Raw genomic sequence first — 263,965 nt, 5'->3', positions numbered from 1 at the left:
GGGTCTGGGGAGGAGACAGCCCAGAAATCCCAGGCAAAGGATGGTTATATGATGGAGCAAAACGTTTCACTCTGAGTTTCTTAGTATTCGTGCCCTAATAAAAAAAGGTAAAGGGGCACCTGGGTGGATCAGTGGGTTAAAGCCTCTGCCTTCGGCTCAGGTCATGATCTCAGGGTCCTGGAATCGAGCCCCACATCAGGCTCTCTGCTCAGCGGGGAGCCTGCTTCCTCCTCTCTCTCTGCCTGCCTCTCTGCCTACTTGTGATCTCTCCCTCTCTGTGTCAAATAAATAAATAAAATCTTTAAAAAAATAAAATAAAATAAAATAAAACAAAACAATGTAGAAAGCTCCCAGTCTTCTCGCTGCTGCCTCTTCACTCCTGAAGAGTTCCCACCCTGCTGGGGGTGGGAGGGTCCTCTTGCCCCCACAGCCTCAGTTCACATCTCCAGGTCAATGACTCCTAGACCCCCAGCCGGATTCTCTCCCCTGAGTTTCAAACCTCTGTATCCCATTGCCCACCTCTCTTCGAATATTGCACTTGAACTTCAAACTCAGCTGCACTTTTCATCAGCCCCATCCTACTGGCCAAATTCTTCCTACTTCTTCATTTGAATGAAGAGTTCTGACAGCCATTATTGTTCAAGTCAGTGACAGGGGGTGCCTTGGACCCCTGCCTCTCAGACAGGGGTGATTCTATGTGATTCTACCTCCTCAGTACCCCTTGGGTCTGCTCACCCTAGCTTCATCTTTGTTGTGAGTACCCAGCTTCAAGTCACCCTCACCTCTCCCCCGAACCTTGGATCACCAATAGCAGCCCACTGCTGGTCTCTCTGCCTTCAGCCTTGCCCATCCAGGTCTCCATGCAGACGTCTTACCAAAACGAAAATCCAATCTCGTCACTACACTGCTTACAACTCCCTAAGTACAAACACCTTGATGAAGTATAAAGATGCTTCATTATCTGAGAACCTTCTTGTATCTGTAGGCTTATCTCTTTTATTTTATTTTTTTTTTAAGATTTTATTTATTTATTTGAGAGAGAGAGACAGTGAGAGAGAGCATGAGCGAGGAGAAGGTCAGAGAGCGAAGCAGACTCCCCATGGAGCTGGGAGCCTGATGTGGGACTCGATCCCAGGACTCCAGGATCACGCCCTGAGCCGAAGGCAGTCGTCCAACCAACTGAGCCACCCAGGCGTCCCTGTAGGCTTATCTCTTTTAATTCTGTTCCCATGCACACCGTGTAATTAAGAAATGGTAAATTCCCTTGCAGTTTCCAGAATGTAACACATTCTCTTACCTCTGGTATTTTGCATATGTTTCAGATCCTACTGCCCAAACGTACCACCCTCATCCATTCTCACCGGGGTCTCTGTGAGTCTCAGTTTAGCTCTCACTTCTGGGAAGTCCTTCTGGACCCTCTAAACCTGAGAGAAGGGCGGCTCCTCAGGCTGCCAAAATGTCTAACCACCTTTTGTGATGTGACCTGTCACTCTGAATCATAATTTACTGGTGCCTCGTCATTATCTTTCAAGTGGCTGTCTCTGATCAGGCGTCCCATGATCTTAAGGTCCCTGTGGCTCCCACATGACCCTGCCCTCAGGCACAGCTCTGGGGTCGTGGGAACCACAGCTGTGGGTCGGCCCCCCACTGCCATGAGGCCTTCTCTACAGAGTTCACTGGGGGACTGGATCCCTGCTGGCCCCAGGAGTGAGCCTGCCCCCGGAAGGCACCTCCTCTTCCCCGAGCTCCACCTGCATGCTTACCCCTTGGGCACCCCGACACCCTCTTCCCAGTCCATCTCATTCTTTCCTGGCTGCCCTTGACACTTCCTCCTCACTCCACACCAGTGCTCTCTGGGGCCAGCTCTGCCTTCTGTGCAGACGGTCCTTGCCTTTCTCTGCCATCTGGTCTGTTTCCAGAAGACAGGTGCTTTTCCTTTGCATGAATCAAAAAAGGTGCCTCCTTGGAACACATCAGTCTTTCAGGCTTAATCACTGCTGGGCTTGTGGCAGGAGAAGGTGTCTCTTTCTCCCAAGCAGATGTAGCTCCAAGTCAGGGTGCCCATCTGAGTGAGCTGAGCCCAGGCTGTGCCCCCATTCCTCCTTCCACAGTTCATAAGCTATCCACACAGCCGTTGCCTTGTTTGATATGTAGGGATGAACATCCCTGTTTTATCATCTAATGACCCAAGGCTCAGAGAAGATAAAATGAGGATGGAATGTGCCTCAAGGATACAGAATCTCTGGGCTCTGGCCTCAAAGGGAGAGTTCTGTCCAGGCAGCTCCCTGCTCTCCTTTCTACAGCACTTGGTCCTAATCCCAGCTGGTTGTCGGCTACTTGAGGTTCTCTCTGAGCCTTTTCCAAGGGTAAACATACAGTGTAACTGGAGGACTGCAGAAGGGCTGGTGTTGCAGTGCCCAAACAGGCAGGGCCGCTCTCTAAGCTGGAGATGGAAAACTGTTCTCAATTCATCCTCAGGTTGGGGGCGTCTAGTCTCCAGGATAGACAAAGCTAGTCCCTGCCCAATAGACCCGATTGCCCACCTCCAATTCCTCTGGATCCCCCCAGTGCCTGACAATTCAGTCCTTGTTGCTATTTTTTGCTCATGCACTGTCAGCGGGACCCAAAATAGTGGTTCCAGAAATTGGTCTCTAAATCAACATCCGGGTCTATGAATGTGGGCAGCCTGTCCCTGCTGGCTGGGCTGGAGTGCTCAGAATCTAGGACAGAGCCACACCCTGGGGCTTGAGTTTCAGCAGGTCACCTTCTTGGAGCTTTGAGGTTTGGGCTGCAGGGAGAAGAGGAAAGGAAGGCTAAGAAGGCATGTGGTAGGAAGGCCAAACATTCTCCAGAGCGTCTGAGGAAACAGTTTGAGCTCGAGACTGGCATCTCCGTCTGGAAGACTTCTTGCCTGTCCTGCTTGCCCTGGGAAGTCTGCGATGGGGCGTCTGCTCCTGTCTTCTCTAGAGCAGCCTCGCTAAAGAAGCGGGGGTATTGTTAAGAGCATGACTTTGGAGCCAGATTACCTGGATTCAAATTTATCTCTGCCCTTGACCTGAGGTATGTGACCTTGGTGGGTCTCTCCATAACCCAGTTTCCTCATCTGTAACACGAGACTCATGAGAGCCAACATTCAAGATTATTGTAAGGATTACATAGGGATTACAGGAAGAGCTTTGTGCAACACGTGGAGAGTTTCCCGAGAGGAGAGCTGTGACTGTTGTCACAAGTCCATGGGCCCAGGCATCATCTGTGGCACAGAACCCCATCTCGGATAAAAAGTTGGCAGTGCTCTCAGAGTGTGGAACGAATTATTAAAAATTAGCTGACCTGGGGCGCCTGGGTGGCTCAGTGGGTTAAAGCCTCTGCCTTCAGCTCAGGTCATGATCCCAGGGTCCTGGGATAGAGCCCCGCATCAGGCTCTCTGCTCAGCAGGGAGCCTGCTTCCTCCTCTTCTCTCTCTGCCTGCCTGCCTCTCTGCCTACTTGTGATCTCTGTCTGTCAAATAAATAAAAAAATAATAAAATCTTTTAAATAAATAAATAAATAAATAAAAATTAGCTGACCTAAAACCAAAAAAGCTTGTGGTTTGGTTAATAGTGTGACACCAGTTTTGATCTCTTTGATATATACGCTATAGTTATATAAGAGGCTAATGTTAGAGGCAGCTGGGTGGTGGGTATACAAGAAATGTCTCTGTTAGTGTTATAACTCTGTAAGTGTAAAATTATTTCAAAATAAAATGTTAAAAAACACTTGCTGATAATTACAGACTGCCTTGAAAATGCCAAGCATTATGCTAAGTGTTTTAGAAACCACCCCTCCCCTGTTTTATTTCTTGAGGAAAAAAACCAAATCAAATATAGCAAAATGTTAAGATTTGACCGTACTGTGGGTGCTTGTTATGTCTTTTACAGGTGCTTGTTACATCTTTTCTTTTTTTCCTTTTTTTTTTTAGATTTATTTATTTGAGAGAAAGGGAACGTGAAAACAGGGCAGAGGGGCAGAGGGAGAGGGAGAATCTCTAGTAGATTTCCCACTGAGCACAGAGCCTGCCACAGGGCTTGATCTTATGACCCTGAGATCATGATCTGAGCTGAAACCAAGAGTTGGACGCTCAAGTGACTGAGTCCCCTAGGTACTCCTTCCTAAAATATTTCCTAATTTAAAAAGTCAAAAATAAATGGACTATCTTCTAAAATTAGAAACATCCTATCCTATATATTTAGGTTTTGAAATCCATATCAAATGGATTTTAGGAAATATTCTGAATTTAGATGATACCATTTTCACTGGTTTCTGGCCTATAATACCGCAAATTCACATGTTATTCTTTTAAAACCTTCAAGAGGCTTTATTATAGATAATTTTGTTTTAAGAAAAATGTGATGATGACCTGGTTTATAGTACATTGTGTTTAGATGAAATAACTGTGATCAAAGAGGATCTAAGACATTAAGTCAAACTACATATTATTTCATCCCATCTTCACAATCCTATGGGATAAGTTGATAATATCACCCTCATTTTATCGATGAGAACACAAGTGTAGAGAGGTTAGGCCAGAGAGCCTCTAACTTTAATTGAGGGTTTATTATATATTAGTGCACTAGTCAGGGTAGGTTCATGGCTCCGACAAGCCAAGTTTATTTCTCCCTTATAACACAGGTTGGTGGGGGCAAGGAGGTTAGGGGAAGCAAGCATGCAGAGGCCAGACATATCATATCCCCTCTAGTTCCCTGGGCAGAACTCAGTCACATGGTCACATCCATCTGCAGGGGAGGCTGGGAAATGTAGTCCATCAGAGTGTCCAAGAAGAAGAGGAAATTGCAGATATTGATGATCATGAATAGGCTTTTGTACACCAGTTGTTGATGAGACATATGTAATTACTTAATTCCCATAGACCCTAAGAAGTCAATATTGTTGTCTTATTTCCATCTTATGGTTGTGAAACTGAGGCTCAAAGAGTTCAAGTAAGCTTTCTCAAGGTCGCTTAGCCAGCTGTGGTAGAATCATAATACACTTCCTGAAACTTCTTCATTTTGGGTTGGCCTTAGTGACTTGCTTGCCAGTAGAATTTGGAGCAGAAGTGGCATTCTGAGACTTCTGAAGCTGGGTCAGAAGATGCCTTATAACTTCTGCCTGGGTTTCTGGGAACACTCTGGGAGCCCTGAACCACCATACACGAAGTCCTACTGCCCTCAGACCACCATGCTAGAAAGGCCATGAGTCCATAAGCTGGTTAAATGAGTCTAGCCTTTCAGCCTCCCCTCCAAAGCACTAGATATTTCAATGAATCCATCCAGACAAACATGTCTGGCGGCTAAATACCATTGATTGACCTCCATCAGTGCCACATGGAACAGAAGAATAGTCCATCTAAGCCATAAGGACCCATAAAATAATGTGATAAAAGGACTACATTTGGGGGTTCTTTATTACATAAGAATCCATAACCAGCATAGCAGCAGGCCAGCTCCGACCAAGAGCCCTGGTTTTTAAAAACCCAATTAGCCTCTGGAGGAATGGGCATATGAGGGAAGGACAGAGCAGCCACATCCATCCACTCCACTGGTGGCAGAGTGCAGGAAGGCATGCTCCCACAGCGACAGATGAACATGGAGGACAACAGGCCCTGGCTTATATCTGCTCAGAGCCCCACTCAAGATTGGAAGATAGTTGGGGGCTCCAGTGGGTTACTGGTGGCAAAAGCCCTGAGGTGGGCAGGGTGGAGAGGCTGCCAGAAAGGGAGCTCTCCCCACCACACCTCTTTCTGTTCTAAGCTCCAACCAGTTGACCTTCCAAGCCAACAGACTCCCGCTGAGCAGCTCAAGACTTCCTGGCCACCAGGGACCTCTGTGGATCTGCTGGCCTCCAGCTCCCAGCCTGGTCTTGACAGCTGCCACCTCCATTTCCTCCCTTACAGGGGGTGGGGAGGGCAGCATACAGTATGGGGTCTGCAGCCACTGGGGCCTTGGGAAAACCTGGTTTGAGGGAAACTCAAAGGGAAATACCTACTCAGGTACTGTCATCCTGCCAGCTCCCAGCACTCACTTTCCTCAGCTCACTCTGCTCTTCCCGGCTTGTCCCCCAGACTTTTGCATTAATATCCTTATCCATGCTTCCTGAGCCATCTGATGGCTGGTTAGCCTGGTCCTCTCTCCTGGGGAGCTGCTAGAACTTCCCATCTCTGAGATTTCCTATACCCTAGCTGCCACTTCAGAGCCCTTCATCAGCCCATTCCTTTGTCCTCCCTCCCTCAAAACCCTTCCCTTTTCACACCCCTGTACATGTATTCAGGCTTTGCCTCCTAAACCCTCTACGCCTAAAATGGGGCTCCTGGGACCCACAACTGGGACCCCAAAAGATGAGGTATCAAGCCTCCCAGGACTCTGGCACAGTGCTGCTGACTGCTAGGGCCATGCTGATTTCGGCAGTCACTGGGGATGAAGGTTATGGCTTAAGCTGACCTGAGAAAATTCACAAATAATTGAGTACAGGTTGATTTTCCGAGGATCATGGACATGCTTTAAAAGGGGTGCTGAGGAAGGCACTGGTTTTACTGGAATGCAGAACTAAAGGACTACTAAGGGGGAAACCTAAGGGAAAGACAAGGGGATGCTTCTAGTTCCTTTTAGAGCACACATCAGAGATAAAGATATGCCCTCTGTACTATCCAGGCAAGGCCCCCTTCAGACCAGAACTGGTATGCATTCCTTGCTCACATATTTCTGATTATTACACGGTCTCTACCATATGGCTCTGCTGTCCTAGCCACAGATGGTTGCATCAGGATGGGCACCAGGGCATCGACTTCTAGTTGTTCCCAAAAGCCTCCCCTTTTGGTAAAGAACCTGAGTTATGAGCTGGCTGGCAACGTACCCAGCTAACATAGAACATCTCCCATCCTCTCTTGCCGGTAAGTGTGGCCATGTGACTACATCCTGGCCAATAAGATATAAGTGGAATTAATGTGTGGAACTCCCAGTAAGTCTCTTTGAAGGAGGAAGGGGAGTGCCTTTTGATTTCTCTTCTTCACCATGCTGCCTGACATGGGAAAAGTCTTGGCTAGTCATGGACCGCCTCTGCCTCCACATTTCCTCTACGAAAGAAAGAAATGTTTATCCTGTTAAAGCCACTATTTTCCAAGTCTCTGTTACTTGCAGCCAAACTTGGCCTTAACCATTAAATCTCCTACCCAAAAGGAGCCAGAGGTCCTTGAGGTGGTCTAATGTGGGAGGCTGCCCCTGATGGGTGCCCTTTCCTGAACAAAACTGCTGACCCAACGAGGTCCTCTCTTTTGGAGAGTTTGAGTGGGAGGTGGTACCAGGATGGGTGAGGAGCTACTCTGAGGGAAGCCAGGAAGCAGGAGCCATAAGGCAGTGGAGTCTCATAAGGCAGTAGAGAAGCAGAGGGAGTCAGCTGGTAGAGGCAAGAATATCAGAAGCCAAGGGAGTCAAAGCCAAGGCCACCAAAAGCTAGAGCCATGGGATGAGGCCCAGCCTCCACTTGGTGAGACCCTGTGTTTATCTTGTCACCAGAGTCATGGTGTAGGCTGGGGGATATTCCCATTCTCCAGGAGATCCTTGTTTTCAAGAGTGTTCTTTCAATGAATCTCTGAGGTCACTTGATTCTGAATCTATCTTTTGGTTTGAAAGAATCTCATCTGTTCATTTCATGAACTTTAATCAGGTCACAGACATGGCCGGACAAAAATGAATCCTTTGGACAAGACAGTGGGTCAGTGGATTCAGGACTGTCCCAGAAAGGACCACCGCACAGAGGTGCCCGGCCTGACCTACCTCACTCCCAATCCAGCTTTGTCCCTCCTGAGAAGTAGCCATGCATCTAGCCTTGGAGACTGTGACATACATCACTCCTACCACCATGCTGAGCTGCCTGGGGCAGAAAGGGAGTGACAGGAAGGATGGGAACCTTGGATATACTAAGACTTGGGTTTTCCCTCAGACTCCATCTCATGCCTGAGCAGGTAGCGGACTCCTCTGAACCTCACATTTCTCAAGTTTGAAAATGGGGTGGATAACAGCATCACACAGGTCTGTGTGAGCATGAAAACCAGCACCTAGTACATAGTAGGTGCTCAACAAAAGCTTGAGTTTTCTTTTCTTCCAGGGGAGCTGGGAAAGAAGATTTGCGTCTCCATCCTTCCTGAAGAGGGAGGATGAGAGGGCTGGTCACACAGACCCTCAGAGACACAGAGTCTTTTCCTGCAGCTTCTCAGAACAGCAATAGGGCACAATGTGTTAGTCACACCCAGCCTGTTTCTAGAACGCCATCACCTGGATTTACTTTTGCATTCTTTAAAATAAATGTGTATGATTTATAAACTTTAGCCTGGCATGTTTACCTACATAACAGGTTCTGCATTCTATTACAGGTTTCTTAAGTATGGTTGTAAACTTACATTAGGATATTAGGCTGTAATGACAAGCGCAGCCCTCTTACATAAAACCCCAATTCTCCAAACAGTAGAATATTTGCTTAATGAAAAGGGTTTTACCGGCTCTCCGGACTCCCGGCTCATCTTTATTCTGATCCTTAATTTAGAGAGAAAAAGAGAGAAAGATTAAATGTCACACACACACACACACACACACACACACACACACACGCATGCACACACGTCCTCATTTTTTTCAACAAAAACTCTGATGTGGTCCGGCCATCGTCTATGAGTATTCATGCACACACACACACACACACACACACACAAGCACACACGTGCGTGCACACACATTTCTGAAGGAGGCTTATGAGAAAAACCTGGAATGTCTTGGAATTTTGCTTCTTTTCAATTATAGCTCAATAAAAATGTCCTCATAAAAATCCTAGGTAAGCAACCACTTTGCCAGCAGAATGGGGCTACCCACATCCCAGAGAGGCCTTCCTGGTGAGATTGGGGCTCAGGAGGTAGAAAGATGGCTCCTTCATCCCTCTGCCCCCCGTTCTCATACACACATACTTCACACACAATGAATTCCTCTAAGGGACAAGGAAAAGCCTATGCCAGGGAGGAGGTAGAGGGAAGCTTTCTTTCTGAAGCCCCTGGAAGTCTGCCCAAACAAGAGGCCAGCAGGAGCTAAGCCTTATTTGGGGCATAATATTTTGAAAATTATAGGGCTGTGTTTTTCATTGCTATCTGCCATACCCAAGTTCCCTAGAAGTAGAAGTACCAGAGAAAATATAGGACACCAGTTAGATTTGAATTTCAGATAACCAACAATTTTTTTAGTGTAAATATGTCCTAAATATTGCAGAGAACATATTTATGTTAAAAATTTACTTGTACATCAGTCAACCCTACCTGGAAGTCGTTTTGTCAGTAGGGCCCCAGGGAAATGGGAAAGGAAGGCCAAATCCCAAAGGAGGAGGCCCAGAGGATGTTCTGGTAAGAAAGGAAGCAAGGGGATGGTTAAAGAAGGCTGAGGAAGGCAAGCTGGTGAAGAGACCTACAGATGGTGACCCCCATGGTGTAAGACAGTGTCTCAGGGACAAAGTAAAAAGTGGGGCGCTTTACTCTTTACTCACTTAGGTATCTGGAAGGAAATCATTTTGTGCAACATCAGCAGCAGCCAGGCTCAAGGAGCTCCACGCCAACCAGACCCCTCCCTCACCTTGCCTCTTGGGGTAAACCCTGAGGTACAGCCATAATCCATGTAGAGGAAGAGAGAATTTTGCAGGCTTGGGCTTTTAACTGGGAAGAGTCTTGAGATATCATTATTTAGTAAATGAAGTGTCCGGAATTCCACAGTAGGGCCTGTGGGGGAGATTAGATGAGCTAGTAAGAAATAAAGGTGCCTCACTTTCCTTATTCCTCCCAGCGAAAAGAAGAACAGGAACACGAGGGCAGGGACATAATATACCTTGTTGTCACTTTTCCCTCAGTTTCTGGAACACACAGTAGCTGCTGTATGGGGATGGGCAGAGCGAGTGAATTTTCAGACTCGCTGCGGTGACAAGGCTCTCTCTGGGTCGGGGCTGTGCTCTCTCCTCAAGACGACCTCAGGGACAGTCTGAGACCATGTGCACAGACATCAAAGGAGTCAGTTGCTAGTAAAATATGAACTTCTTTCCTTGCTCAATCTATCAGCACCTTGTGCTGGGATAAGTGACATCTTCAGGGTCAGAAAGCCGTTATAGAAACAACAACAATACTAGTTACATGCTAGGGCCTGTGTTAAACACGTTATATAATTCATTTATTCCTGAACACACAAACCCCTTAAAGTCAAGGTTATGAGGTGATCCTTTATCATCTGCCATCAAAACACATCCAGAGGAGTGCCTGGGTGGCTCAGTGGGTTAAAGCCTCTGCCTTTAGCTCAGGTCATGATCCCAGGGTCCTGGGATCAGGCCCTGCATCGGGCTCTGGGCTCAGAGGGGAGCCTGCTTCCCCCCTCCCCGTCTGCCTCTCTGCCTACGTGTGATCTCTGTCAAATAAATAAATAAAAAATCTTAAAAAAAAAAAAGAAAAAAACCACATCCAGAGTCTGACTCCTTTCTCACACACTGCCCCCGCCATCTTTGAACAAACCATGGGCATCTCGTGCCTGAACAACCAGAAGAGCCCCCTCACATTTTGTTCCATTCCATTCCCCACATACCAGTCAAAATGTTCTGAAAAATGCAAATTAGATCATGAAAGCATCCTTGCCAGAACAAAATCCAAGCTCCTTTACGTAAACATGGCTGCCAGGCCCTCATTCAGAGGCGCTCTCATCTGCTAACACTCCCTCACTCCCTTAGGGCAACCACACCGGCCTTTGAATGCATTAGGGTAAGGTTACGGCAACACACACTCCCAGATGTGATAGCTTCAGTGGACGGCTGTTTATTTCTCTCTCACATCGTTGTCCAGAGGCCGGCGGGCAGTCCAGAAAGGCAAGGGGACTTGGCCTCAAAAGGTCATGGACGGACCCAGATTCCTTCCGCCTCCCTGCTCTCTTGTTCCTGAGAGGGCTGTCCTCGTCCGCCGGGTTGAACTCCTCTGTGTTCTGGGGCTTCCGAGGTGCTTCAGCTTCACTCATTTGGTGCCTTAACCCTGCTCATACTTGGCATGTGATCCCGTCACCTACATCTCTTCATGTAAACCGTCCCTGATGAATTCTGTCCTTTCTTGGACCCCCAACTGATCCGGGTACACAAGGTGTCAAAGTCAATCCTTTCCTTAAAACTGAGCTCACTCCGGCCGATGGGATTAGCTCAAGGGACCTGTCATGACCAAACTATTATGGGTTGGCTAATGCCTGTCATTGAACAAAACTGTCCATGACAGTATGAGGTAATATAACTCTCAGGGCAACAAGTATTTATTGAGTGCCTGCGAGGTTCACGGATGACCAGCATACGATCACATGAACTGCCATCTAGCCTTCTTTCCCCAGTACCACAGTGGGTCCTCTCTGAGCGTTTTTACTGAGTCTCCCGGCTCTTCTGGGCAGCTTTGGGCCTTGTGCACCCCATCACAGCCCTCATTCGCTGAGCTGCCATTTTTCACTGGGAACTCTGAATTCACCCCAGGCAGGGCCCGATTTCCAGCCTCCCTGTTCTGCCACCTGCTTCTAGAACCAAGTCTGGATGCAGAGTAGGGTGTCATGGCAGTCAATCTCTACTAAATCCACAGGAAGATTTTGGCTCCCAACAGTTTGTTAATTTAATCCTTTTAAGGACTTCTTCATCCATCCAGTGAGCACTAGCACAATTAACCAGAATTGAAGGAGAAGGAGAAAAGGAATAGCCATGACTAGTATGTACTGGTTGCTTCTTCCAAGCCAACAGATTTATGTGCATTACCTTATTTAATCTGTACAATAACCCTATCGGTAAGGTCCTGTTATGATTTCCAGCGCACAGGCTCAGAGAAGTCAGGGGCTTTGTACCAACTCAGTGCTAAGTGGCAGGGGCAAGATTTGAACCCAAGTCCTTTTGTTTTGGAAGCACATGTCCTTCCCCTCTTTTGCTCTCCTGCCTCCCACACATGAGTAACTACACTGTCAAGCCTCATCAATGTCACTCTGATGAACTAACAGGCCATGAAGAGGAAACTGCCATCTATCTGTGAAATGAACAGTCTTGACATGAAGACAGAGGTACTAATAGAGACCTATTTGCCAAGGTCACTGACAGACTTGAGCAAGGTTCAAATGGCATTTAGCCTCCTGGGAAAGGGAGGAGTTTGGGGAATGACTGCCCACAGCCCCTGCCCTGGGTTCTTAAGGACTCCAGAGCCCCCCAGCCGGAGGCTGGCAGCCGGCCCTCCCAGTGTTTTGATAGCCAGGGAGATAAACAGAGGTGTTGATTTCAGAGAAACATCCTCGACCCTTAGACCTTCTCTCCAAACACAACATCCTCGAATCAGTTGGCTGTCAGAGTCATGAGTGACAGCTTCATAACACATGTAGCACAGCCAGCTGCCAGCAAACTCTGGGCAAGCCACAGAGACCTCTAGGGCACCCAAACCACAGGTTTCAAGAACTGGGGACAGCTCATGCTCAAAGGAGGAAAGGTCTGTGGTCATCTAATGGGAAGGAGGTAGGACAGGCCAGGGCAGAAGGACAAATGGAAGTCCCCATTCCATATTCCCACCCCTACATCCTCAGGGATCTAGACCTGGCTGTCTGGCATGCAAGCCATCAGCCCCATGGGGCTAGCGAGCACTCAAAATACGGCCAGTCCAAATTGAGGTGGGCTGTCAACATAAAATACAGATTTCGAAGACTTTGTATGGAAAAAAGAATGTCAAATATCTCAATGATTTTTCATATTGGTTATGGGTTGAAATGATAATACGTGGGGTATAGTCACTTAAAGAAAAGATTTTATTAAAATTAAGTTCACCTGTTTCTTTTTACTCTTTAATGTGTATACTAGGAAATTCTGAATTGCATACATGGCTTGCATTATATTTCTGTTGGGCTATGCCGATCTGAAAGATCAAAAATAAAATGTGATCAAATTCAAAGTGAACAAATGCAATATTTTTATCAAAATGTAAAGTAAGTGAAAACAATAACAAACTAAAGTTGCTTCCATGTATATCTCCAAGAGTTCTTTTTCTGAAACATTCAAAGTTTCTATTAAAAATAAAAGGGAATACATAATTACCGAATATCAAGGTTTTAAATCAAAATCGTCTAAATGAACCTGAACGTCTTCACTGACTTCTTTGAAAGGTCTTCCAAACTATTGTTAGAGATAAAATCATTAAAAAAAAAGAAAAATAAAAGAAAATCCTTGATAATTCTAGTAGTTGATGTAAAGAATTAGCATTATGCTTCACACTTCTTACATCCAGACCTACCTACGTATACCTAAAAGAATACTCAGAAGTGTTTAATACACCAGCCTCTTCTTTAGCTGCCATGAAACAGTTGTGAATATCACACTGATTCTGGATGCCCTCCAGAACCCAGAAGCAGAGCACAGAGACACCACGGGCACTCACCACCACTGGCTTTTTGTACTGGGTGGACCATTGGGTAAGCAGACTAAGCCATCTTCTCTCTCACCGCAGCTCAGATCCTATACTCCAAGGTGAGAAGCAACACAACCCAACATGTATGGAATTCAGACTCAGTTACCTTTTGTTCTGAGGACCCAGAGCAAGAACGGTGTTAATCACAAAAGGGACTAGAGCTTCACATAACACTCGGCAAGTGCTGAAAGCCAAATCCCGAGTGGAAGAAGCACCCATGTTTCCTTTCACTTTTTTAAAGATTTTATTTATTTATTTGAGAGAGAGACAGAGAGACAGAGACAGAGAGAGAATGTACGCACATGAGTGGGGGCAAGGAGGGGCAGAGGAAGAGGAGGGAGGCTGACTCCCTGAGGCAGGAGCCTGACTCTGGCTCCATCCCAGGACCCACGATCATTACCTAAGCTGAAGGAAGATGATCAACAGACTGAACCTCCCAGGCAACCATGTATCCATTTTATTTCTAAATTTACATATAGCAAGTGGGTTAATCCTCTGCCTTTGGCTCAGGTCATGATCTCAGGGTCCTGGGATCGAGCCCCGCATCGGGCTCTCTACTCAGCAGAGAGCCTGCTTCCCCCTCTTCATCTGCCTGCCTCTTTGCCTGCTTGTGCTCTCTCTTTGTCAAATAAATAAACAAAATCTTTTAAAAAAAAAACCACAAAAACAAGTAAACAAAAACCCTAAGAAAAAAAATTTACATATAGCAAAACTCACTCCTCCTGGTTTCACGGACAAGGGTATTTAGTTGTATAACCATCACCGTGACCAAGACACACAACGGTTCCAGCACCCGCCAACATTCTTACCAGAGTTTGGTATTGTTTTCTGTTTGTCTTTAGCCATTCTAACAGGTATGTAGCAGTATCTCGATGATTGTACGTTTGTGATATGCAGAAACCTCTAAAAAACAAGCTCAGGGCAAGGTCTCCTGTTCCAAGATCTATGGATATTACTGTCTAGGGGAGTCAAAAAATTCCCCCTTTGGATCAATGACACAGCCAGGAAAAATGCCTTGGGGAGGCTTTTCAGTGAGAGAGGGAGGCCCCAGGCCCAGCCTGCATGGGAGGTTGAGACAGAGAAGGAGCACCCACTCTGCGCAGTTGGAAGGGAAGAGGAATCTGGAGCCTCTTGAACAAGAGGGGTAGGTGAGAGACCGAGAATGGACAAGAAGGAAATCTGTGGTAGCACCTACAGAAAGGAGCCTTGTGGACAGGGCAGGGACGGGGACAGAAGTCTGTGGAGTTGTCTCCTACTTTGCGCTCTGGTCCTCTCTGCCATACAAAATGACATTGGGTGGGTTGTTTTGCTTTGTTTAATATGAAAGAAGAGAGACTTCTGGGAGAGCAGAGGATTTACAGTCATCAGACTACACACATCTGCTATGGAGAGGCGCCCTCCGCCCTCTCTGTGTGGGAGCCCTCTTCCCTGGGCTCAAGCTGGGTTTAGTGTCAGCATAAACTCAGGCATCCAAAGAGCACTAGGAGCCTCTGGGTGTTTTGGACTCAGGAAAGCCCTTTAATGAGTCAAATCTCATGTATCGATTTCCTATTGCTGCTGTAACAAATTCCCTCAAACTTAGCGGCTTAAAATTACACATGTATTACCTTTCAGTTCTGTAGGTCAGAAACGTAACGTGGGCCTCACTGGGCTAAAGTCAAGGTGTTGGCAGAACAGCCTTCCTTCTGCAGGTTCTGGGGGAGAATCAGTTTCCTTGCATTTTCCTACTTGGCTGTGGCTCCATCTTCAAAATCAGAATGGGGAGTTGAATCCTTCACACACTGCACTCTGCAGGTCTCCCCTGCTGCCTCTCTTTCCACTTCTAAGAACCTTAGTGATAACATGCGATGCACCTGAATGATCCAGAACACCCTCCCTAGTTTATGGTCAGTGATTAGCAACCTTCATTTCATCTGCAACTTTAACTCCCTTCTGCCTTGTAACGTGAACATATTCACAGGTCCCAGGGACTGGGACGTGGAACTCTTTGACTTGGGGAGTCACACCTTGTCACTGGACCCAGGTGGGATTCTGATCCAGAGAAGTTGGGGCAAAGAGCAGTGTTTACCTGTATCTGAAAGTATGGGAGCTTCTGGGGAAAAGAAGTTTGTTAATGAAAAGAACATGGGTCAGGGAAGTGGTGGTAGGGAGAAGCCTGTGTCAAATGTAAATTCCAAGAAGCTGCAAGGAACATAATAGCCGTTTCTACGGATCATACTCTGCTTACCTTGCCGTTGCAACTTGCTGTTGCACAGAATCCTGGGGGACTAGCCCTGGCAGTTGGAGCCAGTGGAGACATCACCGGGTCCAGCCGATAGCTACCTGGCTTGCTCCCATCCCAGCAGAATGGTGTGTTTGCCGAGTCCACATAAAAACACTTGGGGGAACTACCCAGTGTCCGACTTCTGCCCTTAGAGTTGCACAGAAAGGATATTGTAGGGGTGCCTGGGTGGCTCATTCGGTTAAGCCTCTGACTCTTGATTTCGGCTCAGGTCAGGATCTCAGGGTCCTGAGATTGAGCCCTGGGCTCTGCACTCACTGTGGAGTCTGCTAGAGATTCTTTCTCCTTCCTTCTCCCTCTGCCTCGGCTCCTCCCCCTATTCGTGCTCATGCTCTCTCTCTCTCTCAAATAAAATCTTTTTTTTTTTTTTTTTTTTTTTTTAAAATGAGGGCACCTGGGTGGCTCAGTGGGTTAAGCCTCTGTCTTTGGCTCAGGTCATAATCTCAGGGTCCTGGGATTGAGCCCCGCATCAGGCTCGCTGCTCAATGGAGACGCTGTTTCTCCCCAACCCCACTCTCTCCCTCTCCCTCTCTCAAATAAATAAATCTTAAAAAGAAAAGAAACTGTTATTGTTCCCACCACACGTCAGCCCTTCAGCTGCTAGAAGATAGGCCAGATGTCTCCTGACGCCACCACCACTCTTTCCTAATAAAATCTTCCCAGGACTTCCTGTAATTCCTCATAATCACTGATGTAGTTTTCCACCCTTGCCTAGTCTTGGTGCCCACTTTTGGGCCTACTTGAATATGTGAAGGACTGGGGGCATACGAGGTGTAGGGGAGAGGGTCATCAGTATTCCGATCAACTACATGTAGGGTCTACTCTATGCAGGTGATAACCCAGCATCCCACCTGATTATTTTCTTTTTTTTTTTTAAAGATTTTATTTATTCATTTGACAGAGAGAGATCACAAGTAAGCAGAGAGGCAGGCAGAGAGAGAGGAAGGGAAGCAGGCTCCCTGCCGAGCAGAGAGCCCGATGCGGGACTCGATCCCAGGATCCTGAGATCATGACCTGAGCTGAAGGCAGCGGCTTAACCCACTGAGCCACCCAGGCGCCCCCCACCTGATTATTTTCTTGCCTTTATTCACTTGAATATCCCTCCTAGACAGTGTGAAATATTACCTCCCACTCTCATCAGTCAGTTATCTATCTATCTTAGGTGTCTTTAGATACTTGATTTTTGTTTGCTGCTGAACTTACACCTACAGAGGCCCCCTTTGCCTCCTTCACCCTTGACTCGGGCTGGGGTTAGGGCAGGGGCTGGGACTTCTAGCTAGACAGAAGTCATTCTCCAACTCTTGACTGTTCCAGCAGCTCTGACTCCTTTAGCTCCTGGGGTACTTGCAGAAGAGCCTATGACCCCACTGTTCTGGCTTCAGCTCTTCACCGAGAAGACATATGGACCCTGATGTTTTGACCTTGTTATACACTCGGGTCCTGAGTCTTGGCCTTGGGACTATTCTTCGCACCAAGAAATCAATAAAAGCTAAGTCTTTCGGCAGTTTCACAATGAAAAATACTGGTAGAAATAATCACCCTAAATAAAACTGGCAGTAGGTAAACATGCAAATTGTGAGGAAGATCTTTGGGTTGCTGAGAACAAAGTTGCAGCGGACAGTTAATGACCCCAACACAAGAAGACTGGTGACCCCTTCACCCTCCTCCTGATCCTTAACACATTAGAGTAAGAGCCTAAAAGGGGGTGGCTAGGACCTCATTCATGGAAAGGAACTGTAGGAAGCCCAGGAAAGATTTTAATAGAATATTAGAGGAGCCTTGACAGGACTATGGCCCTCAGCACTAAAAAGGGGGATCATAATAGCAGGGCATAGGAGGGAGCCCCTGGGACAAAGAAGCCCAGAACCAAAGAGGTGGGAGGTTAAGAGAAGGCACCACCATGAAGAGAGACTTGGGAGTGACTGTTGAGTTGGAAATATTTTGGGGCCTCCTCTTATCATTTTTAAATGTTAGCCAAGTGTTTTCCCTTCTTTATCTCATGTAGCCCTCCTAATCACAAGAGGACAGCATTGTGATTATTTTCCCCACTCAAGCCCAGAAGGGTTGGACACTTGCTGGAGGTCTCACATGAAATGACACAATGTAAAGGAACCCAGGTTTACAGAGCCTCTGTCTGCTGAGTTTCACGGATTGCCCCCCATACTGCAGCAACCTTTCCCTCTGCACAACTCCCCCTCCCCCCCAATAGATGGCTGCCTAAACTCCGGGAAGAGACTGGAGTGGACAGCCCTTCTCCAGTCTGGGTGCTCTCAACCCTCCCACAGGCTCTCCATTGGCTGGCAAACCTCCGCTGTTCCAGCTGTTCTGGCACAAAGCCCAGGGCAGGGCCCCACGGACACCTGGCCTCATCCATCTCGAGAAGACAAAGCTGGGAAATTCCCCTGCCTGTGTCCACTCTGGGCGGCCATGTGTCCCGCCTCTGTCACTGGGCCAGGGACGAGCGTGTGGGCTCCAGGGACAGGGCTCCCAAAGTCGAGGGTTTCAGGTCACACTGGCCCATCACTTTGCAAGCAGATGCCACGGGTCTCTTCCCAGACTGGGCAGCACTCAAGGTCAGCGTCAGCAGATCTAACCCTAAAAATAGGTTCTTGGATGCCAGTGGAGGTGGCCGGGAGTGCGGCTGCCACACGCCCCACAGACCAGCACCTCCTGACCCAGCCAGGCCCCAGCACACACAGGTAAGGCCTTTCGGCGGAGACGCGGACACCTGTCACGTCCCGTCATGTTCTTTGGGGTTGGGTGTGGGGGCTAGAAGACCCCTTTTGACTCTGTTTCTAGAGTGGCAGGGAATAGCTGACATCTTTTTAGTGTGATAGGCGTCTTGTTGCCCCATCTTGCTCTAGAGGCTCCCTGGAATGTTCTCAGCTTCCCTCTCTCCTAATCTGAGTTTCCAGTTCAGTGACCATTTCTCATGGATAATCGGGTGGGTCAGAGCTCAGCGGGCCCTTGTGGGGCACTGCATCCACGGGGTCACACGTCATTTTCCAGCAAGGTTCTACATTTGTCCATTCAGCCAGCAGAGGGGAAGGAGATCTCAGCAGGAGGGGAGAGACACACACTGTAGGGACTCCCATCTTGTGTAGGGCAGCCCACATTACAAGTGTAGGACTCAGAATCCCAGGGATGAGAATTTTTCTGTGTTCTGGATAATGCTAAGCATCATTTGGAAGGAGTGACCATTTTCAAAGCTTTTCCCAGTTCTGGTGGGAGGATGAGGATGGGGATGACGGCTCTGGTAGAGACGGAGGGACTGGATCACCAAGGGACAGAGCCACTTGCCAAAACAGCAGCATGTGTCGGTGAGAACGTGGGAAGCCGTCCTGCCTCTCAGGCCAGGGCTCTCCCCGTAGATCCTGGTGCTCTTGTCCCGTGGCCCGGTGGCTCCTCACGGGTCTGGAACCCGAGAGCTGTGGGGAGTGGGGGGCTCTGACTGCTCAGGAAAGCTGAAACGTTCCAAGGAAAAAAAGCACCCAAGTAAGAAGGGAGGGGGCGTGAGGTGCCTGTGTGGAGGGGCCTCCTCATTCAGGCCCAGGCCCTGGGTGTCCCTGGTACTTGGTCTTCGTTCAGTTGCCCTGACCTTTCACTGATGGCCCCCTTTTGTTCTGTTCATGAGAAAATCACTTCGGCCCCACCAATGACACTTCGACACAATGCTTGAAGGGCTTCTGAGCTGAGATCTGTACAAGAGAAGAGACTTGGGCCTGAGTTTAGGGGGTGAGATGTGGGAGAGGGTCTGAGGAGTTAGGGGGCTCTTCACAACTGTGCTAAGGGTGACAAGGGGGGCCATGGTTTACCCCCATCTGGTAAGCTGGAAGCTCTCCCTGGGAACATGTCAGTCCTGGGGTGTCACTGGGTTGGAGGGGACTCTGGGTCTGAGGGTAGCATTCTTGTGGCTCTTGTCTACCCCACAAGGGATGAGGAGCAGAGCAGGGGCACTGAGGCGTGTCTCCTAACCCTGCCGAGGCCCCGCTGAGTCCACTTGGGGAGGGGGCCGCCTGCCCTGCACGCAGCGGGGCTTGGCTCTGTAATGTTTCCCGGTACTAACAACAGGTCAGGCACCGTTCCAAAAGCTTTTCTTTTCAGCATGAACTCATTTGTTCCTCAGAGTTAGAACGGCCCTGTGAGGGAGGGACCTCCCCCTCTCCATTTTCAGATGAGGAAGCAGAGATCCAAAGGAGTGGAGTGGACTGTCCACATCCCACAGCCCAGACAGCGGCAGAGTGTACCTTCGAGTCTGTCTGACGGCACAGGCGCTGTGCTCTGGTTCCTCCCCCGTGGGGTGGAGGGGGGGTGACCTCGCGCTCCCCTGCTTCCCTTGATGCTGAACTCCAACCTGGGCCCGGCCCCCAAGGAAGAGCCATTCCAGGGAGAGATGCCAGGGTCACTGCTCCTCTCGTCCTCCGCAGCCTGACCCCAGAGCAGACGGTGTTTGAATTTTTGCCCCCAGGGACCCTTGATGGTCTGGGGCCCCAATTTCCGCAGTAAATAGAGAGCCAAGTCCCACAGTAGCCTGGCATGGGGCCACCAGATGTCAACAGGCTGGAGAGAGTCCTTTCTCCTCCCCGAAGCCTTGCTCCTACTTAGCACGTGAGCAAACGAGCCTCATTACCTATAGGAAGACATGCAGGCTTATTTATGCCCCATTCCCACCATACCCTACAGAAACCCTTGGCCTTGGCCAAACGCTCTACCTACTATTCCCTACTCCTGGCTCAGAACTTAGCTCCCGACACAGTTGGGAATTCCCCATCCAGCCTCCCCAGTGCTTCCTTATCCCCTTCCATGGAATGTTTTCTGAACCCCTGTCGATGTGCCAAGGACTTATCTCATTCAGTTCAACAACCGGCGAGGTGGATATTAAGCCCAGTCTACAGATGAGGAAGCCAAAGTCCAGGCCAGCGAGAGCTCTTTGCACGACTACGCACCACTCTGGGATGCACCTTGGGGTTGGAGGCACACAAATGGAAGGCCCAGGCCCGCCCTCGGGAGCGTACACCTTGTGAGCAAGAATACAGTGACCTTCTGTTGACACGGGTGGGGGTGCTTGGTGAGTAGAGCCCCAGTCATACCACCTGGTACCGTGTTCCTAACCTCTCACCCTCATTTTGCTCATCTGTGAAGTGGGGGCAGCTGTTCACTGTCTAAGAGATTGGAGAGAAGATTATCCCCAGGTACACGATAGTGGCAACAACTGTATGATTATTTCCTGGGCTCCTGCCAGGCCTTGATTACTCAGTGAGCATTCGTGGCAGCTCCAAGAAGTGAGTGCACGGCGCAGGGCTGCCTCTGTACAATACCGAGACAGGCCTACTGAGTAACAGAAGCCTAGACAGGGAAACGGAGCGGTGGCAGACCCATGGCGAGGGCTGCACGCCCACCATCTACCCCAGTTTGTCTTCTCCCGTTCACGGAAGCCTTGTGTTCTGGGGTGACGCACAGGGAGAAATCGTTCTAGAAAGTTGTGGGGTAAGAGGCCATCTATTGCTGAGTTCACGAGCTGTGAAATCTCCTGCAGTATTGCCACACATCCACAGAGGAGGTAAAAAACCCAGCTGCTTAGGACTCAAGAACCACAGTTGGTCTGGTCAGAGGTCACGGTCTCTTGCCCCCAGCGCCAGAGCCTCTTCTCCCCCACTGGGGTCCAGGCCACAGAGGTAGAGTCCACCTCAGCCCGCTCCCATGTGTGAAGAGGAAGCCGGGTACGGGCCTCCAGCCTCATGGTTTCCGGAAGGCTCAACTCTGCCTCACCAAGATTGGGGAAATCAATTAAGACTTCATAAATTACCACCCTGAAGCGCTTTGAAACCATTTGAAGAGTTAATCAAACAAGTTATGACATCAACACCATCACAGAAGGAATATTAAATTACCTCTTTAAATGAAGGCTTTTCTGTTTTTTTTAATCAAAGGATTTTCTATTAATTCCCATAATTGCCTCCTGTTAACATGCTTGCCAGAATCGAAATGAAAAAAAATCTGTTAAACTTGGATTGTGTCAGATACGTTAGGAATTAAATTATAGGCAACAAAAATTTCCTGGGCTTTCACGTCCAGGTTTTAATTTTTAAAAAATCCACAACTTTTATTTCCTCGTTGGGATCATTTTTATAGGTTTAAGATGCATAAAGACAAGCACTGACTTGAAGTAAATTAAAAATATGTTTATTTATGTACGTTCGCTGCTGCCAAATTCTAGACCTTCACATACCCCAGAAGGTATTACTCTCTAACAGAGTAACTTACCCCACCACCGTAACAGTTTTACTCTCCTTCTTCCTTCAAGGCGCATTCCAAGCCCAACTTGGGTGGTGTCGGGAAGGAAGTGTGGTGTGCATACATTTAAATACAGATGAACTTTCTCCCATGATCCCAGTGCACTAGGAAGGTAAACGCACCCTGAGACAGAATGACCTCAAAGGGAGAGGAGGTTGTTTTCAGATTACTTTAGAAACTGCTCTCCTAGACCAAAAACTTCTAGAAGGCAGAGATCTCTCTGGCCCAGTCCACACCTGGTGCTTAACAGAGGGATGTGTGAGGAAAGCCTGGGGGTGGAGGGCAGGGCCAGGCCTAACTTGTGAGACGAAGTCAAATAGGAAACAAGGCTGGGGCACCTGGGTGGCTCAGTTGGTTGGACGACTGCCTTCGGCTCAGGTCATGATCCTGGAGTCTGGGGATCGAGTCCCACATCGGGCTCCCAGCTCCATGGGGAGTCTGCTTCTCCCTCTGACCTTCTCATCGCTCATGTTCTCTCTCACTGTCTCTCTCTCTCTCAAATAAATAAAATCTTTAAAAAAAAAAAAAGGAAACGAGGCCACACCTCATGCCCATTTGTGGGCCGCCGGAACACCCTTGTTGTTGGCTGACTGAGGCTAAAGCAAGACCACGGAAGGCAAGTTGAGGATGTTGGCTCGGACACCACAGGGCAGGGGAAGGGGGTTGCTCTCTTCACCTGAGGTCTGTCTCCAGTCAGAAGGGAAGGAAATTTCCTTTAGAGGTGGATTTACCCCAAAGCTTCAGAACCCAACACTTACATGGGCCTTTTCCAAGGCCCTGTGCCTATTTAGTTTTCCCTTCCCCTTCTTTTCTTATTTCTCTTCCTTTTTCTTTTCTTCCCAATCTATCATCTACCTGTCTGTCTGTCTATCTATCTATCAGAGAGCACAGGCAGGGGGAGAGGCAGGCAGAGGAAGAAGCAGGTTCTCTGCTGAATAGGGAGCATGATGTGGGACTCAATCCCAGGACCATGGGATCATGACCTGAGCTGAAGGCAGATATTTAACTGACTGAGCCACTCAGGCATCCCTATAATGACCTTCTGACATGACCTAGGCCTGGCTCTGCTACCAGAAGCCTATAGGAGGGCATGGCTCTGTTCGGGGTGCTCACACTTACTGGGAGGGCACTTGGTGCCATGGGAGATGTAAGAAACACTTGGCCAGGGCTTGTCCTGAAGGTCACCTTCCTGTGCCTTAGTCCACAGGTGTAGGGGGAGCATCTACTTTGTCCAGAACAATTCTAAAATAGAACGTTCATAGGCTTTTTCCCCCCTTTCATATACTTAAGTGAAACATGTTCAACACAGAAAGTTTAGAATAGACTGTGCCTTAAAAAGAAGAATGACATATAATCCCATCATCCTAAAATAAGCACCTAGCCAGTGTTGACTATTTTAGTGAGTATTGTACATGCTGCTTCATAAACCTGTGGTCTCTTCTCTCTACCTGCTCAAGCCATTTTCCCTTTGATTTCTCAAAACCACCACCAGTATGGCTGTCTCTTGCATCTAATGGTTTCAAGGTTTAGGATGGCAAAGAGAGGGCTGACTTAGCTTTAGGACACTGCCCAGTTCAGCACCGGGAATCCCTGTTCTCAGCAGAATGGTGTGCACTGGACACTCCACAGCTGGCTGTCTGCGGCTCACATCCTCCTTCCCTTCCCTCCAGCAGGGGCCTTCGCCCCTTCAGGGAATATTCTAGAAGGCTCAGAATAATTTAGCTCTCTGTTTCCGGCCACCACCTCCCGGTCATACTTCAGGACTTGTTTTTACCTCATCCAAAGGGTCCCCAAATGGTATTTTTTTTGACAAGCAGGAGGCAGGAGGTCTGTTCTGTTGCTCACGTTCCATGGTTACCTGGCCAGTCTTTGCAGGGTCAAGGGTCTACTGAGAGATTTAGTTTTCCCACTGAAATAACTAATGTGTCTCTCCACCTGGCTGCTCCCATCCTCCACCTTAGAAAGAGTTCAGGTTGGGTTTTTGTTAATTTGTTTTGTTTTTTTTTTTTTAATTTTAAAAAAGATTTATCTAGGGGTGCCTGGGTGGCTCAGTAGGTTGAAGCCTCTGCCTTCAGCTCGGGTCATGATCCCAGGGTCTGCCCCGCATTGGGCTCTCAGCTCTGCGGGGACCCTGCTTCCTCCTCTCTCTCTGCCTGCCTCTCTGCCTACTTGTGATCTCTGTCTGTCAAATAAATAAATAAAATCTTAAAAGAAAAAAAGATTTATCTATTTATTTATTTACTTGAGAGAAAGAGCCCATGCACGCATGTGCAGGAGGGTCAGGAGAGGGAGAGAGAATCTCAAACAGACTCCTTACTGAGCCTGTAGCCTGATGCGGGGTTTGATTCCACATCCCTGAGATCATGACCTGAACCTGTACCAAGCATCAGGCACTCAACCAGCTGTGCATGTTTGCTTGTTTTTAAAACTGACTTTACCCTTCTGACTACAGCTCCATTTTATCAAGAAAAAGGTGACACTCAAGGGGGATGCAAAGTACAGACCTGAGTGTCTTCAGTCATCACTGGGGCTGTGAGAGCAGACAAGGGCCTAGGGCCAATGGATGTAGGGAGAGAGGGACAGGGAGGTGGAGGGGCCCCAGGAAAGTGGCAGGTCCCGGGGGCAAGGAAGATAAAGTGGAAATCAAAAATTAGAGAAGTCACAGGCAGCTTCCTGCCCAGATGTTCTGTTTGGTCAGCACAGTTTAAAAATATAGACATGGTGATTTATTATAAAATATGATTATTTATTTAAAGAATCCCAAAATAGAAAAGAGGAAAAAAAAAAAAAAAACCTCCCGGAGTCCTGCCATTTGCTCACAGCACTGACATTTTGACATTTTTCTTCTAGTTAAAAAACAACAACAACAACAAAAACAAAACCCAAAAAACTAATAAGATATTTTGTTTTGTTTTTACATCAAGTCCAATCACGGTGTTGAAATGATGGTTTTGAATTCATTTGAAGCCTTCCCTTATTGGGCAGGGGACACCTTTAACCAAACATGAGCTGTACCATCAAAAATTATGAAATGGAGTCAGATTTAACAAGGGGCCCCTATGTGAATTATTCCTAGAAACAGCATCTCAAAGTCAAGGTCACTGTTCCACAGAGGGAAATGCCACTCTAGGCCTTCGTGGTCAAGTATCACTTGGCCTCTGAATTCTCTGTGATCTCAGTATCTTCAAATGTTTTAAAATAAGCAGTAAAGTGTCTTTGCTTAGGTTCCCTTGAGAGCTGACCCTGAGACAAGGGCTTGGGTTCAAGTTGTTTATGTGGAGATGCTTTACGAGTGGGGAGCAGCGTGATGTGAGTCTGGGAGGGAAGAGAGCCCAGACAGGATGAGTATGAGCAGGTTACCTCTCCAGGACACTGTGTAGAACAGTCTTCCCTCCGAGGTCCCACTGAGCGGGGAGGAATCTGGGGTATCTATTCACCAACGCCTGCCCCTCAAGAACAGTAACTTTTGAGGGTAACTCCTCCTATTTTAGGCCTAACCAGCACAAAGACCAGAAAATACCCTCCAGCAGGGAGATTCAGGGGCTTGAGGGAGGAAGCCTCCCTCAAGTAGTGTGAGGGGACTGCCCACTTACATGGCAGCCGTCTGAGCTGAGGAAATGGAACAGGGCAAGGAGAGCATCTCCTTCAGCTGCCTACATGTGAACAGCAGCAGATTTCTCACAAAACTCTGGCTTTCTGACTTCTCATAAAAATATCCGACAATCTGGGCTCGCATTCCCACAGGGAAGGGCAAGCTGCTGTGCCCAGCAGGGGAAGAGTTGCTCCCCGCCACTCCCAGTTACCTCCTGCCTGAGGCCAACAGTTAGGGGGTTTTGTCTCTTTTATTCTCAAATACGCAACCCGCTTCCCTCCACCTGCCTGGCGCGCCTCCGCCTCCGGGAAGGAGCCCGAGTTTGCTGTCCTGTGAGGAGGAGACAGGCCACGTAGCCTTCAGGCTGGTATTTGGTTTCCTGGGACCAAACCTTTAAATATGAAGCTGTAACAGAAACCTGGAGGCCTCTCTTGACAACCTGCCCAGCTCTCATTATGACATTTAGCCTGTGATTGATATTGTGTGTGTCATCGAGACCTTGGCAGTTAATCTCTGGGTCGAATCTATGGAAACCAAACAGAACAGATTTGTCTTCCCCTTCCATTTTGGCTGTGTCTGGGAAACAGACACTCTCGGCCTCTCTGAGATTCAGAAATTTGGGAGCCATGCAGAGAGGGATGCACACAGGCTGCCTTCAGGATTTGGAAAGATTACAGGTCTGTGGTTTCTGGACTGTTCTGTGCTTTGTTCTCTCCCCCCATCAAATCTGCGCCCTGGAGGATAATAGATCCCAGAGCTCCTTCTGCGTGCCAAGCTGCTCTGAGTAGACCGCACCACTTCCTCTTCTGTCTGGAAATCCAGCCGAGGCTTTCAGCACGGAGATGGGGATGGGGACGGCTCCTTCCCCAGTGTAATGGTGGAGGAACGGCCTCAGCAAGGGTGAGGTCAGCTTCTGTGATCAGAGGAGGCAGGCAGAGCTTCCAGAATGCAGTTTTTTCCAGCGTCTCCCTCAAATCACCTCTCAAAAGCCTCCTTTAGTGGCAGACAGGGTTGTTTGGGCTGGTTTCTGTAACAGAAGTTTCTGGCCATCCCTGGAAACAACCCCTCCCTTTGTGACTGGAAACACCAGCAGGCAGGCCCCGCAGCAGAGTTTGGGCCTGAGCAACCACAGGAGACTATCCGTCCTGCCGCATGCCCATGGCTCACGTTTGCCCCTCCTCCATTAGCTGAAAGACTCAGTCCTGCCTCATCTGCTCTGGCTGAGTCCTTGTAAGCACAGGCCTTATTCACCCTCCTCCCCAGCCATCCACTCACTCGATCCATCCTTTCACTACCTGTCAGACCCTCGGGCTCAAGAAATAAACACCAAGGAGCCATCGTCTGGCTCTTCTCTCCTCCACCAGTCCTGCACCTTATTCTGGGCTGGAGATAGGGCCCCTCCTTCAGTGAGAAGGTAGGAAGGATAGTGGACACCTTTATCCCTTTCTATCCTTCTGTTGACTCCCCAGCTCCTTGCCTCTTTAGCCACACACTTGGGCAATCACTATCAATCTTCATTTGGGAGCTTGTTAAAATGCATACCTCTGGGGGGCGCCTGGGGGACTCAGTGGGTTAAAGCCTCTGCCTTCGGCTCAGGTCATGATCCCAGCGTCCTGGGATCAAGCCCCACATCGGTCTCTCTGCTCAGCAGGGAGCCTGCTTCCTCCTCTCTCTCTGCCTGCCTCTCTGCCTACTTGTGATCTGTCTGTCAAATAAATAAATAAAATCTTCAAAAAATAAAATAAAATAAAATGCATACCCCTGGGTCCCTAGCCCCAGGCCAGGATGTAACCCAGGGATCTGTATTTCTAGCAAGTGCTGGATGATTCAGACAGAGGTAGTCTTTAGATCACACTTTGAGAGAATCTGGCAAAGGGTCACCTCTGCTGCCACCACGCCCAAATCAGGATGTTGCAGGAGAAGTCACAGATCCTGGCTTCCCATGACCCCCAAAGACACACAGCTAGCTAGTGATCCTTTAATTCGTCTGCTGTGAACTTGGGAGAATCCCGTTCCTCAGAGCAATTTTAGCCCTTTCCTTTTCTTCATATTTTTAAATGAAAAATATCAAAGACGCACAAAGAAAAACAGTAGCTACTTTACAACCATGATCCAACCCCAACCACCACCATCCATGTCCAGTCCTGCCTCTTACCTACTCCCACATCTACTCCCCACGCCATACACAATATACTGTTACATTTTCCCTAAGAATATTTTTGTAGCAAATCCCAGACATTATATCATTTCATCTGTGAATATTTTGATATGTGTTTCTAAAAGGTAGGGACCTATGGTATAATTTAGCTGTCCTTGGAATTTCCTGCAAATTGGTTGTTAGGTCTAGACTCTGAGGGCTCTGCTAAGATGCAGGTTTTCCTTCGGCGAGAACTCTCATGGCGATGGTGTGTTCCCCCCACAGAAGGTCCACAACGTCTGATTCTCTCTTCTTGTGTGGTGAAAAGACAGAACTAAATGCCTATATCTAATAGTCCGTCACATGTTGTAAAATGGGGTTGTCTTTCTCCTTTATTATCTGGAATACTGCTAGAAGAGCAAACTTCCCTCATTCACCCAGTAGTACAGTTTGTATCAGAAAGGAACAACAAATGCTAGGTTCTTTCTCTTTACTTACCTGTCTTCAAAATAATGAGCAGTTCCCCTATGTCTTCCAACAGTGAATAATATTTCAAGTATTGTTATGATTTAAATGTTTGATGTGTTTCAGTCCATTGCAGTTATTTTTATTATTCATGTTCAAATTGTTGCCTTTTGACTAGTGGGAACCTCTCTGAGCTGTGTTCTAAGTCCTTTGAAATGATCCTACTGGTCGTTGGAGCTAGCAAACTTTATTTTTTTAAGATATTTATTTGAGAGAGAAACAGTGTGCAAGTGTGTGGGGGCAGGGGCAGAGGGAGAGAGTCCCAAGCAGACTCCACGCTGCGTGTGGTGCCCAGCGTAGGGCTCGATCCCACAACCCTGAGACCTGAGCAAAAACCAAGAGTCTAGAGGTTTCACCAACTGAGCCACCCAGGTGCCCCAGGCTAGCAAATTTTCTTACATTCTTCAAATCCCTGGCCTGCCCTGCTTCACACTGCATCCTCGCCACACCCCTCCCCCCAGCAACTATTTCTTTCTCCCAAGACTGAGACCCTGTGTTACAGACATCCTCAATTTACAATTCTCCCTGTCTGCAAAATAGAGATAATAATAATAATGCCTACCTCAGAGGGTTGTTAAGAAGATTAAATGAGTTAATAATTGTAAAGCACTTGGAACAGTGTCTGGCACAAAGTAAGTACCAGATAAGTATTTGTTAAATAAATAACACTCCCTCCCCATCACTCAACTCCATGTTTCTCAGTCTTGCTGCCCTTTTCTCCTCCCCGCCAGTCTCAGAGCTTAGCTTCCCCTCGGGCATCTCTGAGTCTAGATGCATCAGTCACTCAGCTCAGGGAACAAATGTTGCCCAATTCCACAGCGAATTCCTTTCCTTGGGGACAATGGAAACTCTTCTCCCACATTCCAGTTGCATAGCCTGACAAGCTCTCCAAATATGCATTTCAATCTGCAAGCACAGCTTTCTAGCTTAGAACATCTCTTCTGACCCCAGTTAGCACAACTGCCAACCACCTAGCGGGAGAGCCACAAACGTTGCCTTCAACTGTCCTAACACATCGAGGAAACCTCAGGCAGCCAAGCCTCCTTCCACGCCAGGGCTCCTGAAGCTCCCAGAATGTGCATGGCTGCTCAGATCAAACAGGCTCTTGATTTCCAGGTGTGCCCTTTCCACTGGCCGACAGCTCCCTGTAGGTGTGGAGAATCACACGCCTGGCATGGCAGGAACCCATGGCCAGAGCCAGCAGATTCCAATCAGATAAGGGAAAAACTAGGCACCAAAACAGGGCTAAAAGCTAAAAGAAAAGAAGCAAAGGACTAGCAGCCTACAGGGATTTCCGAGGCTTGAAGTCTGTCTTAGGTCTGCTGCAAACCTCCCTTGGCCCATGTCAGAGGGCTGCCAGCCCTCTTGCACTGAAGGAGACTGGAATGTCAGTGACATGTTGCTTAACTGCCATCATGGCCCTCCTTAGTTACCCCTGCAGCCTGGGAAGAGTAAGTGGGAGCTAAGCAGGCATGGGAAAGGTCTGCTGCACCTTAAGGTCGGCTTATCCCTACCTCTTTTTGTAAAGACCATTCCCTACCTCTGTCCCCTGTTAACCCAAATCCTGACCCTCTCTCATGACCATTTGCAGGAAGGAAAGAAAATCCTGTGGCTTCAAAATGACATCCCGAGAACCAAAGACAAGCCTCAAAAATGCCTACCCATCTGCCAAGAGGCTGCTGCCGAAGGGGGAGGGGGATGTGGAAGAGGAGGAGTACTGCACCCCAGGAGCCTTCGAGCTGGAGCGTCTCTTCTGGAAGGGCAGTCCTCAGTACACCCACGTCAACGAGGTCTGGCCCCAGCTCTACATCGGCGATGAGTAAGTGTCAGGATCAAGCCCCACCTCGGACCTCACCCAGGAGAAGGGAGCCAGCCCCGCCCAAGGTCACACCCTTCACCTGCTCTTAGCCAGGAGTTGTTGCTTTTTTGGTTAGTTGTGTTGTAAGAACCCAGGGCTGGGTTTATCTTCGCAGTACAGGAAACCCAGAGAAGGGGCTTAAGCAACATAGACGTTTATTGCTCTTTCATAGAAAAGAAGTCCAGAGGAAGGTGAGCTGGGGCTGGCATGGCCACCCCAGGGGCATCAAGGTGTCAGGCTCCTGTGCCCCTGCCCCACCATCCTGAGGGTGTGGCTTCCTTCCTCAAAGTTGCTACATGGGCCAAGAGTGCTGCTAGGGCTCCAGCCACCATCTGTGGGATGGATCCAGGCCACAGAAGCATAAAGAGAAAAGAAGGAGCAAAAGAGCATCTTTCCAGAGGGATAGATCACACAAGAACTCCCTTACCCCTTGCTGCAAAGGACTCTGGGAAATGGAGCCTTGTACTTTAGCTGGGTATAATACAGCAAGAACAGAGTCAGTACTCAGATTGGTGGCACGGGAGCACATCAGCTTAGGTGCTGGGAAGCATGGTAGGCCTGGCAAGGTTGAGGTTGTCTCCTCCTCTAGATGTTTATAGCTACCAGTTCCCACTCCTTAAACAACTGGGACACATCTCCTATAAATAATATCAATAATAATAATACCTATCATTTATTGACTGCTATGTTCCAGACACTGTGCTAAGCACCTTGCATGAACGATCTCATTTTCTTTTCACAAGAGCTCAATGAAAGAGGACATCTAATTGCTCCCGCAAGGTACAGGGCAATTAAGCCACTGGCCCAAGGTCTACAGCTCAGGAGGTGGTAGAGGGCTGGGATTCAAATGTGCTTCTGCCCAACCCAGAAGATTTTACCTTAACCAGCACTCCTACTCCTCCCTCCATTCCCCACGATTCCCACTCAGGTTCCATCTCCCCCTGGAGCTGATGGCACAGGACCCCTGCATGTGGGACTGCTTAAAACCTAGAGATAACTACCTAGTCATGGGAAATCCCAGGGGCAGCATCTCTTGTCCTTTTTTTCTTAATATTTTTAAACTGAAAAAGTTAAAAAATTACGTGCCCTTTTATACTGAATTAAACGAGAGGGTTGTAAAAACAAAGTGCATCATTTCCCTCTGTCCTCTCTTAATTCTCCTTTGGGTAACCAGTATTAAGCTCACCTGCGTACTTGCATTATTTTATGTACACTATTGCAAACGTGAGGTCACATATACACATGTATAAAGGGGCTTCGTTCCTTTTAAACAAATTTTTTTAATTTATTTTTTTAAAGATTTTATTTATTTATTTGACAGACAGAGAGATCACAAGTAGGCAGAGAGGCAGGCAGAGAGAGAGGAGGAAGCAGGCTCCCTGCTGAGCAGAGAGCCCGACACGGGACTCGATCCCAGGACCCCGAGATCATGACCTGAGCCGAAGGCAGCGGCCTAACCCACTGAGCCACCCAGGCGCCCTTTTTAAACAATTTTTAAGCGGGGGAAGTAATCGTACTATTCTGTACGTTTACTATTCTGTAGTAGTAGTGCCAACCCCTAATTGATCCGATCATTTCCTCATGTGAACATTAGGGGAACCTCAGTGATGGGTATATGAGACTCCCTGTACTGTTTTCTTTCTTTCTTTTTAAAATAGTAGCTTTATTGAGATATGGCTCACATTCCATAAAACTCACCTTTCTAAAGTGCACAATCCAGCGGCTTTATTGCATTTGCCAAGTTGTACAACCAGCATCACTCATGCGAAAGCATTTTCATCACCTCAAAAGGAAACCACCTCACAATCCTCCATTCCCTGTCTTCTTGCCCACACCACCACCCATCTGCTTTCTGTTCTACAGATTTCTTATTTTGGACACTTCATATAACTGGAATCATAAGGTATGATTTTTGTGTCTGGCTTCTTTCACTTAGCATAATGTTTTCAAGGTTCATCCAAGTTGTACCATGGACCAGTACCTCATTCTTTTTTTTATTATTGGATAATCTCTGTATTATTTTGGCACCTTTTCTGTAAACTCTAAAATGAGTTCAAAATTAAAGAAAGTGCACATATACTTTGACCCCAATATCACTTTAAGAAATGTAAAGAAATAAGAGTATCAGTACGTAAGGAAATATGCAGAACAATGTTTATTTACCCCTGAATTATCCCTGAAGTAAAAAAAAAAAAAAAAAAGGAGGGTGGATCTGAATCTCTTAGCTCTTAGTTATAAAGTATTACATAAATCAGTAAATATATGGTTTTCCTAGTATATAAGTAATTACATGGTTATTGTGTAAATATAGAAGTCTTAGGTTCTTTATTTGTAGTAGGTTAACAACAGGGCCTTCCTCATGGGGTTGTATGGATTAAGTGAGATAGTATATGTAAAATATTAGTGCAGTGCCTAGTACATATTGAGTGCTCAATAAAGGTTAGCTCTAGTAATAGTGATTAATGTAAGAAAGAAAACAAATCTATCAGAGCAATCATCAATCCCCATTACTCTGAAGCCACTCGTATTAACATTTCCTCCTAGACTTTCTGTGTATTTTATTTATTTGTTTATCATTTTGGTTTTAAAACTTGCTTTTATCATAACCATATTGATAATTCATTTAATCTTTTTTCCCACATAGCATCTTACATAAACATTCTCCTTACTACGTACTTCTCATACAATTATAATATAATGCTCTATATCAGATAATAATATATCAGGTGATATAAAGTCATTCTACATAACCACTTCCCTATTGTTGGACTTACGAGTTAGTTCCATGTTCTCACCTTCATAAATACTGCAGTGGCCATATTTATGCACATATTTATCTATACTATTCCCTTTGCCTAAGATGCCCTGCCCCTCATCTCATCTCTATGTCCAGATTCTATTAGGCCTCCTATAATGACCCCTCAAATCACATCTGCCATGAAGCTAGGTTTCCCCAATCCCCATCCAGAGAAGTAAGAGTTTTTCTCTGTATATTATATACTGTATTTACATTTCCTACAGCTAATAATAATAAGAGCTACATTATATCATATACATCTTACCATGTGCCTTGCCCTGTGCTAGTCAACCCTATGAAGGAGGTTCCATTATTACTCTCATTTTACAAATGGGCAAACTGGGGCTCAGAGAGTTCATCCATTTGCTCAGTCAATCAGTATTTCCTGGGCACCTTACTAGGGGGATACAAAGAAGAAACTGAGGCTCAGAGAAATTAAGTGACCAGCCCAAGCTCATATCACCAGTAATGGTAGGATTTTAAAAAAAGATTTCATTTATTTATTTGACAGACAGAGATCACAAGTAGGCAGAGAGGCAGGCAGGGAGAGATGGAGAAGCAGGCTCCTCACTGAGCAGAGAGCCCGATGTGGGGCTTGATCCCAGGACCCTGGGATCATGACCTAAGCCGAAGGTAGGGGCTTTAACTCACGGAGCCACTCAGCTGCCACAGTAATGGTAGAATTTACACCTAAACTTAGATCAAGAAAATGTGGTCAATCATCAAAAAAAAAAAAAAAAAAAGAAAGAAAGAAAAAGAAAAAAAAAGAAATCTTGCCATTTGCAACGATGTGGATGGAACTAGAGTGTATTATATTAACCAAAATAAGTCAATCAGAGAAAGACAAGTATCATGTCATCTCACTGATATGATGAATTTGAGAAACAAGACAAGGGATCATAGGGGGAAAAAATGAAATAAGAGGAAACCAGAGAGGGAGACAAACCATAAGAGACTCTTAATCTCAGCAAATAAATTGAGGGCTGCTGGAGGGGAGGGTGGAATGGGAGGGATGGGGTGGCTTGATGATGGACACTGAGAAGGGCACGTGCTATGGTGAGTGCCATGAATTGTGTAAGACTGATGAATTACAGACCTGTACCCCTGAAACAAATAATATATTATATGCTATTTTAAACAAAAGAATGAAAGAGAATGTGGTCAATCAGACAAAGGAGCACTTTTATAGCTGAGGAGGGGGGATCTGTAGAAATGTAGCAGGGAACAGAAGGAGAATGGGTAATGAAGTGGAAGGAGTGTGGGCTTCAGGTCTTGGCTCTGCCAAACACCAGTTCTGTGTCTTGGACTATTTTACTTCTCTACACCCTAACAGAGATAGGGTTTATTTCATGGGGTGAAGACGAGATGAATTAAAACAAGTAGAGTGCTAAGCACACAGTAAGTAAATGCTGCTAAGTGCCTGATACTTGGAAAGTGTCACAGAAGAGGTGAATTCCAAGCAGGACCCCAGAAGATGGGTAGGACTTCAATAGAGTTCTGGGGGAGATGCAGGAGGAAGAGATGAATGGAGGCGAGAATAAGCGAAAATTGTTTGTGGGGAACTCAGGGGATAAACGCGGTAGAGGTCCACTCTCAGGAAGTCTAGAACTGAGCCACGTTTGACCACCACGTGGTCAGCTCAGATTTAGCCATGCTGCAGGAACAGGGGACCCCAAGATCTCAGTGGCCTACCACAGTAATGGCTTATTTCTCATGCACATGACATGTCCGTGGTGAGCCAGTTGGAACTCTGCTCTGCCTCCACGTCCCTCTAGGACTCAGGATCCAGGCTGACAGAGCAGCCCCTGTCGGGGATACTGCCAGTCTTCTGGGAGAGAGAAGGGACTTGGAAAATCACCAGTGGACTCAGAAGTGACACATGCCATTCATGCCCACACATTTCAGGGGCCAAAGCAAGTCCAAGGCAAACTCTCATGTTATTAGGGCAGGAAAGTATAACCTAGGGAGGGGCAGTAACTATTCCAAAGGATGACGCACCGCCTACCACGGCCACAGTCTCCTCTCGATGCAGTGACTTTGGGCACGTCCTTTCACCTTTCTGTCCTATGTTCTTATCTCAAAAAATGATTATTAAGAAGATTCAAAGAAATAGAGGGAATATAAGTACATTTTGTATAAACAAAAACAAACATTATCATTACGGTACTTAGTGAGAAAAAAAGCATGGGCAGATAGATCAGGGCCGGCTTGCATAAGGCTGAACACTGGCCCAGGAACTCTCTTCAGGAAGCCACGGAGGGTCTGAACAGGACAGACAAGTTCTAGTTACTAGAGTGCCAGACAACAAGTGTGATGCTGTAAGACATGCTTGCCTCCTTGACATCTGACCACAGTCCTGCTTCCTTCAATCAGGAAAATGTCACTGCCCCTTCAGTTCATTCCAGTGCTGCCTGGTCAAGCCCCCAAACACACACACACTCATGCCCAGTCCGGGCAGGATCCACAGCTATGTATATGACCCGAGTGTGCCGCGGGGGCAGGGGACAGAAGCCAGCATGGTACAGCGCTTGTCCTCATCTCTGCTCAGAGTCCCCCCTCCACACCCACTTACAAGGGAAATAAGACTCACACATGCTTACTGAGAGAGCGATGGGTTCCTTCAACACGGCAGCCACATGGGGTTATAACCCTGCTGAGAGCAGGCACGGCTGCCTGTGTTTCTCCATCTCTTCGAAGGTGTTGCCCAAGGCAGCAGCAAAAAACTCACAGCCGGCTCCTCGTGCATAAAGCCTGGGTTTTAATTTGATAGCTGCATTTAGGTTGAACTTTTCCTTTCCTTAAAAGCACTGAACCATCTATTTGTGATTTCTCTCTGTCAAATAAATAAATAAAATCTTAAAAACAAACAAACAAACAAACAAACAAAAAAAAGCACTGAAGATTTTCGAAAGGCAATTATCAAGGCTCTGGAAGGTAGGGTGGTCAGGATCCAAGAGTGAGGACAGAAGCCCTGGGGGAGCCAGAACGGCTGGCCTGGACCGGTGATGCCTGGGACCTGCTGAGGACCAGACTTAGCCCAAAGAAGAAGCTCACTTCTTCTCCTTCCTTTCCCCTTAACGGCCTCTCTATGTCCCTCCAGGGCTTCTTTATGGAGAGAGGCAGAATGGTCAAGCATCTGCTCCAAAGCCACGTGCCTGGTCAAATACTGGTCCCCCTGTGGCCTTGGCCAAGTCACTCATGCTTTCTGCTTTCGGACATTCTATTCCTTTCCCTGTAAGATATGGATCCAGTGAGTTAATACGGATGCCACTCAGCACATACCCAGAACATACCCAGTATGTGTGAACTACTACAGATCAGGCAGGTTCTCGAAATTCAACTCCCAGTGTGAGAAGTAGGTCAAGAACAGTCATTGTGCTCTGCCATGAAGGGTCCTGTGCTAAGGGCAGCCTTGGGACAGAAAATAGCCCTGGTCACCTTGTTTCCATGAGATGCTATGATGAACCCAAGGTCAGGTTGGAAGGAAGGTCCTTCCTGATGGGTTTCTCTGGCTCATGCCCCAACCACCTCCACAGACACTGAGCTGGCCTTCCAGGAACCCACGTGACCTCAGTCCTAGGGAGGCAGTGCCACACCAAAACCCTAGGGGCCTGTGGCCAGAACTTCTAGAGCATTTTCCCAGTCTTGGCTTATTCCAAGGGGATTCGCCAAGTGGAGTGGTGACTCCAAGTCCCCATTGCTTACCAGCCCAGGGAGGGCAGATCTGATGCCACCACTCCGACCGGATGAGAAGAAGCCACAGACAAGGGGGAGATCTGGTGGGTACTGACCATGCTGGGTCCAAGGGGCTGGACCAGGCAAACTGGCCACCTTTCAGGTATTCTCAGCAGAAGTCATTCTGGCAGGCTCAAGGCACAGACGCTCTCTCTCCCCACTCACTTCCCTTTCCTTGGTAGGGGAGTGAACTGGCCATAGGCAGAGCTGTAGGGTCAGCATGGAGTAGAGCAAAAGGCCCCTAATGGGATGCAGGGCCCAGAGTTCAAGCCCCCAGTGCAGATGGTCTTTATGTGTGGCCTACAGTAAAACATTTTCCGGTTCTGGGTCTCAGTTTCTTTATTTGTAAAATAAAGGGATGATTTCAAAGGTCCCTTCCAGCTCTAGAATGAAATTCTTTAAGAAATGTGCTATTAAATAAATTAGGCTTTATTAGGTTCAAGCACATACTTGTTTTATTACTTTTAAGTCATTCAAATTAGATTCAAATTAGGTTAACCAAGTGTTGCCCTCCAGAGAGCCAAGGACTGGCGTCAATGATGAGATAAGAATAATTCATCGCCTCTTATCAATCAGCAGTCCCTAAATGGGTGCTTCAAAAGTGCTTGAGTATGCTTGAAAGCACTAAGTTTCTGTAATTTAAATATTCTCCCTTTAATCTTATTCACATCTTTCATTTGCTTAGCAAAATCTTTTTTCTCTTTTCTTTTTTTTCCCCTGCAGTCAGCAGGAGGGGAAATATCCTGGCTACTGTCAAAGTGATTGCAAATTCCCAGGCAGGACAGCCTCCCATAGGCTTGGCTGAAGCAGGAAAATTGAGAAATCGCTCTTCTCCCTCCCCACGTCAGCATCCCTGTGAGTCAACACCGAGGCAGGCGCTAAGTTGCTCTGTCACCTGAGTGACAGGGCTGCTAAGGAGCTCTCCATTTTTATTAAAATACTGTTGCCTCCAAGGTCTGGCTTTTGGGGCATCATCAACAGCCAGCTGCCCGTCCCCACAAAGCCGGACCCCTCCCTGTGGCTGTCCCTACTCAGGCTGAGCATGCTTTCAAGGGGTCTTGCTATCTTACCCTTTCTGCCTTTCTCCTCCTAATCAGACCAACAGCCTCAAAAGGAGAGGCATCTCCAGGCCCGGCCTGTGGCTGAGGAGGCCGGAAAGTAAGGTGCCAGCTCAGAGGGCCTCTGACTGGTACCCTGGAGAGCTGCACCCTTTCACGCCCCACCCACCCCCAAAAAAGAAGGAACTAATTCAGCCTCAAGGCACCAAGCAGAGCTAACCTTGACAGGCTTCTCCAGGGTGGATTTCTCCATGGCTGCTTTAGGAAGCAGTGAAAACACAGCTTTACAAGGTTTCCAGTTAATGAGATGAATGTTAATGGAAAGAACTAGAAGACCTGGATTCTGAACCTCCAAGTACCAAAGGTGACTTAGATACAATTGGGCACCAGTCATGGGCAGAGTGAACAGGGGGGACCGGGTTGGGGCTTGCCAGCTTCTCAGCATGGACCTCAAGCAACATCAACCACTTCCTTTCATGGGTAGCAAAATGCCCAACCTAGTTATTAATATGGCGTCATTTCTTAGTTCCAGGCCTCCGAGTTCTCTTTCTCCTCTCAGCCTCCATCCCTGGGGCAGAGGATGAAGAAGTTTCTAACAAGACTTTAAAACCCTGGGGCCACCTTATATCTTTGAGTTGCCAGTGTCTCCCGGCAACTAAGGAAAACATCAATAAAATCATGGCATATGCTTTTGTATTAAATGAATATCTGACATATTCATTACCGAAATTTACAGGCAAAAAGAAGAAAAATTCTCCATCATCCCCTTACCGAGGGAGAGCCACCGATAGATAACATTTTGTTGTTCCTCTTTTTACTGCTTTTTTCCCCCTTGAATTTCTCTTTTAACCTTTCAAAGAAACTAGAGTGTTGCATCATTCAGTTTACAAGAATCTTGTAAGGAAAGTGCTGCCAGAGTAATTGGTTCTGTTCAACAAAGAGAGAAAACTGCCGGTCCCAGAGGTTCCGCTGTTTGAGCTCGAGCAGCAGTGTGTAAGCTGACCCACGGCACCTGGCAGCCCGGTGCGTTAGGAGGGGCCTCAAAGGCAAACAGCTTCATTGGCAGCAAGTAACAAGAACACCCACGAAACTAGAAAGCCAAGGAATTTCCCTTCCAGATCAGGTGAATTGATGGAGATCAACAGCTAGAAATGTGTCCACCGTTTTGAAATCCACCAGCAAGGAGTAGGTATGGTCAGAACTCCAAAGGAGAAGGTCCCCATCATGCCCATGAAATGACACGAGGCCATAAAAGTCAGACACACCCAAATGAAAAGGGTGCCAGATTACGGTGGGGGGCACGAAATCAGTGGGTTCTCCCAGACCCATGGGTGTGGAGAACCGGCCAATCATCTGTGGCCTTTCTTCAGTGCCCACTGCAGAATCCTGGCAACATGGGAGTAGCTGTTTTCCCACAGCAAGGGAGCTGGGGGAGGGCTTGTGTGGATGTAGGCATGCGTGTCCCTCCTTTCCTGCGCTCAAGAACACCTGTGGAAAATGGGCTTTCGGGCAGATAGTAAGGCTTTGGGGCCTGGAGTCAGGAGGACACCAGGCGGTCTGGAGAAGTGGACTGTCAGGAGTGCTGCCCAAGGAGACTGCCCCACCAAGAGTGCTCTTATTCCCAGTTCCTCAAGGTGGGTTGAAACAAGCTTCCTGGAGGAACTTCAGGGGACCAGGAGGAGGCTGGGCCAGGCAAGATAAGGAGGAAGGGAGGGGAAGTCTCTGAATGAGGAAACTGGTCCCTGCCAGAAGGAAGTCATTTCTCTGGCCCTCCAATCTAGAGGAAGAATCCAGAGCCAGGACAGAGGTTCACGGGGAGAGAAGGTAAAGGGAATTGGGTCAAAAACAGAGAGATATGAAAATACAAAAACAAAAACAAAAAAACCCCAGAGATATGGCAATGTTCTTCAAAAGTAAACTACACGAGTCCAGTAAATGTGTGAGAAAATGTCCAACCTCATTGCTAAAAGAAATGGAAATATGACATCTTTTCTTTCTTTCTTTCTTTCTTTCTGCCTATGAAATTAGCAAAGAATAAAAATCAGGCTGTAAAATGAGCAAGCTTTCTGGAGGATAATTTAGTAACACATATCAAATGTGTTTAAAAAAAGCTCATACCCATTGACCCAGCAATTCCACTTAAAAAGAAATCTCTCCTAAGGACGTAATTAAGAGATGTGCCCAAAGAAATACAGCAAAGTTGTTCATTTATAGTGTTTCTTATAATACCCGCCACTACCCCTTCAGGAGAGAGATAAAGATAGAGATAGAGCGAGAGCAAGAGGGAGAGGGAGAGGGAGAGAGAGGGAAAAAATGTCCAAAAATAGGAGCTGGGTGAGGTAAAATTGAGATTTCCCTATAGACTGGAACAGCATGCAGCTATTAAAGGCTATGTGTTGACAGAGGACGATGTTTACAATGTAACACCATGTCAAAGTTTTTGAAACTTACATATGGTATCATACCCCAAAATGAATCTTTATATAAAATATATAAATCTATGCATAGAGAAGTAACTGGAGAATCTTACATCAAAAAGCAAATAGACTTAATCTCTAGGGGAGGGGTAGAAATACAGGTGATGTGTGTGTGTGTGTGTGTGTGTGTGTGTGTGTGTGAATAGGTTTTTCACATTCTGCACTGAGCATGTGTTATTTTTATAATTAGATGATATATTTTGATGACATATTATTCCTTAAATAAACACATGGCTTACATTGGGATTTTTTTTTTTAATTAAACATCCAGAAACTAAAGCTTCTGCATCACCTAGGTTCTAAAGGTAAATTTCTAAGTCTGCTTTTTTCTCCGGAGATTTTCTCCTCAGCAGAAACACATTCCTTAGTCTCTTTTCCACATAACATGTCTAAGCAGGCAGCTTTAACATAGAAGAAAACCATAATACAGGGCTAGGGAACTCCCCCCGCCCCCTCCAACCCACCCCACTCCCAGGAATGGCTGAGCCAGACATTTGGGTCAGCTGGGGACCTGTCTCTGTCACAGCCACTGCTTACCAAATGTACTAAGAGTTTCCCTATTTGCAGATCCCCATTCTGTCATGGATACTCTTCTGAGCACTCAACTAGACTCTGAGGGTCAAGCTAGGGAGAAATCCCCAGAGCGTTGCAAGGACACCACCTCCCTTTCTGGGCTCTGGCAGCTGCAGAGCCCCCCGAAAACCTGCAGGGGGCCTCAGACACCCAGCAGTTCTGATCCTCCCCAGGAGCCCTTTCCTCTCCTTCAGACATAGCTAAAATCAGCTCTGCCAGCTGACTGTGGAGGTGTCAGGCAACGGGTTTTTCACATATCTACCCTGATCCTTGACCCCCACAGCAGCAAATGCAAATTGCTATTTATTCAAACTGCCACTTGATTATGTTGAAACCCAGTTGCTGAACCCAGAGAGAACAGTCTTTATGGTGGGTAGGAACTTCCTGTCAAGGACAGTTAATTTTAATTTTTCCACTGAGCTCAACCTCAAAGTGAGGTTGATTGCTACTCAGCAAGATGGCCTGCATTAGTGGAAGCTTTAATTGAGCGCAGATCTATGTCCCAAAAGCATAATGTTTGTTGTATACATACTTTGGGACGAGAAGAAAATGAAAAACAGGTCTTTCTGAGGAAAATTGAAAGCAGAATGTGGTCCATAGTCAGGATGGCAGCACTGAAGACCAGCTGGGGGGCTTGGGGGAACACTCCACCATCCCGTGGCTCAGTTCCAATGGGCTCTTTGCAAATGTTTCTAAAAGCTCAGTGTCTGCATTTAGGTCTCTCTTTCCCAAATACTGGACTCCATCATGGTTCCTCTCATGACCAAGAAAACGCTCCAGGAAAAGAGCAACAGATCAGGGGCCCTTGGCCAAGGGGCCATGGCATATGTTTCCTGCTGCAAGGCTCCTTTTGGCCCAAGGTACTGATCAGTGTTGACATTCAATATGGTGCCTCTGACTACATCCTTTTATAGACGACCTTGAAATGAGCCCTCAGCTGGAGCACAATACCACTTCTGGCTTCTTGTTGTTATGGTTCCAGACCCCTGTCATCTCTTTCCTGAACTGTAGAACTGGCCTTTGCCCTGTTGATGGGAGATGTCGTCTTAAAACCTAGTTAGGATCAACCCTCCCCAAACACGGTCAAAAGCTGTCCTTGAGCCCCCCAAATACAGATCTAGGGACTTCCACCATCCAACCCCACACTCCCTCTCTAGACTTTTCTCTCTCTTCCTCTCACAAGCTATGCTCTGACCAAATCAGCTTCCCCCTCCCAGCCCCTTCCCAGTCCATCAGCATGTCCTGCCGTGACCCCACCTGCTCCAGCTGCCTTCCTCTTCTGGCTATACAACAGCCTCCAACAGAGCTCCCTGCTTCTACTTTCTCCCCTCTCCAATCCATGTCCACACATCTCCAGACTGATTTTTTAAAAAGGAAACAATGCTCACTTCTTTCTTAAAACCCTCTATAGCAGGGGGTGCATTCCACCACCCTATCAATAAAAGGCAGGCTCTCCCCTGTGGCCTACAGTGTCCACCATGACCTGGCCCTGCCTACCTCTCCAATCTCCTCTTGTACCACTATCCCCTTGCTACTGGAGCCACACGGGCTCACCTTCTCTTCTTAGCACTTGCTGTGTCCTTGGCCTAGAAGAGACACTTTCCTCCTGCTCTTTCCCTGCCTAGCCCCTCATCCCTCAGTCTTAGCTTGAATACTACCTCCAGCAAGGCCTTCTCTGACCACCTTACTTAAAGTAGGACCACAGCCCTTTGGCACAGCTCATACAGTTAACTGAAATGATCTTGTTTATTCATTTGTTGTTTATTCGCTCTCCCCATGAGAATCTATGCTTCCAGAGTGACCTTGACTAACCCGTTCACTGTTATATCGTCAGCACCCAGGACAGTGCCTGGCACACGTGGGATTCTAAATCATTATTTGTGATTAATGATTGATTACAGGAAGTAATACACATTTCCTGAAAGGCCTTCATTATCTCCAGCCTCTACCCCTCGGGCTATGCTACTTCCTTGCCCTTGCCTCCCTCTTCCCCTCTGTTACCAAGCGCTGACATTTGTAGTAAGGCAAACTCAAAGGGCCCTCACCCCTGAAAGTCCCTCCTGGCCTCTCTAGACATAAATAATTCCCACTGCTTCTGACAACGTACTTCTGCCCTATATTCCAAGGCCACCTACTTCAATGTGACTTTATTCCTTATTCCTGGAAATTCTTGCCTAGAAAGGTAAGGCTAGAAATCAGAAAATCACGGTAGACTCCAGGAACTTCCTCAAATCAACTCCAACAATAGACAACTCAAATACCTCTCCTCAGAAAAATGCTTTGCCCAACTAGGCAATGATTCACTCATTAAAGTAAGGATTCGACACTGTGTTCACCACCCATGTGCACATCAGTGTCAAGAATGTTGCCCAATCCCAATCAATTCTTTGCATGGAAACAGCATCTTAAACCATTCATTCAAGCCCCAACCCACGAAACCCTATAAACATCTGGAAGGTTCCAAGGAAAGGCCTGCTTTAAAGATGAGATGAACAGGTCATTCTGGTGACCTTTTAGGGGATATGAAATTTAGGGCATAGTGTCTACACCAGCTCTTCTGTGCTTGGTGAATGATGAAAGAATGAACGGACCAAGGACTAGCTCATCTACCCCACCCTTCATTCTTACCCTTCTCAAAGAGATGGAGCCAGGAACATGCAGCCAAGGGGTCAGATCAGAGCTTTGGATGACCGAAGTCCTTCATTTCAGTGACTAGGCCTTACTTTGGCACTGACAGCAGAAAACCAAGGGCAGCCCCTGAGAACCCCCCAGATCCAGGCCAAGGCACCACGCAGCTAACCAGCCTCTCCCCTTGGGCCCAGGGCGACAGCTCTGGACCGCTATGGGCTGCAGAAGGCCGGCTTCACGCACGTGCTGAATGCAGCTCAGGGTCGCTGGAACGTGGACACTGGACCCGACTACTACCGCGACATGGCCATCGAATACCACGGCATTGAGGCCGACGACCTGCCCACATTCGACCTCAGCGTCTTCTTCTACCCAGCGGCCGCTTTCATCAACGCGGCGCTCAGCCTTGACCACAGTAAGAGACCCACCAAGAAACAACCCCAACAAACCTGCCTGAGGCCCCACCCCTCCCATGAGGCCCCACCCCTCACCTTGGCTGGAGATGTGATCTGTGCACTCACAAAGCCTGTTCTGTGGGGCTGGGAGTGATTGAGTTGGGATTATCTGAGCTCCAGGAGGCTGGGAGCCACACTGAGCGTGATGTTTGTGGGCTTCAGGAATTGGAGGGTTCAGAGGAAAGGCCTTTGGTCTGAATCCCAATTCCTACGGCTCATAAGCGAGCTCGGAACAGCAAGGATGCTGTCTGGATGCCCTCAGAGGGACTATAGCCCAGATGTCAATTGTCTGAACCTGACTAATAGCTGAGGCTTCAAAGCCAGAAAAGCTTCAGGGAGCTGACTTGACTCATGGAGAGACTTCAAATTCTCCTGCCAACCAACCAAGCCCGCTGCCTCCCCTAACTCTCCCCCAACCAACACCACCAACACACAGTCTAGTGAGGCCCCCTATAGAAAGCTGACATCCTAGCCTTCTAAATGGCAAATGATATTTGAGAACCTGAGTTTTGCACCCATGATGTCCAACTTCCCCAAGGTTAATTATCCATTTTTAAAATCACAGTGCTAGTCCTTGCACTCAAAATGCAGTTTTGGCTGTCTAAGCCAGGTAAAGGCTTCATGGCTCTTTCTGAGAGAAGGGCCTGGCTTAGGTTTGCCCTGGGGTAAAATAATATGCAATTATTGCTGCAAGGGGGTGTTTCAGGAGCATTTCATAGAGGCCAGAGGGACTTCGACTCCCTACTCAGTGCTCTGAATTTGGCCCACATTTCATACCCCTTTATGGGACCATCACATTGTCCAGTTACTAAAAGCCTTTCTTGCCACAAGAGGCTGGGATTATGAGGCTCAGTGACTAGCTGACCAGCCTGCTTCAGGAACCTGCAGTCTGCAGCTGGGTCCCGCCCGAGTCCCAGACCTTGATGGCCATCCCCTAGTGGTCCTGGCCCCACAGCTGGGCACCAACAGTTTGTCATTGTTTTGGTTCAGAAAGCAAAGTCCCAATGAGGAAAAACCCTCACAGAGCTGAAGGGCTCCTATTAGGGGATGCCTCATTTCAAAGTCATGCTTTTATGAGACTATTTGCGGACAATCTTTTGCATTAAATGCATTCTGGGTTTCTAGGTAGTATCAAAAAGCAACTGGCCTCTGACTCATCAACATGAGGTAAAATTCGCCTTAAATTATTTGAAGTTAACCGAAAACATATTTGACAGGAAAAAAACAACAACAACAAAAAAAAACACAAAAAAAACGAGAAACTGACACAGCCCAATCCTTTGGTTTCTGTTTAATGTGTACTCTTTTGCCATTACTGTATCTTCAAACTTTTTCTTAATGGAAGGGGTCTGGCAGGCTTTGGAGAAGATGGGGCGGGATTTCACGCCATATAACTTACTAACAACGTGGTTTCTCTAAGCCTTGCTTTCTCAATCTGGTGATGAAAATATTTACCTTGGAAGGTTATAATGAGCGTCGGCAGTAACCCACATAGAGCACGCCACATGGAACCCGGTGCACAGCAGGTCCTCAGATGTGTTTGATAAAGGGAGGTCGTGCACCATGAAACACATAACCACACTAGCATGTGTGCGCCATCGTAATAAAGTTTCCAATCCCAAAAGGAAAAAAGACATTCCAACTTTGAACTAGGGCAGTAGACTCACATGACAGCTTGTTTTCAGTTCCTGGCGCACCATTTTAGAGTCCTCCCCGCTCTGCTGAATTAGGGAAGAATGAGGCTCACAAGGCATGTGTACTCCTGGGCAGATCAGAGCGTTGACGAGGAGATGTCAGGCTGCAGTGGATCCTGACCTATGGGTCATATTTTCGAAAGCACCTAGCAAAGAAAAGAAAGGGCCAAGAGAGAAAAAAGACTAGGCAGGGGATAGAATCAGGGGGTGTGGGACTAGACCTGTTGGCTGGGCAAGGGGAACAGGATAGGAGTCCATTCCCAGGTGGGAGGCAGTGGGATCCCTTCTCAGTGCTTTGCGCTTGAATATCCTCAAGTCTGGAGCTCAAATCGATTGCAAACCCTGAGGAATCTGGCAGGGACAGAAGCAAATGAAGCTGGCTGCGTCGGATGTGTGCTTGTTGCGAGATGGAGAACCCCAGATTCTCCCCAAAGGCGGTGCTTGCTACTCCATCTCAGTCAACAAACATGGGTCTGGTGAGAATCAGTGCAAATGTGATTGGTTAGATTTTTCAGGAAAAGTCTTCAATCTGGATGTTAATGTGAAATTGCCCAAGTTTTTAAGTGTTGGCGACACCTTGAAATTTTCTTAAAATACCGCAAAGACCAAACCAAAGAAATCTGGAGACTGTCCCTTTGAAACCTATGCTGGGTCGTCAGAGTAACAAAGTAAGATGCTCATTAGCCAGTGATGGCACTGTCACAGACTCCACCCACTGGGGACAGCCTGTACTTGGCGTCCGTGCCGTATGCAGGGGGCAGCATGGGGCATCTAGTCATTCACTGGAAGGCTAGGGGACGCTACTCTGGCATATGGGAGCCAGGCGCCCTCATATGTTTCCTATTATACTCTTGATGTAAGAGGTGTTGATGGACAGTCTGGACTGAAGGCAAGGCATCTCCCTCTCTCCCCTCTCTTGTCTTTCCTGTTCTTCCTTGGCTAGTTTCTGCCACGTGTACACTGTTTCCCACTGCTGCCCCTCACATCAAGTCTTGTTTACTTTTGGTGAAAAGCCTTCCTTGTGGTGCTGTAGAGCTGTATCTGAGGCTTGTAGTGAGCCCCGTGGGACCCACCCCTACCCCTGTCCTACCCTGACCCTTCTCTTCTGAAAGAACTCCTGGGACAACTGTAGTCACGCTTGAAAAATCTCAGAAATAAGCTAGTCCAGTGTCTGGCCCTTAGAGGTGGGGAAACAGACGCCCAGAGAAGCCAAGTGATGTGCCCAGGGTCACCAGAGCTAATCAGAGGCCAGCAAGAATTCCTCCGGTCACTCCGGCTTCTCGGAAGAGTCCTTTGGCCTTATTCTGAACATCCGGTGAATTTACCGTCTAAGAGGTCACCAAAAATCATGAAAGGTGAGGCATTCCAGATGATTATAAGGTCTGGAAACAACTGAACGTGTCACTCTTCTGTGGAGAGAGACGTACCGACAAAATACTGCCGTGGAAACCCCATTTGGACGGCCTTAACTGCTCCTGGCATGGTGTCCTCGGAGGTGAAGTCGTGTGGTTTTAATTTAAGAAATCCCAGGGCCGATACTGGGAAGCTCTAAAGATCAGCTTTTAGTATCAATGCTCTCCTTTTGTTCTTTCTTTTTCTTAAACAGTCCGTAGCCTGCTTTCGAAGCCATCTTAAAATCTATTACGGATAATGCAGGTAGGAACAAATAAACGAAGTCCACTTTTGAGCAGGAGCTTGGCTCTCTGGTGCTTCGAAGCTTTAACCAGAGCAGATTTTCAGGGTGTTTTGAGATTCTCCTGCCCCACCGCAGCACGCACGGGCCACCCCCTCACAGTTCAAAACACAACATGCACCCTCTGTCTGACGCCTTCCACCATACCCAGAACCATTTTGGGAAATGTAAGAACTCTGCCTGCCTTTGCAGGCTGCTGAGGGAAGGAGGTGAGGGAGAGACAGGCAAAGAGCCAAAACCAAGGCAGGAGGTTGTTTGTAAGAGTCCACCCCTGGCAGGGGTGGGGTGGAGTGGAGGGTGGGGGGTTGGTGGGTCACAGGCTTGGCCTCTCTATCTGACTTGAGCGAAAGAGGCCTATCTTTTGATCACCAGTGAAAATGTGCACCTGGAAAGCAGCAGCAGCTCTGGATATGGGTTTTTATAAGATTGTGGAAATTCACCTTTTGGTAAAGGCCAGAAGGAACTATTTCATTGACATGTCCATTTTCAAGACACAGATTGGGACCGCTCAGAGTGTTATAAGAATCCATTTAGTGGCTGCAACCAGCATTTCTTTTAAGAAAATGAATAGATTAGAAAAGAATTGTGGCAAAATTTCGTATGACCTTGTGGAGCTTCTGCCTGCTTTACACACGCTTGTGATACCACACAGAATCCAAGAGCTCCGAACATGGGGTCACAAGAGCCGGGGGTGGGGGTGGGAATCACTGTTCTGCCACTGCCCAGCAAACTGGGCCAATCACTTCTTTGCCCTTTGTGTCCTCTGTGACATGGGGATGATAATTGTGTCTCCCGCATCGGTTGGCTGGGCCGACTGAATCTGGTAAACTATTTAAGAATGTACTGGGAAGATTTGGGGGTGAGGGGAGGTTCCACACGTGTAAGCCACGAATGGTTGTTCACGCACAACGGAGGGCGAGCCACTGAGAGGGGCAATGCCAGTCCCGACACAGCTGCCTTCGCGCGGGGCCCTAATGCCGACTGGCATTAACCGGAGAGCCTGGGGGTGGCTCTGGTGTGGGTGCTGCAGGGAGAAGGCCCGAGGCCACTTTCCATGCCCTTGTCCTCTGAGCCTGCCTGGGCGTGTTCTCACGCTGCACCCCAAAGGGTGCTGCTTAGCAGAGCCACAGAGCAAAGAGGGAATGGTGCCTGGGGGAGCCGAGACAGGCCCTTACCCCGAGGGAGACCTACCAGGCTCACAGGGTTGACGACATTAAGGCTCCTCTTCGTATAACCAAAGTTCAGCTCCAGGAGCTTCTGCTGGAGCTGAGCGCGCCCTTCTCTCCCTTCCCCCTTTCTCTTCCAACCCCCTCCATCTCCCTTCGCCCTTTTCCTCCCCTCGCCTCCCCTCCTCCCACTTAACAGACTTCAGGCTCCCAAAAGACTTAATGAACTACAGCTTTCGTCTGTTTCAAGCATTTAGTCATGACAGGAAGAATTACCCTTTTTGCCAGGAGAGGAAGAAACGCTTTAGTTATCAGCAGAGCTGGCAAGAGGCCAGGCAGCCTCTGGAACAGTCTGTGGGGATTAGAATGCCAGAGGTACATTTCAGTCAGGAGCACGGTCATGCCATGCAAGAGCCAAGGCCAGTCGCCCCCAAACCCGACCCAGCAGTAAAGAAGCCGGCCCTGCTTCTTGCCTTCTTTTCTAGTCCACATGGACAAGGAAAAAGTGGTGTGGTCACATTCTTGTAGCTCAGCAACATGGCGGGTGGGATAGAGGGCCGCCTGGTTAGCTTGTAGAGATTCGTGAAAATGAAGTGATCGAATGAACCGTTCCTTATGAAGAACCTCTCTATGCCAGCACCGTGTGTGTGTGGAGAGACCAATATGGAGACCTTACTGCTGGGCAAGGTGTGCAGGCCTTGCCGGCAGGGGGAAGGGAAAGAGCCTCCCCAGGCCTGATGGATTTCTCACACCGCCTGGGCCACTGTCCTGGGCATGGTCCCCTGGCACAGGTGAGGGGTGAGAGTGAGAAGGACAAAGGGAGCCACACTCATTCAGAAATATTCTTTAACAAACTGTTCTCCTATCCTGCTGATGTTCCACAAGCCAGATGATGTCCATAAGTCTTCTTGGTCATCCTTCTGAGCTTCAGGCCCAAGACTTAAGAACAGAGACATCACTAGGGTCACAAGTCCCACAGCTCAAACTGCCCAGCCATCTTAACCCCAGCTGGGCTCTCCCACAATGACAGGAGAGGGAACCACTGAGATGGCAGTGGTGGGGACGGGCGGAGAGCTTAACCTTACTACTTTCTCTGTCCACAGAGCCCAGAGGCCTGCGGACAGCCCACAGAAGGGCCTCAGCAACAAGTTGCTTTAAATGATTTCTAGTGACAGCACCTGCTTTTTGGGTGACCTCTGGTATGTCACTTAACAACTCAGAGCCTGTTTCCATCTGTAACACGGGGATGATTGTAATGAACATTGATAGAATGAGATCAGGGGAGGAGTCAAGATGGTGGAGAAGTAGCAGGCTGAGATGACATCAGGTCACAGGAGATCAGTTAGATAGTTATCAAACCTTTGCGAACACCTACAAATCCAGCAGGAGATTGAAGAGAAGAAGAGCAGCAATTCTAGAAACAGGAAATGGACCACTTCCTCAAAGGTAGGACATGCAGAGAAATGAATCGGAAACGTCGGGAAGAGAGACCATGGTGGGAGGAGCCAGCTCCCGGCAAGCGGTGGAGCAATGGAGCACAAAATCAGGACTTTTAAAAGTCTGCTCCACTGAGGGACATCGCTCCAGAGGCTAAGCGGGGGTGGAGCCCTCGCAGGGACAGCATGGCCTCAGGTCCCATGGGGTCACAGAAGGATCGGGGATGTCTGAGGGTCGCAGAGCTTGCAGGTATTGGAGCCGGGAAGCCGGCTACAGAGACGGAGCTGAGGAGTAAGCTCTCAATTTGGGGTTACCTTAAACTATGATCTGTGGCACAATCAGACCACTGCACTTTGAGCAGGGACCCCACAAGTGGCAGATCTGGGGACTCACCTTCCTTCTCTGAAGGCAGGAATCTGCTGGGTTTGGAGACTCCAAATGGAGCTGTGTGCCAGAGACAGAAAAGTAACAGGCCAATTGAGCATGGAGCGTGGCCGGAGACCAGGGAGATGGGAGTGATTGACTGCTTTTCCCCAAGGGTGCACTGAGGAGTGGGGCGCTGAGCCCTCGGCTCCTCCAGGCCAGAGATTGGGAGGCCGCCATTTTCATTCCCTTCTTCCAGAGCTCCACGGAAAGCGTTCAGGGTAAAAAGCTCCTGAAAGCTAACTGGAGAAGATTACTCAGCCCGGCCCCTGGCAAGGGCGGCGCAATTCCGCCTCAGGCAAAGACATTTGAGAATCACTGCAACAGGCCCCTCCCCCAAAAGATCAGCAAGAATATCCAACCAAGACCAAGTTCACTGATCAAGGGGAACAGTGGAATTCCAGAGGAGGGGAAAACAAAGTATGGAATTTCATGGCTTTCTCCCCATGATTCTTTAATCTTGCAAAGTTAATTTAATTTTTAAAATTTTATTGTTTTCTTATTCTTTTTTAACTTTTACTCTTTCCTCTTTTAACGTTTTTAACTAGTTTATCTTAACAATGCCTTTCTTTAAAAAATCCTTTTGAAACTTCATTATTATAATCATATTTTATCCTTTATTGTATCTAACTTTATTTTTTGTATACATATAGGGTTTTTTCTTCCAAAAATTTTTGGGATACAACTTCTTCTAATAGATCAAAATATACCCTAAATCTAGCACATGGCTTTGTTCTAGTCTCCATCCTGAGCAAATTCTCTCCACTTTCTTCTTCTTTCTTTTCCTAACCAACTTACCTTATCAACTCCTTTTTTAGAATTTTTTTAAAATTTTCGTCTTTGCAGTCATATCCCATCCCTTAATCATGTTTACCTTATTTTTGTATATATATGTAAGTTTTTCTTTCTTTAAAATTTTGGGAGGTAGTTCCTTCTAAGAGTCCAAAATACACCCAAAATCAAGTGGGTGGCTCTGTTCTATTCACCAATCCAATATATATATATTTCTCTTTACCTCCTTTCTTCTCCCCATGATTTGGGGTCTCTTCTGATTTGGTTAACACACATTTTTCTGGGGTCTTTGCCACCCTTTCAGTATTTTATTCTCTCATTCATATATTTTTGTTTGTTTGTTTTGTTTTTTAAGATTTTATGTATTTATTTGACAGAATGAGAGAAAGAGAGAGATCACAAGTAGGCAGAGCAAGAGGGGGAAGTGGGCTCCCTGCTGAGCCCAGAGCCTGATGTGGGGCTCGATCCCAGGACCCTGAGATCATGACCTGAGCTGAAGGCAGAGGCTTAACCCACTGAGCCACCCAGGCACCCCAAGGAGAGATTTTTTTTTTTTTTTAATTTATTTGAGAGAGAGAGCATGAGAGGCGGGAAGGTTAGAGGGAGAAGCAGACTCCCCATGGAGCTGGGAGCCCGATGCGGGACTCAATCCCGGGACTCCGGGACCGTGACCTGAGCCAAAGGCGGTTGCCTAACCAACTGAGCCACCCAGGCGTCCCAAGGAGAGTTATTTTAATAGACTTTTCAGATAATTGTGGATAGTCTTTTCTAATACTACACCAAAACTTGACAAGTAATTATTTTTTTAAAGCTAGCTGTGATGTGGCATCTGAAACTGTATCAATGAACTTCATATGTACTCTGTTACATGAAAATCCATTGGTCTGTCTTGCACTTTGAGTGGATTTTTTTTTTTCAACCCATGCATGATTTCATAATATCCCACATTGGCCATTTGTAAAATATTGGTTTCCTAATTTATGTTATCTTCCAGTTATTGACAGTTTTCATTGTAGATTATTGAAAGAACACTTTTCTTAATATCACCACCAATCTCAACTGAAAAACTGTCAACCTCACAGAAATAAGTACAAGTTTCCAAAATTCTAATTTTTTTTTTTTTAGATTTTTTATTTATTTGACAGGGAGAGAGAGATCACAAGTAGGCAGAGAGAGAGGGGGGAGGAAGCAGGCTCCCCGCAGAGCAGAGAGCCCGACGTGGGGCTCAATCCCAGGACCCTGGGATCCTGACCTGAGGCGAAGGCAGAGACTTTAGCCCACTGAGCCACCCAGGTGCCCCCAAAATTCTAATTTTTTAAATAAAGATTTTATTTATTTGACAGAGAGAGAGATCACAAGTAGGCAGAGAGGCAGGCAGGCAGAGAGGGGGAAGCAGGCTCCCCGCTGAGCAGAGAGCCCGATGCGGGGCTTGATCCCAGGACCCTGAGACCATGACCCAAGCTGAAGGCAGAGGCCTTAACCCACTGAGCCACCCAGGCACCCCCCAAACTCTAATCTTTTGCTCAAAGCCTTGCATTTTATCACTGACAACAAATACCATTGGTTGTTTCCTTTGAAATGAGAGACTTACTTTATTCACTTTGGAGACAGAGTCTGCCAAATACCCAAATGTGAATTATCCTGGTTTTCCTGTCATTTGTTCTTTTACATAAAAACGGTGTTTCATGAAGAGTGGCTAATTCAGCTCGCAACTCAATCTCACATATGTTTTTTTCTTGTGATAACCATCTGACTTTGGTACTCAGCCCAAGTGCTTTATGTGTATGTATGATTTTATCGCACAGAATATTAAGTAGAAGTGTAACCAAAGGCTGAAATTTGATAAAAGTCATTTTTACTGCTTCATCAAGGATATTCTTAAGGGAAACTGGCATCCCCCCCACCCCGGCCCCCGAGAGTGCGTGGTGACGAAGAATGCAATGATTACTAGCATAGTTAGGTGCCTCTTCTCCCCACTGCATTTCAGGTAAGATCCTGGTTCACTGTGTCATGGGCCGCAGCCGGTCGGCAACTCTGGTCCTGGCCTACCTGATGATTCACAAGAACATGACCCTGGTGGACGCCATCCAGCAAGTGGCCAAGAACCGCTGTGTCCTACCCAACCGAGGCTTTCTGAAGCAGCTCCGGGACCTGGACAAGGAACTGGTGGAGCAGAGGCGACAGGCCCAGTTCGGTGACAACAGTGACAAGGCTGGTGAGAAGGACCCATAAAGCCCCTTGCACAGCGTGCAGAGACACTCGGGAACGGAGAGGGAAGGCTGAAATCGCCCTGCCTTGGGACTTGGGACAGTGAAACCAAAGCCCGACTTCCTCCCAACTCAAACTTCCCAGGTGTGCGCTGATGAACAGGGAGGATTCAAAGCTGCCGCCTGACGAGCTCTTGGCTTCACAGTGGAAAGAGGCAGACAGCCCTCTCAGCGGAACTGGTTACACATGAGCACATAGCTCTGCACCAAGGCACCTGTATTTATTTTTATTTTTTTATCTGGTAAGATGGAAGCAGAACAGGGTTGGAAAATGTCAGGCATTGTGCTGTGATTAAATGTTTTGGCTCTGTCTAAAAGTCATATATATATATATATATATTTTTTTTTTTTTTTGAGACTTTATTTGTCAGACAGAGAGAGAGGGAGAGTGAGCACAAACAGGGGGAACAGCAGGCAGAGGGAGAAGCAGACTCCTCGCTGAGCAGGGAGCCCGAGGTGGGGCTCAATCCCAGGACCCTGGGATCATGACCTGAGTCGAAGGCAGACTCTTCACCAACTGAGCCACCCAGGTGTCCCTGCAAGTCATATTCTGAAAGAATAATTTCAAAGTATAGTTTGGTTTTTTTCCTAGCCGCAGGAAAGTGCCCTGGATACTTGTGTTACGAGAGAGTTCACCCATCTTATTAGCGGGTCCCCTCTCTGGGGCATCCATACTTCCTTACCATCTCCTGCATCTTCTTTGCCACCCCCAGGCTTGGGTCACTCCGCACACCCGCCCCATAGATGCTGCTCTCTGCCGAGTGCAGAGTAACTCATTTATTAGGGCTGGGTTGCGTGTCCTGAATCCCTGTACAGAGGCCCCTACCTTGTGTTCTTCCTCCTTCCTTAGGAGTTGCCACTCCCCAGAGAAGTTCCATGAACTGTGCATGAGAGGTTGACTTCACAATTTTGGAAAAAAGGAGAAGGATACTACTTGGAGAAGCTCCTTTCATTTTGATTCTAGTCAAAGCAACACAGGCTTGTTTTCAGTCACACCAGCATGTATTTGCAAATGTGTTTGGTGTTTAATGGGAGAACAAGGCAGTCAAGTGAGCTCAGGTGTGGAATTTCCCTGCCCCTGAGAGCTAAGCCAGGCACCGCGTTTTATTTTTGAGGAGAAAACAGCAGGAAGCAACAAGCAGGTAGATGGCTTCTGGAACCAAGAACCCTAACCTAGACAGAATCCACGGAGAGATGACGATGGAGATGCCAGAGGTCGAGGACAAGAAAGGAACAAGGTCAGTTCCTCCTAATGACTCCGATTTCATTCTGAGGGAGCCGTACACAGGCTCTTGGGAAAGAGACACAGACTGAAAGGGGCTCTAGGGTCACAGAGGTACCTACCTCGACTTTCCCATCAGAGGATCCCAATAACCCACTGTTCCTTGTCCAGAGGGAAATTAGTATTTCTGCTTTATTGAAATACTGTATTTAATACATCATAATTAAATACTTAGATTTAAATGAATCCATTATGCAGGAAGCGTGTAATGCATGGAAGTTCTCTTGAGCTTGTCCCCACCTTCCAACATGCTCCCACCTCTTTGTGGGGGTATGAATCCTACTGAAGACAGCAGAAGCAGAGAACTTTGAGGTTGGAGTAACTGTCTCTTCAAGATGGCTCCCAGGCGCCTGAGGTAGGAGAAAGTAGCAACAGAAGTTTTTGCAAAAACATTTCAAGTCTTCAGGAGTAAGTTATTTGGTCAGAAAGTATTCATTAAGAACTTACCACATGCCCAAAACTGTGTTACGAAGTAAAAAGTAAAAACAAAATGGCAGGTTGTGACCTAGTGGAATGAAGGAAACAGGTACTGAGGTGAAGAACAGTTGGGGACAAGGCAGTCAAAGACCTCTGTGAGGAGCTGGGGTGAGCTGAGACTTGAAGGATTACACCTTCCAAAGGGGAGGGATCATCTTAGCCTGAGGAAAAGAATAGTGCTGGTGAAGGCCCCTGGGGTGACAAAGAGGTGTGTTTTTGAGGAACTGCCCTTGAGTGAAGCTGGAGCTCGTGGGTGAGAGGAAGAGTGGAAGGAGAGGGTTATAGAAACTAGATTTTATTTCAAATGCAGAGAAAAACCACTGAGAGATATTAAGCAGGGGGATGGTATGATCTATGTTGTAAGGAGATCACTCTTCCAGAACAGTGGAGAATGGCTTGCTGGGAGTTGAGAAGGGAGGCAAGATGAAGAGTCAGGGGGCTGTTGGAACTGTGGACAGGAAGGGGAAGGTGGCCTGGATTGAGACAGTGCCAGAGGACTAGTCCTCAAGATTTGTTTGGAATTATTCTGGAGAATCAACCAAACCTTCTGAGAGGGGAGAGAAAAATGAAAGCTACTGATTCGGTTTCTTGCCTGAATATGGAGATGGGATTGACGAGGGCAGAAATCGGGGGAGGAGACTGGAGATCAGCAGTTACCTCACATCCGTAAGACCTACAAAAGGTGTCCCGTGTCATTTGACCTTGAATCTAGAGGGAGCTTAGAGGAATGTTCATAACTGGAGATGTAATTCTGGGTGTCATCTGTATGCAGGTGGTGTTTGAACTCATCGTAGTATGAGGTGAGAGGAGAAAAGAGAGGAAGCCCCAGGCCTGAGCACTTCAGCACCTGTGTTTAAAGCTGGGACTAGGTGGCAGAGGGAGATACAGAGAAGGGAGAAGGAAAACCAGGAATGTGGAATTATGGACGCCTGAGCACAAAGAAATGGAAGGTATTGCTTCATCATGTAACTGTGCTGGTACTCTGAGTTTTGACTGAGATAATGGCTGGGGATAATGCCTGCTTGTAACAACAAAGTAACCTCTATTCGTATGGGCCCTTACCAGCTCCTGTAACATCAGGGATTTGTTGGCTAAGCCTTTGAATCAGAGAGACGACAGCTATGGCCTTTTCACAAGGTCAGGTGTTGTAGGAAGAGCTGCCATTTGGAGAACTGGGCTTGTTTCAGCTCACATAGTTGAGCTGAGTCAGTTCGGGCCCCGGCTTCTTGGAGCCCAGTCTCTCCATGTGCACGCTGGAGACAGCTGCCCCATCTCCTGCATAGGGTGGGCCGGTGGGCCACGTGGAAGGGCTGCCTGAAAGCTTGGCAACAATATTGAGTGTTTCTAAAACAAAATGCCGTTAGGGAAGGCCAATGCCTTCACACGTGGGTGGGCCATTCAAAAGTTACAGTGGACAGCTGATGACCACTAGAGACTCTTAACATGGTAAATGAAAGAACACATTCCTGGGCTTAAAAAACGTGGCTTGTCAATGAATCTCAAGCCGATGGTGACTCCGTGTCAGTCCTGACGAATCCCGGTTCCTGTTTTCCAGGATCCTTGGCATCACCTTTACATCTGAATGGCTTTCTCTAGTGAGAAGGATTCTGAGGCCACCTCAGATCAGCAGTTTCTCTCCTCCCCAAAGCCTTTCTGTCCTGCCCTCGAATGTTGGGAGACTGGGCCTGCGGAGGGATTCTGTTCCTCGCTCTGCTGCAGTCCCTCGGGAGCCTGTGACAGAGTCCCCAGTACCGTCCTTAGATGCTGGTCTGGCAGTTCTGGGGTAGTGCCCAGAACTTGCCTTTGAGCTCCCCCAGGGGATTGTGAGGCAGGCATGGGTGCCAAGCCAAGCATTTATTTCTATGCTTGTCGCTCGAATGAGATGTTTCAACAGTCAGAACTTTCTCTGAATGCCATGAAATGTTTGTAAACAATGACTTTTCGTGTGGAGGGTGATGAAACCCCCATTTCACACAAACCATAGGGTGTGATTAGCAAAGCCACTGCAAAAGGGAAAACACAGGGGGAATCTCAGTCCCCAAAGAATCTCCACAGAAGAAGAAAAAGACTACATATGCGAAGGTTTCAAGATGGGGCCAGTGGAGGCTTCCAGATCAGCTTGTTAGCAGGCCCCCATCCCAGCTCCCGGGCTCAGGCAGCCTCTTCCCTCCCGACAGGAGCACCCACTGGGCTGCTAAGATTCTAGGCCGCTGCTGAAGTAAGGCAACAGTCGAGTCAGGAGAGTGGCACACCATCACCTCCCGCTCTGGAGGTGGATTAGTTTCCTTTCAGTCCAGGAACAGCACCTGGAGTGTTTTCTTCCCTTTGTGACAACAGCCCTTACAGGAGAGTGTTCTTGTAAGTGCTCCCTCAGCCTACAGGTATCCCCCCCCCCCAACTCCATCTGTAGGAGCAAAAAACCGAAAGACAAGATCTTGCCACTGAAGCCAGAAGACCCTGTAAGTGTGACAGAGACACAGGAAAGGTGAAAGCACAAGGCAACGCACCAGCCGGCACAGTCCTCCGCCTCCCCCGCCCCCCCCGCAGGGGCCTGCGATCCTAGGGTGTATGCACGAGGCTGCCTTCTATTGTATTCTGAGCCTATGTGAAGTCTGTGTCTTTCTAGATTTATTTGTGTCAAACCACTGATGGAAAAGCAATGCTTTTCCCTCAAAGAGGTCGACAGGAAGTGGCAGGAGAGTTTAAGTGCCCATATTTAGACACATGGAGAGCTAAAGCAGGCCAGTTTCACATGGGTGCCAAGGCAAGCATTTATTTCTATGCTTGCAGCTTGAATAATAAAATGTTTGAACAGTCGCCTTTCTCTGAATGCCATGAAATTATGTTTGTAAACAATGACCTTTTTCTTTTTGGTCTAAACTTTAGACTCTAAAGAAAACATCCAATCAATCATTCACAACAAAGCAAAACTTTCACACTTTTGAGAAAATGATTTTTCAAATATTTAATCCCAAACTGGGTGCCTTTTGGGTATTAACTTTTATAAAAATGAAGTCTGCTACCACTGTGCTAAGGTCCTGAGGGGTGTTTATACAGACTGTACAAATGAGGCAAACGGGTATTGGTGCAGGATCCCTTTGCAAATGAAGATCAAAGTCAAAAAGAAAAAAACAAATTCACTTTATTTTAAAGACAATGATTGGCATACAGAAGGTATGCACCAGCATAAAATAAACTTTCATGAAAAGCATTAAAATCCATTATAAATTAATTTATTAAATAGGTATTTGGTATATGTGATGGTTTTATTAGATATTACTCTTATTTATTGCCAACCCCCTCCCCCAAAGTCAAACAAATCAGAAAATCTCATAACTCCAATTTACACTAAATAATTTATTTTCCCAAAATGTGTATGTGTTTCTGAGATGTGACACATGATACAGTTCAATTGGTCATTCTCTATCGATCATAATATGACAGGACACAAGAGGCTAAAAATGGCTCATCATAATTTATTTTATGTTAAAATGTACAGCTTTTTTTGTTTGTTTTTTTTCTTTTTTTTTTTTTGAAGTGACTGACTAAAAAGAGAACAGATAAATACAAGAGTGTCGCTGGCTCCTATTTTATACAAGGATTACGCCTCTCCTGCTTGGCCCTTACAGTCACCCTGTACAGGTACAAAGGCTACAAAAAAGGAAGCAATATAAACAGACACAAATAACTTTTTTGCTTTTTTACATGCGGTTTGTAAGCTTAGTTTGAGCTATTCACAAGCTACTTCTCTATTTTTCCTTAAAAAATAACTCCAATATTTTATAAAGATAGAAAAATCTACAGATGGAATGAAAATGTAAAGTTAGAGGCATTTCCATAAAATAGCAACTTTACACCAAATTCACTATTTTTTTTAAATCCTGCCAAGTATTTGGACATATATGAAATGTTTCAAAACCTGACAGATAAACACTGAGATATGCTTCATTCAATAAACAGAAGTCTGCATTTATAAAACAGAAAGCTGCCTTTTTTCCCCAAAGAAATCTGTCACCAAAATGGAAAAGGGTCTCAACTTTACACCAAACATTTAGCAATAAAACCCTTTTTGACTAACCAAATGGGATAGCTTTTATAGCTCTTTACAGTTTTATAATTAACAAAAATATAGTTTTTTTTTTTAAACCCTCAAATTAGGGCACCCTAATCAAGGCAAAAAACTTAAGAAATGGCTTACTGTTAGCACAACACTTGTACAGTACTACAAAATGCACTGTCACTAACAAAGACATTAGCGGCATGCTGAAGTGTCACCTTAAACAAAATATACAATAACTGAAATGCTAAAGGCATTTACATGGAGTGGACAGGGAAGAAAAAAAAAGTTCTAGATTCAGTATTAAAACAGATAATCTGGTGGGGGCGGGGCTTGATATCCACATCGTTTAATGGAAGCAGGCACGACAAGTGACTGCCTTCAAATTGTAGTCCAGAGAGGCCTTCCTTTGCAGAGAATTTCATATAAAAGTAACAGAAACAAAGATACGAAAAAAGAAAAAGGAAAAAAGAAAAACAACTTGTATAAGGCTTTCTGCTGCATACAGCTTTTTTTTTTTTTTTTTTTTTTAAATAAATGGTGCCAACAAATGTTTTTGCATTCACACCAATTGCTGGTTTTGAAATCGTACTCTTCGAAGGTATTTGTGCAGATTCAATCTGATAGTGATGCCGGGGGTGGGGGGGGGCGGATCTCGTGACTGCCCCTGTTGCCTACCTTCTCATGTAGGACCCATTGAGAGACTGTTTGGACATGCCCGTGTTCATGTAGCCGTGATGTCCAGGGGCCGTGTACATCATGTTACCGTGGGGCGTGGTCTGCATTGGCTGCTGGGCATATGGCTGGGTTCCCATCATGCCCATCTGCATCTGCATAGGGTATTGGGGTGTTTGATTCATGTAGCCGTGATTGCTGTGGTAGCCACTGTTCATCATTGGCTGGGACATGCTGTACCCATTCATGGCGTTGAGAGTATTCATGTTCATGTTCACAGAGTTGACGTTGTAGGCTGGGGCGGGCATCAGATTCACGCTCATGTTCATGCCTCTCTGCATGGTTAAAGTCCGTGCGGGACCCTGCATGGCTACAGTCTGGGAGCGCCCATAGATCTGTGACTGATGGGTGGCAGCGGCTGGTGACAGAGATGCCGATTTGGTTCTCATGGAGACGTGGCCCTTGCTGGCGATCTGGGTTTGCAGTCTTTGGCTGTGGGAGATGCCGATATTCGATGCAGCCATGTTCCGTTGCAAAAGAGGCGGTGGCAGGTTCATTGGAGGAGGAGTCAGGTTGGGGGGTGGGGTCATGGTAGCTTGTGCTTGGGGTCCCCCGGGGACGGAGTGCGGAGACTGAGAAAGCTGAACAAGCCCAGTGTTACTTAACGGTGTGGACAAAGAGGCACTGTTTGCATAGGAAGTTACAGCAGCGGAATGGCTGTAAGGCAATGAATGATCAATAAGTGTATTAGTTAACTGCTGTAGTTTGGCAAGGCTGAAGGTGGCTGATGGCTGTGGGTAATGCCCAGCCCCAAAATCACTCTGGCCCATTCGTTCATACAGGCCGAGGTTGGCGCTGCCCGTCTCGGGGATCTCGGCCAGCTGCATGGGCGGCGTGAAGTTAGCGGCCATGCTGCACTGGGCCAGCTGCTGGCTGCTGCTCGGCGGCCTCTCCACCACGCAGCCCTGAGGAGACTTGACGCTGCACGTCGGGGGAGAGCTGATGCTGGTCTGCTGCAGCATGCTACAGCTGCCACTGATGTTGGACATCTGCTGGGTGACAGCACAGCTGCTCTGCGTCAGGTTGCTGGAGGTGAGGCTGCTGTAGGAGCAGCTGTTCTGTGAAGAGCCATTTCCGCAAATGCTGCCGCCCATGGTGGAGTCGTAGCTACTCGGGTTTTCGTAGTTCTCCGTGGTGCTCTCGATGCTGCCCAGATCGCTAAACCCACTGTCCACGACTTGCTGGGAGTGGTCTGACACCGATGGCACATCCATCATGGGACTGGTCTCCATGTTCTGCAAAGACGGCACCGAGATGGCACTTTGATCTGGGCTGATTTGGGCATAGCTGTTTTCCAGGGCAGGGACGCTCGGGCTGTTGACAGAACGTACTGACTGGCCAGGATGGGAATGGACGGATGAAACGGGGCTACTGTGGTCTGACTGCTGGCAGTCGTCCAGAGTGGTGGCGATCTGTGGACTTTGGTCTGCATGGGTGTAGTTCTGTAGGCTTCTACAGGCCTCTTGAGTCTCGGCGCAATCCTGAAAAGTGTCATCTTGTTCACTATTCTCCTGTGTCAAGGACTGAACCGCCTGAACGGTCTCGGAGTCGATTTCCATGGTTGCGCTGTTTCTCTCTTTGAACTCGGCACCTGCTTCTTCACTGCTCTTCCGGTCCTGCTTCTGGGCCTGTTCTTCCGGGGGTTCCTCATCAGATTCAGGTGCAGCTTCGGGGTCTCCAGCAAGCTCCTTAGGTTCACCGTTACAAGCAGATGCAAGGTCAACGCCACAGTCCATTAAGACCTCTGAGTTCGAATGACTCGGCTGGACACTAAGGTCTAAAAAAGCCTCTTGGTTTTCCAGGACTTCTTTGAAGGCTTCTCTTGGGCGTTCTTCCTTCTCCACTTCTGTACACTCCATGTGGCTGTCGTCTTCGTCATCTGCGTCATGACCCTCGTTGTGAGATGGCTCTTCATCCTCTTCCTCCTCCTCTTCATGATCGTCCAAGGGAACAGGGTCTTCTTTGTCCAAGCAGACTTCTGGTTCTTCTTTCTCCTGATTTTTAGCACCACCTGGGTCTTTTTCCACATTTTCTTCTTCCTCCTCCTCCTCCTCTTCTTCCTCCTCCTCCTCTTCGTCTTCCTCTTCCTCCTCTTCCTCCTCCTCCTCCTCAGGTTTGATTAGATCATCTTCCGGTTTTTCACCCCGCGACTTATTTGGACTTACAGGTGCGCATGTTTCGTCCCTTCTGTTTTCGTCCCGAGGCAGCAGGGGCTCCGTGGTTTCCTTGACCTCCTCCTCAATCCTGGTGGGAGTGGGGCTGGTTTTGTCCCCCGGAGTCTCCTTCTGTTCTTCTACTGTTATCTGGTCATCAGGTTCCATGGGTGTTTCCGGCGGTGTGTACAAGTTCAGTTTAAATCCGGTCTTCCTCTCTTTGTTCGGCCTCCACTTAGACAGACCACGTTTTGTTCCTTTTGGCCATACTTGTTTGCACTTTAGAGGTTCAAGATTGTCTCTACTGCTGTCTTTCAAGTTATCTGTATCATCATCCGTATTGTCTTAGCGAGGAGACAGAAATGGGAGGGAAGAAAAACAAAGGCTTAGAAAATATCACCTTGAACAACTTGAATTCATTCTTCTGAATCAGTATACGCTGCTTTTGATTTATTTAAGAGTTGAAGATAAAGACAAAATCAAAACTAATATAGAATCATAATGTGCTATAAACCAAGTAAAGAACCTAGGTCTGGGAAAATAATAAACGTCTCAAATAGTCCCTCCCTCCCCCTCTTCCCCACTCCAATAGAAAGTTGTGCTTTTTATAGAAAGCACATGGATATAGACAACTACAATAAACTGCTTTGAGTTTAACAAATAAGACATTCTGATGTAAAAGCCCAGAAATTCCACAATGTTAAAAAAAAAAAAATTTGAAGATGTACAAATTAGAAACCACAGGGGAAAAGGGACTAATGCTAGCTCATCTCCAAAACACCACTGTCAAGGAGAAATGAACAGAAGCCTAATTCACATATCTATCTTGAGTAAGTGAATTCCTGTTTGTGGGCATTTACTGGATTTAAATAATCTCAGATGACATTATTTACTTTGAATTGTATGTTCTCTCTGGCATTAAAATCAACTGTGCACCTCTGACACAAATGAAGAAATACCTAAATCTGCCCAATACAAATGCATCTGTAATCTACTAGAGGATCATTTTTGCATGACACAAACTGTAATGTATTTGCCATGAAATGATTGAATGTTTATACTCTAGGTATTCTTTTGATCACTGATTCTGTCCACATTGTATTTAGGATCAATCTGTTGCTTGAGTGTAAGGTTTGAAAACTACAGTAAATAAGAAACAAACCATAACTGTCATGTTCATTTTAACTCAGTTAATCTTTTTTCTACTGTAACATTCTGCACTTAGGAATATAAAGAGATTTCTTTTTAAAGATTTTACAAAAAAAAAAATATATATATATATAAAATATATATAATATATAAATTTAATATTATAATATATATAATATAAAATATATATATTTATATAATATATATATAAATATATATATATAAAATTTATATATATATATATTTTTTGGTCCATTTATTTTAGAGAAAGAGCACAAGCAGGGGGAGGGACAGAGGGAAAAGCAAACTCCCCACTGAGCCCGATGTGGGGCTTGATCCCAGGACCCTAGGATCATGAACCGAGCCAAAGGCAGACGCTTAATGACTGAGCCACAGATCCTTATGATTCAGCAAGGAACTCAAAAATCCAAGCCAAAAGGCAAGGAATGGTTGCTTTTAAACAGGGAATCATAGACGATTCACTGGTGTTAGCAAATTATTTTTTAGAGGATGGGGTGGGGTGTTCCTGTCAACAGCAAATTAAAAATAGTAATTTAAAAGGAAGGACAATTAATTTCCTGATTTCCTCATTATCCTATATTATCAAAGCTAATACTGATGGTGTGAGTAAGTTTAAATGATTCTTGATAATAATGCATCCTACAACACCACTAATTGTAAGTCCATCATCGGTTTACTAAATTTATTTTTCAGGAAGAAAGAAACTACAGCATTCAGTGCTAACGCTGACAGGAATATAAGCCCTGATTCCGGAAATATTAAGTGTGGGGAAAAAAGTATTTGTGAGAATCAAGGAGTTGCATGTGTTTCTTATTCAAAGACTTCAGAGTTTTTAAGGATAAGCCAATTTCTGGAAAAGTAAGACGAACCCACCTAGAGGAATGTTCTGGCCTTAGAAGTTGTTTAAAATAAAACCCAGTTCCAGGAAGAAGGGATAGAACCTTTTATGAATAAGCGAGGACAGACGAGCTCTTACTCCTGCTGGGTCGACACAACCTCCGAGCTGCCTCTGGGCGGTCACATACGAGACATAACACAAGGATGAGATTTTTGTAATCCCTCCACTTACTTCGACAAGGATCAGCACTCTTAAAACAATGATTGTCTTTTTCGTCGTCTTCCTCTGTTTGTCTTTTCTTCCCCGGCTGATGCTGGAATGCTCTTCTCAGGGCCGGCTTCCCGCCGTCTTCCTCTACTTCAATCTCACAGGTAGGCTCCAGGTGCGGCATTGGCCTCTCTTCATCTGAGTTGTCAAAGGGCTCGTTCAGGACTTCGGTCGTCTCAGAAATGGTCTCAGTTGTGACGCTGCTGTTGATCCTCCTGCGTTTACGACCCCTTTTCTTCTTCAGCACAAAAGGCCTCTGAAATTAATTCCAAACATAATACATACGAGCTCATGAGAAATTAAATGTTTGAGTCGAAAGGTAGCAAACACGTAGCGAAGGCCTGTCTGAGCATCCTACACGTAGAGGTTTCTGTAATGCCTTTGTACTTAACCTTCCCTGTGATGTTTAACATCCCTCCCGGGCCCTAACTACACAGGCAAGTGTTTTCCAAATAAAACAGTTGTTTACTCAAGAAGATGCTTTGAGAGGGAACATCGCCTCAGCTTAACTGTAGATTTTAAAACCGAAGGTTTGCTTTTCTAGCATCCATTTTCTAATGGTACTTGCAGACTCCAATATTCTGTGTATCGTCGCTATTCAGTCATCACAGACACAGATGTCTCCATAAATGTGGCAATAATTGACTAGCCATTGGGTCACTCATTTAATACCCAGTAACTGTTCACAGAGCACTTGCTATAGCGAAGGAGATCTGACGGTGTACAGGGCTAAACTCGTTTCCCATTTCACAGGATTTTAGAATGAGGAAAAGGGGAAGAGGACAGCGGTCTAGAAGAAAGAATTATTCTATTTAAAATGTTTAGAGTCGTGTACTGATGACTGCGTGGATGTCAGCAACACGTAACTCTATAATAAAGTATCTTATTACAGAGGCATCTAAAAAATGAAAACACATGTGAAATCCGTCTTATCTATTTAAGACACAATTTTTTTTTTCCTAATTGCACCACAGGCTGGCACAGTTGACTCTTCATAATAGCAATTATAAAATACTTTCGCCAGAGCAAAAAAGTATTTAATGAGGCAAAATTAAAATATAGGAATAGCCCATTTGCTGCTAAAATGTAATCTGTCAATAAGACTTGAAAAATGATTTAAAATACTTTGCAAAGAAGGTTCAATATGCTTGGTTAAAACTCAAACTCTAAATAAACTGTATCAAAGACTGTTGGCTCACATTAACTCTCTGAACGTTCATATGTAGACCTGATAATCATATTCTGTAATTTACCATTTATGGTTATTAACACCGATGGTCAGCCTGTCCTCCTTAACCCACTAGAATTCACCCAATATAAAGAACTGATTTTTTTCCAGACGGAATCCATTTATATGATGGGAATCCGTATCATGCTTTGGATAATTCTGGTTTTTGGTGTTTTTTTTTTAAAGATTTTTATTTATTTATTTGACAGACAGAGATCACGGTAGACAGAGAGGCAGGCAGAGAGAGAGGGAGGCAGGCTCCCTGCTGAGCAGAGAGCCCGATGCGGTACTCGATCCCAGGACCCCGAGATCATGACCTGAGCCGAAGGCAGCGGCTTAACCCACTGAGCCACCCAGGCGCCCCGGTTTTTGGTGTTTTTAAGACAAATTTCTTTTGTAGTACATAGCACCTGAATACATTTTCCTTGAAGGAAATCCAAAGATGACTCCCAAGCCTGCAGTTTACTTTCTGGGATGCTCTTTTCTACCCCCGTCGCTGCAGCTGCCCCTCCACTAACAGCCCACCAGGCTGTGAGTTAGGGCCGAGGGTTCTTTGAGACACAGTAGGCAGATGACCTTGGGGCAGAGCCCCAACTTGTGTTATTTCTAAGTCTTGGCTATCCTAACAATAGCTGGTTCCTCACTATGTCACAGATACTGAAGACAAAGGTATCAGATCTGGGTTGAACAATTTATTACCTAAGAACAAAATTAATTTTTTACTTTCTGCACAAGCTATATTTAGAGAGACCACCAGGCTACGAAAATTTCAGCACTGTGAATGCTGAATGCCAATGCCAAGTATCAGTATCCGCATGGAGAGCCCGAAATACCTCACCTTCTTATTCTATGCCAGGAACACGAAAAAGAATAGTTAGTTATCAGGGGCACTGGACTTGGGAGTCAGGGTACTCATCTGGTTCTGGCTCCATCTCTTAAGGAATTGTGTGACCTTGGACAAGTCTCCTAGCCTCCTTAGGCCTTGGTGTTTTCATCAAAATGCACTGAAGGGTGGTTTAAGTGCCCAGGGCCCTTTTCTGCTCTGGGAGTCTGACTTACTCTAGTCCCACAAACCAGCAGGTGGCAGTAACTCCTAGACGAGGAAGCCTGCCTATCCCTGTTTTCCTGTCCCAGCACTAACAAACTTCAAAAAAAAGTAAACACAATCATGACTTTAAGATAAACGATGATGATATATGATCAGCAGGGCCAAGTACAAATAAACTACATCTAAAGAATAGAGAGTGAAACAAATGCTAATAGATTGCTTGCAATGGCAAGATTTGATTGAAGCGGACACAGACTGCGAATCTAAATAGACACCTACCTTTCTCTTTATGGCAACTGATTGTGGTTTAGTCAATCTTGGAGGAGAACTCTGAATATTTTCTTCTTCGTCGTCCTCCTCCTCCTCCTCCTCCTCCTCTTCCTCTTCCTCCTCATCTTCCTCCTCCTCCTCCTCTTCCTCTTCCTCCTCTTCCTCCTCCTCCTCCTCCTCCTCTTCTTCACTGCTATCTTTAGACAGCTCCATCAGCTGCCCTCGCTCCCCTGCCACTGGCCGGCTCTCCGGGGAATGCAAATATTTATTTTTCGATTGTACTTTTGCAGGTGATTGCCTACTGTTCGCTCTAGAGGACAGGATTTCTTGCTCCTCCTTTTCCCAGCAGCTAGCTTGTTCCATTAGCCGCTCAGCCTAAGGGGGGGCAGGGAGGGTAGAAATGGTTGGCCAGTGAAAGGGCAGTTAAGCCAGAGTCTCCAAGGATCAAAGGCGAAGGATCTGTTAAGTCATTTCTGACCAGGACAGTCAGCCAGCCAGCCAAGCAACATTCCAGCTGCATCATCTCAGGACTCTTTTGCATCAGTTAGGATAACAAATCAAAGAAGATTGGGTTTCATGGGATATTTAGCAGTATTAATGATGCAGCGAATTGATTTGAGTCCTTTATCACTACATTACATGCTCACTGGCATGGAGCACTTTAAGCAAGTTCATAAACACAAAGAATCGATTGACACTGCAGCCTTGGAGCTCAGCACCAAATGTGATCTGATTACATGCTGTCAGTAGTGAAAAATGCTGCTTTGTGATCAATGATAAATGTTTCATTTTTCATACTCAATTCAATAAAATTATCATGTCTTACCATGCAACCTCAGTTAGGATAAATTAGTGCCATATCATTTCACAAGCTCTCTCTACATAACCAAGCCTTTGACAACGACGGTAATGACTTTCCTAGCTTAAGAATCCTGCAAGATTGAAGTCACACAACTTAGGCAGATGAAGCCAATCATTACCTCTTTCTCAGCTTCTCGCTCCTCTTCAGAAACTGCAGCATTAGAAATTAAAATTGGGGTCCACCTTAGACTTTCTGGATCAAGTTCATTGGTCCGGGAACAGGTTTTCAGCTTTTCCATGTGGCCCAGTATCAACTTTTCCCTTCTAATGATGACAAATCTGCAATGCGATGAAGCAGAACAAAGTGCAATCAAAAGCTGAAATTTTATTTCACCTTCCCACGTTGACCAATGCTAGCACTATTACCCAGGGTATGACTGATGAGAAAGCTAGTCAATGAAAAGGTATGGCACATGGAAATCCGACCAGCAAAAAAGTATCACTTCCTGTTTTCTATTTAGGAGAAAGGTTTTGATAATACCTTCGATCAATCTCTTATCTTAAACCAGAATGTATCCCTCCAATGCCAGGGACCCTTACTGGAGTAAGCTGCTTGAGAGGCCGCCAACGAGGCCCAGGCATTTCGTACTCACCTGCCATCCCGCTTGTCAATCATGTGGAGGTGCTGCAGAGTGGTGGCGATGTCATGGGGGCACATGCCCGTGGCTCTGCTGATGGCCTTGATACTGATGTGCCTCTCCTGGTGGCGGTAGAGATATTCTAAGATGACACTCTTCCAGTAGGCCAGGTAGGAGAGGCGGCCCAGATCAGAGAGTGGCTTCTCAGGAGACCCTGCTTGGCCCTCTCTTCTAGAAAGCAAATAGCCTAGGGCAGAAAAAGCCAAAGTTGACCTCAATGTGGTGTTTTCAGACACTGGAACGGGCCACTTGGATAAGTAGCCACAAGGTAAAAATAGCACATCAGACTTTACGTATGCGATCCTTTTCGGTCATAGTGATCTGATCTCCATCGAGTTTATGCTACTGAGCCTTTTGAAGTCCATTTCCATAGCCAGCAGCAGTGTTCCAAATACGGGTCACGGGATATTTAACAAAGCCCAGGTTGAGGGTGTTACTTCTGATCAATTTCAACATCCAAGTTTCCCACCAGCTTTAGATTCTTTCAAAAAAAGAAATGTCAGGCACTTACTCTGAAAGCCTGTCAAGGGACCACCCCAAACATTAATGGGCAAGTTTCTTTCCGCAGGAAGGACCTAATGACCCTTTGACAGCTGGGTCTTAATAAAGGAGAAGGGTCTCTGTTGACTCGGGATTCTATATTGCTTGTTACATTTAACTAGTCGGCTGATCTGAAGCTTTGTTGCAGGACTAAGGGGAGAATGTCTTTCAAGTCAACTGCTGCAACTAGTATCAGCTTCACTAGCGCTACTCTCACTCCTTTCATGTAAATTAATTTATAATCCAACCCCAGAACGCTGCTTCTACAAATTAGAACAAAACAACCTCCTTAGAACTAACTGTTTCATGTATATTCAGAAAATCCCCGAGCACAATAAGCTTCTGAATGTGCACTCTACAGCGTTATGGTGAAGGTTCCTTGGCAAAGGGACTTTAAAATGATTTAGAACTTCAAATCCACTTGAAGGTAATGAACGAAAGCTGGCAGCTGTCTTGGTAATTAAGAACCACTTACGGAGGAGAGAAGAAATGCTATAAACTAATGATGTCTACCTTGCTCTAATTATTGATTTCAATAGCCTCACCTTCATGAGCTTCCTAAATTTAAACAAACATCAGCCACATACAGTAGGTGGCAGCAATTACAAAATCATGGTGCTCTGTAAACCACCCAAATCTTCTTTATCTACATTTCCAAAATGGCTGCAGTCTCAAGAATTTTCTCAATTTTGGATTTTTTTCTTAGAAGAAGAAATCAGGCCTCAGATGCATTCTCCTGGCTCTCAAAATCACTGCAGATAATGCAGAAAGAAGAGAACAAGAAATCCAGTCTGACCCTAGAGGGGTGTAACCACAGCATTTCGCATTTTGACGGTTTTAATCTGAATGTCATTATAAAGAACAAGCATATATTTAACTTTAGGCTTTCCTGAAGTCTTTTGACTTATTTGTCTCCTTAACTCAAGTTTAAGTGTAACGTAGTTGATTGAATGCAAACAAGCACAACATTTTCCAGTCAAGCCGCTGTCGACACGTCATTCAGCTGCACAGAGAGGCTCTCAGGAGCAGTGTGTCAGGAATGCTAACAGTGACGACCTCGGTGCTCAATCCAGCCCAGATCGTGCCCTGTCAGTTTGGAGAAGAGGTTTCTGCCGCTCAAGTACAAAGGGTGCCCAGACCTCCCACCACAGGTAACTGGCACGTCCGTCACCTGCCTCCCAAGTGCTTGGCACATGCTCAGAAATTCACCCTGCTGGATGGAGGACCCAGCTCTGTGCCTGTGTTGGGGGGAGAGGACCACAGTATCCAAGCTATGGAACTACTGCCCCTGTGATCACAAGATCCCACAGTTAAAAGTCTCCTGCAGTGACTGTGAAATTCCCTAGTCCCTCACTGGTTCTTATCTGAATCCCACAATTAGGGCCACAGAGCCCCACTCACTCCCGCTGCCCAGCAGGAAGATTTCTGTACAACCAAAGCAGTAAGAAGGCGATAGTGCCAGGCCTACCTTCTATTCTCCACTGCTATGAGCAACCTTGCCCAGGAGCACGTGGGTTTCTTTGTTCTGTCTGCTCTTCCCTCAATCGCTACCCTGGGCTCAGCTAGAATCCTCCCCAAAACCTATTTTACACAGCTGTTCACATTTTCACCCCGAGGTAGTATGAACACACCTTTATCAGGTCCTCAGCCTGAACCGCTCAGGTCCCTGCAACTCTCAGGCATCCTGGGGTCTGTGGAGAGCATTTCAGCGTAAACTTTATAGCACCTGCGAGTCCCACCACGATAAGTGGCGGTCTCTGGGGACCCCCAACGTGGACACAGTGTGGGGTCTGTGGCTGCTACTGCCACGGCAGAGTCCTGTGGCCCGAGGTGGGCTGGGGAGGCAGCGGCAGGGCACCAAGCCCCGCTGCGCACGCGTACAGAGGGAGCCTGCTGAGCGCACGGACTTCGACCACAAGCACCCGTACACCGCACCCAGGGAAGGCCACATGGCAGGAAGGCTACCAACATCTGCCAGCAGGTGATACTCTCCTGTGTGCCGGGGAGAAAAAAATTATACACCAAAACTCCCACCAGGAAACATCAAGCAGGATTTCAGGGATGCTGGGCACCAACATTTGGGACCACACAAGCCGCGGTCTAAAGGTATCACTACATTCCCTGGAGGTAGTTTTTCCTTCTCTGGCTCAGGAGACCCTCAAGGAGCTTGTACTTAAGGATCAGTACAGAAGGATCTTGTACTTAAGCTGAAAGTCATTTAGAAGTCCACGGTCTCCTCCTGAAGGGGACATTTTAAAATTAAACGGAATCCATTTCCACAATCAAAACAACCAAAGGTCAATTTCTGATCCCTTACTACGTAAGTGAAATCACATGTAGTATGTTAAAATGTATAGCTTAGAAAACAAAGTTGTCTACTCTACTCCACAGGTGCACCAGGTTGATACAGTACTGAAACTTCCCCTGCAGGAGGCACTTTCCCTCAAGAAAACTGTAGCTGGGGCGCCTGGGTGGCTCAGTGGGTTAAGCCGCTGCCTTCGGCTCAGGTCATGATCCCGGGGTCCCACATGGGGCTCTCTGCTCAGCGGGGGCCCTGCTTCCCTCTCTCTCTCTCTGCCTGCCTCTCTACTTGTGATCTCTGTCAAATAAACAAAATTAAGTAGCACTTCACTAATCTGACCTTTGTTTTTTCTTTCTTCCCTTCCAAGATTTGATATTTATTTATTTATTTATTTGAGAGAGAGAATGAAAGGGACAGGGAGAGTGAATCTGAAGCGCACTCTGCGTGGAGCTCGATTCCACAACTGCAACATCATGACCTGAGCCGAAACCAAGGGTTGGATACTTAACCCACTGAGCCACCCAGGCGCCCCCACTCTGACCTTTGTAACATGGAAATGACTTAAAAAATGAATTTCCTGCTATCTTTTGTTTCCTTCTTTTTCTAGGCTCCTCAATTCATAATTACTATATAGCCAACTGGCAGAATAATTTTTGTAAGAACATTAAGATTGTTTATTACAGGGATATGGTGGTTTATGTTACAGCTCTTACATTTAACTTACCAAAAGATTCCGAATAACTGATCTAAGATGCAGGGAAATAAAAAGCACTTATCTTGGAAGCTGGTATATTATCCTGAAGATCTGAAACAAGTACAATACACCCCTGGTGAACAGATTCCCACGGTGCCCAAACACCTTTCCTTAACTGAGGATACTTTCAATCAGAAAACTTCAACTATCCCCCTTGGGGAACCTGGCTGTTCAGGCTAAAAACAAAGTGGTGTTTGGAGGACAAATCCCAGTAGCTGCAATATAATTAATTGCTGGTGAAATTATTCCCTTTAAATTGTCTGTGAGCCAGAGGTGCTGGTGAACACTTATTCTGTGATCAGGAGACTTGTAATTGGAAACTGACTGGCCTGTAAGCCCCTCACCCACATCAACTATCTCGATACAGTTGAAAGCTGGCTTTCTCTTTTGCTTTACTGCAACAACTTATCCAAAGGAAGATGAAGTCTGAGTTTCAGTGTATGGACCACACACTTCAATCAAAAGATTACCAAAGTGTTTTCTTAAGGGGAAAGTTAAGAACAATATGATGTCGGCAAAAAGTAGCATTTCTAAACTGTATTGACTGCCTAGGACCCCAATTTACCTCGCTTCCCTGCAGGCTGACCTACTTGTAGTAAGAATCAATTCTCATGGTAACTAGCCCCATTCCTTGTGTTTGAAATGGTTAACTCCATTCTAGGGAGAGGGGAAAAAAGTGGTAGAAAGTTGCCTTTATGTAGACAGATCTATTAGGATAAGGAGGGAGCTATCTAGACAAGGTCAAGATTTGTTTTTACAGACCTAAATTCCCAAATTAATTCAGCTCCCAGCATATTAACTGGAAGGTTAACCCTTGTTTAATATGAAACATTCCTTCCTTTTAAACTAGTAATATTTCAAAATTGTACACTGGACCAGAAGTAGAATAATGTTCATGGATAAGGATTTCCCCGCCACAAAGGCAGCCACCCCTCATTTTGCACACCTTCATCTTCTACCATCTGGAACCAAAACATACGAACTTCCTCAAGTACAAAGTGTGAACTTTGGCAAGCTACTCCCAATTCCCATCTGTCTGGATTATGTGCGTCTGGGGTTACTAGCTGCTTTTAGGGTAAGATTATCTTCGAGGATTACACACCTTTCATCAGACACCTGTTTAGCTCAGCAAACCTTGCTGAAAGGTTCCTATCACTAGACAGCACTGGGTCTGCAAGCCTGGGAACTGACACCAGGCCAGGATTTATGGCAGCTCTGGAGTGGAGGAAATCCGATGGCTCTAACAATGTATCTCGTGACTAGGGACTGAAATTCACTGGTCTCTGCTCATCTGTTACTGGTTTCTGGGGTTAAGCAGCTCTGTGACCAAGTGGATGAATGGCGTGTTATCAGTTTAAACAGTGATAAATGAACCTGACAGGCTATTTATGTCTGCTTGCTGAAATCTCGTGGTGGTTTTGCAATTAGTAAGGAAGGAAGCTGAACCTTAGTCTTCCTACTGTTTTCAGAGAACCAGAGTGTTCCAAATGACCCGTGACCTGCCCAGATTTCTTACTATTTTCCATTTATTAGAAGATATAAATGTATCCCTAACAGAAAGGGAAATTTTGGATTTCTGAATTATTTTATACTTTAAGAGACTGGTTTCAGAATGTGAAATGTGACCTCTCTCCCATAATTCTATGGGTCTGAAATGCTTATAAAACAATTTGAATAAATATTGCTGGACTTTTCTACAGTCTTCTTTGTCTACTTCCTATCAACCAGTGGTTTTCAGAGACTGGCCTCCCAGACCGGCAGTATCCGCATCCTCTGGTAACTTGCTGGAACTGCAAATTCTCAGACCTAAACCAGAATCACTGGGGGCAGGACCCAGCACTTCTGCTTTAAGAAGCCCTCCAGGTGACTCTGAGCACAAAGATGGGAGGAGAGCCGCTATCACCTCTGCTGGGGAGCTGCTTTTGATGAGGATGTGAAAACCGCCTTTTGCAGGAGGAGAGCCCCTGGGTAGACAGTGGGACTAAAGTACCTCGATGGGCAAGGAGACCTCACTCAGCAACTTGATGGCAGAAAACTGGGGACAAAGATCTCCCAAGCCCCAGACAGAAATTCAGCAAGAGGTCACTGATTTGCTGAGTGGCTCTGTCCATAAATTTTACGTCTGTACTTCTCAACCATCATTGTGCAATCACCTGTCACTACAACTGGGCTCTGACTTGGTAGGTCGGGGGTGGGGCCTGAGATTCTGCATTTCTAACAAGTTCCTATGCTACGGAACTCAGGCCATGCTTGAATTGCAAGGGTTTCTACATTCAATCACTAGTTCTCAAGTTCTTTGGTCTTGAGACCTCTTTACACATAAAAAATTATTTTAGAGCTTCCATTCATAAGAGCTATACCTATTAATTTTATAGAGAAATTTGACAAATATTTATTTATTAATTCCTTAAGAACCAATAAACCCATTACGTGTTAACATTTTCTTTTTTTTTTTTTGAAGATTTTATTTATTTATTTGACAGAGGTCACAAGTAGGCAGAGAGGCAGGCAGAGAGAGGGGGGAGAAGTAGGCTCCCTACGGAGCAGAGAGTCCGATGCAGGGCTGGATCCCAGGACCCTGGGATCATGACCTGAGCCGAAGGCAGAGGCTTTAACCCACTGAGCCACCCAGGCGCCCCACGTGTTAACATTTTCATATGAAAAAAATTGTATTTTCCAAAATGCCAAAACAAACAAACAAAAAAGAGGGTGATGCTGTTTTGCATTTTTCTGTAAATCTCTTTACTATTTGTGGTTTAAGAGAAAAGCTACATTCTCATATCTGCTTTGGCATTCAATCTGTTTGCTACCACAGGTCATGAAATTACTTAAAAACTCCAATGCACACTCATAAGAGTGCAAATACAAGTAGCATCTTAGTATTACTTTGAAAATAGTTATGACCTTGTGGACTCCCTAAGGGGGCCTTAGGGATCCCCCAGAGTTCCTGGACCATACTTTTGAGACCATCCACGTTAAATTAAAAAATGACAATAATTTTAAAAACTTGGGCAACAAGGCCACAGGTATTTTAAAACAATATGGCACTTATTAAAGATAGTATGACAGTCATACGAGGGACTACAGGTTGCTTAAGAGCAAAGGTGCTAGAACCAGACCACCTGGAATGGAATCCAGGGTCCACTATGTACCAACTATGTGACCTTCGCTGGCCAAGTTATTTAATCTCTCTATGCTTCAGGTCCCCCATCCATAAAATCTAGAGAATAATCGTACCTTTCTCTTAGGGATGTCATCAGAATTAAATGCATAAATGTAAAGCATGCAGAACCATGCTTGGCATGTTACTGAAACGCTACGTGTTAGCTACTATCGTTATTCAAAATAATGAATGAATGAAACCTCAAGGGGATCATTTGGGTGACTAGATGTACTTAATGTAGGGGAAGAAAGAAAACATGGAAGAGAATGTAGACAGAAGGAAGAAGGAAGAAGGCAGACTGCTCTACAAAATCAGATTAAGAAGAGCCACCTCTGTTTTCCTACTTTTGACTTAGGCACCTAAAAATCATCCATTTACTCCAATGCCTTAGACAAAAGTTCTCCTCTCCTCTCCCTAACCCCCCAGCTAACCACCCAAATATAAATTTAATTAAAGAAAGCAGCCATGAAAAAAAAACACAACATACTCTGCCTCAGGAATGATCTTAAGAAACTGGCAACTACAGTTCACAGCAAGCACAGTTCTGTGCTCCCCCAAATTCCCTTTGGCCCTTAAGTCCTTAACTTCAAGGACTATCCTCAGAAAACAGCAAGGCCTTCAAACCACAATAACAATGATTGCTTGAGGGCATCAGAGGTACCCAGAGACATTCCCAGGACAGATGAAACAAAGACCCAAATGTTCTAGAAGACCCAAGTTTGTCCCTGGGAAAATGGTCTGAGGCAGTGAAACCCAGAGGAAGGAGACAGCGGGTCTTTGGGGGGATGGAAGGCTAGCTGCTCTGGGTCACGTACCAGACTGTGTCTATCTAGGCCCCCTTTTAAGATCTCCCTTCTCACAAGCTCCTGAGCAAACTGCTCAGGATGCTGAGGTCGGGCTCAGTTATCTGGAGGCAACACTGGTCTCTCACTGAACCAGGCACCCGCCTCCTTCCTCTCCCTGGGGAAGAGCATATGGTAGGGGCACGACCCCACGTTGCTGTGTGTCTGTGCAAAAACCTCCAGACCATGCTGGAACTTACCAGAAGAGTTGCATGATTCTGTGACTGGGCGTGAAGAAGGTGGTCATTCTGTGTGTCAGTCACTCGCGGAATATAGGAACTCACCTATTATATGAACCCACAAATAGGGCATCAGGCAGCAGGAAAGGGGACGCTCCTCCCTCTGTGGTGCCCTTGTGTTGAGGAGGGTGAACACCTGTGAACGAGCTTCTGAGTTGGGGATGACCAGGGCCAGAGACAGACCTCTGTGAGATAGTCACAGGCCAAAAATGAGTCAATGGTATTTTTTATAACGGATAATCTAATTCATTGAGAATGGCTCTAGTTCTCCTTTCTTTATCCTCTAGTCTAGCCCAATGCTTCTCAACCTGGCTATCATCAGAATCACTTAGCGGCTTTCAAAAACCACAGATGTCTGCATCCTACCCAATCTCAACTCCTGCTTATCTCGGGCCAAACTGGTCATGGACATGTATTATGGGTTGTATTAAGCAGAGGGTCCTGAGGACTCCACCATGGCCAGAATGTTAAACAGGGGTGCGACACCGGTCCAACTGCTCCACTACGGCCACCCCAAAGGGCTGTGGTAGTAGCAGTGTTGGCCGATGAGAAATCCAAGTAGAAGGTCAATCTTGGGGAAAATGGAGGCACCTAAGGGTTGAGACTAAAGGGAGGAGATGATCACTCGGTAAAGAGGGACAGACTTCACACAGGAGTTTTCTTTCTTCAGAGGTTTAACTGAGGAGTATTTGATTACATATGGCATGTTAACACACCAGCAAGGTTCTGGTCTGGAGTACTAGAAGAACATAATTTCTCTAAGAAGATGATCACATATGAAATAGACTGAGCCTCTCAATTTCTTCGTTATGAAAATGAGGCACCTCTGACAAAGGCTGAAATGGTCACGGAGGAAGAGATCTGTCAATATCACTTATTCCCAAACTAAACCATTTGGGGCGGGATTTTCAAAAAGATCTTCCCTTAAATATAACTGGGAAGGAAACACATTCTTCACGAAGCCCACTGCTTATTACCAATCTAACTTTAAGCTCTGACCCATCATCTGGAGGCACCTCTAGTTAGGTAAAGAGAAAGTACTAGGACCATGGCCTTTGAAGTGACAGAAATTAGAAAGACATGTCAAAATAATGCCTTCCTCTTTGACATTTTTGATTTTCCACAGCTCAAATCACTTTTAAATTCTGGCAAATTTTAGGAAAAACAAATTTTCAAACACAAAACATTTTTAAGATGAAGTAATTTGGCATTTTAAAATTATTTCCTCTCTACTATAAACAGGCAAAAGTCCACTTTAGAGATTCAATCCAAAAAACTATTTCAGAAACAAATTTAATTCTTCCAAGGTAAGACCTGGATAAAATGTTCACGCCTAAGCAACAAAATCCTGGTAACAAGAATTTACCACTGAGAAGCTGTAAGATTTTAAACATCACATTCAACACGTATGCACTTCAAATGAAGCATCCGGTCCAAGCGAAGAGCTGCTTTTAGTGCCTCACCTGTAAGACCATTCTCTGGTTGTTGGAACGTTATAACTGAACTTTTCCTTAGATAAACTAATAAAAGCAACAACTGAGGCTGAGGTTCTGTGGGGGCAGCTGAGGTGGTTCACAGCGAGCTGCCTGGTCTAATCCTACCCGCAGACTAAGGGAAAGTGCTTCTAGCAGTGTGGACCCTGCAGCGATTTCAGAACCAAGCTCTGGGACTCTGGGAATCGGAACGGTTAGAAGAGCAACTCTCCTTTTTGTTGGCACTCGCACAACAACCCACCCCAAATTCTGTGTGTGTGTGTGTGTGTGTGTGTGTGTGTACCAGCTATAATTTTCTAAAACAGAACAAAGAAATGTAATTCTGAGTGATAAGCTTTCACACAGCAAACACAATCCTACAGCAAGACTGAAGAAAGGAAAGAGTGAGGAATACAAATCTCTCTAAAGGTTTTCTTTGTCCTCAAATTACATTTCAAAGGGAATCTGTCATTTTTTGGGATAACGTTCGAAAATCAAAAGCACAGATCATTGCCCAATCTAACTGATCAATTCATGCTGAAAACGTAAGGTCCCGGGGAACCTATCTCCAGTTGTCTTCAGGTCATTTAGACGAACAGTCCCATCCCACTGGTCTACAGAACTCGAAAACATCTTTTTTCACTTAAAAAAAAAAACATATATATGTGCATAGATGTTTCCCAAACACTTTCCAACAGGATTTGGGGTAAAAAACCTCTGGCAGTAAATGGCGAAATGGCGGCATCCCCACTGGGTGACTGATGAGCCCATCCTGGCAGACCGGCAGCCCATGTGCAGGCTGTGGTGGGATGAGGTGCCCCACTAAGTGGCTGGCTGGTTTGCCAGCAGCTCTGGTGTCACCTAGGTATCCAGCCTTTAATCCTATAGGAACCTTAGAGCCAAAAGTGGCTAGAGTTAGATAGTAGCTGTTGGAGAAACACAAACGTATAAAATATCATCCCTGGCAGTATTTATTAAAAGACGCCCATTACGAGCCCTTCAGTGAGTAGGTGATACCTTTCTCCAAGTCCACTGCACTGCCTCCCTAAAGCCAGCAACGCTTAGAGCTGAGCCTACAGTTAACAATATATTAGTATCAGCACAGCTACGGCCACGGTATTATCCCCGTGAGCCTTTTACTGCGGGGTCACTGTTAATCAAAGAATCTCCATTCATCTTTCCAAGGACTGGAGTGGTTTAGTCCTGTGTTCAGCAGCTGAGTGTGTCCTATGTTCCAGGCGCTTTCCTAGTCAGGGTGTGCAGAGACACTCCATTTTCTAAATTTAATAAGGAAAAAAGCTCTGGGAGTTTAATTTCTAAACTACTATGCAACTGCTGAACGCAAGAACCACAAACTACATAAATAACAGGAACTTGAATAGACATGTTAACAGCTAAAGTTCATTTTTAAGAATCAATTCAATATGCTACATTGCAAGCAATCAATCACACCGCAATCATCATTTACAAATCAAAGTACAAGACAGATACTCATGGGGTATATACAAGTAGGTGGAAGTGTGTGATTATGGACAAGCAGATTGAAACTGTAAATTATGTAACTGTCTCTTGTAATTACCCTGCTTGAGAACCAAAAGAAACTTCCTGTATAATTTTGCAGGAGAATGGGGACGGAGATACAGAATTGCTTTTTAGTTGGGTTTAACCCTTCAATAGCTATTTAATTATGTGTGATAAGGTCAAAGAAAGTTTATGCTTAATTTATGAAGAGTTGTCAGGGAGGTATTTCAAAGTAATCCTCCGAAAAGCTGCAGGTTATTAATGAAACCCGATGATTTCGCTTCCTCCTCGGGAAAGATTTATCTAAATTATTTGGTAAAATAAACAACATTTAAAACAAATTCACAGACGTCATTCATTTTCTTTTCTCACTAACAACGTTCATTACGGTCTCCAGTTTTTAACTGGATGCAACTTGAAAAGCTGCAGGGGTAGAAGGCTGTCAAGAGTTCTCAGACGTATCTTCTGCTTTGGTAGGAAAAACAAAATCTCATTAACTTCCTTAAATTCATGGGGAAAAACTCCAATACTGGGCAAACCACAGGGCAGGACTTCTAATCTATGAACAGAGAACCATCATCTTCTTAAGAAGAAGGAAGCCTGTTTTTTGCAATAAATAATCAGCAAAACTTCCTTTCAGCATATTTTAAGACACTCTAGCCTTTTTCTTTCCCTTTCTTAAAATCTAGCATTTAATATCTTTTCTCTTCTGTAAGCACGGTTTCTGGTGCCTAAGGATCTGCCCCAAATACCAGAACTTTGAAAAAAAATATATATATACACACATAATACACATATATGTATACACATGATACACCCCAGCATTCTGGGAGGAGGAAGTTACAGTGGTGCTTTCCCTCATTTTAAATCAAAAAAGAGAGAAAGAGAAAAGAGAGGGAGGGAAGGAAGAGGGGAGAGGGCAAGAAGGGCGAGACAGACAGACAGACAGACAGACAAGGAACTTGAGAGTTTCCAAAGCTGCTGGGCCTCTCTGTATGGTGTTCTCTCTCCCATCCACCCCTATCCTCACAGCCATTCTTTGTCTGAACGCACTAGTCTTAACACCACTCGGTTAACGTACAACTCTTCAATTATGTTTCTCTAGGTTTAAGAGCGGAAACACAATTCACAGAAATGGAGTTTTCTAATGGACTAGACACGACACTTGAGAGGATATGATTCTGGTACATTTCAGTACATTTCCTTCAGATAAAATTAGTCTTGCAAAGTCTGATGTGGAGAAGCTCCCAAGACACCAAATAGCCGTACACACATTTTGATTTTAAAACAGTAAAAGTGAAAACGCTAACTTTTTTATTTTACTTTTTATTTTCTGTTTATTTTTTATTTTCTTTTAGAGAGAGAGACTGCTAGCAGGAGTGGGTGGGGGGCGAGGTACAGAGGGAGAGGGAGAGAATCTACAGCAGGCTCCACACCCAGTGTGTAGCCTTGACATGGGGCTTAATCCCATGACCCCAAGATCATGACCCAAGCCGAAACCAAGATTCAGAGCTAAGCCAAGTCAGCCACCCAGGCACACGAAAAACTGTATCGCTTTTAAAAACATCATTATCCCACCAATAAATCAAAGTTTTCGTTTTAAGAGTTACAAAAATCTAAGCTCCAAACAAATACCATAGGGCATGGACTCCCATTTTAAGACCATCACTTTCTTAAAACAAACAAACAAACAAACAAACAATAAAAATGGCTACAACAATAAAAATAAAACACAGATTTAAAAAACAATATTAAACAAAAATAGCTTAATGAAAGGGAACCACCCCTGTAATCATCACCCAGGATCAAGAAATAGAAGTTCGCCAGTCACGCCATAAAACCTTCCATTTGTCCCATCCCAGTCACCTCTCCTTTTTCCCTCACAAGGAACCACTACCCTGGGGTGCCTGGGTGGCTCAGTGGGTTAAAGCCTCTGCCTTCGGCTCAGGTTATGATCTCAGGGCCCTGGGATGGAGCCCCACATCCAGCTCGCTGCTCAGCAGGGAGCTTGCTTCCTCCTCTCTCTCTGCCTGCCCCTCTGTCTACTTGGGATCTCTGACAAAAAAAATCAGTAAAATCTTTAAAAAAAAAAAAAGGAACCACTACCCCGACATTCATGGTAATCCCTTGTGTTTCCATATACTTTTACCACCAACATATCCCTGGTACTACAATATTTAAAAGACTATTTTTTAAGCCTCTGTTAAGTCTATGGGTTCCCCTCTCCACCCCCTTCCTTTTTCGTATCATTTATCTATTGATGAACTGGGGCTATCTGACCTACAGGGTTTCCATAATCTGGATTTTGCTGATTGCATACACATGATGCAGTTCAATTTGTTCCTCTTTCCTCTGTGTTCCTACAAAACGGCAGCTGGATCCAGAGGCTCAGTGAAACTTTAGGTTCCATCCTCTAGCAAAACTGCAGGTGATGGTTCATCCTTTGATCAGGAAGCACATAATTTCTGGCTGTGTCCCTTTCCACAGTGTCTGCTGCTACTGAAGTTCAAGGTCTAGATCAGTTAATTCATTGGCAGAATCGCAGAACAGCCATGTTTTATTTTTATTTATTTTTTAAAAAATCACTTTTTTTTAAAACAAAAAAAGATTTTTATTTATTTATCTGACAGACAGAGATCACAAGTAGGCAGAGAGGCAGGCAGAAGAGAGAGGCGGAAGCAGGCTCCCCGCCGAGCAGAGAGCCCGATGTGGGGCTCAAACCCAGGATCCTGGGATCATGACCTGAGCTGAAGGCAGAGACTTTAACCCAACTGAGCCACCCAGGCACCCCAAACAGCCATGTTTTAATTCTATCATTTGTTTTCTTTTCATTTCATTCATTAGCTGGAATATGTTTATAAAAAGATGTTTTCCCTCATTAACTATTTGTTTACCTAGTGGTACAGTTCATATGGGAGAGGCAAGTTAAATGATTTATTTATCCATCTGTTAGGATAATGAACTGGTCCCTATCATCCTCTAAATTTAAGTGTTATTAAGAATGTGTGTGTTTAAACATTTGGTGAGAGTTTCAATTGTTGTCTTTACTGTTATATTTATTGTCCTGTGGGAGCCTCTTCAAGTTAAATTCTGAGCCCTTTTGAAAAGATCGTAATAGTATTTGCCTCCTTGCTATCTAGTATGAAAGAAGAAACAGTTCAAACACTCCTTTTTACAGAAAGAACTCTCTACATCCTTTTAAATGATTCAACCTGTCCCCCCAAAAGGACATATGCAAATATATCGTGTACAGTGAGGTCTACCTGTAACACATTTCCTGAAGATTGCACCAATACGTTTTTAATTGTTATATAATCACGGTGTGTATTTTTTTCAACGTGGACAGTTACACGCATAACTGAATTGCTTTTAATCCACTCAACTATTTTAAAGCACTTCATAAACTTTAATTTAAAACAATTTTGTTGAAAAAAAAGGAGCTCCTCTATGATGTTAACCCAAAGGAGGACTCAATAGAAATAATTACAAAACAGAGGTTTTTGTATTAGTAAACATGAACATGTACCACTAAACCACTAATACTAGAGTCAAAACAAGCTAACCACAAATTGATGCTTGAAGGAAAAAAAAAAAAATCAGATTCCTAACTAGTATTTTCCTACCAGAATTCTAAACAAATGAGAGAAAAATCTCTTGCTTTACCCAAAACAAACTGATGTGGGAAAAAAAATACTACCTCATAGACACCTGAAATTGTAAATGTGCTGGTTAGAAATCCCATCAGGAGAGGATGTTATCTTAGGATACTATGTTGCAAATGTTAAGACTAAAGCTGGGAAGTATGGTTAAGGGGACTGGTTCCCTGGAAACCAAAACCAGGTATGGTACTCATCTTAACCAATCAGAACAGATGCTTAATCTTAGGAAACATTCTTCCCTTGCATGTACCTGAAGTGGGAAAAGGAAAAGAGTTGGGAGTCATTTCTTCTTCTGTCCTGGCACAGCCCCGTATTTCACCCAAACATGCAGTGTCGTGTGCCTGGGATGAATCCTCCGTGTGCCGACCACCCACTAGCCTAGGGACAAGGCCGGGACCCTTCATCCTTATGGTCTCATCACCTAGGCCAGCCCTTGGCAGAGTCCGTGTAAATAAAGCATGTTTACTGAAGAAGTGATCAGGGAATGGAGAAGGGCAAAAAACAGAGGGAGAGATCTCAGGTCAAAAATCAGCTGCCCTAAGCCAGCTAGGTGACTGTGATAGGTGCTGTGGGGGACACACAGAAGAGCGATGATGAGATGTCGGCATTCCCTTATTTACTTACTCCCACGACAGACCCTTTTTTGGCTCAACTACTATGTGTATCCCACTGTGCTCACGGCTTGGAGTTCAGCAGTGGGCCAGCCTGACCCCCATGATAGTGCTGTCAAGCTTCCTGTTTTCGGCTAAAGACAGGTTTTCCCAAACTAATTATGTGAACAGAATTTGCCCAGTAGTATGGTTTCAAAATGACTCACTACGAATGCCGGTCAGTGTCAGAAGTCCAAACAGACAGAAAGATTTGTAAAAACAATCCACCTGCCTGCCAAATCTTAAAGATTTTTATTTATTTATTTATTTATTTATTTATTTGACAGACAGATCACAAGTAGGCAGAGAGGCAGGCAGAGAGAGAGGAGGAAGCAGGCTCCCAGCTGAGCAGAGAGCCCGATGCGGGACTCGATCCCAGGACCCTGAGATCATGACCTGAGCCGAAGGCAGAGGCTTTAACCCACTGAGCCACCCAGGCGCCCCTGCCTGCCAAATCTTGAAAAAATTCTAAGCTATGTAAGGTGAAACGGTAGCTATAGACCGTATGTTTCTTATTTACAACATTTTCATTGAAGCAATGAATACAAACTATTCCATAAGAGCTATTTATTTGCTCTTATTTATTACAAGCTTTGTTAAAAAAAAGATACATAAATAAATCGTTAGCTGCACTGCCTCATGCAACTTATTTCTCTGCATTCGGTAATAGTCAACCTCTGAATAAATCACGGAGAGCTCAATTTTCAACTTTGATGTTATCTTCAACATATTAAAATGTATTGCACTTCAGCCCAATGTCATAAAACAGTCATGACAAAGGCTTTTAGCACAACATATCAGAACAAGAAAGTAAGGAAAAGTAGCCATTTTCCTTATTATATTATAAATTAGAATCCTATTAAATATGTATGTCACCATATTTATTCTTCTGTAAGCCAAAACACGTCTTCCAAAACCCGGAGGTCTGAGGACACAGCTGCCGGTCCAGTGTTTCCGCAAGTGTCATGGTGGAGGTGTGGGAAGGATATCCCAGAGAAGGCTGTAAAGAACTTGAGCCCCATTTCAAAAGCATAACTGATTATTCTTTAATGACTGCCAGGGCTGTGCTCACCCAGAGAGAAAGCTGCCGGGAGAGCTCTGCACAGGGGGAAAAAAAAGCTTTCTTGACGGTTCCTTAACACGGAAGTTGGAATTTTCCTTCCAAAATAAATGCATGAAGAAATGAATTATCTGATGAAAGTCAGGAGAAGAGAAGCTTCTCTCTTCAACCAACTGTGTGTAAATGTGAGTTCTGTCACAGCTCTCATCTCTCCGCCCAAGGGTTACAGTGGATAATGGCAATCTTCTTTCTGACGCAGCTTAAATGGTCCTAAGATAGAAGCTGAGCTTGAACAAAGACACCAGCCCTCAAAAGGAGGCAGGGCGCACCTGACATCTTTTGGAAGTAAGTAAACCACAGCTGACTGATTATGTTCTAATAAAATTAAACTCTTCAGAAGAATCACGTGTGAGGAAAGTACATTAAGAAGCTCTTCCCAGGGTACCTGGGTGGCTCAGTGGGTTAAAACCCCTGCCTTCGGCTCAGGTCATGATCCCAGGGTCCTGGGATCGAGCCCCGAATCCGGCTCTCTGCTCAGCAGGGAGCCTGCTTTCTCCTCTCTCTGCCTGCCTCTCTGCCTACTTGTGATTTCTGTCTGTCAAATAAATAAAAAAAACTTAAAAAAAAAAAAAAAAAAGAAGAAGCTCTTCCCACAGTAACCCATTCAACATTTGGTCAACAAATAATAAGGACCTACTAAGTGCCAGGCTTGCCCAGGAGGTGAGACTGCCCCGAGAACAAAGTCTTTATCCCCAGGAATCTTACTTCTGGTGAAAGAAATGGGCAATAAATAATAAATATACAAAAGACACATGCAACTTACGAAGTGACTCTACACTTGCTTAGCCTTTAGCATTTTTTAATAGTCGGTGCCACTGAAAAAGGAGAAAACTATTAAATAAAAGTTGCATTAAGGAAATAAATACCACATGTCAAATTTATAGCTCCTTCATTCACTTTACTTACAGGGGATCAGCGTTTCAGTCATATAACATGTCCTTAAGAGACATTGTCATGGTCTCTCAAAACCTTTGATGCTCAGCTTGTGGGGCTCAGAAATGGGGGAAAGCGAACTACTTACAAAGCAACCTACCGAAGGGAGAACTGAGGCCCCAAGTGCACGCTTCCCGGCCTCTACCCCGTCACAGAGAAGACAGAATTCACATGTCTTGCCTGGGTAAAGGATGACACTGCTCAAAGTGAGGTGACAGGCACCAGAGTTCTGGCCACCATGGGGCTGAAGGTCGTGCTATCTACACATCCCTGTAACCATTCCAGGTCACCCGCTGGGAAGGGCAGTGATGCCCAGAGACCCTTGAGGTGGGATGTGTCACCAGGACCTGTCAGGCCAGGACCAGCTCCTGGAAAGAATGTGCTCACCCTAAAATTATTCTCAACTTGCTGTCAGAAAGAAGTTCGTGACCCCCATACAGTCTCAGCAACTTAAGAGTACCAACAGTCGGGGAAAACAGGCCTTACTAGAATACAACCAACTGGATTCCTAAATTAAAATTCCTATTTAACTGGAGAGAGGCCTGCCAGTATCAAAAATTTGCTCCAAGGCATCTGTGTGGCTCAGATGGTTAAGCGTCTGCCTTTAGTTCAGGTCATGATCCCAGGGTCCTGCGTTGGAGTTCCACCATCAGGCTCCCTGCTCTGCGGGGAGCCTGCTTATCCCGGGAGCCTGCTTCTCCCTCTACCGCTCCCCCTGCTTGTGCTCTTTCACTCTCTCTCTAATAAATAATAAATCTCTAAAAAAGAAGAAAAAAATTTGCTCCAAAAAAGTTTTCAGGTAGGATGAAACAACTCTAAATCTCAAGTAGTCTTAAATTCTTAAAAAAAAAAAAAAAAGTAGTCTTAAATTCTTTTTTAATTAATTAATTAATTAATTTGACAGAGAGAGAAATCACAAGTAGGCAGAAGTAGGCGGAGGCTGGCAGATAGAGAGGGAGAAGCAGCCTCCATGCTGAGCAGAGAGCATGATGTGGGGCTCGATCCCAGAACCCTGGGATCATGACCCAAGCCGAAGGCAGAGGCTTAACCCACTGAGCAACCCAGACGGCCCTCGTCTTAAATCCTAACGTTTTACTTAAATTAAATTGTGCTTTGAAAAGTTTCTAAGTGGCATCCCTTTTAAAATAGTCTGTTGAGGGCAGACTATTAAAACTGCAAGTTGCTAGCGGACGACCTCAACTACTGTGACACGTACTCCTCCTGAATTTAGGTATCAAATATTACAACATTTAAGCCAGTGGCTAGCATCTAAGATACAGGGGAAGAAGCTGTTCTCTCTCTGAGGGAGTGGATATAGTTACCCACCGAACAGCACATCCTTCTGGGTAGAGATGAAGTATGTGGCTTTCTTTCTATTCCTGTCTGATGGACCTAGAAGAGCTCTGAGGAGGAGGAATTGGGAAACCACTCAGAAGATGTTTCCTTGCTCTAAGGAGTGCTTCCTCAGGAAACCAGTCAAGAGTTTTAAGAAGGCTAAGGAAAGACAAGCCTGGACTCTGAGAGATCCCGGTCATTAGAACCCAAAGGGAGAAAGAATGAAGGTGTGGAACATTAACCCACTAATTCTCAGTGAGAAAGAAACTAGGTATTAAATGGTACCAAGAGGCATCTTTCCTCCCAAGTTTCCTATATTCCTTATTTTTCTTAAATCCAGGAATGTGTGTGTATATGTGTGGCATTTTGAAGAAAAGAGAAGTCAAAGGACACTGCTGACTACACTAACAAGGTGACCAAAGTCGTTAACACGTAGGCACAAAACTGGGTCATCTGCACTCAACTTGCAGCAGACTCACCTAACACAGACTCAGCTCTTAAATGGTATACATTTCTCACAAAAACCACCGAGAAACCCCTCAACCGAAATCACAGCAAAGGTCCGCAGACGGGACTTCCTGCAAGTCCTAATTCATTCAATCACTCCTATGTCCTCTCGAGTTCTTTTTCCTAAAAGACAATCCGGAGACCTTGCCTGGTATTTTAATACTGAATAAAGCAAGCCAAGAATTGATTCTGCTTACAAACTTTCATCATTAGTCTACAAATAAACAGACACTAATTTTTAAAAATGCTTAAGTGTACAGTTAACGGATAATTTATGTAACTGATAAACTTACTGGCTATGTACTAGTCTCAGAAGACCGAAGGTGTAAGTTTGTAGACTTTCGGACCCACTGTCATCTACCCTTTATAAAACCCTCCCCAAGGTTATGCCAAGGCTGAAACAAACAAGGAAGAAAGTTAAGATTTAGAATTCTTATAATTCTCGTTAGCATGTTTGATTAAATTAGGAAAGAAATTTGGAATTTCATCAAATGCCCTCCAAATTTGCATTCAACCCGTCTGGATATCACTTTTTGTTTTTCCCATCACTGCTCCCTGGCCTTCTTGCTACCAGTGCTCCAGCCTCTGTAGTTTAAAAAACAAACACCAGGGGTGCCTGGGTGGCTGAGTGGGTTAAGCTTCTGCCTTCAGCTCAGGTCATGATCTCAGGGTCCTGGGATCGAGCCCCAAATCAGGCTCTCTGCTCAGCAGGGAGCCTGCTTCCCCTCACCCTCTGCCTACTTGTGATCTCTGTCAAATAAATAAATAAAATCTTAAAAAAAAAAAAAAACCCAAAACAAAATCCAACAACAACAACAAACAAACCGGTTCCTTGATGGTTAAGCTTTCAGAATTCACTTTTTTAAAATTCCACAAAAACCACGGTCCTTCAAAGTATACTTCTTACACCGTCTCTTAATCTTCTTCTCTGGGGCACTGAACACTGGCTGGGGAGTGATTCTGGACAGGTTTCTAAGTGATAACAGTAACCAGCCTCCTAAGGTCTTTGCAAGGATGGAGCACATGAACCTGCGTGATTCAGGGGACAATGCCTGGCACACAGTAAGTGCTCCAGAAAGGTCAGCTAGGATTAAGACTGTTGTTGCAATACTGACCTCTTTTGCTTCCCTGACACCTTTCTTCCCTGATTCTTTTCCTACTTTTGGACCCTTTTCAGTTGTCTTGATAACGTCCTCATCCTCTTAGCCCTTAACACGTTGTAACTTCAAGGACTCCATCCTCAGCTCTGTCTCTCTACGCTCTCCCAGGTTGTTCTCATCCGTATCGACAGTTGCCCCGTTTAATGCATTCCCCTGCTGAGCTCCAAACTCCCAGGGAAATCTGTACATGGACAGTCACGATCACAGTGAAGGTAACACGGCCAAAGCCGCACTCACTACCTTTCCAAGCTCAGTTCATTCATCCATTCATCTAGCATTGACTGAGCAGGAGAGGTGCTGGGCAGAGTTCTACCTGCTGCAGAAGAGGAAAATACCTGCTTCATTTCCACGTGTCCTTGCTGCCACTCCCCTAGGTCAGGCCTTCACAGATTCCTAGTTTTCTTCACTTTTTACAGCAAAAAGTAGGAAGCAGAAAATAAAAACTGCCTGTAATTCTAATTCTAGACATAATCTGAAAGTGTGTTTCTTTCCCTTCTTTGCACATATTTTTTATGTAATTGAGAACATACATATATACAATTTAAAAAAACCATGTAGTTATTATAACCGTCTTCCTATTTCATTAAAAATTCTTTAGAACATTAATTCTTTTTTAAAAAAATATTTTATTTATTTATTTGACAGACAGAGATCACAAGTAGGCAGAGTGGCAGGCAGAGAGCGAGAGAGAGGAGGAAGCAGGCTCCCTGCCAAGCAGAGAACCTGATGCCAGGACCCTGAGATCATGACCTGAGCCAAAGGCAGAGGCTTAACTCACTGAGCCATCCAGGTGCCCCTAGAATATTAATTCTTAATAGCTAATATTCTATTATATAGATGTACCATAATTTTCTCAGGGTAATGGTTCTCTCTTACTTTTGAATATTGAGAGGGTTTCAGTTTTTTCTTTCTACTATAAACAATGACACCATGACAGACAACTGTACCAAAACATTAACTCTTTGAGTAACAGAAGTGTGGGGGACTTAATTTTCTCTTGGTATTTTTCTAACTTTCTACTATGGGTTTATACTGCTGTAATTGGGGGAGGGTGTGAAAGGAGCAGGAAAGTCCCCTCTTTAAAAAACTAACACAAAACATGTTACATTAAATACGAAATTAATGCACGCTGATGAAAGTATTCTGATTTCCTTAGAATAAATTTCTTTCTGATGCTTTTGATATATACCATCAAAGTTCTGGAAAATGTCTACCAATTTATACCTCCTCCAGTATAAATACAAGAGCCCACCTAAGTCAACTTAGATATAGCTATATTTAAAAGTGTTTGCTCATTTGGTAGCCAAAAAATTATAATTTTGCAGTTACTGGAATTTTCATTTTTAAATCACCAGCAGTTTTTGGTTTTTTCCTTTTCTCATTTTAATTAGCCATTTGTACTTGACAGACTTCGGAGCAACGTGGCCTCGAGTCTAAGCGCTCGGACTCAAAACTAGAGCAGTGCCATTTGTAGTTAGTCTAGCTGGGCCTTGTTTCCTCACCCATAAAACAAGATTAAAATGTCTCAACCAGTGTTGTGAGGGTTGAATGAGTCAGCTCTCTCAGGAAAGTGGCTGGCACACAGTAGGTGCTCAGCAAATGTCAGCAACCTTGCTGCCACCAAAGAGTTTCCTTTTCTGTGCATTCTGCATTCGTGTCCTCTGCTCATTTTTCTATTAAGGTTTATGCTTTAACACGATCAAACCTTTCCTTTTAAATATTTGTTTAAATACCATAGCTGTCAAAGCTTTACCTGTCATGTTTGTTGCAAACATCTTTCCCATTATGTTTTCTTTTAAAATATTAAAAAGTTTTCTTACTGTATAGACATTTTACCTTTTTATATAGTCAAGCCATCTGTACATGCTTCTGTGCTCTCTTTCGATGTGTTAACATTTAGTGTTAGGATGTCCTTGACCATCCAAGGATCAGAGGATTGCATATCCTTTCTTCTACATTTTAAAAGTTTTTGTGTTTTCATTTTTTGTTAATCATCTAAATCTTTCTTTTTTTAAAGAGAGAGAGAGTAAGCAAGCAGGATGAGAGGCAGAGGAAGAAAGAGAGTATTAAGCAGGCTCCACATCCAGCATGGAGTCCGATGCAGGGCTTGATATCTCCCAGTCCCAAAATCATGACCTGAGCTGAAATCAAGAAAGAAGAGCTGGACAACTAACCTCCCAGGCACCTCGGATCATCTAAATCTTGAATCTACCTGGAATTTCTTTTGCAGTTACTCAAACATCTAACATGTTTCCTCACATAGTCATGATTCAGATTCTCTTGGTCTGGAATGTTTTCATTCAACTTGTTATGAGTTCTAATATATACTGCACAAACATACTATCCAGCAACTGCTGACTCAGTGAACTTGACCACTGAGAAAGAACTATGTCTTCTTCATTTCTGTCACTGGTGTTTGGTAGAGTGCCAAACGAGGATGGGCACCACTACACCTCTCCCCCCACCAGCAACAAAGGTTGCATGAACAGGTTAAAAAAAAAATGAATTAAGTCACATTTCACTATCCTCCTCCGGTATCCAATTTAGAATCAAATAAATGCATTTATAACACACACATGAATAAGTTAATGATGCCACCTTCTTTCACCACCACCTGGAACAATGTTCTGCAACCTACTGCTGAATCAGTTTGCTTTCCTGGGTCAGCTGCGGAGGATGGGTTTTACATCCTGCTCCCCAGACAGGCTTCTGGCTCTGCGGGCTTGAGTAAAAGACAATTCATTATCAGCTTATCTACTGCCCAGCCAAGCAGAGTCTTGAACAACTGAAAGCATATATAATAAACCAAACCTGCTACATAAGTATGTATCAGTCAAAATAAGCCCAAGGCTACTCACTACAGCACTTTTTTTTTTTTTTTTTTAGAGATTTTATTCATTTATTTGACACAGAGAGAGAGATCACAGGCAGGAAGAGAGAGAGAGAGAGAGAGAGAGAAGCAGGCTCCCTGCTGAGCAGAGAGCCCGATGTGGGGCTCGATCCCAGGACCCTGAGATCATGACCTGTGCCCAAGGCAAAGGCTTAACCCACTGAGCCACCCAGGCGCCCCAACACTACAGCACTTTTAAAACTGAAATATTGGGTAATATCCTATATTCCCATACCTAGGAGGGTTCCAGAACACAGTAAGAGGATCTCTAGAAAGTAGTAAGGAGTGATTTCCAGGATGTATTATTAAGTGGAGAAAAGCAAAATGTAAAAGACTATCTACAGTATGCTCCTTGTGAGTAAGGAGAAGAAATAAGAGAATACACTTCTCATTTGCATAAAAAGAACCCTGGGAAGGACAAATGAAAAACCAGTGAGGTCAGTGACCTGCAAGAAAGGACTGGGGATGGGTAGAGGGAATGGCGGAAGGGAATGACACTTCCCTGAGGGCGCCCTTTAATAAAGTTTCAACTCTGAAAATAATGTTTTATGTTTCGAAGACAAAACACCAAGGACACAGGAAAAACTAAGGTGGCTAACAAACGGAAGCAAGAAAGCCTAACTATATTTCAAATGAATGACATAACCACACTGAAGGGGGGGAAAATTAAAAAAAACTAAGCGAAGTAACATTCAAACACAGTATTTTGACTAAATACACCCCAGGTCAAGTTCAAAACAAACAAATACATACAAATATTGACCTCTAGTTAGGAGGCCTGATTTCTAGGTGGTGGTATGAGTAAGCAATTCTGAAAGTACTCAGTGTGTGATCTAGGGCTGAGCATATCAGGAAGTACACTGTAGATAATGGAAGTCAGAGTTCTCACTGCTGGAGAGACAGAATAAAACCTTGTGGTGGTGCAGACCTGGAATGCAAGGTTACAGTATGAACTCATGACTGGGCTGTGGGGTATGGGGTGTGTGTGCACGTGTGCATGTGTGCAGACAGAGATGGAGATGAGAAGGAATCTCAGATTCTAGGAGAAACGATGGGGTATCAACTTCAACCTTGACAGTCACTCCTTCCACACTACCCACTTAGGTTCTGAGCAAAGAGTCACAAAACCCATGAGATGGTTTATGAGTGGACTGGGAGTTGGTATCATTTAGTAACTTTGGGCCAAGCTCTGCAGATGACCTCCTAGGGAGCCCTGCTCCGCAAACCCCAGGCAGGCTGTTCCAGGAAGAGTAAGACGACAACTTGCTCCCAGGGCAGCCATCTAGTCCCATGGATGACCACTGCTGGAGAACAGTGTTCAGAGCTTTGGGATTTGCCGTTTTTTATATACACACCACACACTTCACAGTGCATGGCACCCATGTTTCCAATCCAGCGGGCAAGTGGGTAGCTGGGCAGCGATAGCTCTCTTCCTACTGCTCTTGTCTCAGCTTCCTAAATTGGTAGTAACTATAAAGTAACAAAGTATTTTCCTCCTTCCCAACTTTATCTGAATTACCGAAAATACATCCCCTGACCAAAAGATCCTCGGGCTCATGTACAAAACAGAAATAAAATAAATCTAACCATTAAAAGGTCCCTTAAAAAAAAAGACAAAAAACCAGGACATTTTAGAAAACCAGTAACCTTGGTTATCTATTTTGCCCTGAGTTCTGAATTATGAGGTTGATGAGGATTATGAGAGGTCATGGGGTTTATCTCCTTACCTTGCAAGGCTGGATCTAAATCATTCTAGAAAGATATTATCTACTATTATTTTAAGCAACTCCAAAGAAGGAGATGCTATCAATTTTTTCAGCAGCCTATTCTATCTTCTTTAAAAACTTTGGGGCCAAGGATTTTTTTTTTTTTTAATTGAATTTCTATTGGGTTTACACCAGTTTCCATTTTCATTGAGTACTGTAAAATTCTTCTCCCAGCTTCCTGTTCTATGAAGGAGTAACACCAAGCCCTTTTCAAGTTTACTCAAATCATTCACCACATTGCTTACCCACCCCAGCACAGGGGCAATGTCAAGGGTACAGGAAAGAGAAAATCTAAAAAATTACACCCTCAGCACTGTACTACCCAGACACACCCTAAGGGGTGGCACTCATTGTGATGGCCCGAGCAATCCAGAAAGGTTCCAATGGGCTCCAAAGTTCTGGTTTAAAAATACTGGGTAGACTCCAATACAGTTCTCACTAAAACGGTTAACACAAAGATTTAGCATTTGAAGGGAACTCTGTTCCTGGGTTGTCCTCTTATGTGAAAGGTCTCACTATCAGATCATGCTGTACAAATAAGAACTAATCTATTTAAAGACTTGCGTTTTTAACCCATTAAGCAGTAGTCCCCTTTTAAATTTTAGGTAGAAAATCATTGTGAGCAGTACTGTGTTATCACTTTGGAGATTCCATTCAAATCAAGAAAATAAATCAAATGCAGATTATTGATCATACTGTCCTACTGAAAACAAAGAAGGTAGTATCCTAGGAATTTACAGTCAGTTGGAAGTAGGACACATCAGTTATCACCACTAAAGCAGGCGTTAAGTCTACTGCTATGCTACAGAGATATGGAGCCAAGAAGGGAACGAGATGAATCTTCAGGAGGTAGGATCAAACGGAAGAGGTTCCTGAGCTGGCTCTTAACAATGGGTAGGATTCTAAACACATGGAGGCTGGGGAAGGAGGAGGAGGAAGTGGTCACTTTAGCAAAGGACTGTATAGACAAAGAATGGAAATACGGAAACATGCTCAGAGTATCTGAGGAAAAAGAGATTAGCAGATAAAAAAGCCTAAAAAAATTAGCTGGAAGTAGGTGCTAGGAGCCTCTGGATACAGAGCTCTGGAGTTTACCTTATTCTGTAGGCACGCAGATGCTAAAAGTGTCAAAGGTTAAGGCCCGAACTGTTGCTATGTACATCAGAAACCACAATGTTTATGAACAACTTCTAAATGGTGGCCACACACAAAAGAAGGGATTTGCCCATAGAACCGATTACATCTAGACCTCTGCAAAACAGTAACAGTGACCTCCTGGTAAGATGGCCCTCCATGGGAGAACTAGATCAGGAAAACAAGGGGAAAGACTAAGACAATGAATTAACAACTACAAATGTTAACTGAAAACAGTCGATAAATAATACTTCAAAAAAAGAGTAATATTCTCAATGGCAACAGACTGCGCACATCTGTCTAAAACTGCTATATAGTCATTTTATACCTCAACTTTAATAAATTGTAGTATCTAGTAATATAGATCTGGACACAGCATATTTGTTTCTTCATGATTCTTCTTGAGCACATTTATATAGTGGGGTTTTTTTGCATTTGATGTACCTTAGGAAGAATATACAATTTCCTAAATTTTCCTTCTTTCAGTTTATAATCAGACAAACTACAATCTGGTAATAAAGCACATAGTTCCTAGTGACAGGTTTTTCATGGTCAGAAATTACTATTATCATGGATACTTGGGCCTTCGTGTTATCTGGGTATTTTGAAATGAATTCTTCCAATGTACCTTAGCACTCCATTTACATACCCCATATAACATAAACAAGGAGAAAAAAAAAAAACTACCTATGTTTTTTATATTATCCTGTGTCTACTTCACCGTGTCATTCCAATTTTAATTGAAGAGACTCTGAAGATACAAATGTGCATAAAAACCATTTCTTGGGCAACCTTCTAGACAAAAAACATTATATAATTTCCATAACAAAAAGGGGAAATTAGTAAAATAAAAGTTATTTCTATTAGAAAGTCTCAAAGGATAAGCCACCTAAAGAATTGTTTTTCTAAGCAGAAATATCCCTTTCTTGCCCAGTACTGATAAGATTATAGGTAAAATTTTAGAAAGCTGAAAATCCTTTTAAATAATACTTCCGTTAGCTCTAATCACAAATAATTGCCTCTTCTGGTGCTAATGAGCATGAGCGCCACGGAATGGAATGCAATTCTGCCGGTTCATTCGGGGTAATGGCTTTGTGAGCTAGTGACACTGCCGAGCAATCTAGTCTCAATTTCCTAGAGCACAATAAGTGAGCAACAGTAAATTTTTCACTTGAGGAAGATTTTCTAACCTATGTAAATATAAAGAGAAAGCCTATTATCTACTGATAAAAACAACAAAGTAGGTTAAATAAAGTTTTATGTGTTACTCTTTTTTTTAACAGCCATCAGCTCCCTGGGTCATGAAAGTAAGTAAAGCACTTCACTTACTGAAATCAATGAGAAACCGTCCAAATCCTTGCCTTTGGTGCTGGGGCATGATCATTATGCAGGAGACATTATACTTCTGCTGGCAAAGCTTTTCCTGAGGGAAGGAGAAACAGATCAAGTATGTCACAGCTCTGCTGAAGTGGGCAATTCCCTGCACCTGCCACCATCCTTGTACAACAGTCCACTAAGGTGAACCCCTGTGTTAGGTCAGGACCAACCAGAATAGTCCCAATGTGTTGATCAAACTATCAGCTAACAACAAACCATCAACTCCAGGCATGCCTCTCAATTATGCCTTTATGCCTGAAAGCTGGTAGCATAAAATATGTATAAAGAATCCAAGGAAATATGAGCCAAATGAAATAGAACACAGAGAGTATGCAAGAAATGATTTCCTTGCTCAAACAACTTGAGAGATGGGGGGAAAAAAATGAACATCCACAGAGTCACCCAGAGGGGAAAGGTTAAGACTGAGCTCGCTACCTTGCTAAACAATTTTAAACTCTTTGACAGCAATCTGTCTTCTGCCTTTGACCAAATGTCCCAGGGAAATGAAAACAGTGTAAGAGATACACTTATGTATCTTATGGATTAAAAAAAAAGCTAGAGAAATAATCTGCATTTCAAACCAAACAAAAAGACCAGGCTGTAAGAAATCCCAAAGCCTCCACACAAAACTGAGGCCAAAATATTACCAACAGTATGAAACCAGGAGGGAGACTGGGACAACTAGGGTGGGAAGCAGTTCATATAGTTAACGAAGAATTTGCAATTTTCATGGGATGTGGCATCAGAACAGTAATATTTTATTCAGAGTACATAGAACCAGCCAAAGCCTGTACAGAGAAGATCTGGAAAAGGCTTTTGAGGTTGTGAATGCTCTGGCCAAATATAAACCACAAGTAAGACTGACCACAAATGGTACTAACCACACGAAAGGATGACTTCAGAACACCCAGATCTTTAATGAACCTATTAGAAATATCACAGGAAATTGTTGTGGAAAAAACCCTACAGGGCAGAATTAGAGATTTCTTTGTGAAAAAGATGCTCCCAACATTTGCACACTTGTAGCAGTTCTTGGAGTTGCTAAGAAATGAGGAGGAAGAAATCACATGTGTCAGTTATCCCTAAGACACTAGCGTGTCCGTCAAAGGACGTGCACATGAGAGGCGTGTTCAAATAATTAGTCTTCGTGGCAAAGTCAGACAAATGGGTCACTTTCTTTAAAAACAGATGTATGCTGAGTTGAAAGGATTCATCCTTTATGCCATTCTTTTCTCTGTCCCAAACTATTCCTACCTTTTAACTTCGCAAGCCAGCCCAACCCTCCCCTCCCCTCCAACTCCCACCCTTTAACACACGTTGCCGCAGCTAAATTCTAATCTATGGATAAACTAACTGTTCTCTCTTTCCCTCCTGTTTAGAGTCCTCTATTATCTGCCTGGTAAGTCAAATGCATGTAATGACTTACAGTGAACTTTTCTAGGTCATCTTGGCCATTCTCTAGCTGTAACCTCCAGAATTTGGTTTAAGTATAACCCCAAAGGGCCATAGTCCTTCACACTCCAATTGATGCCTTAAAATAATTTGCATGTATCTAGACTTTTAAAGTGTTTTTTTTAAGATTAATTTTTGTTTTACTACACTCCCAAAGAATGAGTTTTCCATGTACAGTAGAAACGACAGTAGTTGCTGCCATGCTGTGAAAGGAAACTGTGGCAAAATGAGAAAAGTTTTGAAGTAAGATGCTGGGTCGCGTGGGAGAAGAGAGGCAGAGACTGAAACTGTAAGGTTCACCATCAACTGCAGACCCCGAGGCCAATTTGAGACAAGGACAGCAGGCACCATTAAGCATCTACATTTAAACATAGACACATGTAAAGAAACACCATTTTCTTTCTTTCTTTCTTTTCTTCTTCTTTTTTTTTTTTTAAAGTAGGCTCCACGCCCAGTATGGAGCCCAACGTGGGGTTCCTGGGGCACTGAGCCACCCAGGCACCCCAAGAAATGCCATTTTCTAACTTTTAAGTAGAATAACCACGACCACTATATATATTTTTAAGTTATCTCTACCCAATGTGGGGCTCAAACTTACAACCTTGAGACCAAGAGTTGCATATTCTACCAAATGAGCCAGTCAGGTGTCCCATGACCACTATTCTTTTTAACTCATTGGAGAAAACAAGCTTTATAAACCTATACAAAAGGTAAGATGTTTTATACATCATATAGATTTCCTATTTATTGTTTTATTTTTAATAAAACAAATGTGTTAATTCTCGATCATCTTTTTAACCTGTTATGTACAAATTAACTTTCGTCTTTTTTGTCTTGGAGCTTCCAAATATGTGTATTAAAATATTAAGGCTGTTTCCCATGAATGCTATAACTTATTCATATTTTTGTATATAACCTCTGAGTTGATTCTAAAATACAGAAAACCTACAGGCAAAGGACCTTCATGTATACTCTATCTTTTGAAATTCCACGAAAATGACACTTCCATCAGGCACCCCATTTACATTATTCAAGAGTAGATTCAATAAATTTCACTTACCACCTAATACGCAAACTGTATCACAAAATAAATACAATACAGGGTTCAGATCATTGACTATATGCATGGAAGTCTTAAAAGTACCATCCTGGCACATTAAACTATCTCCAAACTCAAGTTTCTCCTTATTGCATATGAGTTATTATCAAAAACCTTTGAACCAAGGAATGTGAGTATAAAAGACAAACTATATCCTACTCCGTGTGTCAAGGGCTTCCCTACGTTCACAGCTGGAGATGCTTAGATTCCCTAAAGGTGAGGCTGCTTTAGATCTTAAAACAACAGCTAAACAGTAAGAGACAAAAGAGTAAACCTCATCATTTTATCACCTTGAGTGTCCAAATGCCAACGTTCTAACTCAGTGAGACACTGATGACCGCAGAGGGAATACAGTGAGGAGAAATGAGGACTATCCCTTAAATGCTACGCTATGCTGAAACCTTGAGGTTGACACCACTGAGAGGGGGGCAAGGGAAATAAGCTTAACATTTAAAAAATCAAAGATGCTAGGTGGTCTGCAAGGCAGCAATTATAATGCTACATGGTCGCTGAAAGTCAAAACGCAGCAAACCCTGCTGAGGTCCTTTACACACTTTCTAGGCATGATGTTTACCATTTTGTTTTGTTTTGTTTTAAATAAGCTCTAAACAAGAACCTGAGCTTTTCAGAAATATGTATCGCTTATTCAAATTACAGTCATAGAAAAAAAAAGAAGAAGAAGAAAAAAACCCCTGTTTGAAGAACTGGGCTCTACCAAAAACATTTTGAGTAAGAAAATGAAGGTCATACTGGCTCTTGTTTTACCTTAGAGAAGTATCCAACCAGATGACAGCCCTTTTCATCATTTTTTGTAAGGACATAAAAAAGGAATGGCTCGACATCATAATACAATGTTTTGTGGTCCAGGAAGAGCTTGGCTAACAAGCAAAGGTTTTGGCAATAAATTTTGCTCATATTCCCATCAACCTAGCAAAGAGAAACAGACAACATTATTTAACATAAAAATACCGCTCAATATAAAATTATTTTTACATGGTATTTTGGGAAGTATACAATTCTATTTCCAAATCCCAAACTGAGAGATTGAATTACCCCATTAAACAAGTATAAAGTCAACCAAAAAACTGCTGTCACTTGGCAAATAAGAATTCCACTTTTTCTCTTAAATTAGGGTCAATTCCAGTTAGATTCAATCTCTTTAAGCTACCTGAAGAAAGCCGAAACCACTAATGAAAGAGTCATTCTTATTTGCAATTTACTACAAGTAAAAAAACGATCAGGCATGTCTTCTCTGTTTGAACCAAGTAAGTCTGAATTAAAGAAATGTAAACACAGCAAAATACTGCTCAAGTAAGTTAAACTTTATGTTGTTTTCAAAAGGACTTCATGTAAAAATAAAATAAATGAACAGTATTATTCTGATTCCTCTGAAGTGTAGATTAGCAAAAGAGGATTCCATTTTGGTTTTATCCCAAGCATCATTTTAAATATAATTGGAAGAGATAAAATTTCTATGTTGGGAATACTTACAGAGAAAGTGAGATGAATGTCAACCTACAATAAGTACCATGATTACAGTCTACTTTTCTTCAAAATAAAAGAATCAAGCTGTGATACTGATGGTTATAGACAGGAGGCTAGGCACAGATGCCAATTTCTTTGATCAAATGTAGTTACTTGTTGAAAACCAAAAGCACAGCAGATTCAAGAATTTCCCTAGCACTATTCTTAGGGGAAATGGATATTTGCTAACCAGAGCTCTGTAACAATGAACTTGACCATTCTCCAGTCTCCTGTGGACCATACAGGTTCTCATATTGCACAAATTATTTTTAGACTTCATATAACTATTTCCCTTGGATGAAACCTAGGTCCCACGCATAGCAACAAAATCAAATATGGGCAACAGACACTGAGGATACAATTCTCTCTTTAATTAAAGGAAGTTTTTATGTATTTGAGAGTATGGTCCTTTCAGAAATGATAGTACATTACAAAAAGGAAATGTTGGTGTTGATGAACCAGAAAAACAGAGGACGATGCTGAAGCAAACTCTTATCAGCTGTGTAAGGTCTAATACGCATGCTTTCAAGAGGGATAAAGACAGGAAAGTATTAATTTATGATTATACTTCATTTACTGTAAAGGTTGCTTAGGAAACTGCTAAAAGTTAAGTTTCCTACATGCTGTCCTCTAAGTATTGATTTGGATTCTGGAATAGTGACCTTGGCATAGATAAATCCAATTCCTTCAAATATTTTTATGCATACATTTTACTAATTTGTTTTTCACTTTTCCCCCTCTGATCTTGGTGATGGTAAAAAATCACCTGTCTAGAAACAGCAGACCATTGTTATCAGACTATCAAGACTGACTCCTTTATCCCCAAGAAGACTCTCCCAGGATTCATGAGAGCTTAAACCCCACAAGCAGGTTCGTGCTGATTTACTTCACGGTTACTTAAAGGCAACGATGTGTTTTGTCTTTTGGGAAACAAAGAGACAGTGATTTTCATTTCATTCTGGTTTCAAGAAAGGATCCAAGGCATGAAGGAAGGAGCCAATAAGAAAGTTGATCTTTTGACATTAGCTAAGCCTCAAATGAGAACAGCTCTGCTGTCTCACCTGGTTGGGGCTGACTGAGTAACGTTCTGAAATGAACTAAATGGCTCGCATTCAGCTTTTCCTTCAGCCCAGGGGGCCTCAATGGGAGTAATTTTGCCTCCTCAGCGACACTGTGTCTGGAAAAACTTTTGCTTGTTACAGCTGGAAGCAATGTGATACCACCGGCACGGAGTGGGCGGAGGCTAGGGATGCTGCTGAGCGGCTGTCCGCGCGCAGGATGCCCGCTATGCCAGAGATCTTTCTAGCCTGAGAGGTGCACGTGCCCAGGCTGAGAAACCCTGCACCTAACCTTTCGGAAGTACTAATGTATCATTAAATCTTCACAGCAACGATGCCCTTTCCTTCAAGTTTACCAAAGAGCCTGATAGAACCAGGAAGAGGCTCTTAAAAAAAACTCCCAAGACACAGCCGGAGTTGCTGTGTTCTCTGACTGGCCTTTGGTAAAGGTGGCGAGCTCTGGCTTGTCTGCGAGAGAGAGCCTCGTCAATGAAAGAAACCTGTGTGTGACCCTCCCTTACAGTAAATATCATCCAAGATGTTTATACACCAGAACTAAAGTGAAATGTGGGGCAGAATAATACATTTCAGTCTGAACAACTCAATAAAGTAAAACTGTATTTTAAAGAAAGAAAGAAAAAAAAAAAAGACATCATGTCTGCTGTGCAAAGGCGGCTTGTTCTGAGCACCCATGCATGAAAACAATGCACCGAGATGGGTAACAGAGAAGGGAATTAGGCAGGGCAATGGAAGTGCTCAACTGGAGGAACGAGAATAAATGAGAGAATGAAAAATCCCTGAGAAAATGCAAGAATGAAAGGCATGGTCTCCTCAAGGTGTAAATGACACAGCTAAGCTGGATCCTTGAAACTGACAGCAGAATGCGAATGAACAATGAAACGATTATACAGGCGAAGACCTTCCGCTACTCAGTCAGTTCTGAAAACACAGAATGTCTTTAGGAACCTACAATGACAGACACATGGCCACAAGCGGTTCCTGCGAACAGCAGAGTTCTCCAGGGGTGGCCATCTACCCAGATGAGGGAGGCAGTCTCAACATCTGCTGGGGTCTCACCAAAAGGATTATCCACCCTGCCAAGAAATGGATGGAAACACAGGTGGCTGTGTACTGAGGAGATATGTACAGCTGTTCAATTCCCTGGAAGAGTGAGCACCTGCCAGACATTGGCTGGAGCTGCTGAACAAAGCTAATTTCTCCTGCCAAAGAAAGTAGAATTTACAAAGAGCTGAGAAGATCATAAATTCACTGGTGAATATATCTGGTGCAGACAGGGATTTGGAGGAAGACAAAAAAGTTAATGTGATGAAGTAGGAATTCATCGTCAACCTAAAGGGTTGCTCAATATGGTTCAACATTCCAAAACATGGAGATATTTTAAAGAGCAGTTGAATTTGAATGCCAAAATCAAATATACTGTGCACCTTCTAGAAACAAATCAGAACATAATCAACAATTGGGAAGTACTAGGTCTCAAAAGCTGAATTTTTTAATTTACACATGCTTACCTCAAATACTGAAAGGTCTTTCCTTCGGTAAATTTCATTTGCTGGAGGATGAAACCATCCACATTTCTTTGAGTGTCTTAACAAAATATTTTTACTTTTCATATATTTAAGACAGAATTCACACAGGTAAAGCTTTGGTAATCTGTTAAAATTTTAAAATCAAAGAATCTATCAGATTGATTATATTGTTTAGGAAAAAGATATTAAATGTTGTTCAATTTTCTCCAAATCATTATAAGGTTATACAACAGTATTTGAAAGTAGTAGTTTTGAAAAAAGAAAATAAAAAGCCAGTAGTAAAGAGATTATACAAAGCTTACATTATTTTTCAATATAATAATATTCGCTGCCATTATTCTGTGAACAAATCATTTGTTTCCTTAGAAATGTTGTACAGAAAAAAAGGTTTTCAGACCTGGAAACGCTACTTGAAAAATCAACAGTAAGGACGGCCTGCTGTCAGGTAAACATGAATATTTTTCATATTTCAATTTTAATGTCATATTGTCAATAGTATATATGGTCAGTGGCGTAACTGTAATCATCTTTCACTCAGAGAGAAGTGAATTCATTATTTTTAAAAATGATCTGTGTATTTACAAGGCAGATAAGTCCTAGAATTTAGTTAGCATTTCTGATGGATGAGGTAACATTAAAGTCTTATCATAATTATATATACATATACAAAGCAATACATGTAAAAAAAAAATAAAAAGATCTTGTTTCTACAAATCTCACTGACTCGGATATACAAACAGATTTCTCTCTCATGGTGAGTTTTTCTTCACCTTTAAAATTATAACATTTTTAATGCATGCCTAAACACACTTAAACATACTATTAATATTGTAAGAAAATGTTTAGAAGCACTTTCTAGGTCTTTGGGGTGTAAGGGTAGAACAGTTTGGGGGAAAGTCAGCTAAAGCTCTCAGAGCACATGACTTATGATTACCCATACCAAATGAAGCTCAAAGGTGTTTTTAAAAAGTTGTTCAAGAACACACAGTCAAGTGGTATCAGCTAGAAAGAGAAACCAAGATTCCTGATTCTTACTCTGCCACTTATCTTCTAAAACACCCTCCCCATTTTCTCCAGGGGATGATGGGCCAGACACCCATGCAGTGGAGAAAGGACAATTATCTACTCCAGAAGAAACTCAAGTTTGTGATTACCAGAAACTTCGTAGGCTAAAACATTTCAGAAGATACTAATAAACTGTATCCTGATGTACCTGAAGGAAGAAATCTGTTCATAGGATACCCATTTTTAGATATATTAGTTCAAGACAATTTCACAGCTAATCTTAGCTCGAGACAAAAGAAAACTTTAGGATAATTATTTTCTCTTCATTTTTAACAAATTAGTCACAAATGGCTCTAAAAGTTAAGACTTGGGGAAGGGTCTCTTAAGGCTACCCACCCCCACCTACTTTCTTTCATTTTTCCTTCTTCGGCTACATTTCTGTAAAAAACTTGAAAACAAAATGTCAGATATCAGAGATAAAATGAACAGGCCTACTTAGGAAAATAAACAGGGCACTGAGAAGAAACCACCAACCACTTCACAATGGCCAGTGTTTTTTCTCCTTATTTGGTTTCATCCACAAACAACATTTGTCCAATTAACCAGAGAAAACATGATCTTAGAAGCTCGAAGGCAAAATTTACAATGCCTGTGTGACTAATGAGTAGAAGGAGTTTACATACAACAGTGAATACTACTATTAAAAGATGCTGGAAAAAGTCATAGTTTTGGAAGCACTTTGACTCAACTATCAAAATTTTGCCCTGAAAATCATCTAATTTCCATTTCAGAACTGAGAATTCCCCTCCCTCAGATATATGACATTCAAACTATGTACCTTCTGGGCTGTTCCATTACCTTGCATATTCCTGTGGGTAAGGCGAGGAATACCAGGTTTGGATTTCGTATTTCCCGAATTCTATTACAGAAGGGTACCGGCCACAGTCTTCCACTCCACTTTCACACTCTATTTTCTGTCAGAGAAAAGAAAAGGAAGGAAATCAAGTATGTGTATTAGAAGAGGATTTCTTCACTTTCCTTTTGGTTCTTTCACCAGTGAATTATGAAAACCCAATCAAGAACAGGCACTAATGTTCATGGGGAGTTTTCATGTTGTTGAAAACACATTAGAGGATCTTGTAAAATAATCGTCAACTTTGTATAAGGTTCACATATAAACAAACTAAGGGTTTTTCTTAGGGTTAAGAAACAGTATTACCAACACAGGAAATGAGTACAATGTAAATACATACAAATGCCTATTGAACAGAATGAATTTAATGACCTGGTGCAATGCATTAAAACTGAATAAATTAGAAGAAGATCCGGAGGTTAGACACTCTTACGGTCTCCTATTCCTCCATGAAGTTAATGGTGATCCCAACTGTAATTATACCATCAACTGTGAAAGTCTGTAGTTTAATATCCATGTGCTCTTACTCCCTTTACTCCCAAGCAGTAAGCCCCATGAAGTTAAGAAATCTGCCGGCCTAATACAGACAAGAAACGCTGTTGAGTGCAATGCCGGTGTTACCATATGAAAGGGGGCTTAAAATTTAAAAGCATCTTTCACATAATGGTCCACTATTCATCACGTCTATCTATGAATGCCAGAAGTAGGCTGAAAATTTGGTAATATTTAAGGACTTCAAATCCCAGAAACTGGGGGCATTTCTGACATTTATCTTAGTAAAAGGAAACCAATACAAAGCATACTGATGGGGAAGAATGAGGAATGGAAAATATCCAAGAACTCCTTAAGTGAGAAACCGTCAGAAGTTAGGAAGCCCAAGTGGCTGCTACTAAAAATGAAGCTCAAGAGCCTACAGACAGCCCCCTCCCCAGACCAAGGAGAGAGTGAGGTGGGGCAGGGAGCTCATCTGTGAAGAGTTTGACACATAAACTAACTTGGTCTGCTAACGGTACCAAATCCATGCTCCATAATAAATCTGAGCTCGCAAAGTCCAAAAGCCTTACCTGTCACCTGTTTTGGTGACAATAAACTACCTGGAGTTACTCAAATTTTAAGTGGAATCATTTAAACAAATTACTGGACAATGAAAAGGAAACTGATTATAACTGATCAAGCAACACAATACTGTCTTAATCAACGCCAAAGTGCTAAAATTATGAGACATTTTTCATATGGCTGGCCATCTGTGCTGGAAGAACCACTGGTAAATTTAAAAGCGATGCTCTTTTTAACCATTTAAAACTGTTATTTTCTACATTTTCATGAAAATGATCAGACATCTAGTTCCTCAAACTTAGAAGCATTTTTCCAAGTCTGCTTCAACTACTGTTACTCTGATCTGTTTTTTGAGACCAGCTGAGCCCTTATCCACTTTTGAGAGTGGAGACAACTCTATGAAGTCCCTCTGCTTTTGAAGCTAGAGTCAACAAAAACAATCATGGTAACAATTAAAGGACCACAAGTAGGATTCTGAGGGGGGAGATTCACTATCAAATCAAAGAAGTAATTTCATAGTCGTCACACATGTAACAATCACAGATTATCCTTGTTACTGTATAATGTGGTATCCTGGCCTTACCTCCCAAGAAAGTTCCTGGGCCTGCTTAAAAACATCCAAATCCTCTTCGGTAACGGTATCCTTGTTTCCAATCACATTTATATCTGTACTTTCTTGTTTGATGCTTATTTTGATTTCAGTATCTGTCATTCAAAACCAGCAGAAAGTGCATTCACTGACTTGAATCATGAGTAACCACCGTATATTACCAAAATGGCACCAAATTAGCATAGTGGGCAAATAGGGATTTTTTTTTAAAGCTTTACAAGCTTTTGTATCTAAGCACTGCTCAAAAGATCCGGCAGTACCCTTTCCCTGCTGTACCCAAATTTTTATTTGAATTACCAATGTCATCTTCTTATAGTTCCAACAAATGAGGGAAAGTAAGAGCAATACAAAGCAAAATTGTATTTTTCTACTGACATTAGACATTGTATCAATGTCTAGGTATGGAATTCCCATTATCCCTTTGAGATTACAAAAAAAAAACCCCACAAAACACAAAGAACCCCCAAAAACTACCACTTTGTCGAAATGACACATTTTTGGTTCTTTTTTGTTTGTTTGTTTTGGTTTTGGTTTATAAAGGGTAGCAAATGTAACGGGCCAATTTGTTAAAATGAAATCATGAACTCCGTTTTCTCCCTACAGTGAATACACACACAGGCACGCTCACACCCAAAAGCACACTTCACAGAATCACAGATCAGGCTTTGTGGAGAAGGAAGCAGGATGATCTTGGTCATGAGAAAGCAATGGAGCAAAGGGAGCGGAAATGAGGAGCTGGACCCCCCGCCCCCCGCAGGAAGCACTGACAGCACAGAAGCGAGCAGCGCCGCGGCAACACGGCAGGGTACATGGCAGAAGCACGACAGTGGCTACTCATGCGGGACTACAAAGCCATAAAGCAACACTATGGAGGCATCTGGGGGTCCTAGTGTCACTACAGATGGAAATAAATAATAAAAGGTGGGAGAGTATTAGTTGGAAAAAAAACATTTTGGAGGTTTAGTCAGCATTAGAAAAAGGTCAAAGTTTCACTGCTTCTGTATGAAAGTGAAGTGAGAACAAGAGAAATAGCTAAGACCTATGTGACAAATAGGAACTGATTGATTTATTCTTTTTGGGGGTTGGGGGAGAAAGGGACGGGACGCAGGTTTGTTTGGAGCTTTGACCTTTTGCTTACCATCATCCTGATCAGGTTTAATCCTTCCGTCTGTCAAGCTCCCCTTCCCTGGTGAGGGGGTCCCCATCTGAGGGGTCACTTTATATTTTAATCTGCCTAGCATCCTGTGCTTTTTAAGGAAAGTTGTTCGCTTGAAGTGAGCAATCGCTTTAAAAATACGTCCTCTAGCCATCCCCCAGCTAGAGGAGGAGGAGTGAGCAATAAACCTACTTCTAATCTCTCTTTTTCCAAAGAAATGGGCTTTAGATTTTGCCGTGGAAGAGAATTCAGTTTTACGACGCATACGTTTGGGTGGTGCATAACTTGGGTGTCCCTTTTTTCGAGACTGTCCCTGAGTGGTATAGATATGAGAGAGTCCGTCAAAGAGTGCCTTCAGCTGGCTGTTCTTAGTCAGACTGCTCAAGGAGGGCACACTGGACTGGCTAGAAGAACTCTGGGGAGAGGTAGAAGAAGTGGAGGCGCTGGACTTTTGTGAACTGGGGCTCTGACCAGAGATGGGGGTTGGGGGCGGAAGTGAAGAAAGTGGAGGTTTTAGCTTTTGTGTGGTACCTGGAGCCAACACATGAGAAGTGCATGACTGTTTCTGAGAGACCTTTTTCCTTGGACGATAGTGCTTTGAAAAGTCTATTATTTCACCTCGTGATCTGCGACCATCAGGTGATGGTGTAAAGAACTTAGTAAGGCCATCAATGAGCCCTTTGGTTTTCTTGTTAACTTTAAGTGTAGAGGCAGAAATGTAGGTGGAGGTGGTGGTGATTTTGGTGGTGGCACCAGGCCGAGTGGGGTCTGTAACAGCCAATCTGCTGCTTGAGTCCTTCCCAGATGCAGCATGACCAGATGAAGGTGTGGTACAGACTTTAGTCTTTTGACCCCTACCAGGTGACCCCCTTCCTGTGAATGCATTCATGGATCCTTCATCACTGGTTACAGACCTAGGCAAAAATTTAGAGAATAGTATCAGCATTCAGTAATAGAATTAGAAAGGTAGCTAAAACAAATTTACAGCAACTAGATGCATTCAATGTGCTTAAACTTAAGAAGCCGAACTGCAACCCTAAGAACGATGTCTGCATGTGTGTGTCTCCATCTATGTGTTTCTCTGTTCAAAGGGGGAGCGGCCACTCCCTGTGCATGTCATGGTTCTCCCAGGGCCCATCGGGGAGGGACTGGAAGAAGCCACGTGGACCCAGGGCCAATGCAAGCTAAGACAATTTCTGAAGCGACTCAAAGAACATGCAAGGCTTTCCTGATACTTCAATAAAAATGGTACCCCCTGTATGGTCCCAAGTCATTCTGATTTCCTACATCTTTTTAAAAAGTATTAAAGGGTGTAAGTCGTTAAGTATGATCTAGAAGTGAAAAAATAAGCTCATCTTATCTCTAGTGAGAAGCAATTTTAACTCAGCTGGAAGACATATAAGTAGAATTCGGGCAGGTTTGTAACTTAGTACTTTTTTGTTGTTGTTAAAACATTAAAGATACCCTCTTCCTCTCAGCAGTTTATGCTTAGGATGATAAGATAACCAATAATACTCTCTACGTCGGGAAGACAATTAGTTACAGCATAAAATATTGCTGAAAAAAGGACAACAATAGCAAAAACTGAAGAAATGATTAAAGAAAAGCTACAGCGGGTCAGACATGACATGGAAAGTCTGGTGAAGCAGCAGCACATTTACCATGGTCTTTATCAGATACTTGGCATCAGAATCTCTGTACACTATTTCGACTCATTTGAGGCTGGTTCTGCCCATCCAGCTGTGTGGTCCATAGAGACCAGAGGCCACTCCACTACCACAGCTGCTTAGAGGAGCAGCAGCTGCCTGCCTTCACCTTAGGCTAGGGCTTGGAAAGCTACCCATTTTGCAGCAGAGTTTTATACAATAGAAACATTTGCATGTGAATTATGGCAATGCTGGGGCCCAAGAATGCACTTTAAAAATTATCAATTTAGCTGAAGGCTCATAATGAAGAAATGGAAGCCTGAAAATGATATGATATTGCATTATAAAAATATCTTCATTACAAAGAGGAGAGCACAGGGTGGTGGTGGTCCTGCACATTAACGAACAACTTCCGCAGTCAGCTGCAGCGGATTCTGGTGCAGATCAACGGGGCGAGCTACTGGGCTCATCTGAGGCTGCTCCGCCGCCAGGAGCTCTGCCCGACACCAATGCTACAGCCAAATCAGGTTAACACTGGAGAGCTCTAGTGTCACAGTAAGGGTTACCAATAAACAATCATCCAAGCTAAAATGTTTCCCATTAGAATGCTGCATTTGGACTGTATCTGGAATCGATTGCCCAGAAAGGATAAGATGCTTATAAAGCATGTAAAAAGGAAAACTCCCTAGACTGTCTTAAAAATTCCTAAGCTCAAAGGACAATTTTGGACAAACAAAAAGTTAGGACTGGTGCCAGATGCAATTTTCAGCTGTGTCCTTTGTTTAGAAAGTTTATATCCTAATTTGGTTTTTTTAATTGGGCCCTGAGGATACAGTCCCATTTTGAGAACAATGCTTACACAGGATGAATGCAAAAACATATAATTCTACATCAAATGATGCTAATATGAAAGATTTTATTCATAAATGTTTCATGTTTGCCTCGAGAAATTAACAAAAGTTCCATTTAAAAATGTCCACCAGTTAAAGGGCTTTCATAAAAAAATAAGAAACAACTCAATAAAGGAACATGCATTTTCTATTTCTCTGCTGGGAGACAGAGGTGCAGGAGAGATGGTTCTTCCGAGAGCAGGTAAGGTAGTGAATGGCTTCAGATAAAATGAGGGGGAAGAGTAGCAAGTAAGACAAGGGATCTGGTGTTTGTTCACAGAGTGTGCAGAACATCTATTCATTTCTACAGCACAGTGACCCTTTCACTAAACTTAAAGAGGTGGGCAACAGAACTCCTTTAGATATGCAACTCCCTATTTAATGTTGACAATCAATTCTATAGTCTAAAGGTTTTAAAAAAAAAAAAAACACATCGATTTCTTCCCTTATCTTTCCTCAACTTCTCTAAGTAACTCCTGCTAAATGTTCTACTGGGCTTTGATGGCAACTGTATGGCCACAGGCTAGCAGAAACGAGGTTATCACAGCACATGTGCAGGCCACTGCGAACGTGTTATTTCAAATGTATGTCTACACACATGTGCACATACCAAATGGTTCTGTCTAACTCTGTGTGTGCAAACATGAGGACAGTCATTTACAGGTTTCTCAGAGGCTCCTACTTCATACAAGGGATCTTAAAGGCTGGAATACTAAATTAGCACCAGAGAAGTATTTTTTTTCTAAAATGCTATCTGGAGTTAAAAAAAAAAAAAAATGGATCCACTCATAGATGTGAATAAATCCCTCTCTTGTTTTAAAATCTCCATAAAAATATTTATACAATTAAGCCTTTCTAATGTTCAGCCAGTAATAAAGTAGGCAGAATGATTGTATCCAATTCTTACATTCTGCTTCCGCCCTGCTGTATCACAGATACTGCCAACAGAAGATCCCCAAATGCCAATTGTAATTAAAAATGCTATTTTCAAAAGATTTCCACAGCTTATGCAGAAGGAGAACTATTCCTCATCCCTTGAGTTTGTAAAATGACGCTAAAAAGTTAGTGGAATCTAAGGGGGTTACAATCGCCTATATTTCAAAGCACAACATAAAAGATGTCTTTTGATAAGATCTCAACCTACAACAATCGTTGCTTTAATTTATTTTTCGGTCGTCCAATGGGTTTTGCATATCGTCGTTTTATTTGTGCAGCTTTCTCATGAAGTAGTTTTCTTCCCTTTTTCTTTGGTCTGCAGACTTGGCAAATCCACATCCCTGAATTAATATATATATGAAAAAAATATTTTAATGTTTCATTTTAGGAGAAGATATTAAATATAAACTGCAGCTGAAATAAGCTGCCCAAGGGTGCCTGTATGCAGAACTTTATTCCAGAAGGTAGGTCACTCCCTTGTGTCCACATCCTCCTCAGGAAGCCGTCATTAAAGGTCAATTTCCCCCAGAGGTCAAGGTGGTGAGAGCAGAGGGCTGCCTGCCCCTATGTCCAAACCCTTCTGTGAGGCTTTTTGCAACGTGTCACCAAACCTCCCTCCACCACATAAACACACAGGAAAACCCGATCCTGTCAGATAATATGTATCTTTCGATTAGAGGGACACATTTTCAAGTCATTCGGTTTTTGGAGTTTCTGGAAAAAAAAAATATTTGTTTAATTTCTTTCTGGAAATCTTCCACACTAAAAAAAAAAAAAAAAAAAAAGAAAAGAAAAGAAAAAGAAAATATCAGTATAAAAGATAGTTTTTGAATTAAAACAGAATTTTTAAGTACTGTGGAGCTGCAATAATTAAAACTATACATCTGGAATAGGGAAATAGTTCACTGGACAAGAATTTTTAGACCAAAACAACGGAAACCTATAGAAAAGTTTAGCATATCAAAAGGTCATATTTCAAGTCAGTGGGGAAAGGATGAAATGACTACTCAGTGAAGTAGTGATAGAACAAACAGCCATCTATATGGAAGGAAAAGAATTACTTCCTATCCTTTATAAAAATAAATTCTGGGCAGATGACTGTTATGACAAAATTAAATGTTACAAGTATCAGGAAAAATATGTGGATATTTATTTACTTTTAGCATGAATGACATTTAAGACTGAAGCCATAAAGACAAAGATTCATGGATTGGACTACATAAAAATATAAAGGGCTTCTACAAATCAGTAAGAAAAAGGTGAAAACACTAAGAGAAAAATGATTAATGGGTAAAAACAAGCTTTTTACAAAGATGATATACAAACAGCCAATAATCAAACACAAAATGCTTTCAATCTCACTGCTTAAAGAAAAAAAAAAAAAACACGAACCATCTTTTTTTCTATTACCAAATTGGTCAAAATTTTAAATAATAGCACTCTATTTCATTGAATATGAGACACTAATGACTATACAAACCATCTTTTTTTTTTTTTTAAATGTGTCTTAGACTGAATGAAATACAGTAATGGTGAGTGTTGGTCAAAAATACAGGAGAACAGGTACTCTCACACACTGGTGGTAGGTCCGAAAACTGATACAACGTTTCATGTACATGGCCTTTGATCCAACAATTCCTCCCCTAGGAATTTATCTTAAGGAAATAATTGTGGATGGAAAAAATTGAAAACATTTGTAATGTCCACCATAGGGGACCGGTTAAGTAAGTTATGGTTTGTTTACACATGGGGTTGCAAAATCAAATATGTTCGGGAGCCACCCAGGGATAATGCATGTGATTGTAGCAAGTTGGAACACAAGACAAGAAGGAGTGAGATTGGGGCCAGGTGAACATGCGTACTCTACCTACAGGACGCAAATTCAAAATTTTAAGAATGCTGTACCAGCTTGCCCATAACATGTTTAGAGGAGTTAAAAATACATGTATGTTGCAGGGCGCCTGGATGGCTCAGTGGGTTAAGCATCTGTCTTTGGCTTGGGTCATGATCCCAGGGTTCTCGGATCGAGCGCCACATCGGGCTCCCAGCTAAACCAGAAGCCTGCTTCTCCCTCTCCCACTCCCCCTACTTGTATTCCCTCTCTCGCTGTGTCTCTGTCAAAAAAAATAAATACAATCTTTAAAAAAAAAACCAAACATGTATGTTGTCCCAACAAAGCATTACTGCGGCCAGTCACCAGGTGTGTAACCTCTTTGTACTATGGAGTTCTACGCACTCATTAAAAACTGTGTTTAGGAGAACATTTACTGATGTGGGGATGTTAGAATCTTATAAAGATGGAGAAGACGTAAGATTACAAAAACATGTTTAGAATGTCCCTTTTTTTTTTTTTTTTAAAGTGTGTAGTGGGAAGGAATTTCTGCTGATTCTTCCTATTCCTTTCTGTCAATCTGTATTTACTAAATCTTTCACAATACGAAGTGAATAAATTTTATAAAGAGGCAGTTATTTTTAATGTTTAATATATCATAAAATGAGGAAAAAGAGCTGAGCTAGGCTTACTTACACAACAGAGACAGAAATCCATACACCATATGGATTTATTCAGATAAAATGGTTCAGAGGCTCATGTTCAAATTATCGACTAAGGGCCAAGAAACGTGGGATGCCTCCAGTAGTAGGACTTTGGAGACACAACATTATGGAATCTCACCTCTGAACATGGTACTGAATAATACAGAGAATGTTCTGAACTTCTGACCTACCTAACCTATTCTAATAAGGGAATGGTTGTGGAAGAGGAAGGCTCTTCTTTATCTCTGTGTCCGAATTAGTCTTTATTATATACATTACCTGCAAACTAAATGCTTTTACACTCCTCTGTTCACAAGCTGTGCCAAACCCACAGGAATAAGGCGGGTAGGAGGGGCAAATAAACGCTTACGGAACCTGCAGATCTCTGAGCTGGACAAAGCTAATGTGTATGTAATAAAACACATTTTAACTATGGTTTAAAAATTCACCTTTTGGCATTCTGGAAAGTGGGGGGTCACAGCACTCCATATGGAATCCTCTATCACAGGAGTCACAAAAAAGCATATTATCCTGTAAAATAACATAGTAGAAAGTAACTGAGACTGAAAAAGCTGTAAAAAGCCACAAACTCTCATCTTAGCCCATGAATAATAACAAAATATAATGAAGGGGTAGCATGATCCCTGCTTAAATCTGACATCACATGTGTTTAAAACTTTAAAAAGAAAACAGCAACAGCCTACAAAAACGAAACACCTTAACACTGAAAGCTTGCCCTTTACCTGGGGATGGACCGCCGTGCGCCCTACTTACTGCATTTTTGCCTTGGATCCTACATGCGCTGCACGTCTTGCACTCGATGCACTGCCACCTTAAGGCCTTGACGTTTGTTGTTAATTCAGGACAAAATTTCAAGCAGGATGGGTGTCCTAGAAGAATAAAAAGCAAATTACTTTACGGAAATGTGGCTTTAGAGTTTTTCAATTCTCACTCCGTCATACTTAGTAGAGAGTGATCATGTTGGCTTAAAGAACTGGAAAATACAAAAAGATCAGAGAATCTGAATTGTACTTCCCTTTCTGCCCTTTTCTACCCGTGACTACAGAAATGTTTCCCTAAGAGAAATCTGAGAAATGTATACCCGTTCCCATCAGAGGTCTTGGAGAACTTGGAGATAACATATGCTCTGATCACATCCTCATTCCTGTCCCTTCGGTTCATCTCCTGCCCTGGCCCTCCTCAGCAACCAAAAACTTTACCAAAAACTCCCTGGTTTGTTATAGAAAAACAAAACAAAACAAAACAAAAAAAAAACTCCCTGGTTTGCTGGACTGTGAGGAGGGTGTGAAGTTCAAGTGATTCCTGCTCTGTGTCATGAAATCATAGAACTTACAATGACAGCTAAAAAAATGGGGGTTAGGGACCTGCTTAACAATATTATTACAAATGCAAAAAAAAAAATTATACAGAGAGTATCCCATTGCTGGGATATACAAAGACGATACTGTTGCCGTCTTGCCCCTGGGTCCCTGAATTTACATTTTGGAAGTAGAAGCAAAAAATTATGAATCTGAGATTTAAGAGGTTAGAAGATCCAGGTCAAAAAGAATATGCCAAGAAGCAACACCCACTGCAGGTTTCCCGCATTCTTCTGCGTGTCCAGCTTTTTCACACTATTTTGGGCACACTTGTCACCTAGCTTTGCTCACAACACAGAGGGAAAGTGGAGACCCTGAGGGGCAATACCATTCAAGGAAGCCACCCAGGCTACCCTCAGTCACAGATTCCTCCAAAAGGCTTAGGGAGTGTGAGCCTACACTCTCTGAAGACAGTTCAGTTTAAAATGTGATGGTCTTTTTAATCACCCAAACCTGAGATCTCTCTCTAAACTTGATTTTATTTTTCTAAATCTGGTCTTAAAATAGTAAGAACATTAGTAAATCCCATGTGAAAGAACTTATAACCAAGCTGCAAAAGAAACCTGAGGGTAATAAAAAAAGCAGATTCTGCAATTTCAAAACTGTTTTATAATTTCCTGACTTTGGCAGGCTCATTGTTTAAATATGTATTTTGGGTCGCTGCCAAAAAGGTCCTCCTCCCTAAAGCTTAACAGGTGCTTCATAAAATTCCACCCACTAGGAGATTTGGCTTTTTGAAGTAAAAACATTCAAAATCAATCATCAATACCGTTAATAAAAGCACACTATTTCTGAGTTAAAAAAAAAAAAAATTCCAAACATCTGTATGTAAGATGTTGAGGAAATAAAATGTTGTCATAGGATTACAACCTCAGGGCGCAGAGACACCCAGGCAGATGCATTTAACCTATGACACCATTTCTTTTTATAAGGGCTCCTCTCATTCAAATGAGTAGCACAGGGGGAGGAAGTTGAAATATATAAAAATGGCATCAATCACTTCTTTCTACTCAGGAACAGCAAACAAAGACAGCTTGCTGGTCTACTTTAAGAAGTATACTCTGAAGGGGGAGGGGAGAGATCTACTTTGATCAGGGTTCCCCCTCCTTTATATAGCTGGGAGGGGGGGGCAAGAACTCAAGTTTTCAAGAACAGCAATTTAAATTCCACCCTTAAAATAGGTCCCATCAGCTTAAAAGTATACCATTTACTTCTCTTTTCCCCCTTTTTATTACTTCCTGTAAGTCATACATCACTAGCACATATGACCTCAATTTCATGCACTAAAGTTTTCTCTACATTTAAATCTGCTTTTGTACTTTGTAGTTTCGTATTCAGTAACTAAGGTACTTCACATCTTATTATAATTTACTATTTATTCTCACGGAGATCCTATGGAAAATACTTTTTAATGATTACACATTTTGAAAATTAATGGATTTTAGCCACTGTCAATCAAGAGCAACGAAAATTCTTCCTCTTTTTGCTTTCTCTCACTTTAAGCAATATTGTATCTCAAAACTACCATCTAAGTTACCCTGTCAAATTCTAGAATCTTGAGCCTATCTTTCCTTTAGGCAGCAATCTTACCTTTATTTAGCTCAAGAGAATTGGCCATAGATCCCTTCTAGCTCTAAATTTCCAGGATTCTGTAAAGATGCTGAGGGATGAAGAAACATTTCCATTTTATTTTCTCATGCCCCTTTAAATTAACACAAAAGACTATTAACTGAGTCTTTTTTTTTCTTTTCTTTTCTTTTTTTTTTTTTGGTAACCGAGTCTTGATATACCACTACACAATTACAGTAGTTCAAAAAGGACAAAAATGCTACTGATAATGAAATTCCTTACCTCCCATTTAACCATTCCATAAACTCAACAATTCCCTCTAAAATGTAGGATATTGCTCTGCTGACAATTCACAGTTGTTTGTCTTTCTGGACTTTGTTCTACTTTTGTGATGTGTAGTTTATCAGATCTGAGCGCATAATATGTATTTATTCATTCATTCATTCTTATTACAAACATATATGAAGCACTAGTCGCTTACAGTAGTTTTATCTAGCAAAACCAAAGGAATACTGTTTAAAATTAAACAAGTACCAATGAAACCACAAACCAGTAAAAATAATTTTTGGAGTAAGTACTATGGGAGAAAAAAACATGGGCTCTGTAGTAGACAGCATAATGGCCCCCAAAGATGTCTACGCCATAATCCCTGTAACCTGTACCTATCGTACCTGACACGGTAAATGGAACTTTGCAGGTGACTAAGGGTACGGGTCTTAAGACGAGGAAATTATGGGGGGTTATCTGGGTAGGGACAATCTAATGATGAGTACTTAAAAGCAGAGAATCTTTTCCAGATGGGTTAGTAAAATGAGATGAAAAAGGGAGGATATAAAAGGCTCCACCCAGCTTTGCTAGCTTTGAAGATGGAATAAAGGGGAAACCAGAAGCCAAGAAATATGAGTGGCCTTTAGAAGCAGGGAATGCCATTTACCTAACAGCCAGCAAGAAAATGGGGATCTTGGCACGGCTAACTCATACTCAGTGGAGCTTTAGGGTTGTCAGGCTGGCTCAGTTGGTGAGGAGTATGACTCTTGGTCATAGGGATTTGAGTTTGAGCCCCACATTGGGGAGAGAGTTTACTTTAAAAATAAATAAATAAATAAAATCTTAAAAAAACAAAAACTGAGAGCTTTGCCATTAAGGTCAAAAGTAAGACAAGAATGTCCACTCTCACCACTTTTATTCAACAGAGTACTGGAAGTCCCAGCTGCAGCAATCAGACAAGAAAAAAGCATCAAAGCACCCAAATTGGTAAAGAAAAAGTGAAGCTTTGACTGTTTGTAGATGACATGATAGTCTATACAGAAAACCCAAAGACTCCACCATAAAATTATTAGCACTAATAAATGAATTCAGTAAAGCCACAGGATACAAAAATCAATCTACAGAAATCTGTTGTGTTTATACCCACCAATAATAAAGCAGCAGAAAGAGAAATTAAGAAAATAATCCCATTTGTAACTGAACCAAAAATAAACTTAACCAAGGAGGTGAAAGACCTAAACTCTGAAAACTATAAAACACTAACGAAAAAACTTCAAGACAATGTAAAGAAATGGAAAGACACTCCATATGCATGGGCTGGAAGAACAATTATTGTTGTTCTTTTTGTTAAAATGTCCATATTACCCAAAGCAATCCACAGATTTAATGCAATTCCTATCAAAATACCAACAGCATTTTCCCAGAACCAGAACAAACAATCCTAAAATTTTATGGAACCACAAAAGATCCTAAATGGCCAAAGCAATCTTGTAAAAGAAAAACAAACCTGGAGGTATCACAATTCCAGGTTTCAAGTTATACTACAAAGCTGCAGTAACCAAAACATGATGGTACTGGCACAAAAACAGACATGCAGATCAATGGAAGAGAATAAAAAGCAGAGAAACAAATCCACAATTATAATGATCAATTAATCACCGACAAAGGAGGCAACAACATGCAATGGGAAAGAGAGTTTCTTCAACAAATGGTGTTGGGAAAACTAAACAGCTCCATGCAAAAGAATAAACCTGGTCTACTTTCTTACACCACTGATAGAAACACACTCAAAATGGATTAAGGACCTAAATGTGAGGCCTGAAACCACACAAATCCTAGAAGAAAGCACAGGCAGTACCTTCTCTGACACTGGCTGTAGCAACTTTTTTTCTAGATATGTCTCCTGAGGCAAGGGAAAAAAAAGCAACAATAAACCATTGGGACTAAATGAAAATAGAAAGCTCTTGCACAGTGAAGGAAACAATCAACAGAACTAAAAGACAAGCTACTGAATGGGAGAAAATATTTGCAAATGACACATCAGATAAAGCATCAGTGTTCAAAACATATAAAGAACTTATAAAACTCAACACCCCCCCCAAAATAATCCAATTAAAAAATGGGCAGAAGACATGAACAGATGTTTCTCCAAAGATAACACAGAGACAGCCAACAGATACATGAAAAGATGCTCATCATTTCTCAGGGAAATGCAAACCAAAACTACAATGAGGTATCACTTCACACTAGGTGGAATGGCTAAAATCAAAAACGCAAGAACAACAAGTGTTGGTGAAGATGTGGAGAAAAAGGAATCCTTGTGCACTGTTGGTGGGAATGCAAACTAGTGCCGCCACTGTATTAAACAGTATGGAAGTTCTTCAACAGAATTACTGTATGATCCAATAATTGCACTATTGGGTATTTACCCGAAGAATCAAAAACACTAATTCAAAAGGATATATGCACCCTGATTTTACAGCAGCATTATTTAAAATAGCCAAATTATGGAAGCAGCCCAAATGTCCACTGACCGATGAATGGATAAAAAGATATGTGTGTGTGCGCGCACAAGTGTGTGTATGTGGAGTGGAGTCTTATACCATTAAAAAAAGAATGAAGTCTTGCCATTTGCAGTGACATGGATGGATCTAGAGAGTGTAATGCTAAGTGAAATAAGTCAGTCAGAGAAAGACAAATAACATATGATTTCATTCATATGCAGAATTTAAGAAAGAAAGGAGAAAGACGACAGACAAGCCAAAAAACCAGACTCTTAACTACATAGAGAACAAACAGATGGTTACCAGAGGGGATGTGGGTGGGGGATGGGTAATAGGTGAGGGGGATTAAGAGTACATTTACCTTGATAGAACACCGAGTAACAGAATTGTTGACTCATTATACTGTACACCTGAAACTAATATAACACTGTACATTAACTATATATTTTTAAATTAAAATTTAAAAACATATACAAATATAATAAAAATATGAATATGTATATATTTTTTAATATATTAAATACACACACACACACACACAAACATGTAACAGTCATATGAGCTTCATGGTTAAAGAGCTTCCTAGGTGTATGAGGGGAGGTGATACAGACAGCCTCTGGTGACTGATCTGAGTTGAGGAAGCACATTCATAGCAGAATCAGGGAAGAAATCCAGACAGGGTTCCTGAGAAGCAGCAAGGTAAATTCTTTGCACATTTTTAAATTTACCTCTATTGGATTAGATCCCATTTTATCTATCGTGTGTGTGTGTGTGTGTGTTTTAATGTCAGGAAACATTATCTTGAAAAGTAACTTGGCTATCCTTATAAGGAGATGACTTTCTGAAATACGCGCACACACACACACACACACACACACACGTTTGTTCAAAAGGAAGGGAAGGGGAGGGAAGGAAAGGAGGGAAGAAGGGAGGGAGGAAGAAAGCAAGAAAGAAATCCAAGCAAGCAAGCAAACAAGAAAAAAGAAAATGGGGTTCTTGGTCATACAAACACAAGGAAGTGAGTTCTGTCAACAACCTTGTGGTAAATTATAACAGCAGCAATGGAAAATTAATAAATGCTCTTGACATCCGGTCCCTAGGACTGGCTATCTGACCAACCATCTGTCCATCTGAGATGCGGTAAGGAAAAGGACAAACATTTCAGATCATATAGTCTAGGAGGAAAGAGACACATTAAATAAGAATTAGAATTAACATGTGACAAAGGGTGGTTCAGAGATATGGATGAATCTAGCATGAAGTTTGAGGAACGGCTTCCTAAAGAAGAAACCCATAGGATGAGTGGCATTAGATGGGAAACGGTGGGAGAAGCTGGCGTGTGCTGAGGGACAGGGAGCCATGGCACAGTGACAGAGGGAAGATGCACTATAACCAGTGTGTGCACAATACTGGGGGGGTGTCGTGATGCAGAACAGGGTTAACAGGAGCCCAACCAGAAGAAGGTTCAAGGGCTATATTAAAGAATTTTGATTTTTCTTAAGGGTTAATTGGTAGTGACTAAAATAGATCTAGGAATAGATTTTGAAGTTTAAAAAAATTCACTTAGCCTATAGCACGGAAAATGGTTAAGGTGAAAGAGAATCAAGATTAGATTTAAGTTACTGTATTAGGTCTGAGTGGTTCTGGTGGGAATGTATGGATATACTGAGGATGTGGGATACAGATTCGGACACACAATCAATATGGGAATAGGACAGAGGACGGCTTGTGGAATCAGTGGCCAGTGGGGTGCCATTTGCTAAAATGGGAAATCCCTAAGGAGAAGAAAGAGGTTAGTTTGCTAAGATTTCTACTGTTACTGCGCTGTTTGTGGTTTTGGGGTGATAGCGGCACTGCAAGGTTCACAGGCTGTTTGGGATCCCTAACTCCAAGAAGCCTATAGGGCGTCCGAGTGGAGAAATTCTGAAGGCATTTCTATCTAAGCATCTGGAGCTCAGGGGAAGCTATGAGGCGAAGAGTAAGAAACACAGGGCTAAGAACAGAAGCCTGAAGAAACATTTAAGGGATGGAACGAGACAAAGGAGCAAACAAAAATGTATATGAAAGGAAGTGGTGACAGACCACACAGAGAATATGGATCGTGGAAGCCAGAGGAAAAGAACAGTTAAGGAAAAAGATTTTCAACAGACCAAACAGGGCTGAAGACTATCTGGTGTGAACAGAAAGATGTACACTAGAGTCTGATACGGACTGAAAAGTGACCTCTAGATTTTGCTACACACACACCACAGGTATTCCCGACCCGCATGATTTCAGGGAATAAAAGGCCGGACACAAGGTTTCTGCTTCCTGTTTCTCCACTTGGTCAGTCCAGCTGCGGGCTTGTGGAATCAGGGGCTCACCAATCCTTCCTTCTCCAACCTACGAACTCCTCTTCAGATTCCATCTTTAGGTTTCTCTCTGGTCAAGGGTCTCCCTCCCAACCTAATCAATCATTCAGTCCTCATCTACTCAGGGTGAAGCTGAAAAACCAAGTCTTGAGGCATTTTTCTCATAGTAACTTTAAGAAACTGGTGATTTGGGCGCCTGGGTGGCTCAGTGGGTTAAACCGCTGCCTTCGGCTCAGGTCATGATCTCAGGGTCCTGGGATCGAGTCCCGCATCGGGCTCTCTGCTCAGCTCCTCTCTGCCTACTTGTGATCTCTCTCTCTCTCTCTCTCTGTCAAATAAATAAATAAATAATCTTTTAAAAAAAAGAAAGAAAGAAAGAAAGAAAAAGAAAAAAAGAAACGTGATTTAAAAAAAAAAAAAAGATTATTTATTTATTTATTTGACACACACACACACAGAGAGATCACAAGTAGGCAGAGAGGCAGCCAGGGGGTGGGGGGCAAGCAGGCTCACCGCAGAGCAGACCCCCCAGGACCCCCAGATCATGACCTGAGCCAAAGACAGAGGATTTAACCCACTGAGCCACCCAGGCGCTCCGAAACTAGTATTTTTATTTTCATTTTTTTTACATTATTTTTCTTTACTTATCTGTCAGAGAGAGAGAAAGAGAGAGGGAGAGCACTAGAGCAAGCACAAGCAGGACGAGCGGGAGGCAGAGGGAGAAACAGGCTCGCTGCTGAGCAAGGAGCCCAACTCGGACTCGATCCCAGGACCCCAGGATCATGACCTGAGCCGAAGGCAGACACAACTGCCTTCAGAACTGAACTGTGCTCAGACCAACTGAACCACCCACGAGGTGGCCAAGAAACAAGTGATTTTTTAAATATACCTATTTATCTGCATACCGCACCTAGCAGCTAGCTGACTCTGGGAGCAGAAGGCGGGCCAGTTTTGTTGCGGGTTGACACAAGCATAAAGACAATCCCAGCGGAGACTTCAGGGGTCCTGAGGGCAGATTGGTATTGGGTGCCACGGCGCCTGCTCCTTCTGCTGTACAAGGGTGTTTTCCTTACCTTCCCAGCTGCATCACAGCAGCCTCTCTTCGCCGCCGGTTTCAATGAGCATCCACTTAGAATGATGCTGTAATTTTGAACTGTACACTTATCTTAGATTTGCTAATTTGAAAACACACATGCACACAACTCATCTGTAAGTAAGATTTAACCACCCAGCAATCTGAGCAGCAGACACAAAATTTCATTTGGTATAATATCTAATACTTATGTGAAGCTAATTAAAGATAATTTGGTCTTAATGAGGCAAAGAGAATATAACAGTGTTAATTTCAAAGTAGGCTGATCCATGAAAGTCAAGTAAAATCACTTCCTAGGCCCAACATTTCCAAAGACCTGAATATGACTATCTGATGATTCCCACATTCATATTAGCAGTTAGAATGAATAATCCTTCCCATCTGTGTAATGTTCTATAGTGACTGACGATGCTCCTATCGTGATCTCACTGTATGCTCACAACAGTCCCACGGATGCTTGGGTACAGACGTCAGCCTTCACATTTTAGAGATAAATAAAAACCGCAGTTATACAGCCGGCACAGAGAAACCTGGAAAACCATATTTGAGGCTCCATGCACTCTGTACCTCACCTCGTATTTTTACTACCTGCAAACCTGAATTATTTTTTCAAAGGAACTTGCAGCAAGAAAAACACAGTTAAAGAAAATACTGCCCATTTGCAGCACTGAGCCACCTTAAAAATAAAGACATTTCTAATTGGCTTACTTTATGATGTAAGGAGAAGGAAACATTTATTACTCACATCTATGAAATCTAAGCAGAGTTTAAGTGTGATATCACACAAATGGTACTTCAGACCCAGGCGACTGCAAACCAACAGGCACATATGGGAAACACATTTCAGAACGATCCTCCTTATGGGCTGCCATCTATATTTCCTTCTTCTAGTTTTATACTGCTTTGGGCATTTCTTTCACTTAAACTTTTTTCATTAGGGAGTCCTTTGATCATTACAAACAGTTTTGATTCAATCCTAGAATCAATGGACTCTTTGGAGTGTGAGATAGTAGCCATTTCCATTAAGGCCAACTAGGGGTACCATCCACTCTGTAATTCCCACTACAGAAACTGGACTGGAACATACATGACAAGGGGGTTGCACCATTATTAGAGGGTACTGTTGAGCCATGCCAGCCCGTTTTATTATTTTTGCCTCCTAATTATCAAGTGTTACAACAGAACGCTGTAACTACAAGAATCCCAACCCACCCCCACACCCACCTCTCCAAAGAACAACTATATTTGATTTTTATACATCTATTTCAAGAGCAGCATATAAAAGGCTACTCATCTGATCTACCAGATGAACTAAATGTCTACAGTGCATCTCCTTGAGGTAGAAACAACAGGTTTTTCTTGACTAAAGTAGCCAGATCCAGGGGTGCCTGGGTGGCTCAGTGGGTTAAAGCCTCTGCCTTTGGCTCAGGTCATGATCTCAGGGTCCTGGGATCTAGCCCCCCAATGGGCTTTCTGCTCAGCAGGGAGCTGGCTTCCCTTCCCCTCTCTCTGCCTGCCTCTCTGCCTACTACTTGTGATCTCTGTCTGTCAACCAAACAAATAAAATCTTTTAAAAAACAAAATAAAAAAATAAAGTAGCTAGATCCAAACTGGCATAGCACATAGAAGGAAAACACTGAGTGAGCCTCAACACTGAGCCAGATTCCATGGTGGGGTCCAAAGAAACTCTCTTAGCTATTCTCTATTCTAAGCAAAGGGATATGATGCCCCAGGGCTTGAATTTCGGCCCTGACCCACACCTTGACTCCAAAGACTCTGGATTTTTCTACCTGAAAGGAGGTGGGAGGGGAGAACTGGCTCACAAAATAACTCTAGCTATATAAGCCTTCTAAGGCAGTATCCTTAGTCCATTCTTCTCCATTTGTTAAAAGAGAAAACATAACATTACACCTACATACCCTGGTAAAATAAGAAACTTTAGGGGAAAAAAATTTCAGTGACCTCCAAGTACAAAGGGGATCAAACTTCTCCTTTGGCAGGTTTTCAATCTGGGAAAGACGAAGGGAGATTGATTACATCAGAAAATCTAAGATGTACCTGTTTAGAATTACACCTTATACCTTGTGAAGGAGGCCTTGAAGTTATGATCTAGCAGATAACGATCTCAAATTCCTTATCAACTCAAGTAAGTGTATCAGCAGAGGTAAGGAAATATATTAAGGGAACTTTTCTTCCCACATTTAAGTGCATTTTTAATCTGTCCCAGCAACCAGACAAATAGGTACTCAAAAAAAATTTGAGAGTGAAGGTAGTTTTTAAAGTACCACCTTAAAAATCACAAAGGGTAAACCACAGGCAATTGCACACCACTAAAGTGATCAGGCAGTTAAACAAAAGAATAATTCATTCAGAGTGAGCCTCGTGAGAAAACCTAAGAGATAACTCCAGAGTCAGAACTGATGAGTGAGGGACTACCTCACCAGGATGAAACAGGGAGATCATAGGGTTGAAATTTATTAAACTGAACATACAGATAATGTTTCCATGCCCTTTTGTCACTATCCATGATACCATGGGCAGGTAAAGAATTTTAATGAATCTGTAAAGCCCATCAAAAGGACTGTCAGAATGCATTTCTCAGGCAGAGTTTGCAATGTCTTATTTCCAAGGCTCCCCTCCCAGTCAGGTCTTAAAAGCAGCAGAACCACATAGAGCTTATCCAGTTAAACCTTTATAGGAGGAAGAAGAATCATTATACAACACTGTCATTCTTCAGTGAATGAAACATTTCCTCTATCCAACCATCAAGCAGCTGTCAAAAATGATGATAAGATATGAAATTACTTGCAGCAATCAAGGACAATATCAAACATGCCAAATAATGACAATGGTTGACATTTATAGCACACTTACCGTAGTTGTCATATACCCTGTGCTAGGCTATTTACTTCTGTTCTCTCATTGAACTCCCACAAAATCCAAGAGGTAGGTGCTACCATTATCTAATTCTTCTAGTGAGGAAATCAAGGCACAAAATAGTGAACTAGTTCAACGTAGAAGAACTGGGCTATGGCTGGCTGAGTTTTTCTTAACTACTACTATACTGACTTCCTAAACAACAGTATGCTATGGTATTTTGCAGGTTTGTTATTGTTTTTCAAGATAACCATCATCAGAGAAATACTGTGTTTTCTATGTTCAAGTAACACTTTGGGAGGAAAAGTTTCAGTAGGCTTAGAGAAGAACATTTGAAGATTAACACTAAGAAATTATTTTTTAGAAATCCAATTCACCACCACTCAATCTGCTGGGAGTGTGTGTGTATGTGTATATATATATATACCCATATATATAACCATATATAAAACTACATACAGGGGCACCTGGGTGGCTAGACGTTTAAGAATCTGATTCTCAGTTTTGGCTCAGGTCATGATCTCAGGGTCACGGAACAGAGCCCCATGCCAGGCTCCCAGCTCAGCAGCGAGTCTGCTTGTCCTCCTCTCTCCCTGCCCCCCACCCCCTACACATAGTGTCTCTCTCTCTCTTTCAAATAAAAAAATATTAAAAAAACAAAACCTGGATGTGTATATAAAACCTAGGCAACTATCATATGATTAGCAAGAAGGAAGAATGGCTTGGTAAGACAAATTCTTTGTGTAAGCACAATCTGACTTCCTTTTTCCATTTTAAGGCATGGTCTTAATATCTTAGACTGAGGAAAAGGCAGAGGTACCTGTACTTCGATAGCATTCTGAGTACTGCAATTTGGCCAATGGTCAATCCAGTGTCTCCACCTAGCAATTCCTGGAGTTCAACATCACCTCCTATTTGACCACTCTTTTTCTATCTTATTCTAGGCAATCTGAGTCTTTTTCATGCCTGATGATTTCTTGATTCTACCACTGAAGTTTCCAGAACACTGTCCCTTTCATTTAGAGCCACACAGAGCTGGGTTGTACTACACTTCACCAGTAGGTGTCATGACCTCAAACACCACATACGCCAACTCGAGGACCTCTGAAATGGAGACTGAGGGTTATAGAAAACAAGTGATTCTACTTGTATTCAGCTTGAAAACCTAGAAATCTCTACACTGGATTTATCTGCAATGTAAAATACTCCAACTGAATTACCAGTGCTGCTATGAAATCAAAGCTTAATATGTAGCATTACATAAACAAAAATACCTTTGTCACTGCTAATATCCTCACTTTCCCCCCCACCTACATTTACTTTTTAAATTTAAAAACTATGCAATAACCAAATAATTGCTTTAAAATACAAATGCAGTTTTGACAGGTCTATAAATAACATACAGTTATAGAGGAGACACGGTATACCCGCATTTGAAACAATACCAACTTACCACTACTGCCACAATCTGCGCAAGAGAGGAGTTCTTCTGGTTTCTTTTCACGATTTGATTCTTTAGTCCCCAAACAGAAGCTACATATCGGAATGGGATCAGCACGGGGCTATGATAAAATTAAAATGAAAAAATACTATCAGTTTTCCATTTAAAAATTAACAACAAAACATTAAAGTCAAAGCTTCTTACATATTTCTTAACAATGGAAAATCTGCTGAATAAGGTATTCCAATCAACACTTTCTGATTAAAAACTCTTAATTTAATTATTTGATGCTAAAGTATTACCTAAATACTGTATTTAAGATTCAGAAGGAATTCTTATTAAGCCAATGAAACCTAAGACATTTATAGATTATATAACCTTCCTAAAATGAACATTATTAAAGATCCTCTTGGGGGCACCCGGCTGGCTCAGTTGGAACAGTGTGTGATTCTTGATGTCAAGGTCATGAGTTCAAGCCCCATTTTGGGTACAGAGATTATTCCCCCCAAAAAAAAGAAAAGAAAGAAAGAAAGAAGGAAAGAAAGAAAGAAAGAAAGAAAAGATTCATTTGAAATCTCAATCATTGCTCTAATTTATAGGCCTATAATAAATGGACTCATCTATTCAGTATTATAATTTATTAATATCCTCTAGTTGTTATTTCAGACTGTTTTTACTCAACGTTATCAACTGTTTTAGTGCAGATTACTATTATTTAATGTATTAAAATTTTGACCTAAAATATTGTTAAGGTTTTAGGTGACATAATAACAAGAGCCAGAACTAAGCAAGAAATTTAAAATTCTGTAGCATCACTTGGGAAGCTCAAAAGATCATTAACAAGGACTTTCTGGCACCAAGGTCTTCAAAAGTAAATCATACCATGCCACACAAAAGAGATAAACCCTCAATCTCTGACATTCCCACTTTAATAAAAGGAACAACAGAACATTTGTCCAACCCTCTAGTACTCTTTAGCTCTCACTGAGGAAAATGCTTTTAACAATGTATAAAGTGTCTCCAACGTTATTTATGGCTACCAGCAATGCTAATATTCCCATTCGTATGAATAGTTGACTCTGCCTAAAGATCTGGTCACATTTATTCTGAACAGCCAAAACTGTATGAAAATTAAAATTTTATTGCATATTCCAAGCCTTCACACATGTTGTCTCTAGCCATCTGAATGTAACTATAACGTATTTGTATTTGAATCTCATGAATCAAAAATTCAGGGCAGGAAAAGTTAGCATAATCATACATGTTTTTTTAATGTAAATTAAAAAACAAGATTTTGCAAGGTCTAACTTTTAAAATATACATCAGCATAGAATAAACCTCATTTGTTCAGCTACTCTATCCCAAATGCCTAGTTAATACATTGCCTTATACACAGTAGGCACTCAAGATATATGTTAACTGAATAAATGGAAGAAACATATGCCAGTTAAAAGAAGAAACCCTCATCTCTAAGATACTATTTCAAATGGTTATAATGATTCCAACAAATGTCTTGGTTCACTGTGAAAACATGTCATCAAAAACCAGAATTCATCTTATGACTGAGGATTTGCAAAATTGTTCAATATGATTGTTAATTTCATCCTACAATGTGTTCATTATCTTGCCCTTATTTTCAGTTTAATTTGTTCTTTTAATATGCACAGGCTTTACTTTCTGAAGTAGCTATGCAAATGTGTTTTGTAGCCCCAGTTAAAAAGCCGAGTATAAAACACTTTGTACTAGAAAAACCCAAAAAGACAAGCTACAACAAATTGGTCACTGACTCCAGCCACAATTTTTTAAATGCCAGATAATCAGCACTGCATAATTATGGATCCATAGTTATTACTTGCAACTGCTCAACTGTAGTACCTTGGGAACACTTTTGTTCCTTTAAATAGCAATTAAAAGAACAATCTGGTTTTAAAGTGACAACATTCCCTTGATAGATTCTAGCTAAAACCCAGTCCTTGTACTAATGGGATTCCTACTTTCATTTGATATAACAATGCGCAAGCCATTGCTGCCATCCTCGTGGTGATAAATAATTTACAAAATGTCACATATCATTCATGCAATGAAACAAATCCAAATCTGCAATCCCATTTTTCTTTCCCCGATGAATTTTTAGCTGTAAGAAAGAAACGGCCATCAGCCAGCACTCATGCTCATTTTTCGTTTTTAACTAAAGGTAACACAAAGGACAAAGGTTGCTAGTAGTTCATGGCCAGAAAGACTGATGTCCCACACTCTGTCCAATAATAGAAAGCATAGATGCTATCACTTCACGCTACATTCAAGTGAACCCCACCACACGGATGTATGCTCACAACCATTTATTTTAGGGATAACTATCTCAAGATACTCTATAAAACCACTGCATTATACAGAAATGTCTGCCCTGCTGAATTATTGATAATTCAAGGCACTTTTTGCTAACCTCAGTATAGCCGAGTCTAATTAACTTTAAAAAATTGTCACTTGTAAGAAATGAAACTTTTACAGTAATGCATGTAAATGGGTCACAAAATTATTATGATTCACTATGCTCAATCAGGCTTCATATAAACTGTTTCAGAAAATAATCCCTGTTAATAGATTAAAATGGACTGCCGTCAGAAAGAGGTCCAAAAAAATAGCAATTCAATCCTACACAAGTCTACCATGGACAAATCATATTTAAGAGGTCTGCAAATGAAACCAAACATCCTAACTACTTTCTTTGAAATTTCACAAAGGCACCTAACCTGTTGATCACATTTTCTTACCAACATGACTGTTTCAAACTAATCTCAAAAATTAATACCCATGATGGATAGGTTTAAACTCTGAAACCTGTTTGGGAAACGACTCCTCTTCATCTCCCAAGCAATGATGGTCCTAGTGTAGCTGCTGGGCTAGAAGCCACTTTATACGATCTCATTTAATTATCTCAACAATCCTGCCAGGAACATTTATTATTATACCCATTTTTTTTTGGAAGGAAACCTTTTTAAAGATGCCACAAGTTCAACTGCGGTACTGGGACTCAAACACAGGTCTGTTTTCATTAAAGTCCATTTCTCGCCTTCAGTATTTACTCCTCCACCCCCAACTTCTCTCCTCTCAGAAAAACAAACATTTAGAATTATCTTTCCACCAGTGGGAATAACCCTTTCCTAATGTGTTCATAATCTTTTCCATCCAATTTCTCCCATGACCAATCACATGTTTTTTAAAGCTATTTTAAAAGCAACCACTACTGTCCTATAGATTATTTATTAGTTACAATGGTGATAAGGTATCTTTACAATGGAGACACCGCCTTATCCAAGTGATCAAACCTATCACCAGGACGTGACAAACTGACATTATATGCCTTCCAGGTATGGCATTAAAGGACTCAGCATAGCCTATGCATGGTTCTTGCTGGAATTCTTCACCCAGAATCTAACCATAAGGAACCAATCAGGCAAATCCAAATTTAGGGACATTCTGAAAAACTACTGGCCTGGACTCTTCAAAAAATGCCAATGTCACATAAGACCCAATAAAGGGCAGAACCAATTTAGACAACTTAAGCGGCCCCAAAACTAAACCCAGTCTGTGATTCTTTTTTTTTTTTTAAGATTTTATTTATTTATTTGATAGAGAGAGACATAGAGAGAGAGAGGGAACACTAGCAGGGGAAGTGGGAGAGGGAGAAGCAGACTCCCCACTGAGCAGGAAGCCCGATGTGGGGCTCGATCCCAGGATCCTGAGACCTTGACCTGAGCCGAAGGCAGACACTTAACCGACTGAGCCACCCAGGTGTCCCCCCAGTCTGTGATTCTTATATGGATTCTAGATTTTTTTAAAAAATTACCCTGGGGCACCTGGGTGGTGCAGTGGATTAGGCACCCAACACTGGGTTTCCGCTCCAGTCCTGATCTCAGGGTCGGCGCTCAATGTGGAGTAGGCCTGAGACTCTGCCTGCGTCCCCCACCACCCCACTCTCTCTTCTCAAATAAATAGATAAATACATCTTTTAAAAACTTTACTTGGATAATTAGGGAAATACACACTAAATAGTAGACAATATACAAACCGGAGAGAACATAAATTTCTTCGGTCAACAAAACTGAGTTCATATGAGAGAATGCCCTTGTTCTTGGCAATTACGTGCTGAAATATTTTGCAGTAAAGTATCAAGATGTCTATAACTTAAGCTCAAAAGATGCTGGGGGGGTGGAATTGAGTATTTGTCCATGTATTAACAATGTTAAAGGTTGGCAAATCTATATGAAGGTTACATGGGAGTTCATTTCATTATTCTTTCAATCTTTCTGCATGTGTACAGTTTACCAACAAAACACTGGGAAGGGGGTGTAAAACAGTACCCCCTCCACTCTTAAAAAAAGATCTAGAATGGACTGGATTATTATATAATTGGATTACATGCATTTATAAAATAAAGTATCTCAATCCAATTAGAGATTCACAGGCAATACAGAGGACACAGGAACTGTCAATCTGTATAGCAGGGGGGGTGCAAGTACCAACACTCTTGAGGACATATGACCCAGTTTTCTTCAACAAATAAATTAAAAGGGAGGCAGAGTGAGCAAGCAAGGAAGAGAGAGGGATAGATTCAGAATAAGAACCAATAGGTTAGGAGAGATTTAAAAGGCTAATCTACCAATCACAGTGTATGGTCCTTATCCTGATAATGATTCCGTTTTCTTTTTTTTTTTTTTTAAGATTTTATTTATTTATTTGGCAGAGACAGAGCACAAGCAAGGGAAGCAGCAGGGAGAGGGAGAAAAAGAAGCAGGCTCCCAGCAGGGAGATGGATGCTGGACTCCATCCCAGGACCCCAGGATCATGACCCGAGCCGAAGGCCAGTGCTAAACCAAGCTACCCAAGTGCCCCCTGATAATGATTTAAATAAAGTATAAAATAAAACAAAATAGGATGACCCATTAAAGGAACTGGGGCTAGTCAGCCTTGAACAGACTGTTGGGAAGGAACAAGCTGGAGGTCTTCATCCCAGGAAAAAAGGCTAGATATACTCTTCATGGCTCCAGAGTGCAAAACCTGAACAGGGCTTATCCTAGAGGGAGTTAATATAACAGAAATGTCCAGATATTGAATGGATTGTTTTTTTCTAGGCTTATCCTAGAGGGAGTTAATATAACAGAAATGTCCAGATATTGAATGGATTGTTTTTTCCTGCTTCATTTTTAAAATTGTGGTAAAATACACATAACACAAAATTTACCATTTTAACCATTTTTAAAGTATACAGAGTTCGGTGACATTAAGTATATTCATTGTTGTGCAACCAGTACCATCATTTATCTCCAGAACTTTTCATCTACCCAAACTAAAACTCTGTTCCCACTAAAAACTAGCTCCCTTCTACTTTGTCTCCGTGAATTTGACTATCCTAGGTACCTCATATAAGTGGAATCATATAGTCTCCACAGGATGGATGATTTCTAGAAGGCCCCCTACAATCAGAAAACACCATGGGGGAGGCTGGACCAGGATGGTGAGGATGCCACAGAAGACAAGGCAACCTCACACAAGCTGGGGGGCCCTTTCCGGATCACATATTTTAATGGTTCCATGGTTGGATAATCTCTCTGTCTCTTCCCAACTCTGCTTTAATTTTTTTATTGATTCCATTATACTTAAGAAGACATAGTTAAGTCTTCAGGACCCTCAATCTCAAAATTAAATAACGTTTTCTGAGAAAACATTCTTTAATTCCAAGACAATTCATTTTGAGAAGTTTTATATTTGCTTATGGTTGCTTTTGTTCCTGCCCTGAAGGAAACCACATGTTTATTAATCTTGTCAGTCTAATTAAGTGGAGAAAAATAAATGAAAGTTCATGCTAGATTGGAGCCAGGTGCACATCCTCTTTACAATGACACAAGAAAAGGTTTTGTCTCCATGATCTCCACTCACAAGGACATACCCCTCTCTTTCCATTATCCCCTATGGATTCATCTCCAAGAGTCATCTAGAACACTCTTGAATCTACTTAAAAAACACACCATTTTAGTTCCTACTGTGAAAAGCAACTCAGTATATTTCATTTATGTATTCATACCTGGATCACTGTAAAGCCTGATTTAAATATCGATCTGAGTCACAGTTTTCCTTCTTCAGAAAAGGGCACCATAGTGTCCGCATTGTCTATCTCTGTGGTTGCCAAAAGCTCAAATGTGTGTGAAAGTTCTTTGCACACTATAAAGCTCTATTCAAATATTGTGATAATTGTAAAATTCATGTCAGCTATAAAAATAAAAAGAACAAACAACAAACAACTTCAAGTCCTTAACAAACATCAACACAAATGAATTGTTGTGGAGCTCAGAATTAGCCTGTAATAGACTTTGACTCTGTGCCCCATGATAAATATTAATCTTAGAGGGTTGTTCCGGGGTTTTTTTAAACGAATTAATCAGGGAGTAAATGAACAGGATAGAAAATGTGTCCGCTGAGAGCCAAGAGGCCTGATTTACTAAAAGGAAAGGTCAAAGAAAAAGATGCCACAGGAAGAAAAGCGCAAACAAATATAAAAACTGTAAATACCACAAAAGTAAACAAAGCTTTATACCTAAATATCAAACAGTTCATTTTTGGAGCGTGTTCTGTACACTTCAGCTCAGACAACTTAATTCGGTAACTCCAGGGCGTGTTGGAGAGAAAAGGGTTTGAAGGCTCGTCCGTATGCATCTCTTCAAATTGTACCTTTTATCATCTCCTACCTATAATCCGAGGTTAGGTCATGCTTTGCTGTTTACCAAAATGCTTTCTTCGAGTGTCTCACAAGTGACAAACATGGACACACCGTGGCTTTTTCTGTCTCTGGTTTACAGGTCAGTTAAACGCCTCCCTAAGGTCAGACAGCTGTCAAAACCGAGGGTCCCAGGCTGCTGACTGCAAGCCCTTTGCCTTGCCCTCTACCACCGCTAGTCCCTCGTTTTCTTTGGCTCTTTGGCGCTCAGATTCAGATAGCACCTTATCAGAGAGGCTTATCCCTGACCCTTCTCTCTGAAATTGCATTCCACCAGCACCAGAGCGAACCCCCTGGCCTTGCTGTGCTTTTCTGCATAGCATTCCTCACTGCCTGACATATTCTATATCATCTCTTTTGTTTCACTCACTGAACTATCAAAGCTCCATTCTGAGGTCACAGACTTCGTTCACTGCTGTAGCTCCAGCTTCAAAGTGCAGTTGTGGAATAAATGAACAAATGAACAAACTGCTTTCAGGTTAGGAAGTGGTTTCTCTGGTTCAACAAGGTCCCAAAGACTACTGTTCTTTAATATGTGTCCTTAATAACTATAATAGGATAAGTTAAGCAACTATCAATGGCAAGGAGGCTTCCATCACTGTCCAATCTAAAGGCTTTTTTCCTACTCTAATCATTTATAATAAATGACCGTTTGTGAATAATTGTCCTTTTCTGGGTATAACCTGACAAGATAGAACCAAAATTTAAATATCAGCTGGGAGGAAATTATCTCGCTCAGTGACAGTCACTACAGGTTGTGTGTAAAATACATCAGGGGCCATGCCCAGTGGCTAGTTCCTAACTGTGAGCCTCCCAAGCTTTATTCCCCCTCTCAAGAAAGAATGTAAGTTTAAAAAACATAGTAGCAAAAAAAAATTAAAAAAAAAAACAAACATAGTAGCAGGAGTCAAGGAAGATGAATACACTGAAGTGAGAATTAAGAAAATTATAACAAGAGCAGGCATCTGTTCAATCTATCAAAAATATTTTACAAATTTTGGGGCTTTACAAACTTCACAACTGATAGCACAAGTACCACAAAGGCTGAAAAATGTCTGGTTTTTCTTTTCTTTCTTTCTTTTTTATTTTTTTTTTGCACTTTTTTTGACACTAATAAAGAATTAGGTTTTGTTTCTTGCCACTTAACCCACTCATTCAACTGATCAAGCTCACTCCTAATTAGGATATAGATCACGCACACTCAGCATTTCCCTTTAGGGCAATCTGCTGTAAGATACAGTCTTTGGAAATACAGTTAACTCTGAAAGTACGGACTTCCTGTGATGCTCTAAATTGTCTTGGATTTTAAGAGCATTATCTTGTTCCCATCAGCCTATGCTGTAACTGTGGTCAGTTACAGCCACGCCTCTGCAGGAAGGCTTGGGGACTGGCTCACCCTCGTGGCCATCCTGAGATCCCTTCAGATCCTTCAGGGGCACAAGAGAACCTTGTTTGTGACATGTCTGTTGCCATTTTCTCTACAGTCGCAGACCTTTTTGTTTTATTCTAAGGCTATTCTTGCAATTCTATTATGAATTTTGATCGGAATAGATGCCTAAATAATTTCTTCCAGAAGATAATTGGAGATACTGTAAGACTTCTCACAGGCAACAATTTTACCCTAATTTTACACTCGCCGTATAGATTTTTGTTCTATCACTTCCCCTGTTCATTATACTTCTCTGTGGGTAATTGGTTCTGTGAGGGAGCACTACATTATCCCCACTGGCTCTGGACTGAGTTTCTGCATTACTCTGGGCAAAAGGATTTATTATTGCTAATGTATGGAGATCTTAAATGGGACTGCTATATTTTACCTCCTTGTCACAGTGAAGAGCATTCTCTGTATTTTAAGACTGACAAGTAAATTAAATCTAATAAAATAAAAATATTTAAAAGTGTCTCTATACATATTCATAAATGTCACTTCTTTTTTTCATTTAAAGAATCACTTAAAAACAAAAAAGCAGGATCAATGACCAATACTGGGAAATGCCCACAGTCAAAAGCTGATTCAGAAGCCAAAAGCACTAAAAGCTTGGCCTCAAAGAAATAAGAAAAGGAGAGAAGGAAAGATTTTCTAAGAACATCAGCCCCAACAGTTATCAATTGTGTGGAGCTAATTGAAATGCTCCCACTGTATATACTCTAGAACTTGTTCTAATTAGGCAGGTGTGCCATTTATAAGAGTGCTGATTAAGGAAAGGGATTCTATTGGAAGGAAACAAATCTAATCTGGCATACAGCATTTAACAATAGCATCTCATTTTTGTTGTTGTTTATTTGGTTTTGGAGATAAAGTCTACGAATTTGCAGAGGGTGGGGAGCCCAGTCAAACAACTGCCTTCTCCAGCATCTTTAATTTCTTATCTGGACAGGGACTTGGCTTCTAAGATTTCATCTGAACGTCCCTCCTCCACCCCTACCATTAGAAACTGCAGATACTGCATTTATCTTCTTAAGAGGGATCAAAGTCTGATTCAACACAGCTGGAAATTCAACACATGGTTACAGGAAGTCTGCTTAGGATTTACAAACTATTCTCTTTGGCAAGCATGTCACAATATTAGCAATGTAATATAAACTCTACTCTAGGTTTTGAAAAATGGAATTTAAAATCAATTCATATTCAAGTGTCACAAATCCTTGATGTTTTTTTCCAAACTATTTTTTTCTTAAGAGCAGTTTTAGGTTTACAGGAAAACTGAGAAGAAGGTACAGAAATTTCCCCAATCTCCCTGACCCACATATACATGGTCTCCCTCATTATGAACATCCCTCCCTTCCCCACACCCGAGCGGTACCTTTGCTAGAAGTGAAGAACCTACAATGAACGTCACACATAAGTCACCTGAGCCCACAGACAACATCAGGGTTCTCTCTTGGTGTTAAGACATTCTATGGGTTTGGAAAAATTTATACTGACATGTATCTACCATCATGGTATCATACAGGGTATTTTCACTGCCGTAAACATCCACCTGTTCATCATTTCCTCCCCTCTAACTCCTGGCAACCACTGATCTTTTTCATTGTATCCACAGTTTTACCGTTTCCAGAATGTCATACAGCTGGAATAAGAAAACTGGCTTTCTTGGTTGCCCTAAGGCATTCATTTAAATCTAGATGGGGTGCCCAATACCCCATGTAGGTACAGTGTGAATCACAGCCATTCTCATTACCAATTCCACCAAGAGAAACCTGCACTGACTGTTCAGAGACACAGGCTACGGAATTTATTGTAATTAGATCCAAAAAGGAAGTAGACTGGTGAAAGGAGACATAGATAGGTAGCTATTAACTAGAAAAGTCACATGTTAGTCAGCTTCTCAATATTATCATTACCATCACCAGCACCCTGACAATTTTCTGCATTCAGAGATTTATGTCAGTTAAGATGCTATGTACTATTCAGTAAGTTACTAATGTTTACTCAGCATCCAACTATGCCAAGGAGAATATAATTGGTACTCCAAGTGCTTGTTGTCACAGAACGAATAGAAGTAGTGTAATTCCATTACCACACTTAATTCTCAATTGCCCTGTGGGCACATAAACCATCTGGTGTACAGAGTTTCCATGCCCTTGACTTTTCTGCTTTTGTTTTCCTCACTTTCAAACTACCTTTGACCCTTTCAATTACAGTAGTCATAAGCAGCAGGAAAAGAGAATTGTTAGGGTAATTACTGACCTTGCTTTCTTGGACTCTTCCCTAACTTCTTTGTGGTGGAGGTTCTAGATCTACTGATGCTTTGGGTCAGGTACCCCACGAGCACTTAAATGACACTACTGGTGATCTCTGCTCTTTGGTGCGCCGGCATGACTGCAAGCTGTGTGGGAAACGCACACAACATACGCCTCCCCCCTGCCAATGCAAGCTACAGCAAGGCCAGGAAGAGAAACACCAGATGTCCCATGTTTTCCCCCCAGGGGCAAAGATTTTTAAGCTCAATTTCCTAGAATGAAGCCTACTAAAGGGTATTTAGTAGGTAGAGGAAAGCTTTGTGACATCTTTTTTTCTGTGTGTATTTTAAGTCAAAGCTTAGTATACTGTGAGCTTTTTGAAGGAGATCCTTGTTTGTTTACCTAAATTAGCACACATAGGGACGAAGCCTACACTGCAGATGTTTGATAAATATTTGCTGAATATATACATTTAGCATTATTTCTCATACCTGGTACTTGCTCACTGTTTCCCAAATTACATTTTTACTTTATTATATAAATGGTAAATAAAAAATAGAACAGCATGTGGTTATGGGTGACAATAAATACTTTTAAAATGTTTGCCCATTTTGAACCTTCATATCCACTCTTACATTTTTTAAATCGTAAAATATACATAACACAGTATGTACCACTTTATTTTTAACTGGAAAGTTCAGTAGCACTAAGTCTTTCATGCTTTTGTACAACTAACTTAATGTATGTTTCATATATAATGGAATGGACAGTTCAAAGTTTTGAATAAATGCATATACTCATGTAAACACACATCTCTAACAAAATACAGAACACTGCATAAACCCAGAAGTTCTCTCTGGCCCCTCCCCAGTCAAGTCCTTTCCGGTCTCCTTCCCAAGTACCCACTACTCTTGATTTGATCTGTTCTAGAACTTCATGTAAATGGAACCAAACATGGAAATTCTTTTTGTGGGGCTGCTTTCTACTCACTATATTGTCATAGTCATTCAATTGCTGCATATATCAATAATTCGTTTTGAAATTTTTTCAAAGTTTTCAAAATTTCAAAAGAAATCATTTCTTTTTACTGCTAAGTATTTTAACTAATAAACAAAAACTTGTTTATTCTCTCTATAGATGATCAGCATTCAAGTTGTTTTCAGCTTAGAGCTAAAATGAATAAAACTGTTATAAACATTCTTGAATAAATACTTATGTGGACATGTGTTTTCATCTCTCTTGTGTAAATGCCTAGGAGTGGAACAGCTGGGTCATAAGTCAGGAAGATGCTTATCTTTGTCAAAAACCCGTAAGTAAGTTAATCGAGAAAAGGAAAAAAGTTAATTACCAAAATAAGACATAAGAAGGGAGAATGACTACAAATCTTGAACACATTAAAATGATGGGAAATACCAGGAAGAGCTTTATGCCAAAAAATTAGACAACTCAAATAGGCAAATTCATTGATAGACCAAATTAATAAAACACAAGAGAAAAAAGAACATCTGAGTAACTCTAAATCCATTAAAGAAAATGATTCATAACTTAAAAACAAAACAAAACAAAACAAACAAACAAAATCCCTGAAAAGAACTCAGGCCCAGACAACTTTGCTGGTAAAATCTTTCAAAGATTTAAGAATACAATACCAATCTTATAGGATCTATTAAAAAGAAATAAAATAAACAAAAAATAGAAAAAGAGGAAGTATTCTCAACTAATTTTATTAGCCCAGCATAACTGATACCAAAGTCAGATGAAAACATTACCGTAAAAGAAAATTAAAAGAACAACCAGTATCTCTCATTAACATACACCCATTTGTTTTCTTCTTAAATTTTATTTTTTAAAAAAATCAACTTCACTAAGGTATAATTTATATATAATAAAATGTACCCTTTTAAAATCGGTCACTACATGTATGTATATAATTATCACAACAACAGAAACTCAGAACCCTTTTATCACCTCAGAGAAGTTCCCTTAAGGGTGAGCTAGGTGAAGGGGATTTAGAGCAGACGTTAATCAGCAGTGAGCACCATATGGTATTGCTGAATCACTGTATTATACACCCGAAACTAAGAGAACACTGTATGTTAACTATACCAGAGTTAAAACAAAAAGCAAGTTCCCTCAAGCATTTCTGCAGTTCCATTCCCTCTACAGACCCAGGCAACTACAGATCTACTATTTAACACTATACATTATTTTGGCTGTTCTACAATTTCATGTATGACATCATACAGTGTGTACTCTTTGTGACTTCATGTTTTTTATATTCATCCACACTGTTGCATATGAGTAGTTTACTCCTCTTAACAGTTCATGGTATCTCACTGTATCAGTATTTCTAAATTAGTTTATCCATTTATCTACTGAGGGACATTTGCACTCTACAGTTTTGAGCTGTATGAATAAAGCCAGTATGAACACTCGTGTAAAAGTCTTTTTGTATGTATGTTTTCATTTTTCTTTGGTAAAAAGAAAAAAGTGGAACTGCAGGGTCATAATGGTAAGTGCATGTTTAAAGTTATAACAAGTCGTCAGTTCATCCATGGTGACTGTACCATTTTACACTCCCAGGACTCACACCTGGCACTGCCAGTCTTTTTAATTTACCCACCCATTCTAGGCAGTGTGTAGTAATGTCCTGTTGTGCTTTTAATTTGCATATCCTTGACAGCTAATGATGTTAGATATGTTTTCATGTGCTTAATGGCCATTCATATATCTTCTTTTGTGCAGTTTCCTTTGGACTCTTCTGCCTGTCACCATGTCTACTGCAATCTATTGCCAGACCACTTTACAGTGAAAAATCTGTTGTCCCAGCTAGTGAGAAGGCTCCAGGCTGTCAGTTTTCAGTTGTCATGCCCCTCAAGGATTGCTTCTGCTGCAGAAGAGTCATGTCACCTAAGGACATGTGACATGCTCCCTCCTGGGGTGGCCCACATCCAAATGGTACGAGTCCTCATCACTGACTGATAAAGAAATATATAAAGGCACGCTTAACTTGACCCAACTCTTGTCCCAATTCTGTCCAGTCCTGAAGAGCCAATCTAGCCTCCGAGCTACATATGAACTTGGCCAAGGCTGTCACTGAACTGCGTCACTGCTCTCCTTCCTCAAAACGGATGGAGCTTTGTTACTCTTCCTCCCAATGCAGATGATAATCCAAATGGCATCCCTTAATAAATATCCTATACACAAAACTTTTATCTCAGAACCTGCCTGCCAAGGAACACACTCTGTAACATCTTTTTTTTTTAAGATTTTAAAAAATTTATTTATTTGACAGAGAGACAGAGATCACAAGTGGGCAGAGAGGCAGACAGACAGAAGGGGAACCAGGCTCCTGCTGAGCAGAAAGCCCAATGCAGGCTTGATCCCAGGACCCTGAAATCATGACCCGAGCAGAAGGCAGGGGCTTAACCCACTGAGCCACCCAGGTGCCCCTGTAACACCTATTTTTCAAATTGGGTTGTCTTACTGAGATGTAAGAGTTCCTTAGATAAGTATACTGAATACAAGTCCTTTGTATGTATGTGTATATAGAATAATGTGTATTATGACTATTTTCTTGCATGTGGTGGTTTGTCTCTTCATTTTCCTAACAATTTCTTTTCAAAAACATCCGTTTTTAATTTTGATGAGGTCCCATTTATCAGTTTTAATCTTTAGATCCAACCTAAGAAATCTTCGCCTATTCCAAAGTTGCAAGGGCTTTGTACCGTATTTCCTTCTGATTTCATGGTTTTTAGTCTTTAAGTCTATGATCCATTTTTTAGTTAATTTTTGTATGTGGAGTGTGTAAGAATCAAGATTCACTTTTTTCTGTATGTACACACAATTATTCCAGCATCATTTATTCTGAGAATTTTCTTCTTCCCACTAAATTAGTCCTCCAATTTTGGTCTTTTGTTTCCAAAACCTAGCTATTCTAGGTTCTTTGCATTGCCATATAATTTTAAAAATCAGCTTGTCAAATCTAGGAAAATTAGTCTGCTGGTATTTCCACTGGAATTGTGTTGATCAGTTTAGAAAGTACTGACTTTATAATATTACTGAGTTTTCTAATCCATGAACATAGGTATTTCTCCATTTGCCTAGGTTTTCTTTAACTTCCTTCAACAATGCTTTAGTTTCCAGGGTATACCTTTTGTTCATATTTTGCTAAATTTATCCCCATATATTTTCATACTATTTGATGCTGCTGTAAATGTTATTTCAATTTCTGAATGTTCGTTGCTATTATACAGAATACAATGGGATTTATTAGCCTTGTATCATTACTTCAATTCACTCTACTTTTAATAATTTTCTTAAAAGATTCCTTAGTATTTTCTATAATATAAATAATCATGATGTGAAACTAGAGACGTGTTTACTCTTTCTCCCAATCTGTATGTTTTTCATTTCATTATCCTGCCTTATTGCATTAGCTAGGAACTCCAGTACAACGCTGAATAGAAATGATGAAAGGGAGCATACCTGTCTTATTCCTGACTTTAGGAAGGAAGTAGATGGTCTTTTACCATTACTAATGGTAATGGTACTAATGGTGTTAGCTTTTTTTTTTTTTTTTTTTTTTTAAGATTTGTATCAGACTGATGAAGTTCCTTCTATTCCTAGTTTGCTGAGAGGTTTTTTGTTTTTGTTGTTTTTTTTTAAATGATGAATACATTTTTAGTTTTGTCAACTGCTTTTCCTCTATCTATTAAGATGATCAAATGTTGTCTTCATTTTAGAGTATTAAGCCAACCTTGCATTTCTGGATAAATCCCATTCTGGATTTATTTTATAATATATTATCCTTTTAATAGATTTCTGGTTGATTTGCCAATATTTCTTGATTTTGATGTTTATGTCATGGAAAATAATTTCCCACAGTTTCCCTTTTTTGCAATGTCTTTGGGCAGTTTTGGTATCAAAGTAATGGTGAGCTCATAAATGAATTGGGATGTGTTTCCTCCTACTTTCTGAAAGAATTTATCTAACACCTGGATTGTTAAATGTTTTAAAGATTTCACCATTTACATTCACTGCCTACTCTTAACTGTAGGTCTAAGGCCCAGACACATAAATGAGTTTATATACATGAACATGCCTTAAAAGTAAGAAAAAGAATACATAAGTATTAAAAATCATAGCTTGAGGGGCACCTGGCTGGCTCAGTTGGTAAAGCATGTAACTCTGAATCTTGGGGTCATGAGACAAGACCTACACTGATATACAGGGGTGGAGTTTACTTAAAAAAAAAAAAAAAAGTGGGGCACCTAGGTGGCTCAGTGGGTTAAAGCCTCTGCCTTCGGCTCAGGTCATGATCCCAGGGTCCCTGGGATGGAGCCCCGTATCGGGCTCTCTGCTCAGAGGGGAGCCTGCCCCCCCCCCGCCTCTCTGCCTACTTGTGATCTCTGTCAAATAAATAAATTAAAAAAAAAAAGATATGGCTTAAATCACTTCAGTGAAAGGGTTATTTTTATTTTGTTGTTTTTAAAATTACATAGAGCAGCACTGAGTGGCTCCGTCGGCTGAGTGCCTGGCTCTTGGTTTCAGCTCAGGTTCTGATTTCAGGGTCATGGGATCAAGCCTCACATATGACTCCACGCTCAACATGGAGTCTGCTTGAGAGATTCTCTGCTTTTCCCTCTTCTTCTGCCCCTCCCCTGACTTGTGCTCGTTCTCTCTCAAATAAAACTTGTAACTAAATAAATAAGATTACATATATACACGGTTACCAAAAATAAAGTACAAAGATATACAGAATGGAAGAGAAGTCTCCCAGCTATGTTTAATCCCTGGACATTCAAATCCAAACATTCATTGATAGGCCTGGCACATGCAAATATATAGCATCTTCAAAAAGAAAAGCAAAAGTGAGTTACACTAAACTGTTTTTATTACCACCTTTCTGCTTCTACAAAAATGTACATATGTGCATTTGCATGTGCAAATATACCTGCAGGATAAATTCCTAGACATGAGATTGCTGAGTCACAGAACATGGGCCCTTCTAACCACCTGAGGTTGTGCCACTGCATATTTCTAATATTTTATCAAATTTTCCCCTGTCAGTTTTAACTTAAACTTGTTTTTCAAATCACCTAATAAAAAGTGGATTCAAAGGTCACACTTTAAGGAAGAAATGAGAATTTTTTCCTTATTCCTTAGTATATGATAATACAAACAAAACTGTGCCTCCATAACCATTCCTAATGCATGGTTCCTCAGTGTCCTTGTATATATCCTCACGATTTCTACATGGGAGGAAACAACCACACAAAGGTGGAAGCACCAGCCAAACACAGAGAACAGTGAATGAAATGCTACTCTACCATCCAATGAATCATCCTGACACCAAAAAGTTAATTAAAGTACGATTATAAGAGTGTGTATGTGAGAAAGGGAGGGAGGGGTGTGTAATAACTGTTGATACTGTGAGTTAAAAGGAAACTCTCCAAAGCCAGCTTGACAGACACCAGCCCATACAATTTCAGTCTTCTTTCCCATCAGTGTCACAACAAAGAACAATCTGCAATCAGTGAGCACAGTCCCATCTACAGAATTAGAATTTAGTATCGCAGGCATGGTTCTTCTCCTCTCCTTCTTCCCTCTTTCCAATTACCTGCCACATGTCTACTGAGAAGGCCTTGCTCATGTGGTACCGTTGGCTGTCCACTGTTGGTAATGATCTCTGAATTATTCAGATGATTTTGAAGACAGTTTGGTGGGGGAGGAGGGGTGACAAGAAATCATGTAGATTAGTGCTTCTCAAACCTTAATATGCAAGCAAAACACCTAGATCTTGTTAAAATGCAGATTCTGATTCAGCAGTTCTGGGATGGGGCCACAGACATTTCTAACAAGCTCCCTGGCGATACTGATACTGCTGACCTGTGGTCCACACCTTCGAGTAATATACTTTTAAACAGTAACCCCCGAATTAGTCACACTCAGTGTTGGGATAGGATTCTCCACTTCAGTATGAGGATTTACCATAAAGCAAAACCCTGGAATGAATGCCCTGAAGGGGGTGCTATTATGATACTGACAGTAGTAGTTCATGCGGTGGTAGGTACAGTAGTCAGTAGCAGTAGTAGCAACAGTAATGGGCAGCAGCCAACATCTGAAGAGTACTCACTAAGAACACTAAGAACTTATTTGGGTAAGCACTTAACTAACCACTAGAATATCAGAAGGCAGGTACTATTATTTCCACATTACAGATGTGGAAAATGAAGTTAATTTTCCCAAGATCATTATGCTCCAGGACTACTGCAGAACCTGGTCTCTGGTTATCAAGTCCACCATCACTGTGTAGTAATGGACATCATCATTTCTCAACTTGACACTGAGGAGGGGACAACTGTTTAAATACCTTATTTTCTAGTTCTTGTAGTCCAGCTTAGATAAATAAAAAGACCAATTCACTGTAACTGTTCACTTTGGGTCAAGGTCAAGAAGAATTTTAAACTATTATTTGACATTACAGATAATCTACCCTTGAATAATCAAGACTGGCTGTGTGTTCAGAGGCCACAGAGATGATAATGTTGTTTTTAAATCTCCTGGCTCTATTTGTTAACTCTGGTATGACAGAGTTAAAGAGTTGGCTTTTGAAGTTATCTGAAGACTAACTCTGGTTACAATATGAATTCCAGCATATTTGGCTTCGAATCTACATTTTACGCTTTTTAGAGATCAAGTTAAACATAACAGTTCTCAGTCAAAAAAGCCCTGTAGAGTAACCTGATCTGAACGGGGGCGCTTTAACTCAATGCCAAATAAAAAGCATGATCGCCTTATTCCACACAAATACATTCTCGGATAGGCCAATTAATCATGAATATAACTTTTCAGACATTACATAATTTCACATAGACTTGCTTCTAGTGCCTGCCAAAGAAAACAGCCATTTGTATCACTAGGAATAAATCTACATTTGAAAAGAAATGAAAGTCACAAACATGAAATAGTGTAGCTCTGGTCACCTCTTTCATTCCATATTCCTTCATAATTTCTCTAATAATTTTATTTTGCAAAACAGGCATTAATAAAACCTAAAATGATATAAGCTGTGAAATTACATAAAGTAAAATAAGGAAATCCAAGTAATTTTTACACCAATAAGAGTAGCAATCTCTCAGATATGAGTAATGTCACTATATATACACCTATACACACACACAAACACACACACACAACGACTTTATTAGTCATATGCACACTTCATACATAATTCTGGGTCCTCCAATATCAAACTAACAACACTGGTACATTAAATCATTTATTGTTATTTTAAGAAGATTTCATTTTCCTACATAAAATTATTTGTTTTCCAAATAAATGTTTCACTGATACATTCCATGGTAAATCAGGGATTAATTTAAAAGCAATCCACCAGTATCTACAGTCAGCATTTTAAAATATAAATAATCAATAGAAGCTGGTAAGTATTCTACTTAGAAAATACACCCTCGAGGGTGGCTCAGTCAGTTAAGCATCTGACCCCTGATTTCAGCTCAGGTCATGGAGCCTGCTTAAGATTTTCTCTCCCTCTCCCTCTGCCCCCTCCCCTCACCCATTTGCACTTGCTCTCTCTCACTCTTAAAGAAATAAAAATAATAAAAAGAAAGAAAGAAAGAAAGATAGACAGACAGAAAGAAGATATCAGCTCAGGATTACTTTCAGCATGTTGATAAAATTCCTTAACAGAATATTTACAAGCAACAGAACTAGGAAAACAAAAGCAATTAATTTTCTCATGCCAAATACAAGCTGTACTGAAGATACATATGGTTTAATGGGGCATGCATAAAAAGATGCAGATTGGGCACCTGGATGGCTCAGTTGGTTAAGCGACTGCCTTCAGCTCAGGTCATGATCCTGGACTGGAGCCCCAGGATCGAGTCCCGAATGGGGCTCCCTGCTCAGCAAGGAGTCTGCTTCTCCCTCTTATCCTTCCTGTCTTTCTCTCTCTCAAATAAATAAATAAATAAAATCTTTAAAAAAAAAAAAAAAGATGCAGATTTATCTGAACAGTCCCTGCCCCAAGTCATTTTTAAAGAGGGTGCTGTCCTTCACACTATCATTTTTTAAAAAAAGTAACTTCTCTTTCATTTATTTAAATTGGGTGACTAGTGTCTGCTTTTGGAACTTTCCTCAGGAAAATCTGTCGCCCTAATCGTTAGGACTGAAAAGCATACAAGGGCCCATACATACATATATGGGGCTCTGGTGCTTTTAAGCAAAGACCAACCCACTAACACCAGATCTTCAGTAGATGTGCACAAACAACCTGTATGACGCGTCCTAAACCTTTAACTTAGCCAGGATTTTGTGAACTTTACATTGTGTGTTTTGCATTTACCAAAAATGTATTTTTTTCATTTCCCTAAAAAAATGAAGTTACATCACAATTCTGAATGTTTTTCGGAACTATATAACTATGTATGTGTAAGTGTGGATGTGTGTGCACACGTGTGTGTAAAATGTGGTGGTGTGCCTTTCATTCCCCCCCAATTAAGAAGTAGTCATAGTAACAGCTGATATTTATTGCCTACTTACATTGCGCTGGGTACTGTGTGAAGTGCTTAAATTATTTCAACAGTATCAGGTAGGTGTTATGATTTTCCCAATCTTATTAAGGAGGAAACTGTGGCACAGAAAACTCAAATAATGGGCCCAAAGGAGCACAGCTGCAAGTGGCAGAGCTCAGATTCCAAGTCAGGCAGTTGACCTTAGAACCCGCTTTGTTCGCCCCCCATGTGAGTCTCTAAATTAGGAACAGTAACCAGAACAGGGATGGGATATACTGTTATTACACATAAGTCAAGGGCAAGGGTCATTTTGGAAGGGGGAAGTGGAGGTGAGTTTATAATGGGGGTGGATATTAGAGGAAGAAGCTATGGGAGGTCTATTATTGTGAGGGAAGATGAAAAGAAGACCATCAGCAATTCTCTGCTTAATTCAAACTGACTTTTACAGAAGATGGAATTTCAGGAGTTATTTAGAACAGAAGAAAAAAGAACAAGAGAGTCTAAGAAAATAACAGTGCTTGGGAGATGACTCAAAAGACTCATGTAATGAGTTCACAAGCAAGGAGAGAGAGAGAGAATGAAAAAACTGGGGATCTAAGTAGCAGATGAGAGTAATGAGATAATCCAGAGCCTGCTGGTGACTGGCTTTGATGCATGGGGCGAACAGCTAGAGTAGATGCAAAAGGAAATGAGAAACCACTGTAAAGATTTAAGGAAGGGATAGGCATGGTCAGGAAGTCCTCACAGCAAGAGTAACCGCCCATTCTAGGAACTTGGACGAGAAGGCAAGGAGAGGAGATGGACAGGTCTAGAAGCTACTGAATTTAGTGGATTCCATGATGATTTCATAAAGATTGCTGTTATTCTGGACAAGCCTGTATGTTGAGAGGGGAAAAAAAAAATCAGCCAGAAATTGCTCTAAATTCAATAAAATCTTCAGAAAATATTGCCAAGGCAGAAAACATCCTAATGCCTTTGCCAGTACAGCTAATTGCTTTGCAGTTACTGGCCATGAGCATAACAGAAATTGCAGACATTTTAGAAGTCTTACACCATGAAGAACTATGTCTCAAAGCCTTTCAAATTTTTAGTGGTATTTGGGTGTGCTCTGAGCAAAGTTCTCTACCCATGTCACCAGAATAAAGATGATCATTTTCCAAAGAAAACTGTTGTCTCCTCGATTAAGTCAGTTATCCTCAGCATCCTCAGCTAAGATGTACATATGAATAATTTATACTCACCTGGAATGGTTAACATATGAGCATACTGTTCCAAAGACACAGCCAGTTTTCTTAACAGTCCAGATCACAGAATTCCTACCAGTCCTTCTCATTTCATTAAAGGGATAAAATACAAACACTTACAGGGGGAAAATAACTTTAGTAGCTTATTGATTTAGCTTTAGGAGTATTTCACAACTGAGTTCTTTTTAACAGCATACAACCAGGGGCATATCGAATCAATACTGAACATCTACCCTGCAGTTGGGGCTCATGAATTAATCAGCATCTACTCAAACCCAAAGCACCAGGCAAAAATCAACAGTGACCTAAATCTCTTTGAACACTGTAGAATCCCCCAAGCGATGTTATTGTTTACAATAATGACAACAAACTCAAACCCCAACCACAAGCAACCAAACTAGTACCTCCACTCATGAGCCATTTATTTATTTATTTATTTATTTATTTATTTTTTAAGATTTTATTTATTTATTTGACAGAGAGAGATCACAAGTAGACAGAGAGGCAGGCAGAGAGAGAGAGGGAAGCAGACTCCCTGCTGAGCAGAGAGCCCGATGCGGGACTCGATCCCAGGACCCTGAGATCATGAACTGAGCCGAAGGCAGCGGCTTAACCCACTGAGCCACCCAGGCGTCCCGATGAGCTATTTATTTTTAGGTTACCTCTTTTTGAAGGCACTAAGAGCAGGAATTAAGGTTGCCACTTCCAATACCTCCTACATTGCTGTATTAGCCACATCATGTAACACTACAAACCGAAAGCTGAGAAAGGGCCAGGAATAACCCCAAGGCCACATGGCAAAATAAGGGGGTGCAGGGAATCTGGATCCCTCCCCTAGATTCAATGGGCTATTGTTACGCCACGTAACCTATTTCCTGATCAGCATGGGAGACAATAGAGGAGAAAATGGTGTGTAAGCAGAAAGTCTTTCCTCATGAGCTGCAAATTATATAAAGAAGGTTTTATTTCTAATTATGGTCATATAATTACAGACACTTTAAGGAGAAGGGCCTGTTTGTTCTCCCTGGTGTGAGCAACTCACTGATTTAGGCTCTCTTGAAGCCAGCAGCCAAGTGGCGGTGGCGCAGATCCAGGAGTTCCTAGAGGAGAACAGATGGACAGCTATCCTAAAAAAAGAGCTCCTGATGTCGCCCAGCAATGAGATGTGAGAGCTTGATAAATATACCATCCTCATTCAGGTGTTATACATATAAATGAAAGGGTTCACAGCGTAAGCAGGTATTTTTCTCATTGGGTAGCAGACAATACCATGCTTGGTCTCCTAGTCTCTCTCATTTTCTAATGAGGTCTTCCCTGAGACTTCCAATTTGGCAAAGTCGACGTCCACTATGGTTATTTTGAAATTTTTCATTAAGTTTGGTCAACAGAAAATTTATATATTATCTAAGTTTCTAGAACTTCTTACAGAAAAGTTTCCAAAAGGTTGTTGACCCACGCTGTAATAAAGGAATTAAGGGCACAGAATCTGAAAATAGACCCAATGGGTTTGATTCCTAGCTTAACCATTTTCGAGTAGGACCTGAGCCAAGTTCTTCCCTTAGCTTCTACATCCATAAAATGGGAACAGCAACAGTGGAGTGAATTATATGGGATCTCATACATACTGTGCTTAAGACAGTGTACAGCACGTGGTAACTGGATCAAAAGATGTTAGCAACCATGAGCTGTTACTGTATCTGATGTCGATTTTTTGGCCAACTTTTTTTTTCCCCAGTAACTGCTACTTACTTCAAATGGTACAAGAGCACAGACTCTCTATCCACTATGACAACATACAACCCATGCCCTTAAGGGTTTACACATTACAAAGGGAAAGATTCTATGTATACAATTCAAAAACATGCTTTCCACAACAAAATCCCACAAACACACGTTTCTTGCTTTCTTTAACAGTATATCCTGTGGAATGTTAGAAAGTCAAAAGGCCAGTTCCTCAACCATGTTATTTTCCCCTCCCTTTACCACTTTTAAAAGGTAGGTATGTTGAAGAGCTTTGACAATTAAACATCTCAAGAATTGTTATGTATGTCAATTGTAGCTCAACAAAAATGGGGGGTGTCCTATTACCTAAGTTCATATGGCTAAAGAAATATTTACACTCTTATTATATACAGGACATCATATCCGATATTAAAATTCAGGTTTTCAAAGCTTTGTTTCATTAAAGTTGTATAGATAGAACATAGATTATCAACAGAAGTATAAAAGTTGAGTCAAGTCAATCCACAGGGCTTCTAGAAAGAGGTGAATTTTGATGCAAATTTTTAAATGGAGGGTGGGAGAGATTTTAGATATAAACAAACAGCAGAGGTAAAGGTCAAGGATGGGAAAGGGAGGTGTGGTGGCCACTGTGATTAAAATATATGTACTTGAGCAAGGATTCTGGTAGGGACCAGAGAAAAAAAGAGGTCCTTCAGACAGACAGCCAACTTGGCAAGAGCCTCAAATTAAAAAACAAACAAAAAGCCTATGCTCTCTAAGTGACCACCATGTGACAGCCCTGGCAGTAGAGATCTCTTTATTTTTTACAAAATGCTCACCACTAGTGGCTAATAAGCTATTGTAGAGGACACCTGTGCACTTCTGCTTCCACCTGTTGAGTTCTGTGCTAAATCAATTAAGTGTTTGTATTCAAATCTGTTTATGTCAGTTATGCCTGTTACTATAATTAAATACCTTAAGCAAACACTGTTCTCCAACACCCAATAACCTCTGTGTACAACAGTTGTAGTCTTTATGGACACTTAGTCGAATGTTTTAAGATCAGCTGGACTATAACAGTGAAAAAAATTATTACAAGATTTGGAGAAAATTACAATCTAGAAGAATTCTCGATTCAGACTGCTTCATGAGTGCCTCTAAGGAAACTGAGACTGAAAATTCTTGAGAAAAATGATGAAACACTCCAGCTCACGCTAAAAAAAAAAAAAAAAAAAAAAAAGAAAAAGAAAAAAAGAGAAAGCCTGGCCCCTCCATTTTATAACTGGCATAAACTATTAATTGTTTTATAGGGGCACCTCAGTGGCTCAGTCAAGTGTTTGACTCTTGATCTCAAGTGTTATGAGCTCAAGCCCTATGCTGGGCTCCACACCGCGCATGGAGTCTATTTCTATATACACATATAAACATATATTTATATATATAACTTTTAATTCCTTTTAACATAATTTTTGATTAACCAACCAATTCTTATCACATCAAATAAAAAAATGTTCTATCATGAAATCAAGCGGACCATACAATCATTCTTGGAAAAAAATTACCAGAAAGTTCACGGGTATACAAGTGGGGGAAATCCTAGTCAAATACATAAACTTTTATGATCTATACTCACTGCCTTGTCTCATTTAAGTCTACATGAGTCAAAATAACAGGTAATTTACAGTTAAATATTTTGCCCACAAAACTCCCATCTAAAACTGAACTTTAACCTGTACCCCTGGGGATAAAAATAGATGTTTATAAAAAATTAAAAATTAAAAAAAAATACTGAACTTTAGTAGATTTTTATTGTGTAGACAAATCCTTAATGTTTTCATTTTATCTAATGCAAAGTAAGTACTTTACATGTAGGACAAGTAAGTCTAAATAGATAGTAAGCATTTTCACAGTATCATAAAATAATTGAGAAAGGATAAATACTGCAAGGATACTCAGTCTATGAAAAGCAATCATTTTTCAGTAATGTAATTTGTTATTGAAGATTTTTAAGACCTAAGTAACATTACCATAAAGAATGGCAAAATCACCTACTTGTGCTCACTCTTTTCCTGTGGGTTAAACCACAGGTAAGAACGAGACCTACGATGTATAATGAGAATTATTTTATTTACCATGAATTATTTTGAGTACACACTTACTGCTTACACATTTGGAACTAGCAGCCTAGTAAGAGCCACATTATTTTCCCATTAATTACCCAGAGCAGGTTATTAATCATAATTGCAAACAAATCGTTCAACTGATGGCTCCTCGGTTTTTTTGACATGACCATTTCACAGATAATTACACTATAAAACCACTAAATAGGGGCTGTGTTTTTGACTATGTCCTTTACATGACGATGAACACACTGGTGGCACTCAGTCAATGTATGACTAATGATAACATACCATTCGTTTATTTTTCAAATACTTTAGGTTCAGTGAAAAATATTTATCACAGGATTTCACTGTATGCAAGAGCATCTGTGACACAGGGTAGAAACGGAATGTTTTCAAAACAGAGAGCCTGGAAACATTAGCCAGAAGTCAGGCGGCCAGTATTTGGGGATTTTTTTGGCAGGCACATAAAACAGATCAGACATTCCAGTTTGAAAACTAAATTCCCCAGCAATAGGTAGAAGAAACCAATTTCATTCAAGATAAATGATTACTTTCAAATTCCATTAAGAAGAAAGAATATTGGGCAGAAGTAGGCATAAAATCGTGAAAGACATGTATCTGATATGTGACGAGGCCCAAATCACTTCCACCTAGTATCATGTAGCATTTCCCATCACAGAGCCCCAAATCACTAAACAAATCCTGACGAGGGTGAGGACACACATTGGACAATAACAGTCCGAACATTTCTAAAAGCTATCACACAACAAAAAAGAAAAACACTCTGCAAGGGAAAACTAAGGTTCTTGGCTTACTGCTCAATTCACCATCTTGTACTTATCAAAGTCATCTTAAAAGGCATTATTCTAGGGTTACTCTACTGTTGTCTAAAATCTAAAAAAATGTACATGCATGGGCCCAAGGTCAGTGCTCAGTAAATACTTGCTGACTTGACGTCTTAATTTTTCAAGAAAAGGGCTAGGAAATCTTTTGAAGTTTTAACGACTATGTACAAAAACTAAAGATGACTTTCTCCAAAAAAGGTTAAGTTCAGATGTCAAGTGACATAAATGAGCTAAGAAGTTTAAGGTACAGAATAATATCCAGGCTCTCCACAGTGATTAAAGTAGTAATCCAAGGTTTTCTTACTGAGAGGAGAATAGAAAATATTACAAATATTTATTTCTCCTGTAATAGTGGATTTTACTAAATAATATTTGCTTTTTCACCTTTCTTCCTTCCCGCACGCAGAGTACTTAAAACTGAAATCATGCACTATTACACTTGATTCCCACTCAAACTACCCAGCATTCTCTGTTTCACACAAGTCAGTCTTATCCCCTCAATCACACTGCTAGTTTCTTCTTGAGAGAGGGTCTTACACTTTTTACATCCTCTTGAGGGCCTAATGCACCATCAGGATATAACAGACCTTCAAAACATTACTTATCTATCAGGCCTGTGATCATTTAACCAGGCAAAGGGAAAGCAAACTCTTGCGTCTGGCACAAATATCTGATTCAAATATCCTGGCTCAAAGAGTAGGATTAACAATCTCACACATTTCAATCAGAGTAAAGAATGTATTACAGCTATACAAAACACAATTTACTTTCCTCAAGTTTTGCAATGTACACCCTTGCATTATTACCCTGGATGTAATAGAGGACTGCCAGGTAAAAGAAATTTCCAAATAATCAAATGTAAGGTAGACCATTTCTTTTTCCTGGAGCCCTCTTTGTGGCTGAGTTCGGATGACTGACTCATGATCTGGTTTAGCTGTGGAGTCCTCTAGGCTTTAAGCTCAGCGCGTCTCTCTACCTAAAAGCAATGGAAAGCACTACATGACCACTGGCTCTGCATGCTTCCTACACTGGAGAGCACAGGGTCCAAGGGCAGATCCCTGTGGAAACTGCCACACAGTCTCCAGACGAACTGTCATGGTACTTGATGCTTGCAACAGCCAAGGACATCAACAAAGCCAAGTGGGTTAAGAAATATGATGTGGACTCCAAGCCCACATGAGCAAGACACCTGAGGAAGGGTGAGGGGCTGTGGAGATGAGAGGGGCTGTGGAGATGAGAGGTGCTGAGAACCCAGAGCTCCCTGAGGACCTTCCCTATCCCCTCAACGCCCAGTGAATAATCTAGCCCATCATTACTTACTGATATTCTGAATCAGAAAGGATTTTTAAATTATCTGTTTTTTAAAAAGGAGATTTTCAATTTCCTCAACAAGTCTGTCAGAGCCAAAAAAATGTTTCTTACAGCAGACTCTAGTCAGCCAAGAAGAGGTGCCTCCTGCTGAGCTGCTGGCTCCCCAGTTCAGATTTCCTGAATCATTCAGGCTTTCCTGAGAGGTTTCTTTATATTCACAGAAACAGTGAGGTCTCACTCCACAGGGATCTGCTCTAGGCAGTCCCTTCCCAGTTGACAGATAGGACTCCTAATTCATTAGCAGTCTGTACTACCGGGGTGGGGGCTTGAAGTGATGTACAGAAGCCTGAAAGGGGCCTTGTCAAGCACCTATGCTGGGCCAACACACTAATTGGTAGGGAACTATTTATTACATCAACATCTAGGTGAAACCTAGAACACTGGTGTCCTTAGTAAGATTCTGAATTATATTTCTGGAATGTGCATTCTAAGGAACAAGAGTAGTGTAGTAATAATGTTGACTATGAGGATTCCACTGCCTTACATTTACTAAATATGCTTAACTCTCACTTATTACATGTAATCATCATAATCCTATGTAAGAAGAGGAAGGACAGATAAATCCCAATATGAAGGAATGAGACACACGGCTGACTTGACCAGAGGTCCTTCCTGGAGAGCTAAACAGAGGTCTCTGATGTATGCTGAGGAAGCTATGGAAACAGATGCATTCCTTCATGAAACTTCTGTCTGATGCCTCCATGAGAAGTGGAGGATCAAGCTCTAGGATTTCACTGATAAATATAACATGGTCCTGGTCCTAAAGGAATTGTGAGACGCCATGGAAGGAACAAGGTGGCATGAAGGCTGGTCTCACAGGGTAGTGGGTATTGCTAGGAGAACATGTGCAAGTTGTTTAGAGGCAAGAATCCAAGAAAGGAACTGGGTCAGGTATTATCTTTCATCTGTTGTTTTTTTTTTAAGACTTTGTCAGAAAGAGTGAGCACGCTTGCACACTCGCACAAGCCGGGGCAGCGGCAGGCAGAGGGAGAAGCAAGCCCCCTGCTGAGCAAGGAGCTCAACGTAGAACTCGATCCCAGGACCTGGGATCATGACCTGAGCCAAAGGCAGACACTTAACTGATTGAGCCACCGGCATCCCTGGGCCAGGTTATTTTGAAAACAACTTAAGATAAGTAGTATTTAAGCAGTATATAAGGAGTCTACTATTGAAAGCAATAGACATTGCTAAGAATATAGCTAAGCCTAGTCTAACTTTACTAATAGTCCACTATTCTAAGCAATTCTAAGCAACAGACATACAACAGTATTTTGTTTTTGATAACACATTCCTTTTTTGACTAGTCTAAATCTGCAAGTGTCTATCCAATTGCAAAATAAAATTCTACAATTATGTACTGTGCTCACAATACACCTATTGGTATACATATTAGGTACCCAGTTACACACCCACTGTGCACCACACCTATTACCATCTGAACTGCAGGGTCATCTGTGTGATGCTTTGGGCACCGGCTGCCCCGTCCTCCACCCTGCTGCGGGTCCTATAAGCACTACATGGTAGAAGCTACATCTATCCTGCTCACTGCTCTAACGCCCACACACCCCATATCCACATCTGGCACATAATGAGCACTCAATACGTTCTTTCAGGGAATGAATAAATGTCTATCAGGCACTGTGTTATAAAAGAAATCCCATTCTTCAAAACTGAATGACACCCCAAAACTAATGATAACGCTATGTAATGAGAGCTGTAAGAGTTATTGCTAAAGAGCCTGGAAAACCAGATAAAGAACAAATAATCCAGTTCAGATATCCTCCTACATATCACCCTACAAAGACAGTTTCTGCCTCTTAATAATTTGCTTTTGTAACAAATACTCATCCAACAGAACCTATATTATTCTGTGAAGGAAATTTAAGCAATAAAAATGTCTCAATTTCCAGGTATAGGTTTCACAAAATGCTTTATTCTCTGCCAACCACTGTGATTACCAGGGCCTTTGTGAGGATTATCAAAAAGAAATGTTATTATAAAGAAAGACTGGAACAGACTAACCCTAGACCTACTTAGGAAATCCTCTTCATTGAAAATTTTGTGGGTTGGGGGGATAGGGGTGAGGCCCAGGGAGAGGGGAAGTGTAGAATGATTATCCCACCAAAAGAGAGAGAGGGAGAGAGGGGAGATTTTACATTTTGGTTTGGATACAGAGGCTAAAAGATCTCCTCTAGCATCCCATAAATTCCAATATTAGACCTTCAGCTTTCAGATGTTAAGAAATAGTTTATGTCCCAAGAGCTCAATTAAAACAAAGTTGAAAAAAATAATTCAACAGAGTAAACTGACAGGTTCCATCATCTGATTTCATCACAGAGCAGTAGGAAACATTGAACTGGCCTATGGAGAGATAGAAAAGTGGTTCTCTTGGCTGGAAGGCATACAATCCAACATTCAAGTTTTTTGGCAAAAGGATTAGAATGTCCAATCAGCACAGTGAGGAGCAAGATGTAGAATTTCTAATTTTAAAAAGTCAATTTCATGGTTTAAAGGTGGTTGGTGTTCATTCACCTTCATTTTTAAGACCTGACCAGAAGAATTAAGTCAGGAGCATCCAAAAAAGATAGGTATTTCCAAGGGTAATGTCCCTTCCTTTCAAAGTTAAAACTCCTAATATTCACTTGGCTTGGAACATGTTTTTTAGTCATTCCCATTCCTTGAATCTTTGCCCAATATAAGCTTTCATTTGGATACACCACTCCCATTGATGTTTGTAAGAATGTCTTGCTATTAACCTCTAGCCCAATTAGTCACCAAATTGGCAGAATACATTGCTATTTGGAAGCCAAGAGCTTATGGAGTAAGTTTAAAAAAAAAAAATCTGAGCAAAATGAGCTCTATTATGACTTTATTTATAGTTTTTAAAGATATTTCAGGAAAACTACAGTAACAAATTCAGAACAAAAGCAAGCACAGGTACTTTGTGTGTACTGCCGCAAGGAGAGGGACTATTTTAAATAGAGTAAGTTAAAAAAAAAATTTAAAGGTACAGCCCACCTTCTACCACATGTGTCTTTTTCCCTTTACTCTCACTACTAGCTCTGTTCATCTCAGTAAATGGTAACTTCCTCCTTCCAATCACTCGGGCTAATAGCCCTGAAGTCTTCTCTCACTACCCGCCTCTTGTTTGTTTGTTTGTTTGTTTGTTTTTTAAATATTTATTCATTTATTTGAGAGAAAAAAAGGGAGAGAGAGCGTGCATGCCCGTAAGTGGGGGAGCGGGAGAGGGAGACAGAACCTCAAGCAGACTGCCCACCAAACTCTGATTCAGAACAGGGTTTGATCTTATAACCCCAAGATCATGACCCCAGCAGAAAGCAAGAGTCAGACGCTCAACCCACTGAACCGTCCAGGTGCCCCGGTCTTCTCTTTTATAATACTGTACAGTGAAGCCTATCTATAAATTCTATTGGCTCTACTTCAAAATATATACAGAATCCAACCACCCTCTCCACCATCAACACTAGTCTAAACCCTCGTATTTCTTGCTTGATATTCAGCAATTCCCTCCTAAGCTGGCCTCCTTGGTGCTGCCCTACAGTTGATTTGCAACACAGGAGGCTTGTTGAAAGAGATCAGTCAGGTACGTCCCTCATCTGCTCTAAACCTTGTGAAGGCTTCCATCTTAACTCCCAAGCCAAGGCAGAGACTTTCCTTCCTGACTCTACCCTCATCCCTTACTACCCTACCTCTCCACTCCAGCTACAACTGGCTTCCTTTCTGCTTCTCAAAGATGTCAGAGCATACTCTCATTACCAGGGTACTTTGAACTGGCTATTCCTTCCATCTCGAGTACTCCTTCCCCAAGCACATCATGCTCCTCAATTCTTTCAGAATCAAGTGTCACTTTCTCAGGGAGGCCATTCTAATCAAACTAATTAACAGCAATCCTGCCTCCCCAACTCTGCCATTTACTAAGCTTCTTTATTTATCTCCATAGTAATCATCACCAAGAGACCTGCCATACATTTACTTATCTGTCTCATCACATCAGAATGTAAATGACTTTCAGGAGCCCAGAGGCCTGTTCTGTTCCTTACTGTATCCCCAGTACCTACAACCCTGCCTGACATACTGCAAGCGCTCAGGAAACACTTGTTGAATGACTGAATGACTGAATGAATGAATGAATGAACAAATGAATGCTAGCCGCCTTCTACTTCTTCATATTACTTCTAACAACATAACTGTCTGCCGATAATTCCTCAATAAAATTTTCTTAAGTTTATAATTATCTTGAGTTTGATCTGTTTCCAATGTACTATGCTAAGCCTGCACTCAATGAACAAACAGGAACTTAAGAAACTAACTTAGTTACCTTCTGGTTAATATTAGGGACCTGAATCTTTCCAACAACCGCTGCCTGCTCCTGAGGACCTGCAGTTTCTTCTGTCACAGCGTACAATTCAGCGTTTCCCAATTTGAAGTCATTCCCAGACTCCCCAGCAATTCTACTTCATCCACACATCACCTGTGTTATTATTTTGTGTTTAACTTTACTTCTGTTCTTTTCTTTTTTTTTTTTAAGATTTTATTTATTTGACAGAGATCACAAGTAGGCAGAGAGGCGGGGGGGGGGGGTGTGTGGGGGGGAAGCAGGCTCCCTGCTGAGCAGAGAGCCTGACCCCGGACTCGATCCCAGACTCTGAGATCATGACCTGAGCCAAAGGCAGAGGCTTAACCCACTGAGCCACCCAGGCGCCCCACTTTTGTTTTTTTAATGTAGATATAAAAAGAAACTCATCTTAAGCAATAATACCCTTGAAATAACAGGTTTGAAGGATTCCTTCACCTCACCCCTCATACTATTAAAATGAAAGTATGACAGAGAAATGAAATGAGTGTCCACAGTCCACGACCAGTAACACAATACCATACTCGAGGATTCACAGATATAAGCCAACAAGTTTACAATGAAACCTGCAATACCATTAGGAAGTCACACCACACACACACACACACACACACTCTCCCTGCTGCCCTGCCTTTGTTTTACACCATGCAAGAATTCAAATCACAATACAATCAGATCATCTATGGACTTGAAATACATCATGGAAAAATGTCTAATTTTCTAGCCATATAAATTTAGACTACCAAAACTAAATTCCTGAAGGGAAAATCTATTTGATTATCTATCCTTCTGCAAACTACCAACTGCTAAAATGCTCTGGCAGGGGGCAGCTGGGTGGCTCAATAGGTTGAGTGTCTGCCTTTGGCTTGGGTCATGGTTCCGGGGTCCTGGGATGGAGCCCTGCATCAAGCTCCCTGTTCAGGGGATTGTCTTTTCTTCCCTCTCCCTCTGCCCCTCTCCCTGCTCATGTTTGCTCTCTCTCCCCCAATAAATATATAAATAAAATCTTTTAAAAATAAAATGCTCCAAACTTGCATGTTTTTCTAGAAAAGTTCTTTCTTTGGGGGCGCCGGGGTGGCTCAGTGGGTTAAAGCCTCTGCCTTCGGCTCAGGTCATGATCCCAGGGTCCTGGGATGGAGCCCCGCATCAGGGTCTCTGCTCAGCAGGCAGCTGCTTCCCTTCCTTCCTACCTACTTGTGATCTCTGTCTGTCAAATAAATAAATGAAATCTTAAAAAAAAAAAAAAAAGTTCTTTCTTTGAGCACCATTCCATCCATCTCTATATGTATCTATCTTCTTTCCTTCCTCCCTAGCTCCTTCTTCTTTTTGTTTTAGAAGGTGCAAAGGGACCTTTCTTTTTAGGGTGGGAAGTGACTGGAAGATACTTCCCAGAAAACTACATAAATTTCTTTGTAACACCAATTCTGTATTTTATTTCTAGTGCTTTACCAAATCTGACATAAGAATCTCTGATTTGAAAACAAAGATCTCTTACAAACTAAAATGGCATCCTTATTCTCAAATGTTTTAAAATGTTGAGCAGTACTGTGGACTTGATTCAGACACCCCATACAATCACAAGAGTTATTTTAAGAAAAAGCCTCAGATGGACATGTCTATGGAAGCTAATACTAATGTGCTGTTCTTCCAATGAAAAGGTTACTGACCTATCAGTAGGAGTTGTCTTTTCTGGCAGAGATGATAGATTTGCCTTGTCTTATCTACACCCCCTGCTCTGTCCCCGTAATGAGCCATGGCATACTTGTGCAAGACAGCTGGTAAGGGGGAGTCAGGGTCTGTGGCCATGGGCCAGAGCAAAGCTTACCAACCCACTCAGAGGCTGGACCTATGACCTGTGTCTCATTAGCACCTTGCTCCAAGCAACTGAGCTGCCACAAAAATCAACAGTGGCTTAAGCCATTTTGTCTACAAGTGAAACAAATCAGGTTAGTTTGACAACCAATAGTTTAAGCAGCCACTAGAGAATTGCCAAAAGTACAGAAGAACCAATAGTGAGGAAGAATTACATTGGGGATTCCCCACCCCCCCCCCCCCCCGGCACCAAAGCAGGGATGAATTTGGAAGGGAGAAAGAATGTAACAGGCAAATCCATTTTGAATTTACCAAGTATCCAGTGGATGCTAATGGGAGATCCATTTTGAATTTACCAAGTATCCAGTGGATGCTAATGGGAGGTAATTAGAGACACGTGGCTACAGCTTCTAATACCCTTCTTACTCAGTGGTTAGAACATTCGCAGGCAGGTGCACAAAGAACAAGAAACTGTACTCAGGAACTACAGGCTTAAAAAATTCTACAGTCTAGAAACACTTGGATTATAGTAATCTGTTTACATTAGGAAACCATTTAAGGCAAAATGGAAGGAACAAAAATAAGTTAAGCGCAAAAGAAATCATTATACAAATATTTCATTAGTTAAATTCTGGATTTCCAAAACATCCAAATGATCTTTCCTTCTGGAACACACACAAACTAATATTAAGAAAACCTCCTTATGGGGGTGCCTGGATGGCTCAGGCCTTAAGCATGTGCCTTTGACTCAGGTTATGATCCCAGAGTCCTGGGATCGAGCCGGACATCTCCCTCTTCCACTCCTCCTGCTTGTGTTCCCTCTCTTGCTGTGTGTCTGTCAAAAAAATAAACAAAATCTTTAAAAAAAAGAAAAAAGAAAAAGAAAAAAAAGAAAAGCTCCTTGTGTACCATTTTATGAAAGCCTTTTTTTAGTGGTTAATTTAATTGGGGTTATCCCACCTTGGGGTGGGACAGAATAAGAGAGGAGAAAAATGGACATAGCTATTTTAAAATTATAACAAATCTCCTTCTGAGGAACAAAGGCAGCCTTATGAACAATGAGGAGAGAACACGAGAGGTTAGAAAATTGCTGCTTTAATCTGATTTAATCAGGCAACAGACCAAGAGATAGTTATGAAGAACCAATTATCCAGTTACCATTGTAGTAAGTGTTATGCGACAGGGGTAAGAAATATAAAGATAGAGCCCTTATCCACAAAGCTTATGATCTGGTTGAAGACCTAAGATTAACAAATGTTAAAAAACCTAACAATCCAACTAAAATACTGATCTAGTTTAGACTGTAAATGCTGGAGGCATTCTTCCGGTGATGGCAGAAGAGGCAATTCACACCAATCCTCCTGCTAAAGACAACGTAAAAAGCTGAACAAAATAAATACATCTTCATACAAGCACCAAAGAGTTGAGATGGAGTTGAATTAACTGTCCAAGATTGGTGAGGAAAAGAGGCTGGAGCATAAGCCCAAACTCAGAGCCACTTTTGTCCTGAGATTATTTACTAATCCAGGAAGAGAAGTTCAGATGAAATTGTGGCGGCCGCTAAGGGTGAAAATGTTGGGGGTCTCTAGTAGGCTAACCCCTATTGTGAGGTGGGCCACACATAAGGGGGGGGGGGACTCTAAGTAACCAGCCTACACATGGATTTGCAGCCCAAATCACAGGACCAGAATTGTGAATCTGGACTGAAAAGGCCCTGAACTACTCAACCCAGGTATAAGGCAGAAGCACATAAAAATTCTAGACTTCAAACTATTTCTATGAATATTTCTCCAAAAAAAAAAAAAAAAATCCAATATATAATCAGGCACATGAAGGGACAAGGCACCATGAACCAGAAACTAGCAGAAACAATACACAACAAAATCAGACCCACAGAAATATCAGATAAAGAAAACACAGGCAAACACTAAAATACAATTACCTCTACTATATTCAAAGAGATAAAAACCAAGCTTAAAAATCTGGCAACTGTCAAGGCGCCTGGGTGACTCAGTGGGTTAAAGCCTCTGCCTTCGGCTCAGTTCATGATCCCAGGGTTCTGGGATAGAGGCCTGCATCAGGCTCTCTGCTCAGCAGGGAGCCTGCTTCCTCCTCTCTGCCTGCCTCTCTGCCTACTTGTGATCTTCGTCAGTCAAATAAATAAATAAAATCTTAAAAAAAAATTGGCAACTGTCAACTATAAATGTAACGAATTTGAAATATAACAATATAAAAATTATGTGACTAAACTACACAAATACACAATAACTGAAATTAGGAAATCAATAAATGAGTTTAATGGCAGATTAGATACAATTGTAGAAAGAAATGGTAAGCTGCAAGGGAGAAGAAATTATTCTGAGTACAGCTCAGAGAGATAAAAAGATGCAAAATACAGAAGAGGGGGTAAAAGGCATAGGGCTTACAATGAGAAATTATAACCCATGTTGAAAAGGAAAACCAAAAAAGAAAGAAGAGGATGAAGCCAAAAACAGTATGTAAATAAATAATGGCTGAGTCTCAGATACCTAGCAGCGTAAAGTGAATGACATCCGTATCGTAGCGAAACTTCAAAGATAAAAACCAAAATAATAGTTTAAAAAAAAAAAAAACAGAGAAAAGGAAATTGCCTTAGATTAACAAATTAAGTCATAAAACAATGGAACAGCTTCAATGTGTCCAAAGTAAATAACCACCCAGAATCTATACCTAGCAAGAATGAATGTGAAATAAAGATAAAATTATACTAGAACCACTGGAATGTATTAGGACAAGAGCAGGAATTTTTCTGTTTTCGTCGTTGCTATGTCCCTCATCTGAAAGTGTCTATCATAAACAGGTGTTCAATAGATACTATAAAATTAATTCTTAGTCTCATTATTAACAGATTATTATTATTAAAGTAGTAGGTACTATCAGAAGACTTGAAAATAACTTGTTCTCTTTGTTTCTCCGAAAAGACAATAAATTCTTAATATGCATTCTAGAATTACAAACACTAATCATAAATTAAATGCTCAAGTATGGCTAACTTGAAATTAAAAAAAAAAAGCTTGCCTCGTAAGTATGAGAATATATTTATCTACTATTAAAAAACAATCAAAACTGAAGGGGGCACCTGTACCCCTATGTTTGTAGCAGCAATGTCCATAATAGCCAAAATATGGAAAGAGTCCAGATGTCCACTGACAGATGAATGGATCAAGATATGCCGTGTGTGGGGTGCCTGGGTGGCTCGGTGGGTTAAAGCCTCTGCCTTCGGCTCCAGTAATGATCCCAGGGTCCTGGGATCGAGCCCCCCATCAGGCTCTCTGCTTGGCAGAGAGCCTGCTCCCCACCCCCACCCCCTGCCTGCCTGGGACCTCTGTCTGTCAAATAAATAAATAAATAATCTTTTTTTTTTTTTTAAGGTTTTATTTATTTATTTGACAGACAGAGATGACAACTAGGCAGAGAGGCAGGCAGAGAAAGGAGGAAGCAGGCTCCCTGCTGAGCAGAGAGCCCGACGCGGGGCTCGATCCCAGGACCCCGGGATCATGACCCGAGCCGAAGGCAGAGGCATTAACCCACTGAGCCACCCAGGCGCCCCAATAAATAAATAATCTTAAAAAAAAAAAGATATGCTGCATGTGCGCCTGTGCATGTGGGTGGTGGAATATTACTCAGCCATCAAAAAGAATGAAATCTTGCCATTTGCAATGACATGGATGGAAAACAGGGGGTATTATGCTAAGCAAAATAGAGAAAAACAAATATATGATTTCACTCATATGCAGAATTTAAGAAACAAACAGATGAATGTAGGGGAAGGGAAGGAAAAATAAAGTAAGACAAGAGAGGGAGAAAAACCGTAAGAGACTTTTAACTCTAGGAAACAAACTATGGTTTGCTGGAGGGGAAGGGATGGAGGCAAGGGGTAAACTGGGTGATGGGCATTAAGGTGTGCACGTGATATGATGAGTACTGTGTTTTCTATACAACTGATGAATCACTAAGCTCTACCTCTGAAACTAATGATACACTGTATGTTAATTAATTCATTTTAAACAAACAAACAACGAAAAAGGTGATTCCTTAACACACTTCTAGTTTCATCTCTCACTATGCTCACCATAAACCCTACGCTCCATTCCTATTTAGTCACTTGCTGGTCTACAAAATCACCAGAGACTTTCATGCACTCATGCCAAATACAGCTGCCTCTGTCCACATTGCCCTCCTCTTCCATGCCAGTTCTCTGAAAACAAAGTTCTCTCATCCTGGAAGGCCTACGACAAATGTCATTTCTTCTGCAAAGGCTGCCATAACACTGACACCCAGAGAGGCAGTAACTCTCTTCTCAGAGAGCATAGAAAGTACTATAAGGAATTGTGTTGCCTTGCCATATATACAGAGCTAGAGGTAAGGGTCCTGTCTTCACCATTCCTTATCTCCCTACCTCTCAGTGAGTGGCCACAGTAAACATTCCAAACTGTTGGCTAAGGTGATGAAGGAAAAAGAAGAGAACAAGGGAAATATAGCTGATTGAAGGAAATAAGGAAGAAGAAACAGCTAAAGCCATATGGGATCCTGAACTGGATCCTGGGACAGAAGAAAAATAGTAGGTGAAAAACTGGTGAAATTCAAGTAAGGATTACAATTTAATCACATTATGCCAATGAATTTCTGGTTGGTATCAGTATAATGATTACATAAGTGGTTAACACTGGGGGAAGCTGGGTAAAGGGCATTTATCCATCTGCTATTTTTGTAACTTTTCTGTATTATTTTCAAAATAATTTTTTAAGAAGTGCTTGAAGAATTGAATTATTTTATCAAATTATAGATGTCACAAGGAAATGTTCAGTTTTGTACGAAGTGCTCAGACGCACAATGTAAATAAATAATGAGACAGGTCAAAGGAACCACTGCTGTATCTATACAATCTGAATTTTTAACAAGAATAAATTCATATATAGATGCATTAAGTATAATTAAAAAACAAAGTCAACCAATAAATTACATGAGAAGTACAAATCAAATTTAATATAGCTGCAGGTATGCCTATGGGTAATACAGTCAATAAAGATACACAACTCTGAGCCAGCGCCATAAGTGCTCTCTAGATCCCATGGAATTTGATGATACACAGACCAGAGGAGATTATGTTTATCATATACATGAAATCCAGCCCTACCGGGCAGGGATTTCATTCTGACACATCACTTTCTTTTTTGTTCTTTTTTTTAAGATTTTATTTATTTGACAGAGAGAGAAAGAGAGAGCTATCTCAAGTAGGCAGAGAGGCAGGCAGAGAGAGAGGGGGGCGGCAGGCTCCCTGCTGAGTAAAGAGCCTGATTCGGGGCTCGATCCCAGGACCCTGAGACCATGAGTTGAGCCTAAGGCAGAGGCTTAACCCACTGAGCCACCCAGGCGCCCAGACACATCACTTTCTATAAAACCAAGCTCTAGAGCACTGTGCCATGCTACAGAATACAATAGAAAACTATGCCATTGAGAAAATTAAGACTGTAAAAATACAAATGTGAGAGGTCAGTTTAACGTGGGGAAAAATATGAATTATCCGTGAAAGTACCGATTCAATAAAACATTTAGAACTAGAGATGTAAGTGAACGTGCAAAAGTGATCTACAAGACGAGTTACCATTAAGGCATTATCATGTTTCACAGGGTCACTACGGTGGCAACACCATTAGAAAAAATTACAGATTTTAAATACTACCATCACGGCACACCTTGGTGGCACAGCTAGTTAAGTGTCGGACTCTTGTTTTCGGCTCAGGCTGTGTGATCTCACGGTCGAAAGATCCAGCCCCGTGTTTGGCTCCCTTCAGGGTTCTCTTTCTGTCTCCTCCACCACCAACCCCACATTCCCTCTCTAGCAAATAAATCTTTAAAAAAAAAAAAAAAAACAGGGACGCCTGGGTGGCTCAGTTGGTTAAGCAGCTGCCTTCAGCTCAGGTCATGATCCCAGCGTCCTGGGATCGAGTCCCACATTGGGCTCCTTGCTCATTCTCCCTCTGCCTCTGCCTGCCATTCTGTATGCCTGTGCTCGCTCTCTCTCCCTCTCTCTCTGACAAATAAAATCTTAAAACAAACAAACAAACAAACAAAAAACACCTACAATCACAAGCAATGTAAGTTAATTTTAAATCCTCTTTGTAACACTGGTAACAGTGGCAATGTGCAGCAGTCCCGGAAGGGTGGATGTGAACTGATCCACCACCATGTGTAATCTTTTGAAATTGTTTCCATTTCAGACAAAGGTAACTAGATAATTCTTTCTTTATCTGAAAGACTTATGATGAAGAAAGGAACACCCTTTCAGTCTACAAATGTTCCCTGAAACGTATTATGTGGCAGGCACTGGGGTAGAGCTGGGGATACAGCCCTCGCTTTAGCAGGGTTTCAAGGAGACAATACTAGGAAATGTGACTGTGTTATGTTAGTTACAAACAGGGGGCAATGGAAACTCAGAATCTAGGTAGTGATGGCCTTCCAGATTCCAATTACATTTACACCGAGATCTAATGGATGAGTTAGAGGTAGCTAGACAAAAGGAGTGGAGGCGTGAGCTGGGGTTCTTGCAACGAGGCACCTTATGTGAAAGTATATGGAGCATGGCCTATTCAAGGAAGGGAGGAAAATCAGACACTAGACTGTACAGTGCGATGGGGCAGAAGATGCACTCATCAGGCTGCAGCATGAGTCTCCCAAATACAGACCGACTCAAATGGATGCTTTAAACAAGTGGTTCTCTTAAGCTGCACATAGTAGTAATTTATCATTATGATTACCACTATTTTTGCCAAAGTAAATATATGTTTTAATAAAAAGCTATATTTACAAATATGCCTTGCTTTTAGGGAATCTTTATAAATTAGGTTTGGATACAAAGCAGAATCTGTCAACAGAAAAACTCATCAATTTGTACTGAGTGTACACTTGAATCATAACTGAGCTACATAGGCCTTTTAAAGTGTTGAATACAAAAAAGGATGGCTCATTAATAAAGAAATTCCTAATTTCTTGAGCCAGCTGCTTGAAAAAGTTACCAGCTTTGGCTGAAGTCCCTTACTCATAAGATCCTAAAATTTTCCAGAAGAAATAAATTGCTTTAATCTTTGCAGTAAATGAAAATTAAACATGATACTGAATTAACTAAATCCAAGTTAGTTCTAAGCATGTAATATCAGGGAAATTATGTTGAAAGCTACCCACATAACAATTCTTCCATTTAGAAAGAATGCATTTAAATAATAAATCTGATTGAATTTTATTTCTCATTTTTTTGTGAGAGAACAGCATCTGTTTTCTGTCCTAGGACTTTTAATTTCTGGATTAACTAATTATACTTTGAGAAAGCACAGTGATACACTGTAAGAAGAAAATGAATGTTATAGTCTGGCTAAATAAATAACACTTACAGCTCACGCTAGGCTTGAGGACAGGTCCGCTGTACTGGCCTGAGAACTGGAGAAGCAGGAGACACAGATGCTGGGCACAGCTCTCTGCTGAGGAAGCCCTGGGTGAACCCGATAGGTCAAGTTGCTTCATGTCTCCAGAAGCAGACATATTAGCAGGCCTTGGGCATGCAAGTTTTCTTTCATCCTTGTGCACTGTCCCAAAAATGCAAATTTCCAAAATACATTTTTGCTTAACTCATGTCAGGGAATGTGCTTCTTTAGCACGATCAAGGTCTAATTCAGTCCTTATGAATTCTAGAAGCAATTAACATTATGAGAGTATTTTAAAATCTATTTGAAAGTTTACCAGGAGGATGCTTAACTACAGATTCCCTTTAATAAAAGATATCTGCAGACATCCCTAACATACAAATTACATTGAATAGCTTGTCACACCAACCCTCTCTAACTACTCTCCCTACTCTTTTCCCTCTCTTTAGACCCCAAATTCAAGTAATACTTCACATGACACTTATTTATCTCCAGGATTATCATATAACTACCATTTATGGTTAGATCCTTTTTTTGCACTGGACTGAACTACCCAATCAATAGCAACAAGGGCCGCTGTCAAAAGCAGACAGCTGCTCCAGCTGCTGGCTCCCATGGGTCGATGTTGGGGAGCCACATTAAAGAGCCCCTGCCACGCCAGCACAATGCAACACTATCACTCTGCTCTCTCCATCACAGAGACGCGGACATCAGGTAGAGCACTAAATCACACGAGTCATTAATGAACTCGGCTATAACTAGGCAATGCCACAGAATAAGAAATGAGGGAAGTGTCCCAATAGGTGTACAAATACAGGACAGTACATGACAGCTTCCTTTGTACTTGCAATTTTGAAAGCCTAAAAATTGGATATGGCTGCCCATTTTATAAACTTCATTCACACGTGTTACAACTGATGTTAAAAAGGAAGAAGTAAGTGAAAGCAGACTGCCCACATAATAAATAACCTTTCTACAGTATAGGCAGAGAGCTAAAGACAAGGCACACGGCTAAACTTATGTGTAAACAGATTCACAATACAGCCAAGTTATAGATCAGACTATTTAACAGAAATCTATTGTAAGAAGAATTCCTCCTCTAACCCTTTCCCACACTTCAGCCTTCAACTATCACATATATATATATGCAAGACATTTGAGTAACATGCCCAAGCAGACCAGAAATGAGGATATTCGTAGGCTGAGCTCAATAGCTACTAAAGATATGCTTAGAAGGAAACCAGTCTAGAAATCCTTTGTAATAAAAAAGGAAATACAATCCTCGAAGAAAACAACCTGCTTTTGAAAAAGTAATCACAGGACACCTGACTGGCTCAGTTGGTGAAGCATGCCCACTCCCTATCTCTATGTCTGAGCCCCACACTGGGTGTAGCGGTCACTTTAAAAAAAAAAAAAAAAAAAAAGAGTAGGGGAACCAGGGTGGCTCAGTTGGTTAAGCATCTAACTCTTGATTTCAGCTCAGGTCATGGTCTCAGGGCTGTGAGATCAAGCCTTGTGCCCTCACTCAGAGGCACTCAAGCGCGTGCACACGCGCTCTCTCACTCTCTCTCAAATAAATAAATAAATAAATCCCTTTAAAAAGTAATCACAAGCACTGTATTTTTCCCCCAAATTATGGACATAATAAAGTCATTCTAGAAAATACATAAAAAATTTTAAAGGAAACATCATTTGAAATGGATGCAAGAATCCCAGAAATTACAATAAAAATATATCATAGTAAGAAGAGAAAGCCCAGGGGCACCTGGGTGGCTCAGTGGGTTAAAGCCTGTGCCTTCGGACTCAGGTCATGATCCTAGGGTCCTGGGATCGAGCCTGGCATCAGGCTCTCTGCAGAGCAGAGAGCCTGCTTCCTCCTCTCTCTCTGCCTGTTCTCTCTGCCTACTTGTGATCTCTGTCTGTCAAATAAATAAATAAAATCTTAAAAAAAAAGAAGAAGAAGAAGAAGAAGAAGAGAAAGCCCAGGACACTTGGGTGGTTCAGTTGGTTACTGCCTTCCATTCAGGTCAGATCCCAGAGTCACAGGATTGAGTCCCATTATCAGGCTTGCCCTTCTTTGCAGAAAGCCTACCACTCCCTCTCCCCTGCCTCTCCCCCGCTTGTGCTCTCTCTCTCTCTGTCAAATAAATAAATAAAATATTTTTTTTTTTTAAAGATTTTATTTATTTATTTGACAGAGAGAGATCACAAGTAGGCAGAGAGGCAGGCAGAGAGAGAGAGGAGGAAGCAGGCTCCCTGCTGAGCAGAGAGCCCGATGCGGGACTCGATCCCAGGACCCTGAGATCATGACCTGAGCCGAAGGCAGCGGCTTAACCCACTGAGCCACCCAGGCGCCCAAATATTTTTTTTTTAAAAGAAGAGGAGAAAGCATGATGAGATCTAGTGACATGTTTCTAGAAGGATGCCATACATTAAGGTAGATCAAGCCTAAATGTAATATTATATTATGTTTTATTATGAATGAAATTATGTTCAATTAAGAAACAATGTTCCCACATACAGTCAAATATACATATATGCAGTCACTCAACAGAATGAATCCCAGAGGAATCCAAACACTGTTTATCAAATATTCTCACACATATCATACTCCTAATTAGGCTACTCGCAGAAATCAATGAAAAATATTACTTTGAAGATTTAGAAGACAGGTGTAAAGTACCCAATCTCAAAATATATTTTAAAAATGTTCTTTCAAGAATGAAGAAAAACACACAAAATCCTCTCTCAAGAATCGAAGACAAGTACCTTGAAAATGGCAAGGAGTAGGCTAGACAAGATGAGTAACTCAAACCCAAGATGGGAGAAGAAATGGTAACAGAGGACATGGCTTCTGTGTATATACGTATTTATACTCCCTGCCTTTGTCCATAAACGATGATGGTGCTATCTGCTTTACAGAAGTTCCAGTATCCAGGCCTAGAGAAACTTCCTCCTAAATCCAAGAAGACTTACCAGGGAGGCTGCAGATCTGTAGTCCATTAAGTCTGAAAGGTCACGGGGAGTGGCTGAGGTGCCAAAAGTCTGAATGGAAGCAGATGGTTTGTGCTCAACACACACACGAACAAAAACTCCGAAAAGTAACAGACAAGTAAGCTTTACTTTCTGCAAAAACTTTAGACAAAAGTTAAACACATTACTTCTGAGTACTCAGAAGTTAAGTATCTTTAAGAAGCGAACATGGAGTCAACTAAGTAAGCACTAAACCTCTCCACCAGATACGGTTATTGGAACGTAGTCACTGAAAATGCCACCCCAAAAAGGTGGGTAATACATTCTTTTCACGCTAGAATTATGGGGAAATAAGAAAAATCAGCTTATAGATAGGTGAACTCACTAACTGACTGAAAAACTACAGTATGCCCAAAGTCGACTGATGAACAGCGACGTAACGATGGGCGCTCTTTCCTTTGTCCCAATCTGCTTCCTTTGTCCCAACCTGCTCCGTGGTACATGACCTCAACACAGCAGGAGAGTAGAACAGTGAGAGAACATCAGCAAAAAAGACGGCAGAATGGTTAAAGTGGTTTGGGATCTAAGTTGTTTTGGATGGGGCTTGGAAGTCGGGAACTCTGCTCATCATATGAATACTGCAACTACCCCACAAAATTTCATTTGAAACAGAGAAAGGGAAAGAGATGGTATCTGGTCAATTAAAAAAAAAACAGACAAGGGGGCACCTGGGTGGCTTAGTGAGTTAACTAAGCCTCTGCCTCCAGCTCAACTCATGGTCTCAGGGTCCTGGGATCGAGCCCCGCATGGGGCTCTCTGCTCAGCAGGAAGCCTGCTTCCCCCTCTCTCTCTGCCTGCCTCTCTGCCTATTTGTGATCTCTGTCAAATAAATAAATAAAATATTTTAAATAAACTGGACAAGGAGCCATTCTTTTGCACAATCAAGAGAATAAATTCTACAACTGATTTGAGGGAACAGAACTGGCCTCATTTATACTTTGATTAGCCAAGATAATCAGTCTTTTATTATTACTTTTCAGATTTCTCATGTCCCCATTACTTACTTCCCACCACTCCTGAACTCATCATACATATATTTGTGGATATGATGATTAAGAAACCTTGGTTCAGAGTCCAGAGACCTGAGAATTTGGGGAACAATTCACAGTTCATCTGGGGAAGAGAAGAAGCCAAGGCAGAATTTGTGCTGCAGTAGGCCAAATCCCTGGGGCCTTGCAGAGTAAGGATAAACATAAAATAATAAAAATACATAAAAAGAAAAAAGGAACAAAGAGCTTACATTAAGGACTTAAACGATGGGATGTTATTTAACAAGAAGAGTATATAAACTAAAAAAGCAGATCATCAGGAGGAATACTAATTGCCACTTTTCTAGGTCAAAAACAATCAGATATCAGCAACTTCACAAGATTCAAATGAATATACATTGTAACACATTTTGCATTGGGAAAGGCTGACTTATTGGGTGTAACTGCCCTGGGAAGCACCAGAGTGAAGAGAAGTTTTAGACTCAGTATAAAGGGTGCGACTGACAAAAGGGGCAGCCAAACTGGGCACTGGAGGTGTGCAAACACAACAGGGTAACCCTCTCTCAAGAGACTTGTGTAGTGAGTGATCATTTAAGATCCCTTCTGAATTACTCTAAAGGTTCTTGCTCACGTAAGTCTAAGCAAACTCCAGCAGCTCTGCCTCTGTCTGTAGTGAAAGTGGAGAAGATGAGTAGATGGGAAAAGGATTCAGTAGAATCCTGAAAAGAGAATGGGACAAGAGAAATCGAGAAAGGCAAGCAAATGACCATTTCCACCAGTGTCAGCCCACCCTCTACAGAACCTGCAGATCATCCCACCCTGAATGCTGTGAAATCTCAATCAGCATCTGTAGGCAGGAAGAGTGAGGCTTGTTAGGTCCAATCAGGACTTAGCGCCACTACACTACAGTGAAGAGGTCTGGAATGGAAGGTTTCACTGAGCTAAAGCGGCTTAAAACTGCAGAACTGTGACTGGGCAGGTTTGGGTAGCTGCATAGGGATGGTTAATCTGTCTGGTACAAGCACAGTGGTGAGTGCTCCAGCGGCTGAAGCTCCAGAAGCAGAGGAGAGAGAGAATAAATTTAGCTGAACAGAGTCTGGGGCAATAAGTCAGAGAAAGCAGGCTGAGGCCAAGACCAGAAATCATCTTGATTGCCAAGCCCAGGCTTACACTCGAAGTTTGTTCACTAGAGCCTCTGAAGCATGGTTTATAGACAAGATGGAAGACTAAAGGACATATGTCATGTATACATCGAAAACATAAATATTTCATAACATTTAGGATTCAAAGAGAAAAGCAAAACTATGTTCTGATTAATCAGTTGTTTGATTTTTCAGGGCAGATTTTGCTATGTTCTGCTCTTAATGATTTATAATCCATACTAAAACTATCTCATCTTTATTAGACCAATTTTTGTGCACACCTCTATCACATATTATTAGATCAAACTCACCCAGCATTTCCTCTCTAGTGAAAACACAATGAGAAGTTATTGAGCTGAGCTCAAATGTAAGAAGGGCAACAACCGGATACATCTTGAACACTTACATGCAAGGCAGTGGCATTTTCAAGGGGTAGATGGAAGGTGGTCCACCCACGGTGCAGGCAATAAGGGGGCACCTTGTCTGTGGGCAATTTAAAAACAGTAATAAACTGACTGAAGTCAGTCTGCTTTTTATTATCACTTTGCACTGGCAATTCCAAACAATTCTAACTTCTCCCTGCTGGGGCAAGATGGCTCCCATCCAGCCCCCTCTCCTTGGTCCACCACTAGTACTAATGCTGACCATCCTGTAGTGTTTTACAACCTGTCTCTCTTAACCCTCATTTCACAGACAGAAGAAAGGCTCGGGAAGCTGGGGCAAATAGGCAAATGAGGATTTATTCCAAGCATTCTGATTCCCAGGTCTGCATATTTAACCTATAAGCTACTCCCACTCAAGTAAAATGAGCAAAACAGCAGATGCCCCAAGTTCAGCTCAACTTGATAGTCAACAGCTAAGTTTGAATGTCATCTTCCATTAGCCAACCTCCTACCTTTTCCATCAATCAACAACTGACTGCCTAAAGCTCACAGAACACTTTTTACTTATTAATTCATTGCCCATTTCTTGACAGTTTCCCTAGAGAGTGAGGCAGGTTAATTCTGCCACATTCTTGGCCACCGTGGCCTGAGGCAATGATCTCTCTTACAACAGACGGGCGTAAAAATCTGCCTCATGAAAACTTTCTGGACTCTTCAGCATTCATTTTAATGAGCAAAGACACCTATGTTTATGTACTGTTGAGATCCCCGTAACAGAAAAACTTTTTCTTAATTGCTTTAATTTTAGACTATGCCTTTTGCTGGAAGTCACCACATTGAAAATGCAGGAAATAAGTAAGTAAAAAACAATGTACTTGCATGTCTTCAATGGTTAAAAATTTAACTGTGCAAGCAACTCATTTCTTCTCAATTTCTCTATCTATTAAGCACAATGTTAAGTTACAATAGTCAAAAGTTCAGTGGGGGTAGAATTTTTCTAATAATCTAAAAATCTTCAGACCATAAAACTACAAACAGGGGCCACTGCTGTCAGGACCTTGGAAATTAGAGTGAAGACACTGACCGTCATTTCATCCCCCAGCTACTAAAGGGAGAAACAGAAATAAAACTGCCTTCACAGATTTAAACTTTAAGACCAACACATTCTGAATATAAGTAGAACCATGCAGTAACTTTAGAGATGCAAAACAGCGTCCAAGCCTGGACTTCTAAGTGCTGGATATACTAACACAGCTAGAGAAAGAAAGTGTCAGAGAGCAAGGTAGTCAGTCAGTCAGCAGCGGATGCCTCGAGTAATGTAGTGGAAGGAAGGATTCTAAGACAGCCTTCTAGTATATACATATATATATATCCTCTAGAATTCCTTCCCCTTGAGTGTGAGCAGGACCATGAATATGATGGGATTTCACTCCCGATCAGGTTATAGTATAGGACCTAGGTGCGGGGAGTTTGCTGATGTCATTAAGAAGCCAAATTCATTAATTCAGAGCCCATCAGGAGAGAGATCACCTGTGGCTGGCCTGACTTAATCAGATTGCGGTTTTTAAAAGGACCAGAGATTATAAAGATGGAATGCATGTAAGAAATCCTCAAACTGGGCACGTAGGTGGTTCAGTGGATTAAGGTGCTGCCTTCCGCTCAGGTCATGATCCCAGGGTCCTGGGCTCGAGTCCCACATCCAGCTCTCTGCTCAGCAGGGAGCCTGCTTCCCTTCCTCTCTCTCTGCCTGCCTCTCTGCCTACTTGTGATCTGTCTCTGTCAAATAAATAAATAAAATCTTAAGAAAAAAAAAAAAGAAAGAAAGAAAGAAAAGAAATCCTCAAAGTGACCTTGAAAAAGCAAAACAGCTATGTTGTGGAGACAGCCATGTGGCAGGACAGCCTCTAGGAGCACAGGGCCTCAGTCCTACAACCACAAGCAATTGAACAGCCAGTGAGCTTGGAAAAGAACCCCAACCCTCAGATGAGATCACAGACAGAGCCAACATCTTGATTTTAACTTGGTGAGGCCCTGAGCAGAGAACCCAATTAACCCATGCCTGGACTCATGACCTGTGAGGGATGAGATAACAAATGCATTGGTTTTAGCTGCCAAATTGTGATGACTTGTTAATACAGCAATTGAAAACCAATACAGCAAATCTCCAGATAAGCTGGAAGTGCCCATGTAAATACTGTCCAAGACATAGGGAAGGCAGCCCTGTTCTGGTTAGATGCCAGGCTCACTAATGCAAGACTGGCTTCATACACGGGTCTCCCTTCACAGAAATAATATACTGACCATTCAAACTGGGAATCTTGGTCTTGGAACAATTACGCCTCAGGAAAACGAATAAATATACTGGTCCCCTCACTTCATATACCCACTTCTTTAGCCATGCTAATGTGAGTCTGTCCTACAAGAGAGCTCCACCCTTAACATCCAGAGAAAATAGCACATAACCTGACAAAGCTAAGAATCAGCCAGACCTGGAACTCTTGTTAGTTTTCCACTGACACAAACGGTGGCTTAAAACAACACCCATTTATTAGTTCATAGTTGTATAGGCCAGACATCCAGACAGGCTTGACAAGATTCTCCACTTAAGGTCTCACAGAGCCAAAATAAAGGTGTTGGCTAGGATGCGCGCTTATCTGGAGCCTCTTGGGAAAGATCCACTTCCAAGCTAAATTAGGTTGTTGGCAGAATTCAGTTGCCAGTGGTTATAGAACTAAGGTCCCCATTTCTCTGCTGGTTTTCAGCTGGGAGAGCCACACTCAGCTTCTAGAACTATCCATACTCCCTGGTACATGTCCCCTCCAGGTTCAAAGCCATCAACAACACACTGAATCAAATCCTACTCGTGCTTCAGATCTCCTTTTTTCCAGTAACCAGAACAAACTCTGTTTTTAATGGGCTCGTGCAATTTGATTAGCCGACATGGATACCCTCCCTCTTGCCATACAAGGAAATATAATCATGGGAGTGCTATCTCGACATACTTACAGCTTCCACCCAAACTCAAAGGGTTACACGAGGGGCAAGGGTCATTTGGAGGGGTCATTCTTAGATATGGTATGCGCAGCATTATCAGACCATGGCAAATCTAACAAGATAATGCTTGGGAGGGTGCAGCAGCCAGCTTCCTAAAGAAGGCATCTCGTACACCACATGGACTGTCAAAATTTGCATTCATTGTAAAGCAATTAAGATATTTCCTCTATTGATGTATTCTGAGCACACAGAAAAACTACATTTAATGAAAAATTAAGCAAAAAGTACACACCACTGGACAACCACTTACTATGAGGTACAATGTTAAGCATAAAAATATATTTATATATAAACATAAGAACATACATTTTTATTTATATATAAACATAAGGACATTATATATAAATATATCTGTCTGAAGGACAGATAGACAGAAAGCTAGAGCTAGCTAGTGTCCAGTTCACCTAAGGTGCCTTTCATCTCTGAGAATTTTCCAGCCCCCCTTTTTAATAAATGATTTTTCATTCCTTTTGACCAAAATGAGCCCAACTAAAACGATTAAAAATATTACTTCTATCAGGCTAAAAATTAAATGAAAAGTAAGTTTTTAAAGGTCTTCTAAAAGATAATTTCTTAATTCAAGTCCCCACCCACCCACCCCCCCACCACCGCCTTCTTCAAATCTAGTTCCTCCCAAAAGCTGGTGGGAATCTGGGAAATCTCTGAATCTCTCCACCCCCAGCACTCACAAACAGAGCAATTCCAGCCAGAAAAGGATTTGCCTATTAGCCACGCTATCTCCACCAAGACAGCAGCCTTATTAAATTACAACTGTTTGAACAAGGTCAAGCACTCAGAGTTTAATTCAAAGTGTTTCCAGGTATAATGCTGTCAGGTCAACTTAAACAAGCCAACAGAGGCTTGGAGCCTGATTAAATATTAAAACAGAATCTTTCACATCTGTTTTTACCCAAGGATGAAATTACTGTACATCACTTCAAGCAGCTCATTAATACACTATACACACATCTTGCCTCAAAGGTTACAGGAATATCAATGCTTCCGAGGCCTGCAGGGAAACTAGCTCACACAGCCAGAAGTGAGGTCACTGCATACTTTCCAGGACGTCAATACTGCTTTACAAAATGTGAGAGATAATCAGTTAGACAGAGACACATTTTAAATTAAAGGATGAAAACCTCCATGAAGTTAAGCCAGTTGCTTTTGATCTGAACCTTCTAATCATTCATTCAGTCGGCTTTGATAGGTAACCTGATAGCACACGTTGAGCAAAAATTTTGATTCAACAGTTATTATTTTATAAAACGGGAAGGTTGTCACATCCAAACAGATGGCCAGAGTGACTACATTTTTTAACTTATAAAAGCACACATATAAAAGGCACATATACTTTAAAGCACAAACATTTGGGACACTCATGGTGCATTAGGTAGAAGTAGCTTGCTACTTTAAAATCTACTATGTAACGGGGAATGACACCTGAACAGTCTAGAACTACTTAGAATATTTCTGTGTTGCCATACCTGACAGGTATGTGTCATGGGTGATAGGACTGTGTTTAGGGGACAGCTATGTGTCCCCTATAACTGACAGTGAACAGTTTACCAAGTGCAGTACTATCTACATCGTAGGCTGTTTAACACCTGTACTTCGCAGCCACTATGCACATTTCCTACCTTCTCCCCTTCCGTTGATACACACCCTATTTCTTCTGCGGAGTGCCACCTCCTGGTCCTGGAGAGCTGTCACAGTGCCCTCAGCTCCTACCCACCTACACAGACCCACCCACAAACCACAGTCCCCAGGCCTCTGGTGACAGTGGCTGGTCTAAGGGTTGGGCACATGCCTCAAGGAGGCTCTTTCTGTATGTTTCCATATGCATGTCCAGAGAAGAAAGTCTTTGGTGGCTGGAATTGCTCACCTGGCAGGATATATAGGCAGACATTTTCCCATTCCCAAGAAGACAGCAGAGACGCAAGTTATGTTTATAGAGGCAACAGAACTTTAGCAGAGAAACAGCCCTGACCACATCCTCTGAGCAACAGAAGCCAATTGAGCTCAGTCCACCCTCCACTTTCTGTTTCGAATATTAGACATCTCTAGATAGTATTAACTTTGCTATTCTGACCCCAGGGACAGTTAAACGCATGCTTGCTCTAGGAAATCCCACTGATCTCTCTCTTTTCTTAGGTTCTACAGAACTTCAGCTTCTACAACATTACCTACAGATTTTTACCTTGCACTGCTTTCTTACTGTTTCATAAGTTTAATTGATTTAAAATTTTAAGTTTCTTGTTGCAGTATATTGAAAAGAATACAAAGGCTGCTTAAATCTAAGATATTTTAAATTATGTAAGTAGTTCAATAAGACTAGGATATGGATAATAAATTCTAGCTATGTAATACTTGACTAAAAATAAAGATGCTGGTATTAATGTAGTACTTGTGGAAACTGTCTCACTACAATATTGCCACACCTCATATATTCAGGTTTCTTTTCATGAAAAGAGATGATCACTCACTTATTCAGAAGAAGACATCGACTGCTCACACAAAGAAGAGTGGTTAACAGATCTCTTGCAATCAAACCTTCACAATCCAATTTGAGGCTAAAGAAAAATTATTCAGGAACCAGCTGTTGAACTATGGAATTTTAAAAACCCACTTAGAATGGTGATATACTGTCTAATGTAAGGAATCATTTGGGAGATGAAAAATCAAAGGTTCATTTTTTTCTCCCCAAAGGTATAATTACGAGGGAAAATGAAGGTGACTCTAAGTAAAGAATTGTTTTATGCTTCTTATTTCTGCCACAGCACAGTAAATAGCATTTCCAGAGGAAAGACCACAGGACGTTGGAGCCAGGAAACCCAAGCAGGAGTTCTTGCTCTGCCACCACCTGACCCTGTGAGGACAAAACAGATAAAACTTCTCCTGTACCTGTTTTCTTAGCTGCACAAGACTAATGACCACCTCACGCACTGTGCAAGTGGGCAGAAGACCCAGTGAAATGAAACCCACTGACATTTCAACACCTGAAAGCAACAAAGAGAAGTTGCTGTCTAGAAAAAATAAATTAGTTAAGATCATGCGCTCTGATCCTAATCCTCTTCCAATTTTATAAATGAGAAAATAAAGCTCAAAGAGGTTAATCCTAGCTTGCAAAAGCCACAGAGCCAATACAAGAGATAGGTCTGTTCAGGGCCTCCGCTGTTCCCCATCCAAGCCCTGCCTTCAGTGACTACAGAGCAAGGAAGATACGTACCTCGGCTCATGTGGATCCAAATTCTCAGTCACTCTGCCCGGTTTACAAATGTATTTCACATGTGCTGAGAAGACAAAAGTTCTACAACAGGCTCTTTATTTTTGTCCATTTTAAAAAAGATTTTATTATTTTACTTATTTATTTGACAGAGAGGGAAAGATCACAAGTAAGCAGAAAGGCAGGCAGAGGGAGAGGGGGAAGCAGGCTCCCTGCTGCGTAGACAGCCTGATATGGGGCTCGATCCCAGGACCCTGAGACCATGACCTGAGCTGAAGACAGAGGCTTAACCCACTGAGCCACCCAGGCACTCCTATTGTCTATTTTTATTAAATACAACTTATTATTGACAAAGAAAAGATCCAGCAAATATACATAAGGCCCTATTGTGTTTTATTGAACAAAAAATTTCACAGTATCTATGCTAGGCTTGGTATGCTTAAAAAGATAATTTAATATGGCAAAAATATCTGCAACTAAATTCTAGTTAATTTCCTATGGAATGTTCAAATTCCAAGAAATAGAACAGTTCCCAAATTTTCAACTTTTGGAAGCAAAACAGCAACATAGATCCCTACTTAGAAGTTCATAGTATTCATTTACTGAATGTAAGCCATGATGGGTTTATTTACATTTTTAGTAAGATGTATTTTTTATAGAAATGCTGAAATCTCTAACTAGTGACTTGTATCATGATGCAAGTTGAAATCATTTAAGGATCAAATCCATCTTGGATGAAGCTCATGGCTAAGACACAAAATAGATGCTCACCCCATCTTCTGTCTTCTTCAGAATGTGAGCAACACGCCCTGTTAGTAGGTAACAGAAGAGACAGAGTCTGCAGGTAGTCATGACTCACTGGCTGCTCCCTGCCCACAGTCCTAATGGAAGTTAAAGGAAATAACCTATTGGGCCAAGGGTGAGAGCTATGGATGCCTGGGGGCTGCCACAGTGGGGAGGGGGCTGCAGCACAATGACTACTAGACTGGGCCACCACACTAAGGGCATAATCTCAGGACTTCTTGGACAGACATGCTTGTCATGTGGAGTGAGGAGGAGAGCAGGAGGGAAGGCTGCCTGGTGTGTGTGCCAGAGCGTCTATGTCTGGACTTGTTTCAAGGGTGGAAAAGGACGCAGTGAAACCGGAAGGTTAGGCTGTGGAATTATAATAAAACATTCAAATACTTAGGAAAAAAGGCTTTTTGAAATCTTAAACCATTAAATTTAAACACCAATAGTTAATAAAATGCAAAGTAATTTGTTCAACAGAACTCCAATACAGCACAATCTTATACCAAATACAAATTCATACTTGAACGATACCATCAAGCAGAATAAACCGTACTAAATGTAAAGTCAATAAATTCTTTCTTGATTGTTCAGCCCCACCACCACCACCAAAGAAGACTACAAGGAATTTAACAGAAGGAAATTAATCATCATAATACTTTGGTTCAATACTGAGCTACAGTGAAATAATTTGGGCATTAGTACAGTTTACTTGAAATAAGATTTAAAGCAGCACATTTAAATGAAGCAGAATTCATTAAGCAACCTCTCAAAAGGATCATTTCCTCTAATTATTGCTTTTAGAACAGAAGACAAAAGCAACCCAATGTAAGTTCATAAAATCCACAATTAGCTGCCAAAATCTTACCAGATAAAATTAGAAGAGAAAGGATACTTAGAAGTACAATTGGTAAAAAGTTCTGTTGTTCCTTTAAAGGCATTTGCTCTTTCTTTCTACCCATAATCATTGAAAGTGGAGAAACACCATGGGCCAGATTATTAGGGTAGGTCCTCAAGAATGAAGGGAGGGTGAGGGAGGAGAAGGCCACGCTGGATGCTGTAGCACCTAACAGTGCTGGAGTGGGAGGAGGGTTATAAAAATCATCATGCTACCTCCAGACAACTGTTCTAACAGGAGCTACACCTAAGAAGCTATGGGAGAAGGAAGTTGTGACTAACTGGTTGAGTGGAAAATCTCCACATGTAAGCCACGTCTTCCAGGGGGAGAATGAGCCTAAAAGACAAGCTAAAACAAGAGGGAAAGTAAGGCATTCCATAGCCTGTGCAAAAGAAACAACAATACATGAAAGAGTCCCAAGGATGAAACAGAGTATTTTAGGGAATCTTGGAGAGATGAGAAGTAGGGGAGAAGACGACAGCATGATGACAGGGTACACTAAGATGGAAAGATGGATGGGAACAAGATTATGGAAGAAAAATGTTTCAAACTATGGAGTTAGTTGAAGCTTTATGCCTTACTCAATAGGGCTTGCTGGGAAGATATTGAAGATATGATCAAAATCTGTCATATTATCTACTAAACTTTTCTGTATTCCAAAGTATTTAATAATTATACTGTTTGAACTGCAAAAAAATATATATATATATATATATATACACACACATATGTGTGTATGTATATATATATAAAGGCATCCTATGAAATGGAAGGAAATATTTTCAAACCATACATCTGATAAGAGGTTAATTAATATCCAGAATAGCTAAAGAAATGCTACAACTCAATAACCAAACAACAATATGATTTTCCAAATGGGAAAAGCACTTGAAAATGGCCAGCATCAACACCAACAGAAACTCAATACCACTAATCGTAGGAGAAACACAAACCAAAATCACAATGGGAAATACCCTCACATCCATCAGGATGGCCTCTACTAAAAGTACAGAAAAGATGAGTGTTGGCAGGGATGTGGAGAAATCAGAACCCTTGTGCACTGCTGGTGGGAAGGTAATTTCCTGTAGCTGTTATGGGAAACAATATAGAGGTTTCTCAAAAAATTAAAAATAGAATTACCATACGATCTAGCAGGTCTACTTCTGGGAATACATCCAAAAGAAATGAAAACAGGATCCTAAAGAGGTATTTGCAACATGTTCATTGCAGCATTACTCATAAGAGCCAAGAGGTGGAAGCGACCTGAACGTCCATTAACAGATGAATGAATAAAAACTGTGGTATGTACATACAGTGGAATATTACTCAGCCTTAAAAGAAGAAGGAAAGCCTGTCATAAGCTACAATATGGATAAACCTTGGGGATACTATTCGAAGTGAAATAAGTCAGTCACAAAAGATGAATTTTACATAATTCCACTTAAATGAAATATCTATGGTAATCAAACCCTTAGAAAGTAGAATGTTAAGGGGCTCCTGGCTCGCTCACTCCATAAAGCATGCAGCTCTTGATCTTGCGATCATGAGTTCGAGCCCCATGTTCAGTGGAGAGATTACTTTTAAATGAAAATATTAATGGGATGCTTGGGTGGCTCAACTGGTTAAGCAACAACTCTTGATTTTGGCTCAGGTCACCATCTCAGGGTCACTAGATGGAGCCCCACGTTGGGCTCTACACTCAGTGTGGAGTGTCCTTAAGATTCTCTTTCCTTCTTCCCTCGCCTCTCCCCACACACACACACATGCTCTCTCTTGCTCTCTCTCTCCTGTCTCTCTCCCTAAAATAAATAAATTTTAAGAAAAAAGTTTAACTTTAAAAATGCCTAAGATCGTAAATTTTATGTCTTGTTTTTCACCACTATAGAACAAACCAACAACAAAAATAAAAAATTACAATTAAAGGTTTCAAAGTTCCAGGCTAATTCGTAATGGGGACATGACCTGTATTAGCTGTATAATGAGTTATCAAATTTACAGTGTTCCACTTACAGGGAAATTTAAACTTTCTCAGATGACACAGTAATTGCTGGCAAGCTGCATGCCTGAAATTTGCAGCGTACAAAATAAATGAAACTGCATGTAATTATAAGACCCAGCTCTAGTCAACTGGTGCTGAGATTGTTCAGACTATGCCTTCGTGGAAGGACTTTTTTTCAGGGTTCAGTAACCTATAACTACTGATTGGTAGCTAGAATTTAAAAAAAGAAATCACGATCTCAAATGAATATAGCCAAATTTTCAGTTATTAAAAAGTCCAATCTAGTCTAAATCAAAACTAGTTTCATCCAGTGTGAAGCTTTTCCCCTCTCTGAGGGGTGTGGGCGTGAGGCGAGGGCAGGGATCCGAGAGTGAGAAGAGGCACGTGTGAGGCAAGTGTGAGGAAAAGAAAACAGAGAGGTCCGTTCACGTGTCTTCGTCCCCTGGCCTGTAGAAGAGCGGCCAGTGGCGGGAGTTCAGATGCAGGCTGTCTCCAGTGTGACTCCTTCACTGGGACCCCCAGGCTGCCTGATGCAGGCAATGAGGCCCTTGGCTCATCTCTTACCACCTCCTCTTAGCCCCTGCCCCTGCAGTTCCCTCACAGCCTCTCTCTGTTGGGGTCCTCCAGCTGGGCTTAGTGGGCAGTTCTTCTACCAGAGTCGGGTCTTTCAAGATGACTCACAGCTGCCCTCCAGGCAGACCTCCTGGCCAGCAGGAAATGTCATGCACTGGCTGGCCTCTCTCCACACACCATCCCACCCCCACCCCCAGGGCAGCTCCAGCCACTCCCATCTCTGTGGGACATCTCCAAACTCCAGGAGATTCACACAACTGTCTCAAAAACTCTTAGGATTCCATTCTAATCTCTTACCAGCTTAGGCCTCTCTCAAATGGACTGCAGGGAGGATATAGAGAGGGAATTCACTTCACCAGGGGAAGAGCACATGTTCTATTCCTAGAAGTTCCTTGTATGAAACCCTTTCTGGTCTCCCTGACACCCGCCTGGGTTATAGGGTGGAGAATATAATAGTTGTTACACGCATATGGCCGCCTCTTACCAAATCCTGCAATGGATGATTGATTCTCTTAAAACAATGTGGGTACTTACCACCTACCGGCAACAGCTCTGGGAGCTGGGTAAAAATTTTAGACAACAGGAAAACTACCATTTAACCTACTGTAGTATATTCATATAGTAATAGGAGAGAAAAACCATAAAGATTCCATCCAACTGTGGTCAGTTATCAGGTGCCCAAGGTATCTTCACGAGGCCTAAAATTCCTCAGGAGACAGTCTGAAATTCAGCTCTATTAAATATTCAAGTAACAGTACAAATAAGCACAGACAACAGCAACACTGCTGAACGCAAACTGCTGGCCGACGGGCAATGTCACCATGCTGCAAGTTGTGATGATGTACGCAAAGGCGGTTAGATCTATCAGTGCAAAATGTACAAAAGTAAACACTGTGTTAACACTGATGTGAGCAACCAAGACCATCCAGGAAAGAAAGCTGGGTAATTTTAGTTAACTCTGCTAACTGTCTCTGCATTTCAGATCATTCTCTCCAGACTCAAACTACAGGGTAAGGGCAGTCAGCAGGCTGAGCCCAAGTAGTGAGCCCACCCCTGACTCCAAGGAGGAAAAGAAAAGGAAACACTCATTTGACCTCAGCTGGCTTGCAAGCAGAAGGCAAAGCCTACCACGGCCCACCAGTGCCCAACCTGTAGTGGACATCTTCCTTCAAGAACCCAGAATGTAAGTCCAAACAACACTAGCAGTGACAACCAGTGTTATTTCTGGCAGTCCACATGACATGCCAGTATCATTTCGTCTAAAAAATAATTTATAAAAGCATATCATCACCACAATCTGCCATCATCCGTCAGAGTCAACAAAAAATGAAAGCTCCCAGAAGGGCTAAGATCATTAATGCAATGCTGATGAAAGGACGCCAGGAGATTATTTAATTTTTTATGTCATATCATGTTAATTGTCATGTTTAAATTTGTAAATTGTTGCTTGTTTAAAAATCCATTTACTAAAATAATAAATAATGTATGTTGTGACATATTAGTGAAATTATTATTTTTTAAAGCATCACAGGCACAGATGAATAACCATTTCAGTGCAATCGCTTGTACCATTCAGGGAAAAACAAGAGGATCTGATTAAGTTACACCATGGCAGAAAAAGCAAGAGTTGCTACCACATTTCCCTACTGCAAACTGACCCTCTACATCTCAGATTCTTAAGGTCAGCTCAGCTCAGCTTAGCAAGACACCTGAGGAGCCAAAGTCAGAACTTGGAGCAGGAGCATCAGCTAACACGGAAGTTGAGCTGGCAATGGAAAGCTGGCCATGTTTAAAAGAAAGGCTGTAAGAATTCCCAGGACAAAAGATTGTCCAAATCGTGCTATGGCAAAGAGAGCAAGGATCATGGCTTTATTCCATAAATCTTTCATATTGAATTTCACCTCTTCATGCAGGACTTAGTTCTTTACTTTCATTGGTAAGGGTAAATACTAGCATCTCCTTTGAAAACAAAGCAGTTATTTGCTAATGATGGCAGGCAGAAAGCAAAACCACAGTATGCAGCACAAAAGTAATTCTGAAGTTCTGCCATTTACATGCAAAAATACCCCCTATATTCTACCAACTTTTAACACAAGATTTAAACCTCTATCACAAACCCTTAGAAAACAAACTTGGAAGTGACTGAAATAAAAGTCAAACCAATGATGTTACAAAAAATACCTGGTAACCAAAAGATTAAACAGAAAACATGAGCCTACTGAGTCAAGGTCAAAGTCCCAAATCTGACATTCTCAGCTCTCTGTGGTCTGGCCATAAGCTACCTTTTTAAATCTTACTTCCTACTGCTTCCCTTTTATATACCTGTTCTATATACCTGTTTGTATGCCTGGACCAAGGAAAACTGCTCACCATTCCTCATATTCTCCTTTTTGCAGCTCTGTTCACAGTGGTGAGCCATTCTTCCCTTCCTCTGCATCCCTCCTTAAAAATCACAGGTCCAAATTCTACCACCCAAATGACATCTTGGCCAAGGCGGCTCCCTGGATTTTACAGGGACTGCATTCTCCTTACTCTGGCTCCCACAGCTCTGCCTGTCGTGTTATAATGAACGACAGTCACCTTTGGTGATAGTGTCACTACTGAATTCTCAGTGTGTATCTTCACAATGCAGCTCTCACTTATGGTGAGACACCCATACCTAGGTTTACACCTGAGGATCCCAGGGTCCAGCCTCCAGAGCAGAGCAAACCCAACCTCTCACTGATGGTATAGGTCATCTCCTACCTGCTTCATTACATGCCTCATTTACTCCTTTCACTCTTCCCACTAAGGCTTAGTTCTCTACCCAGAGAATCGCATTCTCTTTTCAGTGTTGCTGGGTAATGTTCCTTGGTATGACCTATTTTCCGCTTCACCATAGAATTCCTTCATCCAAACAGTGGATGGGATACCACCCACTGCGTTTGCCACAGGGAACCCCCAGGAGGTGGAGGGGTAACCCTGCAGTAATTATCCTGGGTTAACCAGGCACCACCTTGTGAACTGAGGCCTTAAATCTTTTCACACAGACCAAACAGGTTACAATGGGGCAACTGGCCCTATCTCCAGAGTCCTGCTCCCCCTTTTCTTGGACCTCAGTGCACAATTCTCTCCCACAGAATCTTTACAGTTATTTAACTTCTTTATGGAGCTGAACAAGCTCTCAGTCATCTGGGCCTTAAAATTCTCAGATGAGGCAGAGTATCAAATCTAATGGCAGAGGTAGAGAGAAATACCTCAGAGAAGTGAATTCATTTTCACTGTTAAAACAATTTCAGGGATGCCTGGGTGCTCAGTCAGCAGGATGTCCAACTCTTGGTTTCAGTTCAGATCATGACCTCAGGGTCATGAGATCAAGCCCAAGCACTGCATGGGCTCTGTGCTCAGTAGGGAATCTGCTAGAGATTTTCTCTCTCTCCCCCTCTGCCAATGTCCAAATCCCCCCACCCCTGCCTATGCATGTGCTCTCTCTCTTTTTCTCTCTCTCAAGAGATAAGCTCAATCTCAGGACTCCAGGACTGTGACCTGAGGCAAAGGCAGATGCTTAACTGACAGACCACCCAGGCACCCCTAAGTAAATCTTCTTAATTTTTTTTCTCAACTAATACAGATGATACAGATGAAGTCAATCTCTACTGTCATCTACTCACCTCCCATTCCAGGACTTACCTTGAGTTCATTATCAACACATTTATGTATCATCTGCCATTAAATCTAATCTTCTCACTTATAATACACACTATGCTTCACCAAGAAAGAATAAAAGGTTTAACTATTAAACTATGCCACCAATGGTTAGATACACTGATTTCAGAAATTCTAAGATGTGAAAAACATGTTTTAGAATCCATGAACCACCCCTAGAATTCAAATAATTTTGTATGTAGATTTCATATGCACAACACATACAAAATCTATAAAATGCAATACATATAGAAATACATCTAGTTTGGGGCAGGGTTTTTTTGTTTGTTTGTTTTTACATAAATTGTGATAATTTTATCCTTTACTTTCCTCACAAAAATGTATCAGGGAGAGGTTCCCACATCAGTTGCTACAGATCTACCACACTGTTTTAGGTGCTGCATACTATTTCATATGCTAACTGTACCGCTAGGCAGTCAATTTCCATATTTTATCATTACTAACAATGATGGGGTAAGAGTATACACCTGTGTATCATGCTAGATACACATTTACTGAATCAAAGATATGGGGCCTTATTTTCGCAGATACGGCCAAACTGCCCTCCCAAAAAGCCCTGAACAATTTATACATTCCCCAGATGTAAATAATACCCATTTTTCCTCTCTTGTTGCCAAAATAGATTATCAATCTTTTTAATTCCTGTCAATCTAATGGGAGAATAATCATACCTGATTATTTTGTAGAAGGTGCCTTATAGTCAAACTCTTTGTCTATTACACATGGCCTATTTTCTCCCAGTCTTCCATTTGTCTTTTAATTATATTTGCAGTTTTGCTTTTAGTGACAGACATTTCAAATCTTTAAAAAGTCAAATTTACCCATCTCTTCCCATCTGTAGCCAATATTACTTACTTTTGGAAAAATTTTCTTCTTCTAATAGTTAACCCATTCTTTCTAAACACCACTGAAGTTCTGGCCAGGCAGTGTTTGGAGGGTGATGGGATTATACTCCCACAACCCACACGCTGGAAAATTTCCACACAGTTATCCTGAGCCCACCTCTGAAAAGGGCAGGTGCCAGTCAGAGCTGTGCCAGCCTGTGGGCACTATGTCAGGAAGGACTAGCCAGTTCCCTTCCTTAATGTCTGGAGCAGAAGCCTGACCCATTCCAGGCATTGTGTGCCAAACCATTCCAGGCTACATGTGCCAACCGAGTCAGGCTGACATCATGGCCCAAGGCCAGAGACCAAGGACCCAAGCACACAGACAGGCAAGCATCCCTCTATCCATGGCTGAGTTCTGAGACAGGAGTGTCTGGACACCTCGTGTGAAGACTGTCAACCCATCTCCGCATCCTGCCTTGGTCTCAGATGTAACAGACCACCCGAAGAGCTGTATCCCGGACCTGGCAAAAACAAACCCCAGTGCACTCGGTAACTCTGCTGACTCGATCCTGACAGGCCCAGCTGCCAAGACACAAGGGCATGTGACACAAGTCCCCTGTCCCCGGGAGCCAAGGGGGAAAGGCTGGCTCTTCTCCCTCAACATCTGCACCACGAGATCAGATCAGTAATTCCTCTGCGTCCAGCTCACCACTGTTTACACGCTCTCCCTTTCTCACTCCATAACCTACTGCTCCAGCCTGTCTAAGCTTCACCCTTCAGGCCCTCTGACTCACCCAACTGCCAGAAAGAGGGACAGTTAGGTTCCGAGTTCCCTGACTCCAAGCAGCATTCAGCGAGCTCTGGATAGTGGTTCAGTGGGAAACAGGCTGGTAGGAATGCACATCCCTCCACTGTAAGTTCATGATTTCTTTAGCTAAAAACACAGAACTCAGGGAGCAGGCAACGTGGCTGTACAAGAAGGAGCAAATGCGGCCTGTTTTTCTGCGGCTTTTCCTTGGGCCCTGGGTTTCCAACTAAGAGCACAGCCAAGTGAACTCAGGTGGGGTCTTACCAGTTGCAAGGAAAAAAAGGAAAGAAAAGAAAGCTGAATTCTGTGACTTTTAAAAATCTGGCTTGCCTGACAACCTCTATACCTCTGTTTAAGGAGTATTTATCTCCATTAGACACTTCTGGTTGTTGAGCCAAACTCAGATCATCCAGAATTCCTCCTCACCTTGGTGAGGGGGAGACGGGGAGTATGGATGAGCAAAGGTCCATGTTCAATGTCTCTGCCTCCAGCATGCCACGGTCTGGGGAAAGTACATCTCCCAGACATGGGGAAGACCCAAGGGGCCCTACTCACACACATCTGGAGCTCAGCAGAGCTCCTGGAAGCACACACCTGAAGAAATCCCAATCCTGCCTCAACCCTCTCTCGGCTGAAATTAATCTTGCATGTCAGAGTTGATACACAACTTTGTGTTCTGGGATATAAACAGTTCCTCCTTGAGCTGTTAAGCCTCAGCCCTCCTGCAAAGCAATGAAGCCAAATCCTGGTGATAATGCCCCACTTGGCATTCTGCACTCTGGAAGGACAGAGCTCACCCACTGGCCTCTCTAAGCCTCTAAAGGAAAACTCAAATAGAAAGCTCCTCGAAGGGACCACCGAAGAAAGTTCCAGTCACCCTCTAGCCTCCATATTTAGTATACTTCCTTATACACAGGAAATATTTTCCAAATATTTGTTCAATTTTTTATATGGAATTATTTTTGGAACGGATACTTGCCTTCTCAGGAAGTTCACTTCTAATGTATTTAAAGTTCAATAAACTCACATCTTTGTTAAAGAAGCCTCTTCTCATGGCTAACAGCAATACTATCCATTATCAATTTCAAATTTAATGAGCCTCAACTTCTCAACCAAAACCAAGGAAATTTGAAATTCCAGGATACCATTATACTAAATGTAAATTTTTCTACGTGCTCTCAATCCCTGCTATCCAATGTGGTAATCACTAACCACATGTGATTATTTAAATTTTAATTTTAAAGAAAATTTAAAATTTAATTCCTTGGTCTCACTAGCCACATTTTAAGTGCGCCAAAGCCACATGTGCCTATCATACTGAACAGTGTAGATATGTAACATTTCCATCATCCTTTTGCTCTAGATGCATTACAAATCTTAAAAACTCAAAGAATTCTTAGCTTGCAGCCAGTATCAGATCATCAAAGTGCCATAATTAAATTTAAAAATACACTGCTCCTTTAATTAAAACAACAGAAGGAAACACTCTCACTGATGAGTAGAGAGCTTTTATAATAATAGATTAGTCTCATCACAATGAAAAACTTCAATGCAGCAAAATTCTCATCTATCTCTGGTTGCCAAAATTAATATGCTATGCAGAGGGCAATGCATACTTGGGAGTCATGTGAATCCTCTGGACAGATAAGATTTCTGGTTAATGGTCATTTAGGGAGCTAATTTTTATATAACCCTTAAAGTCTTAGGCTTAGAAGAGTGTGCAAACATCTAGGAAATGTTCAACCCAGGGATTTCAAAATGTATGCATACAAAACCAAAACATCTAAGTCTTCTAAGAGCTCAAAATTTGAAGGTAGGAGAAAGGGTGCCATGAACATGTTAAGAAATTATGTAAATTAGAACAAATGAAGCCTCTAGGTGAAGTATCCTTCCTCCCCCCTCCAATAAATACCAACATGCCGGGCGCCTGGGTGGCTCAGTGTGTTAAGCCGCTGCCTTCGGCTCAGGTCATGATCTCAGGGTCCTGGGATAGAGTCCCGCATCGGGCTCTCTGCTCAGCAGGGAGCCTGCTTCCCTCTCTCTCTCTCTCTGCCTGCCTCTATGCCTGCTTGTGATCTCTGTCTGTCGAATAAACAAATAAAATCTTAAAAAAAAAAAAAAATACCAACATGCCTTCGCAGATAAAACACACACATAGGGAGTTAAAGTAAAGGGATATTCTATTTTTTTTATATAGACTTCTAGGACATTGAGACTTCAAGGTAAAAGTCCCAGGCAGCAATGTTACAGCTCTGGAATAAAAAAGATTTTCCCCTACTGTGAAGCAATGAGAGGGATAATAAATGTGCAATGAAAAATAAATCAAAACCCAGATGGATAACGATGTACAGAAGGGGAAGACTGGGGGTAAAACACAAGATAACTTATCCAGGAGTGTCAAGGTATAAAACAATGCACTGGATTCTGAATCGTATACATTTCTGAAGTATTTGTGATGTTCTCCTTGGATTGTCCAGTGAGTTAAGGTTTAATTGCTCAAGGTAACTTACCAGTTCTCACTTGAGATGTGCCCTACCTTAAGGACTAATCCGAAGGGTCACAAACAACTCTACTTCATTTTCAGCTCAGTTCTACGCTAGATCCTAAGGCCTATGACATCCTACTAATGTAAAGGTCAAAGGAAATACATCCCCAAAATATCGCCAGAAGGACAGCTAGAGATTTAAGTGGTGAACGACTGGGAAGTTAATGTCAACTTTTAACTTTCATCTCACCTTTTCCTCTCCACACTATCTCCTGGTCCTCAACCAGTGATCATCCTTTTATACCTGACTCCAGTGTCCTTGAAAAGTTATTTATCATCATGAAATCAAAGTGTACTTTCTCCTTTGGGAACATACATGTTGTATGACAAGACAGGAAATCCTTAGACCATGATGATGGGTAGAATCATATTAGATTCACATAGTGACCTTGAATTTACTGGAAATTTTCAAGTGGTAAAAATTTCATCAAGGTAAGAGAGGAGCAAATGAGAAACATTATCCCCTCCACTTTACACATTCATTATTTCAATTCTGTTGCCAACTGTTTGTAATCTTTTTATAAACTCTCAGGAACTCAAGAGAAAACAGTGTATGAGTCACTCTCCCAAGAGCATATAAATGATGAAAAATATATTAGCATGTGCACACTATCATTCATTGAAATTTTATTTAGCTGTTTTTAATAAAAACCCATATGATCAAAAGTATATTTTAAGCATGTTACAGATTCTAGCATATATTTCTTAAAATTCAGAAGGAAGTATGTGGACCAAATGAGCATTAATACATCAACCTTCAAGAAAGAGGCTTAGAAGGTTTAAAATATTAAAAACAAAATGTTAAGACTTAAAATACTAAAGACAAAATGTTTTAACTAAAATTTATCAGATTTTAAAAATTTCTTCACTGCGACACTAGGGAAGAAATTAACTTTTTAAACAAAGACAATTTTTTAAAGTAAGCAATCTTACAAAATGTTTATCTAACAGAATCCAGGCATTTTGGCTACAAGATCTCTATTGACATACCTAAAAAACCACAAATCATTATGAAATAGGTCTGGAAACATGTGGCCCATGTAGAAAAGGTCTTTAACAAAGAAAGAATTCTTTCTAAATTACATCGGTACTCACAACATACAACCACTGGTTATAGATGCACAGCATTAGTCACATACGAAGTGGTGCCTTTACTAATAAGTGAGTATGTCTGAATAGCACACTTCTCTCCCTCTCTTTTTTTAAAATAAAACTTAGGGGCACCTGGGTGGCTCAGTGGGTTAAGCCGCTGCCTTCGGCTCAGGTCATGATCTCAGGGTCCTGGGATCGAGTCCCGCATCGGGCTCTCTTCTCAGCAGGGAGCCTGCTTCCTCCTCTCTCTCTCTCTCTGCCTGCCTCTCTAATTGTGATCCCTCTCTCTGTCAAATAAATAAATAAAATCTTAAAAAAAAAAAAAAAGATAAAATAAAACTTAATCATCACAGGCTAGAACTGAGAGGCACAAGGACTAGTTCCAAGATACGATGAGAGGATGGCTGCAGAATGAAACTATCGTTAAATATTAATTAAAAGTCAAACATGCAAGAAAATATAAAATATGCATCACAGTTTTTGGATGAGGTTAAGGAAAAGTGTCAGGGAGCGAGGTTCCTATTAACAGTAAGAGAAGTGAGAGGAATCTCTGCTCAAACAGGGAAGGAAGGACAGCAGAGGAGAATCTTGGAGTAAGAGTCAGAACTCTGGGCTCTAACTGAAAAAGAAGGATCCTCCTGACTCCTCGAGGCCCAGCAGCCACATCCAGCCCAGGCCTCAGCTTCAGCTAGAGGGTAGAGAAGAGAAGAAAGGTTCTTTCTGATCCTATTCTTCCAACCAGGTCACCCACAAAGGGTCTTCATTAGGACTGCTTTCAAGGTCAACCTCAGCAGGAAGCCTGGCTTCTGGAGGGCTGCTGATGTCTAATGGTGTACCCCCAGGTGTGTGCTAGCGAGCACATGCCTGAAACACAGGGTTTAACACATATACCTGCCAGAGATAACATACAATTCCTTTCAGTATAATCAGTCAATTAATCGAAAGTATTAGAGAATCAATTCCAGGCTGCTGTGAACAAAACCGCCCTGGAGCTGCGTAACGCTGCAGCCCCAGAACTTCTGGTCAAAATCCCACATGCTCTAAGCAGTAACTTGGGAGTCCTACTTCCAATCTGCTCCATGGATTCAGAACCCTTATTTCTCATTGTAAATTATTTAAAAATTATTTAATAGTTTAATCATGATTTTGTATAGTTTATAATTAAGTTACTATATTATCAAATTATCATGTTTTTTTCAGTCTTTGTAAGCCTAGTGAAGGTGGTTTCCTCCTCAAGAGATGACACACTTAGCGAAGATAACAGGAGAGGACTAAAGTGACCATCATCCTGGTTCTCCTATAGACTGTCCAGGTTATGGCACCAGAAGTCCTGGTTCCAGCAAATTTCTCAGTCCCAGGCAAACCAGGACACCTATCACCCCAGATAAGATCCCAAAGTTGGTAACTATACCAAGATAATATTGTCCTGAGGAGAGTAGATGCTATGTAGACTGATACAAACCCACTCCCACCACCTCCTCCTTTGCATTCTAACCAGAAAAGACTGGAAAGCTAAATTCTTGACCTCCCTGACTACCTGCAGTTAGGGGATGGCCATTAGACTCAGCTCAGAATAATGAAATAAAAGAAGCCCCTGGTGGGAAGGGGACTGCCTCATTTCCTGAGTAAGAACGAAGAGCATCACTAGAAGAAAGCTTTTGCTGTTACCCTTGGTCCATTCCCTCTGTTCCCTGCTGGAACCAAGAAGTGATGCCTAAACACAAAGAAGTTACTTTGTGAGAAGGGCGCCTGGGTGGCTCAGTTGTTTAAGCATCTGCCTTCAGCTCAGGTCATGATCCCAGGAACCTGGGATCCATCCTGCATCAGGCTCCCTGGTCACAGGAGTCTGCTTTTTCCTCTGCCCCTTCCCCTGCTTGTGTTCCCTTCCCTGTCTCTCTCTCAAATAAAATCTTTTTTAAAAAAATATACTTTGTGAAAACCTCTGAGCATGAGAAAAACCTCTATGATAAAGACAGTGAAGCAGAGACATGCAAAGGCCCTGAGGTCTGGATGGAACTGTGGCACAAAAACAGCTGGCTGTGCCAGCCTCGCAGTTCCTCCCACAACTGCTGCAGGAGACAAAGAACTCCCACATATTCAAGCTCTACTGAAGCTCCCCTTTATTTTAGGTGAACATACCCCTAACTTATATTAATTGTGAGACTTAAGAGTCAGCAGGCCACTCCAGGCTTAAAGGTACTCATGGAAAATAAAGAGTAAACTGGTCTCTCTCTCTCCCTCTCTTTTTTTTTTTTTTTTTTAAACAGCAGGTATGTATGTTTTACCAAGGAAAACAAGGGGGGAAAAAGGCTCAGGGATGAATAAGGCCTGGGTCAGACATGGGGTAGGGATGTTTGCTGGGTATACAGCTGGGTAGTCTCGGCCTTTTGGCTAAGATCAAGTGTAAAAGCTGAAAGGTGAATAGTTTGTCTTCCATGGTGAGGAAACAGGTGTGAATGTCAACCGCAAAACAGCCTCTTCAAAATGTCTGGTAGCTTTCGGTTTGAAAATCACCAAATGTTTTCTCTTTTGAAGCTTCAATGGATACTGATCTTTCCCCTTTGCAGATGAGAAGACTGCATCTTCAAGGTAAAGTAAAAGGCCCAAAGACACAGAACTCAAAAGGTGGAGGAGCCAGTATCCAAATTTACCATCAGCCTGAAGACGCCCCCTGCCTCTGGACCTGGGATGTAGGCCACGGTCTAGAAGGCCCTGAAAGGTGCACACTCTGCCTAAATGAGGAGGGAGTATGCGGAGGTGACACAGTGGCACACAAGACTTCACCGTTATTTCTTAAATAAAAAAAAAAAAAGATGGGGCGCCTGGGTGGCTCAGTGGGTTAAAGCCTCTGCCTTCAGCTCCAGACATGATCGCAGAGGGCTAGGATCAAGCCTTGCTTGATGGACTCTCTGCTCAGCGGGGAGCCTGCTTCCTCCTCTCTCTCTGCCTGACTCTCTGCCTACTTGCGATCTCTGTCTGTCAAATAAGTTATCTTTTAAAAAATAAAAAAAATTCAAAAAGAAAAGTTTTTTTAGGCAAGTTTGTACTGTAAAGAGGTTTTATGTAAATATCTATATGCATTAGATAATAAGGTATGTGGCTGAAAGTACATTTCTGTTAAGATATTTACTAATACAGACAGCTAGCTGGTGGCTAGTTAATTCAGTTAGAATGGGCGCCTGGGTGGCTCAGTGGGTTAAGCCGCTGCCTTCGGCTCAGGTCATGATCTCAGGGTCCTGGGATCGAGTCCCGCATCGGGCTCTCTGCTCAGCGGGGAGCCTGCTTCCTCCTCTCTCTCTGCCTGCCTCTCTGCCTACTTGTGATCTCTCTCTGTCAAATAAATAAATAAAATCTTTAAAAAAAAAAAAAAGAATGTGGCAGGAACACCAACATCGTGGGTTCAATCCCTGGGACAGGCCAAAAGAAAAGCAATTTTCATACTTAATAAAAATTAATTAAAAATACATCTACCAATACAATTATTACTTAAAGGGAACAAAGTGAGAAGTAGAACAGCTCAGAATACACAGTAATAACGAACAGGCCCCCTTTCTCTGCTACTCCCTGAATGTCAGTATTCCTGGAGACCAATTCTCTCCTCCGCAACCATCATCCCTCACAGACTCCTGGCTCTCATCCCACACAATTGAGATTAGAAATGTCTCTGCATTTTGATCCACTCTCTCAACCCACACAGATGCTGCTCTATAGCCGTTCTCCCTTACCTCACTTAACATCTCAATCCCCCCTCCCCAAATCAATGTTTCACGCTTCTACCTGTTTTTTACCTAAAACATAAATCTTTCTGCCTCTGCTTAAAAGCCTACTTACTACTGAATAAGGTCCAACTTTTTTTTTTTCCTGGACACAACTCTACCATCTTCACAGCTTCGTCTCCCACACACTACCCTGAGCCATCCTCTCTGCTCCGCAGTCCGCTACTTAGCACTGCTCATACAGGCAATCTGGATCACACCTCCAAAACTCTGAGCTTGCTGTTCCTCTGCTAGAATACCCTCCCACTTCTGGGCTATCTGGTGCACTCTGATACTAACTTGCAACCTAAAATTCCTCCCTCTGCAAAGGCTTCTCCTGAAAAACAAAATTCTCCTCCTTTGTGCTCTCAAGGTAATTGGCTTACCACAAACCCAGGCAATCAGCACACATTAGCATCAGCTCTATGGTTCTTACTGACCCACTCACCCTACTAGACCCCAGCTAACACTCTACTATACCCGTATTAGGTACTCAGTGAATAAATATGTAGTATGACTGTAAGTGAACCACATGAATCCCTGAGTTTCTTACAGAAAAGAGTTCTCTTTACTCGTTTCCATATTGCTAACACAAGCAAACCTGAGATGCCCAATAAATGTTTGCTAAAATTATTATCATCAAAACCCCTTACAAAAATGTCTCCACTGGGGCACCTGGCTAGTTCAGTCTGGAGGGCATGAGACTCTTGATCTCAGGGTCATGAGTTCGAGCCCCATGCTGGGGCTTAATTAGCCATGGAGCCTAATTAAAATTGAATGAATTAATGAATGAATACCTTCAGGGAGTAAGGATTTAATGTCACTCCTTTCAAGGAAACTTCATTTCAATACATGTATCTCGGACCTGTCTGAAATTTTCCTTTTTATATAAATAGCATGCATTATTTTTACATTCAGGTGTTTCCCCTTTGGGGAAGAGGAGAGAGTAGAGTGGGAAGAAAGACCAACTGTCAATGGTATTACTCATTGTTGACTATATAGGATTAGAATCCAAAATGAATTACCCTTAAATTCAGAAAAAGCAGGGGAAAAATTCTCTCTTCTCCAACTTCTATGTTTCCCTGACAATGAAATTCTTAAAAACCACATCGTTCTCTTTTCGTCTTGGCTTCTAGGATATTTAGAACTAAATTATTCATTCTAGACACAGGGTTTATCTGTTCCTTCATCTTAATTATTTTTGATGCTTTGAAAAACAGATTAGTGTACCAAATATATTTTAATAACCTTAGTGACCTAAAATCATTTTGGGATGCTAGCAAAGTATAACAACCATGTAACAGCAGAAATTAGGCAGAGCCACTTAAAAGTAGCTGAAATCAAAACTGCAGTAAAGCCTTGAAAAAAATGATTTGTGAAATCTCAGCAAAATCATCCCCTCTTTGCTAAATTATTTCAACTGCATTTTACCTAGGGTTTTTTTTTTTTTTTTGAGACCTTTAAACCATTACACATTTAGGCATCATTTTAAAATCTTAGCATTTTGTGGGGCACCAAGTGGCTCAGTGGGTTAAGGTCTCTGCCTTTGGCCCGGGTCATGATCCTGGGGTCCTGGGATTGAGCCCCAAATCAGCTCTATGCTCAGCAGGAAGGTCTGCTTCCTCCTCTCTCTCTGCCTGCCTCTCTGCCTTACTTGTGATCTCTCTGTCAAATAAATAATAAATAATCTTTAAAAATAAATAAAAAATAAAAATAAAAATCTTAGCATTTTGTACAGCATTAGACTACCCACACGGACACACAAAACCTTAGCTCTATATTATTCTGTTCCCAGAAACCCTTGTGGTTGGCTTAATTCTGCCTTGGAATAAAAGGTCTACTTAAATTGAAAAATAACTCTGTCTGATAACGACAAGAGCAAAAACTCCACAAAATATAATTCTGTTTTGGTACTTAAGAGATGCCTACAAAATAGTACTACAAAAAACAACAAAAAGGGAAGATTCCCTTTTAAAAACAAAACAAAACGAGTCCTTGTGTGAAAAAAAGTAATGACAGCCACAAAGAAAGAACACGTATATAGATCTTCCGCATTCCCTACCTAACAGAGCGGACCCACTCCAGAGAAGTGGAAGTTTATTTTCTACTACCACAGCAGAAACATGGGACATACATTTACATTTCCAGAGCAATGTTGACATGAAGTTGCAAGTGTAAATATTTGTTCCCTTTTGGTTTATAAATTTCATGATGATAAAATTCTGTGTATAGAGTCACTAATTAAAAAGGAATCTATTTGCCTTGTAGGATGCTTGAGGTTGTATGTTTATTTGCGATGAATGATATGGTGCACACTAGTAAGGAATGGGAATTAGAATTTTGAACTGTATTGGCTTAACAAGTTTCTCCTGGGAAGGAAAACAGAGTTCATTTGTCAATTCTAAAGAAGCTCCTTCAGACAATAATCTGTGTGAAGATGTAGCAGTCTAGTTAAAATTACTATCTCCCCTGCCCTTGAAAGTAATGAAGGAGGATATGTGATGAAGAAACAGCAAATTAAGTGTTTTAGGAAAAGGAGATCATTTTCCATTACTTTGATTTTTAGGGTCACTTACTATCACCATTTAATGACAATCTAGCAGGGTCCCCTCATTGTTCAGGATTACTTTAATATGCTACTCAGGGAACCAGCTAAACAAAATTGATTATCACGGAACACATTCAGATGAATAGCCAGCACTACTACTATCTTTTTCTCTACTAATCTGGAATCTAGACCTTAGGCCCGAATTGATTTCTTATAATAAGGACCACTGCCACAAACAACTCACAGTGACTGAGTTCTTAACTACGTGCCAGGGACCATTTGAAGCACTCTCTGTGTATTAACTAATTTAATTTACCAAACAGCTCTGTGAAATGAGTACTATTATCACCAGTTTATTAAATAAAACATTTTAAAACTAAAAGCACATATATCTTACACAGAGGAGTGAGTTCTCAAGGTAACTCCCTTACTGCTAGTAGGTCCTGAGCTCAAAACTAGGGACTCAATTCTACATAAATTGATATTAAGCCCTCTCCCCTCTCTCCTCCACAAACACCTCTCTAGGCTCCCACACAGCTTTCCCCTTTGTCACTGTTGCTCCTTTCCCTTACCTGTCCCGGGAATCCTGCCTCAGGCCTCTGCTCTTCTGACCCACAACTCAGTTAAGCTCATCAGCCCCATTCTAGCTACACATTCATGGGTCTCAGATTTGTATTTCAAATTCACACCACTTACCCAAGATCCCGGCCATCCGACTGGCCACACTGAGTCTATGTCCCAGCGGCCTCTCAACTTCATGGCCAGATGCAAAACTACAGATTTCTTCTTCTTTCAAATTACACTTCTACATCAGCCTTCAGCCCTCCCCTACCAGTAAACAGCACCATTTTCTACCCAGATTCATCCTTACATCCTTCCCTCTATACCCTACATCTAATCCACTATTAAGTCCTGTTGGCTTTACTTCCAAAAAACATCTTAAATCTGACCTCCTCTCCCTCCATTCTCCCCAGATCCCCACTCGACAGTTTCAAGGGCCGTCTTTCTGTCCTTCTAACACCCATGGCTTAGTTCCAACTCAAGGCTCTGACCTGGGCTGCTGCTTCTGGCTGAGACACACTTCCCTGAGGCAAAGCAGTATCTTCAGTCTCAGTCAGATCTGAACTCAAGCATCACCTTCCCAGACCAGTCCTACTGAACCTTCCAGAGCACCTGTCACTTAACACAGCTGAGGGAAGATTATGGTTTTACTTGGTAACATGTCTAAATGTAAGCTCCTTGAGGGTCATCCATTGTCTGTCCCGTTCACTCCTACTGTCAATAACAATGCCTGGCACACAGCGATCACTCAATATTTGTTGACTTTAAGCCTGAAAGTAAAGGATGACTATGAAGTCAACTAAGAAAACACTGACTTATATAGCCCATCAATCATTAAAGAAATAAACAATACAAGACAGCCAACAGTAGCCACCCAAGTGAGTTTGTCTTTTGCTTTCTTATTCCCATGGGAACTGCAAGACCTCTGTTGATAAATATCTTCCGCATGGCTTTCCAACTTTTGACTGTAACTCAAAGTAAAAAATACATTTTATCTGATGACCTAGTATATACACATACACATATTTAACTAAAATAAGTCCCATGAGACCTTACTTACCTTTTCTTACAGGGGACATGCTGTTTATTCAGTTTGTTTGTTTCTTTAATAATGAAGTCGCCATTCACTACACTGATTTCAGAATCACCTAATAGGAAAGAATTCAGTTTGAAGAGCACTAATCCCGTGCTTGTATTTGGGTTTTCTGAAAGAAGTAAATTTTCTTTAAAAAAAAAAAAAAAAATGTTCTGCCTGATCTACTGATTTCAAATGAGTCACTTCTCCTCCCTGAGCCTCCCCTCACCTATGAAGTAAGTCCCTGTGGTAACTACTCACAGAGGGACTGACTGGAGTAAAACACACTGGGGATGAGAGCTACAGAAATTCAGTCCATAACCATGAGGGAGCCCCAAGGGACAAACTCTATGTCCTCCTCTTCCGGTTGGTCACCACATCCAATCCATCAGCAAGCTCTGTCAGTTCCACCTCCAAAACACATTTCCGATCTGACCTCCTCTCTCCCTCTCCATGTGACACCCCAATGCAAGCAGCCATCATCCCAACAGCCTCCTCCTGGCCGGCCTGCCCGCCTCTCTCGCCCCCGTAACTTCTCCACTGCGGCCTCAGTGACCTTTCAAGTTTTATTTTGAAAAACTCTGAACCTTACAGAAAAGTTGCAAGAATGTTACAATAAACACATGAATGCCCTTAACAATTTGCCATCTTTGATTCCTCCTGTTTATCCTGAACCATTTGTGAAGAAGCTACAAGGATGATGACCCTTCACCCCTTTTAAGAATAAAGACATTCTCTTCATAACCACAATGGATTATCAAATTCAAGAAATTTAACACTGATATCATACTATTATCTAATATTTGGTGCAGAGTCAAATTCTGCCACTTGTCCTAATACTGTCTCTTAAAGCAACACTTTTTCCCCAATTCAGAAACACACATTTCATGTAATTGTCATGTCTCTCAGTATTGTTAAAAACACAAACCAGATTGTACTGTTCCCCAGTTTTAAACTCTCTGCTGCCCTTCCAAGGGTCTCTCTGCTTTAGCCACACGAGACGCCTTTTTCTTCCTCAAACGTAAGTACTAAAACCTTCCCTCCCTGAGCTCATCAGCTATTCCCACAGCTGACCCCTTCTCATCCTTTCATCTCGCCTCAGGAACTTTCCAGAGGATGATGTCTACAGCCTCACTCCTTGGTTTTTCTCTCTCCCTTGGCTCATGATTTCCTTCATGTCACTTAACGCAGTCTGTAGCCTGTTGGTTTATTTGCTTATTGTCACCTGTCTATACAGAATAAAAATTCCGTGAAAGCAGGGGTGTCTCCAAGAACAGTGCTTGGCTCAGAGTATGCACTCAAAAAATATTTTTGAGGGGCGCCTGGGTGGCTCAGTGGGTTAAGCCGCTACCTTTGGCTCAGGTCATGATCTCAGGGTCCTGGGATCAAGTCCCGCATTGGGCTCTCTGCTCGGCGGGGAGCCTGCTTCCCCCTCTCTCTTTGCCCACCTCTCTGCCTACTTGTGATCTTTCTCTGTCAAATAAATAAGTAAAATCTTTTATATATATTTGAATGAACAGAGGAAAGAATTAATAAATATGCTGCTAAAAAAGAGAAGTGGTCATATGTCAATGACATCCCTGGGTAAGACTGCACACTGATAGGTACAAGTCAGCAAGACCCCTTCTCTTCCACAGGAAGGACAGTACAGTACGCAGTCACTCCTGGGAAGCATTCAACATTAACACCCACCTGAAGACAACACTGTGAAGGTTGCCTAGATAAGTAAGACCAAGATGGTTTAGCACCCCAGAAAAGGAGGTTTACAGTGCTGGAAAGATACACATTCTCAGCTTGAAAGGAAAGCCCATAGTGCTATTCAAAAAAAAAAAGGCTAGCTCTGTGGTCAGAAGATGGGTTTTGACTCCTATGTGTGTGACCCTAACTCTCTGGGCCCCAATTTCTTCGTATGTTTAGTAAGGACAATGTCCATTCTATAGTCCATGTGTGAGAAGAGTGAGTGGCAGGCTCTTTTCACCTAAAAGGAAAATGGGCTCCTGAACAGAAGTAAGGAGGAAATAAATTATCCTTGATTAAAAGTAACCCAAACACCGGGGCACCTGGGTGGCTCAGCTGGTTAAGCACCCAACTCTTGGTCTCACTCAGGTCATAATCTCAGGCTTGTGAGATGGAGTCCCGCACTGGATTCCACCTGCCTAAGATTCTCTCTCTCTCTCTGCCCCTCCCCATCCCCCACCCCACTCTCAGGGTGTCTCTCTCCCTCCCTCCTCCCCTCTCTTAAAAAAAAAAAAAAGGAGCAACCTAAACACCTATCATAATGAGCACTGGGTAATACACAGAATTGTTGGAGTCACTATACTGTACACCCGAAACTTATAGAACACTGTATGTTAAATACACTGGAATTATAATAAAAAACACACACAAATTACACCCCCCCCCCACTGCCACAAACCCACCAAAGTAAGTAAAATGTCCAGGATTGGGTCTGGCATGTGCAGGAACTCAGTAGTTCCCTTCTCCCTCCTATTCAGCCCTATATAGACCCAGAGCAGAAAAGCAGTTCCAAATATACAAGTAGACAATAACACAACCTATAGACAAAAGCTGCTTCTGGGCACAGGAGCTCCTAACCTTGCAACATTGCGGCAGAGGCTACATGACTATTTGTGAGGGCTGTGCAGAAACAATTCAAGCATGGGTTCAGCTACACAGCCCATAAGTGTCTTTGAACTCTGAGATGCTATAGTTTTTTTAAAAAAAACTGAATCAAGTATGTTCCTGTGGTAGGCAGTGTGGATGATAAAAATAAGTTTAATATATAGTCTCTACCCACAGAAAAAGCACTTGACAAAATACAACATCCACTTATGATAAAAAAAAAAAACCCTCAACAAAGTAGGCTTAGAGGGAACATACCTCAACATAATTAAGGCCATATATGAAAAACCCAAAACTAACATCTTCCTTAATGGGGAAAAACTGAGAGCTTTACGCCTAAGGTCAGGAACAGGACAAGGATGCCCACTGTCAACACATTTATTCAACAGCATCCTAGCCCCAGCAATCAGACAACAAAATGAAATAAAAAGCATCGAAATCAGTACGGAAGAAGTAAAACTATTTGCAGATGACATGAAAGTATATACAGAAACTCTGAAAAGACCACCAAAACACTGCTAGAGCTGATAAGCTCAGTAAAGTCATAGGATACAAAAATCAATCTACAGAAATCTGTTGCATTTCCATATACCAATAATGAAACAGCAACAAGAGAAATTAAGAAGAAAAACCCATTTACAACTGCACCAAAAATAATTAAGATACCTAGAAACAAACCAAACCAGAGGTGAAAGACCTATACTCTGAAAGCTATAAAACACTGATGAAAGAAATTGAAGATGACACAAAGAAATGGAAAGACATTCCATGCTTCATACTACCCAAAGCAATCTATAGATTCAATGTATTCCCTATCAAAATATACCAACAGCATTTTTCACAGAATCCTAAAATTTGCATGGACACAAAAGACCCTGAACAGCCAAAGCAATCTTGAAAAGCAAAAGCTGGAGGCATCTCAATTCCGGACTTCAGGTTATACTCCAAAGCTGTAGTGATCAAAACAGTATGGTACTGGCACAAAGAGACACATAAATCAATGGAACAGAATAGAAAACCCAGAAATAAACTCACAATTACGTGGCCAATTAATCTTCAACAAAGCTGGAAAGACTATCCAATGGGAAAAAGACAGGCTCTTTAACACATGGTGCTGGGAAAACTGGACAGCTACAAGCAAAAGAATGAAACTGGAGCACTTTTTTATACCACTGACAAAAATAGTTCAGAATGATTAAAGAGCTACGTGTGAGACCTAAAACCATAAAAATCCTAGAAGAGAGTACAGGCAGTACCTTCTCTAACTACTTTTTTCTAGATAGGTAACCTGAGGCAAGGGAACAAAAGCAAAAATAAAATACTGAGACTTAATCAAAATAAAAAGCTTCTGCATAGCAAAGGAAACAATCAACAACCAAAGGTAACTAAAAGGCAACTTACTGAATGGGAGAAGATATTTGCAAAAGGGTTAAGTATCCAAAATATGTAAAGAACTGATACAGCTCAATACCCCCCAAAACAAAAATAATCCTATTAAAAATTGGGCAGAAGACATGAACAGACATTTCTCCAAAGAAGATGGCCTGCAGACAGATGAAAAAATACTCATCACTTATCATCAACAATGCAAATCAAAACTACAATGAGGTATCACCTCACAAATGTCAGAATGGCTAAAATCAAAGACACAAAAAATACAGGTGTTGGCAAGAATGTGGAGAAAAAGGAACCTCTTGCATTGTTGGTAGGAATGCAAACTGATACAGCCATTCTGGAAAACAGTATGGAGGTCCCTCAAAAAGCTAAAAATAGAGCTACTCTATGATCCAGCAATCACACAATACAAAAACACTAAGAATACAAAAAAACTAATTCAAAGGGACACCCTATGTTATATGTTACAGCAGCATTATATACAATAGCCAAGATATGGAAGAAGCAGCCCAACTGTCCATCAAATGATGAATGGATAAAGAAGTGATATATAGGGGCGCCTGAGTGGCTCAGTGAGTTAAGCCTCTGCCTTTGGCTCTGGTCATGATCTCAGGATCCTGGGATCAAGCCCCACATCGGGCTCTCTGCTCAGTGTGGAACCTGCTTCCCCCTCTTTCTCTGCCTGCCTCTCTGTCTACTTGTGATCTCTGTCTGTCAAATAAATAAACTTAAAAAAAAAAGTGATATATATATTATATATAATGGAAAATTATTTGGCCATAAAAAAGAATAATATCTTGCCATTTGCAACAACTAGATGCAGCTAGAGACTATAATGCTAAGCGAAATAAGTCAGTCTGAGAGACAAATACCATGTGATTTCACTCATGTATGGAGTTTAACAAATGGAAGAGCAAAGGGGAAAAAAGAAAACGGCAGGCAGGCAGGCAGGCAGACGAACTAACAGACTCTTAACTATAGAGATGAAACTGACGGTTACCAGAGAAGAGGTGGTTGGGAGAGATGGATGAATTGGTGACAGGGATTAAGAAGTGCACTTGTTATGATAAGCACCAGTGAACAAAATAAAAAAACTTTTAAAAAATTAAAAAAAAAAAAAAGACACAGTCTCCCTCTCCAAGAAACTTACAACCAGCCTAGACTGTCAAAGTCTGCGAAACTGAGGAGTTACAGACAGTACTAATGAGGAAAACAGACAGTAAGATCATAATGCCACAATGGTTCAGAGGAGGAGAAATTACTAGCGGCAAGAATACTGTCAAAGAAGAGGTGAGAAAGTTCTCACCACAAGAAAAAAAAAAAATTCTCTAACTACATATGGTGACAGCTGCTAACTAGATTTGCTGCAGTGACCATTTCATAATACATATAAATATCCCATCGTTATGTTGTACACCTGAAACTACCGTAATGCAGTATGCCAATTACACCTCAATTAAGAGGAAAAAGCAGAAGCAGCAGAGGCGGCGACATTCTGGCCATGAAGCCTGTGGCTACCAGAGGGTAGTTAATCTGCTAGTTAATCTTAGCGGTAGTCTCCTTCTTGTGCCGCTGCTCCTGGCCTCAGCATGACACACACAGCTGTGCACGGACCCCGGCAGGACAGGAGGCCTGTCTACCTGCTGGTTTAATGTTCGGCACAGGTTCCAGAGCTTGTGGTTACTCAGCAAACATTCTGCCAAGCGAATCAGGACATGGGATAGTACGAAGGAGAGAGGAAAGGCTGGAGACGAATCCGTAGGGTGCAGAAGGGTGAGCTTACAGAAGAAATAAGCAGGCCTTGACAGCAGAGGGTACGTGGTACAGAGCCTGCAGGGCAGAACTAAAGTGAAGGGTGACTGAAATTAACTCGTTTTCCACTTGCTCTCCAAACACTCAAAGGCTGATCTTCCACCCCCAATTCAGAACTATTCTTTCAAGTGTCAAATATTAAATATGACTTTGTTGGGACAACTGGATGGCTCAGTCGGTTAAGGTGCTGCCTTCAGCTCAGGCCATGATCCCAGAGCTCTGGGATGGAGTCCTGCACTGGGCTCCTTGCTCGGCAGGGAGCCTGTTTCTCTCTCCGCCTCTGCCTGCCACTCTGCCTGCTTGTGTGCCCGCACTCTCTCTCTCTCTGATAAATAAACAAACAAATAAATAATCTTTTAGAAATAAATAAATAAATATGACTTTGTTTTGACTCTTCCTTTTTTTTTTTTTCATCTGCAGATATGCACACATTATCCTTGTTAAGATTTTTATAATACCAGGCGGCTGGCTTTCTTACACGCCTGAAGTGTCTGGTTTAGATTAGACCTTCCGAATCATCATTATATACGCCATAGGGTTACATGTAACATAATCCTTTCTTTCAACCGAATTCTAGTCTTACCTAGTGACAAACCCTAAGGTCTTTCACACTACAAACATTTGCAATTGTTTAATCTGTTTCATTAGCTCATAAAAGTGTTTGGAAGGAGAGAAATGGCAATTAAAATAAACCCTTTCAAAAATTTAAGTTCAAACAAGCAAAATGAAAACGAAGAGAGCAAATGGATCTATCTGAAAGTAGCTGGTATCTGATAGGGAGACCTCTGGTCATCATTAAATAGGTTCTTGCTGCTGCTTATCACAGATCAAGATACAGAGCAGCCCAAATGAGAAGCTTTCAACTGTGAAATGCAAACCAACGTCTGCCATTCCAATAACCCGCCCTTTGGACTTTCAATTTAGTTCTCACATTTAAAATGTCTCTATAGTAGCTCTAATGCAGGATCAGGAACATATGACACATGTCTCCTGATCATCCTAAACACACTCTCCAAAAGCCCTCTAAGTTCAGTGAAAATCTGTCCAACGGCTTCTGGACAGATTGCATGTCTGTGTGTTGGAGTTAAGAGACAAACGGAAACCTAATTTTAGCTAATAAATAATGTAACTACTTGCACTCATTCAACAGAGGTGAGCAGAGAGAGAAGCTCTCTCTGTTTGTGGAGCTTTTCCATCTGGAGGGGACAAGAAGTTTAAAACTAACAAGAAAAATAAATACATAATTATAGACAGTAAAAAGGGCTAATAAGAAAAAGTATGGGACACTTCTTGGAATTACTAAAGAGACTTCATTTAGATGAGAGGTTCAAAAGATTAGGAAAAGCCTTTATAACGAATCTCATTTAAAATGAAAATATTGGCACACCTGGCTAGCTCAGTCAGAAGAGCATTGACTTGATCTCGGGGTTGCGAGTTCAACCCCCATATTGGACATAGAAATTACTTAAATAAATAAACTCTTAAAATAAAATGGAAAGTATTTGTGAAATAATAGCATTTTTTTCAAAAGCAGAAGAAGATAGTCATAGAAAAGGACATGCACATAGAAAAATCCAGAAGAGAAAACCAAAAACAAAATAGTTGCGTTAGGGTGCTAAGATTATGGACAGTGTTCACATTTCAAAAAAGTTTTTTAGGGCGCAGTGGGTTGAGCCGCTGCCTTCGGCTTGGGTCATGATCTCAGGGTCTTGGGATCGAGTCCCGCATCGGGCTCTCTGCTCAGCAGGGAACCTGCTTCCTCCTCTCTGTCTCTGCCTGCCTCTCTGCCTACTTGTGATCTGTCTCTGTCAAATAAATAAATAAAATCTTTTAAAAAAAAAAAGTTTTTTAATGTTGGAATATTATTTCTACCATAATTATGACAAGCATCAACACAGAATCTAATACCCTAAAAGAGAACCTTTAGTTTGCTTTTCGGCTTGACCAAAAAACTAGCTCTGTAACAAGACTGATCTTCATTAAAGTAACAGTAGGGTAGCCTGGGTGGCTCAGTCCATTGAGAATCCGACTCCAGATTTTAGCTCAGTGGGGAGTTTGCTTGAGATTTTCTCTCTCCCTCTGCCCCCTCCCACCCCCTCACCAATCTTTAAAACAACAACAGCAGGGCAGAACAGAATGTTCTGCTAAGAACCTCTACTCCAATACAGCCCAGGCACTAATTAGCTGTGTGATACTGGACAAGTTACTTACCCTCCCTGGGAGGCTGTTTTGTCATCTCTGAGATGGAATTAATAGGACCTGCCTCATAAAGTTGTTGTGAGGATAGAACGAGAAAGAACACAGAGAGCTCAGTCCAGCGCCCAGCACAGAATACGAGCATACTCAATGTCTGACAGGCATTATGATTATCACTAACGTACCAAACAAAATGAAAAAGTGGGCTCTGAATCAAAAGTCTCCCAGGCCCAACAGATAACAGACTAGAGAAATCAGATGGCTCCTCACCAATCACTATTAAATGATTTCTCTCTGACAATAAGTAAATCAATGAGTGCCTGCCTTCCTTTTCTCTGAGGACACCTACACTGTACCCAGAGCAAAACAAAAAAGATCAGTCCAAGAAAAAGTTTTCCTGAAGGAGAAATGAGCCACAAAATTTCCACAATTTACTAAAAACAATTAAGGATGCCTTTATTAAAAATGAAGCCTCCTGGGGCAGCTGACTGGCTGAGTAAATAGACTATACAACTCTTAATCTTGGGGTCATGAGTTCGAGCCCCATATTTACTTGGAGAGAGGAGAAGAAAAGAGAAAAGGGAAGAGAAGAGAGAAAAAAGCAGCCTCCTGAAACAGTCCAGAAACTGAGGTAGAATCCATATAAAAATATGGTAGATTTTACACAGCTGGAATTTGCCCAGAATGACATCACTGAGGTATGCTTTAGTTTCCAGACTATTTGTGAAAATAAACTTAAAAAACAACAATTCCATCAGTCTTCCATGCATCTTCAAACATACACTCTGCCATTAAATTAGAATGCTTCTAACATCAAATATTAGGGTATTTTCTTCAACTTAAAACAAACTTAAAAAAATTCTGAAGCATTCAGCCGGACACTCAAAAAACCATTACTTTAATCATTTAGTTAATTGAGCAAAAAGTAAAAACGTTTTTGTTCATTCACTTCCATCAGAACAGAAAACAGTGTCAAAAGAGAAGAAGGCTTTCACTAGTGCTTTGTTGAATACCTGGATTAGACTGACCACCCTTTAAGATGGTCTTTGTGTACTTCAAAACTCAAACCAAGCCACACAGAGCAGCTGCTCACTGACCAACTGGTCTGCAGAATTCAATGAACGACAAAAGGTTACCTTAATTCAATAAGATAATCAGCACACACTTACTCACCACCCAGAGTCTAACCATCTGCAAGGCGGCAGAGCCAAATGCCTATAAAACAACTGGCAGCATGCAGACATGTCCTCGTGTCCCTCATGTCAATGAAATTTCTCCCTTAGCAACAGCTAAAAAGAAGCTGAACTTTCAGAAAATCAAGATATCATGATCCAACAACTTGTTAGTAAGTTATTTTGAGTGCCACTGAGATTTCCAGGCCAGATGGGTAATATGTTTTATTCAATTGAGTCTTGTACTGGGATAACAAAATGTGAGGCAGACTCGATCTGGATCCTTTCATTGTTCAAGAGGCAAAGCAACCTAGACGCTTCCAAATAACAGCAGGAATACAGCAAGAAAGGAGAGAGAGAGAGAGAGAGAATGAGCAAGCCAGCAAAACCCCAACCACAAGAGCAACCTCAGAGCAAAAAACCAGTAACAATTTAGACTGCAAAACCTGCTATCTGCCTTCGGCCAGGATACCATTCAGCTAAACATGCATCTGTAGTCATCAAAACTACCAACTAACAATAATGATAATTCAACATACCAGAGCATTATAAACAGAATTCAATGTAGAAGTTCATTTTCTTCCTCACACACCACACTTGTATCAATGGAGGCAGCATTTCCCAAGTATGGTGATGTTTTGAGCTGACCTGAATCACACAGAGTGATAAAGCTGTTCCTTTTTCAATTTTCTTTCATACTTTCCCATTAAGTCAAGGAGAAAGTCTCAGTTTGGTGCTAATATGTCTTTAACACCTCTGTAATGTTTGTTAATGTTCCTTTGAAAGCGCAGGCCTCAGGCTCAGAGCCTTGGCAGATAAAGTATCCAGCCACATTTTAAGAGAACTTCTGAAAGTGACTTTTACAGTTACCTTCTATTTATGACAAGGAACGCTTGTTTTCTACTTATGGCAATAACAAAGTTTCCTTTTTCAGTAGATCTATTAAAATAAAGAAAATGAGGTGATTTAATTTTTAATAAGTATTCTAATTACATTTATTCCAAATTTACATACTGAAATATTTTGAACCTACAGAAAAGTTGTAGTACAATCAATGCTTGTACACCCTTCACCTAGATCCACCAATTAACATTTCTGCCTCATATCTTTATCCACATCTTCATCTCTACTTATACATATACGTTTGTACACACACCTCTGTTATGGTTATTGTTGAACCATTTAAAAGTAAGTTGCATCAGTATGACCCTTCACCATTAGGTATTTCAGAAGGCATATCTTAACTTACAAGGACATGATCTCAGATAACCAAGATGCCATTATTATATGAAGAAGATCAATGCCTTAATTTCCCCTAATATTTGGTCCAAATTTAAATTATCTAATTATCCCCAATACCTGGTCTAGAAACCAAGTTCCAGATGGCATTTCATTTGTTATACCTGTTTGGTGGGGCAATCTGAGAGAAAATATTAAAAATATACTCAATACAGATAGTGTATGAAACTGGCAGAACTTGTGAAGGAGGCACATTTTGGTTTGAAAACAATGAACTGATTAACAGCTTGAGAGGAACAAGGGGACAGATGATGTAAATAATTAATAAAGAAGGAAAAAAAACCTCTGCTATTAAATTTAGACTGATAGCACAAAAAGCTATGAAGGAAAATATGTAAGACCTTATCTTTTTCACAAGGCCTTGAATGAAGACAAAAGTAAGTCAAAAGATGACTGTTACATCATACAGTTATATGTCAAATTGTGCTTCATTAAAAATTCCAGAGGTGAGGGGGATGCCTGGGTGGCGCAGTTGGTTGGACGACTGCCTTCAGCTCAGGGCGTGATCCTGGAGTCCCGGGATCGAGTCCCACATCAGGCTCCCAGCTCCATAGGGGAGTCTGCTTCGCTCTCTGACCTTCTCCTCGCTCGTGCTCTCTCTCACTGTCTCTCTCTCTCAAATAAATAAAATAAAATCTTTAAAAAAAAAAAAAATTCCAGAGGTGATACATGTTCAAAATAACTAGCTCATCTCTTGTATTGAACAGACACTGTGCTAGGAGCTTAAATACATCATCTCATTAAATCCTAATTGACAGCCCCATGAAGAATAATTTTTATTCCCATTTTCCTGATGAGATGACTGAAACTCAGGTAGTTTATTTGGGCCATTGTTTTCTTCCTATCACTACAACTTTCCCAAGAAAATTTCTTATATACCCCAAAAACAAAAAAAAAAAAATTTTTTTTTCAAAAGAACCAAAAAAACCCCAAAGTAGGAATCTATTTTTTTAAAAGATATTTATTTATTTATTTGATAGAGAGAGATCACAAGTAGAGGGAGAGGCAGGCAGAGAGAGAGAGAGGGAAGCAGGCTCCCTGCTGAGCAGAGAGCCCGATGTGGGACTTGATCCCAGGACCCTGAGATCATGACCTGAGCCGAAGGCAGTGGCTTAACCCACTGAGCCACCCAGGCGCCCCGGAATCTATTTTTTGTTAAGACATATATGCAAATGTATACATAATAGTTATTTACAACTGCTTTGAAGGGCTTTGAAAAATACATACAAATCACTAACTATGGCTGTCTTTGGAAGGCTGGTTAAGAGGAAGAACACAAAGGACCAAAGAAGAACTCTTACTTTTTACTTTATACGTTAAAATTTTTGACATTAGGGGACGCCTGGGTGGCTCAGTTGGTTAAGCAGCTGCCTCGGCTCAGGTCATGATCCCAGAGTTCTGGGATCAAGTCCCACATCGGGCTCCTTGCTCAGCAGGAAACCTGCTTCTCCCTCTGCCTCTGCCTGCCATTCTGTCTGCCTGTGCTTGCTCTCTCCCCCTCTCGCTCTGATAAATTTTTTTAAAAAAATTTGACATTAGGTATTACTTTTATAACTTCTTAAAAGTTAAAAACTGTAAATTTTAAAAACTTCCTAAAAGTCAAAAAAGTATACATTTTAAACTTAAAATGCCCATATTCTTTCAATCATATTATGCTGCCACGTTATGTCTTCAGTGTCATCACTCACTAAGGCATATTTGGTTTTGATTTAATGGTAAAAAATATTTAGCTTAAATTATAAATTGTTACATTATTGTTTGTTACAACAGAGATTTAGATACACCATGCATTACAATGTATTACATCACAGCTCCTAAAACCAAGGATGGTGTTTTCTCTCTCCTGTAGGATACTGGACTCTTTCCCTCTCCCTGTCTCCCCCTCCTTCTCTCTCTCACACATAAACATGGCCACGCACATCCGTGCGCATGTGCACACACATACAATCTGGTCCCCTAATAGGAGCATAACAAAAGGACTGGCAACAGGGAATAAGCTTAAGTAAGGACACTTCTTTACTCAATAGACATGTTTATAAAATGCTGGGGGTATATTTATTAAGACTGAAATTCTAAAATATACCAGGAAAATTTACTACTCAAAGGACTATCACCCATTAAAGTAATAATACACCATGAATATGTGGTACTCATACTCTGAAAACAAGGATGGTTAAGTATTAGGAAATTGGTTATTATAACTAATCACAGGAAAGATTAAAGGAGAAAAATCTTATCTTCCTAAAACCTGAAAAGATATTTGGTAAAATTAAAAATTCACACTTGATAAAACTTCTTTAAGTAATAGCTGCATAAGCCAGCACTGTGTTTAATGGGGAGATATTGAAGTATTCCCCCAAAAGCATCTTCACCATCACTAGTGTTCATTAACATCACAGAAAAAGCCATATCACGCAAACAGTAATGGCTACCTTAATATCAGGAAACAGACTTTAACATAAAAGTTGTTACTAGAGGGGTGCCTAGATGGTGCAGTTGCTTAAGCGTCTGCTTCAACTCTTGGTTTTGGCTCAGGTCTGGAGCTCAGGGTCATGAGACTGAGTTCTGTGTGGGGCTTGTTGTCAATGCAGTCTGTATAAAGAGTCTCTCTCCCTCTCTCTCTGCCCCTCCCCACACCCAGCTTTTTCTCTCTCAAGTAAATAAATAAGTCTTTTAAAAAAACTTGTTACTAGGGACGAAAAAAAAGGACACTGTATAATTATGAAAGGGTCAATAAATGAAGAAAACACTGCAATTATAAATACATATGCATTTAACAACAGGGCCTCAAAACAGGTTAAGAAAAATGAATACTGAAAGAACAGACAATATTATACCTTCAATAATAATCAACAAACAGAAGTCTTGAACAGCGCTACAAACCAACCAGATCTAACCAACATCTACAGATGTCTCCGGTCAACAACAGCAGAATACATTTTTTTTTAAAAGATTTTATTTATTTATTTATTTATTTGACAGATCACAAGTAGGCAGAGAGGCAGGTGGGGAGCAGGCTCCCTGCTGAGCAGAGAGCCTGATGTGGGGCTCAATCTGAGGACCCTGGGATCATGACTGGAGCCGAAGGCAGAGGCTTTAACCCACTGAGCCACCCAGGTGCCCCCAGATTACACCTTCTTCTCAAGTGCACATGGCACATTTTTTAGGACACAACACAGGTTAAGCCATAATGCAAGCCTCAGTCAATAAAAGGGACTGAAATCCTACAAACTATGTTCTCTGACCACAATGGAACGAAATTAGAAACCAGTTTTTAAAAAGTAAATTTATTAAATTTACAGCCCAGTATAAATCTCTGAGGAACACTAAATGAGAGTGAGGTCGATGGAAAGGTTAGGTGGCAGGGTAGGGCCAGAGTGTGATAGGCAACAGCTCAAGGCACGCCCAACAAGAAACCCACTCTCTTACAACTATGTCAGATTTAATGCAGTAAGGATCTCTGACAACTGCCCTTTTACACCATTAAAGCCAATAGCTAATCAGTTAAACCCTTTTCGGAATCCTCAGCTTCACAAAATGATCAGAAGTTAGTGAAACAGGCTGGCTGACATACAGGGATAGCTAAGACCTCGAGCACCCCTTTAAGGAGGCTAATGATTTCAAGAAATTACGTATTCCTTAAATCCCTGGAAATGGGAATACCATACCATGGAGGCCACTTACATCTTGCCTCCCCCCTCCTCTCCGACATTCCAAAGGAAAACTAGAGACTGAGAGATGCACAGGTTAAATAAGGTTAAGCGAAATAAAAGTTGGAAAGTTAATTTAATTAAAAATTTCAAAGGCAAAAGTGAAACTGTATTAAGAGAGATCTGGATTTCTGATAGATAGAAAGTTACTATATAATTTTCTAAAGGCATCATAAATTAGTGGGGAAAGTAAGAATTATATGATACTGAAACAATCAGCTCACTCTTAAAGCAAACAAACAAAAACCAAATCTTTATAGCACTTATCAAAAGAAAAATTACAACTTTTTTTTAAAGATTTTATTTATTTATTTGACACAGAGAGAGAGAGATCACAAGTAGGCAGAGAGGCAGGCAGAGGGAAGGGGAAGCAAGCTCCCCGCTGTGCAGAGAGCTGATGATGTGGGGCTTGATCCCAGGACCCTGAGATCATGACCTGAGCGGAAGGCAGAGGCTTAACCGTCTAAGGCACCCAGGCACCCCGAAAAATTACAATTATACTTAATGACTTAAGTATAAAAGTACTAAAAGTACTAAAGACAAATATTTTTTTAAAAAGAGGAAATGTTAGTAAATGCCTTCTCTCAATTCAGGATTGAGAAGAACATCCTAAAAATAACCAAGAAAAATCACAAAAATTGGTAATAGTATACAGTATACTTCATGGCTCCACCACAGTAGTATTTGCATACTTAGAAAAATATAAACACTGACTACAAATACTGACCTAAGCAAAAATGAAGGTTTAACAGTGAGATGAAAGGCAATGGGAAAGGGAAGAGAATATGCACCTTATCCTTATTTTCACTCAGTAAGAAGTCAACAGAAAATGTCTAAAACTGAAACTTAAGAAACAGCATTGTAACAAGATGGGATCGGGAGGGAGACAAACCATAAGAGACTCTTCATCTCAGAAAACAAACTGAGGGTTGCTGGGGGGTAGAGGGATAGGGTGGTTGGGTTGTGGACATCGGGGAGGGTATGTGCTATGGTGAGTGCTGTGAATTGTGTAAGACTGATGATTCACAGACATGTACCCCTGAAGCAAATAATACATTATATGTTAATAAAAATCATTTAAAAAGAAAAAAAGAAGAAATAGCATTATAAGAATGTTGTTTAAAAATACAAAACTCTACCTTCCAGAAGAAATGACTAAATATGGCTAAGAAAGTTGAAGATGGCTGCCTCCAGGATACAGTAAGAACCATGGGGAGATAATCACAATACAGTTACTGAACAACGACCATTAAACACAAAACATGTTCGAGTTATTCACAGTCAAAGAAATGCAAAGGAAAGTAATGGGGGTCCACTTTTCCCTCCACCACATTAGCAAGATAAAAAGGGGGGCTAGGAAGCTAAGCGGATGCCCAAAACCTCTCATACTCCACCGACATTTTGACATTATGTTCCAAAGTCTTAGAAACATAATTCATGTTTATGTTCCATGTTTATGTACCGTACCTCCTCCATGTTTATGTACCATGTTTATGTACCTCCTCCAATAAACTATCCTATGGAAAATAATTACCTTTGTACACACAAATTTTTAGTAGCAGTATTATCTGTAACAGTAAAACTGTTAGGAACATCCTACATGTTGAAAAATAAAGTCAGAGGAAATACCTCCAGCCATTTAAAGTCACACTGCAAAGAGTAAGCAACAATACAGAAAAAGGCTCACAACAGATTTTAAATGTAGAAAGCAACATATAAAATTACCATAGCTAAGACAGTCCTTTTTATTTAAATATAACAAATACATACATGTAGGGGAACAAAAGAGTAGAAGGACATACAAAGTTTTTAACAGTAGTTATTTTTGGAGTGTCATCTGTAGTCAAGGTATATCGCCCCTGAACCTTTCTGTATTTTTCAAAGTCTATCCAGTGAACAGGTAGGTATTTCTCTGAAAACATACTCTTTTTCTGACTGTTTAACTAACAAGTGGGGACACAACAACACAGAAATGTGGATTTTAGCCACTCAGGGCGTATGCGAGTACAGCAAGCATCCAACAGGTAAGGTCTTCATTAGAAGGGGGTAAGGACACCAATTTACACTTTCCCCTCAAGAGCAGAAGGACCACTGCCCGTTCCACAACCTGGACTCTGCTCAGCGGCCCCTTCTATCAAGGCCTAGGAAAAGCTCACTAGCTCGCTGAGGGCCATGCATTTGGAGCAAACAATCCCCATTCAGTCTATGCTATTATCTCCATTTGTCAGCTGAGGAAACTGAGGCACAGACTGGACTTGGCCAGCAGAAAAGTCAGGATGTGAACGAAGTATTCTGGCTCCAGAGACTTTTCCTTTAGAATAATCTGTAAGATCCCTTTCAGCAGAAACCAGGGCCTCACCCAATTAATACATCTAGATGGTTTCCTCAAGCACCTGAAGAGACTCTAGCCCATCTATACAAGAAAGTTAGCCTTGGGCAGTGAGTCCCAAACTTTTGCTGCATGATGGCATTATCTCGAGCTTTTCAAGAAGTTCTAATGCCTGGGGTGCCAGGTGGCTCAATCATTAGATGTCTGCCTTTGGCTGGGGTCATGATCCCAGGGTCATGGGATTGAGCCCCACACTGGGCTTCCTGCTCAGCGGGGAGCCTGGTTCTCCCTCTCCCAATGTCCCTGCTTGTGTTCCCTCTCTGTCTTTCTCTGTCAAATAAATACATAAAATCTTAAAGAAGCAGCAGCAGCAGCAGGAGGAGGAGGAGAAGAAGGAGACGAAGAAGAAGAAGTTCTAACACCTGGCTCCCACCCCCAGCACTGATTAAACAGGTGCGGGGTGTGATCTGGGCTTCAGAATTTCTAAATGTTCCTCTGAGGATTCAAACGTGCAGTGAAGTCTGGGAACCACTGGCCTGAGTCAAATGACCTGTTGAAGGAGGGGAGGGGTAGAAACTGCAGAAAAATACTCATAAGCATATAAGCCCAACAATTTGCATAAAATTTCAGAAGTTCACAATCCCCTGAAAACAGTCCTTGGAGTTTAGCTTAAAACACATATTGGGGTCACATGAATGGCACAGACAGCTGAGCGTCTGACTTTTGGTTTTGCTTGGGTCGGGATATTGGGGTAGTGGGATTGAGCCCTGCATCAGGCTCTGCACTCAGCACAGAATCTTGTTGGGACTCTCTCTTCCTCTCCCACTCTCGCTTGTTCTCTAAAATGGATAAATAAATCTGTAAGAACAACACATGAACTTGGTGATCTTAAAGTTCACTTGCAACTCTAAAATCTTATTCTTTAATTGAATTATCATATAACAGTTTTACTGAGTTAATTCATGGTAGACAAAGAAATGAAATGTGATACTTTTTGGTTTTCTACTCTGAACCACAAACTGTAACTTCAATTAGTCAATGGTTTCCTTTGGGATGTGTATCTGGGAGAAATTAAGAAAGAGACTGGCTGTATAACCTTTACTTTAGCACAATCCAAACTCCGTTTAACCAAATCCAAATATGTCTAGACAAGTGAATGGCTGTTATGAAGAGAAGGGAGGGGGAGGAGGGCCCACCATCAAATCATCTTGAGAAACTGAGGGTTAAGCAAATTAAGTATCAGAACTTCTCAGGGGCTGTGAATCTCAGAACATTATTAGCAGCATGAACATCTTAAAAACATACACTTTATTCTACCTCAGAACAAGGGAAGAGCCACCTTAAGTGATGTCCTACTATAAATGTTAAGTCTTTTCCGTGTCTCCTATTATAAACACTAAGAAGTTACTTAGAGGTCCAAGTTTATACGGCACTGTGCAACTCTTTTCAATACCTTTAAGAGAAGTTTTTCTTCATGAGGCAAATAAGAGGTTGTGTAGTGTAGTGGTTAAGTATACAGACAACAGAGTTTAGATGCCTGGGTTTGAATCCTGACTGTACTACACAACAGCTCTGTGACTTTGGGCAAGTCCCTTAACCCTGTGTGCCTCAATACCCTCCTCTGTAAACTAAGAATGGAAAGAAGTACCACCTCATAGGCAAGTTAACTTTATTTAAAGCACTTTAAGTAGTGCTTGCCTCATGTGTAAGTAATACAGAGTGCTGGTGGTGGTTTTTGGGTTTTTTTTTAAAGATTTTGTTTTTATTTACGAGAGAGAGAGCAACACACACACATAAGCAGGGGGCAGGGACAAAGGGAAAAGCAGACTCCCCGCTGAGCAGGGAGCCCAATGTGGGGCTCGATTCCAGAACCCTGGGATCATGCTCTGAGCTGAAGGCAGACACTGAACCATCCCAGGAGCCCTGAAATGGTGGTGATTATTATTCATTCCTATAGAAAAGAGGATTTCAATCACTGTGTAAATGAACACTACCACACTGGTCATTTGAGAAGGAATCCTATAGCTGCATGTCTTGGCATGTTTCAACTGATAATCTTAATTACCATCTGAGTATCATCTGTATTTTGTCATTTCTACAGTGCCTCATACAGTGCTTTACATGTTAGAATTCTACAGATGTGTGCTGATTTCATCCAAGTAAATGAGAAGCCTAGAAAGGGATGCTGTGGCTCTACCCTAACCTGTGTGCCAGGATTAAAATGCCAGTTCCAACATTTCCTGTGCACTCTTGGCAAAGGTACCTTCTCTGGCCTGTTCCTTCATCTGCAAATTTCTGTTAATGATAGTACTTATTTCTCAGAGTTCATATAATACTGTTTTGTATATAATAAGTACTTAAGAGTGTTACCTGGTACACAGTAAGCACTGTTTAGTATTAATATCTTCTTGCACGTTTCTATACAGTCTTCAAATCTAACATAAACTGTTGATTAAGCGTACTTTACAGGGTCCAAGTACATGTTTTAATAGTGTTCTTTTGCTTCTCTTGTGTATCACAGACAAAATGAGGAACTTTAAAACAGCATAACACAAATAATGAATTTTAGAAGAGTCAAGGTACTTCCTTCAAGAGACATGGTGATATGCTGCTATGTCAGATTAAAAACGACCTCAGAAGCGGTGGTCTTGGTGATATTTATTTATTTCATTTTGCTCTGAAAATTTCAGAAGCCAGAAAAATACATACAATTTGCACCTGATCAATGTTCTGCAAACTGCCTGCAGGATTGTCTGCATACCTCAGTAAGATTTATTGCTAACCAACATGCCATGCTAAATTGAAATCAAGATATTACACAATTTTCCAATAAAGAGGTAATTTGATAAGTTGGTATAAATGCTTTGTGAGGATGTAATTGTTGGCATCTCGTTATATTTCAATAGCTGGTGGAAAATGAGATAAGTTGGAAGGTTTACAGAGGGTCAGAGCTCATCAGATGAGAAGATCATCTTTTTTTTATCAGCTCTGGAGCGCACATTTACAGGCTGATAACTGAACAGTTATTCTTTAACAATGGGAACAGCCAGTATTTCCAAAACATTCCAACTAAATGCAGCTACCATGGGAGAGTCTACTAGAACACTATAAAATCAAAGAAAAAGAATCCTTGAGGTTAACAGTCTTTGTGAATCTTGATTTGATATTTATCTTTTCTGAGTTTTTACTAAGAACTCAAAGAATACAATATATACCCACCTGCATATTTTACTTTCCAACTTTATTGAGATACAATTGGCATAACATTGTAAGCCTGATTTTGTTCTTTTTAAAATAAGTCAGTCTGTTTTTCAGCCTATTTACAGTTTTCTAATTGAGAATTCAAATTTAAATAACAGATATGTGATTCTTCAAAATTCTTCTGATGATACTTAGCAATTCAAAATGTCACCAAAGAGCCTATCTTATTAAGCGTTTTATATATTCTTTCCATGCACTCTCTGGGCATTGATAGAAAGATCCTTCTCCACAACTTTAAATGCACTTCTCAGAGAACAGTTTAGATATCTGAACTCCTATTGTTATAAACTGCCAAATCCATCCTTCAGTTAAACTTGTGAGTCAAGAAACACTAAGTGGAAGCAGGAGGCAGCCCCTGTTCCTGTTCTTATGGAAATGATTCAGGATGTACCCTCAGACCTAGAGCTCGGGCTGCCTGACTCCCAGCCTTCCACTAGCATTAACCCCATAAACTATGATTCATTCTTTTCTAAGCAGATTTATAGACAGTGTTACATCACAGCCCCCAGACCTTCAAAGATTTGCAACCTCCAATGTAAAATCCAATTTAGGTGAGGAGACCGAAACCACTGTATGCAAGCAGAGTAAGGTACGACCCACCACACTCCCCCCAACCAGTGTCCTCTTCCTAATACCAAGAACCTGTCGATCTGTCACCTTATATGGCAAAATGACTCTACAGGTAGAATTAAGGGCTTTGAGATGGGGAGATTATCCCAGATTATCTAAATAGCCTCAATCTCATCACACTAATCCTTTAACAGCTGTCCAGGTCGTGGTCAGAAATGTGACCAGGGAAAATGGTCTGAACAGTGCAATGCTGCTTGTTTTCAAGATGAGGGAGATGGCCAGAGCCAAGGAATGCAGGCAGCACAACAGAAGCTCGAAAAGGTGAAGAAACACATTTTGGGGGCACCTGGGTGGCTCAGTCATTAAATGTCTGCCTTTGGCTCAGGTCATGATCACAGGGTCCTGGGATCAAGCCCCGCATTGGGCTCCCTGCTCCGCGGAAAGCCTGCTTCTCCCTCTCCCACTCCTCCTGCTGGTGTTCCCTCTCTCGCTGTCTCTCTCTCTCTTTCTCTGTCAAATAAATAAATAAATAAAATCTTTAATAATTTTAAAGAAAGAAAGAAAGAAACACATTCTTCCCTACAGGTTCCCTATCTATGAGCTGATTTTAACCCAATGAGGCCCACAATGGACTTCTGGCCTATAGAACCGGTAAGATAATAAATCTGCATTGTTTTAAGCCACTAAAGTTTGTGGTAATTTGTTACAGCAGTAAAGAAAACTAATATAAACAAAAGAAAAAACTAAAACATACCATTCACCATTCACATGGTAAAAATGTATCTAACAGCACCTCAGCCAACTGATCAAATAAGCCCCACCGTAACAAGACAACCTCCGTGGGTCTATCTCCTGCTAGGACGTCACGCACACAGTACTCTTGCCAAAAACACAAGAGGACACAATCATATAAGTACTAATTATAGGACATCCCATAAGACAATTATCCCAGACTTGACAAAAATGTTACTGACATATTACGTGTCACTTATCCTCAGGAAAAAAAAAAATAGTAATTGTAAAAAAATAATCAAAAAGTAAACCACAAAAAAACCCACTGATGTGAAAGCAAAAACAAGATGGAAAACAGTTCTCTATAAAAGATGTAACAACCAAATGCAATGCACAATCCTTAACTGGATCCCAGATTAAAAACAAAAGTTATTAATGACCTTCTGGGACTATTTGGGAAAATATGGTCTAATGGGTAACACTCTTGTTTCACTGTTGAATTTCTTTTTTTTTTTTTTAAAGATTTTATTTATTTATTTGACAGAGATCACAAGCAGGCAGAGAGGCAGGCAGAGAGAGAGAGAGAGGAGGAAGCAGGCTCCCTGCTGAGCAGAGAGCCCGATGCGGGACTCGATCCCAGGACCCTGAGATCATGACCTGAGCCGAAGGCAGTGGCCTAACCCACTGAGCCACCCAGGCGCCCGTCACTGTTGAAATTTCTTACATGAAATAATAGTATTGCGGTTATACAGGAAAATGTTCCTCAGTATATAATTATTATTATGACTTAGTATCGTAATATCTTAACATCATAACACCTGCCATTTATTTTCAAACAGCTCAGCCAAAAATTATGACTATGTGTACATATTTGTATATACATACAGCCAGAAGAGAAGAACAAATGTACCAAAACGTTAACAACTGGTGAATCTAAGTTAAAGAAATAAAGTGCTTACTGTACTCTTCTTTCAACTTTTCTGAAATACTGCAATTTCTCAATTTACATAGTTAAGGAGAAAATACCTTCCTGGTTCCCTACACTACCTACCTCCCCCAGTCCCCTCACCAGCGGCCAGCAGTCTAAATGGAAGAACTCTTGTTCCTCAAACAGCCCACACTCTAGCGAATCCTGTTTTCTGCACCATTACTCCCATCTCAAGGCTCAATAGCTAGGGCTGGGTTTTGATGTAAGGCAGAAGCTTCCACACGGTATTAAAATACCAGTTTTTGAAACAAGCTGACCAACTATCAAATAGGAATCAACATTTGATGTCCTTTAATACTGGCTTTGAGTGTAAGCTTTCTTTGCCTCTCTTACTACTGTTTCTCTTACCCCATATAAACTTTAACCTCAGTTTCTTGAATTTCATCATGCCCATTTATGATCTGAGAGAATCACAAGCATGGCAGTAAACCATGGACAAAAATCAGGACTGGCCGCTTCAGAAACTACTACAGAAACATTCAAGTGCTGCCTGCCTCTGGCTCCCAGCCCACATCACTCTGAGTATCACAGGCAGCCCAGACCAAAGCTCACCTCCTTCCTGTAGGCCTCACTGCTGTCCATATGGCAGCTTACGGACATCAAAGAAGATGGAAGAAATTATCTAAATTCACCAGGCTAGTCCCGTTCCCTCCCTTGAACTGTAGAAGAGTCACTGATATCTCAATTACCTCTTCTGCAATACCTTTTTCCCTGTATGCTAGGATTTTGCAAAGCTTAAAAGGGGGGGGGGAGGGTATTGAACTAACAGATGGAGGATTAAGAACAAAAGACCTCCCTGACAGGGGGAACAAGAGCTAAAATGTTTGTATACCTACCGTAATAGTACAGAGGAACAAAAATTGAACTTGTAAATAAAATTAAGTTGTTCTTCTGAAACGCCTGTCTAGCTACAGACAGGAAAAGGCCCAGCATGGTTTCTATGTATGTTATGCTGTTTCTAATAGAAAGGACACAATCAAGCCAAAACAAACATCTGTTAAACAGTTAAGTTTGTTAATGAAACAAAATTGCAGCTGGTTTTATCAAAGATCAAAAGTGAAGCAAATTAGAGAAAGGATGTCTGAACAAAGCTGGTTTCTAAAAAATAATGGCTAAAGAATTCTAAACCTACTTGTCAAATTAACACAAATCCTTCCTGGATTTTACTTGGACCACTGATTGGTATTTATTTTGTAGCTTTGTAAAGACCAGACTCACAGTTTAATAACACTCTCTCTAGAGCCTTTGTCTCTATAGTTCATTTTGCAGATTTTTCAAAATACTACCTTTCATAAAGCAAAAAGTTATGCTCCCTGTTAATATTCTGTGACTTAAAAGGCTCACATTAAAAAAAAAAAAAAGAGTATACAGACTCTAGCTCCTGGAGACAGCTCTGGGAAAGCAGTCCGGCCCCAAGCAGAAGCCTAGTAACAGATTAGCGCGTTATATCACTTTGCCCTACCTCCCCTTCTTACATGTACAAACACCCCTTCACCACCTGAAGACTGTGAGATAAGGGCACCTACACACAAATACAAACACGATTTTTTCACGGTCCTGTTAACTCAAAATGCTACAAACAAATTACATGGCTGACTCATTTGCTAACTTTGATTTAGTCAGCTAATTGATGTTTATGTACTCAGAAACATTAATAGATCTCAGAGATCAACGTACCTGAGAAAATGCAGACTCAGGTCTGAAAGGCTGGCATAACTAGAGATGAACAGTTTCATTAAATCTACTGTAGTTTAATGTGCTAGCCAAGAAAACAGTCTGTAAACTAAACAAAAAGTCGTGGGCCTGACAATCAAAATTTGCCTTGCAATGACAGAATAATGACATTTTCTCATGTATCTTTTGTACACGATTAACGCACGAAGAAAATACAGAAAACCTGGGGTGGGAGGTTTGGGTACCAGGTGGTGGGTATTATAGAGGGCACGGCTTGCATGGAGCACTGGGTATGGTGAAAAAATAATGAATACTGTTTTTCTGAAAATAAATAAATTGGGGAAAAAAAAAGAAAATACAGAAAACCAACAGGGACCGTCATTCTGAGAAACCTTAAAATGTTCTGCTTATTAAAATAAAGTCTGTAGAGAAAGAATGAATAAAAATCTTTGCCATTCCAAATACAATCTGAATGAATCAGCCAACAGCCCTTAACTGTTACGTAACTTCAAAGCTTTCAAACAAAGATTTCTTGGTACTGCAAGTATATCAGGTTTGGCTCTCCTAAGCCAAACAGGTACATGGAATACAAAGGTAAATTCCTGAAAGCTGCTGAAAATATCCAGAATTAGTCAAAAACCCACACCCTTAGTTACAGTCCCTGACACTCGGAGAAATTAATGACAATGAGGAAATCAGAAAACAGACTGATCTACATACAGATCTTCCAGGACAGCACCATGTGTTGTCTGTCGAAAAGGCAGCTCTGGTATCAAGTATGTCTACGATCCAGAGAGTTAAAAAGAATGTTTAAGACTCACTTTCGGTCAAAACTCCTCTGACATAATGTTGTTCCTTCTACCTGAAGCCTACTTCATTAGAAGTCTAGACAAGTCCCATCTTGCTTGATCAAAGCTCCAAAGTGGAACAAGCTGTCAGGCCTCATTGTCCAACAGAAAAGACTCATTCACTCTTCATTTTATCTTTCCCTTGACCCGACTAACTAGTCTGAGACAATCCAAGTGCTCTCTCAGTAATGCCTCAACAACTGGCATTATCTGCTCACAAAAGTCGTCCTCGGATAGTCTGCTATGTGGAAAAACTACTGAAGCTTAATTATAGGAACAACATAAACTACAATATTTTTCCTTCCCAGACTCTGAAACATCAGGTATTTGATCCATCTAGTCTGCCACACTCTAACAGGTTTCTATCCAACGTTAATCATTCTAAAACTGACTTTCACCCACACCGATTCCAAATTTCGGGTTACATGAAGAGTGTATTTTATAATGTTAGGGGTTCTCTCCCACTTTCAGCTGGATACACATAGCTAAGCAGGCTTTGAGAAACATGACATCTGCAATACAAAGGACACCGATTCAAAGGAAAACTAAGAAGGTCAACAGAGAGGAGGACACTTGGACTCTATAATTAGCAGATAAATAATACACACATTTCTGCCAAAAAGATCCAGAGTCTGAGACTATGAACAATTCCCCTAGGGTCGAGGGACTTCTGGAAGCCTGCCACATCAAAGAACAATATAGACTAGTGAATGGTCCTTCACAAACTACAGGCGATTGGAAAAGTCCCAGAGAAAGACAAGAAGGGTCTCTCTAGGGCAGGGATAATGGGACTGGAGAGGCGAGGACAAAGTGGAGAAAACCGAAGAAAGGGATCTACAAATAAAGTTCTTTTATTTATGGCATTTAAACAACACAAGAAGTAATGTAGGATGTACACTAATCTTATGTTTACGGAAATATTTCATACTAATAACACTGCCAAAAGCCCTAATAAAATATCTCCCTAAAAGGGAGTGGGGACAAACAGAATAAACAACTGAACACGCCAGGACCACAAGTGATTTTTAACACCATTTTGTCTTTCAGCCTCATTTCAGATCATCTGTGTTCCTTTTTATTTTTTTTTTAATTTTATTTATTTTTTTGACACAGAGAGAGAGATCACAAGTAGGCAGAGAGGCAGGCAGAGAGAAAGGAAGCAGGCTCCCCGCTGAGCAGAGAGCCCAATGCGGGGCTCGATCCCAGAACCCTGAGATCCCTGAGCTGAAGGCAGAGGCTTTAACCCACTGAGCCACCCAGGCACTCCCCGTGTTCCTTTTTAAACTCATCTTTATTTTTTCCTTATGGAGCGTATCACTGTTTTTATAATTCTGTCTGAAGGCTTCTGCAAGATTCTCATAGTTATTTCACTTCTTCAAGAAAAAAACGTCAAAAGCCCTACCTGATATTATTAGAAGCATCTCCCCTTCCAACTACAGCAGCCTAAAATGAGAGTTCCCATGTTATGTACTGTACTGGAAACAACAATATTTGATACTTAATACTATAGCCAAATATCGCCAATACAGTGAAAAACCAAGGAATCTGTTTAAAATTGAACTAAACGGATTTTGTAAAAATGCGAAAGCCCAAATATTCAAATGGAATCTTAATGCTACAAAGTGTGTGGTGATAACTGAACTCTCTCTTAGAATATTTGACTTTCCAAAGTCCTCATAATCTGACCTAATTGAGCTTTACCACTTTTAATGAGAAACACTAATACTATCCTTTAGGAGTTCCCTCACCAAGTCAAAGATAAAGTTTTATCTTCGGAGGCTTAATTCATTTCCATATCACCTCACCAAAGAGAGCTTTCTTAAATAAATACAAAGAAGTTATGCTAAGGAGCCAGTGTGGTAATATCCAATTTGAATTCTAGACTATCAGGAGATGTGCAATTACATTTCAGAAAGGAAGAAGCCCTTCTATTTTAACGTGCATTGTACTCCTCCTAGCAGCCATGCATAGGAATGATGATGATGTTAAATCTAATTAGACACAGATTTACTACTTTCCTTACTGCTTTCCCATATTGCTAATATTATAAATAGTACTTGCTTGGTAAGTAGCTCACCACAACTACCAGATTTAAAATGCCAGAAATCTATCTGTTGAGGGAAAGCTGCTTCTGAACACCTGAGGAAATGAAGAGATACTTTTACTGTTAATGAAAAACCACAACTGTTGACCAGTATACAGCCCAGCGGTAAAGATGTCTGGAGTCCCACTGTCTCCTCAGCATCTTGGCTTCACCACTCAACAGTTCCATCAGTGATCTTGAGCAAATTACTTAGGCTTTGAGCCTGTTTTTCATGTACAAATAAGGATAATAATCCTATGACCCTCACAGTTATTGTGTAGGTCAAGGAGATAATAAATGTAAAGCACTTGGAATATTGCCAGCATTTAAGTGTTAAGAAATGTCAGTTATTATTTTTACCATTTTGGTTTTCATTTTCACAATTAAATGAAGCTACTCAGCAAAAGCTACTAGAGCCTTAACAGCTTCCCTGAGACACCTCAGTTGGCTAAATTGTGAGAAGACTCCATCTCTGCACAAACAGAGTCATTTATACCATAAACGTTCTCTCAAAATACAAACACTACAGACTTCCGGCACATCAAGAACAACAATAATCTGCCCTTTGAATATAGCAGAGAAAAGTCCTATATACACGAAACCATGGTGCAAACAGTCTACATTCAGATCCACGTTCAGCGCCTATAAAGTAACAATAATCAAAAGCCAACAACTAGCACATTACGCTTACGCTTTTAGTATAAGAAACAACAAATATTTTCTAGAGTACTAAAATATTCACATTGGCTGTTTGACATTTTGGATCCCTCGGAGAATCTGGTAAGATAAAAACAAGACAAACAAACAAAAAACCACAATAGACCCTAACCTCAGAAAAATGTGTGGATACAGATGACTTTATACTCGATTTCTGGGGATGTGTGACCCATCTATCTCAAGCTCATTCATGGGCCCAGGTTAAGAATTTCTATTGCATTTACTTATAAGTCTACATGGTTGTAAAGTATTTACCACTTGTAATCTCAAAAGGCAATATTACATTTTCAAGGAAAAATACTACTGCAATATATAATACAAACAATACAACTGCTTATGGTCAAATTGATTTGGTATGACTTTTATTAAGCTTTATTGTTCTTTTCTAAGAATTAGCTTATGATTAAATCACTACACAATTGATCTCCAAATTCCATCAAGTAAAAATTTTAGGACACATTTTCTCTGGTTTCCTTGTTCGATGATGATGCTAACTGGACAATATAAAAAGGATCAGCATCACAAAGCAGTAACAATTGCAGGCTAAGCAATAAATTACTCTGTTCTCAATCCTACATACTTTCAGACATGAATTTTCCTTTAGACTAAAAATACTTCCATACAGATGCTGCATGAAAAAAAAAGATAAGGTTAGCAAGAAATGATGGGCAAGGTTAAAGAGAATAGGAAAGGGACTGTGGAAAATTTACAGTGATTTCCATCACAAGTAAAGATATCCCCTGGATCACAAAGTTATTGAAACATACTATTAAGGTGACTAAAGCTGCCTGAATTAATCCATGTACCTGGTAATTATCAAACCTTAATATACCTCAGGGTAATGTACAGGTTTTAAAAACAAAGATACCCAAATCCACCAAGAAGTGGCTCTACATTCCCCTAAGGAATCTGCCCATGGTGTGTAAGTGTTTATAAAAATATTTAATGAGAAACAGAAGTGCTTAATGTGGCTCTGTCAGACAAAGCAATTAGGATTTGAGTTACTCAGTGTATTTTTTTGAAACAAATGTTATTAAAAAATTTTTTCTCTGTAGGTTTACTTCTTTTTTTATGCCCATTTTCTCACAAAGAATTGAGGGTTGGTTACAAAACACAGATGCCACCAAAAGAGAAACGAATCTGAGGAAAACTAACAAAATAAAAATACAATTAAGAAGCAAATGTTAGGGTTTCAATTAATCTGTGGAAGGCAAATCACCTGGTCCTACCCAGTTTCTGGAGCTAGGATTCCATCAGCTTAAACAACTGAGGGAAGCAGAGATCATCTCAAGAGCTGGCAGTATCCAGAAGAGGAAAAACAAGCCATCAGCTGCACAACTTTTCTTAACACTTGTGTCTCCATAACTTCTAGAAATGTAGTCAACACATACAACCACTCTTTCTAACAACAGTGAAGGCTTGAATATAAACAGTTTGCTCTACTTTGGTTTTAGTTTGGGAGGTAACTTCAGTAGCTTTGAAATGAAACAAAAATCTTACTCCAATACTTAAAATTGTTGTGGTCACTTAAAGAGAAACCTGTCGTGTGTGTGTGTTTGTGTATGCATTACAGAAATAACGTAAGACCCAGAGAAACAGAAGAGTGTAAGAAAGATACAGAATGAGGCAAAATGAACATTCACTTTCTCCCACTGAGAAGTAGACAACAATAAATGACTTTAAATAGGCAGGATTTGGGTCACATATTAAAACAATTTCAGGGATGCCCAGGTTATGAGTATTAACAACTAGTCTACAAACATCTTCTCTGAAAATAGTAATTAAAAAATTTATTAATTATACCTCAATAAAGTGGAAAAAGTAAACTATAAATAATTTTAAATTTTAAGAGCAGGGGCGCCTGGGTGGCTCAGTTGGTTAAGCCACTGCCTTCGGCTCAGGTCATGATCTCAGGGTCCTGGGATCGAGTCCCGCATCAGGCTCTGCTCAGCAGGGAGCCTGCTTCCCTCTCTCTCTCTGCCTGCCTCTCCATCTACTTGTGATTTCTGTCAAATAAATACATAAAATCTTTAAAAAAAAAAATTTAAGAGCAAAAAATACATGATAGCCTTTCTTTTTTTTTAAATATATATGGTCCTGCCTTGATGATGGAGGATTTAATTTATCTATCCAGGTCCCTTCAAGTCCTCACCAATTCGTTTAAAAAAACAAATCACATAATCATCACATTAAATTCTTAATCGACCAGTGAGGAAGCCCTTATTTTTACACAGTAAAATAGTATAGAACAATTTATATCATAAACAATGCATACATTTTAAAATATGGAAGCCTGCTTTTAAGGCAAATAGTTAACTTTATTCAACTTCACTTGGAACTTTTGTCCATACAAAATTTAACTGAAACTGTGCATGTCAGAGAGGCAATATTTAGAATGTATTAACCTTCTCTTCACTTACCTGGTCTTTCTCATGGGGTAGAAGGCTGACAGGTGGTAGTGAGGATGGGAAAGCACTGGGATATTTGGGAGCCCCTTTGCCATCTAAGCTTCCGTAATTGACCCTGTACTGTGGTCCATCTTTCAGTAATCTCCCATTGTTCACTGCGCGTTTAGCCCCTAGTCGCAGCCGCTGCTGAAAGGCTGGGTTGTTGGTGGTGCTTGTGAGATCACTTTGACTTCTGAGATACTTCTCGATGTTCTTCAGTGAGGAGCCATTTGGTTCCTCAAGCCCTTCAATTGCTCTCCTTAAAAGTTTATTCCAATCCACATTGCGGAGATCATTACATGATCCCCTAGACCCCTTGGTTGACTTAGGAAAAGTGCCTGGTTTAACTGATGAAAAGCGCCCAGGGTTGTCTGGGTCCTTATAGGAGGCAAGGCCTTTGTTGGTGACTTTGAGAACTGAGCCATCCTGAACACTGAGTTCCAGTTGCTCAGAGACTGTCTTCTTATCCAACCCATGGGAAGTGCTGACTGCATGGCAGATTCTCTCTTCAGAGGGCCTTTGCTTTTGCTTTTTTATTTTTTGTATAGCTTCAAGAATCCACTCTGTATAAAGTGGGTTTGCAAGTTTTACCATGGTTGACAAATGACTTCTTCAATACCAAAGTTACCCATAGAGGTTCTCCTTGTATTTAACAGGACTTGAACATTTGAAAGTCATTTACGACTCAACAAATGGGCAGAATATTCCAGACCTTATTAAACAAAACCTCACAAACATCCATCCTTAAGAGATTAAAAACAGGACACACAGGCAATGTTGATAGTTGTCTTATTTTACCAACAGGAAAGACTGCATTCTCCCGAAGAACATCTTTAACAAGGAAATCAAGACCTTAAAGGATAAAAGGGGAAACAGCCTCTTAATAATGGAACCTCTAAAAATAAAAGACTCTTCAGTATTACTTTTAAGATGCAAAAGGACCACAGAAGTAATGACAGGCAGGTAATTATGTAACAAAGCCACAGTGACTGTATTTCCTAACCAGAAATTGGGTCATAGTCTGACTAGGAAATTTTTTTAGGATTTTCACTTGTTATTTATATGAAGTCATTTATGGGGCATTTAAAAGATTACACCTACGTTATTTATTTAATGGATTAACCTTTATTGAAATTAATAGAATTACATGAGTGGTTCAAGATAGATGTCTATCATAAACATAAAACCAACCTCAAAGAGTAAGTCTATAAACAAAAACTCTGATGAAACTACAATGACCCTTGAACAATGCAGGGGATTATCAAAAAAATCTATGTATAACTTCTGACTCCCCCAAAACTTAACCACTAATAGCCTACTGTTAACTGGAAAACTTACCAACAATATTAAACAGTTAACACGTTTTGTATATGATACATACTAGACACTGTATTTTTACTATAAGGTAACCCTGAGAAAGGAAAATATAAGAAAATCACAAGGACAAGAAAATACATTTACAGTACTCTATTTGTCCAAAAAAAAAGAAAAATCAAAGTCTAAGTGGATCCACACAGTTCAAACCCATGTTGTTCAAGAGTCAACTGTACATTAACCTTAGTTCAAGAAATCTTAAACCTTGGGGGAAAAAAGGGCAAAAATCCTGATTCTTCTACTTCAGCTAGATATTGTATTTCCCAAGTTTCACATGCAAGAAAATTTCCCATCTAGCCACTTCTACAGAATCATATCCTCCCGACCACTCTCTAATCCACAGGCTGGAAAACTCAAACTAGTATGGTAACATAACCCTTCATCTTTTAAGTAACATACTATTCTAGGTATCTTAATACCTGCCCAATACAAGGACGGTTCATACAAATCTGATTCCAGGTAAACAGTTGCTCCCTGAAAGCCTCTGGTGTGCACCAAAACCACCCTACATCTCCAATCTGTATTGAACCTGCGACAAAGTGCCCTGGCCCGGGAGTTGGGTCAGATCCGGTCTCTAATCTTGCCTTCCACTGGTAATATTCACATCTGAACTTTTTATAGTTTCAAGTTTACAGAGTATGCTCACATGTAATTTGTCATTTAATCTGCAAGACATCTCTATGAGCAAACTGAGGTTCAGGGGAAGATGGAACTCACTCATGGTAATAGTCTATAGTCTATAGCCTAAACTTAAGGCTCAAATGCCATTATGCTCCAATCTAAGTCCCGTGCTATCTTCACCTGAGCCACAACTTCTGAAATCAGACTAATGGTATGAACACCTGCTCTACCAACATCTATCGAAGAAACCCTGGATAAATGACACATTTCAGTCACCTTACCTGTAGGGCAATAATAGTAAATCCCTCACTGGAGTGCTGAGAGAATTAAGTGAATATGCCATCTAATATTCAACATATAGTAGCTATCATCACTTCCCATTAAAGCAACTGTCTGTACAGTTTGAAAAATGCCTCATTAAAAAAATTAAATGTAGCTCTGGTTATTTATTTAACCTATCTACAAGGGGAAAATAACACCTTTCCTCAAAACTAGCCAGATACAATGACAAACGTTAACATTTGCTCTGTTGCTGAAAAACTGGGCCACTGAACTACACTTGCTCAGTCAGCCTGAAAGAGGCAGTTTAAAAAGGATTGTCCTCTCTTTGCAGTCAGTAAACTGTATGTTCACTTCGTTTTTTTTCCCCCTGGGATTCAGAAACTTGGGGCTAAAGGGACTGAAGAGGTCATCCCATCTAATCTCTAGTTATCTAGTAAAAGATTCCTCATTCAATAACCCAAACAAATGGGCCATCAAATCTTAAAATACTTCCAGTGATGGAGAATTTATTACTTTTTGAGACAGTTCATGCCACTACTGGACAGCTCTAATTGTAATAATATATTCCTTGCTCACAAGACCCAAAATCTATCTTCCTAGAACTTCTACCCTCTGGTCTTGGTTTCCTTAAAACAATCCCAAGAAATTCTTACTAATTCTTTAATGTAACAGGCCTTCAAATATTTGAAAATAACAATCTTTTGAAAACCACTAAAACTGAACTTCCCCTACCTCCCGCCCCACTTTAGACCACTCTTATTCCAGTTTCTAACACTTGCACATCACGTGGTTGCCAAGCACTTCCTTCTTTTTGTTGCTCACTAGTTTGGCTAATGTCCATCTTAAATCTGGCAGTCCAGGCATTATCCAAGCATAAATGTAATCTTAACAGCCTTGCCACACAACTGACTCATGCTAAGCATACAGTCCAACTAAAAATCCCAGGTCTTCTTTCAAAAATGCGGTCAAGCTAAGTCCTTCCATTCCCTTCCTTGCGCAAATATAAATGCTGGGATTTAAAATTTATTACGGATCAAGTTCATTTTGTTGGTTTGAGTCTATCTTCCAATCTGTTAGATCGTTTTGAATCTTGATTCTGTCATCTATGTCATCTGCAAATCTAGTAAGTGCTCCCCTCTGTCATTATATAAACCACTAAAAAAAAAATGTTAGACTTGGAATATGGTGTGTTTAGGAATAAAACCACTGGCTTTCATAGTGCAACTACTTTCAAGATAGAACATGGGAATCACTGTGTGTTAAGTTTAGAATAGGACACATCTTTCCAAAGTAAAATAGTTTGGGACAAATTTTCATTAGAAGACATTTCACTATGTTCATGTAATTATTTCACCTTTTATCATTTACTCAGGATGAATCCACTCATTTAATTTGATTGCACAAAATACAACTGCAGGAAGCAGGAGGAGAGGTCACAGAAAAGTATCCAGTATCGCAAAGGTGCTCTCAGGAATTTTGGTTATACAAGTAAACGAACATACCTTAAAACAAAAACTAGTAAAAACTCAAAATATACCTTCATGACAAGGTACCACCACTATCTTTACACATAATCAACAGAATCATGCATATCCATTTAATAACACATTTCAGTAAGACTGACATTCTGTATCTTAAAAATATAAAATAAGGGAAAATACCAGAATTGGAACTCCAAATGTATTAACAGTCCATGACAAAAAAGAAGATTGTCCAGATCTTCAAGCAAATCTGCCAAAGGAAAAAAAGTAAATGTTAATCTGGGCATAAAGACATCCTTCCAATTCAGGAACCATCTATGGATCTTCACAACTATCCAATACAAACAACTGCAATGAGTTTATCAGCACTTTACTCTTGGTGCTATATTAACTCTTTCCTACCACTTAAGGGTATTTAAAAAAATGGTTCAGGACAGGAAATGAAACCCCACAGCCATGCTTAAAGAGAAAAATTTTGCTCTTAAGACCGTATGTGTTTTCCAAATTTTAAAAATCAGGTTGTGATAGGAGCACCTGGGTGGCTCAGTCGGTTAAGTATCCAACTCCATCTCAGCTCTGGTTCTGATCTCAAGATTGTGAGTTCAAGCCCCACACTGGGCGTGGAGCCTACTCCAAAATAAAATAAAGTAAAATAAAACCAGGCTGTGACAAAGTCTAAGAAAGAATCTCACCACGGGGGGGGGGGGGGGGGGGGAGAATCTTGGTATTGCTCAAAAAGCCAGGCAGGTATAACATTTTGTCTGAAAACAAAAAAGTCAAATGTTGTTTGAAACTCCGTTATTAACTTTCCAGGAAACGTTCACGATTTGTCCCAAAGGTCACCTTTCATCTATGAACTGACTGGACAATCAAGATACGGCCAATACCTGCACCTAAGAGAAGACTGTACCAGTTTCCACAAGAATAAGTATATACTGGCACACATCACACTTCAGACAATAGTGATCATTTTCACTTCAAAGACAAAAAATAAATTTAAAACAACAATGTGAATAATTACATTGGATCTTATACAAAACAACGAAGCAACCTTAGATCCTCCTTCTCCCCTCCCCCAGCGTGACAGACACACACACCCCACTCCTCAATTTAATCTCAAAATTAGCTCTCATCTGACACCAACCAACAGAGTTAATTAGGCAGAAGCAGATGTAACTCAGCAGCTCTATGCTACAACCAGAATCAGTGTTAAAGCATACACACACACACACACACACACACACACATACACACACACACATACAGCTAGGAGAGGAACAAAATCAGTAGTCGCTTATCTGTAGCCAATTCTCAACTGAACACATGTATATTATCCACTTTGTGTATTATCCACTGCAAATTTTTTTAATCTTAGGCGGGTTTGTTACTGACATCCCACTGCCCCACTGTAAATTGGTATAAAGTAAGAGAATATATTGAAAACCAATTTAATTTTAGTCTAAGCAGTATCTAACTAGAAAGACAAGTCTACAGGAAAAGATGCGTAATTTATTCAAAAGCCAAAAAGAAAGGCTTTTTCCCCCTGATTTGGAATTATCCACACCACCTCTCTTTTTCAGAGCACTAGGATTTGTTTCACATCAGACAGGGCATTCTATCAGAAGTACAACCCTAAAAATCATTATCCTCTTTTCATTTTTTTCAGTAAAATGGAAGCTGGACTAAAAGGCTATCAAAAAGGGAATGAATCATTCCAAATTAATTCTGGGGACTCATGCAACATCAAATTAAATTATTCTATTTTCTAAGGTTTTGAATCACTTTATTTTTAACTACAAAATAATATCAGTAAATTATATGGTTGTATGGATGTATTTACATCATTCATTACAAACTATTTGAAACAGATCTAGAGAAATGCTTAGTCCAACACGCGCTTTTGGCTTCATTAGTATTATATAAATATCAACACTATTCAGAAATATTCATGTCAGCATAAGAGGAGTCAAAATACCCTGGATCATAAATATTATGTGAAACCTCCTCGATGCTTTCACTAAAGCTGTGTGTTGTTTCAAAATCAATGTCATAACACTTGAGTCATATCACAGATGAGCCAAAAACAGTGGTTAAAAAAAATAAGGATTAACAATAGAGTTTACTCTTTTGTCATCCTGGGTTTTACTTGCTAACAGTTATTTTTAGCTTTCCCACTTTTATATGCTCCTGGATTTTTTCACAGCCTATTATGTAACTGAGTGAGGATCCACACATCTTAACAGTATCTTCTGAAACAGAACATACACTGCTTAAGGGAAGAGACCTTAACTTTTTTCCTTGTCTAACCACTCAGCACAGGCTGTCTGCATACTTGCTCAAAGCAGTGTCCAAAGTTAACAAATATCTGCAGTCTGACATCAAACATCATCCCATTTGTTAACTCAAATCCTGGATATATCTATTTCCCCAAAAATTAATGCTCGAGGCCCCGAATATATGAACTGGAAGGAGAGGATACAAATACTAATCAAAGAACAACCAACAACATTTAGCAAGACATTCCCTGTATGCAGCCTTATGGTAGGTGGTGGAGGCATAAGAAGCAATTCAGAAACAAAGCACTGTTCGACAGTTCTTCAAAAAGCTAAAAAGGAAATTGCCATAAGACCCTACAATTCAAGGGGACACCTGCGTGGCTCAGTGGGTTAAAGCCTCTGTCTTCAGCTCAGGTCATGATCCCAGGGTTCTGGGATCGAGCTCCACATCAGGCTCTCCGCTCAGCAGGGAGCCTGCTTCCCCCTCTCGCTCTCTGCCTACTTGTGATCTGTCAAATAAATAAAATCTTAAAAAAAAAAAAAAAAAAAAGACCCTACAATTCAACATGTAGGTTTATACCCTGATGAACTGAAAAGATACTCAAGTAAGTATACATACACACCTGTTCATAACAACACTATTCTCAATAATCAGAAAGTGGACACAGACCAAAATGTCCATCGACAGCTGAATGCAAACTGGGTGAAGGGTATTAAGAAGGGCATGCAATGGGGGCGCCTGAGTGGCTCAGTGGGTTAAAGAAGGGCATGCAATGGAATGAACACTGGGTGTTATACACAACTGAATCACTGAACTCTACCTCTGAAACTAATCATACAGCATATGTTAATTAACTGAATTTAAATAAAATTTAAAAATTTTAAAAGAAAATTTTTTTTAAAAAAACAGTTGAATAGATTAACAAAAGATGATATATCCATGCAGTGGAATATTATTCAGTCATAAAAAGAAAAACGCTGATATATGCTCTAGTATGGATGAACCTTAAAAATATGTTGCAAAAGAAGCCAGACACAAAAAGTCACATATGGTTTAATTCCATTTATATGAAACATCCAGAACAGACAGATTGGTGGGGCCTGGGGAGTGGAGGGATGAAGAGAAACTGCTTAACGGGTAAGGGATTTTATCTTAGATTGATGAAAATATTTTGGAACTAAATAGAGTTGGTGGTCACACAACACCAGGATTTACTAAATACAACTGAATTGTTCACTTTAAATGGTTAAATTTATGTTATGCAAATTTCACTTCAGTAAGTCATTTTAAAAAAAAGAGCACTAACTATAATACCAACCATTTTCTGACACCTACTGCGGGCCAGACACTTCACATACACTGTCAGTACACACACATAGATACCAGTAAACCTTAAAACAACTCTGTAAGGTAGCACTGTTGCCTGATCTTGCAGAAGTAAAACTGAGACATGACTTGCTCAAGGCTTCAGACCACTAAGTCTGAAGAATTTACTTCCAATGCTAAAACCTAAAGTCCTTCCTATGTCTCCACTGGCTTTCTAATAAGACTCCTTGGACATCTTGTGAGGAAGTGCCTCAAGTTATCACCTGCATTACGTTCAACACTAAGGTCACATAAGTCCTTGCACCCAACAACGGAGCTCCATTTTAATTGTCCCATTCATACTAGGCTTCTGAAGAGTCACTTCACAGAAAGGGTTCCTCCAACTACAGCAGGGAAAAAGTCTGGAAACCACTGTGGCTTTCCCTTGCCGAGTGGGTAGAACACCCCTTGGGTGGGTGGGACGTAAACTGGACCTTGAAATTGGACAACCGCCCAGTTTTGTAATCCAAATGAAATGAAAATTTAAGTCCTTCATGGTCCAAAACTAACACCATCTCACAGAAAGCCCTACATCTCTTTGTCTAACAGGAAGCTTTTAGCTATCTTAATATTTTAGCATTCATTTCCCATTTTGTATTATGCTTATTTGTATACTGACCTCATCTCCCTTACTAGAACCGTGAAATTCTTAAGAGCAGGATTCAGGTCTGATTTCACCTTTGTATGCCCCTAGATTCCCCAGAACCACTACGTGAACATAAGAGGGGTGCCGTGCCTATCTGCTAGATGGCCACATCAGGGAACAAATGAAGGGAATCTAGCAGAGGCCACAGGAGCTAAGAATGAACTGCCTAAAAAAAAAGGACACCAAGGCCATATGCATGTGTTGAAGAGAAGAAAGAAACAAAGCTGGATGTAACAAAAACCAGGCTGAGGCGTGTGAACGTGACAGATGAATAGGAAGCCAATGCAGAAGTAGACACAATACAGCACAGTGAAGTGCACCCACGCACGTGCACAAATTTGTTTGTGCACAAATTTGTTCAATGTCTGAATCTCTCTGGCAAGAGTATCCATCCAGTGTAGTTGGAGGGAAGGATGACTGAACAAACAAAAGCAACCAGGACTTCATCTTTCCCAAGATCAATCTTGTTCAACTTATATTTATGAGCCTAACTCAGCAGCAAGCCCAGAGTAGGCACTCAATAAATGTTAATTGAATTGAATATTTAATTCCCCATTTTTGGGGAATAATACTAAATTCTTTCTCACTACTCATTAACATCGAGAGTTTTCAATTCACAAGCTAATAATGTTTTCCAAGGATTTCTAAGAGGCTAAATCACCATGAAAATTATCATTTCAACTAATACATATTATATTAATTGGAAGTTTAATTTTTCATGTCATGCTTCCTAGTTGACAATATCCTTGTTATGTCATTAAACTGTAATTGTGTAAATCTGCTTCAACAAACAATAACTGAACCATCAATAAACTATTATGACTTCCATAATCCTTAGCAAAGATTAGTTTCAACATCATCATCACAAATTAGTAGAGACATGCCCCAAATCTCCTGGTGAAGCCCAAGAATTAGGTTTGCGAAGTCATCCCTACATTTACGTGCTCAATAGTTTCAGTCTCTAAACTTTAATCACACTGTTAGGAACCTCACAGGAAATTTGATCCCTTGTAAAACAGAGGATTTTAGAGACAAGATGAAAAGTCATTTGAAGTCATCAGGCCTTTGGAGCCAGGGTACACTGATTAATAATGATGATATTATAACTAAGCACTCTCACTTAAGAAATAATCAACTAAATTTAGAATGTCTTTTTTTGGCATTCAAAAATTCCTATTCAACCCTAGATTTCTTCCTAATTATAAATTAGCTTTAACCAGGTTTTAATGATAAAGACTGAGAACAATGTATTGAGAAAAAAAAATCTGTCACCTGAATTTTTCAAAGATTTTGAAAATACAGATCATATAAGAATTCTGTATTAGTTTTATTACAGATACCTTCAAAAAGGACAGCCTGTAGAGCCTGAAAACCAATTAGGGTTCCCCTTTGAGAACCTCAAGAAAACTACAGACCTAGGGGCACCTAGGTGGCTCAGTCAGTGAAGCCACTGCCTTCAGGTCATGTTATGATCCCAGGGTCCTGGGATGGAGCCCCGGGCTGGGCTCCCTGCTCCACGGAGAGCCTGTTTCTCCCTCTCCCTCTGCCTGCCTCTGTCAAATAAATAAATAAAATCTTAAGGAAAAAAAAATCCTATAGATATATTTTTAAAAATAAACACATGTACATATAGTCATTTGAATACAATCTCAAGGGTTTACAGGACCTCTTTCACCTATACCAAGACCCCTTAAGGCCCACTAACTACTCCACTTACTTTAATATACAGAGAGGTCAATAATTTTATTGAGTTTCAAAGTAACTATCTCTACATGTGCCTTTTTTTTTTTTTTTTTTTTTTTTTTTTTTTAAATTCTATGTGAAGGCGCCTGGGTGGCTCAGTCGGTTAAGCCTCTGCCTTCGGCTCAGGTCATGATCTGAGGGTCCTGGGATCGAGTTGCACATCAGGCTCTCTGCACGGCAGGGAGCCTGCCACCTCCACTCTCTCTCTCTCTCTGCCTGCCTCTCTGCCCACTTGTAATCTCTGTGAAATAAATAAAATTTTGAAAAAAAATTTAAAATGTGAGAAAGAGCACAAGCGGTGGGCGGGGCCGGGGTGGGGGGAGTAGAGGAAGAAGCAGACTCCCCAGGGAGTCTAAGTGACCCTGGGGCTTGATCCCAGGACCCTGAGATCTGAGCAGAAGGCAGACGCTTAACCAACAGAGCCACCTGGGCACCCCTCTGTATGCTTTCATGAGGGCATGTTACATTTTAAGTAAGAGAGTCACTCTCATTGGTTTGGGATATTATCAATTAGAGGTCTGAAATCTTATTCAACAAGGAGGTGTGCCATGATGGGACATTATCTAGAGAGTTCAGGGATCAAGTCCCCCACTCTGCCAGCTATCTAAGCTGTGGGATACTGGACATGTTAATCAATCTAAGTCTCTGTTTTGTCCTCTGTGAAAAAGATTAAACACCCCTGTTTGGCAGAACTGTTAAGAGGAATAACTGAGATAACAAATATAAGAGAACCAAGGATGGTGGCAGACACATAGCAGGAACACAATAAAATACTAGCTCATAAAGGGAAAAAGGGCAATACAGTCAGCTGGAGACCCGTAAAATCTAATCTGGCTGAACTTCTGTCTATATGACCATTTTCTCCTAAGAGACAGGGGAAGTCAGCACCTGGCCCTTAGTTACAGTTGTGGACAAGTAAAAATTCACGACAGCGCACAGAAGTGAACAAAGGCAAAAACAGATTTGTAATGGCAAGGATAGGGTCAAGAACAGTGTATTTTACTCATAATCATACATCTTTTAAGGTCAATAAAGCTTTTAGAAGATAATACCACATAAGAGAATATATTCTTGACCTGAGGGTAGGAAAAGAGTCTTAAAACAAGACACAAAAAGCACTAACCATAAAGAAAAGACCAATAAATTTGACTCCATTAAAATTAAGAACTTCTGTTCATTAAAAGACACCATAAAGTAAGTGAAAAGGCAAGCCACAGGATGGAAGTAGGCATTTGCAACACACACACAACAAAATAAATAAAGAACTTCGAAACACCAATAAAAGACACAAGGCCCAATTTAAAAAATAAGTAAGTAAGGGGCAGACTTGAACAGGAATTTTGCAAATGAGGAAATCCAAACAGTCATTTAATATATGGAAAGCTATTCAACCTGATTACTAACCAGTTAAATGCAAAGTTTACCAGATTGGCTTATTTGAAAAGCTACCAAATCTGAGATGTGAAGAGGCCAAGAAGCACTGGAATTCTCATAGATCACAAAAGGGAGTGTGGTCTGGTACAACACTTTGGAAACGAGCTTGACCAGTCAGTACCTAGTCAAGTCGAAGACAAGCATACCTCATGACAAGAGCAACCATACAACTCATCATCCAAACACTTTTGAGCATTAATGTTGTATTAATAATTACACTGCGGAACAGGCATAAGTTAAGATAAATAGTCACCGTGCCCATGAATTAGCAATTCCATTCCGAGGTATCTACCTTAGAGAATCATATGTATGTGTGTAACCAGATGACAGGGACAGGAACACTCACAGCAGCTCTGTTCACAATTTCCCCAAACTGGGAACAAGTCAAATATCCAACAACAGTAGAATGGATAATTAAAAAAAAAAAAAAAAAAAAATTGTGCAAGATTGTAAGTCTTACAAAAAAGTGCTTAAAGGTGCTTTGGAAATGCAAATTAAAACATCTTAAGGGTAGAAAAAGATCCCTTCAGCACACTTCTTCCATCCTTGCACTATTACCATTTCGCAAGCAAAGACTGATCTCTATAGCTCACACATCCCCATGAAACAATTTCCTTTCTGCTCACTTTCTACAAATAAAAGCAAGTATATGCATGTGGAAAATTGAAGGTATTTTATAGAAAACGATCTAAGAGACTGAAAAAGTGACCTATTAGGAATCCTGGCATTTAATAAAGCCAGATCAGTTGGTTAACTAGTATGTAAAAATTCATGAAGTTTTTTGAAGTACATTAAAATTACTTATTAAACTCCTCAGCTACCCTTCCACACTCACCCTATTTTACCATTCATTCATGTTATGCCTTACACCTGACAGTTTCAATCCTATCTTCACAAGAAGTGCGTAAGATAAACATCTGGTGTAAGGGCAATGACTGAACACCCACTCTACTCAGAGGCCTGGGTATGGCTGGTAAGTAAAACTTCCACTCTCAACGGTTCAATGCGGTAAGTTCCTTCTTTAATGTTACCACCTTCTGCTATCTTCTGCCCTTTTTTTAAAGTCATCATTTCACCTCCCCAACCTTCAACCCTAAGTAGAGGGTCTCAGGTAAAAATCTTACCCTTTACTGAAACGTGCAGTATTTTCCTATTCCTCTTAAAAACATAAAAAGATTGCCCCAATTCATTTTAATGCATACGTGAAGAATTAACAGGTAAGAATGGAATGAATGGAGTGTTTTACTTCAGGGCTATCCCACAAAATCCAGGATACACAAGTAAGACAGAAAGAATGTACTTTACTCGCAAGTATACCAAAATAACAATAACGGTAACTTTTTTGGAGCACACTATCCCAACGTAATTAATTCCCATTTGCTACTTTCATCCCCCATCCATATACAGAAGGGTCTTTATAATACTCCACTTTTTATTTGTTAGTACCTCCACCACAAACATACTTGACACTTTGTTCACTGGTTCTCTTCTCTTATATTCCACATCTGTAACTCTTTATTACTGTTCTCTCACAACCTTTGTCCAATGCTCTGTTTATCACATCCCAATACCTTCTCCCAATTGCAGGGCTTAAACAACTTCATGGGGCACAGGAAACCATTTGTAACCTAGTCCCTTCTCTTCCTTTGCCCCTAGTCTCCCACAACTTCCTGCACTCTACCCATACCAAAAATACTTACAAATTCAAAAAGACACAATGTCCTTTCCCAAGGTAATACTGGAGCTTCCCCTGAGACAGACACCCTGCCCCACCTTCAAGATTCCAGCTCAAGTTTCACGCAAGAAATCCAGCCTGTCAACAACCTGGCCTCCCAAACCAACACCTTTCTTTGCCCTATCCCTACTCCTGGTGCAGTCCCCCAAATCACATGCACCGAGACCCACTGCCCAGCCCCACCAATTTTTTTTTTCCACAACTGCCACCTTTTCTCAGCCCCCTGAATCACCTATCCCCATAAGATCTTCCGCTATAGATATTACGCAAGTTCTGCTCTGCTGTCTGATCATCGTTCAAAACTGTCCCAAGTATATCCATGTCACTCTTCCATGTTTTTTTTTCAAGGCTTCACAGACCCCATACATCCTTTATAATTCCAATGCCGGTTTATCCAGATACCTGCTTCCCACCACAGTAACTGTATACTTGCTCCTCACATTCCAATACTCCCCGCAATCCAGTATCTACTCTGCACTGCTCTCCATACCACTCCATATCCACCACACCCAAACCTATTCTTACTATCCCCAGATAACTGCAATCCCACCTTTCTGCATCCTTTCACTTGCCTTCACATATCCCTAGGTTCCCCTACCACATCTCCAATGTTGCACCTCTCCCTACCCTCACTTTGCCCCTGCTTGCACACCTCCAGTTTCCCCCCGCACCCACCCCCTCACCGTCTTTCTAGACACTAACTGGCCCCCCACCGTTCCTACCAGATCACTCCCACTCAGAAAACCCCTCCAAACCCCCGCCTTCCAACCACCCGAGCCCCGCCCCCACCCCGGTATCGCCCCGCCCCTCCACATCGAGCCCCGCCCCTTGCCCTGGAGGCCCTGCTGAGGGGCGGGGCCTGTCCCTCCTCCCTTTTCCCCCGCCCCCTACCGTCACGCTCAGGGGCAGCCTGACCCCGAGCGGCCCCGCGGTGACCCTCGCGCAGAGGCCTGTGGGAGGGGCGTCACAAGCCCCCGAACCCCCCCACCTTCCGCCCCCCTCCCGCCCAGTCTCCTCCCCCTGGGAATGCGCGGGGTGGGTGACAGACCTGGCCGCGCGCCACCGCCACGGCGCCTGCCGGGGGCGCTGCCGCTGCCTGAGAAAGAACACGCGGCTGCCGCCTGGAGGAGGTGCCGTCGCCTCCGCCACCGCTGCCGCCGCCGCCAGGGGTAGGAGCTAAGCCGCCGCCATTTTGTGTCCCCCTGTTGTTGTCGTTGACATGAATCCGACATGACACTGATTACAGCCCAATGGAGTCTCATTAAACCCGAGCCGCGGCCCCGCCCCGGCGCTGCTCCATTGGACGAGACCACAGACACTTTTGGCCACCCGTTGGCCTGTGGGTCTGTCCGTCACCCACACACTAGCCACTCTGCAGCCCATTGGGGCAGGTTCCTGCCGGTCATCTCGCCTCCGCAAAGACACACCCGCCTCTTCCGGGCACCTATTGGTCCAGCTCTTTTTCTCTCTCCCAGACACCGCGCCACCTCTACTTCCACCTACCCGCCCCCTCTACCTCTAGAAATGGATTGGGTGTACTCGCAGGAAAGGCGCTTGGCCTTATTGGTTGCAAACAACGCCAATCAGAGGGCCTTTTCCCTCTCCCCTCCCCCACTCAACCCCAAATCCCCTAGCCCGCAGCTAAAGTTTGTGTGAGAGCTGATCGCTGGCGGCGGCCGCAGGATTTAGGGGTGGGCGCGGGCGGGCGCGCGCGGGCGGGCACGCGAAGTTAAAATTCGAGGTTCTCAGTCGCCAGCTCCCGCGGTGGAGCGCGCGGACGGGCGCGCCGCCCGGAGCGTTCCATCCCGCCCCCTCCTCCACCCTCTCCCGTCCCGTCCCGGGCGACTACTCGCCCGCCCCCTGGCTCGCATCCTTACCCCCCACACACCCCTACCCTGCAAGCCCCGGGCCGGGTGCAGCCAGAACGGTGTCGCTGCAGCCTCCTCGCCATCCCATGCCGAAGGGGAGCAAGCCCCCTACCCGCCGGGCGTGCACCCCCCGGCTCCACACTCGCCCGTGTCTGCAAGCACGTGCACCGTTCGCCGCTGCCTCCAGCCACCCCGGTCCCCGGCTAACCTCGCCTGCAGCCCGGCCAATCGCTTGCTGCCCTTTGTTGCTGCAGCCCGGGTCTCCCCGCTGCCTTCCTCAGCCTCCGCCTCGTCCTTTGCCAGCCGCCCGGGTCCGCAGCGCCGCGCTCCCCCCGCCCGGGACCCACCGCCGCCGCCTCCTTCTCCTCCTCCGCCTCCTCCTCCTCGGCTCCGGGCTGCAGCGCACAGAGCCCGAGGCAGCGCCGCCCAACCCCGCTCCCCCCGCGCCGCCAGCTAGCCCGCCCGGCCCGGCCGGGGGCGCAGCCTGGACCCCGCCCGCCCCAGTCCCCGCCCCGGGGGTACCTGCCTCCGCCCTGGGGGGCTCCGCTCGCCGCCCTCGGGGGAGGGCGGGGATGCCGGTGTCCGCGGGAGGATGGGGAAGCCTGGGCCGTTTGGGGCGGGGAGTGTGCCCGCCAGGGCTGGGACTGAGAGGTGCGGTCCTCGCCAACGCGCCCCCCCTCCCGCTGCTGTGGGCCCCAAACTTCGTCCTCCACCCGGGCCTTACACCCTCGGGTGATCGCGGCAGTTTGGGGGTAGGAGATGCCTCGGGAGCTGTGTCTACCCTGATCAGGAGGAAGAGGGAGCAGTGACATTCAGCGACCGCGGACAGGGCACGGCGGCAGCATCCTTGGGTGGGAGTGGGGATGTCAGACGCGGGCAGGAGGGGGAAAACTGCCCCCCTCAAGATGCTTTCTCCCGGCCTGCGATGAGCTGGAGAGCTCAGAGCTTCGTTCTGAGTGCTTTCTTGGGCGGTGCAGCCGGATGGCAGAGGTGCTGGGGGCGGGAGGAGTGGGGGAAAGACCGCTGGGGGGCCCTTCCCCCCTCTCCTCTAGCCAGCGCTCGAAGGAAGGCTGATGGTGAAGTTCGGTTTTCCAGGCTTCCCCTGGGCCCCCCGAGTTCCTGAGGCCCACATGAGGGAGGCTGGGGCTCCTCTGGCCGCCCAGGCGAGGCCACTCTGACGCTGCCCACATGCCTCCCAGCGCCCTCCAGACTCTGAAAAGAGCGTCCCTCACTCTTCCCGAGGATAGATGGGATGCTGGTAAGGAAGACTTCAGAAAATGGGAAAAGTAGGCTCGGGAAATGGCTCCTAGAGAGTTGGAGTTCGAAGTTTCCCTTCTGAGGCGCCATTTCTTCCGGAGGGGGAGAACTATGGCTTTGTAAAAGAACCAAGTTCCAGGCTTGGTGGCCTGGGTGGAAAACCACCTGTTGACTGAAGTCTGTCCCTGAAGTCAGAGAGATCTTGGGTCTGGCAGGGTGAGGCAAGGTGCCAGAGAGAGGCCCCCCGCTTCCTGCCCTGGTTGACTCCAACATCCTCATGCCACCTAACATTCACTCCAGCAGCATCTTCAATTCCCCATTCAAAACCACTGTGCAAACTCGGTAGATACTTCGCTAGAGCAACATTTCAGACAAAACTGGCAGCACAACCCTGTCAACAAATGCAGAGCACAATGCACACTTCACTCTTTAAAAATGTCTGCTCCTTTGGGATGTGAGCTGCCCCTACTTACATGCTTCTTGGCAACAAGGTGAGAAAGGAGCTAAGACAAAGGGCACAGAGCTGGATGAAAGGATAGAAAAAGAGAGAGGGGAGCAGAAGAGTTGTAATGCTACACTCAAAACTGTCACCGGTTCCATTATAAACCCCTTTTATAGGTGTTTTATTACTTGGTTGTTAGTTTTTAAAACACAAACCTCTTTAGATTAAATCTTGGCATTCGCAGGCTCTGCTCAGGGAAACAAAACACAGGGAAAGTTCCCCCATCCACTACTGGCTTGGCTACTTTTGAGCTACATTACTGATAAAACAAACAAACAGCAGGTTGAGTTTCCTCAGTCTCTATCTCCTACTTAGCATCTTCAGTAGCTCGCTCAAGGTGAATTTTTACAAGCCATTGGTTCATAATTCAGCCTAGTTCATTTAGGTATTTCAAAAAGTTAAGACACTTACAAGGTATGCTCTTTTCATAATGTAGGCGCTGGGGTTTTCCTTCTCCCAAGAAGTTACTAAGTAAACTTAGGAATCCTGGCAGACACATCATCCTTTATGTTTTATTTTTTTTTCCTATGGTCTGCCCAGATAGATGCACTTTATTTTGTAACTTAGATTTGAGTCCCCCAGACTGCATTTTATCTCAAGTAATAAAAGTAAACCATGTCTTAATTAAAAACAAGTTTCAAAACCCCGAATCTGTATACTCAAACTGAAGTATGTTAGAGAAGCAACCAACGATATTAAAAACCAAAACGTCTACAATTAAGATGTCTTCAGCCAATGAACTGCGGGAAATTTATGAGCATCTAACATTTGCGATCACTAATGAGTTAGCCACATGGATTTCCGGGGAGAGACCCTGAGACACCTTTAGAGAGATATGGTCCTTATTTTGCCTAAACTTGTGCTCCTGTAACCCCAGGAGCTGGCAAACACAGAAGAAAGAAATATCTGTGTCCAACATCTTGATGTGTTTTTGGATATTCTTTTCTTAACAAAGGTAGTTCTCTAACGGGCACAGCAAGGAAAGGGAATGTGTTGCTTTCCCCTTGATACTTCCCTCTAAGGTTACTTGTCCTTTGAGAAATCCTGGCTCTTCAGATAAGTGGAACTGGAAAGGATAGCAGAGACACAGCCAGAGATACTTAACGCTTACTCCTAAACCTTTCTCTTATCTGTGGTATCTCAAGTCCTCTGCTGAGCTAAACAGCTCAATTAAGAAGTTAACCCAGAAATAACTTGAACTGAAAGCCAAGCATCCTGCAAAAATTTGCAAGCTAGCTGTGTTATTATGAATCCAGGAGCTCTTTTAACCAGTCCTCCCCCCTCCCCCTAAACAGCTGCCAGTGGCCACCTGGCAGAATTACTGGCCAGAATTACAGAAAACCACATTCATACTGCTCAGTGAGGTACACGGATCGCTGGCATCAGAATGGCCTGGGTTCATACAGTTTCCTTGACCTACCCCAGAGATTCTGAATGCAAGAGGTGTCAAATAGGGCTCCAAACTCTACATTTTTAGCCCATGACTTGACTTGAAGCTTGTAATCACTGAATTTAAGAACCACTGGCTAGGCTGAATCCTCTTCTTCCTCAGCTGGGGAGGAATGTTTATTCTGTGAATGTCTTAACCAGGCCAAGGACGTCCCTAGTACTGGGATGATTCCATGGCCTGACCTATTTGCCCCTGAGTCCTAAGTAAGGATAAAAAAGAATGCAGAGAGGAGCTCAGAAGCTGAAGGGAGCCTGGAGGGTTTGATCTGTTGGGTTTGTTTACTTCTCTGAGGCAAGTCAGGCAGGCATACTAAGAAGTCCTTCTGAAGGAAATTAGGTAAGGAGGCAGCAAGCTGGGAACCCGAACTGGTATGTCCAGACCTCAGGGCATGATGAAACTACTTATTTCAGTTAGTACTTAAAAAGCATTGGTCTGCACCCACTTCCCACTGCCACATGGAACCCTCTTCATTGACCAGAAACTGTGTCCCCTTAGAGTCACAATGTCTAGTTATGTCAGTCAAGGGCAGAGGGGTCTCTGATAGATCATATCATCAATTTTTAATAGGCTAGCAAATGTAATCTATAGCTTTGTATGAAGAGCCTCTGTTATCCTAAATACCAGTATTCTGTACCTACATCCCATTTGTGCATTCCCACTTAAAAGCCTTTAATGTCTTTAAAATGCATTCTGGGTCAAGCCTACACTCCTTCATTAATCCACCACTAAGGCTCTGTACATCTGCACACAACCAACCACTCATCTCTAGCTTCTCCCAGCCCAACACACTCCTCTACGCACAGCACACACTGTTCTCTCTGCAAGCCTTGCCTCCCTACCTTATCTGACCAAGACCTTGTAGGAGGGAAGAGTCCTCCAAATGCTGTTTGGCTGCTGCCTCTTCTACGAAGTTTTCCTGGTCTTTTCAGGTAGCCCGGAGAACTTGGAGCGTACCTTTACTCCAGCCCTGGCACTTGTTAAGGGCACTGTTATTATCTGGTGAATTATGGAATAAATGCAAGTGCTTACCATACTCTCTTGTCACATTTCGCCCTTCAGTTTTCCTCAGCAGCCTTTCTACTGCACAAACCAGCTTGATCATCTATGTAACTGCCCTAGTACCTGACACATAGAAGCTATTTAATAAAGAAACACGATGCATACTCACCTGTGGTTCCCAAGCCTGGCTACACGTTAGAATCACCTGAGAAATTTTTCAACCAGCCTAGCGCCCAAGTTGCACCTGAGGCCACTTAAATAAAAAAACCTGGGGGTGTGGCCCATTCATCAGGGTTGGGTTTTTTTTTGTTTGTTTTTTGGGGTTTTCTTTTGGTTTGTTGTTTTTTTGCTTAGATTCCACACCCAGGGTGGGTGTGGAACTCATGACTTGGAAGATCCAGAGTCCATGCTCTACTGACTGAGCAGAGCCAGCCAGGTGCCCCTCAGGTTGTTTTTGTTTGTTTGTTTGTTTTTTAAGCACCCTGTGCTGTCAGAATAAAAAAAAAACACTGATTTATATAGACCAGCAGGATGCCTCAACATTGAGAAACTGAAGAAGAAAGGAGGATGGTAAAAGAGATCAAAATTAGCTAAATGTTGCTAATTTTAGAGAGGGCAGAGTTCTCAGGGATCTTTTCATTTTTGCGGAGACTCAGAAGGTGTAGTGGCCTCTTACTAAACCTAGGAGTCTTAAGAAAGATTCAGTTTTTAGCACCAAGCTATACCTAAGAAAATGTTAACTACCCTAATAGTTAATTTAATGATTCCCAGTTGTTTGGATCTTGAAATCTGGGAGAAACTAACAGAGTTGCCAACTTTTCATTTTGATAGTAAAGGCATTTTTAGAAAGAATTAATGGCCATCTACTTTCTGCATCATCTCACAGAAGAAAGGGTGTTTTACCTCCCAAAGTAGTAAGAAAAACATACCTTCTGAATAAAGAATAGCCCCCCACCTCCATGAAACGAAAGTGGGAAACTTTGCACCAGCATATACGATTTCTTTCTTCCTCTTTTTTTTTTTTTTTTTTTTGGCCCCCGTTTCAATGCAGACAGTGAAACCTTATCTTAAGTCTGGCTAACTGACCTGAGTACATTTAGAAATCACTAAGCTAGGGGTGCCTGGGTGGTTAAGTGGGTTAAGCCTCTGCCTTCAGCTCAGGTCATGATCTCAGGGTCCTGGGATCCAGCCCCACATCAAGCCCACATCAGGCTCTCTGCACAGCAGGGAGCCTGCTTCACCCCCCCTCTCTCTGCCTGCCTCTTTGCCTACTTGTGATCTCTCTCTCTCTCTAATAAATAAATAAAAATTTTAAAAAATCACTAAGCTATACTTTCTCAGACATTAAGAAACTATAGATCATGTTGACTCTAACCACTAACAATTCTAACAATTTCCTCCAATATGCCCTATGCAATGTGCTCAACTGATCAAAGGTGGTTTTCTCTTATTCTATCTTCAACACTGAGAAAATATACAGCTCAGAGGGCCAGTGAAAAGAGAATATGGAAGAGGACACCAAGTTAACAGTAGGACCCCAGATTTTTACCCATCTCTGCCACCAACTAATGTGTGTTCTTGGCAAATCATTGAGTTAGCACTGTCTTTTAAAACTTGTGTTTTCTGGGATAGCATGTCCCATGTGGGTGGGGAGTGTATCCTCAGAGTTTAATACAGTGCCTGATGCATCATAGATGCTCAGTAAGTATCTGTGACATTAATTTAGAGATTAAATCAAGGGGGTTATTTTTCATCATATATGTAAAATGGTCTGAGCCAAGGCCATGTATCCTTTACTTTAAACAGTAAAGTACAAGTCTCTGCCCTTATTAATGTATCAGTAATTTACCCTGTGATTCCTAAAAGGTCATTATTCTTGTATGTAAAGGACCTGAAGAATTAACAAAAATATGAAACTTCCAAATAACTTTTTTTCCTACTGCACTTTTAGTTGTAAAGTTTTTATACATTATTTGTCATAGAAAGTATGGATAACAAAGAAAAAGAAGGAAAGTAAGGAGAAACACTAATTGTAGGTCCTTACACAGAAAGAGAGTATCTGGGGACATTTTCTCCTAACTTTTTACCTCCGTCAAGATTTGTATTGTTAGTGGAGGTTGAGATAACATTTTCAGCTAAGGAAACCAGAGTAGTAAAAAGTAACTTACAAGAATTTACTAGAACGTTGAACCTATCAGAGGGTTATTATTCCGTGTCTGGAAAAATACCAATTTTTCAGTGGCATTACAGACCGTCTGACATAAGCCATTGGGTTTTCAAAGCAGTCAACTTCCTATCATTCAAGTTCGCAAATGTTTGAACATCCCGAAGACGACCAAGGGCATCAGCCTGTTGAGCCATTTTACCAACCTGATGCCTTTCCTGGTATTAGCAACGACTGCTTGTGGGAGAACATGGTTGAGCTTGATCATAACAACCTTGCCAGAAATTCCTTCAGGGCTGGAACTGGGGTTGGTTTATATTCTCCAACTTGCCTTGAAATTGGTAATAATAAATGATACTGAGTACAATTAAAACAGAGGTAAGGAATCTGTTGTCTGTGTTCTAAGCCTGTGTTCTAAGCCTGTGTTCTAATCTGTTGCCTATACACTAAGCCTATGTTCCAAAATTCATAAATTAGACCGTAACCCTCATAAGCATAATGATTTCTTATGTACTGTTTTATACATTGTAAGCATTCATGAAATATATGAAGTCTGGATAGATACATTTCCTAACCAGTGTAAAGCAGTACTTCCTGTTACCTAATCTAAAACCACTTTCTATGTATGTTTCCTGATGAGTATCTTAAAACATTTAACATTTCAGCATTTGACCAATCAGTGTGTTTTATTTATCATATACATTTGTGGGGGGGGTTGTTACTGTGTGTGCGTGTGCATGTTCGTGTGTGTGTATGGAACCAGTCCCATCTGACTAAGATCAAGAGTTCCATACTTTACTGAGCTTCTCTCCATTCCTGCAAAGGTTTTGACGCCCCCCTCTAGAGTTTGTGGCCAATTAATCTGCTCCATGTGGCTCTTCAGTTGCTGATGTGACCTGACATGTATCTATTAGCGGGGACTAAGATCTTCTGTTTTCTTTCGATTGTAATGCCACACACTGAGTGATAACCTTCAGTAAACAGTCTATAATGGCCCCTGATATTGTTTCCTGAATCGTTAACAGATGACCTGAAATAACAACTCCAAGTTCAGTTTATCTGTAGTTTGTAGTATCCCAATCTCTGGCAGAGATTAATGTTCACCAAATATTCCCTGTGCTCACCTACATTTCACAGTCTTCCTTTCAATTAGGTTAGATAGAACCATGTGACTAGTTTCAGCCAATGAATAACGAGCAGAAGCAGGATGCATTACTTCCCCGTGAAGAGAGTTTAAAGAACCAGGGTGGTCCTCCATTCCTCTCTCTCCCTTCCTTCCAAAGCATCACAGAGCCATGTATCCCAGAGCACAAGTAGGCAGAGCCACTATTAGCTTGGACCTTTAAGTGATGGAAGGGAGTAGATTTTTTTTTTTTTTTTAAGATTTTATTTGACAGAGAAAGAGATCACAAGTAGGGGGGGGGGGGGGTGGCGGGAGCAGGCTCCCTGCTGAGCAGAGAGCTCGATGTGGGTGGGGCTCAATCCCAGGACCCTTTGATCATGACCTGAGATTAAGGCAGAGGCTTTAATCCACTGAGCCACCCAGGTGCCCCAGGAGCAGATTCTTCCTAACCTTCTCCTACACACACCCCACCACTTGCTTTGACATGGAATAGGAGAAATAAACGTGGTTGTGAGAGTCCAAAGAGATGCTGAAGTTTGTCTACTACAGTAGGCAATAGTGCTGTATAACCTAAATTAATATATTCCCTAAAATAGAGTACTTTACAAATACGTTTCTTAAATCTCAGGGACCGTGTCACTGAGGTAAAAGCACTTTCCTTCCAACAAATCATCCTTTCCTCCAAGCACCGCACTCTTGACTGCCCACTGGCCATGGTTGTGGTGGATACGTCAAACTCTATCAAACTACACTGGAACTTCACCCACAGGATTTCAGCACAACTACTGATGAGAGGGAAACAATTAAAAAAGCGGATGTGTTTCTCCATGTGAATAAAAGCTGGGAAAGTCTGAAGCAGGAGTGTCATTCTCAGGCGAGAAGCTACTGTTTGGGCCCAACTGGGGAGAAAAGCAAGTCAGAACAACCTTAGCCCTTCCGTGTGACCATGCTGGCATCCCAATAATTAACTTTCTCACCACTGTATAAATTGAGATGCTGAAAAGTGGACATTCTTTGAGAAGACAGCTGCTGCTTCTGAGAGAGAAATTCTGTCCCACTCTGTCCCAGTCTATTCAGTAGCCTCCTTGCATCTCCTCAGCCTAGTCTTGGAGCTTCAAGATAAGACAAAAGACACAAGAGCTGATCTGCAATGTGGCTGGGGGAGGCAGGTTCTACTCCTGCTAATTAAAGGAGGAGGGGGATACATGCCGGTCCTTGGGTTGTGTAATTCTTTGGCTCCACACAAAACCTCTCAATAGAACAGTGTGGGAACTCGGGAAGTTGGACTGAGAGAGCACGTTTGCAGATCATGGCTTTAGATGCTCCCTATAACCCTCACTTAGGCAGGGCTTTGGAGTGCTAAGTCATTTCCCCAAATTGGCTCATTTGATCATCCCAACATTTCTTTTCAAACACCGCTCTTATCTCCCATTTTACAGACCAGGAAACCATGGCCCAGAGGTGTCGAGCAGCTGCCAAGAGGTCAGCATTCCCGCCCGGCTCCCCATTAGACTCTGCCCGCGCGACCCTGAACCGGCCAACCGGGAGCAACGCAGGGAACTGACGCCCTCACCCCGACCCGCAGACCCGCAGACCCACAGACCCACAGACCCGAGGCCCCCGGCCAGACAGGAGACTGGCCTCACTGATGATCCAAACGAACCAAGGAGGGAGGCCAGGGAGGGCCCCGTGGTGTCTGGGGTCGTAGGAAAGGGGCCTGGCCCGTCAAGGAGAGAAGGTGCTGGGGCAGCCACGGAGGAAAAGAACCCACCCAGGCCAGGCCTTGAAGAAGCCTGAGGCCCAACCACTTCCAGGCTGTAAGGACACTGTAATAACCACTTCTGGGCTTGCAAAAGCATCTCACTTTATTCCTCGCAGAATCCCTTCCCAAGTGGAGACACGAAGGGGCGAAGACACTACCGCTGTCCCCAGGCAGCCCCGGGAGCAGGCCCTTCTCTGCGCCAGGCCAGTGCCCGCCGTGCCCTCCCCCGCCACCCCCCCCCCCCGCCACCGGGCGATGCTCTGCGCCTTTGTCATTCCGCATCCCACGGTGCCAGCTAAGTCACTCAGCTGTCACAATCGGGCCTGGAGCTGCAGGATACAAAATAACTCCGGCGAGACCTCCCCGGGGGCGGGGGTGGGGGCCGGAAGGCCGGGCCTTCTCGCGGTGCAAAGGAGCACCAGCTGCATCTCGAAGTTGCTAAATTAGCCGGGCTGTTGTTTTGCTTTTAATTTTTGTGTGAATTCAAGAATAGGTCGCGGATGTCTTGGCAGCGTGTGAATGAGACCCTTTCCGAAAGAATTCACCTTGCTGAAGGGCCGCTGTCAGGCGCACAAAACTCGCAGGGAGAAGCTTTGACAGAAGCCTCCTGCTCGCCCTCCCCACTTCTGGTTACTTGGCCTCCCTTCCCCGCGGGCCTGCCTCCTGGAACCCCGCGCCTCGGGGCCACCACCCTGCCTGGTCCGGCAGGGCGCCTCCACCCTTCCAGTCGGAAGGAGTGAGCCAGGGCCCGGTTCGGGGCCTGGCGTGACCTCTGCGCCCTCTGCAGTCCGGGAGCCGTCGCCCAGCCCAGCGGCTGGGGCTATCAGGCAAGAAGGTTCTGGGCTTGCTCCTGGGCGAGCACTACTGGGCGCTGGAAATGTGCGCCGACCTCCGGTCACTCCACCAGCGAGTCTTGAGGCCATCACCAGACCCACATCAACAAACATAAGGAAAGGGCCATTCCAGTGATGATGGGCCTAGACCATCATCATCATCATCTGTTGCTCTAGTAGAAAACGATACATAGATGGCACACTCTAGCGTTGCTTTTATTTAAGCACCACAACCAAGTCCTTGCTGGCACCTGCGTTAATCTGAATGTGTCCAATCTCTCCCAGAGTGGTTTGTCCCAGTCCTCCTAGACTCCCATCTCCAGCTTTAAGGCAAGGACAGAGAGCCAGAACACCCCATCTGGTCGCCTGGGCTGCTGACCATTGTCTCAGCTGAGACTACATAAGAATCAACAGGTTACATTTTCAAGAAAAGTTTTATGTATTTAAAAAAAAATACATCATCAACCATGAACCCTGTGAAAAAATGTTCAGATTTGCTAGTTACTGAAGACCTGCGGGACAATATTTTTTTCCTTTCGAAAAGAACAAAATGAAAATACGGAATCCCCAACACTGGCCTGAGTGTGAGGAATTTTGCACTCAGCTGGAAGGATAACATGGTATGCGACTTCTAGCAAGTAATTTGACAAAATTTGTTGAGAGCCTTAGAAACACTCCACTCAGATGAGTGGGCTCTACGTCAGGGGCTTGGGAGCCAGATACGAGTTCTGACCACCCCCGCATTGAGCTGAGAACCCCAGGACAAGTAATTTTGCCTCTTTTAAACCCCTTTCCTCAAACAGGAGAAAAGCGGGGCTGCTCCTATCTCAGAGGGCTGTTGCAAGGAAGAGAAAAAAAATACAGGCTGCGTAACAGTGAGGCTTGCTGCAATGGTTGTTAAAAATTCTCTCTGGCCCAGTAGTCTGGACTGTTCCAAGAAAATAATAGGAGATGTTAAGATTCATACACAAAAGGTGTGCACACACAAAAAACTGTCTATCTAGCGTTACTTATGAAAATACGGAAACCTGCTTTCTACCCAGCATTAGGGGAAAGGTTAAGAAAATTATGGTATGGTCTTACATCTAAACTCTGTATAGCATATGGTAAGCACTGTTCCATAGCCTGCTTTTTTCACTTAATAGTATGACATTTTCCAAGTTTTAATTGAGATCTGCAGGGTAAGTGCCTAGCATTGGATTTGTTGGGTCAAAGGCTGTGCATTTTACATTTCGAAAGCTATGGCCAACTTGCCCCACGGGGAGGTTGTCCAAGGCACACTCCCAACAGATCCTGGAGAGCCTGTTTCCCCAGCTCTCCACAATAAATTATCAACCTTTTATTCTTGGCCAAGGTGAAAGTGGTATCCCATTGAAATTTAAATTTGCATTTCTCTTATCATGAGTGAGGTTGAGCACCTTTTCATATGTTTAAGAGCCATTCGGATTTCCTTTTCAATGGATTGTAGGCTCAAGTACCTTTGGCCGCAGTTTCTATTGAGTAGTGGGTCTTCTTCCCCCCCCCCATTGTTTTAGCCCTCTGGCTGATACATATGCAGATGTATTTTTTCCTCCAGTTTATCACTTATTTTTAATTTTTGGGGGGGTTCTGCCACTAACCTTTTTAAAAAAATGCATTGTCTAGGTTCTAAACAACTGCTTTTTCTGTGCTGTACCACACTCTACTGTCCACACCCACTGAGTCTTCTCGCTCTGAGCTCGTTCAAGAGAGGAGGCACGACTTTCGTCTAGTTCACCCCATAAAGCCCGAGTGGGCACCCACCGGATTCTTGTTCAGTGACTCTAGTCCCCCACCTTGAGAATGAGTACCAAAAACCTGTGCCCTTGTAGGTATACAAAGAAAAACCATTCTCAATTTCTATCAACTTCTGCCACTGCCACGAAACAGTCACATTCAAACTGGGACAAAAACATAGTGAATTTTCACAGTCGTATCCCCAGCCTCAGCGGTCAGCAGCCTCAACCTCCAAGAGCACATGAGTTGAGAAATGCATACCCAACCTCCCAGCCAGCTCAGCCCCAGCTCTGCCCCAGCTCAGCCCAGCCCCGGGCAGACTCACTGTGCTCTGGGTCCACTGAGCGGGCTGAGGGGGAGCCCCCAAAGGGGCTGGGTCCGTTTCGGAAGACCCTCCACAAGCCTTCCCATGGGCCTGAGAGGAAAAAGAAAGTCCCTTCCTAACAGCAAAGAGCAGGGTGGCTCACAGTGTGTCATGCAAATGATTAACTCTAATCTATGGAGATTTGGGAGCATTCCTGGCCTCACGGAGAAGGACCAAGAAAATTCAAATTTAAAAAAAGAAAAGGAAGAGAGCGTAGAACTATTGACAGCCCTGAGCAGAGGTGGGCCAGGCGAAGCAACACAGCCAGGGTCTCATATATTATTGCTGATCAGGGGCAAAATTGGGCTGAGGGATGAAATTAAACCTTGTCCTCGAACCTGACTGCATTTTGGAGTTTCGCCATCAGTCTCAGTTTTCGCAGAGCCACATTTCATGAGCAAGGGACGTGGCTGTGACATGAGGAGGGCTGTGTTCAGGCGTCCAATGCTCTACTCACCTGGCTTAGCCCCCTCTTTGCAAAAAGCATGACTGTGACTCCAGCCAGACCAGAGATAGCGGAGACATTTACATATTTTTGTGTCTAGTAAAGACTTTTTTATTTCAAATTCTTTATTTTGAAAACTATGTCAAATTTACAGAAAAGTTGGAAAGAACAATTCAATGGACTCCCATACACTCCTCATCTAGATTCATCAATTATTTTACTACGTTTGCTTTCTCTCTATATATACAATATATACTATTGGTATCTTTTTAACGAACTATGAGAGCAAATTTAGACTTTTACCCCTAAATATTTCTATCTTTGCTATATTAAGGACAGCCTTTTAAATAATTACAGTACAATTATCAAATTCAGAAAATTTAACATTGTTAAATTACTGTTATCTAATCTGCAGTTCATATTCAAATTTCCCTAATTGTCCCAATAAAACCCTTAATAGTTTTCTTGTTCCTAGACCAGGATCCAATCCTGGCTCCATTTAGTTGTTTTGTCTTCTTAATTTCCTTTAATCTGGAAGAATTCCTCAACCTCATCTTTATGACCTTGATGTGTTTAAAGATCACAGGCCGGTTGTTGTATAGAATTTCTTTTAGTTTGGGTTCTCTGATGTTTTCCTCACGTTTGGATTCCGATTATATACTTTTGATAAAAAATACCTTTAATTGCTCATGCTTCATTGTATAGTATAACCAAATTATCAAGTGAAACAAGTTTTGAAACAAGTTTTCTCATTATAGTTCATGTTCATTTGCAGCTTACTTTCTAATTCACTATATTCTACATGTTTGTACTATCTTGGTCAATTTTCAGCGTGGTGAAATACATTTTTTTTGCATTTAGTGTTTATTCTTTTTTGGTTTGTTTTTCTTGGATTGGGGCGGGAGTGTTTCTGTAATCTTTTTGCCGAACATGGGGTTTGAATACAGCACCCAATGATCAAAAGTCTCACACTCCCGCCGGGTGTTTATTGTTCTGAACACAGATCAGGGTGTCTCCCTTGCTGGCTCACTCACTTTTCATCAGGTGTTTTTTTTGCTTCTGCTTATAATATTTGGATATAGACAGTTTGTTTTAAAATTTAAAAAGACGTTGCCCCCCAGACCAAGTCTCTTTTGTTCTCCTTTGCATCCTGTGTCTAGCAACGGTAATACCTGGCAATGTTCAGGAAGCCTTTGGGAAACATTGGTGGACTCGGTGGACTCATTTTGTGGCTGCACACTGGATTCTCTGAATTCAGGTCCCACGCGGCAAATGGTGTTGGTTGTTATTAATTACTGGACATAGAAGAATTCAGGTTTTACAATTTTACAAAAATTTCTTCTACTGATGATTAAGCATCTCAACCTTCCTACGAGCCCAGGGTCCACCATCTTTGACTGAAGCCCTACTTGAGCCCTAGTGTATTTGAAAAGGGAAGGCTGTAGCTGGGGGGGTGGGGAGTTGGCTGGTCAGCAGCCAGGTTTCTCTGAGGAAAGGCTCCTCCCAGAAATGCAGGCATAGACAGGCCGGAGGCTTTCAGGCTCTACTGAAGGACACCAAGCCTGAATGCAGAGAATGTGACCTCAGTCACTCCTTAGTTTGAACCTTCTAACTTGCAGTGTGGTTCACAGTCACGTCAGCCTGAGGCTCTGAGTCTGCCCACCTCTCCGGTCTCAGCCTCTCCCTCACCATTGTTCCTCTTCTCCCCTCCTTCCAGTTCTGATGGTTGCTTCATTGATGAAAAGAGGCTCAGATTCACCGAGAATCACACAAAGTTAAACTATAATGAAATATCCGTTTAAACTGATCAGACTAGCAAAGATCGGACAGATTAATTATACTCGGGAATGTGGCCAAAAATATTTTTGTGGATTTTCATGTATTTTATGGAATCTGTTTAAATTTAAGATGTCTTTACCTGTGGATCAAACTAGTCCACCCTGGGACTCTTTCCTATAGAAATACTCACATAAATACATAAAGAAATATGTAAACGTGTGTTTGCTGTAACTTTTTTGTAATAAGGAAAACATGGAAACTGCTCTCTCAACTGTCCACCAGTAAGGGCTGATAGGAAGGTGCAATTGGCTGTCAATCAGCTTAAAAAGAATAAGGCAGATCTGCATGATCTACTATGGAATAGTCCCAGGATATGTTGTTAAATGGAGAAAGCAATTGGTAAAACAGATTAAGTATGGTTATTAATATGGTGAAATATTAATTAGCTTATATTTTAATATATGCACTGCTAAAAATCTGGGAAACCTACATTAAACTGCAAACAACGATTAGTTCAGGAATGTGGGATTATGTGAGGCTCTCAGATTCTCTTCTGTACATTTGTGGGTTGTTGGTTTTTTTAAGATTTTGTTTATTTATCTGATAGAGAGAGCACAAGCAGGGGGATAAGAGAGGAAGAAGCACACTCCCAGTGGGGACCCGATCCCAGGAGCCTGGGATCATAATCTGAGCCGAAGGTAGACACTTAACCAACTGAACCACGCAGGCATCCCTCGGTTTTTTTTCTTTTTAAGATTTAATTATTTGAGGGGCGCCTGGGTGGCTCAGTGGGTTAAAGCCTCTGCCTTCGGCTCAGGGCATGATCTCAGGGTCCTGACATCGAGCCCCACGTCCGACTTTCTGCTCAGCAGGGAGCCTGCTTCCTCCTCTCTCTCTGCCTGTCTCTCTGCCTACTTGTGATCTCTCTCTATCAAATAAGTAAATAAAAATAAAATCTTTTTTTAAAAAAGATTTAATTATTTGAGAGAGAGCAGAAGCAAGAGGAAGAACGGAGGGAGTCCCCACATGAGGCTCCATCCCAGGACCCCAAGATTGTGACCTGAGCTGAAGGCAAACGCTTAACCAACTGAGCCACCCAGGTGTCCCTGTTCTGTATATTTGTGATTTTTTTTTTTTTATAAGAACTATTATTTGAGGGGCAACTGTCTGGCTCAGTGTGTAGGGCACGCAACTCTTGATCTTTGGGTTGTGAGTCCGAGCCCCATGATGGGGGTAGAGAACACCTTAAAAAGCAAACAAACAAAAAAGAAATATCTCAGTCCTACTTCAGAGAACATGGTAGGCTGGTGGGGCCCTGGACAGGCTCAGGAACCCACTGGCTTTATGAGTGCCACACCATCTGCTTTGCCCACACTGCCCACCCAGAAACTGGGCCAGCCTCTCCAGCTGCCTTTCACTTGGTTCTTGCCTAGATTAAGCAGAGCTTGAACAATTCGCCTCTACCTTTATTCCACTTGTTCCTCTGTATTCCTCCCAATTCCATCTTCTGTATTTGGCTGTTGGAGTTAGCCAGAAGATTTTGTGTGTGGGTGGGTATGTATTGTAATATTCATTTATTCTTCTAGTATCTTTAAGTACCTACAAGTCCAGACATTGTTTGAGCACACACAATGATCAACAGAACAGACAAGTCGCTGGTCTTCCGGAGCCTTCCATCCATTCTTCCAACATCACATAAGTAGTTTTGTTTGTTTTTCTCCTTTAAAAAATTATTATTATCATTGTAATAAAATACACATGGCATAAAATTTGCCATCCTAACCATTTCTAAATATACATTTAGGCATTAATTACATTCATTCTTGCAAGACTGAAACTCTGCACCTATTAAATAATAACTTCCTATTCCAGTTCTCCTCCCTGTCCCTAGCAACCACCATCCTGCTTTCGGTCTCTATTCTATTTCTGTCTCTGATTAGAGCCGTACCTCAGATAAGTGGAGTTAGACAGTATTTGTCTTTTTGTGTCTAGCTTATTTCACTTAGCATATGGTCCTCTAGGTTCATCCATGTTGTAGCATGTGTCAGAATTCTTTTCCTTTTTAGGGCTGAATTCACATTCCATTGTATGTATAAACCGTATTTTCTTGGGTGGCTTCCATTCTGGGCTATTGTGATAGTGCTGCTGTGAACATGGGTGTGCAAATATTTCTTTGAATCTCTGCTTTCCAATCTTCAGGTAGATACCCAGAAGTGGAATTGCTGGATCATATGGTAATTCTATTTTTAATTTTTTGAGGAACTGCCCTACTGTTTTCTATAGCAACTGCACTGTTTTACATTCTCACCAACAGTGAACCACCAGGGTTCCAATTTCTCCAAATCCTCACACACTTCTTATGTTGTTTGCTTGTTTGTTTTTATAGCAGCCATCCTAATGGGTGGGAAGTGGCAGGATAGATTTTTAAAGTATAAAACTGATTTGCAACTAATATTGCTCAGGGATACATGATTTTTGACTCAAAAAGTTTTTTCGCCCCGTATTAAACCACCACGATCAGAGGCAGAAGGATTTGGGAAGGACCAGCGGTGAGTTACCTGCTTGCCAGGAGCCTAGTCCCACCATCCTAAATGCAGCGCACTGGAGTAGTTTAGTAAAAACAAAACAAAACAAGAACAGGTTTTTTTTGTGGGTTTTGTGTGTGTGTGTGTGTGTGTGAGTGTTAATTTGAGAGACAGAGAGAGAGAGCATGAGTTAGGCGAGGAGCCAAGGGAGAGGGAGAAGCAGACTCCCCTCTGAGCAGGGAGCCCAATGTGGGGCTTGATTCCAAGACCCGGGGACCATGACCTGAGCTGAAGGCAGGTGCTTAACCAACTAAGCCACCCAGACACCTGGAGGGTTTAATTTTTCATTAGGGCTGCCCTTTAGATCAGCTTAAGTTAACATGAGTTATTCATTTAAGCATTAGAACAGGGCCTGACATATAAGCTCTGTGTAAGCACTTGTTAAATAAAATAATAAAAATGTTTTTCCACTTTTGTGGCTTCTTTGGAGGGACTGATGGAATATAAGAATTGCATATTATCCTGGAAAGAAATAACAGTTTAGCAAAGTTTTATGGAAAGCCTCTACGTCCAGGATTGTTTGAGGCCCTGGAAGGGGACACAGGAGATGGCCCCGCACCGCCCGGGGGGGTGTGGCACACGAGTGGGAACAGTTTCTGAACGTCAAGTTTCAGCTTACCCTGAATTAAAAACATGAGTGCTTGGCTTTCCCCGGCTGTGAAATAGCACCGATGCTGGGCACTGCCCTGGGCATTTTATAGGCCATTTCTAATCCTGACTGTAGCCTTCTTTAGCGGAGGATAATCCTAGTGTACAGATGATGAAACTTAGACTGTGGGGTTCAGTGACTTGTCCGAGATGAGAAGCACGATAGGAGAGAAGTCTAGGAGGGAAACAGGGCCAGCTCAGAGCCTGAGACTTTGGGCTCATGAACATCTGCCTTTTACAGAGTCTTACCATAAGCCAGGCCCAGGCTAAGCCTTTACACATGAGACTTATCATGCTCTCATCATTAGTGGAAGAACTCTTCAGGGAGGGACTGTCACCAAAGAGGAACCAGAGGCAGAGTGAAGCTAAATCATCAGCTAGGTAAAAGTGGCCATTCCTCAGTTGCCAGACCCCTGGAAGAGTGTTTAAACATTACCTAAAGGTGTAAAAAAGAGACCTCAAGCCTCAAAATCACCTGGGTTGCATATGAAAATGCAGACACCCCGGGCCCGCTAAATAAAAATCCGCTTAGGATTTGGATATTTCAGTAAAGCTTTCCCTGGAGCCTGGAAATGAGAGGAATGGCCCACCAAGAGTTAAACCATGAAATCAGCATTAAAGAATCCGGGCAAGATATGCAGTCACCTCTGAAGGGACAGATCCGTCTTCCTCTTCCCCCTTAACACTAACCAGATTGACTGTATTAACAAAATAAGGGATGGATGCATAGGAGAAAATGTTAGGACCTTGGCATAGAGGAGCATTTCTTAAACAAGGCCCCCAAAGTACAAACCTTAAAAGGATTCAAATATTCAACTGTATACAAATTAAAAACTTCTGTACAGCAGAAGATGTCTTTAAAAAAAAAAAAAAGTGACGACAAGCCAGAGAGGGGAGAAGATATTTACATTCCATATAATCAACAACAGATTGTGTGTAATTGACACAAGCTCAGTATCTAGAATATATAAAGAACTTTTAAAAATCAATTAAAAAAAAAGG

At 42.1% G+C, this 263,965-nt stretch overlaps 3 protein-coding genes across 6 annotated transcripts; 2 read left to right on the top strand and 1 right to left on the bottom strand.

Moving 5' to 3' along the window:
- Positions 1–18,314: 18,314 nt before the first annotated feature.
- On the top strand, positions 18,315–53,345 carry DUSP29 (dual specificity phosphatase 29). Its single transcript, XM_044236577.1, has 4 exons — positions 18,315–18,478; positions 29,919–30,146; positions 43,648–43,868; positions 53,101–53,345. The coding sequence occupies exons 1-4, from the start codon at positions 18,315–18,317 to the stop codon at positions 53,343–53,345; spliced, it is 858 nt and encodes a 285-aa protein (XP_044092512.1).
- A 4,918-nt stretch (positions 53,346–58,263) lies between these two features.
- On the bottom strand, positions 58,264–245,585 carry KAT6B (lysine acetyltransferase 6B). 4 transcript variants are annotated; one of them, XM_044239874.1, is made up of 18 exons: positions 245,506–245,585; positions 234,410–234,479; positions 230,445–231,323; positions 126,689–126,797; positions 113,970–114,085; positions 113,645–113,726; positions 110,869–111,001; positions 107,171–108,102; positions 106,006–106,127; positions 104,312–104,427; positions 102,431–102,572; positions 99,085–99,246; positions 95,721–95,814; positions 68,360–68,591; positions 67,886–68,045; positions 66,915–67,280; positions 64,324–64,615; positions 58,264–62,428 (listed from the first exon to the last, which is right to left on the bottom strand). In XM_044239874.1, the coding sequence occupies exons 3-18, from the start codon at positions 231,063–231,065 to the stop codon at positions 59,871–59,873; spliced, it is 6,237 nt and encodes a 2,078-aa protein (XP_044095809.1). In that variant the 5' UTR covers positions 231,066–231,323; positions 234,410–234,479; positions 245,506–245,585; the 3' UTR covers positions 58,264–59,870. The 4 variants fall into 4 exon arrangements, with proteins under 4 accessions (XP_044095809.1, XP_044095808.1, XP_044095810.1 ...); XM_044239873.1 differs by lacking the exon at positions 245,506–245,585 and adding an exon at positions 244,478–244,679; XM_044239875.1 differs by lacking the exon at positions 245,506–245,585 and adding an exon at positions 244,478–244,677 and having other exon boundaries at positions 107,720–108,102.
- LOC122899256 (basic proline-rich protein-like) lies at positions 242,698–246,106 on the top strand. Its single transcript, XM_044236825.1, has 3 exons — positions 242,698–242,702; positions 244,333–244,598; positions 245,112–246,106. Exons 1-3 carry the CDS (start codon positions 242,698–242,700, stop codon positions 246,104–246,106), a joined length of 1,266 nt encoding a protein of 421 aa, XP_044092760.1.
- The last annotated feature ends 17,859 nt before the right edge of the window (positions 246,107–263,965 follow it).

This window comes from Neovison vison, chromosome 2 (assembly GCF_020171115.1).
Source record: "Neovison vison isolate M4711 chromosome 2, ASM_NN_V1, whole genome shotgun sequence".
Taxonomy (NCBI): domain Eukaryota; kingdom Metazoa; phylum Chordata; class Mammalia; order Carnivora; family Mustelidae; genus Neogale; species Neogale vison.
The sequence above is the reverse complement of the archived record's forward strand: the minus strand, read 5'-3'. Positions and strand labels throughout refer to the sequence as shown.

What these genes read in the sequence shown, in the direction of transcription:
- LOC122899256 (XM_044236825.1), top strand. An exon ending in CGCTGCCGCCGCCGCCAGGG is followed by an intron (nt 244,599 to 245,111) that starts GTAGGAGCTAAG and finishes CGGCGGCCGCAG; the next exon opens with GATTTAGGGGTGGGCGCGGG.
- DUSP29 (XM_044236577.1), top strand. Translation starts at nt 18,315, where the DNA reads ATGCCACGGGTCTCTTCCCAGACTGGGCAGCACTCAAGGTCAGCGTCA. An exon ending in CCAGGCCCCAGCACACACAG is followed by an intron (nt 18,479 to 29,918) that starts GTAAGGCCTTTC and finishes GACCATTTGCAG; the next exon opens with GAAGGAAAGAAAATCCTGTG. An exon ending in GGCGCTCAGCCTTGACCACA is followed by an intron (nt 43,869 to 53,100) that starts GTAAGAGACCCA and finishes ACTGCATTTCAG; the next exon opens with GTAAGATCCTGGTTCACTGT.
- KAT6B (XM_044239874.1), bottom strand. Translation starts at nt 231,065, where the DNA reads ATGGTAAAACTTGCAAACCCACTTTATACAGAGTGGATTCTTGAAGCT. An exon ending in TAAACCTGATCAGGATGATG is followed by an intron (nt 106,128 to 107,170) that starts GTAAGCAAAAGG and finishes TTTGAATGACAG; the next exon opens with ATACTGAAATCAAAATAAGC. An exon ending in TGGTTGGATACTTCTCTAAG is followed by an intron (nt 95,815 to 99,084) that starts GTAAAACAAGAG and finishes TCCTTCCCTCAG; the next exon opens with GAAAAGCTTTGCCAGCAGAA.